Consider the following 242,582-nt stretch of genomic DNA (forward strand, 5'->3'; position numbering starts at 1 on the left):
CTAGCCATGCATACAGTTGACAATTCCACATGTTGAGTCAGTGTCTTCATAGGAGCTGGCACTTTCAATAGAAAATATTTACACTACCATGTATTATTCTTAGTATCGCCACCTTCCTCGTCGTAACTATTTCATTACTATGGATTTGAATATGAATACTCTGAGCACACTGAGAATGGGATTAACACCCCAGATCATATTGAGGAGAGGAAAAGAAAATGTATGAGAAATGTTGGCATCTTCACTTAAAATATCACCCATCCCTGATAGGAGCTAGTCTGTAGAGATATTCAAACACTGAAAAGATGAATTCTTTGCCACATCATGAAGCCGTTCTTTATTCCACTGCCGTCAGAAACTTCCCAGAGAGTAAAACAAAACCTCATGTGACGCTATGTTTGCTATTAAATCTCAAAGTGAGAAAGTAGGAAAGAAATAAGTGCACCAAATGTTTCAAGAAAGATGATTTATCTAACATTTTCTCTCCATTCCCCCCCTTTTTTTTCCCCCAATGGCCGACAAATATAATGGAATAAAATGGAGGTGCATTAAGGTCACCTCTTTGGTTCAGACTTGCGATGGAATAGAAAAACATCCCACCAACCAGTGCACAACCAAAGCTGCAATCTGCAAATCAAATTCTCCTCAATGTTTAAAATAACCAGATCCCAGAAGTGTTATTGGGTTAGTGAACAGTAGCTACAGTGGAACTGAGTCATGGTGAGAAAACAATGCTTGTTGGGGTGTTTTGTGTAAGAAAACATTTTTGACTCATAAATATCAGATTTTTTAACAACCTAAAGTGTAGAAGGATGACAAGAAAAGAAAAACACGAAAAGCAAAGTAACATAAGGCGAGGGCATGATCCTTTTTTGTCATTTGTCACTTTCACTTGCAGTAAATCCCTGGCATTCCTCATTCATATGGTATTCATTACTCACTATTAATAATCATGTCACTGCAGATTTTATGCTCCGTAGAGTTAACATCCATTGCGTTCAACCATGAATTTGTCATCCATTTAATTGGCATGTGCATGTGCGCGTGTGTCCGAGAGTTTATCTCTCTCTCTCTCTCTCTCTGTGCCGCCGGTTGTCGCTGACTTTTTGCCTGGCCTGTTCCTCGAGGCCTTTGGGGCTATTGTATATTACAAGACGAGCAGCAGGGGTCGTCCTTGTCTGGCTGCGCGGCGTAGTCCATCTGCCGAACAATCTCCGCAAACAGTTCGTCTACCATGGTTTTGCTCTTGGCCGACGTCTCCATGAATGGACAGCCCCACTCCTCGGCCAGAGCCTGGCCTTCGCTGGACGATACCTCCCGCTCACTTTCCAGGTCCACCTTGTTCCCCACGAGGATCACAGGAACCTTCTCGTACCTGAGGACAGACACAGACGCGTGAATGAGACGGACTTAGATGAAGCGTATAGAGGTGCCCACACATTTTCCCCAAACTTTCAGGTCAGTGTACCACTGCTCTAATGCTTCAGGGGTTTGAATTGCGCTGCTGAATAAACCTTAACTTTTTACAAGCTTTTGTCATGATTGTCGTGACTGTGTCACAATATAGAATAGGATCGGATCTTTATGGTCGTTATAGCTACAACTGAAATTGCATGAAATTAAGAGGTCAGATGGTTGAGGGTTGAGGAAACCCAAGAGAAGATACAGAGATAACATGTAAACTCCACACAGAAAAGGTCCTAGACTGGGAATCGAACCCAGTGCAAACCACTAAAACACTGTGCCGCCACCATTGCACAAAATGTGAGACTTCATGTTCCTTGAAACTGAAAAATGTATTTTCAAAAACCTTGGACTGCAGAAAACAATAGAACAGAACGTGGTATACCATTTGAGATAAAAGATTATCTTCTACCTTTAGCGATTACTGTTCATCAAACTAGTTGAAATATCATTTCCCAATTGCCTTTGGTCTGAGGTTTGAAACTGTTTGAAACTGCAACGCTAATTCCGCACTATTTAGACCCACTCGTAGGGGGACGGGACCTCATTCCCAGAATGTAAACAGTGTCCACCATCTTTGCTAACAGTTAAGCTAACAGTTAAGCTAACAGGAGCAAAAAAAAGAATGAAGATGTTTCTTAACTCAGGGGAAATTGAGGTTGTAAGTACATTTTTTCAAAAATACTACCCCTATTCTAGTAATACAAAGCTAAATGCAGTATTGAAGTAATGAAGTATTCCTTTAAGTGAAACATTTGTTCTTAGCAAAAGGTTGTTTCTCTTTTCTAGGGGGGGGGGGGGGGGGGGCACATGGTCTTTCACTGTGTGAGGTAGTTTCTCACAACATAAGAAAAAAAAACAGGCCGATGCTGTACGGCACTAAATGCTGAACCTCCATATCCACCTGCCTCAGGTCTAGAACCTGACCTAGTTGAGAAGCTGAAATAGGTATTACAGCTCTCACCCATGGGTCAGACGGTAGGAAGTGACCATTATCTGCCAGTGCTGGGGCACAACATGTCACTGTGTTCAGATGGTCTGTCACATTACGTAGTCTAATGCACGATAATTATTTAGAGGGCCAGCATGACGTTTCATGCAGTTTTACCAACATAATCACTGCATCAAGTTTAATACTGGAGATCAGGGTGGCTGTCTGAGATATAGAGACGGAAAAACGACACACAGACAGCAGGTAATGCTAACTCCCAGCTGTTAGTAAACAGCATGTTCTTTCTTTTATCCTTATCTGTATGAGACGAGGACAGGAGCCATGACGGCAGCACTTTTTTTTTTCCTTTTAAATCTACAGGACTGATCATTTGAACTGAGTTTAAATGTCTCAGAGGTCATTTTCCCTGAACACCCACCAACATCATTAGGGCTTTCAACATGTTGTCCTGGCTCTATTAAATATACATGTTTCTAAATTATTTATAGAGGGGGAAAAAAACACACACACACACACACACACACACATCCTCATCCTTGATTGCTATGGTAACAGGTATACAAGGGAGATGACTAATGCTGTGGAGGACTGCAAAAGACACAAGTGTGATACTTAATAATGACACCTTTAGGAGGCTGAACCTCACTCCCAGTAAATAAGCTTAAATAAGCTTAAACTTGCAGCAAATAGGAAGCTAACTTTCATCGGGAACTGATTTCTGTCCTTCTCTGTTTCCCGAACATTGGCTCACCAGCTGAGAGGAGCAACCAGGATTTCAGAGATAATCTCAGGGGTCAGAAGTAACTTGAATGCAGCATCAGTGACCAGGTCTCATTTACTGCATTCCTGGTGTCATTAAAAACAGCAAGGCTGTGATTTCCGTGACTATTTTGGACCACTTGTACTTGGTGGTAGGCAGTTCTTGCCAGAAACTTTATATTCTCTTTCCACCTTCACTGCAAAAAAACCCCCTCTAAACATAGACGTGGGTGAAAAGATTAAAAGGCCAGACACTTCACTTTTATAGCTGTACTCATTTAGAGGACACCACAGGGGGCTCGGATTTTAGTTGGGTAAATGGTACCATTTGGGTGTCTCGTTTTCTGGCTCAGAAAGTGGTTATAACTCAAATCTCTCACTTTAAATCTCTTGAGGAGGCCTGTGGTCACCTAACTATCTCCTTTATTATCTACCGTTGCCTGCAGTTTTGTAACAGCTTTTACCTTCCGGGCCTGCCCCGAATGTTTCTCGTTACAGAAAATACACAGAACCTGAGCTCTGTATGTTTCAGAAGGCTTCAGAATAGTAAATAAAGGCAGATGTCATTTTAACTTAGATATATACTGTATCTTTTATATAACAAGGAGGCAGTGACTAAATATAATTTCAATAACACATTAATCTTAAAATGTCTACTAGGTGACTAGTTTTGTCTATAAAAATCAATACAATTTATATATTTAACTCATCCTTACATGAGAGTACAGTTGTTAATATTTTGACAGGATCTCAAGTAGATATTTGACTCGAACATACTTTTTGTAAACCATTCTAATTTGTGTTTTATCACTTTCAATTTTTTTCTATTTCCCTTTTAGCCTACTGCTTAATTCTAACTAGTTTTTACTACTTTTGTTATATTTATCTAACTTGATTTTAATTGTTAGACACTTTGGAACTTTGTTAAGAAAAGTTTAATAGTTTAATACTTAAACTAGTACTAGTACTTCCTTAACGTTTTCGCAGAGGATGAGGATTGATCCGCTGTATGCAAGTTAGGCAACTCACTACTAAGGCCGGCGCATAACAGGAGCATAAAGACATGTCGCACTAAAGGAGAGGGTCTATATATAGTCATAATAACAGAGGAGGAAACCGGCAGTCCCACGAGGTGTGACACGGTGGCTGCCACGGATACTGAGGCTCCCAGGGCCTCAGCACAGAGGGTGTCGACCACTCTGTGCCTGGACCCAACAGTTGCCGACACAAGGAAGCGAGACTCATCCATAAGACACCGTACAACTACAGAGCTGGAGCTCCATGTTTCAACACAAGCCTTAAAAATCCAGTGTGTATAGTTAAGGTTAAATTATTTAAATTTGCCATAAACTGGAGACAAAAATATATATACATAAAATGTTTTTTTATACAAGTTTACAGTCACCTGATTGTATGAATAGTTGTTTTTTGGTTAGGCATTAAGGCTCTGCGATACTTGATATACTTGTGTCCCAGGGAGCTGTAGCATCGTTCTCTTCTTCCCGATGGTGAAGGCAGATACTACAGGACCCTGATGCACGAGTATACCAGGGTCCGCGATATGCGATGCAGACTTCAGTGAGCGGCACGTGTGCGGAAGTATATCAGGGCCTTTACTGGAGCGGCTAAGAAGAGGGCTATTCAAACTGCAAGCCGCAGAGAACGCCACTAGGGGGCTTTGGTTGAAGAGGGCTGATCCATGGGTTGCTGCTGGGATGCTAGTCGGGTCTGATCAACCCTGGCTGGGTTGCCTGGGCGAGGGTGTATGATGTTGTGAGACCCGAAACAACCTCCTAGGATGCATCACTGATGAAGCATCCCAGTGCATCCAGGAGATGTTTCTTGAATATTACAATAGCCTAACCCTAACCCAAGCATGGGTAAACTAAGCATTGTTTGAGTTTTGATGCTAACTGAAGGCTACATACTGTAGGTTCTCCAACATGGCAATTGTGAGGTGAAGGACACTCAGCTGCAACATGCAACTTCACTAATACACCATTACACACCCTACCTTTAAAACACACAAACAAACAAATGGACTACAGTCCTTTGCTTGTGTTTGTGCTGTGACACAAACGGCACAAACAACAAGTCGTGTTTTAAGACTGACAGTCACCGCTCTGGAGCCCTCCAAACCTCACCCAGACACTTATCTATAATGCATGATGCATCAACTCTAAATCAAGTGAGTGAGGGACAGTGGAACCTGGAGGCACAGGAGTCTCTGAATTTGACTGTAGTCAATGCTGTCAGGATGAAGAAGCGCTGCTGAGCCTCCTCCCAGCAGCCCTTTTCAAAAATGGTCCTCATTTTAGCCATTAAGAATGAATTCAGCTGAGTCAGCAAGATGCAATAAGCTCCTCAAGGAAAGATCAAGAATATAAATCTGGAGAGTCTTTATGAAAATGCCACAAATACCACATATAGTTTCTTTTTTTTCTTTTTTTTTTTTTAAATAATCACTGATAAGGGAAACACTGCTTCCTTGTTTCCTCCAATGATGATGTTTTTCACAGATGCTGCAGACACTGACCATGAAATACCAGAATTGACAAGATAAATGAACCTGACAGACTGTTCACTCACACACTCGGGTCTTCTGTAGCACAGCAACAATAAAGTAGACCTCTTGCTCCCTCGTGGTAATTATGCTGTCTGAAACAAATTCCTCCTCTTATGGTGCAAATTACAAGGCAAGAAAAAAAGAAAATGGGAAATTCAGTCCAAGTGCTCCTGCATCAAAGACGTGTTCAGACTGCCTTTTCACGAGACAGCAGTCAGAAGGGAAGAGTTCCAAGGACTCGTTCATGAGTTTTATAGAAAAATATGGCACAAGTGACACTCTCTACACTCTCCATTTAGTATAGTTCACACAAAGGTCATTATTCCACTATCCTCATTAAACTTACCACCAGCCTGATGTCATATGTAGCTTTCACAAACAAATTAGACCACCATAGTGTACACAATCGCAGTTTGTTGTCAATGTCTGATTGTCCCTAAGCACTGTTTCAGTGACATGGATTGAATTAGTTGCTGGGAAAAACAATATTACTCTGAGATTCAGCCTCATGCTGATTTGACACTGTGATATAATGTCTGCAGATTTGTCAGCTGCACATTCATTCAACTACATCAATAACATTTCCTCATTGGATTCAGATTTGGTGACTGGGGAAGCCGTTGAAGCACACTCGCCTCATTGTCATGTTCATGGAAACACTTTAAGATGACCTTTGCTTTGTGACTTGGACAATTAAAAGAGATCATTTTTACTGCATTGTTTAAAATCCTCTTCACACCCCGATTGTAACCAATTCATTCATGCATTTTTCAAACTGCCATCTGCCCTCATGCACGTACCCCTCTTTGTCGTACTAATCGTGCATGCTCACAAGTCAACGCCAGAGGTGTTGGTCGCACAAGAGAACCTCGTTTTTTGGGAAAGCTACTGCCAATAAAAAGGCTGATGCAGAGCGATCCAAGACCAGAGTGAACATCGGTGCTGCGTCTGAACGGTGGAGACAACTGAAAGCCCAGAAAGGGCTACAACCTACTGGACAGGTAGGTTAACTTTATGTCTTTATGTGATCCAAAAAAGTTAGTGATGCTGTGCAGTGCTCGTGAATCCGTGTGAAACAAGCATTGCGCGTTCCTGTGGTCTGGAGGCGTAGCTTCAGAGGGAAGTCTTGGACTTTCGAATTCAGAGTGTAGCCTGCTCAAACCGTTTTTCCAGGATCTCCAACCTATTAGAAAAAGGGTCGATTGTAATTGTCAGTTTACTGTATAGAGATGCAGTTCAGGAAAGGAGGACGTCTTGGGGACATAATGGGTACTCCCACATAATGAAGTAATGGTTATTATGAATTTAAAAGAACAAAGCAGCCAGTGGTTATTTACGGCCGGTGATTGTAGTCATCATTTCTGGTGGGTATGAGTCAATGTTTAATTTGATGCTGCCTTTAGCTGACACATTTATACTCCATTTCCATCCTTTTTCCGTCCGTCCGTCCCAAATATTATTTCCAATACTACCCTACATCCCTTGCGTTAGTTTACACAATACTTCCTCTAGAGGGGAGTGGCGAGCACCAAGTTACAGGCATCAACAGAGCGACCATTAAAAGGGGTTATTTTTAATTTGCTTGATCTGAAATACACTGAAACGCCAGCGGATTCTGTGGCGGTGGAATGTAAGACCACTAAAGGTAAGTCGTGCCATTAATGGGGAATACTACTACTCTTGCTGGTGTTCCCGGTGACAGAGATCGATGATGAGCGGCATTTTCAATATCCAATGTCTACAGCGCACCAATGAGTGAAGGCGAGTGCCCGGCAGTCACTCTCTGTTTTCTGGCTGCAGGGATAAACCAGCGAGCTCTGGCTAGATATTTGACTCAAACATAGTTACAGTGTTACAGTTTCTGACTATTTACTCTATACTGCCCCCACGATTTCTGGCGGAATTGCTCCGTTTCGTCTGTCATCGTAAGCTCCCCTGCTTAGTATAAATGAACCTTTAATGTCATTATATTGTCATTATAAGAAGTGGGGAATTGGGAAAACTCCCAGGGTGAATGTTATTGAGAAATTCCCAAATAAAGCACACAATGCTTTATTGGGGAATAACATCATCATCCATTTTAATCTAAATGGGAACGTCATTTACAAAATGTACTGTATATCATGCTGTATGAAGAAGACTTGGAACTCGTACCCTAAATGTCTCAGGACCATGTTTACTGACATTGTAAGTGAAGTGAGAAGTTGGTTCACAAATAAAAACAGACTTATTTCCGTTACCAGTGCAGTTGCCCCCTGATGGGCATTGAAGAGAATGCATGTTTTGGTGCACTTCTACTTTGGCTTCAGATGTACAGAAACATGATTCATGACCCACTGTGACCTGGCACTGTGTCAGGCCTTCTGAAAGCCGAGGCAACAGTCAAGTAACAATCACTGAACTTTAGCTTAGTTCTTTTGCTGTTTTCACAACAAGTCACAGTCGAAAGAGGGCCTTTCTGTGCGAACTGAGGGTGTTGATCTTAACCTTTTCCACCAGTTGGCACATGAACAAGTCCTAGGATGAAATCCTAACAGTTTAAAGAAACACTGCAAGATGGCAGGGTCAGAGTCCATGGTATTTCACCTATTTCTCCCTCTCCTCTAATCTCCGTCCATGGCAATTATATTTAAATGCTGTTTTAAGTCACCGATTCCCGGTGTAGAGTCAACTGCAGCTGAAATTCGGAGTTATAAGGTCATCAGCAGACACGCGCAGGCCTGGGTGTAATCATGGCCTCGGTGCTGAGGCTTGTATGCGCCACTAACAGCAGGCTGTGATAGATGCTGACAGGGGTCAGAGTGAGAGTGACGCGCCACAGAGCCTGGAACCTGGACAAATGCTATAATGGACCTTACGGGTCACCGGCTTGTTTTGCCACGACAAGAGATCGACAGAGAACGACAGGAACAGAAACAGTGTGAATGCAAAGGTTTTCCAGAAATAATCATATAAATCAAATTTAAAAATACAGCACCAGCCACTTGAAATGCCAAAAATGATAAGTTCTCATTATTTGTCTGTGTGGTACAGTGATAAGTAACAAGTGGTTGTTTGTCAATAGCTTTGCCTTTTGTTTAATGTTTTAACTTCCTACCTAATTCCTACTGCATTTATTGATTTCCTACATTTCCCACAATGCCTTTCAATCGGCGTATTATAATAGCGGGCTACACCGTTTTTGCTACTACTTAAAAACAAAATAATCTATGATGGACTCATGGTATCAGGATGGAGGATACATTAAGAAACACAAGTCTACTTTGTTAATCTTGGATCGTAACACAGAATTATACATTCTGTCATTTGTGCAGACATTAATCTTTCATTAAAGTCATGAATTAAGTTGTATTAATTAACAAAGACAGTCAGTCCTTGTCTGCATCATAATGTATCAACATCATGTCTAGGATTTATTCGACACAAAACATTTACACCACCTCGGAAACAAGAAGTCATCTTATTAAACGGCTTTTAATGGCATAAGACTTCATATATATCTGTGAAAAAAATCATCAATGAAATGCATTTGTTGCAAGGCTGTGCAAGTGTCAGAAACACTTTGATTACTCTCTTCTTTGAAGCGAAATAAACATGTTCAGAATGCCACTGGTTTAGAACATAAATGAACACCAGACATTCTTCACGTGAAGCACAGGACTGTGACACGTACTATGATGTAAGAGCTGCATGTGAGTGCGATGCTGTCAAAAATAATAACAATAATAAAAACCATTCTGTTGTGACACTAGAGCGCAGGCTGGATGCATCGACGGTGTGAGCCCATATGAACACATTTACATATACAGCACATTTATTTTGACACACACACTTGTTTCATGATCCCCATACGTGGGGGGTAGAGAGGACTGGATTACACTTTCCAATACTGATTTCAATGTTACAACCTTGAGTATCTAACGAGTACCATATCAGGTAGGTTTTTCTCCCCAATTTTTAAAACAATCCTGTCCACACAAAAGTGTAAAAATCCACTGTTCCATGTCTCACGATACGAAATGCAGTACATGGCCCAGGATACCAATAATATCACAATTCTGTGAATATCAATTATATAGCGATACATCACGACATCTGTCTAACTGAAGAAAACAAGACGTTAAAAGTGCAGGATTTCTCTATTTAATCACAACATAGAGAACAAAGTGCATAAAGTCTATGTACTGAGCGTGGATGGGGCATCTCTTAATGTAGCTTTCTCCGCCATCAACCCTCCGTAAACTCCCTCTTTGTCATCCAGGTAACTACCGCCCCAAATGTCCCTCATTCATTTGAGCAGCGCCACCGCGAGGAGACATGGAGTAGCGGCACCTTGCGAGTGAAATGTATTATTATTATCATTTATTGATTAAAATATCGTCCTTCCTTGCACAAGGCAGGACGATATATCAACATATCGATAGACAACAATGGTGCACCGCGGGTAAGAAGAATCTTTTGTTTGGACAGATAATGAAGTTGACGAAGTTCCGCAACATCACACTGGAATACAAAGTCAACAAAACACACAAAACACAGTCCAGGTACTCAGACACCCTCTGACTTTTCCATATTGTGTTCTACACAGGCGGACGGGGCCGTTATTAGTCAAGGTAACAGCTTGGCCGATAAGAACCAACCGAGTCAAGTCAATTTTATTTTAAAGCTGTGTTCATAACAAAAATGTTACTTCCATAAAGGAATACTCACTCCATTAAAATGCTGCAGGGGAAAAATGACACATTTTTTCCCCTGTCTCATAAAAATTCCACACAGCTGACATGATGCCCTCACTCACATTCTGGCCACATGACATTGAGAGGTCCACGTATCATATCAGACTTTACTTTTCTTTTTCACTTCTAAAAGGTCTAAACTGTCAAAAAAAACAACAGTCCGTACCCACAGGGACATCAATTCTTGTCCCTGCGGGTTTGTGTGAATTCAGGTTGACGTCCCCATCGGGACGTGATGCCCACACGCCGATGCACACAGACGTACCTCTCCGCACTCTCAACTCATATGGGGGAAACATGTTGACCTCATTCTTTCATCCACAGATTTATAGGATTGTTTAGAAGGTGCGAGTGAAAGAGAGGAAACTAAAAAAACTAAAACTAAATGTATTTTTAGAAGAAAGAATATAACAAATAGTCCATATGTTCGGCGAGTATCAGTATTTATAGTATAGTGTTGGTGATCTTGTGTTAGTCAAGTGAAGAGGAACTCCAAAGAATATTCACCATGTTGTGTCCTTTGTTTTTAAATCAATGTAAGCTGCCTTTATGCTTCATTACCCTGCTTTGTCTCTCTAGAATCTATTGGACTCCCTAAGGTGACAGAAACACGTCCACTGACGCCCACAGTGACTGATGAACCCACACGTTCACATCAGTGGTGCACAATGCACAATGTACCACTGATAATCCCAACCAGCAACATCCACCCACAGTGTATATTCATATTTCTGGGGTTTTATAAAAAATCCAGTCATGCCCACACCAGGTGAAAGCACATTACATTTACACAGCACACTGGCCCGGAGCTATGAAACACCAATAACGCGATGGCACGAGCACACAGCCTCAGCTAACCTCTTCCATGTATCAATCAGCCGCTCGTATCTGGATCACAAATGTAACACCACACGGGCAGAAGACAATTTCACACATATTTAGTGATGGTGTTGCTCTCTCTGAAGAGCTTGTGCAGCTTGATTATTATAAAAATAACTTCAACCCTCCCTCTCCTCCCCCTCCTCCCCCTCCTCCACTGAATCCTGGGTTTCCCCGGCTAGGTGTTTCACTGACATTGCAGCATCCAGCACATCAGCCCCCTTGGCAGATCACAGGCAGCATCTACAGCAGCGTACTGACAGGAGGGGAGAGACACGGTCTTCACGGTGCTGCTGATAGACTGATGGACGGGTCATCAGCAATGCTGGGCTGTCTGTCACTCCTGAGATGTAACACTGTGTCTTGTCTGGACTCAAAAATGGAACCGTCTGCCAAATGCAGGAGACATGAAGAGACTGTGGGGAGCACAGATTAGGACATGTGGCCATAAGGGTCAAGCAGTTATATATGTTTTTTTTATTGTTCAATGCCAATTTTTTTAAAAACGTGTTCAGTTTACTGTAGTAGTTCATGTCTTGATGGCGCCTCGTGCGGTTATTAATCGACTTTGTTTTAAATCTATATCCAAGACTTTTAAAAAGTTAGGTTTACAGTCAAATCACATCGTCAACATATACTGTATGTGAGGAAACATGTCAGGTTTTTGGGAGAGATGCCCCCCCACAGGGGAGAGATGCCCCCCCACGCACACACACTTTTGCCTACCAACAAGCTTTGGGCATGAGACCTGGTGGTGAACCAAAATAGAACAAACATGTGGTGTTGTTCTGTTGTCCACAGCATCTCCATCCAAGCACACCTCTCAAACCAGGCCTTGGTCCATCCTTCTATGACAGGGGCCCCTGGAATAATAACTATGAAGAGTCTAATCTCCGCTGTTTGGATATTATTCTCATTATGTATTCATTATATTCCATGTGTTACCAACCTTTTCACTCTTATGATCTGGTCCCTCATCGGCTTTATGTCCTGGAAGCTCTGCTGGTTGACCAGGCTGTAGACCAGTATGAATCCTTGACCGTTCTTGATGTAAAGGTCCCGCATGGAGGCGAACTGCTCCGTGCCGGCGGTGTCCAGGATCTCCAGCACCGAGGGCGACGAGTCCACCTCGATCTCCTTGCGGTAAAAATCCTCTATGGTCGGGTCGTACTTCTCAATGAACGTCCCGGTGACAAACTGCACAGTGAGGGCGGATTTCCCGACCCCTCCGCTGCCCAGCACCACCACCTTGTACTCGCGCATTGTGGATTTAGAATTTTAAAGTCCGTTCAGGGGGGGTCTCAGTCTCCGCGCGTCATTGAAACCAAGTCAAAATGTTCACCTTCAGCAGCCGCGTCCCATTTTTGTGGACATGTAGTTTGTCCGCAAACACAGTCTCCGCTGGCTCCGCTATGGCAGAGCACAAAGACTCCGTGTCCCCGAGATGGATTTCATTGTAGAAATGAGCGCATGCAGCAGGCCAGACACACACTGACAGCTACAGCAGCAGCAGCGGAGCACTGCTGTCCACGGATGTCCACAAATGTGCACGGGGAGAAGGGGGAGACGAGCCGATGATGCGTGGTTTTCATGTGCTTGCCTCACTCCTCAGCGCGCATCAGGGGGAGAGAACAACACAAACTTGCTCCATCGAGGGCAGAGTGGGACAAACGCTGTGTTAAAGCCACTGTATTAAAGTGTAGACATGAGACCGCCGCGGGGGGAAACAGTGTCCACGCTCCATGAAGAAGCAAACTTGAGTCTCTTTGTTTGTTTTTCAGCCTCGCTGGCATGTCTCCGTCTCTCCCCCGCGCTCCAGTGCAAGCTCAGCCGCCATACTCTCGGGTGGAGACCCACGGCCGCAGCGTAATCAGCCGGTCCCCACTCGGCTCCCGTACTGAGGCAACAAAAAAATAAAAAAAAAGTAAAATAAAAAAAAACAATATGTAAAAACCCTCCCTCGGATCCTCGGACGGATGCGCGAACAGTCCAATGGCAGCGTGCGCTCGGCGACCGCGAGTCTAACTCGTGCCTGGAATGGAAGCCGCGCGGTGAAATTCAGAGGACACATTTCCGTTCACGAGTTAAAATTCCCATCATTCTGTTGCCCCAGTGACATACGAGGAGCGCTCGTCCAATCACAGACGCGGCTCGAGGATGCACATCCAAGAGTGTGGGGGGGATAGCGCGCCGGATGCTGTTGCTATGGTAACGCTGCATTTATCCTACAGATATCCTAGCATATCATTGAGTGATAACACGTGTCTGTTGTCTGGAGAAGCTGCCAATTTCTTTATTTACTTAATAAGTAAATAATATGCATTTGTCTAGTTTGGTGTTATTTTTTATAAACACTCAATTCGTTTTTGTGTAAAGGAGAAACACATTTCCACAAAATATATTACAGTCCAGTAAAATAAAAAATTACAGAAAATACAACACAAAAAAGCATAATAATACAGTATCTAAAACAGTATATAAATACAAATGTCTAAGGGAGGGGTTTGTACCACTCGCTCCACAGCTGGGACTGATCACTAAGAGTGTTGAATCTAAAGACGATGTAATCAACTGATTGAAGGTTTTCACGTATAGACACAAACACAGTTACAAGTGCTGTTCACAGACAGTCTTTACCTTGATTGTAATGAGTGCTTATAAGTCTTTGTCGTCTCAAACCAGTCTAGTCATTCTCTCCTCTGACCTCCGGCATCAACAAAGCCATTCCTCCAAGAGAACAGATGCTGACTGGACATTTTCTCTTCACCCTTTTCAGACCGTCTTTCTGTGAACCCTAGAAATGGTTGTGTGTGGAAATTCCAGTAGATCAGCAGTTTGTGAAATATTCAGAACCATGGAATAGTCACTTAAATGTCTTCCACATTCAGGTGCTCGGTTTGAGTAGATATTTGCATTAAGTCAGTTGAAAAGGCGTATTTTTCTTACTGTTACAATTCTCATCATTATTTCTGTTATTATTGAATTGTTGAGTGGAGTGTTCAGTATGATGTGAGCCTGTATGTTATCGCTAAGTGCTAATTGTGCTATTATGGTGTGATAATGAATTGTATTAGCGCTTAAAAAACAATAACATTTGATTGATGATACTTCCTGTTGATGATACTTAATTCTAATTCTAATGATACACTTAATTCTAAGAACTCTAATAAGAAAAACATGATCTTTTTGCCTTTTGTGCAGATGTTTTATTCTACAAGAAATTATTTAAATTAAATCCAGCAGACAAAAAATATTTTCTCAGCTTAAATAAAGATTTTTGGCACAAAACACCACAACACAATTTCAAATCCTATACATTTGGGGTCTGAGAATGACAGCACACAGTGTAAAATAAAGAAAACTCCTCAGGGTATAGAATGAAATTGACATTTATTTATTTTCAATATTAGATTTTACACAATTTTGAATTTACAGGAACAAAAACTACCCACATGAAATGCTTAACTATGCACAAATAAAATTACTTTCTTAACAATAATAATAATAATAACAACAACAGTAATAATAATAATAATAATAATAATGATAATAAACAGTGAGGGGGAAGTCTGTATTTAGGCCAGAAGATAATCAGACAACAAATTTGAAAATAAGCATTAATAGCATGTCAGTCTTTGCAGCGTAGTGTTTGGGCTTGTTTTACAAACTGTCATTTTAGCCTTCAATCCAGATTTCATGTGGCAACAATTTGACAAAAGATGGCTTTCATTACTTGAGAATACTGAATTTATAATCGATGAACAAATGCAAAATTATATGAACAGATATAAGATAAGGCAAGGTTCTCAAAAAGCATGTCTTCTCAGGTGCCTGACTGTTGAGAAAGTGCTTAAGACAAATGTTTCCATCAGTCACACCAAACATTCTTATTGTCCTTTTTTTTTTTTTCTCTTTAAAACAGGGTGATCACAACAACTTCCATATGCAGAAGTGTAGACGACAAGCTTTTCTTTTAGCCGTAACATGTAACAAACATGTGACAAGGATGAAACTTTCAAAGCTTCTCTTAGTTCCAACATTTGCTCCTTTGACACTTACGGCTTTCCGTAGGCTAAAACAACAGGTCAAGGCCCTTTGAGGAGTCAGGTAAATAAATTACATTCGTCGTAAAATAGAAGAGAATACATTTTAAATGTCTTCTTAGCTAGGTTTAAACTAGTAAAATACTATATGCAAGTACATTCCATATATTTTTTTTTTTATCCAACAATGCATACATTTTCACAATGTAAATACACAAAGGACATTGTTGTATTACTCTTGGTGGATTGTCAGAGTCAATCACACAATTTGAAAAGACAAAAAGGTTTATATTTTCCACACATTGCAAAATAGGAAACTAAAAAGGTATGTATAGGATGCTCGAGAGAACATTACATATGAGTGAAAACTACAATATATTTAACTTTTCTTTTCTTTTCTTTTTCACTTCGACAGATGCCCATTTTGTATGATTTGAGTGTCAAACAAAGACGGGTAATTGCATATTGTGGTATCAATCATACACAACGAGACTTTATACCAAACTCACGCAGATTTTTACTTAACTACATAAAGTATTTTAACGTGAATTTAACTAATTAGGAATCACTATCAAAAAAGTACTTAACCATTAAACTGTGAAACTAAATAAAATTAAGCTGAATAGTCATATTCATTCTTCAAAGCGGAGTGAATTCCATGAGAATTAAAATGAGACTAAAACTTAACAGGCATACACAAAAATGCACCAACATGGCATTGCTAATTTCGCTAACGTTTTTTTTTCTTCTTCTCTCAGACATTTTTAATATTCTTAGATGTCATTGCATGCAGAATTCTTGAGGCACTTGTAAATGTCAAATAATTAAGACTGACAGTTCACACACCATTCAACTTAAACTTCATATCTTCATAAGAACTTTAGTTTGAATATGAGCACTAGTACTTTCATTCACCTTCACGGTTCACTATATCGGCTGTGGAGGCTCTTTGCTGTATCTTCAAGCTTAACCAGGGGTCGGTTTCACAAAGAGGCGATCAGAAACTTTAAACCAATTAGTGACACCGGCTATCTTTGTCAGACTATCGACTTATTCATTTACACTACAACCAAAGAGATGAACTAAAAATGTGAAGGAAAACCAGAGAAGGTCATTTAAGGACCTTCCACATTACAGGGGGCCACAACATGTCATCTCGGCTCAACCTCATACAGTTAACAAGTGCAACATACTGATATAGATGACTACAAGAACATTATTTAAGTTCTAAGTTTGAGCGAAGCCACAGTCAATGAGTGTCTTTGTGAAACCTGCCCCAAAAGTGAAATATTTTGATTTTTTTAACAAAGAACAAAAAGAACTGCTTACATTTTTGTTGCGCCTATAACAACAAAAATGACATACAGTATATGCAATGCAAAGGCACACCAGGGGGTGGAGCACTGGTCCTGTTTTCCGGGGAGAACAGGGTGAATAACAAGAGTCGTTTCTCAGAACTTCAATGAGCCTACTGTGAAATTACATTTGTACAAGTCTGAAGTTAAAATAAGTGCTTTTTCCATGAGTAACTTTAAAAGAATTAAATCTGGCACTACATAAACAATCATTAACGTTAATAAGTAGGTTAAATGAGACATTCAAGAAAGAAATTATTTGTTGCTCAATATCATTATACGATGATAAGTATAGGACCACATTACACCTGACATTAACATGTTGTGTCTACACACTGAAGGGTGATCTAAGATTCGATGTGTGACACGCATCTCTTCCACTACGGGTGTAACTTACATGTCAGTGAAATAAATGTTGATCTTTTGTTTTTTTTTTCCTCATCTGGTTTCCGCTTATATTAGTCCAGAAAAAGTAGATTTTTTTTTTAATTATGGAGGTTCCAATGAGAGAATTTTAAACACAGAGAATTCACCTCTGCTCATGTCAGAACTGGTTTGGGAAATAGAAAGCAGGATGTTTTGCAAATTACACAGGATGTATGTTAATTCGGGTGCAAGGGCATGTCCACACATTTGGCTAACAGAGTATAATCCTAGTAATCGTCTTGTGTAATTTATTACCGTAGATAAAAGTAATGTGTGCAGGTTTTTCCATCAGTGATATTATCAGCATGCAGCTTGTTGTATATGGTGTGTGGTGTATTTACAGGTTGGCTGTTTGGAACCTTTAACAGCAGCAACATGGCACTGACTCCTGTTTGTGGTGGTTACTTGAGGATGATCTGTTTCAGAGGCAAAAGAGAGTCACTTAGTAGTTTCAGACAACAAACCTATATCTGAGTCATATGCGACAACAATTACAACGTTTTCATCGATACTTTCCGTCAAAATGGATATAAAAATGATTAGATGAAATGAATACATTAAATCAAAACACTTTTAACTTGTAACATTGGTCTTAACATTCAACTTAAATTTCAATCAAGACTGTTTCATGGCTGTGCTATTCACCACTTCATTATTCTTTTTAAAACGTATTTCTGTAGCTGTAATGCTCACTGGTAACCCATCACTGGGTAGATTTTTTTTTTAAGTTCTTATTGCAAAACACATACAGAACAAACATTTGAATTAAGGATAGAGAGTTTTATATTAAATTAAATAAATAATTTGACACATTTCTCGACAAACTTCTCCATCACATGCTTCAGTCTGAGCAGGGGAGACTACCAAAACATAAAATATAAATAATGCAAATAGCAAAACTCTTAGTCACTTTGTCACAAATGTGAAACATTTCTTATTATGAAGTTTGAATTCCATAAACAAAACTCTGATCCTCAGTTTTAGTTTCATAACCAGGATGACTAGACTCTTGACTATTGTGTTGTAAGAATCTGCTCCTCACCTACAATGCCTATTGAGGAATGGAAGAGACACTGATACCCAACAAAGCGGAAAAAAAACATGCAGTAAAGAAGATATGCATAGTTCTACTGGAGGTCTACAGATACATGAAGCTTTATGAGAGGCAATGCAAGCAGGGCAACACTATGGTGATGAAGCAACTCCCCTGATTTAAAGATGAAGCACTTATTGAAAGCTCAAGGACTTGTGACAGAAGGCTTTAAAAAGGAGCAAACCTGATTGGCTGTTGCTGTTGCTGCGTAGGGGACACTTGTGGCGGGAGTAGTTGCTGCAGAGACAGTAGCAGGCGTAGCACTGTACATCATGGGGACTTTTTCAGGAAGGGAACCATGAAAGCAATGAAAAGGGAGGTGGAGCATTATGGTAACCATAGCAATGTTCTTCACTCTCTCTTGCCAAGCAAATATAAATGAAATTAGCAGCGAGCCATCATTGGGTTAGACCAGCAGATGGCAAACTATCAAACAGAAAAAGCCAGACAGCAGGGGAGAACACAAAAGGAGGGCTGATAAGAGATAAAATTAGGAAATCTGTCCATAATTTCACATCCCAAAGGAGAACATCAACAGCAATGCCACCAAAGACGATCAAAGTGATTTTGCAGGATATTTAAGGAGCTTTGAAAGAATTTAATACTTAAAAAAAAAAAGCAAAAAGAAAAAAAAAAGCATTTAAATGGATCTCAGGGAAGCTGATCAAATTTCCTAATCCTTGATCATGGAAAATCATTTAATTTCTATATCAAGCTTTCATTATTAAGAATAATTTGTACTGACGTTAAAAGGAAATACATGAAATAATTACAGAGAAAAAGCCATATTTTCCTGAACTGTGGATCCTGATTCAGTGTAACAACAAACATATCTTACACAAACACAGTAATTATGATTCACTGGAGTTCCCATTAACTGTGAGTTAAGTACACATATATATATGTATATAAAACAAGGAAGGTCACCTACCAACGCCGTTGGCTGGAGTCATGCAAAAGACAGACCCTGTGTGGATATTAAATAGAAAGAGAGAGAGGGCATATTTAAGTGTGATCAACACATCAGCATGAAAAAGGCTGTGTTAACCTGCATTGACACATCATTTTTAGTGAATTACATTTAACACTTAACCTATCAGCTTAGCATCCTTATAATGTTACTGAAATAACAAAATTGTATTTAGCCCTGGTTTTGTGAACTTCCACAATAAGGACTGATCACTCTAATATTTTAAAACCAGTCCAACTGCATTAAAAAAAAGGAAACAGCAACAATCAGGTCGGTATGTTTTTAGACTGAGGAAGAGCCTGATTTTATGAACTTTTTATGAGCTTACAGTACTAAATATTTTTAAGTTCATGGTAGAGGACTTGGAATGGCACTTAATATGCCAACAACTAGCTGCAAGTTATAATGGAAAACGCCTTATTATAACAAGCTGACAGGGTCGCCTAATGCAGTGGAGGCAGATACACCAGTCAATAAACTGATTCCCCACTAGTGAAAATGACAGTAGTCCAATTAAATGACGTAGTCGAGCTACAACATTAGTGAAGCTCTGATCTATTAAGACTTTTGAATTAGCGCAGCACGGACAAGTTGATAAGACGAGTGGTATAAGTGTGTTTTGAAAAGTGCTTGTTTAATTATGAATGCATCACATGCACAAAGATTACCGGTAGGATAAAATGCTGTGGTGAGATGCTGCTGCTGCGCATTAGCCAAAGCCTGTTGGTAGTGCAAAAAGCTGGGACTGAGGAGGGAGCTGGCCCAGCTGCTCTTCTCAAGTGCTTGTCTCTTTGGTAGGGATTGCATGATGCTGTGGGGAAAGGCCTGAAACGTGACAAAAGGAGACATAAAACACTGAAACTTCCCACATTTAGTTTCTTTCTTAATCCTTTCTGTTCAGCTATGGTTTAAACACCCTTAATTATTAAGCATTCACAACTACATGGTTACACAATAAAGGTGCCTGTTATCACATGATGGAAAAACAATAAAGCACAGTTATACAGATATGAATGGAACAATGTATTCTCCAAGAGTTAACAAATATCTGTCAACCTAAGCACTTAAAAATACTGATGTTGACTATCTACACACAGACTAGATGAGACTTGAAGAGGCCACATTGACAAAAATTAAAAGTTTTACAGAACATTTAACAGCTACATGCAAAGCAAAAGGTGAAAATACCAGGTCTACAGTTGCCTCGAGGGGTCGCTTCATTGCTTTGGCAGTCGACTGAGTCTTTTAATAGCAGGCAGCGAGCACATGATGGCAGTGGGCCAATGGGATTCAAGCGTATTAACATACAGGTAACAGCAAGCAGAGGTGCATCATGGGGGAACAGCATTGTGGATAGGTGAGAGGGGGGGAAAACAAAACAAAAGAATCTGAATGTAGTAAACCACATAAAACACAATATGCATGCACAGTAAACAAAACAATTGATTCCTGAATTAGTAGTTTGGCAGAACCAATGACATGGTACAATTCTATACATGTATACACTTGTACAACTTATTATTATGTTATTACCTGATCAGAATTTTATCCTTATAGTCTACCGTTACAATGATACAATGAGTACACCTACATACCCATATGTTTGTAATACTTTTACATTTTGATTTTACAACATTTTTTAGTTTCATGAGAGTAAGCCAAAAAAGCATTATTGTATCAACTGTTATAAATTGTTATAAAACCAAAATGTAAAAGCTCCATTTACATCATCCATACAAAACGACTAAGTGGAATGAATGATGTCTATTCTATGTACTACACATAAATAAAAAAGGTTTCTGTTATGTTTTATGGTTCATATTAGAGTTACATGTTTAACACATGCAACCCAAACGTAACCTAAGTAAGCACAAGAGAATACATAATGCAGCTGAGCTATGGAAGGCAAAGAAGCTTCAAAAAAGAGCTACATGGATTCAGAATAATAGTTTTTCTTAAAACAGTACACACTGTACATTTATAATTTGTGTCAAGAGAGAGATCCCTAAAATACTATGCATATAAGGAAAGTACTGTAAGTTAGTGCTGCAACTGACACTGAACACAGATATTTCAGGTTTAAAGTAATAAGCCATTATTATTTTTATTATAAGTGGAAAATGTGACAAAAAGTTGAACAACACTCCCTTAACTGCTGTATGGGCATAGTCATGTTGTATAGTTTGTTTAGTTTGACCATTTTCCAGTTGGCCCGTTTAAAGTCCCACTGGAAACCCTTGAAATGTAAATTTCAAGTATTAGTAAAGTGTCCAGGTTTATAGGACTAAAACTTTGGTGAATTATACACTGAAATCTATTGGAATTTAGACTGTACGTGTCTTCAGTATTAAAGTAATTCAGTAAAGTACTTTACATTGCAAACAGCAGCTGCTCATGGAAGATAATTAAAAATGATTTGCCGCAAGAAATCATTACTTTGCATATAATTAAGTGAAATCGTATGATATAATAATAATTCATCCATCCATCTTCTACCACTTAATCCTCAACATATGTGACTAATTGTTCAGGAGTATGCAAGTACATAACTATAATTTGACTCGAGATATAATAATGTGCATTACTATTTTTCTGTTTCTTAGTAAAACAGTACATTTGAAAATACATGGATTACATTAATAATAATAATAATAATTTAGCATTAAAAATATTTAAAGTAAAGAGCTTCTACATACTGGTGTATTAACCATTACAAAAACCTAAAAAAAATCATTTTGATAATTACCAATAATGATAATTTAGGGCAGCTGTGGCTTTGGGTGGTGGTCTAATAAATGTTGTGCACTACATATAATAGTAGTATATGACTATTAAGATATTTGAAGTACAATATACTACAACATTCAAAGCGCAATTATACATGTTGTGATAGGCAGAATGACACCAAACACCTACACTTCATTTTAAGTGTGTTTTGTGGTATATTAGTGGTATGAAATGTCTGCTAAGAAAAAAAGATCAATGTATTTCTTGGAAATTAAGAGCACTTTTAAGGAGACAGAGGGATAAGATTGTATCTTACCATGGCTGAGGCCTGGGCAGCGACAGCTGTCTGACTGGCTTGCTGTTGGCCGGACTTGATTTTGGCCTGTAAGTGTGCAGGTGGGTGAAAATACTTGCACTTCTCCCTGGAGCAGCGGCTCTTGATATAGTCCATACAAACAGTGACAGTGTTATCAGTGGTGTCAATCATTGGACTGTCACTGGGGTGAGCGAAGCGGCAATCTGTCTCCCCTCTTGCACAGTTCCCACGCTGAAACTCACGACAAACCTTGGAGAAGCAATTATAAATACGAAAGAGATAGAGGAAGTCAATGCCAAGCTGGTAATATTGATAACTTTGTTAAATCACTCTTTGTGGTGCTTGACTACCTCGAGTTTGTCTGTGCGCTGCATCTTCTGTGAAGGAGAAGAAGCCGAGGAAGAGGAGGAATTGTGGATTGTGACAGGAGAACTCCCAGGAACAAGAACTGAGGTGTTGGGGAGGATTTCTGAGGGAACAAGACTCATCCCGTGGCTCAGTGGTGTCATGTATGAACCATAACCAAGACCGGTATTTGTGCCAAGGCCCTGCAGTACAAAAAAAGTGTTGTGTATTATAAGATAGACAAGCAACATCACATACAACAAGGAACTAAAGGGTAGACTCATTATGAGAACCTCACCATAGGCTGCAGACTGGGTCCAGGGATTACAAGCTGCATCTGTTGGGCGAGCACAGCGGCTGCAGTCTTCTGCTGGATTAGATTGTTGCGTCCATTTATCTCCAGCTGGGTTTTTAAATGCGAAGGTGGGTGAAGATACTTGCAGTTTTCTCTTGAGCACCGACCCTGGACATAGAGGGAAAAACAAATACATTAAGAAGACACAGGATCGAATGCTTTTAATCCTTGTTGTGAAATGAAGGATATCTGTTAGACAGTGGTTATTCACACAAACAAAAGGCAATAGAAATGTCACACATTCATCAGATTTTAAGTCTATTAGTTTGTCTTTATCAAAGTCTTATTTTATATTGTTCAAATGTTTCAGGATGAGAGTAGAATTTATATTAGTGAAAGGCTGTTCCAGCACCATGATCACCACAAAGAGCTTCGAGGCACATTTTATCCTGCAGTATTATTCATCATGGTCTTTTTTTTCTGCTCTCCACTCCCACTCACACTTCTCACACCCATCTACAGTGTCAGTGGAGTCATCAGCGAGCTGAACTGCATGATTTGATAGCTAGTAATGGCTACCATCCAACCGTTCTGCACAGCACTGACTGACTGCTGCTAGTAGAAAATCTCCTTGAAACAAGCACAAAATGTTGTTTATGTAAGTTCTACCCCAAGCTCTGTGCAATTGGATGGAAAGCATATGTGAGTTGCCATAACCAGGTCTCTCCTATATCTATCTTCTACAGGGTTATATAAAAACAGGGTGCCGCAGAATCATCTTTTACAAATGCAGTACACTGAGCTGTGAAGACGGTGATGATTGAGATGAGGATCAGTTATTGATTCACAGTGCTCTCTTTAGATATTATGAGAGAGGTTAATGACTGGTTTCTTAATCCATCCCTGAGCTCACCAGCTGTGGGACTTCTGTGTTGGATAGCTTCATATTCCAAAGCGATTAATAAGTTTGCACTGTACTTTCTCCCTTTGCCTACAAATATCAACTTTGCCACTCCAGGATATGTATGGGCCTAATGAGCTCCTGCCATCCTACATATTCAAATCAAGAATCTAATTAAATCTCATTTCTTTCTGAGAGTGTATTCATTATTTTTTAATGAAAATGAATGTAGGTTTGTAAAAACATTTTCGGGTGTATATACACTGACAAAGGCATTGTGGACCACAAGTATGACTCCAGAGATAATCTAAAACATTGGGAGCTGTTGCCTACTGAACACTGTGGCAGTATTTAACTTATCCCTGGTTTAGCACTAGTTGAATGGGAGATGATGTATCTCATTTAAACAAATGTCAGTGCCTGATACTGCTTACGTCTTCTGCTGTTTTGAAGAAAACGGTTTGATGAAGTGGTGTGCAGGTTTATTTACTCACAATCTGAAAGGAATCTTCTACCATAAAACACTTGTAAGAGAAAATGGAACAAAAGGATGACCACTCAAGGGTGGAGCTGATGTTAAGGGTCAGCATCCATCATTTCCTGACCTCCACTTTTTGTGAGAAGTCATGAGATACTAGTTACCAAACCAAAGCATGTGCACATTCTTTTGAATAATAGAGTTAACAGTAAAATCGGGAGCAAATAAATGGAGGGACTAGAACAGCCAAGTAAAAGGAAAATACCATGTTGATGTTTAAGATGCATATTTTGGCTTGCAAGACCAATTTGTCTTTTCATAAACAAGGGTGTGGGATGACTTAGTACATGCAGTCAGGATATTCAATAACTCCTTGGACAAAAGCCTATTCAAAAAGAAGAGCATTACTGTGATAAATCTTCTTGCTGAGCTCCTCTTTCCACCACTAGTGTGAAAATTTAGACTAGTTTCAAACCAAATTCTAATTTAAATAGTGTGTTCTCACAATAATTTAAAACAAAAGTAAAATATTCATTCACTTGGTTCCAATGGAAAACAATAAATAAACAATGTAATATGCACCAATATTAAGGTAGCCCTATAACGTATTTATTGTGATTACTTTGGGTTAAATCGTCAAAATTTCACAGTTCTAGTCATTTTGAGAATTAGCTGCTTTCCTTCGTTAGAAGTATTTTTTATATATCTATATATATTGGTCAGATTTATTCAAAGAGAATCAGCTAGTCTAACATCTGATTAAAAAAAAAAAAAATAGTATTAATGTGATGTAAAAACTCATTACTTGTTTTTGATGATCCATTTAACAATGCTCAAGATGAAAAAATAATATTGTGTTCAAGTAAAGGAATAAGTCCACTACTTTGTGTTAATACTTTTAGGCCCTTGAACACCAGAGCACAGACAGGTTTGAGTTTTAATTGCCTACAGTGAGGAAATAAGACAATGACTCATGGCAACAAAGCTATAACTGAGCAAATTGGCTACAGTCTGGCTACTGTCATTATGGGGCAGATGATTTGGGCTAAGATAATCTAACAATTTTCTTAAAAGCATCATCCAAGCATTTTACACTTGACACTGCACTTTCAGAGCAAAACATCTACTATGACATAGCATCCCCTGGAAGTAACATTTCACCTAACAGAGTTGCTCTTCCATACCATAGTCCATACAACAGGCAATCAGATCCAAATATAACCAAGTTTCCCAAGAGCAATTAGAGCAGTTGCAATTTCAATGACTTTTCAAGAAAGATAAAAAAAACATCAACATCAGGCATTAATTGACTTTTGTAATATTCTAAAACCATTCACTACATGTTACATATATGACACATTTACCCATTCATTCACACAAATGTACATCCCATGCACACACAAACTCACATATCAGTGGCAAAGCCATTAGGAGCAATTTGAGGTTCAGTATACTGCCCAACATGGAAAATTGCGCTTTTCGTTTTCCTATCCGTTAATACATGGGCAACATTTTCTTAAATTCAGTAAAGGATCATTAAGCTGTCAAACATAATAGTGTGAGCAATTTTTCTTACCTTCAGTGAGTCAAAGCAGGCAATAACTCTACCATTTTCAACTTGGCAGCTCTTTGGTGGATGAGCAAATTTACATTCCTCATCCCTCCGTGAACAGTTTCCCCGCTGAAACTGTCGACAGACCTCCAGAGTTAGCCATTTAGTGTCTCTCACCGAAGAAAGGTTCAACGCCATATCCAATAGTTTTAGTAGTATATTAAAAATTTAGAGGCAGTCTTATTGTCATGTGCTTCATGCACTCAAAGTTCAGTTTAGGCTGACTGTAGTCCTCAACTAAGACAACCTGGTGAGTCCTCCATCAGCAGGAGCAGAATGATCTAATGGCTTAAAAATCACCCATCAATGAACTATATGTTCAAGTCAGTAAAAGACCGCCTATATATATCAGTCCAGTGATGGAAATTTAATGCAGGCTTCTCCCTTTAGTGATTTCCAGTCATTATTCTTCATCCTAAGTCCTTTTTATAATATAGCACTATTTTAACATTCTTTTCGGTGCTAAAATAGTGCAAAGACGTGTTGAAGTGCTTGCAGCTGAGGTATCCTATGCTGGTGCTCGAGTCTGGCCTTTAAGACAAGACAGACGCAGACCAATGTACAACTTCAGCTCGGTGACATCTTCTCAAAGATATTCAATTCAATTGGTGATCTGAAAGAAAAAGACATGTGTATTAAAAACATTGTATTCAAAAACACTATACAATTGGGAAACATAAGTATGCATTTGACATATGTCCATTTTTGAACACATAGCATATCATGTAATATACATTTTTTTTAATCATTCTCTACAGCCATCAGTCCTTTTATATTTAATGACAGGAAGGAAATAGTTCCATTGCATGCTATAATGTCAGACTCTCAAGAGACAAGGAAACATTTACAGAGATGACCCTACATTAGATATTTCTTTTTTTCTTTACTAAATCGACGAGGCAAAACTTCCAAAGCCAACAATCTGCCTCTCTGTGATTTAAACCACAAATGCTAAACATTATTTGACATTGTTTTTACTGACAACACATTTAAGACTACGGTAGGTCTGTACATTTCTCTCTTCAAGTCAAACACATAAATAAATCTTTAAGACAAAATTCACTTTCCCACAGCTCAAATCCATTGCTTTATAAGATTTGGGCTATGCTACTTTTTAAAGTGTAGATAAGTATTTACTAAGTCATAACATAATTCATTATAAGACCCTTCACTGTATAAATATGTGCATTCCTTTTATCAACCACAATCTATTTTCAGATACACTTCAACTTTCCATTTGATAAACAGGATGATATGAACACTCTGCTAAATAGCTGTAGTCAGCTACAGACCAGTTCAGAAGAAATTTAAAGCTTAACAAAGCTTAGATAAACACACACAGAGCAAGGAGTTAAACACATGACAGGACAGACACTGTCCTGAGCGGTAAAACAAACAGGAAGTTGCTGAGCAGGCAGAAAATATAGTTAAGCCATGAGCAGAATAAACCTATGTGAGGTGGAAAAGTGTCTTCAATGAGAGCATTTAACAAGGCCTACAAATGTACACAAATGTGAAAGGCACAGAGTTAGAATAACCTCTGCTTTTGTTAACCCGGATCTTCCACTCTAACAGAGTACTGCGTGCTATCCCACAGCATACTGCAGCAAATTCCTTTAGGCACAAGGAAAGAGAGCAAGAAAACCTACCTTCCACACAAAGAACATCTGTCCCAAACCAGGAAACTATAATAAGCCTACAACATGTTAGAGGCTAATATGTGGAACGCCTTTTACCCCCTTATTGACCAGAAGACGCAGTAACTAAAGATTTTCTTTTCAGAACAGTGAAAACAGATAGATCCAACTGTGGCTGAAACATTTCCAGCCACCCCCTTCCTGCCTGAGTGCCGGCCTCCTGGAAGACCCGCCCAGTCAGAAATTGGCCAATAGAAAAACAGAAGCTGATGATGTGAAAGATGGCTGCACTGCTTGGAGAAATACACTGCTTGCAGTTGACATTTCATCAATGATTACAAAGTTTTATTGATGTTGCTAAGTAGTTATTAATCACATATATAATATAGGTACTATAGGTGAATACAGGTGAAAAACATTTCCTAGCGTCTACATGACAGAAGGGGATTATGTTTCTCAACTAAATTTTCTAAAAAATGTGTTACTTGGGGTTGTCACTTTTAGTGGGTTTTTTTCTCCAAGCCATTTTGTATTGCTGTTCCTTCCTTCACTACAGTTCATACACAGCTGCAATAACTACTGACAATAACATTTTTCAAAACTTATTTTATCCATCAGTAAACACAAGTGCAGCTGTAAGCAAATGGCAGAAGATTAAACAGCAAATCCCTTCATTTAGTCATGACATGGCACCCTATTCTCAAATATGAGGGTTTGCTTATTTTCATTCATTCAATTATTAGAAACATTTTAAGTACTTAGTAGCTAAGTCAAGTCAACAATGCTGACAGATTTCTTATATTACCATCCTGCCCAGTTAAAACCACCTAGTGGAAGAACATCCAGTAAGCTTAGAAGAGGTATTAGGAACTACTATCTCCTTTATATTCGACGTCTTTACATCCCCACAAAAAGTCACCCCCCGACGACAACATTCTAATTACAATCCCGCTGGCTGCATACAAAAATGAAGCAAGTGTGGCTATGGTCTCAGACTCCCCTCATTTGAGGACTAGGCAAATATTGCTCTTCAAATTTTGCAAATGAAGTTGACAGATTGACTCAGCTTTCACCAAGATAAATTTGACAGTGTATGGCTGAGGTGGACTGTGTTGGTACAGCTCCTAGGACGAGATTAAACATAAAATAGATTATGCTGGAGGTCAACTGATGTGGGTTTTTCACTGGTTGTTCCGGCTCTTTAGAAATCGGGGGAGCTGATGACGATATATTTGGCCATCTTTATTTGGCCAGACTTATGGTCCATCTCTCTCCCATCTGCATTTTGTGTCTGCACTGCAATGCAGATATATACTTATAAATATAATGTATAAACTAAACAAATCAAAAAAGATTTGTCAAGTCAACTTCTTAATGAAATACTAATGCTTTAATGCAAAATCGATTCTAAACGATTAATCAGTCTACCTCTATTTGTTTTTTGTTATGATGTACTGTACTGTAGTACTAATTGTTATAAAGGGCATGATATAAACCATTTATAATTGTCCTCTGACAAACCTCTGGCTGCAAATACAAAATGAAATACACAATACTGAGAAAAATATGTTCTGACTACTTTGACTTTAGATATGGGTCCTTGACTATTTTCACAGCATGGTATTGGTTCCTCGACTTGGGTAAAGATGCGACTACAGTTCCTGCACCACTGCTCATTAACTGATAGCATATATAGCATCATTTTATCTCTATAGTTGGTTACTTAGAAGGGCCGCTTTCTGTTTTCTCCTCACTGGCTACTTCAGCTAGCTGTCACGCGAGGCTGTCATGAGCTAACACGACACACTACATTAGCTTCAACATTTATTAGCTTATGTTAGCTCACTGTTAGCCGGTGAGTGTGCACCTGCTTACCTCATCATCCCAGAGGATAGGGCTATCACGCACCAGCCAGGGCAGACGACACGGCAGCACCACCGAACTAACGAAAACACGGCTTGGCTTCCGGAAGGTCTATCCAGCAAACATATTCGTATCTGTTCTCAGAATTGAAGCTTGTGTGTACCGTCAACGTGGTCGACGTCGTTTTTTCGCTAGTTTACAGCACTGCACAGATTTAAGCAACAAGCTTCTGACAGCTTACTGTACGAGCGTCAATATAATGCAATGAGGGGTGTTTCCTTGTTTGCGCTGTGTCTTTTTAAAATGTCAGCTATTTGACTTACGATAATGGTGATTTGCATTCATGAGAAATTGTTTATGTTATTCGATGCAATTGATTGATTCGAACATTGAAGTTGGTGGTAAATCAAATGTATACCATTTAATTCTTGAACACCCCTACCGTACAGCCACAAAGTGGTACGATCCACACGAATGCCAGTAGGCTAAAAGGGCAAGGGTTTGCTTGTTACCAAGGGAACTGCAATAAAACCAGTACAAGTGATATTATTTTGGCATTACCTTAGTGACAACACGCTATCTAGCACAAATCCGAACATCAGATTAAAAAAAAAAAAATAAAATAAATAAATAACAGATGTGTGAGGTTAAAATTCTGATCAGTTGTTTACATTATTGATAATGAAAAGCCATGGTGGCCCAAATAATTTCATATAATATGTAATAAATGATGACAATGGAAGAGTGATACTTACTTACATAATTTATATAATGGTGGCTGATAGAACAGTGGCCTATAGTCTCCTGGCTGCTCAAGGTCAAACAAGATGATGCTAAAGATCAGAGAGTGGGAGGAGAGGGATAGGGGAAGAAAGGGCGATGAGATTTAGCTATGATGTCAACTAAATAATAAGAAAATAACATACAGCACCTCAGCAATAGCTTTGTGTTAGACATTAAAATATTGTATTTCTATAAGGTGGCCTCTGTTGTACAGTAGGCATGTCTCATTAGTCAAACATAAGGAGAGCATGAATAGACAGCATATCAGAGCAGAAAAAAGATAAGCAGATTATTATTTCATACTGTGGCACTTCAATGCAAACATACCGCAGTTATTTCTGTATGCAGAGGGTGGTGTAAGCTGCACCTCTATCTCACTGTTCACCAGTGAAATGTGAAACCTTTGCATAAAGATGTGAATACTTTGCTTAAATATACAGTAAGTTAATAAGTTAACAAATCACTTTAGTAATTATCAAATAGTGTGATCTTTCGCTTCAGCATAAGGAAAATATGCATATGCAGTACATGCATATTTCTCAATTAATTCATGCATAACAACAACGGTTGGCTTGACAGGTTTCAAACTTGGCAGGTAACTTACTTAGGGCAGTGCGTGCAGTGCAGTTTTTGGCAGAATATATGACAGATATATCGCTAAACGAGCCCTGACTCACATGGAGACAGACACTGGCCTCGCTTCCTTTGATCTGCATGCAGGTTACCACAGCAACCATGGAAATAAATTACAGACATGCACCAGTGACGACTTTGACTTTGTTTGGGTAATGGGATGCATATGAGATCTCTATCTGTTAATCGCATAATCTGTCAAAAGTGTTTGCTTGACAGGCTTCAAACTTGGCAGGTGACTTAATGTGTGCAGCGCTGACTTTGCATGGGAACAGACACAGGTGCTGTTTTAACTAAACAGAAGCAAGCATTCCGTTTGATCCAAACCAGTTTTGACTAAATGATTGATTTCCTTTTTTTTCTTTTTTCACATTTCTTACACAATGTCTGTCTGATCTGCCACACTGAAATACCTTACCTTTTCAACAAAACAGGAGACGTGGCATCAAGTGTCACACTGAAAGGTCACCATTTTAATCCCTTTGAGGGAAATGTCAGTGTCACAGTGAGTCAAGAAGAAAGAGAAGGCAGCGACTTCTTTGATTCCTTTGACCTTAATGCTCTTTGTTGTCCCCATATTCTGTTATTTACAGCCCTTTGGGTATTATGGGACGTCACTCCCTGACTGTGAAGCTTTGGCTCATGTCAAGGCGTGTGTGCTTTTCATTTTAGATGCCAAATGTGAATCATAATTTACAAAGTATAAGTTTCAATATAAGGGCCACAGGGTTGGTGTAGTGGTTACTCTTGCCTTTGCAGCAAGAGCAAGAAGACGCTGGTTCAAGCCCTGGTTGGAACAAGGGTTCACCAGCTTCCTCCCACAGTCCTGTGCATTTCTGTGTCCATGCAATATGGGGATGAGGTAAATTGGTCACTCTAAATTGACCGTAGGTGTGAATGTGAGAGTGAATAGTTGCTTGTTTCTCTATGTGGCCCTGTGATGGATGGACTGCCGATATGTCCAGGGTGCACCCCGCCTATTGCTCTATGCCAGGTGAGATTGGCACAGCACCCCCCACGACCCTCCTGTGGAGGATAAAACGGTAGAAAAGGGATGGATGAAGTTTCAACATTCAACTGCTGGGGTCATTTTTTAAAACAATTTTTTGGTTAAAGCTCAAGTGTGTCCCAAATAATACAATTTCTGCTGCTTCTAGTTGAAATAAAGAGATAAAAATGTAGGTCTGAAAATGGTTTGATTTATAAAACAGCTTATACTTACACACAATAAGCACACCATCTGTCATCTTGTGGTTTCAATGTCTTTGAGACATTTATTTTACAGGAAGTGACAGGCAGTTGAACAGCCAAGTCAAACAAGTTGCAATTCTGTCTGATATCCAGTAGATGTCAGTCTTCTCTAAACTATATCTTTTTTCACAAACCCATACAGACTTGAACACGAGGGAGATGACAGGCTCAGAGATACCAAAGTGGGGTGTTACATTTGTAAATGAAGCCGCATTACACCCTGCACTCGAGGTGTGCAGTGCCGACACATAAGCGACCTGCATGACAATCAATACACTTCATCTCTGGAGCTCTGCTTCACTGTTCTCTTACCTGACCACCTCTTATCTTAGCAAAGGGCCACTTCCTTTAATCCAGCCTGGCCCGCTTCAGTGACTCTCTTATGGAATTTAAATCAAACCAAATACTAATAATAAATTAAAGTAACCTATTTTGCAGGGCAGAACCAGGTAATATAGATCTGACTGATGGTGATTTTTTTTTTCTTTTGATATTTTATTGATTAAAATAGATCAAAAGTCCAATTTGAATGAAATGCAGTATGTGAACACAGTTGATAATAACATCTGTGTTTTAAAGATATCTTCCTTCAGTTTTTTTCTTGGAGCACCAGATCGTGTGCTGACAATAAAAGCTTAGAAATGGTTTATGGTTCACCATTGAAGGAAACGGTCATACAGTACCATCTGGGTGGTAATGATTTTTCTGCAGTCGCTGCTGAAATGCTGAGCTAACCATCCATACAGTACAACCTGAGGGGAACAGAAGGTTCTGCACGTCAGTAGATACTGAGCTAAAATGTTGAGTGGGACTAATAAAATCTAAGTTTGGCTAATGTAAACACTGGGGTACTTAAGCTTAATGGGAGTGGGATGTAAATGTAATTTTCCTCGTCATAATGTGTCACTCATCAGTGATGCAACAGTTTATTTTCGGCATTAAACAGCGATCAGTTTGTTCAGTTTCGCTACCTTCGAGGATCATACTTTTGTGTTTTTGGATCGTGTGTTTTTTTAACAATTCATTTATTTATTAATTATTTTTACATTTCTCTGGTTTTCAGAGTGGTGACAATCCATTCTGGCCTTCATGTTTTAGTTGTATGTACTGTGGGTGGGGGTGTTTTTATGTGAAGTACTTTCTGGTACTTTGTATATACTTGTATTTTGTACTTACTTCTGTTAGATCTATATGGATTGCATAAAACAAGGGAAAAAAATGGATACATATACACTACAGGTGACTATTTCTAATACTAAACACACAGAATGTTGTTTTCAGTCTTTTACAATGAAAAAGTTTGAAACATTATTTCTTCAATTGGTTTTAGATGCTACAGTAAGTTTATCAAATGTATTTTTGTATTTTGGAAGTAATTTTTAGTTGCCTTAGAAAACCTTGGACCTAATTCAAACAAGCTTTTTTAAAAAAATGATTCTGAATAGAAATAAGTGCTTTTGTGTCAGCTTGAAAAAGTACATTTAAATCACACTAATAAACACTTCAAACTTTACATGGCACCAGATCGTTCAGATAAAATACTGTTTTCTTTCTATAACCTTAGTGTACTCTAGCTTCCGTGATGGACTGATGAACCGTTCCCAGTGTACGCTGGGAAATATAACAGCCTACTGCACTCGACAGCATGTCTATAACCATCAACTGTCTGTCAACTTGACAAATAAATAAAAACAAATAAAGCAATACACATCAAAAAGTCATGACCATTCAATGCTTTAATGTCTGATGATATCTGAAGCAGAATCCACTCTTCTTTTTTTTTTTGGTCAAACAAGAAAAATTGCAGATTAAATATTACAGGCCAAAAGGCTTTTTCGACAGTTCATTTCATCACAAGACTTTTAACATGTACAAAGGAACCCAAGAAAGCTCTTTCACTTTTCACTGAGGTGTTGGTAATACTGCTATTGGCCATCAGCAAAGCCATTCTTGAGCAACAGTTCAAATCATATCAATAAACAAACAAAAAAACAACATAATACAGATAAGTCAGCTTCACAGAGAAATGTGCCTTGATGGAGTGGCAGTTCAAGTTTATTAAAAAGCTCCTTTTACAAAGTGGCATGCCTCACTTTTCAGGGAACGGCAGTGCAAGTGAAAATCCATGTCGCCTTTTATTCATCACATTACTTACAAAAAGAAAAGTCTGAGTTTCACTTTGAAACTGTTGGAAAGTCTTTCAGTAAGCGGCTTTGATGAAGCAAACGTTTTCAATCACAGAAATAAAAAGCTTTAATATTCCTATCTTACGGTCATTTCTATTTAGTTTTTATCATTTTTGAGAGGATAAACTTTATTTTGAGTGTTTCGACTTTAGAGCTGACACACATAAATAAAGTAGTGCAGAACGTGGCAGCTGTGACTATAGGAAACAGAGCCTGACCTCTGCCAAAGATTGATTTATGATCTCGCTCTGCACATTGTTGATAAAGTTAATAATTTTAAGCACAATCAATTTGGTTTACAATAATACTGCAGTGAGAAAACATGTAAGATGTTACATGAAATCATTTCACACACATGCGCACGCACACACACGCACACACAGGTTCATTGCACACATCCAACACTAGACAAAGTGTTTCCTGATAGTGTTCATTGACAGCTAAACCGCACTTGCTCTGCTCCTGCCATCTGTCACAGAGGAGCGTCGTAATTCCTTCCATGTGAAGTATATGTGACGATTATTATAAGACATTTCCAAAAATAAAATGGCCTTCAGGCATTTTCCATTTTAAAAAAGAAATCTGTGATGCAGGAGCAATGAAATCACAAACATTTGAAGTGGTAGGAAAAGTACAAATATTGCTAATAACATGATTGAGGGTTCTGTTCTGTTCATGCCAAGCTACTGCACGTCAAATTAAGTGATTTAAAATATGTTTACTCACTCAACTCGCTGTGTTCATTGTACTTAACTTATTGTTGGTTTTTATTTTTGCTTTCTATCGAGAGAAAATCAGCTCTATGAAGCAGATGCTACAGAGACAGTTAGTCGTATAAACGAATAATGTTAATTAAATCAATATTTAGATGCTTTCTTACTGGTTCTTCTGTGTGAGTTAAAGGATGTGAGCACTTCTCTTACCACTGATCAAAGGTGAATGAATCAAATCCACACAGTTTTCGATGATGTGCTTTTTAGGGTTCAAATCTTAAGTATAAAATATTCATGAATGTTTATAATGGACTTTAAAAGAGACTGCTGTTTCGTCAGAAATATTCAATATATCATTTGGGGAACAAAAAATATAACAGTTTTTCTCCCTAGTCATAAAGACTTTCAACAGCTACTGTCAAAAAGGCTTTGTATATTTCCTCCAATTTAAGTACAATCAATCAATCAGTGTTTATTCATATAGCACTTTACAATACCTGCAAGATGATCAAAGTGCTTCACAAAAAAAAAATAATAATATCACACATATAATGGGAAAATAAAAAACAACAACAATATAAATAACACAAGATGTGCTCATAATGCTTTTCTGGTGTAAATGGCAAAGTGTATCCTAGTTTAGCCACGTCAGATCAGATCATGATTTGTAAACATGCCGTTTCACTGCTATGGATTTGGTTTTCTAATTATACACAGTTCAATATCGAGAGCTGGAGCCACAGCTTCACTTGAAACACTTGATCGAGTGCTATCAATGCGACCCGCACCTCACCTTTGTCTCGCATCACATCCACACCCTCACTGAACACAGAGAGACATAAAAGTGCACCGATGCCATTCATACAATCAAACCTGTATTCATTCAAGTCAAAGCAAAACATGGGTGATCCTTGAAAATCGAAGCAAAACTGTGCAACGTGAGGTATTTTTCATTTTATTTTTCATAAACAACCACAATCTGAGAGGACACGAGATAAACTACTGTGAGAACAGCAGCGGCTATATGACTTCAGTGTTGACATTTTCGTGTGAACATTTAATTTGATAAGCAATAGGAGTGAATATGAGATAAGAGGCATAAAACGCATCACTGAAGCCCATTTAACAAGATAAAAGCAAGCCCTCTCTGTTGCTCTCCTGATTGGATTTGAGGGACTGGAAACTATCGGGCAGAAGAAATGACAGTCGTGTTTTTTAATTTTATTTCTCAGCTATCTGCTGGTCTTTGAGGCTGGCACGCTGCTGGCATTAGAGTGCTCTCACTGCCCACGGTGAAGTCAGCTCTACAAACATGTAAAAGCAGACAGTGTGACAGGGAGGGGGGGTTGGAGGGGGTGCATGAGAACTGAATGCTGATCCTCTCATTTGCAGTCGAGCCGTGCACCAGCCACACTGACACATTTCATCACTTGCACTCTTTACCAACTTTTTATGATTAAAAATGATACTTGTATATAATCTATATACTGCATATAAAACAGCAGGACGCCCCCATCGTGACCAGCTTTGTCTTTGAAAGAGGTTTTCAATGTGCAAAGTTTTGCACTTAGAAAATATTACTTTATACTGTATATTGCACTGTAACCAAAATATCAGCATCAGTATTTTAAAATTTGGTTTCAAAGTGGGTACTGCATGCATAAAACACTGACGTTAAATTAAAAGCAACTGCATATTGTGTTTTATTTTTTTTTTTAATTCACTTTGGTTTACAGTACTGTATAACTGGTGGAAATTATTATCCCCAATTGTATTATGTGGATGTGTGACATGCAACTATCAGTAGATCTAAGACTACATCTTTCAAATGGGAAAATGTTTTCCACCCGTTGAAACAAAGATAAATGACTTCAGAGACATTCTTTTATTTTTGCAGAAAATGACAAAATCAAAAACACAGCAGTCTGTGGCAGCTACGTTTGATTTTTTTCTCTCTTTTTTTTTTACCTTTGACCTCAGTTTACCTTTTAAACAAATGGTAAACAACTAAGGCAAAAAAAACAAAGTTTAATGACAAAAATATATTAAAAGCATTTAAAGATTTAAGACACCAAAGGGCAGTCCAAGGCAGAGCTGCTGTGAGATTCACAGACTTGGCAGTTTTCTGAAAGAAACAGCAGAGCACTTGGATCACACTGAAGCTGAGAAACAGATAGATGCCGATAGACGGATTAATGGTGAGACAAAGAGAGTGAGACATGACGAGAGAGACATGGGATGTTTACGAGAGCGTCAAAAGAAAATTCTTCAAATCTAGGTGCTCTCTCTTTTGCTCGTATCTCTTTACGGGGACCGAAGCTTCACCAGCGAGCTACTTGGCTCGCGTAGTCCTCAGTGGTGGTGGGAAAGTCACCATCAGTCCCTTTCTCAAAACTTCCTCCCCCTCTCCCTCCCCTGTTTCCGCTTCCTCTGTGTTTGGGTGGCCACGGCCTGGCCTGCTCCCTTTGCTCCCTCAGCCAGCGCCGCTCCTCGCGCCTCTTCAAGCGCACCTCCTGGTGCTCCCTCTGGCGGGTGAACTGGAAACGCTGGAGGAACAAGTCCTTCGCATACTCGTACAACTGCACGTCCAAGAAGTTCAGCTCCTCAATGCGTCTGCGCACCGGGTCGCTTAGGTCCACGTTGGCCGCTCGCGTGCTGTTGATCTGCGTGAACGCCGAGATGAAGCGCAGGCTGAACGTCCGCTCGAACATGTACTGTGTCTTGCGTTGGAACTCAGTCAGGCCGTAGAAAGCCATGTTTTTCAAGTTGCTCATGGCGCTGCTCAAAAGGATGTGGTTGCGCTGGCTCTCGTTCATCGAGGACAGGTTGTAACAGCCCACCAGGCTCAGGTCGGCAAGCATGCGGACCTGGCGGTTATTGGCCAGGTTGAACGGGCAGTTCATAAACTCTGTGAGGGTGACACCAGACCAATCATCCCCACTGTAGCAGGTGGGCAGCTCGTCCTGAGTGGGCGAGCGTCCGTCACACATATGGAGGGCGGTTTTCCATGTGGCACCGCGCTGAACGTGCTTCCACTCGCTGAGGTAGCGGGAGACTGGGTCGCGCAGCATGGTGATGTAGTAGAAGTTCCTGCAGCCAAAACAAACACAGTGAGAGAGCTGTGAGCATGTCATCATCACAGAGGGCTGCCCTGCTGACAGATGGTGACTTTTGTCTGTGTATGAAACTTCAAGGTCAACTGCTAATTGGCTGAAACTGGAAGTCTCATTAATGAGATTGTCCTAGCGTTTCCCCATGTTGCCCTTGAAAACTGAACCACCGCAGCAGAGCGATGCTTTTGACTAAACTGAGATAGAAGACTTTCCATTCTACAGATGTTCCACCTGCCATCGTCGGGAGTAAACGGAAATTAAGCCATGATGGTAATAACCGCATGGTTAGAACGGGAGGGAAAATGGTCACACTGAATTCCAAAACATAATAATGGGGACATTCTTTTGTACCTAAAGTCTGCAGCACATTTAACTGGGTACTCGGCCAAATGGCAGCAGGGCATTTTAAAGGTGAAAACACATTTTCTGGTAGTGAAAATCTGGTAAATGAGTACTATTCTTTTTTTTATTCGTGCACCATTTTGGCCAGAGTGAATATATCATTGGGGAAAAATGAAACAACTTGGCTTGAGAGTAAAGCTGCTGTACGTCTGCCCTTGATGCCAAGGTTGAAAACTTTGTAGGAGATCGTCTTTGCTGAATGTCAAAGCACATTCTGATGGAAAACAAAGACTGGACAGGTGTTGGCCAGGTAAACCTCTCAGAAGAAGAGAAGAGTCCCGAGAGTGCCATGTGAATATTTAATGATGTAAACCCCTGCCTCGAGAACTGTCTGGACAAATAAAGTCAACCTGTGGTGCCGAGATTTCACACCGAGACCAAGGCTGCTCTCAGTGCGTCTTCAGTTGGTTTCTCACAACAAACATGCGCACGGACTCACGCAGAGGTGGAAATAACACAGTCATCTGTGCCTCTGCTTGCTCGTCCTTCAGAGTTGGATTCAATGCAAATGATAAAAGGCATTCTGAGTCTGTGAACTGTGTACAAACTTTATTCACAGTACTATTTGGTCTGTTTATTTCTTTCAAATACCGCTTGGTAAATCAGCTGTATGTTCTCAATAATCAAAGCAAGATTAAATCCTTATAAGAGTTTAATTATGGCCACACTGAGGAGTTTGAAGTTTGATTAATCACTTATCAGCAAAACCTCAAACATTCTTTCTCGTCCAATATGAGAATTTGCTGCTTTTGTCTGTTTTGGGCCGTCGTACATTCATCGTCCCTCTCTTATTTTGACAATGGAAGATATCAAAGTGTAATCTGAAGTTTTAGTGACAATCTAAAACACACATTTTTGTTGGCTTTATTCATGGTCGGCACATTAACCCTCAGTGCTGACGCGGCACGGAGCTGTGCCGCAGGTGCACCCATGGTAAATTGCCGTGGGATTAATACATTCATGTTTATAGGTCACATATCCAGGTTTTCTTATGTGTTGTTGAGTCAAAGTTAAGATTCATTTTATATCGCATTTTTAGTAGTGATATAAAGTAGCAATAATTGTGCAGAAGTCCCAAAATAGACCGTTTTTTCTTTTCTTTCTGTTAAAAAAACGAGCCAAGTGAACTTTGAACTGTGATGCATTTCCAAATTTCACAATTTTGTTTACGATTTTAAATATGAGTACTTTTTACTGTTAGGCCCTCAGCCCTTCCTGTGTCCTGTCTTTGTGTGTGTGTGTGTGTGTTGCAGGTTGCTGTGGTGATTGCTGATTGGGAGCACCTGTGCCCAGCTTCCCACCTCATAAAAGCCAGCAGGCTTGGATTGTCTGACGTGCCTGTGCCCGTGTTTTGTTGCGGCCCTAGAGCCAGTCTTAACAAAGTTGGGGATCCCGGACGAGCCCCCATATGACGGGGCTTGGGTGCGGTGTTCAATATGTGGTGCATGTTGTCTAATGTAAAACAAAACAAAATCACGAGCGGCAGGTTGACGGTCCCAGGGGACAAGAGGGAGTCAGACAATCCAAGCCAGCAGGCTTTTATCAGGTGGGAAACTGGGCATAGTAATGGAAAAAATCCAAAATGCTCTGTGTTCTAAGGGTCAATGTGATTAATCTATTTATACAGAGTAATCACATTTATCTATTAACCTCAATCAATTCATAATTTCACCCTAGGTTACAGAGTACATTATGCCCCCAGCCATGTGTAGGACTGCTAAATCAAACATTTCTTTGGATATCATGCGAACAATGAGCACGGTAAATACAATGGTTGTCTAACTGTTTGCAAAAATACACCTGGAGTTAATCTGGAGGAGATTTGTCGTAAGAATGCCGCATACAATGCCACCACTGACAGCGTAATCCAATATGAGTCAGACAAGAAGCTGCATGATTAGAGCCCTGGTGACGGCAGCTGTATCCTGGCACTTGCTCCTGGAGTTGGCTGGCTGCAGATACGTCCTCATTAGACTGTCTCTGGGACATAAACACATGCAGCAAGTGTTGTTTGAGTGCACTCGACAGCCCAAAGGTCAGTTGTTTGCACCATCAGTGTCAAAATGCATCAGGATCAACCTGCCTGTGGAGCTGTCTCAAGGAGGCTTTCTCTGAGTGATACAGATGGCTGTTGAAGAGGAAGGGAGTGTGGGGGGGGGGGCACACTATGAGGCTTCTCTTACCTCTGGTCTGTGCATTCAACAAAACAACCCCTACACTCTGTGAGAAGTTCACGCTGTGATGCTGCTTTCTAAAGGGCTAAGTGTGACAGAAAACTTACAGCAAAACCCCCCCCCCCCCAAAATACAGGATGCAGCATTAATGAGACGTTTTAATTTTAATTCATTTCGTGTGGTTCAGCTGTGGCACATTCCCCCCCCATCCCTTCATCAAGGTTTAACAGCCTTTTTTTTTTATTATTGTGTTTAGGTCCAACAGAACCTGGCTAAATTCTTGTTAATCATGGATCAATAATAGATAGAGGAGACATACTGAAACTCATTCTGGCCTTGAACACTCATCTTCATGGCAGCAGCACCAGCAGCCAGTCTTCACTGGAGCACAACCTAAATAGGGGTCATTAAATAGATATGGAGGAGGAATTCAAAAGCATGAGGAAAATAGGACGATGAGTAGATGAAAATGAAGATGAAGTTAGCTGCTGTGGACAGGAATGATATAGCTTGAAGCAATTTAAATATATCTAATCTATGTACGAAAGCCTCTAGTTCTGGTTTGGTTGTCCTGCTTTTCCAATTACAAGCTCAATGCTCTTAACATATCATTAAAGAGCTGCTTACAACATTGTGGGAAAACAAGATATACGCTGACAAATTACAAATCCATACCACTTACTCAATCTAAGCAGGTTTTTGGTGTAATAACACTAGAAAACAGCCAAAACGGATCACTATAAAATACCCAGAAACATTCCTGAGGGTGCTGTTGACTGACACTTTCTTCCTAAAATGCCATGCATAGTGGATGGTAAAATACAGGACTTTAAAAGCGTATAAAACAAAAGGTAACTGTTCTATTTGGTATTAACCAGCAGTTGAAGTCTGAAGTCACAGCTCAACTGGCTTTCTACATCGCACAAATTGGAAATGATCCTGCTGTTAGTATGTAAATACATCAGTCAGGCAATTTCCTGCACATGCTGAAATAAACATATAGTTTTCCATTTAAATGAGGTATGAACCTGGGAAACAGCAAGAGTCTATAACGTGCGTGCTGTGAAGCAAACTAGTGATTGGACCAGAATATGAACATGCTGACACTGACAATGTGCATTATTAGAAGGCTAACATGCAATGTTTTACCAACCCGACTATTGACTTACAACGTCCGATTAAATATAGGCCACCTCCTTAACTAACCCATCAGTTGTTGCTAAGGGGAAACATGGACTATGCAAGCTAACGCTAGCAAATAAACCCTCCGACATCGGAAAACTTTTAGATTGTCTTTTAGTAGATGTTTTAGTAGTTAACCCTGAGGGATTAAAAGTGGACAACAATGAAAAAGCTGTTTAAATTCCAGCATCGTGAGGGGACAACGACAGTGTACTGCTGTATCCGTATAAGAATAATTCTCTTTCATATAGTCAACTACTTAACACAAAGTGCAACAAATGCTAGTAGGACTATTTATGCACTATTTGGTCATACATAAATACATAAAAAAATTTTAACCTGAGGATGACACTCACTGAGAAGTCAAATAATCAGAATCATTAGAGATAATTATCTCGAAAGAGCAGTCAGTGTGCGATACTTTGTACCAGTATAATAGGCAACTTGCGTTTAATTGCCTACTATTAGCCTGACATTCAGCGCACACTGCTTCTACGTGATTACAGGCTGCTAAAATTTGAACACATGGTGTGGATGGACATTAAGACGTTCATGTGTGGGAGTTGGGATGTTGTGAGTAAGCTGGGAATGATGTGGTTCAGAACAAAAGCACGTAAGCGAGTAATTAATAAATAAAGACAATCCATGACTCATGATATAGCGGGTCTGTTGTGAGAGCAGTTTGGTTCATTTGACACGTGGTTTCAGCCTCTCCTTCTGTTTCTCATGACTTACAAGACTAAAAGTGCATCAGAACAAGAATTTCCTCAAAAAAAGTTCATCTGCAGCAGCAACTTTTACATAAATAGATCAATAAAGGTCATAATTGTTATGTTAAATTAATAAACCCTTTCCCAAATTTTAGATTAGTTGAGCGAGGTCTGATTTTGTGGTATAATATGAGTTGTACACACTAATGACTATTTCCACTGGTTGTGCATGAATCAGAACTTATTACTATGTGGACATGGGAATGGGGACACCATCTTAATCAGTAAAGTACCTCATAAAAATATTGCCATACTGACATTAACATACATGCAAAAAAAATGTGTAAGTGAATGCAGAAATAGGGACGCACAGTGGTACAGTGGCTAGCATTGTTGCCTCACGACAAGAAGGTCATCAGTTTAAATACCAGTTTGACCAATGGCTTTTCTGTGTGGAGTTTGCATGTTGTCCCTGTTTGTTATTTCCGGATTCGTGGATGAAGAAGAGAGGACCTAGAGCAGAACCATGGGGAACACCTGTGGTATATGTATGCACATATATATATACATATACTATATATACATATATATATATATACATATATATGTATGTATATATATATATATATATATAGATATGTATATATATTAAACCAACATAACTCTTTTAACTATTTCAAATGTGCTCATATTCATTTTTATGAAACACATTTTGAATGGTAGTGGTTGGCACTCTCGCCTTGCAGCGAGAAGACCCGGGTTCGAGCCCCGGTTGGAACAAGGGCCTTTCTGCATGGAGTTTGCATGTTCTCCCCGTGTGTGCGTGAGTTCTCTCCGGGTTCTCCGGCTTCCTCCCACAGTCCAAAAACATGCAATGTGGGGATTAGGTAAATTGAACACTCTAAATTGACCATAGGAGTGAGTGTGAGAGCGAATGGTTGTTTGTCTCTATCTGTGTGTGGCCCTGCGATGGACTGGCGAACTGTCCAGGGTGTACCCCGCCTATCGCCCGATGTAGCTGAGATTGGCACAGCACCCCCCGCGACCCTCTGGTGGAGGATAAAGCGGTAGATGATGACTGACTGACTGACATTTTGAATGATATTATCAAAGACTTTGTAGGAGTCTCATTTTTAATTGTGAGTTCCCACCAACCCTTTAGGGGGTTGTATTTAATTTCTTATATATTGCCTGAGGCTGACACCGGCTCAGGGTCATGCTGGGTTATTTGAGTCACCTGTCACTTTACTGAGGTGTTCATGACTGAGAGGCAAACAGTTTTCTACTGTGCTCGGGTTTGAGTTTTTCCATTTGTTTATAGGAAATATAGGAAAGATGCATGCATGTATGCATGAGTGCACGTAAAAACAAACAATAAGCAGCCAGTAGCGTCACAGTATAAGACTGAGTTGCTACAGACAGTTTATTTCTTAGCATTTATTAAGAATATGTGACAAAGACCACTGCAGCAACTCTATAAAGTTAATACACAGTATTGTACCTATCGCATGCTTTCAGGGCAAATTGTTTGTTGCTTCTCTGGCAATACATTATGAGTCAGTGCTATTCAAATGAATGAATTGGAATAAGGCAGTGTTGTTGAAGTCAATCATTTCTGACATGCAGAGGTATCACAGCAAATCTATAACATACCGGTTATTGAGAGAACTGTTTCTCGGAGCAGTTTGCCGAAGACACAATACAGAGAACAGAATACAGTACCCCATTGAAAACAGGGTGGTCTTGTAATTTTGTAGCTCACTTGACTTCTGCCCTTTTCTCCACTCAGCTTCTCCTCCATGTCCTACAGACATTAGTGTTCCCTACGGATCTATAACCTTTTCTTAAAGGTTGTCACATTAATCATGCTGCTGATTTCACTCGTCAGTCTCCCTCTGTATCTCTTGTTTTTATCTCCCTGTGCCTCTTCTGTCTTCACTGGCCTCTCCACTTGAAACACTGCATATAAAACAGCCATTACTCTCATTTCACATCCTTTTCCAAGAGACTCTTCATTCTGGTAAATCATGATACTGATACATGCTGATGAGAGAGGAAGGCCACATGGTGATAGGCTGATAGATTCTATCTCAATAAACAATTTCAGCTTGGCCAGGTCTGTATTTTAAGACCTCTTTCAAGCTGCGCCTGAGGAAATTAGTTTTTATCAAAAACCATGACGACCATGAAGCATGGAGCTTGTTACAAAACAGTTTCTCTGCGGGTGCACAGACACTCTACATAATGTTAACCGCCCTGTAAACAGTGGCATATTGCCTCCTTGTCAAAAGGAGGCAATACATATATATGTATATATATGTATATGTACACACATACATATACATATAAATATACATATATACATATATATGTACATATATTGGATGAACTGAGCATGATCAGATATATACTGTAAGCTCCCCTCTCTCTCTACATATATATATATGTGTATACAGTGTATATATATATATATATATATATATATATATATATATATATAAATACAGTGTATATATACACACTCAGTTCATCCAACTCAAAACTTTCAAAACCATCTCCACCTACGACAGGTGTTCTCCAGGGTTCTGTTCTAGGTCCTCTCCTCTTCATCTTCTACCTCCTGGCCATATCTTCCATAAGTTTAATATCAATTTCCATTGCTATACAGATGACACCCAGCTCTTCCTGTCTACCAAACCTAACACCACTCTCCTGCCAACCATCCTCTCCGATTGTCTTCATGAAATCAAATGCTGGTTCTCTCACAACTTTCTCAAATTAAACAGTGATAAAACTGAGGTTCTCCACATTGGTAGTCTGGGTGTCTATCTTTCCAAGCCCATATCAATAATGTCGGTCTGCGTACTTCCACGTACGTAACATCAATCGCCTCCGCTCTTCTCTCTCACCCAACAGTACCGCCATTCTCGTTCACACTCTGGTCACATTGAATACTGTAACTCGCTTCTCTTTGGTCTCCCTCTCAAGTCCATTCCTAAACTTCAACTGGTCTTGTAATGATTTATATTTTTAATTGGGTCAAATATAGTTTGTCATGTAGTGGTTAGCACTCTTTACAGCAATCCCAATCGGAGCAAGAGCCTTTCTGCATGGAGTTTGCATGTTCTCCCTGTGTATGCATGGGTTTTCTGCGGGTTCTCCGGCTTCTTCCCACAGTCCAAAAACATGCAATATGGGGATTAGGTAAATTGGACACCCTAAATTGTGTGATTATTAGAGTGGGTGGTTGTTTGTCTATGTATGTGTCCCTCTGATGGACTATCGCCCAATGTCAGCTGAGATTGGCACAGCTCACCCCGCGACCCTCATGTGGAGGATAAAGCGGTAGAAGATGGATGGATAGTTTGAAAAAGGGTTTTTATCCTACAAATCTGCAATAGAAAAACTAAAGCAAACAAAATGCTGGCCAGACTGCAATAATGACAAAATGAATGTGCCGAAAAAATGAAACTGTGTGTTGTATATGAGTAGAATTCTAAGACCCAGTGTTGAACAACATGGCATAGACATCCCAATGTGCAATACTGTATGTGGAGGTATTGTCCCACAGCTCTCTGTGCAGTACATTAGATCAGAGTCAGTAGTCAGCAGTCAACATCAGGACTGAATGGGAATATGGGTATGCCTGTGGCACTGCCTACAGCTAAACCACCCCAGCTCTCAGTGAGATGGCCCCAGTGCGCTCGCTTAACGAGTAAACAGGCATAGGATTCAAAAGTAAAAAGGGACGTGGATACACTGTCAGTGCCCCTCATTCACTATGTAGTACAGTTGTTTGAATGCAGAGGTTTGAAAGAAAGGTTGATGTAAAGGACAGGCTCTTCTCATTTAAAATGCAGTTGGAATTATGAAAAACACATTTTGTTCAACAGCAGGTGTGACTGCATCGTGTTGCAGTATGACTCATGTGTCGAGCTTTATGTCAGAAGAACACAACACCAAAGTGGACCTTTCAGAAGTAGAGCCTAACAATGCGGCTCAAGGACTACGACTGGGAATTAATAGGAGTAGTCTTGACATAATGAGATAATGAATAAACAGAGCCTAATCAAAGAGTGTGTTTTGAGTTGCTCAGTCTTTAGAAATTGAACTTAAATGCAGTAAAAAGTGCAGCATACATTTTGTCTCAAAAGCCCGTACACAAAAGCAAGGAGCATTTGTGCACACTCACATTTTACAATCTATAAATATCTACATAAAAGTGTTTTGCATTTTCTCTGGGCATAGGAATGTTATTCACTCACAGCGCTTGAAGATGCAAAGTACTGAAAGAAAGAAACGTCATGGAAACGTCAGACCAAAGAGAATGATTTGATCACAGATTTCAGAAACAAACAAACAATGCCATTAACCTTACATGTTACTACCAAGATCTGTAATTCTTTCTTGTACTTAATCTTCCTATTGTAGCACCAAGGACAAACAATGTCAGGCTATCTTTTTAGTGCAGTATTTTAAAAAGAAACTTCACACGCAAAGCACATCTTTTAACTAAAGCACACAAAACATGTGCAGACATTTAGTTTACCTGCACATCTTAATATGTAAAGCCTTGTCAGACAACTTTTACAAAAGACACATTGCAATGAGCCTCAACTCCCTCAGTTAGGTTACCTTAAATGAACAATTCAATGTAAATCAAAACAATTGAATTGAAATGACGACAGCTTTACTTCCTCCTGTCTTCCATTAAACATAGTAGTGCCAAACAGTGCAGCTACAAGTTCAACGCATATCATTTATCAGGTTCATGATGCACTAATCATTAAGATTATTACATGGCAAAATTGGCACGATGTTAATAAAGTCCAAAATAAAACCTTGTGGTAATTACGAAGTGAAGTGAAGTGAAATCATAATTATATGTAGGGGAAGAAAAGAAAACACTTGACGAGACAAATGTTTCTTTTGTATTTGTATGAGCGTGAGGCTTCATGGACAGGGTGGACAGCCTTGAAGGGACATATCACGGATATGAATGACATATCGGTTCATATTTGGACAGTACGTTGACTATGTAGATTTATTTGACTGAACAAAGCCTGCATTCCTGTGTAGCACAGATTTGTCAACATGTACTATTCATATAACAGAAAGACAAACAACCAACCTACAGAAGTCAGTATAATCTCTATTCAACAAGCTTCACAGGAGCAATACTAAAAAGGAAATTAAAGGAATTTGGACAGCGCCAAAACAACGGTGAACATCTGTCAGAGCATCAGCTGGGAAGAGATGATAGGAAATGGTCATGTTTAAAGCCAGAAATATGCTTGTGTTGTATAGAGAACATTGTATAAAACACTGTGTAAATATTTGGTGATGGGATAAAGAAGTGTATGAATTGAGTTGTGTGTAATAGGAATGGGGTAGGTACATATATGTTTATAATTCTGGCTACTACTTTACAAACATGTGACGAGATTAAAATGTAAATGTGCAAATGTTGCACATGTGTTTGAAATAAAAAAAATCTATCTATAGAGACACGGGTTGTGGTCTCTCATAAATGACCCTCAGTTGTCATGTGACCTATTTCCCACCCACATCAAGACTCACACTCACTTGAAGACAGCTGAGCCATCTATGCAGCAACAGAACAAACGCCTACTTCTCTCACATGTGAAACCTGAGTTACATTAGTGGCACCTTAATTCCCCATTTACCACAAACTGAGAACATGTTTTGCTGTAATTTCTTGTTCCAGCAGTGATGAGGCTGTCAGACTACAGAAAGTGGGGTGGAGATGTGATTTGCTGCTTTTAAAAGAAAAATATATTTAAAAAAAAAACTGATACTCTGTGCTGAGACTGTCACAAACCTGGCTGTTTCCAAAGATGTTTTGGATAATACCTGCACCAAACAAATTGTCTCCTGCACAATGCCACAGTCTAGTCACTCTTGATCAAAAGGATACAGCGGTTGTGCTATTAGTCAGGAGTCTGACAGCTTTTGACGTGCACTGTAATAAAGCGGTTTTCTGCCTGGTATGAATCTGCATCTTGCTCATTGCTTGACAAATATATATATTTTTTTCCACAGGAGAGAGCACTGTACTGCACTGCACTGCACGTTTTCGTCACATAGTCGTTCATCAGTGTGAATCCTAATGCCGCTGTGCATGGCCCACAATGTGCCAAGGAACAGTCTGCAATGCTTTCATTCGCACAGAAAAAAACATAGTGTATGAAGGCAATTTGGCTCTCTCATTAAAAAGACATAAATGCCTCCGAACTTAATGGCATCTCACAGTAAAAGAGCAAGCCCTCAGAGTTTTGAGATTACATTCTAAGATTGTCACACAAACAAAAAAAGTTGGAGGACATGTTTGGATATCTTCACCTTTCATTCCAAAATCTACCACATGGGACAAAAATGCACTGGACTATAACTTATCCTGATCTTTTACCACTTTAAAGAGGTTACAGTATGTGATATGCTGAACCGTGAGGGAAAAACAGTGTTGCATGCAGAGTTGTATGTCACTAGACAGTGTGTTGTAATCACATGCCACTGCATATGTGCATCAAGATGTCAGAACCTTCTAAGCACTTGTCCTTATCAATATTTCAGGGAAGTTGATATCATACAGTGTAATTTGGCTACTACAATGGGACATGATGCAATTTCAAGTTTGTGTATCTTCATTTTGATCTTACAATTTCATCTACAAATGAAGTATGATTTAAATCAGCTGCATATTTCCCACTCTTTAGACAGTAACAGCCTTCATGCAATTGCTACATATTGTTTATCTCTGTCTGTGAAAACATGTACAGTGAGTGAGCTCACATGACATACTCTGTCTCTGTGTTGTTCTGCCTGTAGTTGAAATAATCCCTTGAAACTGCGGCTGAACCCCAGTTTGCTGCCGTTCTTCCATTCATGCAAGTTATGGTGTAACTTCAACACCATCTGTTTTTTTTCCCGGTCTCTGTCTTTTCTCGACTTGGTCTAGGTCTTGTCTTGGTCTTGATACACTCTGGTCTTGGTATTGTCTTGGTCTCGGTTTAGGCGGTCTTGACTACAAGTCTACCACACACCACGGGCAAAGTAGCTTGAGGAGAAACTACTTCTCTTGATATTTTTCCTCCTTCCCTGAGGTCCTTAATTTTTATGTCCCACCACAGATTATACCTGTGGTGGTGATGGAGACTGATGGTGACTTTATCAGCCCATTTTTTATAAACTCTAACATTACATATGCCTGTAATTCCCAAAGTGGAACAATAGAAATATTCAAAATATAATGGAGGACACAGATGTGGCGTGCTTTGTCATCATATCATTGTATCATGTTTGTTGCTTTATTTCAGTTGCTCATAACTGTAGTTAAAAGGCTTTGGAGTGGGTTTACGTGACACACTTATTTTGTCAGAGTCTCTCTGGAGAGGAGATGTCCTTGGTCTGTAAGAACATGTGGCTTATTCAACAAGCACGGTCTCTGTGGTGCATCTGTACATCTCTGCACTGTCCTGCATCTCTCAGACAAGATGGGAATGAGACTGGGGACATGCATTATTTGTAACTGATACCATTCCTTAATGGTGTCTGGGCTCCCTCTGGCAGCCTATAATGGACCGTTTTTGAGGTTCTCGGCATCTTGTTTGGCTATTTGACGGTGACAGAATGGGGACAGTGGGTGTCACCTGGGAAGAAACAAGAAGAACGATGGGACCCTTCATTTACTTGTCAGGAAACTGGCACTTGACATGGCGTGCATGCAGAGAGTGCTGGTTCAAGGAGTGGCAGATAACAAGGGTGGGGGAAGAGTGCCCTTCAAGAGAGAAAAGCTTCTTTCTTTCTTTGCAATAAAGAAACAAAGGATACAAATGTAATCAAAAGGAAGAAGTAATTGCTTGTTCACCAAAAAAAAAAAAAAGCAACAGCAGCAGTAATTATAAAAGAGTTTCATTAGATTTGCATATTTGCTACTATTTGAGTCACTCGGCGTATTACATCCTGTTATTACCTCTCTGTAGTGCATTTCTTTGTTTGCAGCTGAGTCTGTAACTTCAAATCAAAGGCATCTGCAAAAAAAAGTTGCACACCTACAGCCTCTCAGTCACTTACTGAGGCCTATTGTTTGAATAATTAAATGATATAAAGGTGATATATGTAAGAAATTGGTAATATTATGACATATATTATGATAAAATGACCACAATGTAGACCAGTGATTCCCAAACTGGGGTGCACAAAGTCATGTAGGGGGTACAGGGGACAAAAACAGCCTGATTACATTTTGAAACTGGCCTATAAATACTGGTAGACATATAGTCAAATTCAGCCAAACATTGCAGTAGATTGAACTGGTATTCATTTTACTGTTAATTGTTCCATTTGGTGAGAAATAATTGACTTTGACATGGGAGGGGGTCTGTTGTGTTTGGGTCTGTTGTCCCACCAAACGGCACCCATTCATTAACACAGCCTGAAGCACTTCAACACACAGGACGCCAGCAGAAAGAGCAGAGATCAGCGATCTACTTAGTGTCAGAAATATTGAATGACACAGAACCTAAAAAGCCTCAAAAACGCACTCAAAAACATCTCAATCAGAGGACAAGAAAAAAACGAGGGTTTGCAGTGGAGGTAATTGAAAATAATAGATGGCTGAAAGTAAAAGGAAAAGGCTGATGACAGCCATGCTGGTGTGGACAAGGAGGCAAAACAGGGAACTTCATCCCAGAGAAGCTAAAGGCCCTGGATGTAAACGCTGGTTCGAGGGTCGCCAGGTCGAGGCTCGGATGACTTTCCTTGGCGACTACTTCTTCTGTTGTCGAAAATGTCTTTTTCTGCTTGGTGAGCGCACAGTGGACCCAATGTCAGGGCCTTAACTGTCTCTCTCAAATTCAATAGATATTTAATGTGTTCCACTTCTGCTCTAAAGCAAACACACATTCACTTCAAATTTCTGCCTACTGCTGACTGACACACTGATGTTGACAAATGGGTTAATCTTGTATTCAAATAACGAGACTGTGGGACAGTTATGTATGTGTAACAACATCTTATTTCTGTATTTTTGGAAAATCTGGAAACTAACGTCCCTGTTTCTATTTGGAATAATAGGCTACTATTCTACATGTTTTATATGTATATATCACCTTGAACAATTGATTCCAAATTTGGATGTTTAGTTGGGATTACGGCAGCTCAGTATATAAGGTTATCAACCTTATATACTGAGCTGCCGACACTCTGAGTAAGAACAAGTCTCTCTGCCTGTAAGGTCTTTGTGATTTTCACACGCCCTGCAGTCTGACACAAAGAGCCTGATTCCCAGACACACAATGTAACCTTGCAGCATGTAAGAGCAGGGAGGAAAAAAATCTCTACTAGGAGCAGAAACTAAATTACAAGCTGTACACTCAGCTTGTAAAACGGATGAATAGACCCATGGAGGGATCAGCTAAGGATGCGGCTCAGAGACTTCACCATCTTCACTCACATCTGAATGGCCGTGTATCTTCACCGAGATCTGCCGTCTCTGTTTCAGATCCCGGGACAGCAGCGGTTTGACCTTCTGCTCGTCAGGCTGCAGAGAACAAAGACTTAAAGGTCCAGTGTGTCTAACAATTAGGAGAGTTTATTGGCAGACTTTGAATACACTACCTTTGAGTGTATAATTGCTTTAAAAAAAATCTAAGGCTAAGTATTTAATATGTACACAAGGACCTTGTTTTATGAAGGCTGTCCTGTTTCAATAGCAGCTTGAATGGACAAACCAGGCAGAGCAAGCAAACAACTTCCTTTCTAATGTTCAAAGGCCACCAGAGTTCCGTGCCGTGCTTGGTAAAGAGAGGAGAGAGCGACAGAGTCCTCTTCTGTCAATCTCTTATAGGTGTCACCCGTTGCACACTTGACATTTAAGTGGTGTAAAACAGTGCTGATACAGCTACAGAGCTCTGGTGCTCATATAACAAAATGTAGAAGCTACTTCCCTAATGACCTGATGTGGTGGGAAATGCACAAATGCAATTCTATTTAATGTAAGGACTTCTAAATGGGGGAAGCTAAGCTAATCTACAAGTAAAATGACTATAAGACACAGTTCATACATAAGAGACAGCACAATAATTGGACAAGATACACTGATGTGAAAGTGGGATCAAAAAACCTAAATGTCCCATTACACTGCTAGTCCTAACTGCTTTTCTGTAATAGGAAACCAATTAAACATTGTTATGTGACGGCTTGGTTTCAATTAGCCCGGTAGTGTAAAGCCTCCTGTCTAATTATGCTCTCCTTTTCATCTTCTGCTTTTAAGGATCTTTGCAAGAGGCGGCAGAAGGGGAGACAAGGCTTGTAGATGCATGGTTTCTGAATTAATAATACCGCCAGAGATGAGGGCCATACACTGTTGGAGGAAACCACAGAATGTGTCACATCCCATAGCACAGAGCTCTGCATGCTGCTCGGAGAGCCTTACGCCCCACACAATACTCACACGACCGCAGCATTTCATCCCCGTAGTCCTTCCCCATATGCGGCAAATATCCCAAAGTGTAATTTAAAGACAGCAGCAGTGACAGTTTTTATCCACGTCATGGAATTTCATTATCTTCACGACCATGAACATCATCATCATCATCATCAACATGACGGTTGGAATAATAGGCTACTGCGAATGGTGAGGTAGCAATTCCCTGTGTGGTGAGTGAACAAAGCCAACGATGGGGGAATTATTGATATCAGCGACTATCTGCAAGCGCTGACATAAAATGCCATCTAGTGATACTCCTCCTTATACTGCTACTGTATTTTCTCTGTGTTTTAATTCACTCTAGAGACAAATGGGTTTAGCAAGGGGAACTGCTGTCCTGTTCTCCACTTGTGAAGTGAAGGTTTTCAAATCCTATCAAACGGCCGCCCTGATTTTTGGCACGGATTGATTGTTTTTCTCTGGAGCCGAGATGAAGTTGACGCTCTTGTTTTTTAAAGTGGACAACCATGGAATTGGTACATACATCCATGCTCTGATTAAGTGACTTTCAATCAAGGTAGCATCATGAATGCACTGACACGCTTAGCTATGACAGTGAAAATGAAATACCCACACAACGGTATGTTAGGATTCTGTCACTGCAGTAAGGTCGCCACGTCATCAAAATCAACATTTTTGTGCTTTAATCACTTATACAGTATATTGCTTGAAATGTCAACTTTATAACAGCTTTAGAAGCCGTTTTTCCAAAACTCCAATTGCATTTTAGTGGATCCTCTGCCCTCGAATCTGCTATGAGATTTTTGATGACTCACTCTTTTTACTCGGGGGAGTAAACTAAGTTGCCCCAACCAGTGGCGTAACGTAATAACGACGGGCCCCAGTGCAAGCAAGTTTCTCATAACAAACACACACATACACACTATGTGGATTTTACTTTGGCTATTGTATTGGAAAAGTAGAGAGAAGGGGTCAAAGGAGAAGCATTCAGAACCATGGACAGTGCTTAGTGCTAAGGGGTGAAAAAAGTGCAATAACTTCACAACAGGACAAGGAAAAACTGATGCGATAAACAATCTGCATAAACCACATCAAATATTTTTGCCATATATAGGTCATACACAGAATCTACTCGCTTTAACAACACTGGACAATGAATTATGCGCTCAGCAGCGACTTGAAAAGGTAACATGTCACACAAGGCATGGCAGCCCACCACCATAATCCATATATGGAATGATGCCCGGTTTATTTCAGCCGTGATATCATGCTTAAATGTGACAAAATTGCAAGAAACGTTCCTTTTCCTTTCTTTGTCCCCGAAAAGATAGGTGGCAAGTAGACAGTGTTGGTGTCACGTTCACTCACAAATGCACTCCAGCATTTGTCTCTAAGAGAGTGCAGCTTTACGCACGTCTTTCTCCGGCTGCACATCAATGGTGCGGTGGAGTTTCCACTGTTCATACACCACACAGGCTACAACATATAACTGAGAGGACTCATGGAGTTCAGTTTTCATTGACAGGTGCCCCCAATCTCTCACTCCCTTCATCCATGCATTATTATGGAGGGGTGTAGCGGTGTGCGATATACTGTGTATCGTAGGACAGACAGCGCCAGGAGACAAAACACAAACTCTACCAGCCTTGGAATCGACGTCGTTAGATTTAATAGCTAAACGTGGCTCATCGTCACTCACTCGCATGGAGGTGGTTTGGCTTCAAGAACACTGATGTCGCTCAAAAGACGCCAATCTGCAAACTATGTCGGAAAGCGGTTGCTGTCAAAGACAGCTCGTCAACAAATTTGTTTCACCACCGCACAGAATATGAAAAGCTTCAGCAGTCAGCGGTCGACCACGACCGGCCAGCTAAGGTACCGACAAGAAAACACACTCAGCAAACCCTGGCAGCATCATTCGGAGGGGCAACAGATGGCAAGCAATAACAAAAGCTGTCACCAATTACATAGCTCAAATAAGTATGTAGCAGTTGTTACGCCACTGGCCCCAACCCAATATACCATTGACTCCATCGCAGGGATTTACTTGCATGTCTCTGATCCCTCCCTTTAAATGGCACCACACTTTAGAAAACAAACACGTTGTATTGTACAAACTTCTAGAACACTAGACACTAGACTGACATTAAGAAAATCTCAACATTGCACACGGTTCAGTTCACAATCTTTAAATCCGCAAAGTTGTCAGGGACAAGATAATCTGTCTCCAGATAATCCTTACAGTGACTTCCACACTGAAGAGCTTTAATGGTTTCTGCCTATTGAGCCCCGACTCATTATGACAAATATAGCTAATCAAGAATAGTGGAGCTGATGCTGATTTTATGTCGTTATGATTTTACTGTAAGTGACTGGGTGGTTTGAAGCACTTGGCTTTATTTGAACTGCACTGAGCGCAGTGACAGTGGCACTGTAACAAGACAAATAAATATCTAAATGTTATTCTCTATAATATGCTAAGGTTAATGTAACTTCATCTTTCTATAATTACTGTTATGTAGTTCTTCCTAATTGTGTTGCAGCTGCAATCATGATACATTCAGTGTTCATTTTCTTCAATATACATTTTAATGTTAATGTTGCTAATTTAGCTGTCAGCCATATTGGTTAAATTGAAGTGTTGTGGAACTACTTTCTACATGACTAATGTCGTGAATCTGATCTTGTTTTTCTGGATTATTCAAGCTGCTACTTTGGACAATGGACTTTTAACCAATAATGCACATTTTCAGCGTGCAATATGCAGTTGTCAAACCAGAGTTTGTGAAACATACCGACGTGGAATTTTGGATTTCAATACCATACCACAAATGTGAATTAATCCTTCCTTTGTATTTTATTGAAAATAACCACAGCAAGTTATTGACACTTCTCTCATAACACATTAGTCATTCTATATCAGACACAAGATGTAACATATTAATAACTTTGGAACAAAAAAAAGAGATGAAAACAAATAACAAATACTTTGCACGTCTGTTGGAAGACACAGACACATGACAGGAATCAAAGCAGCAAACTGAGGATCAAACACTGTCTAACTTGATTGATTTAATGCAACAATTCTGTACTCGACCTTCAGCAGGCACAAATAAAACCCTGTTGAAGTTCGACTAATGACACGTCGCAATAAATGTATCAATGTAAGTGAGACAGGTGTTCTTTGTAAAAAGAAACTATGTAACATTTGAAAACAGGCTCTGTCAAGCAATAACCTTTTGTGTATACAGCAGCAGCGCAGGGGCAGGCAGGGACAAGAAGAATATACCCTGTTAAACCTTTTTTGGAGCAGTAGAATTCACCTAGAATTAACCCAGGGATGTCAGACTCATTTTAGTTCAGCGCAATTTGATCTCAAGTGGGCCGGACCAGCAAAATAATAGCATAATAACCTATAAACAACAAGGACACTCTCTTCGTTTTACATTTAATGAAGTATTTGTTTTTACATAACACATTATGAATAACCTGAACTTTCTTGAGAAAAAATAAGTGCAATTTCAACATTATACCTACATTTACCATTTCCACTTTACCTCTCTAATTGTGCATTACAACAAGGTATCTGGAGCTGAAAAATGCCAGCTCAGAACCTCTGGTGGGTCGATTCTGCCCCACAGGCCGTATGTTTGACATCCCTGCTCTAACCTGTTTGTATCTGTCTGTACTGGTAAAGGGCATTTTCTGAGTCAAAGATTTGTATAGAGCACTCTTTCAACTCATGGTAAAACCGTCATCAGTTAACACTAAAGCAACACCCACACTGCCAAAGTGAGGACACATTAATTGAATTACTGAATGATAACATGTTCAACATGTAATGAATTATGGTTCAACACAACATTTTCTTTGTCAATTGATCAAACACTCTACTTTTTTTTTTTTTTGCTTTTCCATCAGAGATAGTACCTGGTACCTGATGCTTTTTTTAGGACCTGCTCTAGTGAGGTTCCAAGCAAGCTGAGCTGATACTAAAATGTGATCAACAGACTGCCAGCCACTGATTGGTCAGAAAGTGTCGTTACTGGAAGAGTCATGAACCCGACACAGGAATGAAACGTAACAATGCTGAACTGTAGATCCGTTAAGAAGACTGTTAATCTCCAACATTTAGCAAGAAAATCTCACTATTTAGCAGTGGAGTCTGGCGTATTTAGCGACAGCACTGCCAAAAGCCCCATCACAAGGGCAGCCCGTGGCCAAGTGGAAAGGGAACTTGACTTGTAACCGGTTCAAATCCCCACCCAGCCAAAAAGGGCTGGGGTACCCCTGAGCAACTCCCAATGCTCCGCGGGCGCTACTCAGTGTGGCAGCCCACTGCTCCAAATTCTAGGATGGGTCAAAATGCAGAGGAATACTTTCCCTAAGGGGATTATTAAACTTTAAACAAGCTCTTCCGCCGTATTTTAGTTCAGTGACTGTGTCAGACGGAGTCTGCGCTGTGGTCATGCAGGAAGTCCTGAACTAATCTTTTTACAAATTTACTAATCCTAATGATTCGGTACACAGAAAATAACTGCTTTGCTCATCACTAGTTTGTGTGTATAAAACCACGTCACGGCCACGTCGAGGTACTGTGTGTAGTAATGGAAAGCGATGTGCCCAAAACCAAGAAGCGCTAGAACTGTATGGGGGGAAAGTGTCATAAATCCCTGCTAAAAACTCTTCCTCATGAGCACATTTTCTCTGCAGATAAAAACCTGAATATTTTTCAACATTGAACTCCAGCCATGCCGTACACAATATTGCGGTAGTCACACAATAAATCAGAAAGTTTAGTCGAAGAAAACCTACAATTGCTTTGATGTGGCACCGTGCCCAGCTGCCCTCGGAAACCAGTCTGGCTCTGTGTGAGCAGGATTTGCATGATGAGCCTCGTGTGCTGTGCCAAGCAGTGACCAAAGGTTTGTATTTACAGATGCCAGACAGAAAACTAGTCTTTAGTCCATCAGATCAGCAGGTCAGTCAAACAAGATTATTTGGACGCGAGATAGCAAAGATAACTTATTTGCAACAGATACAGACTGGGGATCAAGGTTTTGAGTGCACATTGCTGTTTTTTTGTGGAGGCCGGGGTGAAATGTACCCAATTTGTCCAAAATGCACAAAGATAAAAGTAGTTATTTATTCTTACAGAGCAAAAAATAAAAATTCAATATGACACAGCATTAAATATTATTAAAATGCCCTCAGGACTGCCAGATCATTGCAAAATGCTGAATAGTACTGTGCAAGAGAATCCTACATGGAAATACCTTTCGGTTACAGGTTTATTTCAGAAAAAGTTATATTATACACTATTAGTTTAAGATATAAGACACAACAATTTTGCACCTTTGTATGTTAATCAATTCTGCTGCTGCTAACAGGTCGAATTCTACTCCCCTTATTCAGCTCTGACACTCCACTAATGTAAATTTGTAGGGATGCACCAATACCACTTTTATGAGTATAACAGTGAAAAACTGTATGTATTGAAGGTGAAATGAATCTAAGAATATGACAAAAACAGACATAAAATAAAATAATAACCCTAATGATAACAAAGAACATATCGCAGACGAAGCGTTTGCACAAGCACACTTTGCATTACCGTAACTACGCTTTGTGGTTTGTTGGAAAATGTCTGTATATAATTTCCATTTTTTGGCCTGTTTTTGGACATTGAGACAAAAACTCAAACAAATATATTTGTTAAAATAAAAACAAAACTCTACAGTTTTTTTTTTCTTAAAGAAAACTTTTTTCTTTTTCCTTCATTTTAAATTGTTGAAACACTAATTTTAACATGCAGTAAACTGAATTAAACTGCAAGATACTGGAAGTTTACTCACAGGACATGTTATGGCCCTTTTATAGTTAAAATACCCCCCCCCCTCCAAAAAAAAGGTCCAGAAAGAATTTTGAGGTGTTAAAAGATTATTTATAACAATATTAATAATGATAATAATAATTATCATTATTAATTACACAATGTAATAACCATAAGTCAATGTATTTTTATGCTAAAATTTAGTTTTCTGTTTATGGTTTATGATAATTCAATGTGCTATCTCTTTATCCCCTCTGTACAGGGTGTAGCTTTGACTTACCTGTGATCTCATTCTCATTCTGATTCTGATTTTGATCTGAGTGCTTAAGGATGTATAGAGTCATTGAAGGTTGGCATTTTTATTTAAACTCTCCACAAGTGTAGATGTAGGCAACTGGACCTGCTTTAGTTCGGTTAAAGCTGTTTCACCTCTCACCTCCCAGCATCAGGATCAAAATCAGGCTTGGTTCTGTTTGAAGGACGGGTGGATGGGGATTAAGATCTCTAATTACAAGACATGACTTAGTATTTAATGTTCTTTAGGACTGCACGTTATAACATGCAGTATTTGTATTTGTGAAATACTTGAGTTATGGGATAATTTGGTGGGTTCCTTTTTCCTTCTTGATGATGATAATGTTGGAGATGCAGGTCAAATTTCCACCTTGTTGACTCCAGATGGATGAAATTTACATTAGCCTCATCTGAACTCCGAGGTTCACCGCTACTGCTACGATGGTTAAAACAAGAATAAAATATTTTTAAGTCATTTCACTTTCACTACAGTGGACTTGCGTTTGTCTTTAAACTATCAAGAAAAAGAAGAATAGTTTGGCCTGGGGACATTACTGCAATTTTAATGAGACTTGTCCCCTGCAGTGCTGCTTGTTTCATTTATGGTGCTAAGAGTGTGTATTGTTAGAAATGAAAAGAATAGCTTCAGACAGTAAAAGCTGCTGTTAAATAAATAACGGCTTTGGTTGCCTGTTTCCTTGTCCCACACTCTATTTAAATCCTGTTTTCTTTCTCTTTACTGGCTTTGATATAATTAACATAGCACAATTAAGCATGGGCACAGTGACATGTGATATAATGCAAGTTTCAAACAGCAACGTGGCTGTTTGTTTTTATTTCCTTTTGGTCATAAACTTAAGACGGGTTTTTCATGTTGAAATGAACTGTGCCACTGGTCCCTTGTTCTCCAAATGGAATTTATTGATTGCATGAAGCGTGTTATCAGGGCCTTAAATGGTGTCTCTATCTGTTTCTCACACTTACAGCTTTTGTGAGACACTGCAATTGTGCAGTAAAGCCCCTGAAATCGATATCTGCCAAAGTCAGTGGCATGTCATGTCTGTGCTGAACGACCATCATTAACAACCAACGTTGCTTCATATATCAGTCGCCATGGTAAAATGAAAAGCCGCAAGTAAATCTCTGTCACATTACAGACCCCAACACCAGTGGACATCCCAAAAAAAATGTGTACACATTCACACGTTTATTGTATTTCAAATGTTTTTGTGAGGGAATTGTTTCGCACGCAAACCCATTTTCACATTTTGTAACTTGAAGATGCAAACATTAAAAAGTAATGAATAAATAAATTGTGGGAATAATGATAATAATAATAATAATAATAAAAGAACCCTCTAAAACTCTTTACTGGGTTTCATGGCAGCAAAGCCCAGCTGAGGTTATGACAAGGTCACAAATCACAGACAACTGCAAGACTTTATATATCACACATTAATCCTTTTAAATATGTTTTTTTGAATGAAAATAAGAATAATGATGTAAAAATTACCATTCCCTCTGATATTGCGAATCATATCGCAATCGCATGTATTTATTCAAAATCATTCAGCCCTACTACCTACTATCTGAGTGTTTTTTCAATAATTAAATCAAGTTTTCTGATTTTTTCTGAGCTTTTTAAATGTGAATATTTAAAAATAAATCATCAAAACAGAATAATTTTGGTTTGTGGACAAAAAAAAGAGAATTCATCATTTCAACAACATTTTTCAACATTTTTCAACATTTTCTGATATTCTACGGACCACACAAGGACTCATGCAGGCGTACTTGCTTGTTTACAGGGCATTTAACATATCTGCAAACGCCGAGTTCATTTTGTTCCGATGGAGTCACTCGCAAACAGCATTCTCAAGCTTCACCGGCACAAAGAAAAACGAGCGCTCCTGCTGTATCAGCTCACTGGCTGTGCTAAAATATACGGAGCTACAAACCATTTGACTGTGAACACTGCGAAGTCTCATATGAAGAGACATGCCAGGTGTGCTACCTGTGCTTGTGCCCAAAATGGAAGCACAGCTGTGATACACAGATGTGTGAGCGTAGGCTGAGAACGCCCGTGCCTGCAAATTTACCCAAATTTGTTGTCAAGTGTGGATAGAACAGGGATGCTTCAAGCGCAGAATATCACCTCACATTTCATCAAATCATTTGTTACTTCACTGTTAGACTTTCCCCTCTTCGATAACACGCCTAATGTGACAAATTCATCCATTCCTCTGCCTCAGTGAGTGTGACCTAAACACCAAACCATCACCCTATTGTTTTCATCAATTTCCTCACTTTTAAGAGTGGAAAGATGGATATTTGACAATCTTGGATGAGTTTCCCCTGAATTGACTGCATTACAGTGTAATGAAACTTATATTTTTAACATATTTTTTCCCTTGATATAACACAACAACCAAATATGGAAGCTGTTGCCCTCCATTAATTTTCCAACCTCACACTGCACATCTGCATTCCTCCTCTCTCTGCCTCCATATTTATGATGCACAGTAGAAGTAATACCGGCATTGTGTGTCTGTTTGCAATGTGACTTCATCCTGATTATGTCGTCCCCCTGCATGTTTTTACACAGTGAATGAACCACGGGTAAACTTCTCTTCATTAGGGACAAGGCCAAGGACAGCATGAGCTGAAGAAATCATCAACCGTCTTACAGGGAATGTTTTCCAAATTAAGAGCAGAAAAGCAGAAATCATTAAAAGTTGACTAAAAGCGTGAGAGGTTCCAGTGTTTTGCAGTGTCTCAGCTCATAGGTGCTTATGAAAAAAAAACTTAATTTAACACTTCTAATTAGTGCTCGACAATCCTCCTTCTTGAAAGACTAGCTTTACCACCACCAACTGGCTTTTTTTAACAGCTACAACCATTTGGTTATTTTAGTTTTTTGTAAAAACAGCACACTTGCGTTTATTAATTAGCAAACTGCAAATGCAGTTTTGATGTGCACGGGTTGTTTGTCACGATTAATTTTTTTTCACAAAATAAAGCACAGCATAGCCTTCCTTTATATCACATATTTATATACTATCATACAGTCAGCATTAACTCGACCTTTGAACTTACCGATGTGGGCAGAAGCGAATCACATATTCTTTCTATAGACTTCTGTGCAGTAGGTGACACAAACTCCAGTTTCCTGTCAGAAAAGGTTGTCTAATGGTGAGCTAAAGAAAGGAACATACTCTTAAGACTTAAGATATTATAGTATGTCAGCCTTTTGTTAAGTGGTTAAAATCAGTTTTCCTTGCGTCCACTCTGGCTGCCATTTTTCAGTGATGGCTGACAGATGGCTGTCAGAGGCTAACAGAGCAGTGTCTGTCTGTCCAATGTTACTAAAAATGATGGCGATGTAATGTCTGCCATGTCCACCATTGCCGGTAACGGGGGGGGGGGGGACGACAAGCATGTCAGAAAGCTCTGTTTAAGCCATGCAGGGTTTAGGCTAAACACATACACATGATTTGACACCATATTTGAATTGGCAGACGCTCGTGCTGCCACTTGGAACGTTCAATTCCTCAACACAATCAGAGCAAAGCATTTGACGCCTCCACTGCGTATACGTACAGTATGAGTAGGAAGTAAAGAGCAAGCCTCCATTTCTCCGGCTGGTTCTTGGCGCCTTGGGCGAGCTGTTTATCTGCTTATCTCTCAATAATTACAAGACATCTGAACTACAGTTTCCCTTTAACCCTTAGCACACAGAGCATTAGGCAGCTTTTTTCTATTACTATGTTAAAACATATACAGAGGCTATAATAGAATGTGCACTATGACTTTTGTATTCATTTTCACCAACTACAGTATATAAACACACCTCAGCAAAACATACTCTATGTCGTCTTGTTCTCCGCCTATGTCTCCTCCTTTTCCTGCATTCACCACGGCATGCAATCAGTTCACCTGCGGCGGGAGTAGCACACCTGCTCCCAGTCTAATCATCAAGCCTCTACTCATTTCCTGGTTCTCCAGCCTCTCGTCGTCAGATTGGTACAGACCTCTCTGTGGTAAACGGTGGTCACGGTTCTCTGGATAGATATCTTGGTTCTCTATTGCTAGTTATTTGCTTATATTCTGCTTTTCGTTAAAGGAATACTTCACCGCTTTGCATTTAGCTTTGTGTTACTAGAATAGGGGTAGTATTTTTGAAAAATGGTGCCTCCCAACCTCAGTTTCTCCTTAGTAGAGAAATATCTTCATTCTTTTTTTTGTTACGTGCCCACCAGTGATACTTAACGCTAACAGGACCAAGTGTCACTGGTGGGCACGTAACAAAGAAAATAATGAAGATATCTCTTAACTCAGGGGTAACTGAGGTTTGGAAGCACAATTTTTCAAAAACACTACCGCTATTACAAAGCTAGATGCAAATCTGTGAAGTATTCCTTTAACTCCTGTGCTCTCCTGTGCTCAGAACTTCCTCCCACATGCTTGCTGCCACTGACGCCTGGATCAGATCTCTGCCTTCACTAACGGTTCCTGCATTGTTCATCTCATCTGTTAACCCATTCTGCAAGAAACTGTTAAACTGCCTCCTGCCTTCGCCTGCCTGCGCTAGGCACCACCTCGCCTTAACACTCAAAAATACGACACATTTCAATGTTCGCTTGGCTCGTTTTTATGAACAGAAAATAGAAGAAAGATTGTCTATTTTGTGACTTTTGCACGATTACCACTACTTTAAAAAAACTGCAATTATAAAATAAATCATAGGAAGACGAAACCTATAAACACACACACAGCCAGGATGTCCATATAAAAGTTGTGTATTATTCCCACAACAATTTATAGAACTAGAGGAACATGAAATTGGAATAATAACACTGGCTTATTAGCATGCTGGCTCGTCTATCACCTCAGCCCATCCTGTCAATCTTAAGGCTCTTCAGCCAATTACTAATGACAGTGTTGTGTGTACCACTGCCCTCATTGTACGGTTGTGAGCTCCCTGCTAGCTGTGGCTGGGTGGAATGATGGGAAGATTTCCTTGTGTAGAGCAGAACATCCTACTAATCAATCGCCTCATGCCTTATCTTCTCTCCTCCATGCAGGTTCAAAGAGTCGACTGCTCAGTGCTAATAGGGCAGTTCTCTAAGGACCTGATACAAAATGAGACAAACACAGACGGATCACACTGTGAGACACACTTTGTCGCAACACATCTCTCCTGGAGAAAGTAGTTGTCAATGCATTCATTAAAATGCATGAATTTCTTCACATTAATCTTACACTCTCTCATAGTTTCTCTGTGTTCAGCCTCAAAAGCCATTTCAGAGTGTGCTTTGAATATGTATATAAAGGAGAATGGGATTCGAGGAGGGCTGTAGTGAAGGAGGAAATACTGTTGTGTATCACTTATGTCCTCTGTGCTGCAGTGGAGACAGATCCAGGATGGACTGGATGGGGCATTCAGATAAAAAACAGAGGATGAAGGTTCATTTCAAACAGTGTTCCCCAGGCAATATTCAGAGCAAAGGAGGTGTTTGTAAAGGTGCAGAAGAGAGCTGGTCGCTCTGTGAGTGCAGTGTTCTTGAGCTATACCGGGTTACAGCCCTCCATTGTTTAATTACCACACGGAGACAAGGCCACTGTGTTTGACACCCCTCACTGCAAAATGCTAAGATCGCAACGTGAACGCCGACATGCCACGAGCCTCACAGAATCCTGGAATAGCTAGGAAACAAAGCATCTATTTAAAATGATAGATTTTAAATAGAAAAAAAAACAGATTGAAACCATAAACGTGTCCTGAAACTTTATTAGAATGATTTATTTAGTGATTGCAACCACAGGAGAATCAAGAGGCAAAGCCCAGTGTGTGGTGTCCTTCACAATAGTATACATGCAAAGCATTTATTTGCATAAATTGCAGACTATCACTGATGGAGACGTCAAATAAGTACTAATTTGTTGTTTCAGTTATTTTCTTGACAAATTGACCTGTGAACTCAAAAACGTTGAGGGCCACATCACGTATGTTTCCATGCAGAGTTACCGAGCTCGGTCAGGGACATAACCCTATTTCAGCTTGTTTGTATTTGGCATTTTCAGGTTGACCTACATCATTATGCCACAACGACTTTAGCTGGTAGATAGTTGTTAGCAGGTTGAGTGCCATTCTTCCTACCATCTTTATACTTTAAATATTCATTTCTTTCAGCTGAATTTCGCCATGTTTTTCTCAGTGTTTTCTGCATCTTCTTCTGTGTACCTGATTACTCTTTTATTTTCAGGTCAAAGTCAGGGGGGTGGAAACTGTGAAACAAGCACCCAGGTTAGATTGAATCTGACTGAACATGTACATGGCAGCCCATGGCCAAGAGGAAAGAAACTGAGCTTGTAAGCGGAAGGTCACTGGTTCAAATACCCCTGAGCAAGGCACCTAATCCCCCATTGTTCCCCTGTTCTGTGATAAGATGGGTTAAATGCAGAGGTCCAATTCACTATCACTAATTGGTGTGTGTGCAAAAAATGACTAATTCTAATTCAGTAATTTGACTCCAAACTGCATTATCTGAGTGTGTTAATAGTCAGACTAACATGTTTACATGTATTTTAAAGGTCCACTTTTAGTCGGACTAACACAATAATTTGATTATTTCTTCTCTTCATTCAAAAGACTTTGACTTTTTGTCTTAAGGATACTGTCTCTCACTGCTAATGTTTGCCGAACAATTGGAAAAGGAAACAGTAAAAGTTGAAGTGTAAAACTACTTTTTACTCTGACATACAGTTTTAAACCGCAGACCCCAGTGGGATGAGAGGCACAGCAGGCTTGAAATCTCTGATTCAGTCTCTTTCTAAATCAGCTGAACCCCACAGCTTTCCTAAAGCTCCACTTTGCCCATGTATTAAGCCTTAATGCAAGTCCTCTCTATTGATTTGTTAGCCGTGCATTTCCTGTCCTGCTTTGATGTCATTGTGGTGTCAGTGTATGGAAGATTGCAGATAAAAAATATAGAGGATTTTAGCTTTTAAGCTTGTTATTTCTGGGGATTATTCGGCCACTGTTGAATTAACATTTTTATTCTATGTTCTGGCCACAAAATGGATTATTCTACTCTTTTCTGCTGAAGTGATATCAAATGCCCATCACTGATATGCTGCTGCCATGAACCCCCTCCAGGGCAGAGACCAGTGCTCATTGGGTCTGGAGAGACTTCTGTGTAGAGGATTTTACCAGCTTGGCCTCCAAGCTCTGCAGCACTAAAAACAGGGATCCGAGCAAAAATAAAGACACTGACCAAACATAGCACAAAGAGATCATCCTACATTACAGAGGAATATTCACAAAGGCTGCGATTCTAATGCTCTGTGTGTGTGTGTGTGTGTGTGTTCAGTACGTCAAAGCTCTGGCATTGGTGAGTGTCCTGCTGATTTGGTTCACGTTTGTGAATGAGGGAAAAAAAAAAACGAGCCTTGGTTTCTTTTGACCTACAGGGACCCCATCACAGCTTTACTGGGAAACAGCTGAATTTCTACGGAAAACACCGCCTGTGTTGGGCAGACTGGATGTGGTCCACTGGTCCCTGTGCAGAGCCCAATACACACTGCATGGTATCTGAGCGAGGAGCAGTGCACAGCACAAAAACTACAATACCAACAAAAGGCAGATTAATGGCCAGGATAATCACAACCTGGAGATTTGCCTTTGTTTGTGTTTGTGTTTTCTGACTCAACAATTTCTGCCCAGAGCACAGCTTTGCCACAGACTTGCAGACATGGCTGTGAGCAGCAGCTGGCTTTCTGACTGTAGTTCTTATTTGATGCAGCTGCTGAAATACATTATAACAGGATTTGCATTTTTTTTTTTTGGCAATACAAAAGGGGCTACATCCAAAAATGAATATTATTTCAAAACATAGGGGGAAAAAAAAACAAGAAAATTCCTGATTGACGAGTACATAAAATATGGAATAATTGCAAAGAGACACAAAATAACAATGACCTGTGTTGCACATCAAAGGGTTAAAGTATGGGTGATCTATTGTCTACTATGCTATTAGGGTGTACATTTGGGCACGTCATTAAAGCCGTAATAACTCAATTCCCATTTTTGACCATTTGGGGTGGTGGAATAATGGCACAGAGGATCATGATCTTTAAGGTTGATATAACAAACAACAGGAGGTATACGTAATAAAAATGTTTCTTTCGACTTGTTTCATTTAAACCTGAAATTCAACACACTTTAAGCTCTATTTTTTGGTCTTTAGCAACTTCTGATGGTAATATGCTCCATTAATCACCAGCTACAGTCTCCAAATGCCCCTGTCTGGTATTTATTGCTAAACAGCTGGTGTACAGTGAATTTACAGCCGCCCGCTGCTGAAAACAACGCTATAAGAGCGAATCAGGACAGGTTGTGGGGTTATTTTCGACTTCTATCGTATTTCCATTCAGAAACAAAGAACCCATATATATTTATATCCTTTTTATTCTGCATCACATGATATCAGGAAACAAATATTACCAAGATAAATAGGTAAAAGCGCACTGATGTCTTGAGCCGAGGGGAACCTAACACTCCTCTGTGCGCCTGGTAGCCGTTTGGTAGGTTGTTTGCCGAGTTCACGAGACAAGCCGATTTGAATACGCCCCCGTCGTATTCATGACCTGTTAACTCACATTTTTCTGACAGCGTCAGAGTTCAGGATATGACAACATGCATGTTGCACTTGAACGCAGCATTAGACGGAGAGATGACACCGGGGATAATGTCGGTGTGGCATTTCTACAATGAAAACTCTCACGCTCTCATTAGCGACTGCATTCAGCTCAGCTGCTTTTGAAGAAACAGGCTGAATCCTAGAACAGTAGACTGTTTAACAGAGTGCAGCAAAACACAAGGAAAAGAGGATTTTATTTTGACATTTGTTGATGACTATATTTGTTTTTGTGCATGTGTGTGAAAACAAGAGGGAGAAGAGAGTGAGAAAAGGTTTCTTAAGTTTTATTAGCAATTAAAAAAAAGTAGTTTGGATTAATTAGTTCATAATAATTGTTTATTTAACCTCTTCCCTAACCTGCGTGTGGAAGAAAACAGCAGAATGAGTATAAATTTAAGTCCAATTAAATTAAGTGTTGCTAAATTTGAATGTCACAGGTGGGGTTCACATTTTTATGGGCCATGCTTTTTAAAAAAAAACACACATCACTAGTAGGCATGGGTGTTTACTGGCTTCTGCTGTCACACTTCATTTTGATTTGGTCTGACATGTATGCTCAACTGCAACTTTAAAGTAATGCAAATTGGACCTTTAAATACAGGAGAGGGGGATGAGTTAGAAGCTTGTCATGGGAGATTAATTTTCTAATGACAGATATGAAACATATTAAACTAAACACTGTGCCTGGGTCCAACTGAGCTATTATTCCCGCTCACTAAATTAGAGATGCTGCTGCTGCTGCTGCTGCTGCTGCTCCTCTTCCCTCAGTGAGTGCAGCTTCACGTCTAGTCGTGCTCTTTGAAGGGTTGTGATTTGTGAAAAGTGGAATGTGATGTCAGGATCCACAAACAGCATAAATGGTGGCATGTCTGAACTCTTTTGTTAGCAGGATATCAATAGACTCTTACTTCAATTTAAGGAATCAGCGAGCTGCCTTGGACACAACAGCCTCACAACAGACACAATCCCCTTCATTAAGGAAACAGAAAGCACCATTACTGCTACAAAACATTATATATCTTTTATGCTAAAGGAGTCGGCGATGGGCAACTTTGTGCGCATAACAATGTGATGTACGATTATGTTTTTGTAACTGTTGAGATTGATCATAAAACAGCCATTATAATGATTTACAACAGAAACAGAGACTTAATAAACATGTTTCTTTTATGGTTTGAAACCTGCTAAATAATTGATTTCGAAATCACTCACAGACACTGAACGTCTTTATTGATCCTGGGTCTCAAATATGATCTTGTTATCTTATCACAGTTAGATATCTGATTCCACGTCAGGTGATATTTAATGCCCAGTATAAGGTGTGGAGAATACAGCGTCTCAGAGCTCGTGTTATACACGGTTTATTCAGGTTGAAATGGTTTTGAACTGAATGGTGCATTTGTTTATCTGCTATTCTTTTTACATTCGCATTAGATATCTTTTTCACCATACATTGGATGAATAAAAGTTTAATTAAAAAAAGACACAAAGGGAAGAAAATTACATATAATTGAATACGGAAAATTTAAAAAACAAATTACACCGGATGGGCAGTGAATAGAGTCTCTGTCGTTACCTATCAAACAACCTTACATTTTCACCAAAGTGGTTTGCAGATGGGACTACAAATACGTTTTATCACACCAGTCAAAGGAAACAGCCACATGAGTTTCAATCTGACTGTGTTTCCAGCACAGTTACAAACCTTAGAACAAATGGAGAGTGTTTGTTTTTGTGCAAATGAGCACATATCACAAAAACAAACTTTTTTAATACCCTGAGAAAACTCAGGGTGAACTTTCTAAATCCATAAGCCAAGGGTGTCCAGACTTTCTTAACGAGAGCCAGATTTGAAAATGTGAAGATTCCTGGGGGCCTTTTAAAACAGTAAAAGTTAAATACAAATGCACTGTTCATTGTCACAATAATCATTTTTTAAATGCAATGTAACCAAATCTAAGCCGCGCAGGAGTGAAGAAATAAAAAAATTCTGCCTTTCTTTCCTAATAAATAAACCTAATCCTAATAATTTATTGTAAATTGCTTTGGATTATGCGTCTGCTAAATGACATGTAATGTTATAGGAAACAAACGCATGTATTTGCCTGTCACAGCTGGGATGCAAACCCAGGACTCTGATGTGAAAGTGCAACTCCTGACCAGCTGAGTTAATGAGGAAGACACGTGACTGGGGCCAATTTCATAAGCCTTCAGTTGAACCTAAAAAACTATCTTTACCACACTGTAACTTCTCTGTACACTAATAGAGCCGATACATCAGTGCAAATGACCGGTTGCCAGTTATGCGACATTTGGATAAAGGTTGCAAGTGTTTTATTTTGTGATATAAAAACTCACCACACCTGTTCTCTGGACACTTGCGTGGTGTGATGCGACCTTCACTTCGATTACACTCATTTTCGCGCATGTTCACATGGAGATGTAAATAATATAATCTGCTGTTTAACAGCTCATGCTGTTTTCGGTGCAGGGTCATGTGACACTGACACCCATCAGTGCATGGCCTTGGACTAAAGAAGAATTTCATTATGTTTCAGTTTGCCCTTGCCGGGTGAGGATTTGTTCTCTCCGGCTTGTCCACCACGTGGTGTGAGGGGAATTTAGGAAAAATATGAAACTGTCCAAATGACCTTTTCCCAGGACTCACAGGGAGTGCGCTAATTGGCACATTTTCACGTTATCAACCGAGGCGAAACAAAAATGTTTTATAGTGCGATGCTAAGTTTAAACAGGAGATTTAAAAAAAAACAAAACACAAATGTCTGGTTTAAAATGAAATATAATATCGTAGGCTGCTCTTCATCGATCCATGTAATGTCTCCCAGATAAAAATCCTTATAGCTGTTTATTTCACTACTTTGCTTCAAAACGGTAAAAGATCAATACAAGAGGAGGAAAATAAACAGTGTGCCTCATAGGTATAATGTGTATAGCTATAATCGATCTCATCATGCAACACTATAAGAAAGGTCATGCCTCAAAAACAGTGAGGCTTCTTCGCAATCACTCAATCAATACTGACATTTTATCCACAGAAATAGAGTTGTGAGACGGCGGGTTCTGCACTGTGGCTACGTAAGAGCAGGAAATGTACCCTTTAAATGGACACATACAAAGACACACAAAGGTAGCTGTCAAAAGACTCGCCATGAAATACAAAGCGCACACGATCACAATGATAAACTCTTCCTTCTGCACATTTCAGAGACCGACGCTGCCCTGCAATGACGTCTGTCACATTTCCAAACTAACAATTCCGTCGCGTGTGCCTCTCTGGGTTATGTCATGTCGGATCATGTCGTGTGCGTAATCTTGATTTCGGGTTCCGTGTCCTCAATTAGACAGCAGCTCTGTTTTCCCTCACATCGCACCAGATGGACCCACAGATGGACACAGCGACGCTCTCTTCCATCAGCTCAGTCAGCAGCCAGCGCGTCATGCGCCAGTCTATCATATCTCTTGGTCCAAATCCATGAATTATTTTTCTTTTTTTTATTATTTGCCTGTAAATCACAGACACAAACAATAAAGCTGAAAGAGGCAGAATGTGCTCAGACACGCAGCAGATGTGTGACACCCTCCTGCACAGAACACAGCGGCCAAAAAAAAAAGAAGTATCTTGTTTTGTTTGGAAGGCTATGCTTCAGATGCTTGTTAGTGTAGTGGAGCTGTAGAGGATGTTGAGGGGGGTCTGACAAGGTCAGGTGAAACTCCCTCTTTTATCCTGGTGTCAGATCCACCTCCTGCTTCCAGCTCTACTGTGCACAGTTGACATACTCCGAAAAACGACTGGAGAGATACGAGATTCTGACCATCATTATCCGAAATATATAGCGAGGGCCCGGTCTTGCATTGCAGGATTTGATAGCTGCTCTTGCTTAGCGCTCAACAGAAGTTATAGTTATCAGCTTGGGGCATCTCTGAAGAGCAAAGCTATTCAACTTCCCTGATCACCTACAGAGCACGGGGGCAACGGTGTGGCCCCGGATCTTAACCTGATAACATCCGTGATTTATCTCCTTCATGTCTTGCTGCTATAATACCATCCGGTGAGAGAGAAGCCAGGCCCTGGGCTGACAGCACCGCAGCTCCTTTGGCTTTTGTTGCAACATAATCTGCTCAGATTACAGGATGATGCCTCAAAAAGGATCCCAGACATGTAACTGAAACTCCTCTGCAGGCAAGAAGAAGGACAGAACCGAGGGCCATGAGCTAAATGTAAGACTTAATCTCTATGTAATCAAACCTTTACGCTAAACAAGTATGTACATTTGACTTTTTTAAAAAGAAAATGAGACATTTTATAGGGGAGCTTTTAAACTTTTGAAATGATGATTCTACCAATAGAGTCATGCGGGTCAAAAGCATAGAGGAAACTCATTTAACACCGTGGATGAACAATGTTAATGTGAACTTTACTTCTAAAAGATAGATTTTCCTGAAAATGTTTCACTCACACTGCATTTTTGACCCTGTCACTATATTTCCATGCACAGTTAAGCCGAGCTATCGTTGTAGCTTGACTACGCCATTTAATTGGACTAGTGTCCTTGTCCCAGTGTACAAGCACAGGCGGGGAACTGATTTATGGAATGACGTGTGACCGCACCATTCCTTCTTTGTCTTTCTATTATCCATTAACTTCAAAATATTCTATTCTTAAAGCTGACAGTCCGAATTTCCAATGTCTTCGTCCTCTGTGTGTCTGCTTCTTCTTATTTCCTGATCAAAGCCCGTGGGGGCAGAGACTGTGGACCATGCAATGAGGGCTCAGGCCAGCTTGGGTCCAGTTGAATGTAAATGCAATAGTTCAATTTAGTACAATTTTAGTCCAACTAACTCAGTAATTCAATTTTTCAAATGTCATTTACACATAAAATCAAATCAAAGCATAGCTGATGCGCATCACAGGAGTGAGTAGAATCTCATTTCGTTCAAAATTGAACCATGACCCTATGACCTGACAAGAGCTGGCACAAGCCGCCAATAATAAGCCACAACAATATGCTGCACATTCACACAGTTGCATAAAAACCTGGCGCCTCACAGGCATTTAATGTTTTATTAGGTATCACTCTCATTTAGATCAGTAAAACAATGTTTATCTAAGCATCCACGGGACCACAGTTTAACTTGAAATGTAATACATCCTTTTCCCTTAAAATCTGCAGAGGAGTGCCAATACCACTTACAATAATGATAACCAATAACTCAGCTACAGAGTAAAGAAAACCAATGCAACGAAGCACATATTAACAACATAGCCGGCTCAATCACACATCCAGATATATGCGTCGCACCACCTGCTCAATAGACGTAAAATATTTCACAACGAATTACTCGTGACGAGTGGAAAAGACAGCTGCAGAGGAGGATCTCTCCACATTCTTGGTATTATCAGCATGTAACTGCTGTGTCTGACAGATGAGTGGGACTTTGAGTGCTTAACTTGCGCAGAGACACAAAGTTTCATTGACAATCTCCGTGCAACGGAAAAAAAAAAAAACGCACCGCCGGCGCTGACAGGCTGATCAAGGCGCTGCATGGAGAAGAAAAAGACAGGCAGAGACACAGAGAGAACGAAACAAAGAGAGTGAGAGGGAGACAGAAGGGTTGGAGACTGACATGTTTGTGTAATATCTTTGTTGCGCACTTTGCTTCTGATTCTCTCACTGCTGCTCTTAAGATGATGAAACTTTTGTCAGCAGTCCTCAGCACAAGATTCTGCAGGACTGGAGCTACAGGGGAACAATGACGAGGGTGATTATGTCCTTTCCCCACGAGGGAAACCCTCCACTCGTTCGCACTCCTTCTCTGAACAATACTGCGCGTGTCACGCCTGAAACTTCGATATGTTGATTCTAGTGAAGTAAAACTGCTCACAGTTGGATGTGTGCAGAGTCATAACGGTTCAGGAGTGCTGAACAAACAGCCAGGCTGAAAGCTATAATGCGGTGAAGGGTGCATGAAATAATCTTTGTTGCTGTTCTCGTGACACTGCACACCAAGGAAATGACTTAGAGGTTGAGATACCATAAGTCAGGATGTTTCTCCTCCACATTACTTCTTGTTTATGCCCTCTACGGCGACATCTCCTTACTTCAGTTGATTAACCTCGGCTTCCGACCGTATAGACTGTAAGAAAAAGCGATGGAATACGCTCACACGTCGTCATCTCTACCCCAGCGTCACCTTTAAGAGTCTCGCGGGGCACGAAAAAGTTGCTGTCTTTTTGTTGCTCAGCAGAACTTTTACGGCATTTACTGATCACTATGTGCCTGTAATCCACATGTACGAGAACTCTGTCAACAGAACCCTAATGTGATCAATGTTCAGAAGTGTAAAAGGAGTAACCCTAACCCGCTTTTGCATGGGCCAACAAACAAGACATTAGAGCTAAAAGAATGAACATATGGAAATACATTTACACCAATATTGCCAATAAAATCATTGTTATTTGTAAACCAAAAACTGTGGTTATTTTTTTTTCTTCTGCACTAAATTTTTTTTTACTAAACTAAATATCTGTGGTTTACAGACTGGCAGTCGACGCAAAAAGACACTAAGATTGCGGATTGTCTCTCATTAGACTGTGTATTTTTGATTTGTACACACTGAATATGTATCTTAAAATGAATGAATAGTTTTGTATTTCCCTTATCAATTTGCTACCCATGTGTTAACAGTGAAAACAAAGAATGCAGATATTGAGTTCACTATGGTATAAAACAAATTGGTAATTGATTAATCAACGGGCAAGGAGTTGCAATTTTACAATTAATGCATGAAAAGTTGAGACGAGTGTTTGGTGCAAACAGGACTAATGTGAGATGTGGAATTACACATAGTTTTCTTACTATGTTAGTTACCGTTCTTTACCTGCGGCACCTGCCTGCGAAGCCTCAATACCTGACAAAATCCGTTTGCCTCACTTATGTAGCAATGTAGCTACTGCCCTATTCTAATCAGGAGAGCTTATATACCAAATGTATGTGCCAAAGAAATGTGGGGCTGTAATATGACCACAACTGCTCTGAAACCAGCCTGTGAGCTCTATCAAAATACAGAGGCCATGCTGCAGGCACAAACTGTTTGTCTCAAGTGATTTCAGTGGGAAGACGGAGCTTAACAGTAAAAAGCCTGCTACAGTTTGACCTCTATTAATAATAAAGGATGAAGGTTTTGCCAATTACATGGCCTTGGCATAGGACGATGTGACAGCGACGTCTTTACCCTCTCAAGACCCCCCCACCCCCCCCCGGCATATCACACGGAACACACCTCCAAACACATTGATCGTCCCCCACAGGGGAGACTTTACAGTACCTGCTTCCCAATTACTCTCGTAGGCTTATTCCTCTGACACAGTCTCAGGGAAAATGCACTGGATGGGCTGCTAGTCATGAAAGAAAAGCTTAGTGGTGGTAAATTTGTGGGCAGGGCGGGAGTGCTGCCAGCTTCCACCACCATGACTGCACTGCACTCAGCGAGGCAGATTTAGCATTGACAGGCCTGTGTGTGTTTGCCCTGTCTCCAGTGACTGACTGAGGACCTTGCTCGTCCAACAAAAACACTGTTAGAGATAGCTCAGCCAGGCATGAAATTGATTTTGTATTAACAAACAAGGGGGATCTGTTTCTTCTGTGCTGTTAATCAAATAATTTCGTGGAATGAAGGAAAGATGAGAGTAAAATCATTAACATCCAACAGTAAATCAGGTTCACTGCCAACCTGTTGTCCCATTAACCCTGAAACCTGTTCAATAGCTAATTAAGGCAATTACTTCAGGCATGACACGCCAGTTAATCATGAATGACTAGCCCATTTATAGTGGTGGCTTCATTACCATTGGCAGCACTAACTTATGGCCCACCTGATTCACCACACACAGAGATAATACTCAGGATAAACGTGACTGCTGGTCTCTCTCCCGTTCTCTCCACATCTACAGGGCTATTACTAAAATGGATGGAGGAATGAAAAAAAGTGTGTTTGGCAAGTCGTGTGCTTAGATTGGTAATGCTCCATCTGTTGTCAATACCCATGTTTGATACTAAGCTTCAAAGTTTTTTAATGTTGATCGTTTATTTTAACGTTAGTGGGCATTTTATGTTGGGAAGTAGAGAGGTAATTAGCAGAGAGAGAGAGAAGATAGGAAATGAGTGGAGAGAGAAGGCAACGCATACGACAAAGTTCGCTGCTGGGAAAGTACTCCCAGTGCATTGTGGTTTATGGTATGGATCTTTACCAGAGAATGCAAATAAAAATGGACATAGTCATTGGCAAAGGGAGGTCTAGACAGTAAGATAACCAACTCCGCTGAAGAAAAAACTCAGAAGAGTGTGTGGTCTCAATTACTAGTTTCAGCTCCCATTTAACATGATTCTAGTTTTGTAAATGATGTTTCCCCAGTGTGATTGGCAGCTAGTATTGTCTAACAAGTGCCTGGTTACAGGCGCTGTCTATAAATTTCTGGTTTCAAAAACTGATATGGCGACAGTCGCATTCCGAATCTTGTGGCTTCACAACGGGAGTTTGGGTGCGTCACTTATTTTACACAGTTTATGTTCTTAACTGCAAGGGTGCATCTTTATCAAATATTCATAAACACGACTAAGGTACATTTATGTTTAACAGTGGACTGACAGAGGGTGAGAGTGCAGAAGAGGATCCAAGTGCAGAAGGAGATGGTGCAGGGTAAGTACTAAGAGAGAAGATGCTCTTGGGTCTTCAAGAGCTTCTTGAAGATAGACAAGGATGCCCCTGTTCTGGTCGCGCTCTGGTTGGTCTTTCCACCAGCGTGGAACGACACACGGAAAGAGTCTGGATTGTCTTGTGAGGGGTGTTGGCACCACCAGATGACAATCTGTGAGTCTAAAAGGAGTAGTCGAGGGTTAACGTAAGCTTTTATGAGAGCATTAAAGTGTGTGGAAGCAGACCCATGGAGCACTTTGTAGGCTAGCATCAGGGATTTGAATTTGGGTAGCCAGTGGAGCTCAATGAGCAGAGTGGTGACATGTGCCCTTTGAGGCTGATTGAAGACCAGACGCGCCGCTGCGTTCTGGACCATCTGTAGTGGTTTCACAGCACAGGTCAGGAGGCCTGTTAGCAGAGCATTGCAGTAGTTGAGGCGGGAGATGACCAAAGCCTGTACTAGGAGCTGGGTAGAGTGTTGGCTTAAGTACTGCCTGATTTTTCTTATTGTTACCATCGTCAGACTAGTAGAGGGCAGTATGTACTATACAGTGGATATACTGTGGTTACAATTACAAAGTCATGCTGAACTAATAACATTTATTTTGTAATATTAGTTTCACATTAAGGAACTTAAAATGGCTAATCGCCCCGCAGCATACACACATTTCCTGCTCGCTGCAATTTAATGAGAACATACAGTACAGTGCCTTCAATGTGAGAAGACAAGGGGCAGATAAGTCCTGGGCTGACAGCTCCGTTTCTCTGTCCTCCTGCATCTGTCTGTGAACAAGACTTTACTCGTGTGAGCAGTGTGCTCTGACACCCAGTGTGTCAGCAGTTCCACCTCACCTCTGTTGAGGGACTGACTCTGACAGACAAGGGCGCTGAGGGAGGCCCTTGTAGTGAACTGTCCTGAGTGAGAGTATCGATTTTCCTGTTTGTCTCCCCTGACTACAGGCAGGTTGTGAGCTAGCTGAAATAAGTCTCTCAGCTCTGTGGACCATTCCTCTCACAACCCTCAGCAGCACCATATAAACACCAGAAATATTGTTTCTGCAATACAATAAGCATACATCTGTGATAATACATGAAATGCAACACAATGTAGGATTCCAACCTTCAAATAATGTCTCTGAGGTCATTTTGATGGTACATCGACTTACAACAGCGTGAATGGCACTATGCAACTTCTGGTTTCTGGTCCATGCCACAGACAAAAAGTACAACATTCTACTTCACTGTCAGAAACAATGCACAAACAACACCATTTTACCAACAGTAGGACATAAGAGCAAGGCGGAGTTAACATAAGTCTGCATACTTTTGTCTGCATGTAGATCCTGAGATACTTCCACACGCTGCTTTTCAGATGCTTTGGTGGCACGATTGTCCGCTCAGGAGGACAGTTTTGCTTGCTTGTGTCCTCCATTTTCACGGCAACAACAACACACCATCACAGTCTCATTTTCTAATGAGTCAAGATGGACATTCAGAGTGGATCTAGGGCTAAGTCACTCACAGCACCCTTTGCTGTACCAAGTGGTGATGAATTCTGAATTCGGTCTGATGAACTTCTATGCTTAGTCAATTAAAATGGATACCTGGATTTTGGCTATAAAGTGGCAGCCCTTCACTATGAACGCAGGTAGCTTGCTCATTTGCTCCGGGGGAGTAGTTGCAGATAGTGTTTACTCACTCGCAAAAGTAAACACAAATGATGAAGCAACCACAGTTACCTGAGTTACAAGGCATGAAAAACACTTAGTATTCAGTGTAAATGCACCACAAGGGCCTTTATGCTCGTGTGTCTGTTGTATTCAAGCTCTCTCTCTCTCTCACACACAAACACACACACAGAATGGAGTTTAGTGGCGTGATTGCAAGTGTGGTGCGTTAATTAAAAACAGTTGTTTGTCTTCTTAATGTGACAAAACACAACCGCTCATGAAAGCCGGGGCATCTGTTTGCTCTAAGTCATCAAGCATCACCGCAAATGTAACGAGGGACTGTGGCTCTGTGCCTTCACCACCTTTAAAACAGTTACACTGGGAGTCAGACAAGTACTTTACATTTCAGCGTAAATGTCAGACTGATATATCTCGTGATAAGGCTCCCCATGGGGGACAGAGGTGCTGTCTGCGGAGCAGCATTTATACCACATGCAACAACAGCAACTGACGACATGTAAAGAGAGAAACAGCCATTAACAGACTACAGAGAAAATTAATTATCATACCGATCCGGCCAAGAGGAACCAGAGCAGCCTGAGTGCAAAGTTGCACAACGGTGCAATCAGGGATGAAACTGTGAGTCACATCAACCTGAACAGATTTAGAGGTATTACAAATGAGTGCTATTGCTATGAATTTTCAATGATTTGCATTTGCTTTTTATCTCATTTATGTCTTATCCTTCTCAAAATCACTTATGTTGATTTGAATGCTGGGCTGTTTTTATTAAAATGAGGATGTATATCACTCTAACTTGATTTCTGATTAACATGTTTCATATTTGTCATTATAAAATGCAAAATGACTTATGTTATAGTAGGTATGGCTTTGGGGCATCACAGATAAGTTAGCCTGTGCTGTGTTTCTGTCTTGGTTTCAGAATGGTGACTCTCTGCGCTGTTTTAGTTCTTAACACCTTAGGGCAAAGCACTTCCTGCTGGGACACCAACACCGCAGAGCACTGTGACATTGGCTCAGGCAGGAAAGAAATACATTTGAGGATATTCCAAGGACTTATCCTAAAGTCTCTAAAAACCTCTCTGTTCTTTGCCTCTTACTTTTTCTTTACAACATCCCCCCTTGCACAGCAAATGAATGTGGTAGCACTCAGCGAGGCTGCTTTTCGTGGACCTGGATGGATTGCAAGCAAGCGATGAGATTGGTTTCAGTGTTCCCCATGGACTGAAGCCTTTGGTGTTTGGTGATAAATGCCTCCTGTGTGGTAATACAGTGTGATTAACGGACACAGCCCAAAGCCTGATCCCAACTCTCCCTCCTCGCTGCACCTGAATCAATCATCTACATGGAAAGACCACAGTGTTGTGCTGGAACAGCTGCTTAGAGCTCTTTCCTTTCCCACTTTAGAAGAGAAGAGACAGCTGTAGAACTCACTCTGACACGCAATTAATACAAATACATCAAGCACTCACAGACACACGTGGTGCTGTCTCATGCTTACGTAGTATACATTTCTTAAGGTTTATAATAATCGCCAACATCGTATGTACATTTCTTATATGCTTCAGTCTCAAATCACTTCGCATACTGGGATTGTTGAATTGAAAAAGTTCTGTGAATGAAAATTAGGGGGAAAAAAAAGTAGAAAGAAGGAAATAAAACACTTTCTTTAAAGGTGAAAAGCTGAATCATCATGGCTAGAAAAATAGTTTGTCGCTCACCTTTTTTTTTTTACTTAGTGCTTTTTCCTGAGCAAAAGATAAAAGGCCCACAGTTGAATTACGACAGATTATCTGAGGCAAGCACTGCACCATTGAAAAACTCCGCCCGTGTTTTTTTTTGCTGCATTTATTGTCCTACTCTCACGTTTACGGTTGGTGCCAAAGCTGGAATAGCCACCGTTGCCCCTTTCCTACTGGCTGCCCCAGTTCATACTGTCTCAGGCCAGGAAACTAGATCTTCAAATAAAGTTATTTCTACTCTACTGATGGAATTTTGGTTAAATAATGTAAAAAAAAAAACCCATTGTATTCCTGATGTATCTTGAAAGGCAGGATAGTGGGATAGCCTGAGTAATTACGCCGTCTTTCTTTGTTTTCCCTGACTTAAAATTTTATTATTTCTAAAACCACTTTCCTTTAAATATCATAGGCTAAAATGAGACCATCATAGTTTATTTCATAAGCGTGTTTCGTAAATTCTTTCAGTTTAAAAAAAAGAAACAAAAAACAAAAAAAACCTCAAACCTTTCCTAAACTTGCTCGAAGGACCTACAGATTGGATACATCCATCCTTTTTTGTAATGCAGAGGTGACACGGCGGATTGAATTTAAAAGAGTAACTCGACACATGGCTCCTCGCCGAGCAGCCAGCATGATCAAATTTGAGATTACAACCGACATTAAAAAAAAGGGCTGCAGCAGCAGTTTTACAAATAGCCATGAAACCATATCATTGGAGGGCAGATTACGGCGGTGGCATAAGCAGTCAAATCAATCCCTGAGTATTTCTGTGCAAGTCGATAGAGGATTCAGGTTAGACCCATTAGTCATGTTGGCACCCTGCATTGCATTCCCAGGCCAAACTTCTCTGCACGTTGTTGCTGAAAGCTCTCAGCACACCAGAATTTTTCAATAATACTGATAGGTATGTGCGAACTACAATCAATGCTAATTTATGTCATAATGCATTAATATGTATGGGTTTGTTTCCCATCTTGAAATATTTAACAAAGCCATAATCTGCATCCTGATGGCGTTGGGAGGAAAAAGCCATTTGCTGATAAATCATGAGTATTGTTGAAAATGAGGCACTCAAAGACACTTAATGTTGTTCCTCCTTCAGTGAGTTATTAGAATTCACAGACATGCCCGGCATTACAAGTGGAGCAAAATGCCTCCAGTGTCAGGACGATTTCCATTCACCACCCTGGAAGAGAGAATAAGTAAATTCACAGCCCAGCTTCCAAACACGAGAGAGGGGACTTAACACAGAATGACGAATGGCGCACAGTTCACTCTCCCTTGCAGAATGAGGACTGATGAGAAGTTAACTGATCCCAGGATTTGTGAGAGGGATTTAAAGCTCTTTTTTGTTGTTGCATCCATTCATCTGGCACCTCAAGAGGACTGACTCGCAATGAGGAGCATTGCATTCCTATGATGAGGTTGATGTGCTGTAACGCAACATGTGCTGGGACATAATGCTATTTGTTCCACACCAGCACTCTGTGATGCCGCAAGATGCTACTCTACTCTCCAGTGTCGTGCTGTTGTTAGGCTGCATTTTCAATCCATACTTATTATCCTGTGGCCTGGGATCCAATTTATGCTGCGGTATTGTTGGTGAGTGTGACCAGGAATTGATCTAAAAGTGAGATTTTTTTTCTTTCTTTTGGGAAATTAACTATTTTATTCACCATAGCATACAACAGAATCCACCATATATGACGGTTTCTGGATTCAACTGCATATTGAACACAGAAGAGAAGAAGGATCTGTCCTTGATCATGTGCACTGCTGATCAAATACATAACAAGATTTTGCCAAAATAAACAAGGGACAAGCACCTATTTATTAATGCAGGGATTTAACAGGCAATCTGGACCGCAATCTGTTCAGTGACGTTATTTAAATCTCTCTCACAGCATGTGTGACTGATGCAGCAGCACAGGGAAGATGCAGGAGACACCTGCAATAAACACACTATTGATTAAACATATTTCATGGATAATCATTTTGCTGCATACATAGTGTAAGTATACGCCAGCAGATGTCCGACTGGCACACTCCGCAGCACAACATTAGTCCATGTGAAGGTGACACTACCTGTGCTTACACTTGAAGTGTGCTCGGTGCTCAGTCAACCGCTGAACCTAAATTGGGGAGCAGTATGCTCACCTCCCTACTGTATAACTTACCTGTCACCAACTCGCCCCAGATAAGGACAGATGACTTCTCCCCAGGTTGTTACAATAAATCAACCACAGAGGCGGTTATTCCTGGCATGGTCCCCTCGTCACGTCTTACATGTATCAACTGAGAAATAACACATTGTGGCATTTTTGCTGGTGTTTTCCACATCCATTTTTATTTATTTTTTAAACATCAATCTGCCAAGTAAGGAGGCTTACATGAACAGCATACCTGCCCACTCGCGGGAAAGAAATTCCCTCCATGAATTAACAACAAAGCTGACCAGACCTGCTTTGTTTTGTGATCGCTTGAACAGTTTTCTTTTCTCTTTTAATTATCACTTCCTTAAGCCAGATTTTTTTATCTGTGTAGGTGCACTACCACAGAAATGTACATATGCTTCACAGCCACAGCCGGTTTAATGCACTTGATGGACAACTTAATGTGTTCTCTCCGACGCACATCCTACAGTCGGGCCTGAATCGAGTTCGACATGGGATGGATCAAATCAAGGAGAGACAGACTGAGGGAGTACGGTGATATGTACAGCACATTTGAGTGACTTGTTCCCATTACAAAGACACACAGATGGAGGCAAAATTCAGATGCCAGTGTTTGAAGATAAGCAGAGACAGCAGGTGGAAGCAAAACACAAACACACCAGAAATGTAGTGACACAGAAACTGTGCCACTGCTAACAAGAGGACTGGTAATGAAAATTGTAGAATGAAACGGATAAGAATATGAATTTTCTTCCACAATTACTTTTTAATGGACTGTTTAAAGTACAGTGTTCTTTTCTCAATTAGAGGGAAAACAGAGCCAAAGTTAATTGTCCCTCTGATAACAGGAGCACGAGTGCAGCTCAGCCACCAAACCGTCCTCATGGGGACATTAAACACAGAATCTTTGAATTGCCACACCAGCTGACTTATTCTCATCACTCTGACTAGATTTAACTAGATCAGTATGAGGTGCTTTGCTTCTGTCTGTCTCTCTTCTTTTTTTTTTTTTAACTTCAGTCTAGGGGGTGATCACAGGCTGATCAAGAGCTGGATGGGAAGCAGGAGTTCAGATCCATGACAGTACATGTGGTATCTGGCAGTTTTGTCATTGCACACACATCTCTCTACATCATATCCAAAGATATCAAATAAAGGGAGCATCTGAAATTAAAAGTTCTACATTGCTGCGCCTGATACAACAAGGTCATTTCTCACCAAAGACAGATACGTCGGCTTCCAGAAAACTGTGACTGGAGGGTCCCAGAAGCCACTTGACCAAATGCCATGCTTTAATCACACTATAGAAGCTGAATCAGAGCATCGGAGAATCATATTTGCCAGACCAGCAAGTATTTGACAGCAACGGAACAGCAGCAAGCCTGATCTGGCCAGCTACACAGCTTTCATTAACTTGAGTGGCTTTTAGAGAAGGACGCTAAGTTCCATCTATTCTACACCTCAAACCGTCCCAAGCCAAATGGACAAAGACAAATATTCATTATAACTTTTCCAAATGGTACTATGGCAATGGTTCATTTCAATCACTGTGCTATGGAGACAACTCGTGGCTTCCTGTACAGTGCATCAAGCTACATTTCTGTATAAAAGGGGGGGCACTTATCCTCTTACAGACATTACATGGCAAAAAATGAGATTCAAACTACTGAAAACTGGATACACACTTGCACAGTGTAATAATTATCTTTCATCAGATCAGCAGATACGTGTAAAACAAGGATTCTGTAGGAAAATAAATCCCAGAGATTCTAGTCCATTGAAATGACTAGTATAACTCACAGGTCTTAAATCGTTGTCACATAATCTGAGCACAGTTCCGTCCCGTTTTACATAATGCAACTCTTGTATTACTTCCTGTTTTTTTATTGAATCCTGAACACATCAGCATTCAAGTGGAGTTTGCGTTTTTGGCAACCTGATGAACATTCACTCTCTTTGAGCTGAATTTCTCATCTCTACCCACATCCCTAGGAAATAAGTGGTTCTATAGCTCCTGAATGTTTTACTATCTCTCCGGCTTTATGGTGTTTGCTGTGTTGGGCAGGTATTACACAGTCAAATGGGTTTTTGGACCTTTTCGGCTTAAACTGCAGCTCTGGGAACAAGACTGATAAGCATGGGGTGAAATAAAACAAAAGTTGCACATCACAAAACTAAATGAGGTGAAAGGGGCCATGCTTCATAGAACCTCGGAGTTCTCTGTAGATTCATTACCACAAGCAGCCCCTTTTAAATATTTTACTTAACCGGTTTATCAATTGTGAGTCCAGAAGCTATGTGGTTTCAAATAACAACCACAAAATGGATCTTGTCGGTATACACCAGGGATAATAATCTGACAAATAATAAAACAGTCGGGGATTAGGTATATTGGACACCCTAAATTGACCATAGGTGTGAATGTGAGAATGAATGGTTGTTTGTCTCTATGTGTGTGTGGCCCTGCGATGGACTTGTGAACTGTCCAGGGTGTACCCTGCTTATCGCCCGATGTAGCTGAGATTGGCACAGCACCCCCCGCGACCCTCTGGTGGAGGATAAAGCGGTAGATGATGGATGGATACTAAAACAGTCAATGAGACTGAAGAAAGACAAAAAAGATAGGAGCAAACAGATATTAGAAAGTAATCACTGATGGAATTTAATATAGTTCATTGTACTTAACCTGTTTAATGTAGTATTAATCCTCTTTTCAATTATTTGTGTCTGAGCCTCAATAACTCTCTCTCTTAAAATAGCACTCCACATGTTTTGCCCAATTTGGATCCCACTTCCATGACAATTTCATTTTCTTTTTCATGACGCTGTATAGTTGCTTGACATATGCTGTTACCGTGTCTATAGAGGTAACACTTACAGTAATTATCAAAGCAACTGAGCTACTGCTCAGACCTGCCAGCGGTGATCACTTGAATTAATGACACATGAAAAGCAATATCTGCGCCCTGCAAGTTCAAGGCCTGCAAGGGCACTCTCAGCTCCACACATAATAAACATCCCACCTCTGCAGTGAGCACTTTGCCTCCCACATTTAAAAATATGACCAGAACAGTAAATCTGCTTAACTATCCTCCCTCAGGTTTATCTGTGTCTGTATGGGTACTCCCATTACCCAGCTGCATCACTGTGTTTCATTGAGTTCTCAATAGGCGACTTTAGAATACAAAGAAGAAAAGACTGAGTCCAATTGTGAGTTTACTGACTTATGGTGCATTTCCACCGGCTCTACTCGTCTCGCCTCACCACGCCACGCCACGGCACAGTTTAAGTAGCGTTTCCACTAGCCTAGTACCTGGTACAAGGTACTATTTTTAGTACCTGCTCCGGCGAGTTTCCAAGCGTGCTAGTAGTAGGTACTATGCGATGATTGGTCAGACTGCCGGCCGCTGACTGGCCAGAGTCCCGTCACAGGAAGAGACGTCTCACACACAAATCAAGCCGAACAGTGCCAAACTGTAGATCACTTAAAACTACTTAACAATCCTAAAACGTGGGTTAATCTCCAACAACTACAGAAGTCTGGTGTAAAGTCACTAGTCACTCGTGTGTGTGTGTGTCGCGTATAAAACAAAGTCACCGCAGTTTCACTCAGCCGTGCAGTGATAACTCCGCCCACGTTAAGTAGGTACTTTTTTGTAGTGGAGATGCAACCTAATCGTGCCGTGTCTAAAAAAAAACAAAAAAAAAAAACAGTACTATTATTTCTCATCTTTCATATACATGTATATTTCACATTAGATAGTTGATTAAAAAGTAAAAAAATGAATGAACATAAGCCTATCAGCTCCACACACCTCTCTCTTTGTTTCTCAGTACAGCAGTGCTTGGATCTCTATGGAGGCACTAGAAAAGTGACACAGCGCAAACAGATTTGAGTATGATGGAAAGTTTCATTAGTGAATTCTACTGGTCAGAACTGGTTTGAAAGGATTAATGCTTATTGCCCCCGCCTCCCCCTGCACTGCTAGTGTATACACAAATGCTCCCAAAGTCACGTCTGATGTTCTTCGTATTGCTTGACAGAGCCTGCTTTCAGATGAAGGACACAGCATTCAAATAGTGTTACTTTGTTTCTGTTCATGCAGACTAATAACAGGAGCATAATCATAATGTCAACAACAACAAAAGCCATCAAAAGTTTTACGATTTTACAATTACATTTTGCAAATTGGGCAAACTCCCACTGATAAACATCATGCCATTTCATATTAGAACAAATACTAGTCAGACAAAATGGTCACATTTATTTTCTGAACTGCTATTTCCAAGGACATAAATTAAATTGACAATATGCCTCAGCTGTCAAGAAATAAAAATTTAATTACACCAGTAGTGAACACACACAAGCCGGGCAAAGGAGCAGTGGGCAGCACTTTTTTGTTGGATCCCAGGACTTGAACTGGCGACCCTTCAGTTAAAAGCCTCTTGGCCCTGCGATGCATGAAACCAAACTGAAAAGATCCTGTGTAACTAATTACCGAACACAGAATGTACGTCAGTGTTAGCAAAATGCAAAATACAGCTGCTGTTCTCACCATTCAAGTTCATTTGGGTCAGGTTGATAAGGACATCCTCCCACAGCCTGGTTCAGGGAGAAGCACCAGCAGTGGGAGATGTCGTGCACAGGTAGTAGATAGAGTGAGAGATACATTCTTCGCTGCTCAGAGCTGTACGTATTAATGACCACACAGTAATTGTAGCCCTCTCTGCATCACTTACATGAATAAATCATGATGTGGAGTATTATTCAGCCAAGGATCAGGCCATGTCATCAGTGTGTCATGTAAGTAATAACAATGTATTACTGCTCCTGCAGGACAGTTGTAGAAAAAAGGGTGTGTGTGTGAATATGTTATTTTGATGATGGAGGAAAGAATCCTGTAGGAAAAGACCTAAAAAGAGATGAGACACACAGCTTTACATGCTCGTAAAGTTATAATTACAGCCAAGAAACCTGATGAATAAGGAATGATACCAGCCAAGCAGATGAGTCCCATAAAGTAATGTTATCCATCATTCAAGCTCTAGGCTACAGCAAACATTAATAGTAACACTAGAGCTCTCAGGTATCACACTCATGACTTTCATATTCAAAAGGTCAGGCTAAATGTTTGTGTAGGAATACTTCACTGATTTGCATTTAGCTTTGTATTACTAGAATAGGGGTAGTATTTTTGAAAAAATTGTGCTTCCCAACCTCAGTTTCCCCAGAGTCGAGAAATATCTCCAATCATTTCTTTGTTACGTGCCCACCAGTGACACTTGGTCCTGTTAGCAAAGATGGTGGACACTGTTTACATTCTGGGAATGAGTTCCCGTCCCCCTATGAGTGGGTCTAAAAAGTGCGGAATTAACGTTGCAGTTTCAAGCCTCGGACCCCAGCTTGGACCAAGTGTCACTGGTGGGCATGTAAAAAAAAAGAATGAAGATATTTCTCTACTCAGGGGAAACTGAGGTTGGGAAGCACAATTTTTCAAAAATACTACTTCTATTCTAGTAATGCAAAGCTAAATGCGAATCGGTGAAGTATTCCTTTAAGTATGTTATTAATTAGGGCTTTATCACTTTGCAAATCAACAATAACATGTTACCATACAAAGGGCAACAGTGAGCCCATGTGCCTGGATTGTGTCTTTTACACTTTACAATGAGGCTAATTTTTTGCCATTTATACATAACAAATTAGTAAGATTAATGGGTATACTTGTAACAGAATCTTGCCAAATACTGAAACTGTGTCAACGTGTAAAAACCTTTAATTTTTAACTTTTTTCCATTACTTTCTTTGAATGTATAACCAATAGGCAATCTGATGGGGGTTTTTTTTTTTCACTGACTATATAAACACACCTGAGCAAAAAGTACTCAAATCATTTAAAATCGGACTGAATTTGTTAAGTTTAGAATTACATCAAAGGTCGCTTGGCTCGTTTTTATGAACAAAAATAAAAGGAAAAACTGTCTATTTTGTGACTTCTTCACAGTTATCACTACTCCCATTGAAAAAAAATTAGAAGACAAAAAAAACACATTTTGTAAAGCCTGAAGATGTAGCCTATAAACACACACCCTAGGATGTCCATATAAGGAGTGTATTTTTCCCACTGCAAATTACCATGGGTGCACCTGTGGCACAGATCTTGGTCCAATAAAAGATTAATAAAAGACAAAACCCAAATCACACTAATCCTCACGATCTACAGTTGTCCATTTCTATTTGTGTTCTTTTCATCCGTCTCTATAGACAACTTTAAACACAACTCTCCTACCACTGGAACATAAAAAACTTAAAGGACTCTTGAGGATACTATGATCTAAAGGTCCAGAATCACAGCAGACAACATCCTCTGCCATTTCTCACTTTCTCTTGCACTCCCTTGGTCTCTTTGTACTTCTGAACGGAGCATTCATTATGCATAGGCAACAAGAAAGTTGCTAATGAAGAGTTTATAACTGATAAAAAAACTGCAACATCAGCATTTGCATAAAATTACCATGAGGCCACAGTTAAAAGGGAGGAAATATTAAATGAAAAAAAAAAAAACAAGGACAAAGGCTCGCTGTCTAATACAGGCCAACACTTAAGATGTATCCTATGTACTGTATATTAATGCAGTTGCTGTGAATATCTATTTTTACATGTTTATGGCCTACATAAATCATAAATTGCTGTACCTGCTATATACTGTAAGTACAAAATGGAAGTATGGAATTTAAGTCTTTCTTATTTATATTTTTCAACCAAACAAAAAGGAAAATGTGTGAAGGAATTGTAAAACACAAAAAAAAGAATTTGCTTGTAACTACTAAAAATGTAGATGTGTGCACTCTGCAAAGATGGCGGCACATAACTCATGTGCATTTATTACTAAACCCAAAATAAAACAAACAAACAAGAAAAAATCCTGCCAACATCAATATCTGTCACTGTGATAACACTGGCCCTAAAAGTGACAGTTTCATAACCTGCTGGCTTCACATGATATGTTAATGTGGATCTGAGTGTACATAAAAACACACACGCACTGATCTCTTAGAATACCTATATTCGGTGAATGCATAAGGAAGCGGCATCTGCAACATTAACTGTTAACAGCTGTGTCTACTTTACTGTTTTTTCTCCATTTATTTGTTTTATTTGTATCTATTTTATTGGTTAAATTGTTGTATTTGTATAATTCCTGCTGTTATTTTACTATAGCGTGCTTTGATGGATTGACAGCTATGCACCTAACTGGATTAAGAAGACTAAATATACGTATACATGGTATTTTCTTGAATCTTTTTTTTTCCTTTTAATGTGAAATTACACAAAAGACAGTATACAGACATTATTAACCAAATAATCACATTTTGACCCTGCTTAATTCTATTCAACGGTTTTTCAACGAGTCATGTTAATGCTGGTCATTCCGCTTGAGTGCCCTGCTTTACTCTACCCACCGAATGTCTCCAGAATTTCTTTCCTTTCCCTGCCTACATACACACCTGTTCCTCAATCCCCTTGTTTTCTCCCCATTTTTATAGCAGTGAGTCTTTCCCAGTCAGTGCCCACATTGTTTGTTCAGTGTTTCCTTTTGTTCATGCTGTGTATTCTCTTTCCTCACCTGCTTCTTCTGCCATGTTACCTGCATGTTGCTGACCTGTCTGCTTGAAAACCTGGTCTTCTTCATTTAATTTATTAATATAACTTCACTGGGGTCATCCTTGACCCGCGACCCAACCATCAACTAGGATCATTGTGTGAGTAGAGATTTGCATGCATGAATATTTCTTCATGTTCTGGTCACATGACCTTTAGCTTCATAAAAGAGGTGTCTTTTTATGAAGTTCCATGTGTTCCTCCAACATCAATAACATGACTTCTGCAGAATAATAACTGAAATGGCTTTTTTCTTCATATTCAAGACCGCTCAATTCTATGGCTGTACAATTGTGAGATTATTAAACTATGATGATAAAAAAAAAGATATATAGTGAAAGATTGGATAGCCCTTTCAAAGCTGATTTACTCATGGTGTATACTGTACGCTTCACTGGAGACTCCAGGCTGTAGTTTGATAATGACATTTTCTCACCTCAGACCTGCAGCTGTAACAATAAAACTGTATTGCTATTGTTGTTTTTTTTTTTTACATCTCAAAGACATTTTCTGACACACATGGATGAAAACTGGTGTTAAAATACTGCAATGAGAAACTCAATGAGATTACGCTCAATTCAATAGAAACTGACATCAAATGTATTTCTCTGATAGTAACCTATAATCTTTAATATATTGTTTGAAAACCAGCTCGTAGGGCTGAGCGATTTTGAATAAAAATCGAATTTGCGATTATTTTGACAGGAATTGCGATTGCGATATGATTCGCGATATCAGGGGGAATGTTTAATTTCTACCTCATTATTCTCGAAAAACATATTTAACCCTCTTATGACCATCAAGATAATGAGGCTGCCTGGATTTATATTGATTTTATGGCCGTAGTATTGTCATCAAATGTTAAATGAGTGAGTGAGTGTGTGCTTCTGCCCCTTTTTCCAAGATATTTCACTCACAAAGCTCAATTTCTATTTGATTGCTTTCCGGTATCCATCCGTGCGTCTGTCTTCTACAGCTTTATCCTCCACATGGGGGTCGTGCGGAGTGCTGTGCCAATCTCAGCTGACATAGGGCGAAAGGTGGGGTCACACCCTGGACAGTCCATCGTTTTTGAATTTTCTAGATATAACAAACAGTCTAGGAGTTACAGTAATGAGGAGAAGCATGCCAAATCCTTTCGGCAACGACAGGATGGTCACAGAAGGGTTAAAGTGATTACTGTGTGATATTTGTGCAGATCTGTAAGAAACAAAGATGTTCCCTTCAGTCCGCAGAATAAGATGTGAATAGGTCAAGACAATAATTCATCTAAAATGATATTTTGACACACATTTTGGCTTTAACAAATAATGCGCCTCCTGCGGTTTGAAAATTGCAGTCGACCATTAATTGCTCAACCCTACCAGCTACTTACTTTGTGATCCATGTGTCAGTTTAAACGCAGTAAGCAGACCCCTTCACTTTAATATTTTCCTTTTGTTGCAGCCTTACCCGAAAAAAACCCTCACCAGTCTACATTCATTATCCCTTAATGACACAGCAAGACAAAAGTTTCTCCATCTCCACACAGAATCTCTGGACCATTGGTCAATTCTGTCACCATATCCCTTCTTTCCCATTTGCTTAGTTTGGCTGGGCATGGAGAAGCGTTCATATTGTTCCAAACTTCAACAGTTGAACAATCAGAGAGGCCACTGTGCTCCAGGGATAGTTTAATGCAGCAGATTTTTTTTGTGTGGCCTTTTCCACATCAGTGTCTCGGCACAATCCTGTCTCTGAGTTCTGCAGCAGTTACTTCAACCCCGCTGCTTGTTTTTTTTTGCTCTGTACTATACTATATGAACTATCAGCTGTGAGACCTTACACAAATGATCATTTTATTTGGACTCTATTCAGTGTTTAAAAACATAGTTATGTACACACCGTTAACATAGCTATCGTGATAGTTATATGGCTACATATTGTACAATGATTCCATTTTTCCCTTTCAGAACATTTGCAAAAGTATAAGTTAGTTGGATAATGAACACGCTTCTGAAATTTCCTAGTAGGGAAACCAACCATCTTAACAAGCTGTTACCATGCAGCAGACTATATGGTAATACCACAACTCTCTCCATGGATCAACCAAAGAGCACAGCACTTAGAGGTACTCTATGTTCTCCTACAAAAACCTGCACAGGAAAGTCAGCCTACCTGCTCCACTTCTCCCCTGAATGACAGCACTCTCCAGAGGTAACACACTGCAGGATACACATGCTGATCTGGTCTGACACCTGACCTTTCCGCACGGTTTTGTCGGTTGTGCTGCACGCTCCGTCTGTAGCCGAAAAGGCCACACAGTGCCATGCAGGCAGTGTCATTGCAGCCCACCTCGCCCCCTTACTCATGGGCTGGCAAGGTGAATGCCTACAACTGCAGAAAGACAGCCACTCAATCTGAGAGGCTCTCAACTGTGTAACGAGGGCATGCCATCTGAATTTGGCAGTGATGTATGATTAGTATTTCCTATTGCACCCTCAGGTGGAGTAAAGATTTCTTGTGAAAAAAAAAAAAGTATTATTTACTTTTCATTACAAATGTCTTTTACACTTAAAAAAAAAAGTAGTGTTTTCTTTATATATATCATTAAATAATTTTAATTAAAGTATCCCTCATACACAAAAGCCTTATGCAAATGAAATTTGCATAAGGCTTTTAGTCATCTCAATTAGTAAATGTGCTGTGTGCAGTGGCTGCTGAATGAGGGGGGGTCTAACAAAGTGTGTCTGCCAACAGTCTTGGTCGAGGCAGCATAATCTCAGAATAGATGCTACGGGAGCCCACTACAGAACAAGGGGTGAGAGGATGGTAAGTGCAGAATAGATGCTGCAGCTGTGAAATGAAGAGCTGTCACATTCACTGAGCACTTTCCCGAGTAAAGGAAACACTTGGTACAGAAGAAATAAATCATGTACGCTCATATTTAAGTGTATGATTGTGTATTTTATCAAAGCAGTAATTCTCTGTATTCAAAACTACAGCACGTGTTTAGCAATATTTTTGTTTATCTGTGACAGTATCTCTGATGACAAAGGTCTGACAGATTAAAACCAATTCTTTTTTTTCCTAAACTCAAGCTAATAAGATGTGAAAAGTAACTGAACCTATAAAAGACATTTGAAATCGTAGTGTTGTTTAATGGTTGAGAATAAACTTCAAAACAGGACACAGATATTTACCAATAAGCAGCAACATTAAAACCACCGATCTATGTATAACTGACAAATAAAAATCATTCATTATGCAACCACCATCGTAAACACCCTGAAATAGACACTGTGCCATTTAACACAAATGGAAAATGTGGGACGGACTATATATCATAACTATCTATCTATCTATCTATCTAGCTAGACTTTTGACATGCTAGGAAAAAGAAGGAGAAAGGTAATGGATAATTAAATCCAGAGGAAGGCACTAATGCAACACTACGGATGCCATCAGTCATTAAACGCCACTGCTAACTAACCAACATGCTAGATTAATGGCTGGTCTGTAATGCAACTTTAAAAAGCCAGTGAATCCAGAACCGAGACAAATATGTACTCTGCCGACTTCATGTACTAAGTAAAACTTCCTGGGCTCATTTGAGACCCTGAGATAATACAGCAGCAAATGTGAAACCATCGTGTCGTACAACAGCTGTGAACTCATTGTGGGAGCCAGCATTTTTGCCAATTTTCAGTAAGGGCAATTAGAGCTTATGCAGTTACAATGAAGTCACCACAGGGCTCTGGAACATTTGGACTGTGCTCTCACAAACAATGTAATTTCATCTGTGAGACGGGAGCTCTGCAAATGGTTTTGTGCTACTGGTTAATGACAGTTAACAGCACCAGCTGGGTAACAGGAACAAGTTGAATAAGAAAGAGCGACGGGTACATAAAGGACAAACATGTGTAATTTATATAGGGGGTCAAGCACAGTAAAAGATTAAGTGGATTTTATAGCATCACATTATGCCCAGTCCCACACACGAAACATTTACTCACCACAAACATGAGGCAACTGATTTCTGAGGGAGTTCTTTTTGACACCATTATTTGTCTTTTCATATTATCTGCTTTTGTTTTTGTGGAAGCCAGCTGATCTGAATCCAAAGAAAAGATGTGGCTTTGTTATTTTCAGCTTCCAGACTTAACTGCTGCATAACTTTCCAGGGGAAAAATAATCATTACTGCTCAATTTAGGGTTCAAGGCAGGAGTCTGGACAAAATGAGAGGTTAAGGTGCATGTGGAATGCATCATGGGGCCCTGGTGGTTTCTTTGGTGTGGGGGTCACAAATCATGTATGATTTCAGAACACACATACTTATGCTACACATACACATGCACACATTATATTGATTTCCATTCATTTGGACAGCCTAACCAAAACCTTCTCTTAAACTGTCACTAGTTAATGTCTCATTCTAACTCCTAACCACTATCTTAATTTAAAACAGTTCCTCAGAAATTAGGTTCTGCCTCATTAGGCCCAGGCTTTGGTAAACCTGAGGAGTCCTGGTCCTGGAAAAGGTGACAAAACTTCCTTCCTAAATCCTAATTATAACCGTAAAGCCTTTTGGACACAGAGCATTTAGGCATCTTTTTTCCATAACTTTGTTAAAACATATATAGCCTACAGAGGCTATAAGAATGTGTAATAAAGAGTGTCTTGTATCCTTTTTTTCAGCACAACATATAGGCAATCTGATGACATGCTTTTTATTTCCATTTTCACCAACTGTATAAACACACTGGAGCAAAAAGTACTTTTTATGAATTGGATTGAATTTGTGAAATATGGAAATATGTCACATTATAAAAATAGTTTAGGCTCATTTGGTCTATCTTGTGATTTTAAAATTGTCACTTAAAAAACAACAACACATAGACAAGACCTAGAAATACACACCCCAGGATGTCCATAGGAGAGTTGTGTATTATTCCCACTGAAATTTACCAAGGGTGCACCTGTGAGCACTAAGGGTTAACCCCTCAAAAAACCCTTTGAAATTGTGGGGACCTACAACACCTGAAGCTCATAACTTAATTAGGGCTCACGCGCGCGCGCGCACACACACACACACACACACACACCGGAGTACCTTTTATTTCTCTGGGCCTCCTTCTTATCCATAATGACGGGAACACAGTTCGTCAGTTCGGTCCAGTCTGCGTGCAGCCCGCAGCTCCAGCCCGTGGAGAAGCGGGAGAAGAGCCACGACTCCTCTTTCCCTGGTCGGTGACATGTGCATTTCTTCTGTCCCGGTTTGCAGTCGCACGGCTGCTCCAGGCGAATATTCCTCACCAGGTGTCTCCCGAAAGTGGTTCCCCCGGTCTTCTGGATGTGCAGGAACACGATCACGTCGTCCCCTTTCATGTTGAACTCCACGTGTCTGTCGAGGTCTCGGTCTGTGAAGTTGAATTTTGACGGCAGCCTCGCGGGGCTGTCGTCCTCCAGGTCCTGATCTCTGTAGAAATCATCATTGTCCTGGTCCGGACTGGAAAGTAGACTTACCCCCTTTAATTTCTCCCCATCAGTCTTAAAGTGGCACGAGTTGCTGCCCGCGGGACAAATGTACTGATAACCTATCATAACAAAAAGGACGGCTAGAATAGGAACCAAGATGAGCTTACTGGGTCTATCATCCATTATATCAAGATTAATGACTTTATTCCATTACTGTGAATTATAAGTGGCATCCATGCGTCTCCTCCATGCCTCGGATTCGTTAAAGGTGCATTTTATTGCTGTTGATCAAATAACAACCCTCCACAAACCTGGGAAAAAAATGACAGAAAAATTGCACGCCGTCTGCACTGCACTGGAAATCCTGTCCAAAGTCAATAGTCATGGCATGGAAATGTTTGGCTGTCCAACTTCTGGAGCCGGTGTAAAACTGCATCCGCGCCGACGACTCCCATTCTCCAGCGTCAAGTTGAAAATGAGGCAATCGAGGAGTTTTCCCTCCTCCTGTTTCTTGTCCCTAAATGGCTCAGTGTTTCATGTCTGTGACAGGGTAATTTCAGCACAAATATAGCACGGCTCGGACTGATGCAGGGCTAGATCCTCTACCGCATCCTTGCCAGGCTGAGGCGGTCTGACAGACTGTGCTGCTGCTGCTGCTGAAGCTGTGCAGTTTGGAGAGGATGCTGCTGCTGCTGCTGCTGAATCCGATCCGACAAATAAGCTGTGCGCGTTCTGCTCTCGTCGAGGTTGAGCTGCAAGAGCATCCACAACATCCCGTCTACATACCCCACATTGTAAAGTCAGAAAGCCACACTGACACTGGACTGAGACAGCAACACAGAGATGTAAGCACTTATAAATGCCAGGTATGCTGCAACCCTCTGAAGTGCATTCATCCTAGTGTTATCTCTGATGATTATGGAGAGTTTACAGAGTGCTTACAGTCCCATAATGACTAATACTTATACAGTGCTGTTAGAAGACCAATTAAAATGAAACAGCTGCATAGTCACACATCTACTGCAACTATTAACAATGTTTTTATCAATATATTGGCAAAACAAATCTATTTATCTATCAGTGTAATTTGGTGATTTCTTATAACGTGATTACTTAATTAAACATTGCTGTTGTGTTATGTCTTTATATTTAAAATGACAAGTGGTCAACTTACCTAGGTTTTGTAGAGCTCAACCTGAAAACTTTCCACTTCACACACAGTTTACTAATGGTAGGGGCTTTACAAAGTCAGCAGAAAATTACAGAAATATGCCACAAGCTGTGCAGTGTCAAAGAAGTTATGATTTGTAGGTTGTGTCAGATTTTGGATGACTATAACTTAAATACTGTATATGAAAAACAATCAAAAAATGTAACTTTTCCGAATATAATTAGTTTTATTTGCACACACACCAATTAAGGATAGTGATTTTGACCTCTGCATTTAACCCATCCTTACACATCAGTCGTGAACACACACAAGCCAGCACTATCTGTGCCCGGGGGAGCAATGGTGGGTTGCTCAGGGGAACCCCAGCCTTTGACATGCCCTGGAATTTGAATCAGCAACCATTCAGTTAAAAGCCCAATTCCCTTCCACTTGCCCATAAAAATAAAATATATGTTTGAATAAATGAGATTTGGTGACTTGACAGGTTTCTGAGAACAACAATGTGCAATGTTTGACAATAGGATAACTAAATAAATAACAACAAATAAATGATAAGATTTATAAAAAAAATAGTAATAGTAAAATACATAGTTATACAAATACATTATATTAACCCTCAGGTGTCAGTTTAATTTACTACCCTATTAAGTCACTAGAGGACAAAACTGTCCACTTCCAAAAACTGTTAAAAACATTACAGATTAATATTTCTTGATATACTGAAATGTTATGGAACTGTTATATTCCATTTATTTTTTGTGCATCATGTAATCAAACTTGCATATTTGATAGTTTGGCTAATCTTTGACATCTTCAAGACTGACCCAAAAAAGTCCAAACCACCCAACATTTGTACGATGAAAAATCATTTCAATACTAGACACACAGCGATACGTAATTAATTCTAAACAATGTGCAAAGCCAGACATAGGAATAATAACACATTCCAGTCCACTGTCAAATCGCTGCTTATCTGTGTATAATGGCAATACGATTACAGAAAAATACGTTTTTACAGATTTATTAACGCACATTACGCTAAACTGTTCGTGGAAACTCGCCAAAGACAATACACGACATGTTCGTGAGGGAAACCGTTAGAAGTAAGCGTCTGTCTCTTTAGCTGTCTGCTGCTGTGCCTGATCAAATTCCTCACTTCCCATGGTATTTTATTTTGATGGAAAACAGTTCAACCTCAAGTGTCCATGATAATAACATAATACACGGTGTGTCAAACAGCTAGATAATTTTGGTTTATTTTAATAAGTTTTGACTGAGTTTGTTTACGGCGTGTATAACGGCCAGCGCGAGCCACCCTGATTCGCCGGCAATTTACCAGATTGACTGGGGTATAGTTAGCTTCCCAAAAATACCTACCTGCAGCCTTTGCTTTGTATGGAAGCAGTTAGCATCAGTAAGTGGTGAGCAATATTATTGGAAACTTTTAAACCAGTGCTTATGGACTTATAATTACATTCCCCCTTGTAACAACCGGCGTGCGCTCGTCAAATCACCCCATTGTATTGTTTACATTTTCTGTCACGGCTTAAGTTTAAGTTAATTCATGATAAGTAACGTTAGGTCTGTATCCGTCCGACGTGTTTCTTCTAATGTAGCTTCACACTTTAGGGGTTTGTGTAATCTGTGTTGTGTTTTTTGCCATCGTCGGTCATAAGTGTATCTCATATATTTCTATGTAAATCCCATGAATATGTGCATGTGTGAGATAACAACTTACACTACGTGGCATTGACTGGCATCCATCAAAGGGCAGACGGACTGCGTAGCCCTGAGGTCTCTCCTTGCTCTAGGTTCATGACACGTCGCACCGGAGATGATGAGGTCCATTATTGTGCTGTCGCTGTTGTTGCTGAATATACATCATGTCGTATCAGCATCTAAAGGAGTTACTGCCAGTCTGCAAGCAAAATGGGACATGACGCCTTTCCTCCTGGAGACCAGGTACTCATCATTTCTGGACATGGACATGAAACTCCTGTCCATGCTTGAAAAAAGTTATAGTAGGTGTTTGACACAGGGCAGGTATTTTGACAGTTCTTGTAGGAATATCACAGGTGTAAACAATCAAATTAATGATGACTGAGTTCCATTTAGCTTATCCTGTTTAAGGGTGAATACTGGCTAAAATAGCCTAAACAGAGCCATTGTTGATACCAGTAACACCTGTGCTTTTCTTTCTTAAACATTTCAACATGTCTGCTGTAAAAAAAAAAAAAAGGTTATTGGATTAAATTGTGTTTTCCATGATCAGGGCAGTTATTTCTTGTCGGCAGTTCAGTGTAACATGAGATAGCCAAAAATGAAGGATTTAAAATATTTTAAAAGGTAAAAGGTAAATGTGAGAAAACTTAACATAATGTTTAATAATAATTAAATCCTGAGTGAACATTGAGCTAATTGTGGTTTCTACCTCTTTACTGACAAAAATCCGAACAATCTGCAATCGCACATTTCAAACATTAATAACAATTCCATGTTATATATCCAAGTGTATTTTCACAATATATATTTAACCTTTGTTTTAGTGCTATTGTACATTGAATTTGGGATATTTGATGTTATTGAATTATTGCCCAGCCCTGGGTCATGGATTTTTTCAGAGGGATGTGGTGCCGGAAGTGACATACTGAGAGCCGTAGTACACAGGGACTGGTGTAAGTACACCCTGGGAATGCCGGTCACGTGATCTGTCATGGCTGGCAATGAAAAGCCAGTGCCGGCAACTATTCCCCAACCTAGAAGTCCTGAAGTTTTCACTACAATAGAGGATTTTGAGAGAACTTTCAGAAAAGTGGAAGAAGAGAGTCTTCTAAGTATATCACGTACAAGAAGGGTTAGGCATGGAGAAGAAGTGAGGTTAGGGTTAGGGCCAAGATGACCTGGTAAGGCTATATAACAAGTAAACAAATGTCACGGTAAAGGCTATATTTCGTAGGTGTCGACGGCCATTTTGATCAGCTAAGTCCTTGGGCCTGCGTACTACGGCCCTCAGTACGTCACTTCCGGCACCACAGCCCTCCAAAAAATCCTCAACTGATCATATTCTGTGCTTATGTAATTGCAGTTATGTATGATAATATGATTATGTAGAAACAATATTTGGACTTATACTGAAAATAAAGTATGCTGTTTCAGCAGCTTTGTTTGTTCAGCACTCTTCCTTGGCTCAGCTGCTTTCTTCACTACAATTTCATGTCATAAACCGGTTATCTGTGTAAATAACTTATACCCAACATTTTAGGTGAGCTTCAGATTTGTATGAAAGTGAATATTTAACCAAAACTTAATGAGCTGGCAGCATTTTTAGAAGGTGTTTGGATGTCAAGGATTGGTCTAATTTTAATTGGGCTTGTTCCAGTTAAACTAATAGCACAGCTATTTTCAATGTTTTTGTCTAAAAGTTCTCAGAAATAGGTTACTGCAGGTAATATAAATTAATCATGACTAATTCTTTCTTTTTTCTTAATTGCAGTGAATTTATTGGGGAAGATGGGAACGAACATTTCTGGCAGTTTGTTGACACGGTGAAAGAGCTCAAAGTGTACAAGCAAGGAGGTATGTTTGAAACCATGTCCTTTCTTTAGTCATGCTGAAGTATGTTCACTGATTTTATGTATTGGTGTATGAGGAGAGGTGTGTTTCTCACCATTACAAATGTTATGTGTCTTACAGAGTCTGTGCGCTCGTACTATAACTTGATTATTAAGAAGGCTGGCCAGTTCCTTACAGATCTTCAACTTAATCTTCTAAAATTTGCTCTGGCCCTGCGGTCTTACTCTCCAGCTGTTCATGCATCCCATCAGGTATGTTGTGATCCAAATAGTAAAAAATTGGAAGCTGTAGTGTGTAACTTTGCAACATGAACAAATGTCCATTACTTTCAAACCATTGTCAAATAAGTTTACACAATGTTGACGAAGCCTGTCAGCTCTACGTGATTCTCTCTGTGTTCCTCAATATTGCAGTGTTTTGTTTTTGTGTCTGTGGTGACACAGAGTGATGTGTTTCACGTCATGATCAACAGAGGGAAAGCAGAAGCATAACAGCTATGCTAGTAAAGTGAGACGGCAGCAAATCTAAGGAATTATTCCCCTGTTTCTGATACGAGTGAGGTGAAATAAACGTTGAAAGAGAATGGATGGAATATGGACCTAGAGTCGTCCTGATAGAAAGCTCTGCAGGCTCACCTGAGGTAAAGGCTAAGTCTGTGGTGGGAGCGAGACTATCAGTGTTTTTTGGTGACAGACATCACACACTAGAGCTTTAAATAACTTGAAGCAGCTTGGGAATCAAGTCACAGTGCTCTGCTGCCCTTAATTTATAAATTTCTCAATCCCTTTGCAGAGCCTTTAATGACTATTGTCATTATTATACTTCTGTGTTGAATGCTACATTTTTTTTATTTATTTACTGAACATTAATGTACTGAGAGTGAGACTCATTGTCGGTCCTTACCATATATTTCCCTACTGTTATAGGAGTTTTTTTGCAGCAATTTGGAGTAATACATTAAATGTACATTCTTAGACACCCACCATGATTTTTCATTTAACATAAATGTTAAATTGTTTTAATTTGACTTTAAATTGCCTTGGTTTCAGCAATGATAAGGCAAATTTTAAATGTTGTGTTGGTGATTCACAGTGATACATTTTACTGTGTGTAAACCCTAAGACTTAAACCACAGATCAGCAGTATTAAAATGATGTTTTAGCCTGTATGACAGAAAACATTTCTCTTCCCCTTAATCTTAACAGATAGCCAGTGATGAGCCTCCGCCTGAGGCTTGCCCTGCCTTTGTGTCCGTCCATGGTCAGCATAGCTGCAGCACCAAGGACATCAAGAAGCTCCTGAAGGCAGCTGCAGGCAGGTAACATGGAATGGCACTGTCTTGCTAGATTTGACGTTTTATAATTAGTCTGATTGATTTAAGAATGCTCTTGATACAAATCTCTCAATTGTCTCTCTTATTTCAAAATGTTTGCAGGCCAAAACCATATTTATACAAGACTGATCACACACATCCAGGAGTCAATAAAACAGATGTGCCAGTTGTGATTCTGTATGCTGAGATTGGGACCAAGAAGTTTGTCTCTTTTCATAAGGTGCTCTCTGAGAAAGCTCAGCAGGGTACACTTATTTATGTGCTGCGGCATTTTGTAGCGGTGAGTAGCAATGGCTTTCCTTCCACTTAAAAGTGATTATTCAAAAAAATATGTACAGTTTTCTTTAGACTGCGTTCTGACAGCAACAGGGTTATAATCATAGCCACAGAGTTTAGTTGTTTACCCTTATTTTAAGAACAGCTTGCCAAAATGTTCACTTTAATGTTACTGTTGTTTTTTTTGCTAGTTGCAAGAGTCACTGCATCAAATGTCAATATCTGTGAGTGTGGATAAAGCAGCTGAACCCAGTGATTGTCTGTATATACAGAAAGCAGAAAGCATTTTTTCTAGGATGAGATTTCAGAGTGGATGAGTTGTAGTGATTAATGATTGTTACACAACACATGTAAACAACACTATGTTCATTTAATTAATCACTCTGCTTCTTCACTGCTGCAGGATCCTAAACCTCAAAAGATGCTTTTATCTGGCTATAGTGTTGAGTTGGCTATCAAAAGCACAGAATACAAAGCTGTTGATGACACCAAAGTAAAAGGTCAGTTGTTGACCCATCAAACATGCTGGACCTCACTGTGTAGAAAGGAAATTTAGCACAAATGTTTTGCTTTATAGATCCAAAGACAGGTGTAAATACAGAGGATGGTGATAGTGATGTACAAGGATTCTTTTTTGGAACGTTAAAGTAAGTAGCTTAACCTCAAAAATGCTTCTTTTTCTGACCTCTTATATTTTTCTCTGTTGCTTCTCAGCATCACATTCCTTTGCAACACTTAATTAATAAATCGTTGCCTTATATTTGTAATTCATTCTTTTACTTTTACCTCTTGAGGAAATCTCACCCTGAACTGCGTGAGCAACTTGGAGAGCTTCACAAACATCTTCTGGAGAGCACCAATGATATGGCTCCTCTTAAAGTGTGGGAAATGCAAGGTATCAGTCTTGTATTTCAAATGCTGAGAGATTAAAAAAGTCATTCATCATTAGTCATATATGACGTTTAAATAAAATTGTTCTCTTGAGCTTTTAAATTCCTATAAATGCATGTTATTGGTTTAACTGAGCAAGTGTGGTAAAGCACAGTCAATATATTTTTCTTTGATTGTACTGCATAAATTTATTTTGCTAAAACACAATCTCCATTTGTGTATATACAGCATATGTTGATGAGTTTGTTTATGATCTACAGATCTAAGTTTCCAAGCAGCTGCCAAAATCATGTCCGTGCCAAAGTTTGATGCCTTAAAGGTCATGCGAGACCTTAGTCAGAACTTTCCAAGCAAAGCCAGGTAAGGAAGTGCATCTTGTTCTCTCTCTCTCTCTCTCTCTCTCTCTGTACACATGGTAGCAATTAAAAATCTAAATCCATTTTTTTTCAAGCCCCACACAATGAATGCTGTTATGTAATTGCATCTGAAATATACTTTTTTTGAAAAAAAAACCCTCATCTGTTTTGAGCTGTTACTTTTTTGCCATGATACCCATTACTTCCCCAGAATATGCGGTGCATTTGTTGCAAAGAGATCTAATCAGCTTTTGTGATGCTTGCTTATTTTGGCTCAGGCAGCTTGTAATAACACCAAAAAGTGCTGAGTAAGTGTTGGGTGTTTACAGGGAATTGACTGTGAATGTACCATCTTGAAGCCCACAGGTTTTTGGAGATTAAAACTGGCATTTTACTGCCAGCTGGGGATATGGTAAAAGCTGATGGTGACTGGACATATTTTACTGTTCCCACAGATCACTGACAAGAGTGGCTGTAAAGCAGGAAATGAGAAAAGAAATTGAGGCGAACCAAAAGGTGCGATATCATAAGCAGCATTCCCTCATGATAGTGTGGAAGGTTGTCTTTGATAACATCTTTAGCTGTTGCTCAAGTTTTATTTTTATTAAATAGTATGATTCTAAATTGTGTCTGAATGCCACATTTTTTACTCTTGTTTTGTGCTAGCTCCATATTTGTTATTTTACAGCTTGTAGTCTCTGTAAGTTTTCTCTTGTTGAAAGACATTCAAATAAATCTTTGAACTTTGTTCTTTCAGCATCTTAGTGAGACAGTTGGTGTTCACGTGGGAGATGGAGAGCTCTTCATCAATGGACTGCACATTGATCTGGACGTTCACAACCCTTTTAGGTAAGAACACAGCAGGAGGTGTCAGTGGTCTGCCGTGCTCTCCCCAGAAAGCATCAGACCTTCATCAGCTCAGTAATCCTGTTACATCAAGATCAGAGGAGGCACTTTTCAAAGCCCCTGCTACACATATCTGTTTTTTAAAAAAAAAATTATCTTTCCTTTTACAGCATTTTAGACATCCTCAGAGGAGAGGCCAGGGTCTTGGAGGGTCTTCATAACCTAGGCATAAAAGGAGAACATCAGGGCAAGCTGTTGAGGTTACCTGTGAACACTGTGGATGACAAGTATGCCTTAGATATCAGACATCCATCTATCATGGTGAGTCTCGTTCAGATGAATTATTCATCTGGCCTAGATCAACACTGCAGGTTTTTTTCTTGTGTGTGTGTGTGTGTGTGTGTGTGTGTGTGTATGTATATGTGCACCAGGATCTGAATGAGTGGATCAGGCTTTTGCAACAGTCTCATGCCTGCCAGAAATCTCAGTTATTAACTTGGAAGATAGCCAAAAAAAGCTATCAAATTAAAAAAAATCAAGTTTTTCCTTTGGTCCCTCTGGCCATTTTAATATTCTAGGTACAATAAAAAATGACAGAGAAACGAATATACTAAGCCTTTTTTTTTTCAACTGAAAATGTTGTTTCATGTGTAAAATGTAGACTATACCTATGTGAGAGATGGAGAGAAATTATGACAAATGTTTATGGCATTTATGGAGCCTACTTTTTCACTTTCATTATGAACTACACTCTCAGTGCCTCCCTTTCATTGATTTATTTTTTTCTTTTATATTAATTATTTATTTTACCACTTCTAATGGCTAAATCTTATTTCATTGCAGAGCTCTTGATTAGTAAGATAAGATTATCTTTTTTTTTTCTTTCTTTCTTTTTCACTTTCAAGTGGATAAATGACATAGAGAATGACCCAATGTACCGCAGCTGGCCAACAGGTGTACAGGAGCTCCTCAGAGCAACCTTTCCTGGTGTCATCCGACAGATCCGACGCAATTTCTTCAACTTGGTGAGTTGTCAGGAGAAGATGATTTAAAAAAATAAAACCCAAACAAACAAAAACCCTATTCAAATCTTTGGATGTGTCTGACTCTTGTGTCCGAACCAATTTAATCATTTGTAAACATGAATACATTCTGACGCACATAGTACCTTTGGATTATTTAAGATGGCTTTGATTATTATATTAGTCTCTGACAGGGTGCACTTTTCTCTCTTCTGGCTGATTATACCTCTGTTGCTAGGTGCTTTTCCTAGATCCAATACAAGAAGAAACTGTCGAGCTGGTAAAGCTAGCAGAGCTTTTCTACAAGCACAAGATCCCCCTGAGGTTGGTGCTGTTATTTCTCACTCCTCTACAGCTGTTTATGTGATCCTCTCTTGGTATGTATAATCGTTACCATCTAGTGATTCTCATTTCACCTGCAAATTGAATTCTTGTTTTTGCCCCTTTTGTCACAGAATTGGATTTGTGTTCGTCATCAACACCAAGGATGAGATTGATGGCTTCTCAGATGCAGGGATTGGGTTGTACCGATTAGTGAATTACATTGCAGACGAGTATGATTTATCCCAGGCTCTGATGTCCATGATCTCAGTAAGTATGTCTCATTTATAAATCACTTGTTGAAGAATGACTAAAATCCTTTTATCATATGGCAAGTAAGGATCGAATGTTGTTCTGTGTTGCCCTTTCACTGTCAGTCAAATGATAAAAAACAATCAACATGTTCAATTGCTCTTTGTGAGTTATCTGACTGTGACCTGTGTAATTCACACGAGTTCAGTTGGAAATCACAGTTGGATATGTCAGTTAAAAACTGATCCGACTGATTCCAACTGATTTAAATTTGTTATAGTCTGGCTGGATCATTATGCGTGTGTAAAAAAAACATCAAGAAGCACACTACATTATTACTGTCCCTTGGAAATCAGTTGTTTCACTGTTTTTTTCAGTTATCCTTTAACTAGATGGGTCAGTGGATTGTGCTCGTCAATTCAAACTGGTAAATGTTAACTTTTGATTTGACTTGCCACTATCTTGCAGCTGTACAGCAAAATAGATGTTGGGGAGTTGCTGACTGTTGATGCACTCACAAGTTTCCTGAAGAGAAAATTTCCAAGTGCCAATGCTAAAAGGATTCTAGGTGCAGAGTCGGAGTATGATTACACAAGGAAGGTAAAGGAATTGTTTTCTCCTTTATCTTTGTTTCCATTGGAATTAAGTCATTACTTAATCATTGATTAAATGGGTGCAACAGCCCATGATTAAGTCCATGTTTTATTTGTTTCAGGATGGTGCTCTGTTCTACAAAAAGAGTGGCCTAGGTGCTTTCCCTCTGGCTTTATTTAATGGAGTCCCTCTGAGCCCAGATGAGATGGACCCAGATGAGCTTGAGACCATCATCCTACAGCGCATAATGGACACCACCACCACCTTCCAGAGAGCTGTCTATATGGTATGATTCATCAGTTAAGGAGGAGAGACACTCCTCATACTAATCACCCTACCAGAATTTAAGAACATATTTAGATACATACACATGCATGAGTGGAAGTAAACAAACTATACCAGGTGTAGTTGTCACTCATGCATTGTATGCACATTTTCCACACTGGCTTGGAGTTACTGTTAGGTGGATTAGGAAGTGGCCTGCAATAGTGTTGTTTGACAGATTACAAAACCAAGTAATACATGGTATTAAATGTAGAATTAGATTAAATTTTAATGGTTTATTGCAGCAGCCGAGTATAGAATATAGGCTAAGCCAGCACTGCGAGTGGTAATGTGGTAAATAATTTAAGTATTGATCAATAGCCATCTTGCTTTTTGCTAGATTTGCTAGATAGCAGGACCATTTGCGTCTTAAAATTTCCTCCCCAGCTGTCCACATCATTGTGATTGTACATTTACACTTGCATGTTAATTGTTCAGATGTAAAATGTGGAGAATGGATTGGATAATCCATTCTCATGCATTGATGCCCTCAGTGACACATTTCTCATGTAGTTTGTCCTTTGCCCATAGGGTCAGTTAACTGAGGGCTCAGATGTGGTGGAATATCTAATGGAGCAGGCCAATGTTGTCCCCAGGATGAACCCACTGATTTTAAACACAGACAGAAAGTACCTTGACTTCACTGCCACACCAGGTGACCTTTGCAACTCATCATACACCATCCAGCAACAATTCACTCTCTCAGATTTTTACTTTCCTTGTCTTGCTTTGCAGTTGTAGACGATTGGGAGGACACAGATGTGTTTTCATTCTTGGATTCCAGAGACAAGACAGCTATAGTGGCAAAGAGAATGAAATACTTTACAAATAAGGGTAAGCCTTTACCTGTGATATTATGCCTTCTTAATAAGCACAATATCAGATCAATGCAAACCATATCATTTACATTTACATTTGCTTTGCAACAGCACAAATGATATATTCAAGCATTTGCATCTTGTCATTCAAAGTGGAACAGCTATTGCACATTTGCTTGTTAAAATGAATGAAAAATGAATTCTCCATGCCTTTACTGGATTTCGACCTTTGTTAGAGTGGCCAGGCTGTGTCTCCAACACGATATTTGCTGGGCCTGTTTATTGGCTTTCAGCCAGCAGTCTAAATGGCTATAAGTGCTGCATTTCGCAGCTCTACTGGAGTATGTAGGTGTCTCATTCAGACTGAGATGGCTGATTGCCATTGTGTCACTGTGGGCAAGCAAACAGTCTGACCAAGGGGAATATAACTATGATTAGTGACAGAATTCTCCTCTAATATTCTCATCCCTCTTACAGATGTCGTATTCTCCTTTGGTTCTCCTCCACCAATATTACATTCACTGTCATGACTGTACCTCATTTTCTGTTTTACTTGCATCTAATTGTCGAAGTGTAGCCCAAATTAGAAATCTTTTAAATAATTACCCCCCCCCCCCCCTCCAAAATCCACATAAGCATTAATGTTGACTTTAGAGCTTCAACATTTTGTCCTCTGCTCTTGTTTTTATTATAGAGTTGTAATCCAGCCTCTTAATGCAAATGTCTAGCCAATCATGGGGCAGTAACTTGGTACATAAAAGCATGCAGACAGTCAAGAACTTGGTTTTTGTCCAAACTCACAACATAATACAGAAGGAGTTTGATTTAAGTGACTTTAATGGTGGAATGATTGCTGGGATCAGATGGGTGGTTCAGTGATTAGCATCACTTTCGCAAAATGTTTTTTAAATGGAAGTGTTCAAAGAAGAATGGCCAGTGGTGGTGTTTGAGTAGAACAGGAGCCTTGGACAGCTCTAATAATTTGTAACAACTGAGCTAATGCAGAAGAGCATCTCTGAACATGCCACAAATCAATGCCAAAACTATGAGAGGGTTAGCTTCAAGAGCAGACCATATTGGCTTCCACCCCTGTCAGATGAAACAACAGGAACGTGATGCTACAGAGCACTAACTCATCAAACCCTAGACAGCAGAAGATTGCAGAACCATCCACTGATCTAAAAGGGTCTTGATTTGCGCTGCAACAAACCAGTAGATGACAGAGTCTGAATTTGGTGTAAACAACATGAGCTGTGAATTTACTATAAATGTATGTTGTCTCCACACTTAGTGTAAACACCACAGCTTACCTTTGTATTTTTTGCAGTGCATCCCCCTGTGATCACAGTCTACCCATCTTAATGCCTTCCTCCTGTAAATGTCACAAAACACACATCAGCGCAAGCTGGTTCCACCTCGTTCACTTTACTTCAGTGGCCTCCAGGCGCTAGATCTCAGTTTGATAGAGCATCTTTAGAATGCGGTGGAATTGATCCATTCACAGCGTGGCCATGCAGGACGTCAATATGGAGCACAAAATCAAAGGAATATTTCCAGCACCTCTATCTGCTGCACTGGGGACACAGGGTTTGTACGCAGTATTAGAAAGTTGAAATGAGTAAAGTGGCCACTGGATGCCTTTCTGTTGCAGTTAAAGCCAGGAAAGTTGGAGCTTTTCTTGACCAGAATATTTCAGTCACTGCTTACGATGTGTGACAACAGAAAGGCAAGCTTAATTGAATGTAGCGTGATAAGTGTGATACTTACTGTATTTTAATGTGACGAGTTTGCTCTTCTATCTTAGATGGGGATGGAATGAGTCCTGCGACTATGTGGATAGTTGGGGATTTTGAGAGGGCCTCAGGAAGAAAGCTGTTGCTCAATGCTCTGAAACATATGGTAAGTACCATCATATATTCTCTCCATCCTGTATTCTCAGGATGTGTGTGGTTTTGACAATACATCACAAGCTTCAAATTCTTGTAAGGACCTTTGACACATACATTGCATTCAAGCAGAAAAAAATAACACAATGCATTATAATTACTCAGTAATTAGTCCTTCTGTCCTTCCTTTATTCTGCAGTTATCACAAAATCCATTAATACATACATTTCTAAAGTGAATTGTTTCCTGTTAACATGTTGCGTTGGGTGTAATACAGTTATCAAGCATCTGTTAGTTATGGAAATAATGTTCTGGTAGAATAAAATAGGAAAAACACTCCCTTCCTCAGTGACACCTGCAGTTTCTGAAAATGTGAGAATGTGTCATATTTGTGTGAATTGTCTGTCTGTGTGTGTGTGAGCAGAAAGCCAGCCGAGGAGTGCGTGTTGGAGTGATAGATAACCCCAGTGGAAAGCCTAGCAAAGATAAAATGGTGCTGTACCGGGCTATCTGGGCCTCTTTCGTCACCCAGAAGACCAAGGCTACACTAGAGTTTGTGCAAAAACTCCTGAAAGAAGAAAGTAGCCAGCTCCTCCAGAAGGGAACCAAGATGAAGGAGTTACTGATGCAGGTAAAGGAGAGATTAAGAAATGCATGACTGCTTTGTGCCACTTCAGACTCCAAACATTTTGCATTCGTTTTATATTTTAGTAATACACTGGAACATTTTACATCTGTCCTTTTGCAATCAGCTAAAAGTTCTGTAGCACTGTGTGTTCTGTTTTTTTTGGCGCATCTTAGTCATATGGTGATTTGCCAAAGATATAATAGTAAAACGGTGAGTTATAATTACATACATTCAAGCACGTTTATTTTTATATAGTAAGTGCATTGATTCGTGATTCTTCATCTTGATCAGATTGTTGGTAGATAATTGTTTGTCTTAATCAGTTGAGTTCTTGTAAAGCTGTTAAGGTATTGACTTGATGTCAATCAGAATAATCGAATGTGCAGTCTTGACTTTCATGACTGACAGATTCTGATTGGTCATAGCAATAATATTGTTGGTAGTTAACTGGTTCCTGACAGAAAGCTGCATTTTCTAAGAATAATATTAGACAAATTGTGTGGACATCTTTGTGTACAAGGATTCATGTTTAGCAAAGTAAAGGCATCAGTGAAAGAGTATTACATAAGTAAGTGAGATGTTATGATATATATTTTAAACTTTCATTCTGAAAATCCAGTTGGTGAAAACTGAGGCATCAAAATAAGCTTAAAGCAAACACCTTCAGTTTTCGAGGTTTTACTTTACATAGTATAAGGTCTCTGTGTGGTCTGAAATAGAAGCATTGGAAAATAAATATCCAAGATTGTGTCAAACGAGTCATGGAATCTGAAATCTATTCTAATTTGTTATTTATTCATGAGGCAAACACCCTCACACATCTTTTAATGGAAAGGAAATGTTGTTTGGAGAGTTTGTCCAAGTACATTCCTTCGAATGTGTTGCGCTGTTGTTGCTTTCCCTTTCTGTACAGTTCCTCCCAAAGCAGTTTAATGGGGTTTAGGTCTGGAGACTGTGCTGCTCTTCCATCATTTGAAACCACAGTTTACTTCATTTCTTCTAATGGTTTGGGTCATTATCTTGCTGTAGGATGAACCTCTAACCAAACAGGCTATCTTCCTCTGTTTCTTTTCCTCACAATGCTTGTGCAGTGCTGGTTCCTGCTGTACACTTTTGTCCTATTAATGCATTAGAGGGTGTAGTAATGGATTATTCTAACACTTTCTTTAGTAATTAACAGCATTTAAGGAAGCTAAACAAAACTAATTTGTTTTGTTTTTTTACTTTGAGGAATTTACCTTTGTACCGTTAAAGGTCATCCACTCAACTTAAAGTGATTACATTTCAATAAAAACTGAAAGAATGAGGGCTTTTAAATGGAATGGAAGTGTTTGTTAAATAAAGTCTTTCTTTTCAAGCAGCGATTTTAAAGGGATAACTGTCAGAATATGAGAAGTAAAGCAAAAGCTCTCTGGTCTGATTTTTATTGTCTCATGATATATATTGTCATATTTTCTATACCTGGGAATATCTAGTGAAATGTAGTAAGTGACTGGAACTTTTTATAATTTTATTATCTGACTTAATCTTGGTCCTGTTGATTGTATCAATGTGTGTTTCTTAATAAAATAGAAGGAATGGTAGCATTTGGTATCATAAGAATCCATAAGCATTATGGTAAACACCCGGAAGATGAAGGTTGGATACAACCACTTGCAGAGATTTGTCTGGCCCTGCTTTCTTGATTTAAGCACACAGCTGGAGAGAAAATGGTGATGGATGACTTCAAATTCTTATTCCTCTCTTTGAACAGAATACACTGTGAGCATGCATTATGCTCCACTGTCTGTGGATATCAAGCCAAACAGTCTACACACTAAAAGTTCTGCTTGATCTGTCAGGAGGACTAACAGTAGGCAGGCTCTGCTCCACAATGAATCTTTAAGTAAAAAGCACTGGTGGAAATCTGGTCTCGAGGACCTGATGAGTAGCCGAGTTCCTGCTCACTCTTTCTTTGTGTGAGCGACATGTGCTCAACCAAGCCTGACTGTCAGTCTGCTGCAGAAAGCAGTTCACAACCACCACTGTTCTCTTTGCTGTGGTGGGCAATATCCACCCACGTAGCATTGCACATAAGAAAACACATTCTCAGGCATTAATCAGCTGACAGGAAAGCCCATATCTCTCCCATCAGGATAAGTCATACAGCACAGTCAGGTTACGTTTGGGACCAACCATAACAAACTTCCCTGCAGTTATACCAGCCTTAAACAATAGGGAGACAATTGGCTGGAAATAGCAATAGAAAGCTAGGCAAGAGATGGCTGTGTGAGTTGAGACCCAGAGTCAAGGGATATGAGTTTATTATTGGCTGCCAGACAGACTTGCTGACTGGATTGTGCTGACATTATTGGTATTTCACCTGTTCTCCTGAGGAGTGAAATGTTAGAGAAACTAATAACTTGACTCCACAAACCTCCAAACTCCCACTCCTAATTTGTTTATAGACAAAAATGGCAGAGGCTTAATTAATAGCTGGTTATATTAATTACAAATTGATTAATCTCATTTTCTCGTATGTGCATTTCTGACAGCTCGTTCCTCTGGCTGAATTATTTTATGTTTGAAAATTGCAGTGATTGCACTGATGTAAGGCATCAATGTTATTGTGAATAATTGCTCTGCCTCATGCATCATTCCTTACGCCAATGCATCACTTTGACAATTTTTTATTTTTTTTTCCTCACAATAGGGCATGGATGCCGATGCCTTCGAGAAAAAGTTCAACACCTTGGAAGTAGATTTTATCCGCAGTCAACAGTTGTTCTGTCGAGATGTCATGAGACTGAGTCCTGGAGAGCGGGCAGTGGTCAGCAACGGCAGGGTGAGTGGACTTAATATACAACATATTGTCAGCAAGGATACATTGGTTGGTGTTTGCTACAGGGGAGTCAGATGCTCTTAGCTACTGCACTTGGGAAGTTTTTCCCTCTAGTGAATTCTGAGTGCTTCCTTAACACTGTCCAATCAGCTTGACGTCTGTTTCTCAAAGGTCACAGGCAGCACAAACAGCACCATCCGTGTGTGTGTTTGTGTATGTGTCTCTGTATCTGCTGACTGTATGTGCATGTACTGTCTAAGCAGCAGTGTTGCTGACAATTACAGATAAAGAAGCTAGCCTCTGAGATGGCAGTAACAATTAATATCATTTTACAGTCCTCTGCTGCAGTGGTGCAGCTCTACTCCCAAAATAGAAAGGAAGAAGCCACACCACTGACTGCCATGACTTTAAGTGGAGAAAACATTACAATAACATTACATTTAACTTCCCTTTGGCAAGTAGTAAATAATACATGCTGAGAAATGAATTGGAAAATTCATATTCTGACTGCATTATTTTCTCCATGTTAGATCCTTGGTCCGTTTGAGGAGCTGGAAGAATTCACTGTGGAGGATTTCCAATTGCTGGAGAAAATTACACTGAGTGGTTCTGCAGAGAAAGTCAAAGCCAGAGTGATACAGATGGAGCTGAAGCCGAAGCAGTATGTATTGCATCCGTTTCAATCTTATTTGACACAACATATTTTTCCTTTCCCTCAGGACATTTTTGGTTTCCTTTTAATGCATATTTTTATATATTCTATTTGTTTTTAAGGATCTGTAAACAAAAATGCCTCTAAAGGGATGTGACTAAAAACCAAACAGTCACTCTAATGGAATGGTCACTCCATAACTGTGCTGCAAAGATGCAGTAAGAAAACATGCAAAAAAACACATGCATCTCAGTAGCTCTCCTTTAGTCAGACATATATGGTGGCATAGCTAGATGACCCAGTGAGCCATTCAGAGTGAAACACATATCACAACCCAGTTGGAGTGTGGTGTTTTGAATATTTTAGTGTTTTAAGGCCTCCAAAAGGATGAGCATTAAGAGTGTCATGTTTAATGTCAAACATTTTAAAAGAACTCCCAGTATGCTCGACACAGGCATTGCTCAGCACCTGGATGAAACCATCCCTGTGGTGATGCACATGGTGGCTGGGAGAAAGAAACTGGTCAGACTGGAGAGAAGGATGAATCTCTTTAGCTCAACAATGTCCCCAAGCATGTAGGCAAGGCAATGATGGAGTGGCACAAAGCTTTGACTTCCTTTGAGTGACCCAGCCAAGAGATACCTGAATACAGCAGCTCACAGATGCTTATTTTTCAGTCTGACAGAGCATTTAGATGAACTGCCTGGAAGAATGAGATACAGCAGGTGTGCAAAGCTCATAGAGAGAAAACCTACCCCAAAAGAATCAAAGCTTAATCTGTCCCCAATGGGCTTTCTACAGAATACTAAATGCATGCTTATAAAGCTTTCTCAGTATATTATTGACAGAATACTGATTTGCAAAATGGTATCTATTTCAATTTGAATCAATAGCATGAATAGTCAGAATATATATTCTGAAGATACTGTATGAAAAGTGAGGGCAATGTCATTCTCTCAGTTATAGGTAGGTGTCATTGATTTGTGAGGCGACCTTGTTAACAGCTCGACACATTGTGTGAGCTCTATTTGACATCTCTCCTAACATGTATGATTGATAAGTGATTGAGTAACCCTACTACACCTCTTTTCCTTTAGGGCCAGTGACTTAGTCATGAAAGTTGACGCCCTGTTAACTGCTGCCCCAAAAGGAGAAGTCAGGAGGGATGTCCACTTTATCAAAGACAGCCACAGGTGTGCAGTTTTCTTTCCTTCTTACTATTTACTGTCGTGTAAGCACTGCTGCTTCACACTGCTTTTTGTCATAGTGGATCTGAAATTTTGCTTCACCATCATTTCAAGGGGCCAGAAAGGCAAATCTTTTGAATTGCAGTTCTGCTGAATAAGTGTTGTATAACCTTTGTTGCTGAATTCGCTCTGATGTGCTGGTCTCCTCCTCAGTATCCTGCATCTCTCACCACGTGAACATGAAGTGTGCTATGATGTGGTGGCTATCGTCGATCCCCTCAGTAGGGAGGCACAGAAGATGTCCTCTCTGTTGATTGTAAGCTGCATTATTTTCTCTGTACTTCTTTTTCTTCTCTAAAGTGTTGAATCTAAATTATACTATACAATTTTCTGTAGATAGTATTGTTTTAAAAGCATCCATTATGTGCTAAAAGTATTATGCTTTTATCCTTGTTTGACCTGAAGAAGTTATATAGAAACCTATTCTTTAGCTTTGTTTCACTAAAGCCCACTGGCTGTCTGCAGCTTCTTGCTGGAGGCTTGCTGTGGCGAAGAATTTGACTTGGGAATATATGGAAATATGAGTCACCCTGTCTTTTTCAAGCAGCCAGCAAGACTGTCACCTTCACTAGCTGTTGTTTGCAGTGTAGGCTCTTCAGTAGTCTTCTGCAGCATGCAGTAGGAAGTACAATACCCGCATATCAGCAACATAGCTGGTTGCAAGTGAGGCAGCTCAACTCATTATTTTTGACCACTGTTATGTCATGAAAAATGTTGTGTAAGAATGTCTGTGTTTTGTCATTTGAGAACCTTGAGTATAGTAAGAATACTGGGCAGTGAAACTGAAAGCTGTCTTCAGCCATTTTGTTGACTGAATATGAGTCTACCTGGGACTCTTCTTCTGTGACTCTTGCAGGTGCTCAGTCAAGTGGTCAATGTGAGACTGCAGGTGTTTATGAATTGTAGGGCCAAGTTGTCCGAGATGCCCCTCAAGAGGTAAGCTCCAGCCCCATCAGTAATTAAATTTTCCTGTTTGGCTTGTTTGTGTATCCTTTGTCCACAGAAGACTTGGCATCTCTGCCTCACTCCATCCCTTTGTTAAATTATACTGCACAGATGCAATCTGCTTAATAACACCACCTTATTGCTTTGGGCCTCCCCTCACATCTCTGGTTAAATTGCTTACAGCTTGCACCTTTGCAGCTCAAGTCATGCAGTAAAAACAACAACTAATGAAACATTGAATCCGTCCATTACACCCATAACTTTGTAAATGTTAGTCATAATGTAATTTGAGGTGTTTTATCTTTATTTGACTTAATTTTTCCATAACACAATCAGTTATCTGAATGTATCTCAATATAAAATGGTGTAATGGAAATGTACACTCACTTTAGAAAATCTAGTGCAATTGACCTTATTGAAAAAAACCCACTCCTACAAACAACCTCACAAATCGCATCCCTCATCCATCAACCCTTCATCACACTTCATGTATACCTGAGAGACAGCTGCATGTAATGATGTTGTAATGATATTTTAGAGATAGATAAAGCACTCTAATTAGAAATATGAATACAAAATAAGAAAATAGAAATCGTACATACTCTGTCAACCATATAATACCTCTGCAGAAGGGATTCCCTTATTTAATGGCAAAATATCATTAAGAAACAAACATTCTAGCTAATATTAGGATTTTATCATTAAATAGCTTAATGATCATGTCTAGTTTTAAATAACAGATGCCATACTATAGCCTTGGTAATCCTTCCTATAGTCCAACCTTGGTGATACAGTTCTGCATCAGTGAATTCATTTTGTCAACTGTAATATTTCTCTCAGTAATAGTGAGGCCATCTTCTTGCTCTTTTCTTTTCCTGGAAAATTGTTCATCTGACAAAATAGAATCAATTGAATGAAGACAGTGTACTTGGCCCCCACTGTACCTCCTCCTTAACTACAACCTTTCCTCCACCTCCTCCAAGTGCTGCGGTAGCAGCTCCCACCTCTCCCTGCGGTCAACAACCCCCATTTAGCCAGTCTGCTCTGGGCCACAGAAACATGGCTGTTGTAGTGGGAATTAAGTTTTGACAAATGTCCTTGTGAGTCAATGTAGTGATGCACATTTAAGTAAAAGAGAGCATTTTAAATAAAAAGATAATCCGTTTATTATCTTTCACATTACCTGCACTCATTATGACTCCTGTGGGTCAGAGGGCACACTGAAAAGCAATTAGCATAAACATTAGCCTGGAGCTGGCTTTTTCAACAACTCTAGTTATAGTTATATAATGAGTACAGAGAGCAATTTTGTTGCACAGACTGTTGCACTTATTTCTTTTACTGGCTGATAGGGAACACTGGCAGTATTAAATCCCCCTCTTTGAAGAGATTTTATAACTGTCATTAAAGGGCACATCTCCTGATCCAGAAAGACTTGTCCAACTTGTATTCATTTTGCTGTTTGTTAGGAAGAAGTTCTGCAACATACCCAACATTTCAGGCCTCGTCAATTTGTGGAAACCATTTTGAAATATGTTGCTCAAGTGCAATTCATTGGCAAACATTTATATTTTGATCGTCTCTGCAGCTTTTACCGCTTTGTCTTGGAGTCGGATGTGCTTTTCTTAGCCAATGACACAGTGTCTCCAGGACCGGTTGCTCGCTTTATGGACCTCCCAGAATCTCCACTTCTCACCCTTAATATGATCACACCAGAGAGCTGGATGGTGCAGGCAGTGCGCAGTCCTCATGACTTGGACAACATCCACCTGCAGGAGGTAGTATCCTACTCTTATATTCAGTACTTAGTTCCTATTCGTTTCACCCCTTAGGTAGGTTTGAAGTATTTCCTCTCTATCATTTCCCCACTGATTTGTCATTGTGCAATTTGTGGTTTTGCTCCAGGTGAATGGGGTTGTGATGGCAGAGTATGAACTGGAGCACCTTTTGCTGGAGGGTCACTGCTTTGACCTGTCAACTGGCCAGCCTCCCCGTGGACTCCAGTTTACACTGGGCATGAGTCGAGACCCACTCATGTATGACACTATTGTCATGGCTAACCTGGTCAGCAATCGCTCCCTTTTATACCAGTATTACCAAGACAGTTTTTTGTTTTTTTTTTACATCGTGTGTATAGCAGTTAATTACAGTAGTAAAGAAATGTCTGGTGTCAGGTTTGAGAAAACAAGTGTGAATTGTGTTCTTACTATAAATTTTTCAACAATACAATAACAGGGATATTTCCAGCTGAAAGCCAATCCTGGTGCTTGGATCCTGAAGTTACGAAAAGGGAGATCAGAGGACATCTATCAGGTTCTCGCGTGAGTATTTTCCTAGGAGTCCTGTCCCATTCCATCTCATCCTTTACAGAAAACACTTAGATGGATGATGATACTATTTAACAGACTTCATCAGCAGCTCAGCTTCAAGGTTGCTCTCAGTTACCTCTTTTTTCTATACCAGTAGGTATGTACAGTAACTGATCACTATGGTAACATGGAGAGCTGCTGGCACTAGCAGCTCAAGGTTTTGATGAATGCAGGGAGTTCTGCTCAGCACAGTGGGGAGAGAGACAGATAGGAGGAAAAGGATGCTATTAAAGAAAAGACAGAGTGCAGGAATGATTCAGCTGGTCACCTTCCTTGCCATCCACCTCCGACTGAATTTCAGCTGCGGAATGTGTTTTAGTTAGGGCAGTGTAGATGTCAAAGGCTGCGTATATACTAGTCAGAGTGTGTTGGTGTTATTTAATTTCTCCTGATGAATAAAGCATGTATTGTGCTTTGGTTTGATACATTTTCTAAAAAAAAAGAAGTTTCATTTATTTTTCTAGATATTTTAAAGTTCGTACAGAGATGAACAGGAAACATGAGAAAGTAATGTTGTGCAATTCAGATTCCCCCATCTGGACACAAACTGTGGACTTTGCAGTTATGCAGTATGCACCTGAGCTGTTAGGCTTCTGCGCTTCTCAACGCATTTTTGCTGTGACTCAAAACTTTACTGTGGTACTTTCTACTCTGCTCTAAAACACATCAAATTCCTGTTTAAGAGGAAATGTAATCTTATAGGATAGGGTGAGTGATATGGCCAAAAAATAATGTCTCGATATTGTAGATATCCTTTAAAATAGGATATTATTAAACATTCAGATGCTCTGCTGTAAGGTAAATTGTACAGCATACAAGCAAGAGCAAATACAACTATTTCAAAGAATTTTGGGGGCAGGTGTCTCCATGTTTTCTCCCTATTAGCATAACCACAAGCGGCTAGCATGTGGCAGGGGGAATGGGATCGTGTGATCACGTAGGCCCACGAGTGGTCATGTGACACTGAATCCTGCTCAGCAAGGAGGCCCTCTCTGAGTTTCTGTACATATTTCATCGGTTTTTGCCAATTTAAATACTTCTTAGTTATCTTAGACGATATATCTCGCTCACCTCTAGTATCAGATCATTTCTGTTTAATATAACAACAGATCAATAATCCCTCACATTCAAGCAATAATCATCCCAATTATACAGTATATGTGAGACGAAGACAGACACTATCCTGGATGTCCCGACAATCAGACATTATCCTTTCTCGATATCCATAAGATTTAGGACACATACAGCCCTTGGTTCCCCTGGAATCATATCAGACAACCAAGATTTATTCCCCAATCCTCCAGGTGAAGCTAAGAGGTGATGTCATTTTTCAACTCGACAGTGTCATTATTCTTGTGGTTAGCGGCACTCTGCTCTGGTTAGGTGGCCGATCAGCACCTAGTGGGAGTGTCCGTTCTCTCCAGTCCCAGAGCCTGCATTTTCCTCATGCACCTTGCGCTACCACTGTGCCTCACCCTGACAGCGATGAATGAGACAGCCAGCTCTCCTCTCCTCAGTGCATGGATACAGATTGATCTCTGGTGCTTCTAACACAAGCCCTAAAGGCTGAGTTGCACCAGTGACAGCAGGGTGGGCAAAGCACAAGCAACACTTGAGCAAAGTGGGATGCATTTATGGCCACATGAGAAGGGAGCATTTATCATAGTGATAAGGTTAGCTTTTTGCCTTTAGTAAGCATTGTGGTTGTAATGGCTTGCTGTGCATCATAGTCTATTGCTCATCTCTGCCTAAAGTTTGCTCTCTGGTGTTTCACCAGCAGACCGTGCAGATCCTGCCTGCCAAACACATTCACGACCGGACAGATCAGTCCGAAAACAATTACAGTGTAAGGCCAGTGTTATACAGTCAATACTCTACAGACTCCCTCATTAAATCTACCAGTATATACAGCATGACTGGGAAGTAGTGATGGATAAAATAATGGTAAGGTGATTCTTAATGGTGATGGAGGGTAATGAATATGGTCAGAGTGTGGCCCTGGCAGCTGTCCCAGTATTCGCTTTTAAGTGTGTGCTCTCACTCTGTCAGTGCTGTGTCTATTAGCTGCTGTTGTCTCCCTCAGGGAGCAGTCTGTAGTGTGTATTCTTTCATTCTTTCCTAGGCAAAAAATGTCAGTATGTTGTAAAGTGTTTTTCTCTGTCAATCAGATACGTACACTGAAGGTTTGAAGGCCCTAAAGTAACATTCCGCATATATCTCCAACAATTTCTTTCTGTTATATAAATAGGAGATATTATGTGTGTGCATTTAGCTCTACTCTGTTGTTCACAAAATGTAATTTTCTGTTTAATTAAATGTTGTATGAAGTGGGATAACAGTATTAACTGGACACCGGACATGCCTTTAAAAAAAGTGATGGCACTTATTATTCATAGCCAAGTGCGTGGATGGTAATTGGTGCTTGTTAAGATTAATCTATTATGGATTTATTTGTTGTTGTTTTTAGCAAGGTTATAGATTAATTAGGCTGAATTATTTAAGCAGTAGTGAAATTGGTAGATTGCTAAAAGTGAAATGGTTTGTAATAAAATTGAATTGCTTGCAATTTAATACTTTTTTCCACAGGTGATCATTTAAAAAATTTTTTTTTATTTATACAGGTGGTTCTTCTTCTTTGTTAGACTAACCAGCTGCAATCTCACTCTTTTTTCAGACACGATGGAACTGATTCCCCTGCAGATGCTGGTGACGTTATAGTTGTGCTGAACAGTTTCCACAGTAAGATTATCAAAGTCAGAGTGAGTGTGTTTCATACTTTCCGTACTATTAGACTTAGAGTAACATGCTCATGTCATTTACAGGTCAGAAATAAAGAATGCTGCGATGATTTTACAGTCACGCATAAAATCAGCCATCAATCAATCATGGTTTTGGTGTCTCCTTTCTTGTTGTAGGTGCAGAAAAAGGCTGATAAAATCAACGAAGATCTTTTAAGTGAAACGAGTGAAAGTAAAGGCATATGGGACTCCATAGCCAGGTATGCAATCTGTTTCATGTACAACAAACATCTGTTTTGGTTTTAGTAGATTTAAAATCCTTCCACAGCTGAGTGACTGTAACAACAGTGAGCACATTGATTGGTGGGTTTGTTTATGCGCCTTATGTTTGTCAATCATACGTTACGGTTTCAGGAGATCTTTTTCCTCCCCTGGATCCAGACTGCGATATTATGCTGTAAGATCTAGTCTTGCAAAAAATATGTGCTTCTGTAGGTATGTGTGCATTTGTGTGTGTCCCCCTCCGCCCAGCACTTCCTAACTGTGTGATCCTGTCTCCTCACTTAATGCTTGCTGTATGAAGTGTTTGGAGCACTTTTGAGAAAAGGTAGGCAGTGTTGCTGCAACCATGTAACACCTCTAAATCCTTTTTTTTTTTGTCATACTCATTAGCATGCAGTGTTTATTGGTGTTTGTTTTCAGCCACTGTGCTAATCAGAATTGCGTTTTCTTTTTAAACACAATATGGTGTTATTGTGGTACTATGCTTAAACAAGATATTTTCGTTTTTTTTAATAATTTATTAATGTTTTCACGTTTCCATCTTTTTAAAACTACATCACATACATGTATAGATACTTAAACACAATGTTCATTGACCAGGTACATACATACATGTATACAACTATAGGTTTCAAGTTCAAATATGTGCGTTGTGATACTGCAGGTAAAAAGTATAAATTCTGTGCCCATGTGCGGAACAAGAATTTAAAGTATTTTGCCTTATTTGAGTTTCCGTTTGAGACATCACCTTGGAACTTAAAGTTCTGTTCAAAGTTTTCATGCCAGGCATATACTGTTCATAAGCGTGTGAATAGAGATCATGACAGTGATGAAAGATTGCGGTAAATTGGCAGGTGTTGCCATATGAAGACACCAGTAATGAAGGGATGTGAGAGATTGAATGGTTTCTGAGTTTATTCACCCACAACATGACATGTCTTTTGTGAGCACTGGAGCGGCTATGATCGTGTTACGATATTAGGGTGTTTAGGAATATACTGCTGTTGCTGCGAATCATTCTGTCTCTGTATGGTGTGTCTGTATTCTCACCCTCTCAGACAAAGCGTGGAGCTCATAGTTGAATCGCTTCATGAACAAAGCTAATCAGGTGGTTTGACTGTGTGATCAGGATGCTTCCTCTGCATGTACTGTAGAGGTACTCTCGTCTTAATCAGGTAGAGAGCATACCCTGAGGCAGAGTCGGAACAAGCTGAGAGGATTATAAATCCCTCCAGGGCAACATTTGCGCTCACCTGTGTAGCCTACATCAGCCTTGGCCGGGACAAGATAAGAAGCTTACAGTGTTTTGATAGATAGGTGATAAGATTTATAATTGAATGCAATTTTTAGCATCATTTCCCATGGTGTGCTTGGATTTGAGTAATAAAAATACATTAAACATTAAAAGGCTAAACAAGCGGTTGAATAAGATGGTTTCAAGAGACATAAAAGCTCATTAAGTGCCCATGATGTATGAATCTAATATTAACTTACATTTGACTGCATTGAGAGAGAAGAGAGTACTTTGTTTTGTCATGATTTCAGTATATCTTCCTTACTAAACAAGACTTTGTAAATCTGAACACATGGAAGCCACTCATCCCTTTTTTAAGCAAAAAAAAAAAATGCTACCCTCTGCTTATTTGTGCTAATACAATGATGCTGTGGCAGCTAGTCTCAGCTCAAGTTAGGAATAACCACCAAGACAGACCGAAGGAAAGCACTGATGCAAACTTAATCTCATCTCTCTCACCAATACAACATATTTGCTTGTTTTACTGTAAAGCCCTCAGGAAGAAGAAAATATTTTCCTCATTAAGACAAAAAGAACTCTATCATGCAACACTGAAATAAATGTACAATAGAATAAATGATATGCTGAAAATAAGTGCTGCATGGTTGAGCAAAGACACTGTAAAGACCTTGGACTGTGATCTCCAACAATGTTGCTGGTTTGCAAGTAAAGATAATGTTCTGCTCATCACTTCATTTGCATGCTTTGAGGGATTCTAAATCAAAGGCAGGACTGAAGGCCATGTATTGATCTAACACCTTTAGAGAATTATTGAGGTGAAACCATCTCTTATGAAGCATCGGTAACTATAAGTGACGGAGTAGTTTCACTTTTAATGGCAGTATAATTTCGGTAGTGCATGAATAATCCTGACTGAAAATAGTCTCCTCTTTTCTTACGTCTTTGTTCTTTGTTTGGTTCTCTCTGTTGTGTTTTTTTTTCTCTCCTCTTTTGTCTTTGGTTGTGAGAAGATGAAGGGAAGTTGTCCTTTCTTGCTATGCTCAGCCTGCAGAACTCTCAACTCATAATTTGCTCTGTGCAGTCTGATGCTTATTTATGACCTGATTTGACAAAGTTTCTTTGTACCATTCTACACTTGTGATGCTGTGACCAGATCTGTGAGCAAACTTTTCCTCTAGTCGTGCATCTACTCTAAAGGCGTTTTTGCTTTAAGGTTTTGGACGTTTTTTTGGTGTATGAATTTTGGACCATACTTTGGGTCAAACGGCATATATAGAGTCATGGTTTCCTTCCTATCTCTTTTAGTCTCTTCGTCTTCCCTCTGGGACCCAGCTTGATGTTGATTTTTTTTTATGATCTCCACACAGACAGTGAAAGGTCTTGTTTAAAGTCCAGAGTGAGTCAACCAAATGGGCTCACCCGATCCTCCAACGCTGCTTTATTTGGGGGTCTCCACTATTGTGCTGGAGGCCCTGAAAATGGTTTAGTAATGGCAGACAGTTGGTATACGCAAAGCCCACACACATATGCAGCGACATTCCTGAAGCCAACTGATCGGTGAGGGAGCGCAGTGCAGTGCAGCTGATAGTCCTGGCCCCTCATTGAATTTCTGTTTATGCTTACCAGTCAGACTACTGTACGTGTGTCAGAGCTGGTTTTAGAGGACACGCAGAGAAAAAACATTATGCTCCCTCTCCTCCCTTCACGCCTCCCTCTCACTCACTGGTGTCTTCCTGGAGCCTCGAGGGGGCCATGGCTGTGGCTGATTGAATGTGGGAGAGAGTCTCTTTCCTCATCTGCAGTCTTTTTCAGACAAGGACACACAGTTTGACTGCAGACACATCTGCCCTCCAGCACGAGTCCTGATTTCTGTCCACTAAATGTGCCTTGCATCATGAGCCGCAGCTCTTTAACAATGGTCGGGGCATGTTGTTATGTTCACATGTGTAGAGTGTCCCTTGGATAATGGATAAAATTGTCTTCGGTTAATACAGGACTGACTTGATGGGCACTACTGTGCAGACTAAGGTTGAAAAATTAAAATCTAAATCGCATTGTATGTATATACATACATACATAGACCGTGTAAAGAGTTATGGCTGTTTGTTTTTTCCATGGTTTGTTGTCTGGTACACCCGCAGCTTGGTATTAACCACTTTGGTAAGTGATGCTCCATGGCTGATCTCTTTTGAGGACATCTATTTTAGTCCCGGACAAATAATTCACGTAGTACCTTTGTTTTTACTGTTTTGTAATGTTTTCCTCATCTTTCTCTGCGTTTTTGGATATGGGGCCGCTCCCAGTCCAGGCCACCAGTGTGAGAACCCGCGGTTAAGAGAGGAGTTTCAGTATAGCAGAGATACAATATTTAACCTTATATGACTCCCTTTAAGTGCAACTAAACACTTTTTTCAGGTGGCAACCAGTGTATATGGGTATCTAGTAATGTTACTTGTTGATCCAGGTGGAAATGGTCACAGTTAGTGTTTAGTATTGAAATGATACATGTTGCGATATAAATTGGCATATCTACTGCCTCTCAAATACCAGCTACTGCATTCATATTTCGCCATTGGCTATTTTAGTCCATGCTTGCATCCCTGGTACAGTCACTCTCTCATTGCTCTCTTCATTCTCTAATCAGTGCGAGGCTCATTGTCCCAGACTCCCACTTTTTTCAAACGCAGGAGCTGTTGCACTGTCTCCTTTCTCTTTCCTCATTTATCAAACTTGCATAGAAACTGGTGCAGATTCAGGTGTAAATATCACGGTACGCCAAGTCTCATGTGTGATTCACCCAATCCTGGTGTACACCTGATCAGCCTGAGACAAATGCTGCATCTGAAAATGATTGTAATTTGAATACCATACCCCAATGTAATTCATGGTTTCGAGACCTCGCCCCTTGAGTTTACGACACTGAGATGCAGAATACAACCAAGAAGAGATGAGCATCATAACGTCAGAATTTCAAAAATAAGCACGCTTTAGAATGATTTATGATAATTAATTTCTCTGTTTTTTTATTTTACTTTATTCTCGGTTTCTTTCTCTCTGTAAAACGGCCATTTTGCATGATAAATGACACCATGCTTGTTTTTTGGCTGTGTAAATGAACTGAGTTGGAAATAATAATAATCCATAGGATAAGCTCCGTGTAGAGCACTTCCAGTCCATCCCAGTGACATCACGTTGCCAGGGCAACAGCAATGTCTTGCTATATCTTAAAAAACAGAGAAATGAAAGCGTTAACATTCCTCCAGACTTTTTACATCATCACACCTCATGGTGCCACTGCTTTTTAAATGGAATGAGATACACTGATTATTGTTAGGCATGGTTGTTACTAATAATTAACATACCATTTTTAATTTTCCATATTTCATAACATTTAATTTCTGCTGTCACAAAAATAGAAAAAAAAACACAGTATCTGTGATAAGCTGTTAAATGATCTGATACCAAAATAAAATCCTTATTCTTCAACCTGGATTATACACTGTAATAAGTTTTGAGGTATGTAAACCGAAGGAGTCGTAAATGTAACAGCTGTCTTCACCGTGTCTGTACTAATGTGTTATTGATTATTTCAGCTCCGTAGAGCAGTGATGCATGGTCTGTGTGAAAATGTTTTCTGTTGGGAGGCATCACTGATAAAACCCCCGGCTTTACAAAAGCATGGTGACTTTTGGCTCAGTTTCTGATTTTCTGTCACAATGTGGGTGGAAAGGGCATCAGTCAAAGCGCAACTGCCTCACGTACACAACGGTGTCATTTACAGCATCACAGGTGGTGGCTCCAAGAAGGATGCTGGAGAGAAGAAGAAAGAAGATGTTCTAAACATATTCTCTGTTGCCTCGGGCCATCTGTATGAGCGCTTTCTTAGGTGAGTCTCTGCGAGTTCACAAGCACGCTCGCTTCACACGTCCCACACACACATTACATTTCCTTTCAGCCCTGATCCCAAGACTCACCTCTCAATCTTTCTATCTCTTTTTCAGAATAATGATGCTGTCTGTCCTTCGACATACTAAAACACCTGTCAAGTTCTGGTTCCTGAAGAATTACCTATCGCCATCTTTCAAGGTACTTCACTGACTTGTTCATAGAGATATGATCCCAGAGTTTTTGTAAATGAAGAAAATAGCAGTCGGTCGTTGTTTTTTTTTTTTTCCTCTCCTTTTGTGAAGGTATGTGTTCTCAGGTCCTTGAGTGATAGGGGTGAAAATGAATTCACTGCTTTCTCTGACACGTTGAGTGAAAAAAAATGCTGGAAGGAGATGATGCCAAACAAGTTGCAGTTAAATGTACATTATATAATTTATATAGTGCGCTACATATATACACACACATATATAAATATATATATATATATATATGTATATGTGTATATATATATATACACACACGTGTGTATATATATATATATATATATATATATATATACACACACACGTATATATATGTGTATGTATATATATACATGTGTATATATATGTACATTCACTTCTCTTGGGTTTGACGTCTTTGACCTTTGCTGTTTTGTTTCATGGCGACTTTTCAGGAGACCATCTCTCAGATGGCAGAGTCTTACGGCTTTCAGTATGAATTGGTGCAGTACAAGTGGCCCCGGTGGCTTCACCAGCAGACAGAGAAGCAGCGCATTATCTGGGGATACAAGATCCTATTCTTGGATGTTCTGTTCCCCTTGGCTGTGGAGAAGATTATCTTTGTTGACGCCGACCAGGTGAGAATCAAATCTCTCACCTCTGACGGGTCGGAGAAATGTGTAAGCGTCCAGGCGAAAGTGAGACTCATCTGGATCAGTTTCAGTTTGACAAAAGGAGGACACTTTGAGCACTGCTGCAGTGTCATCAATCCTCTCTGTCCTCACCGGTGTTCTCGCTCGCTTTCAGATTGTCCGGGCTGATCTGAAGGAGCTGAGGGATTTAGATCTGGAGGGCGCTCCTTATGGCTACACGCCATTCTGTGACAGCCGCAGAGAGATGGAAGGCTATCGCTTCTGGAAAACGGGCTACTGGGCCTCACATCTGGCACACAGGAAGTACCACATCAGGTATGCTTTTTTTTTTAGCTATTTTTTAATAGTTCAACCCAACAACACAACAATGTAATTCATTCTGTTGTTCAGTATTATTATTAAAATGAGTGCGGCTGCATACAGTAATTAATATTAGCATTCAATACGTTGTGTTTCCATAGCTACCATCTTACCTGTGGGCATTTCACCCAGTTTCTTTTGGTCTTTAAAATAAAATAAAATAAAAATATCACAATAAAAATATACTTTGGCTTAGATTCAGAAAATCATCATCGTTTTTTTCTTAACACTTCAAAAATAGGACTGAGGGGGGGAGTATAGTAATAACAGGATTTTTTAAATCTTTATCTCTTCAATCTCAGGGACTTTTAAATTTCAGAGAAACGCTAGACCTTTAATAAATTTTTAACACCTCACCTCAGTCGACAATTGTCAGAGGTTGGCTCTGTGACAAACTAAAAACATTTTCCCTAAATCCCTTTGCTCAAGCTGAAATCCAGAAATCAATATTAGACAATGTTTTTAAACCCTTGAAAACGAAAATGATTAAGTAGACTCAACAAAATAAGAATAATAATAAAAATATATATATATATATATCAACACAACACTTTTGAAGAAGACTTGGTGAACACTACTTGTTTTCCTTAAATAATCTACCCGGCAGGAGAGACAGATCAGAGTAAAAGTGCTCTCTAAAATGTGCCGCTCTTTCACACAACACTGTGCCACAGAGACTGCACGCTGTGAGGGAGCCTGTCATTGACATACTAAGTGCAGCGAAGTCCACCTGAGCTGTCACCTGTGAACTGAAGGTGTGACCTGTCCAGGGTGTACCCTGCCCGCCTTTCCTACGTGGGGAGCTGGGATCGGCACCAGCAAAGACATACCTTAAATCTGAGATTCACGGGCAGAATGACAGAGGATGCCCATCTCGTCGTTCATGTTCGGCATTGTCTCAGTTCTCCTCGGATCTGAGCGGACTCTTCAATAAAGCCCTTCAACTGAACTCATCACCGTCCTCGGTCGTCTCACCTGATGATCAAAGTCTCCGCAACAATGTGGATGATAAAGCGGTAGAAGACGGATGGATGCAACAGGCGTCACAGTCGTGGTCGACGGTGTAATCTCAGCTTCGCAGACAGCTGATAAAACACTTGGTTTGCAGGGAGGCAGAAACTGTCCAGGAAGCTCAGCTTAGCGAAGCTGACGCTTCAGAGTACGACAGCAGGTTCCAAGTCCTGCCAATGTTTGCAGTGCCGTTTATAAGGAATTGACCGACCTTGTATTGGCCTCAGTAAATAACCTGATCAACGCTATGCCAATAAGATGTGTCACACGATATGAGGCAAGTGGTTTATAGTTGTACCAGATACTGACAGGATCTCTGCCCTCCCCCCTCCTCAAAAGTGCCTTTAACCTTTTAACACCAAGTGTATCGCAGACGACACATTTGCTTTACTGTAATTACGCAACGTTTGTGCTATGAGGAAAAAAAAACAGTTTCTGAAAGCTGAGACAGTTGCAAGTCAAAGCCAACGTGTGGTTATTATGGTGATTTTACCTGCAGGAAGCCGGATATCAGCGTCTTTGTCGCGAGAGAGGAGAGCGTTGGAAAACTGTGCCTGTCCATAAGTTTCAATTTTTTGGCCTGTTTTCGGACATTAAGACAAAGACTCAAACAAATCTCAATAAAATAATACAGTATTTTAACACAGTGTTTCCCAACCCTGGTCCTCAGGGAACACTGCCCGCTCCAACACACCTGATTCAGATCAACAGCTCGTCAACAAGCAGAAGCCTGGTAACGAGCTGTTCATCTGAATCAGGTGTGTTGGAGCGGGCAGTGTTCCCTGAAGACCAGGTTGGGAAACACTGATTCAACATACAGTAAATTATAAAGAACTGCCAGATATTAAATGTTATTCTGGAAAAAATGGGATAAAGGACATTTTCTGGTCCTTTTATGGTTAAAATAAGCAAAAAAAAAAATGTTGAGGGTCAGGTGTTAAATGGTTAATTAAGCTTTGGTTAAAGTGTTTCTTTAAGATAAACTGCCTTGTACCGTGAGCAAACCCGGAACACCTGTGCAATATGTCTCGCCTGCCAGATGATTGGATTATCGTAGTAACGGTGTAAACAAAATTTGAGAGAAATAAGCCTTTTGTTTGCACATTGGAAATCTTACATCTTTGACCAAAATTCATGGAAAATAGGAGCAAAAAAGTGTTTTTTGTTTTGTTTTGCTTTGTATATTAAGCCAGACTTCTGTCAGTGTGCTGACTCAGCAGGTGGCAGCCAGGAGCTCAACACAGAACTGACAGGATAACTTTCTTTCTTTCTTTCCCTCTGTCTGATCATGATAATATGGGGGGGGGGAAAGGTCTGAAGCATAGAGATTTGGGAGTGATGCCAGTGTGCTGCTGCTGCTGCTGCTCAGCTCTGTGGCATAACATCAGGAAGGGTGAGAGTTGATCCATATCAGTGAGCACAGGGAAAACATAAGGTAGTGAATTTCCCACTGGCAGACTTAAACTTAATAAGTGTTAAGTGAAAATAAACAGTCTACATCATGGGGTATATTAGCATGCTATGTTGGGTACAATCATTTGAGCGTGTCTGGGTTTTTTTATTACATCACTCCTGCAAGCCTTTCCCTTTCACGGAGCGGTTTTGTCTCACCTGCCGTTCATGTCTCCTCTCTCAACCAAGCGCTCTGTATGTGGTGGATTTGAAGAAGTTCCGTAAAATTGCAGCGGGCGACAGATTACGAGGCCAGTACCAAGCCTTGAGCCAAGATCCCAACAGTCTGTCCAACCTGGACCAGGTACACGTGTCAGAAATGACAGAATTGCATTACGTTAACACAGACTTTAACCTTTGGGTCATGTAACATATTTGTGATTCTGTTTTCTTAAGGATCTTCCGAACAACATGATCCACCAGGTGGCCATCAAGTCGCTTCCTCAGGAGTGGCTGTGGTGTGAGACGTGGTGTGACGACACCTCCAAAGTCATGGCGAAGACCATAGACCTGGTGAGTCGCGGAGCAATTAGACCCGTGTAATGTGGGCGAAGCTAACGAGGCCACTTGAGAATCACTTAATTATTAATCATGAAATCAATTTGTTTCTCCTGTTTAGATTGTGATGTTCTTGATCATTCTTTTACCTGTGGAAACATGCTGACAATAGGAATAATACGGGTTATATATAGTTATATATCCGGCCGTTAATGTCCATGAGACACTTTGCATTGAGCAGACAAGTGAGGAGGAATCCTGTAGTCTCCTAAACCAATTTAGAGAATTACTGGGCAGGCTCCAGTCGACTGAAATAGGAGGCGTTGTCTCATTGCGGTATTGGACACCACTTGGTAATTCAGACAGTAGACATGGTCTAACATCCTTTTAACAGAATTGGAAATCAAATTAGGTTCAAATGCCTGCCACAGACAGCGCTGCCAATGACGATCTGACCCGTCAGGAGAAAGTGGCTCCGGTTGGTGTGACTGATGTGTTGTCTTTGCTTTTCTGCTGCAGTGCAATAACCCAAAGACCAAGGAGCCCAAGCTCACAGCGGCGGCGAGGATTGTGCCCGAATGGATCGAGTACGACAACGAGATAAAGCAGCTACTGAGAGGTGTCCAGGAACAGGGGATTGCAGCCAAAGACAAACAGAAAGCCTCCACTTCTAAGCATATACCAGGTAAATGAAGGGAGACATTCGTTTATATAGCGTTCTCACTCTCCGCACTATTTCATCCTAAATTTCTCCCTCCCCTCTGTTCAGATGAACTGTAGTGTCTGCCAGCGCGATCACGGAGAGGAAAGAGTTCCAGCACAGTTTTTGCACACAGGTCACCTGTGAAGCTTCATCTAAAGCAGAGCCCACGGAGTGTTAACGTCCCCAGCTGCACAAGGACGCTGCAGTGGTTTCCGAGATGCCATAACTGCCTCTGCAGTCCATACGTCTTACAAAAAAAAAAATCACAACCTGTGATGTGTGTTCTCTGTCGGCTGTGAACTCCTGGTGCACTATCAGCATTAAAGTCGGGCCTCAGTGAACACAGAGTAAAAAGGTCAGACAAACCATTCCTTTCAGCGCGTGTGTGTGTGTATTAGGAAATAAGAGTTGGCATATGTTGCACTGATATTGTATGCAAATAAACATGGAAAGGGCACATTATCGAGAATCATATCTCAAATAAAATTGGAACTTTCATTTTAATGTGCTGCTCGTTCAGAAAGCCCATATGTTTATTCTTAATTTGACTTTGACGTGAAAACTTAATTTTTCTTGTTGGCTGAAATACCCAAAACAAAGTCATTTTTCACTTACGGCTATATCTGTAGCTGTTGAGTTAACATCTGAATCAACCATGGTTTTCGTTGAATGGATGTTTGATCAAATGTCGGCAATGCAAACAATGTCATTTGACACCATATCAAATATGATTTCTCAGCTGATCAGGCAAAAAAAAAAAAATCATCATTTGTACAGTACATATCATGGTTTATGTGAAGAATACAGGATTTGTATTTATTTTTTTTTTATTATCTGGCGTTACTTTTAGAAAAAAAATAAATTCAGTATTTAAATTCCCTAATGGTCAGGTGTTTTGTCTCAGGAATAAGATGGGTGTTGCTGCTCGATGAAGCCTGTAGCATTCTTTTTCTGACTAATGAATACAAAAAATGGCTGCAGGAATTCTGGTCCAATAGCACCCATCTTCCACTGTGCTGTGACTAATTGTTTATATTCTTATGTGGTGGAAAAAAATAAATTTGTTTCATACAAAACTGAATTATTTTGTCGTGTCCAAAAAAACGTCCTCTCCAATGTGTCCAATCCCTCGTGACCCTCGGTTCATTTTAATGTACATAAATAGCTCTTTATTTACACTTCAGAAAAAACTCCATTCGTATAAAAATAGTGCTGCACCTGTGTACAAACGGAATCTTCTGAATGGATGCAAACTGCATAGTGTACATTAAACGGTCATGTCGAATCAACAGACAGAACTCGCTTCACGTGTAACCCGATATTCGTGAGCGCAAGCAACAGTCCTTCCCCCGGGCAGAATCTTTGGATGCTCTTTATTCAACAACATTCGTGATGCGTCGTTTTAATTAAGGTCACTGAATTTAAGTGGCAGTTTGGCTCCACGTTTGAACGGTTTCGCACTGGCGTTCCTCGCGTCGGGCCGTCTCCCTTTCAAATAGGGAGGAAAATAGAAACGGAGTCTTTCAGTAGTGCTGGGTGACGAGCCTCTTCCTCAGTTGAAGTTAAATTTAAAGTTAAAAGGTCCAGAACCAAATGGATTAAAACCTCCTTGGAAGTGTTGATGATGATGATGATGGTGACCTTGCTGGCTCTCTGGATCCATGGGGTCCTCCCCCTGGTCAAACTTGCTTCTCATCTCTAGAAAACATGTAGAATAACTCGTCAGCGCAACATTGGAGGGTTAAGTGGTAAAAGACGGATAGATGGACACTAGAAGGCAGAGAAATAGAGCTTTGCACCTATATACTTGTCATTACGGTAGCCCTCAAGATTTCCGCGGAATCACAGACAAGATTCACCAGCGCGCCACACGTTTGTGACGTCAGCTTCTCAGTATCTTAATTCCTAAATGGTTGAATAACTCCCAGATAATCCAAAGTGAAAGTTATCTTGGAAAAAAGGGGGCAGGATCACACACTCATTGAGCATTTTTTTTGACAATTCTACAGCCCTAAAATCAAAATAAATGACCATGATGGTCATAAGAGGGTTCAAATATGTTGATAATTCATGTGATCAGTTTATGCTGGGAAAGTTGGGTTTAGTCTAGACGTATTAAACATTTCTCTGTGAAAGCAAAAATTCTCACTCTAGTGACGTTTTGTGATTTAATCGCTGTAATGTGAGAAAATTATAGTAGGTAATATACATATATAGATATATAATATAGAGGAATTAAAGGCCGTGTCAAGCAAATTAGAGAGATTCTCGTCTTCACATGAAAATGAAAACAGTTTCTCTCCAATGCTCTGTTCAGAATTGTTTGGCTCAATGACGTTAGGGAAACCACTATTAATTGAGTATCTATCAACACTAATATCAGTCCATACAGTCATTTAAAGAACTTTTAAACCTCACAGCTGTTAACAACACATGCGCTAATTAGTAGAAAGCATAAATATTCAAATGTAACAACCTGTGCATTTGCTACGATACAGTTCTGCTCGCTGGTGGTTTAAATGAAACCATTTTTAGTGAAGTGAAGCAGTAATGTAATGCCCAGTAAAAATGCATCTTCTGGACATCAGGTAATAAAAATGTCTCAGGCTACTTGAGCAGTGAGCTGTTGACTACAGTTCCCCAGAGGCCTGACATTTACTGAGTGACTGACAGTAGCAACTCTCCTCTGGACTCTGCGGACGACCACACTCCTTACCTGGGTCAGTGAGAACCTCTTTAGCTTGAGCGATGTCTATAAACTTCTTCTCTGCCCTTTTCTTTTCCTCCGGATCCTGGAAGTTGTCCGGGTGCCACCGCTGTGCCAGTTTCCTGTAGGCTTTAATGATCTCCTTCTTCTGTGCGTTTCTGTGACCGCGGGGGGAAGAGAATGATCAGCTTATTTGCTTAAGATAAAAGAGAACAGATTTTTTTTTTTTCACTTTCCCTCAGTACATTCACTGGCCCCTCATGATACTCACGTCAGGGTTAGCACACTGGCTCCAATAAAATAAACCATTACTTTTTATAGCTAGAGCCAATTCCGCTGCCTTGAATTTGATTGCCATCTTGAATTATCAGCCGTGCTTTACAACACTGAATGCTCAAAAGGGATAAACTGCAATGTTCAAGTGCAGTAAGGATTTTCTGTGTGGCACAATGGCTATTCAATGCCAACTAAAAACCACAAATTGGAATGGCAACCATTATACAACTTAAAAAAAAAACTTCCACTCAAAATCCCCTAAATGAAAATCCCATCAAGTTTTTGAACTGTCCAGTGGTCAGTGCTCACCTCTTCACCCCAAGGATCTTGTAATAATCCCTCCTCTGTGACTGTTTGAGGAGTCGCTGCGCTTTCTCCAGGCCTTCTTTTATCTGATGGTCATTCTCACTGTGTTTAGCAGCAGTCTCATAGTCCTTGATGGCTGCGAAATAAAAGTGGAGGGATAGGATCAGTCAATCTTGCCTATTCATACAAAACAGCCAATGGTAAATCATAAAGGTGTGAAGGCAGGGTCTTTGAGCAAGGCAATGAATGCTGCAAGGTTGTGGGATTAAGGCCACATCCGGCACGAAAGTTAATATGGGAATATGACTTCATTGTTTTCCTTTGCCGTGTAGACGGAAATTAGAGGCCGGCGTTTTGAGATTTTGATATCTGGGAGGCGTTTTAGGAGACCTGAAAAACGCCTCCCAGATCTCAAAATCTCAAAAGGCGTTTTTCAGGTCTCCTAAAACGCCTCTCGTTTGAGCCAGACCCCAACTGAATAAAATGTTTCTTGTGAAATGATGTAAAGGAAAAAAGCCCAGGCTGGCTAAAAATAATAGAATAGAAAAAAAAAAAACGATTGTGGCCAGAATCATTAGTAATGTGCATTTCTTCACATCTTCCGCACTCTCACAAACACCATGACCTACATAACATCAGAAAGTGCTTGATCTTGCACTGACGTAACCAAGTAAACTGCTTTATTCATTCAGAAAGTCTCACAAGGTCCAGATCATGTTGCAGCAGCTCCAGGCTGCATGTGCGTGCGTGCGTGTGTATTGGCTGCCATGAGTCTTGTTTACCCTGTAAGGTGTGCTGAGGTGAGTTATGACACTTTAAAAGCCCACATGAGGTCTGGGTTCTACACCTGCTGATGTGTTGCTCACTCAGCCAGCATCTCCTGTGGTTGCAGAGCTGATGGGGTTTTTGGTGAAGGATGTCATTACTCTGGTGGCTGACCTGCCTGCAGGGTTGCTGGTGTAAATTGTTGGTTTTAATTGGATGCGTGTGCGCACACACACACACACACACACATGAGTGTTAGACAATGAATGTTTTGCTTCCCTCTTTTTACATACAACATAAAGAATTAAAAAAAGAAGTGAAAACTAAATTGAGTTTAGAGTTACAGGCATTCATAGACGGGGACATGACATAATCTTTTTTGAATGCCACTCATTTCTTTCTGTGTTCTGAAACTTATCATAAGGCACTTCCGTGACCTCAGCTTGTAATTTATGTTTAAAGCTCGAAACTTACTTTCAAATGAATCTCATGAGACAACTGAGATCATTTGTAGCACTTGTCCTAAGTGCTATCATTCTTTACTCGGAGTGTTTACATGCACATGTTTTTAATCGAGCTAACACCATAGTCCGACTAAGACAGGCAAGCGGAGACCTTGCCGGGTCGGAGCATACATGCGGAGGAGCAAATCCATTCTTTTGGCTGTGTATGTGTGACTCTGCCTCTCCGTAGGTGGCGCTGTGTCTCTCCATAAGCTTGTGCGTATTGAAGATGAGATGGATCGTGCTGTCGTTCTGTATGTTTCATACCTGGCGTACATGCCAACTGTGATATGTCGTCTCCTTCTACTTCCGCGTCAAAGACCGGGGAGGACATTTTGGTGCATTTGCAGTACGCCATACATGCAGGAGTATGAATCGCATTATCCAGGTAGGTTAGTCCGACTAACACCAGCTCAATTTTAGTCCGGAACTGATTCGTTGTCTTAGTCTGATTAAAATTGGACTTCTAGAGTGCCAGTTTGCTATTTTGGTGTCACAATGGGAGCAGAGTCTCAGCAGGGAGGATGTCACATGCAACCCAGCAGTACACTGACTGATCTGCACAGGTCAGCAGCAAACCACTCCCAGCCTGTGCATTAATCCATCCTAAAACTTAATCATAAAAACACTCAAATCAAGGTGTGGTTAATTGTATCATGTGGCCAGCTGGAGTGTGTCTAACTGCGTTATGAGATTAATTGTATTTCAGCTATTTTAATCCCTTGTGCTTTGTCTGACGCTGCAAATGGAGCTGCTACAAACTAATTTTGGCCATTTTTGTGGCACATGAACATAATCATTTCCCAAAATGTGTTTTTACAGGGACGTTACGCTGACCTACATTTCTAAAAGTATGTACCACGTAATTAAATGTCAAATGTCGTAAACCAGCCATGGCCACAATCAAAACAAAACAAATCCTAATAAATACAATTAAATAAATGTATTTTAGTTTGTTTTAGTTCCAATTCGGACAACATTACTATCAAGACAGAACAAATACCTTTGTTTCTTTTTATTTCTTCGTAAGATTTCCCGTCCACAGCAGCAGGCCTGTACTTTATAACTGCCTTTCCTCTCTGGTGATTATGTGCAATGTGGCCACCTCAAAGTATCAGGTATGTGATCTGCAGTCTATTATTTGAATGACGTACAAATTCTCCACTCATGAATGAATCAGCCTGGCAGGTTATGAATTATTACTTAACGTTTTATTTATGTCTCCGCTGTGCAAATCAATCCGAGTGTTGAAGTCGGATGTAGAGGAAAGAAAAGTGATGAAAATGTGATGGTGGTATAATCGAGGCCTGGGTTCTCAGGTTCCAATGACAATAATTACACCGCTCCTTTCCTTACTTCCCTTAAATTGCACATTTTCCCTCACTCATCTGCTCATATACGTGTTAGTTTTCAAGATTTCTGCCAGGAATTAAACTCTCACCAAGAGAGTTTTACATAGTTAAATACTGAGAAGCTGAGAAAATGGGAAAATATTCTATACCAGGATTTGTATTTCGTACACACACACACACACACACACACACACACACACACACACGTTCAGTTTCAGACTTATTTGGCAGATAGATGTAAACTACAAACTGATAAAAACAATCCCTTGGTTTCTTTGAACGATGGTAGCAGACCTTCGGGTGACAGGTAAAATGATGGCTGTGACTATTCCTGAGGGTTTCACCGTCTGCCACCCTGAGACTTTGTGTGATTTAGCAACAGATACAGGAAACTGTCATTTCATACTAATTCTGCCTCTGCCAACACTGGTTTCAGGGGATAATAACTGCTGCAAATTCAGCATAATCTCTACGAGTACAGGGCAGCACTGATGATGATGATGTTTGCCTCCTTCACGCTTTATGCATCATCGTCATGAGACTTAACCAAACTTGTTTTATGCATCTACACTTGCTTACTTTTTAAGTAGCATATTTAAATTCATTGTGAACATCTTGTGACAAATGAGACAGAATTTTAAGCAGCAGATGGTAAGATGCTGGTGTGCTGAGGATACTTCTACTTTAATTTCACAGTGGTAATTCTGTGTAGAGTTACAGGGACCCCTTGTGTTTCACTCGTGCCATGACAGGAATTATTTAAGGCTTTCTAGTGTAGCTGAGCTGAGGTCAATATTACCCCATATTCACTCAGTTTGTCTCAATATAATCCAGACCAACACAAGGGTTTACTGAGCACATATTCGCTAGCTTCATTCAAACACGTAAATTAATTAAAAGAGTAAATGATATTTAAATCACCCCTCATTCAAGTCAATGAAAAGTAAATAACAAAAGTTCCAAACGCTCACTTAGCAGTTGACATATCAACAGTCTGTGAGAGTTCAGGGTTTTAAGGGTTTTGGGATTAGAGTCCAAGTGAGGACATTTTATCCGACTGGCTTTACCAAATTGATAAATAGATACAGCTTCATGTGACGGGCGTACCTTCTTCATACTGTTCCTCTTGGATGTGGGCATCAGCTCTGTCCTTCAGCACGTTGACGTTCTCTGGGTCTGACTCCAGGACTTCGCTACACACCGACACAGCTCTGCTCGACTGCTGGCCCTGCTCATAGCACAAAAGGGAAGGCCGTTGTCCGATACACTGCGTAACAAAGCACAGGGGTGAGCTAATGAACCTTGAGGCGGTACTTACCTTTGATAGCGCATGGCAGATGCGCTCCTTTGAGCGCTGAGAGAAAGGCTGCACGTTGGGCTCGGTCTTCATTACCGTCTCATATTTTCTCACTGCTTCTTCATACCTGAAGAGCAAGAAACAAGTCGATGTTTCAACAAACAGACCGTAACATGGATCGTTATGTCCACAGTTTACTATTTATTACCTTTATTTACCTTTTTGTAGTTGGATCCATGTACTTTCACACATGAAAAAAGCTAAAGATACAATAGAAGTTCAATGAAAATATGAAGGTGAATTGCCTGAAACACCCACTACGGGCTTGAAAATCGGCATATCAGCAAATGAGCATATTATAGGAAATAGTTAATTTTCACAATACTCAACACAGAGTAAAAGATAAACAAACAATGCAATAACACAGGGTTAAACAATTGATATATGTTATATTAAATTAAATTAAATATATTTTATAATATACATAAGGGACCATAAAACCTGTATTAAATGATAAACACTGATTTGACCCAGCTCAAGTAGTAATCTGTGCACTGCTTACTGGAGGTAGACCGAGTAATCAGTTAAGAGAATTAATTGGGACAATATCTGTCTTTATTTTAGTAATTGGCATTGGCCAATTATTACACACCCATATATAATCACACCACTCTGTTATTCTGTTGGTTGGTTTAATAATATGAATGTGACATCTTGAATACTTCAACTGCGACGTGACTTCCATTCACAGAAATACGGATTTACATCTGTTTTTGAGATCAAAAAGCTGGGGTGACTTACAATAAGGAAGCAGTTGTGCTAGAGCCAGTACTGCAACTGCAGCGCAACTGCCTGAATACAGACAGACAGACAGACAGACACAGCCGCACCCACACACACCTCTGCTCTTGGATGAGTGCCTCTGCAGACTGGATCTGTTTGTTGAGCTTCTTGACCTGCTTGTAGTGGCTGTAACACTGCTTGTGATCAGGATCCAGCTTCAGGCACTCGCGCACCTCACTGCAGATCAGAGGAGGAGGAGGAAGGTTACAGAGGTTACAGCGGACACATTTCTGTTGTACTGAACATGTATTATTGCCGATGTGCACAGGGTGGAGGGAAAATAACAAGTACACACAACAGCCCAGCAGCAGAACTAACTCAAACTGTTCAAGTTTGGGGTCATTGTCATTGGCTGCAATGATTGTTCATGTTTTTTCAATTATTAAAACAAGCTTTCTGATTTTTAAGCTTCTTAAATGTGAATATTTTTCGTTTATTTGCTCCATATAACAAATAAATCATTAAAACTGACAAATTTTGGTTTGAGGACAAAACAAGACCTTTGAAAAACATCATCATTTCCAGGTTCAGTAAACACTGACCAACATTTCTGAAAATGTTCTGACATATGACGGACCAAACAAGTACTTGATTCATTGAGAAAATAACTGACAGATTAATCAATTATGAAAATAATTAGGGATGTCCGATAATATCGGCCTGATATTAGCCTATTATTGATATATCGGTTCGTATTGGTATTGGTTTTTCTGCTGATAATGAAAACACAATATTATGCCTAGATTTTGTGGGATAAAATGCTTGGTATTTATTGTGGCGCGCTTGAATTATGGCAATGACGAGTAGGGGTGATTATTTGAACAGAAAGTGCCTTTTATTTAGACGGTATGGATTTACTTTGTAGATGAACATAAATCATTCGTCATTTGTAGATAAAGTGACCTTCACTTAAATAGACAGTTAAGGTATGATCTGGTAGAAGAAACAACTTGACTTGACTTGAAACAACAGCAGTTTCCTCATATATAAATGCAATAAAATCCATGTCCAAATTAAAAAAAGCAACACATTGTAGAGAGGATTCACACTTGAATTAGTTATTACATTGTTCACATCACTTCTTCATGCTGTTAATATACTTTTGCACTATTCCCTGAAATCTATCATTTAAAAGTGACACACTGCTTTACACTGGTAAATGTTGATACTAGTATAGCTAGAGCTAGAGCTTTCTCATTAAAAAAAAAAAAGTTCTCACTTGAGGGACATCTCGTGGTCTCCAAGGTTATAGTAGATGGTGCTGAGTTTGTAGAAAGCCTGCGTGTTGTCGTTCTTTAACTTGGACGCAGCTTTAAGGTCACTGATGGCCTTCCCCATCTCTCCCAACTGGATAAAACATTCAGCTCGCATCTCACGAGCAGTCACATCCCAAACGCATGTCTGTCACAGGTGGACAAGAACTCTTACAAACTGCAGGACTGGTGACTACACATGAGAATGCAGGTACATTTGGCAATCTCGATGAGGTAATTCTCTTACCTCAATGACAGTGTGAAGCTGGGAAGCAGCTGTCACATAATCTTTGCTGCTGAAGCTGCTGTGAGCCTGAGCCACCAGACGCTGAATTTCATCCGACTTTGTCAGCTGGCTCTGGGCTTCTTTCTGTTCTTTGTCACTGGCGCTGGACTTCATCTGGAAGATAGCGGGGCAAGACGTTGCATCAATTACTTTTAATTGTAATTAAAGCAGTCTATCATGAGAAATAACTTCATTGTAACCAAGGCAGAATGTCCTCATCAGTGGGTTCCAATATGAGCTCTTACATTTCTAAAAATAATCAAGTGTAAACTTTGCAGAGTGGATGCACTTCCCTTCACGCTTACACCCATGATATTATAATCATCTCCATCATGGAGGTCATCAGATTAACATCCTGCATCCTATATAAGACCTGGGGGGGGGTAAGGAGACCTCCGAAGACTGCTAGCTCCTTTAGCTCGGATTAGCTACGGCAACAACACATTAAACCACGGGACTTCGTCTGCATTGAAGAACGGCACTTTATTCACAGCACTGCAGGGTGATACATGGCCTCTCTTATTATTGTGCAGCTCTCACAATAAGAGGAATAACTCGAAATATGCAGAGTGACAGAGATATTCACCTGGGGCTCGCTAATGTACATAAACACACATTACTTCGTGCTCCACCTACGCACGCCTCTGACGACACACACGCAACACTCGGCTCTACTCGCCTCGCCAGATGAGTGAGTGAGTGACTTTAATAGAAGGGACAAACTTTTGATAATCTGTTTCCATCTTTCCACATTCTTGGAGACAAAGCTAATCAAAGCTCGATTTGTTCAACAGCACCAGTGATTCATTTAAGCCACAATGGTGGAACAGAACTCCTCCTTAAATCAGCCAGTCTTATTGAAATAAGCAAGACTCTCCCTTAATCCTGCTTCATGGAATAGGTGAACTCTGTTAATCTGACTTCTGAGTTCAAACGGGATATTACAAAGTTTCACTTACCACCTTCTTGAAGTCACTCTCTGCTTCATCAAGTCTTCCCTGCTTCAGAAGGAGATTTCCTCTCTGAAGTCGTGCCTGTTCGGGAAAGAGAGAGAGAGAGAGAGAGAAATTATTCATCACAAGAGTGAAAATGAAAATGTATTCACTCAGCTAACTGGTTTCCCCACATAGTTGTGTCTCAATACATAACATAAAACAAACTGTACAGTAAAAGGGAGTGCAGATGACACCATGTCACACCATGACACTACAGAGAATAACTGAAAGTTTAAAAAGATTTGAATGACAAAACAAATTGTTAAATATTAAACCTTTAAAACAGGACAGACACTTTGCTCTGTGAAAATTAATTAATGAACAGTGGCTGATTGAACTAATTCCCATTATTTGTGATGCATTTCTCAGTAGGGACAGCTCTATGCTTGTGCTTAGTGATGCAGTTACAAGATATTTAATGTTTACAGGTCATATCCATGTATTTGTAATGGGTCAACTAATTCCTATTTCTCACACTACTGTGTCAGCACCTACAGCGGATGTCTTGGTGAGGGTGCAGCATAACAATGTTGGGTGAAAATTTACCGATGTGAAGTCTGGTTTGAGCTCAATGACTCTGCTCAAGTCTGGCAGCGCAGACTTTGACTTCCCCATTGCTAGAAACACTGTGGCTCTCCTGTAGTAGGCCATGTAGTTGGTTGGATCTCCGTCTGACAAAAGAGCATAAGAACGTGAGTGCAAGTGTTTAAATTGCCGCCATACTTCCACGTGAAAAACATGAGAAAACTGCAGGTCTATTATTACACTTACCTACAGCAGCATGGAAATGAGAGAGGGCATCTGCTAGCTGGCCAGCAGCGAGCAGTTTCTTCCCCATCTCTATATGATTGTCTACACTCCCATCACGACCACATTTCACCCCTGGAAGACACACATATGAGCATGTGACCACAACAAACCATAAAACAAACAGGTAATACTTTTGTGCACCGGTGGTGAGCAGTCATCCTGTAAGTAATTTGCAATTAATTGATCTATGTTTGGAATAATAATATATTCTCAAAGATATTGTTATTAGAGAGGTTTGGATTTAACACTGGACAGAGTTGCAAATAAAAAAAAAGCTGTGTAAACCCAGGAGGTCCGCTATTAATTAATAATCTGTTTTGTTTTGTTTTTCAATTCAGCATTGGCTGACTATCTAATACCGTCTAATCAATTATTGATGCAAGTTTACACAAGTGCTCTAAAAACAGCAGGGAAATGACAAAGTCGGCATCATACGGAGGCTGTCAAGCCTGACCGAGTTCATTACTATTCCAAACTGTGGTTTAAGCTTCTGTTTGTGTGTTGATGTTCAAACAACGGGAGTTCCCAGCATTCTTAAAGCTACAGAATCCCAATTTATTAAAATGTACCTTAATAACGGTTATGAAATATGCTGTTGTTCCTAAACAAAAAAACAGGTGAATGTGGGAACATTTGGGAAACCCAATTAACATGCAACTAAACAAACAACAAAAGTTAATGTGGAATGTTAATGTTAAAAAGCATTTTAAGACAAACATGCTATCATTTAACATGCAGCATTTACTATTGTTTGTTTTTAAATTGTACTGTAATTCTATTAATACTTAAAGAACAAGAAAGAGTAGTGATATCTTGCTTTCATTATGAAGCTGTAATTTGAAATATTGCTGATTTCGCATACACAAATATCGATATCATATTGGTATCGTTGATACCAGCCTGGACGGTATACCGCACATCACTAGCATTCACGTCCGCGAACGACAACGTGTACATAACTAAACTAAACGTTAAGTTCACGCAAGAATGACGACTTGTCACAAACAGGATAATGTAAGTTAACATCAGGTTAGCTTAGCCCAAAGGAAACCATCACTACGAGCAAACAGAAAGTTTAAAACACACATGACAGCTCACCTCGAGGGCTAGCTAGCTTGAATAATGCTACTATTGACAACAACAGCGACTCAAACGCTACAAAGCAGAATATCTCAAGTCAAAGTATTGACAGCATCAGTTGGGGTCGTTCAGAGTCAATCTACTTCTTACCTTCATATCTCATGTCAATCAAGACAAGTACATATGGGATGTATGTCAGTACTCTCTGGGCGACATGGTCAATGGAAACCATGGTTAACTGTGGATCTGACGGTCGTCCTCGTATCCTGACGACCCACTAACTTTACGGCTGATGTTACGTTAGCTAAAAAAAAAAAGTTCGCTTTAGTTCTCCACACAGGACTCTTTCACGAGTGACTGTCCGTCTGTCACATTGCTTTTCTTTTCCCAGTTACAGAGGAGCAGACACACGCAACCGACCGATCGTGGGTGACTGTGATTGGCTGGATGGTCCGGACAGCCCCGCCCACCTCCGATGGTTCAACTGAAAGGAGCCACGGCAGCATTAAAAAGAGAGAGAGTGAGTGTGTGAGTGTGAGTGTGTGTGTGTGTGTGTGTGTGCGCGCAAACTTGTTTCTATATCTTAGTGAGGACACCCTATTGACATAATGCATTCCTAATGTCCTTACCCTTAACTGTCACAACTAAGTGCCTAACCCTTTCCCTAACCTTCCCCTAAATGTTGTCCAACTTTGATGACCTTTGATGTTATCTGCGAGGGTACTGTAACTGTTGGCCTTAAGCCTTTGATTATCTTGCAAGGAAAGGAACGAACGTGCTTTGTGGACCTTTGATGTTATTTTGATAAAAGGTACCGTGGACACTTTGATTTCTTAAAACAGCTATCTTCCACCACCTTAAGTCTGCTTTAGAAATGGGCTTTGAGAGGGGTCTCGTCAAACAAACAGTCCAGATCAAGATTCTGACCAGTGGAGAGAACTACAGAACAGTCCAGGAGCTAGTTTCAGACCTTCTGAGTGCTGACGATCAAAAAAAGGGAAGAGGAGCGCGAGATGCTGGCAGAGGCAATGGCATCAGATGGTTTCACCTTTGTGAAGAGACACCAGGCAGTGTTGATCCAGTGTCTGAAGAGCGTGGAGCCAGTGTTGGAGCATTTGAGAGAGCAAAATGTTTTATCTGCTGAGGAGTACAGCGGTGCACCGCAGCAAACTGCCAAGTTGATGATAGAGCTCATCCTGACAAAGGGTTTTTCGCAACTGGATCCAGAAAAACGATGTCCACCTGCTCCAAGATCTCATGGCTCAGTCAAACGAAACAACTTCACCAAGCCAAGTGTTATCAGAACTTCCTATGGAGGAGCAGCTGTGGCGTTTGCAGATGGAGCGTACCTGTAAGGTGTGTTCATCCCATGTGGACATCTGGTGGTGTGCAAAGAGTGTGCACCGTTACTGGGAAAGTGCCCAGTCTGCAGAGGTTTGGTTAAAGGCACAGTCTGAACCTTCCTCTCATAAACAGTCGGCTGTGAGATGTGTTCCTGCCACAGTATTGTCACAAAGATGTGATTGCATGCAAGCAATACAATATATAAACTCAGAACAATGTTCATTTTAGAAAAAAAATATATAGAACACTTGACGCAGTTTTTTTTTTTTTGTTTTTTTACATAAATCCTTTAACAGCTTTTTTATTTCATTTTGTGGTAGACACAAAAACAGTTTCTGTCCTTGTCCAGGTAAAAATGCACCTTACATTTTTCACAGTAGGCATGATATTTCATGTACTTTATTTTTCTCTCTTCTAATCTTTTTGACATCTGAAAACACACACAAATGATTGGTCAATATAGCGTAGCAATTATGATTTTAGAGGAAATGTTATTGTGACAATACCCGAAATGTATTTTAAGATGGCATTTCAGTCAATAAGTATTTTAATTAGATCATCAAAATAGTGTGTGATGGCATGACCTAAATCACATTGCAAAAATGTGACATTCATTTTCAGAGACACACATTTTTAGCACAATGTTATTGTTGTATAATGAATATTTGTATGTTCATTTGTATGAATATGTGATTATGCATTGTTTGAACACAGACAATATTTATTTTAAAAAAGGAGTAACAATATACATGTTACTCTTACCGCAACTTCTTGAAAATTAGCAAATTTACTACCCAACACTGATCACAAGCCTACAGTCCAGCCATTCTGACAAGACCTCATAATAGAAATACAACAAACATTATATAGAATTCAGATGATGGGACAGTAATATGTTTATGGATACCAGCACACATTGGGGTTAAAGGGAACGAAATAGCAGACAAGGCGGCAAAAGCAGCAACAGTACATAATAATATAGATTTCTTTCAATGTCAGAAATACCAAAGGGAGAGAGAAGTAATGATTAAAAAGTTGAGAGACATTGATGAGGAATTGGAGTTGGTAGATGTATTGTGGAAGAACCGGAGTGAGTGTTACAAGATATTACTTCAGTTTCTTAAAACCACCAAGTTGATTGGGAGGATATAGGATGTGTGTGTGTGTATATGAATGGTGTATGTATAGGTATGCATATATAGGTTTGTTTTTTTTGTGTGTTTTGTAGTATGCAGAAAAATTATTGTCTGCTTGATTTAATTTTTTTAATGTTTTTAATGTTTTAAACTGTTTTTATTTCTATAGGCTAGTTGATTTTTTTTAATTTCCAATGTATTTACTTGCTTCTGTAAAGCACTATATAAATTGCCTTGTGTAATAATGGCGCTATACAAATGAACTTGCCTTGCCTATGTATATCTGTATATATATATATATGATTATTATTATTTATTTGATAATTTTTACTTTTTAGTAATAGTTCAGTTTGATCAACGTTTCGACCCACACTCCATACCAGATGGTGGCGGTAATGCACGAAATCGTTGTTTGCCAACCGCCATAAAACCTCAGAAAAGAAGAAGAAGGCGCATAAAGCGGAGACTCGTGACACACAACACACCTGCTCATCTTCACGCAGGTGTTTTTCAATCAGCTGATGACTGCTAATTGCTTCCTCCTCCTCTTCTTATTTAATCTTCGTCCAGCCAACAGTTCCGTGATGTTACTTTGAAGAGAAGCTGCACGAGCCGTGGAACGAAAAAAAAGACGCGAAAAAAGTGTCGCTGCTTAACTAGTGAAACTGTTCCGGGAGGAGGGAATTTGTGACGGTAATGCACCAACCGCCATAAAACCTCAAAAAAGGAGGGAACTTTAAAAAAAAAAGAAGAGAAAAAAAATTAAAATAAAACTACCACGGCGTGACGTCAGACGCCGAAAAGGTGGCCGCGTGCATCAGCTCCTGTATAGAAACGCAGCAAGGCGCTCCAGGATGGCGTGTTCGACCTGGTCCAGATTGGTGTCCCGTCCAGTGTGGTGAGTAACTTTTGTCAAGTTATGTTAATGGTGACTCCGTCAGCCAGTTATCTAAATTGGCAGCCGTTTAGTCTGGTTACAGCAGTTAAATCATTGGTTTAAATGGGGCTGCAACTCATTTCTATTTTCATTAACCTGTCATTTATTTTCATGTTTGGTCCATAAAATGTTAAATGTTAAAGGAAGGGGAGTGGCTTATTCTGTTATCATTTCTTCTCCTTACACTAGTGTAGTCATATTTCCATCATCTGTTTTTGATGTTTCTTTTCTTTTTGAAATAACAATTTGAAGTGCAGTTGCAGTAAATACCATTTCATTGTTGCATATAGTCCATTTTAGTCAGAAAGCTACTTTAAGTTGTAATATTTTTTTAGATTTTACTGTACTGTGCAGAAGTCTTAGGCCACCGTTAGATTTTTTTTTTTTTTAGCAATGCTATAACGACAATAGAGGATAATTATTTCTATTTCACTTTAATGGAACACATCCAGACAATATGTATGCAGGTTTTTTTTTGTTTTGTTTTTAAAAACATTCTCTACAGGTCTCAAGTATTTAGCGTTATCTACCCTTGCACTTGAACAATAACACAGCTCTGTTAATACTGGAGTGGAACCTTAATTAATGTTACTGGTAAATCCTGTGTTTATCATTCATAAAAGATTGTTCCCTTGTAAATTGGGTTGTCATATCTGCAAAAGAGCAACAGTAAAAAATGAATGTAAACAGGGAGGAGTATTTGTCATATATAAGCTTTAGGTTCCTTAAAAAGTTGCTAATTTATCGTGAAAGTGCCGGAAAAGTGCTTAAATTTTAAGTACGCACCCTGTACATATCTTTTATAATTCTAAACTTTTAATGTAACTTTTTTTTTTTTTTTTTTTTTTTAAAGGAACAACCTGCTTCCTGCTCACGGAGACCTGGTCAGACCCGCCATATACAAAAGGCTGAGGCAGTTTAAAAAAAAAAGGTGAGTGACACCTTTAGATATAATTTACTACATCATTGAAAATGTTATGGCTAATTTTCATAAGGTATTTAACTGATGGCAATATATCATATTAATTTAATCACACATGTATAATTTAAGTTTAAGTTTTGTGTTTTTAAAGTGTGGCTACTGACATTTCTATACTTGAACTTAAAAGGCATTTGTTAAATCTTAATCAACTTTATTCTACATCACTTGTGATTATGTTAATTTCTTTGTTTCACTGTTAGAATAGAATTTGTGCTGGCAGCAATGTTTTCACTGAAAGTGAGTCTTTATATCTCAGGCTGGGTGAACCATGTCTGTTCCTCATACAAACACATTGTAGAACACCTTACCTAGTTATTTTACACCTGTAATGGTATGAACTTGAACATTGTCAAGGCTGGAGACTGGACTCAAACATGTTTTTGTTTGTTTGTTTTTTCCCCCCAGATTGATCTTCATGAAGATTGTCAAATAGTAGGTGTCCTGATTTAATTTTGGGTGGCCGCTGTGTCCCCACTCTTTCTTGGCCGCCGTGCCTACATCTATCTGCATTGTCCAACATGGCCACGTTCTTTCTATTCTCCTGCTTTCTTCTGAATCTGTCAAATAGCTGAGGGTTGTACATGGAGCATTTGCCACAGGTTGGTTTTGTATGTTCCTGTCCACTTTATTGGGTGGTCTGAAATCTGGTCCTTGTTGGTTGTATTTTTGTGGAACTGCTGAGAGAGTGATTTGAAAGAATGAGGTGACTGATGGAGTGTTTTTAAAATACTCTCTCTGAATGAATGGGTTGTGTGTGTGACTGAGATTCCTGGATTGAATAGTTAAAATGGTCTGAGAATATGATTATGTTCAGCAGTTCACATTAAAGTAGATATGGTGTCTGGAAGGGCTTAGATGCTTGATAAGTTATAATGCACTAACATTTCCTTTTTAGGTCCGTCTACAAAGGGTGAGTCTATATTTTTTTATTTCTTCTCTGGGGGCTACCATCTTGGCCTCCATGTGTGGTAGGGTTTGCAGAGTAGGGGAATAAACAAAAAAGAACTTGTGTGTTGGGTCTTTTTTGTGAAGGTACTTAGGTGTTGGCCACTGACTTGCTAGTCTGGCTGGCCACAGCTAAATACCGAATCACACTGACAATTTACATGCAAAGATAAGAACACGCCTCTCTATGGAGGCGTTTTCTTGCCTTGCCACTGTGCCCTTAACCACTTTTTCTTTCCAACTGTTTCTTAGGACGGTAAGTTACACGCAGGCCGCGGGCCATCGCTCCTCCGGCCGCCGTGTCGATCTGTCCTGGCCCTCCTCGTGCCTTTCCTCACTTCTAAAAGGAAAAAAAAAATCAACTTGAACTGTTTTCTTTAGCACTAAAATATAGTGGATGTTGGAGGACCAGATCTTAAATGAGGTTTAAATGGATGTTGGTGTACAGTTAAAGCTAGATGGTACGAATAAAATTAATGTTGTGCCTTGTACACTTGTATACTGTCACAAGGCTTAGACTTCTTGGCCGCTGTGCCTTTTTTTATTTTCTCTCTCTCTTTTCCATCGTGGCCATTAATCTACCGCTAGCCCTAGAACGCTTAAATAGATCCTGGTGATCTACAGTACCTGGCTTTAGATGGCAGCTTTGCCATTGCCTTTGTATGGCCATACGTCCCTTAATGCAAGTCGGCCTTGATCGCTAACTGTGCCCGCGCCTTCATAGTCTACTTGTGTTATTGTACGTCTGGCCTTGCGCGTATAGTCATTTTACATAGGCAAACATGGGTGCCTTCCGCGTCCATGCACAGTAAGTGAACTAACCTGTACTTTTCTTTTAGCATCAGTCAAGAGGAGCACCGACATCCCTGCATGTCCATCTTAATTAGATTGCGTTTTAGTTAGGTTTAGGTAAAATTTAGGTATGGTAAGTGCAGTTTTTCTTTCTTGCTTGGCCGCCGTGCCATTACTATACCTGCTCTGACCTGAATCTTGATTCTTCATGGCCACTGTGTCATGACTGTACTTGGTCTTGGTGTTCATGCCAGTCTATCATTTCTGATCTGTTTTTCCTACTGTGTGTGTGTGTTTTGACTGACTTGGAGTGTGTGTGTGTGTGTGTGTGTGTGTGTGTGTGTGTGTGTGTGTGTGTGTGTGTGTGTGCGTGTGCGTGTGTGCGCGCGCGATGACTGACTTGGAGTGTGTGTGCGCGCGCGATGACTGACTTGGAGTGTGTGTGTGTGTGTGCGTGCGATGACTGACTTGGAGTGTGTGTGTGCGTGATGACTGACTTGGAGTGTGTGTGTGCGCGATGACTGACTTGGGGTGTGTGTGTGTGCGCTGACTGACTTGGGGTGTGTGTGTGTGCACGATGACTAACTTGGAGAGTGTGTGTGTGCGTGCGTGATGACTGACTTGGAGTGTGTGTCTGTGTGATGTCTGACTTGGACTGACGTTTATCTGACCTTTGGACCAAGACTAACACTCCAATTGACTTTACTGCACCAGAAAGGTGAACAAAATTTATGCTGCAAGACTGGTAAGATGCGCACCAATTAGACAACAAGCAAATTCAAATTCTTTCAAAAACAGGTACATTTTTTGCCTTAAGGTAAGAATTAAAGGCCTTTGCCACATGATCTTTGTTGGTAAATCGTGTCCACTCAATTTATAAAGTTAATTTGCATCTAAACATTTACAATGCCTGACACAATGGCGTTACATTAATCAAAATGTTTTAGTTTTGCGTTACTGAGTGCAAAGGCCTTTATTTACACACTGACGCATGCCAAGATTGCCGTCATGGCATGTGTCACTGTTTCTCTCTCGCTGTTCTGTCTGTCTGTCTCTCTCTCTCTCTCGTTCTCTCATCTCGCTGGTCTGTCTGTCCTGTGTGTCTTTCTGGCTGTCTCGTGTGTCTGGTCTCTGTCAGTCTGTCCTGTGTGTCTGGTATCCGTCTGTCTGTCCGGTGTGTTTGATTTAGTCACTTTTTTTAGTCTCAATTTAAATGGATGATTTAAAAGTTGATTAGTGTTGAGGCGTCTGATTTCTGCAGGAAATTCTGGTACCTTATTTTGAAATGGCTTTAATTTAAAAATTTAATTTTCGTCTTGAATCTCAGTTATCATAGTTGCAACTTGGACTGTTGACGAACGTGGAAGCTGATGAATCATGTAGTAAACGCATCAAAGTGCTTCTTTCAAAGTGCTGTAAAAATGTAGTAATTGATTATGATGAGCTAGACCAGGTCTTCCTTTATTCTCAACTGGTAATTGCTTTGATAAGATAACTGGTTCCTGATTTTATTGTGAAGCTAAACTTTTGATTTATATGCAAGTGTAGTCACATGAGATTGTAGGTGTTATTCAGCCCATGTATAATGTTATGATATACTTTAAATCTGGCATTTGTTGGCACACTTTTGATATCCAGTCTTAAACTTTACGCACTGTCATCAGCCTTTGTAGTCGCTAACTGAAATCGAATTCAATATTAATGCTGACTTGTCTCACTCCGCCAAGTTTATTTCCCTCTAAAGGAGTTGAACTTGTTTGTGTTCATAGTCTTTTTGCGCGTTATGTTGGGAGGCCTCCCAGCAGGGGATTTTTATCTTCCCCTGCAAAACTATGCGTTACTCGCCTAAGGGATGCAGGGCTATCCTGCATAGTTTCTTTCAAAAATTAGATTGTAGGTTGCAGGATTAGAGCGCGTTTCTTTTCTTTAGGAGGACACAAACCTGGCAGAGAGACAACTCGGATTATTTAAGTGAAAGTTGCGCCAAATGTTCAAACTTTTTATCATTCGATACGATGACTTGAAATAAAACCTTTATTCTGTGGGCTGAATTCAGACAGAATTTGGCTTTATGTTCAAGACTGTTGTGCAAGTACTCTCTTGTAGCAGGAGTGAGCAGCTGCAGCTATTTAATTAATTTTTCGTTATTTGGTTTGTTTCTTGGATTGACTTGGTGTCTGGAGCTTTGTGGTTAACAGTGATCATGTAAACGTGTAAACACAAGTGGTCTTTTGCCTCTTATTTGCGAAGCTGGCAGCTGGTTGAAATGATAGGACTTTATGGCTTGCCCAAAGTTGGATTTAGGGTTAACACCTCACCATACACTAGCTATTTCAGCGAACAAGTGTCTGTAGTCCGTTATTACCCATGACTTTCTTTCAAATTTCACAATTTAGGCAGCTTGTAGAGTCATTAGGAAGATGCTTAATCCCAATGTCTTGGTTGGTTGCATGAGAAACTGCTATCTCTTAGATGTGTTGGCGAAGTTCCTCCTCTGATTTTTGTAGACTTGCCCTAAAGTTTCTCTCCGCTTTAACTCTTGTTGAGCTGTGCATTAAATGATTCCTCCAACTTGTCTCCATATCAATTTTTTTCTCCCTGCAGCCTTCCACCACCCACTGCTGCTGTTGCATCTGCTAAAGGTAGCCGTATCCTGATTCACTGCATCTTCATGTGTTTGGTTAGAAGTTTCATTAGACTACTAACAATGTAAACACCTTTTAAATGCTTGATCTAATTTACCCAAATGGTTCATTAGTTTAGGAGAAAAAAATCATTGAATTTGACATTCTTGGGGTCAGTAACCTGACCTCTAAATGTTTGGGAAACCATGCAAAAGATCGCAAGCTCTCTGCATGACCCAACAGCATCGATGTTTGAGTTATTTAATTACTCACTTTTTAAATCAGTCAAGATTTTATGAGCTTCTTCACACAACAGAGAACAAGGTAAATTGAGTCGACTCGTAACATGGTAAGGCATTTTGTCTTTCCCCTTCTTCTCTGTGTGTGAGGAAATCTGGCCACGGATCCTGACTGAGTGGCATACCATGACTGTGCAGTTTCCAAAATCAGACAAGGATCCATCTGATTTTGTGACCCGGCCTGTCATGATATGCATTTATCTTCCTCCGAAACAAAAGATTGGAATGGACAGGTTTGTAGTGTAAATCACATCACTTGTAGATGGTGAAGCATTTGTTTAAATTGGGGTCAAGTATTTTCAGGTGTCTGCTTTGTCAATACTCTGGTGCCACGTCTTGCTAAACACACGAGAAGCTCTGAATTGTGAAACTGCTGCCTCTTGCAGATGTTTCAACAGCAATGGCTGTTGAAAGGCTGCAGGGAGAGAAAATGAGATCTGAGGACAGGAAAGTGGAATTGATTTCATGCTTAGCAAAATGAGGGTTTCAGCAGAAGACCTTTTTGTGGCGAGGCTACAGAATCAGAAGGAACTTTTGTCTGGGTAACTGGTAGATTTACAGTTTTTCATGCAGCCGACCAAAACATTGGGGTTAGCATCATCCCAAATGGCTGGCAAAGATTGCTTGTAACTCTCAGTGTAGGACAGGAAAGGCAGGTATAGGTTAGGGAGGGCATCCATCGGTGAGCTCTGACTGGATGTGAGGACCTGTCACACTTGACCAGGTGAGCTACCTGAAGATTTGTCACTTCTCTTTTTTTTTCATGTGACTTATCAAATTCTTCCTTGTTTTGAAGAGATGAAGGCTGCAGCGCATTCCTGGATCAGAGGACTCCATGTTGGACACCACGACCCGGAGAAGTCCCGTCCTAGATGGCTGCGGTGATGACCTAGCCCAAGATGAACCGACCCTTCTACGACGAGGACTTCGCCCAAGATGAACCGACCCTTCTACGACGAGGACTTAGCCCAAGATGAATCGACCCTTCTACGACGAGGACTTAGCCCAAGATGAACCGACCCTTCTACGACGAGGACTTCGCCCAAGATGAACCAACCTTTTCCACAGGATGTCTTCAGGTACGTTCTTTCAGATAGTACTCAATATGTTTAATCCATATTTACTTAATACTAAAGTGTGCTGACTCTTATTTTCTTCTTCTTTTTTTTTTGTTAGATGTTGGACCTTGCCAAACTGTACACATGCCTCAATGGCTGCTACGTCACTCTGCCCAACAGGACATGGTCAACGAGATTTAAACTTTTTTTTTTTTTTAATGGACTTTAACCCCCCCCCACCTCCCCCCGTCCCCGTCCCCCCCCGTCCCCACTGACCCACAACCACACATGACAAAACACTGTACATGTGATGCATCACCACACTTAAATACAGACACTGCTACTTTCAGCCTGTTTCAGTCTGTAAAAGATCGCAAGCCCTCTGCATGACCCAACAGCATCGATGTTTGAGTTATTTAATTGCTCTATTTTTAAATTAGTCAAGATTTTATGAGCTGGGTCTTCTTCACACAACAGAGAACAAGGTAAATTGAGTCGACTCGTAACATGGTAAGGCATTTTGTCCTTCCCCTTCTTCTCTGTGTGTGAGGAAATCTGGCCACAGATCCTGACTGATTGGCATACCATGGCTGTGCAGTTTCCAAAATCAGACAAGGATCCATCTGATTTTGTGACTCGGCCTGTCATGATATGCATTTATCTTCCTCCGAAACAAAGGATTGGAATGGAAAGGTTTGTAGTGTAAATCACATCACTTGTAGATGGTGATGGTGTACAGACACTGCTACTTTCAGCCTGTAATGTTAGACATTGAAAACTTGTATTTATTGCCTTCTTTATATAAAGTAAAACTTTTGTTCTTAACTTTATGGTTGACTTGTATTTTTTTTTTAAAGATGTGGAATTCTTTTAAAAGGAATTGCACTGATCTGTTACTGTAGACTTGGCACCTTTTGACACTGCTCCAAGTGTTCGGTTGATCTTAACCAGAAAACTCAAACCCTATATGGATTTGTACAAGGTGCTGCTACTTGCCCCATCTCACAACTTCTAGCCACTAACACTAAATATGGCTAATGCATAAAAATATGCCACTGAACATTAGACTACTTTGCTTTAAAATGCCTTCTTTTAACTACAGATGTAATTTTACTATTTTATTTCATCTGGTTTTTCATTTTATGTTTTAATTCTGTCTTTACCATTTTACGCTTAAAAGTTTTATTTTTCTACTACGGAAAGCACTTTGTAGAGTTGTTTTGAAAGGTTCTTTCAAATAGTTATTTGAACAGCGTTACAGTGTTGTAACTGTGTTACCTAACACCAGCAGCAATATGAGCAGCCACACATGCAATTCTAATATTTCTGATTGTCTCAGCCTCAGGTAGGTGATGTGATGAATCACAGCCAGATAATGCTCCACACATTAGTGCAGGAAAATGTTAACAGTTCAATAAAACGCCAATGTGTGAGGTACAGATATACAAGATGATTCCCAAAGTAAAGATCAGACTTGGAACAACTGAGCGGTAGACAAAGAAGTCGGTGGCTTGTTGCAAGCTGCAAACACTGGTGGCCCAAGATGGAGAGAGGGGCGAGGAGATGATTCTTCCAGTCTCAGCATCCAGTGCATTATAAATTCAACAGGAGAAAGAGATGACCAACAATGGTTTTGTGGAGAAGGGGGCTGATTTTTATTTTATTTTTTTCTAATCAATTCACCAGTCAATTATTTTTTTCGATTCCTTGGACCAGAAAATGTTGAAAAATGTTGATCATTGTCTCTCAAACCTGGAAATGATGTTCTCAAATGTCTTGTTTTGTCCACAAAATGAATTGGTTTTAATGATTTGTGTTCTATGGAACAAAGAAATTTAAAAACTAGTACTGCAAGCGGTTCTGAATGGGTTGGAGCTTGAGGGCTCGCGAGTCTCTGTGTGCCCACCTTAGACTTTACTTCCTGTTTCCGGCTTCTACTTCTTGTGGGGAGGTAATCTTTTACAGACATGTTCAGAACGGGTCTGGGGTCTCACATATCACATTTTAGTTGATTACAACAATCCCTGTTAGAACAGCATCTAAAACTAAGTGTAAATCTGTGTGCCATCACCAGGGGGCAGTTTTCAAAATTGACTTTTCATACAAGCAGCCTCAGGGCCAGACTATCATCAATCCTAGCAAGTTTGGTTCAGATTGGACCAGGATTTGCAAAGTTGTAACAGTTTGTTTTTTAGTATTTTCTACTTCCACAAGGAGGCGCTGTTTTCAGCAACATAGTCGTCTTCAGCAACGACCCATCATCAATCAGCAAGAAGTTATAAGAGTTTCGTTGTCTGTTGTGAAAAATCTGAATTATCGCCAACTTTGGTGCTCCCTATCTCGTACACCATGCGACATTTTAAAAAACTTTCAGCAACTTTAGATCCTCAACTTGTCCACAGTGACCTCACCAAGTTTGAAGATGTGAAGTGTTTTAGAAATTGAATATTTTCATATAGACGTCTTCCAATAATTTTAATTATTACTTGTTTAAAGTAAACATGTACCTTGTATGTGTTAATTGCACCTTTCTGTTCTGTTTAATGTTATTTGAAGCTCATGGTTATAATTATTCATAAATACACATTTCTTCCGACTCTACCTTGACTAAGACGACGCCGGGGAAAACAAACAAAAAAAAAAAACTTCTGCATCGCACTTATGACTAGCACTTCATAGTTTGGCTTACTTGAAGCTCTTTCTTACTTCTAGCTCTTATTTGTACCCCAATGTTTAAATGCACTTATTGTAAGTCGCTTTGGATAAAAGCGTCTGCTAAATGACATGTAATGTAATAATAAATATGCAGTGTCATAACTACATTTCTGACGTTTATAACAAACCAAACCGTTTGAAAATCGGTAGAAAATTGAGCAAGTTATGGTTATTTAAAAAGTCCATGTACCAGTACAACACGTTATGGGTGAGCAAGCTTACTGTGGCAAGATGGCCGCCCTGTGCGGATGTTCGACACTCCGTCATAAGACATCTAGCCTTTATATATATATGGTTCTAAGCACCTTGTGCTCGAACCCTAAAAAAGAAAATTCCATATTGCAGCTTTACTTTAGAGTATGTTAATAATTATCTAGAGTAAGACTTGTGCTTTCCTGTTACAAAGGCTACTTTTAAAGCTCACGAAAAGACTTAATGCCACCCACTGTTGTGAAAAACATAGCAAATGATCAAGTTCCACGAGACAAGTCACACATATGCATTGCTAGCTGTCGTCTTGGTGATACTGGTGACCCCGGATCCGCTGCTATCCGTCGCCTTGGTGATGCTGGTCAGCCCAGAGACGCTGCTGCCTCTGCTGCCACTGGATGTTCTAGATTTTCGACTCTCACTCACCTCGGTGCGAGCCAGATACACGGGTTCCCTTTTTGTTGGGGCACCCGTGTAGGCATCAGCGTACTGGTAGCCGGGGTAGTGCTTTGAGCTGAAATTTTTATAAAATAATTAGTTTTTCTGTATAGGCAGATGTATGGCTATGGTTGTGTAAAAAAAGAAGTATTTTTACCTTGAACGACATCCTTCCCTCCCTGCAAAGATACTGTAAATAAGGCCTCCAACAACAAGTAAGGTGGAGCCTCCCCAGCCAATAAAGACACCAACGCCTATTTCAAACCTGCCAATAAATAAAGGGTTACTCATGATCTTGTCCTATGTTTTAAAGTAAAACAAACAGAATGATCATTTAAGGTGCACTTCTTCACTCATAGAAGGACACGTTAACAAAACTACTTTGTTATATTTATTATTTATTGTACTTACTTCTGGGCTCTGTAGTTAGGATCTTGGAATTCTGCTCTGATCTTGTTTCCATAATAGGAGAAAGCAACCATAGAACACATCCCTGAAACAACACAGAGATGAATCATTTGCTTACTTTTGTAAAATAACTCTTTGTGTAATGTCTCACCTCCAATAAGGTAATTCATCCCCCCAGCGAAGGTTACTCTTGCATTAGCAATCTCGGTTCCCCCAATCTTAGTGCACTTCATTCCCACTAAGACCAGCACTGATCCAAAGAAGGACAAAATGATAGAGATGATGATGAGAGCTCGGCACATGTGAATGTCCCCTGTCCAAGAGCAACAAAGACATGTTCAGTACCTCTACAAACTGCAGGTACACATGTTAAATTCATTTGACCACCATCATGTCTTGTGCTGAAATGTGTTTCACTTACAGTTCAGTGCAAGCATTGATGGAATCCCCTTACAGTCAGACACTCCTGTTGAATCAGAGATACAATCCTTCCACAAGTTGGAGAAGTAGTTTGAAGTGGTCAGGACTATGCTGTCCACTTCAGACCAAGTCCAAATCTCTGTTGGCATTGTGGAACAGACCAGGATCCATCCAGCTACACAGACCGCAAAGCAACCAATCTCCATGTACATCACCACAGTCCTGTAACCCATCTTTGTCGCAAAGTTGAAGCCCTAGTCCGAGAAAGGACAAATCCCTGCCACGACACAAGCTCGGGACATGTGTGACAAGTGCTGTCAGTCTGAAACACTCATGTTTGGGGCTTGGCCACAGACACTTGCACACAAGAGGAGGGTAAAGGATGTTTTGTGTATATCATCACATGTTTTGCCTTCAACTATCTTCACTGTGCTTGTTAAGGGCACCCTGATTATGTGTTTGCGGTTATTCTCGTCTGCCAGCATGGGTTGTGTACAATTTACTTCTTAGTTCAAAGTGGGCAATGGCACACACAAAACAAGACACATCACTCATGAATGTGAACAGGTTGGTTTACAAATAATGATGTCATTTTGAGTAGAATACACTCACACGGTATTTTTGGTAATCTATGGAAAAAAAGCAGATAATACTGTATATTCATTTAAGAAATAGGTGATTAAAGGCCCAGCATTATATGATGATAATAATAATAATGACGTTTTTGATTAATTAAAAAAAGGTTAATAAATGAAGTGTAAACATTTTTAGTGTAAACAGAGGAATACTGAAGAAAAAACATAACACCATCTGCTGACAAACGAGTACAAAGTTTAGTACAGAATTAATGGTTATGTCTGTCTGAGACCATTTGAAACATTGTCAACTGGGTCACAGTATGTGCAGATTACCTACAATTGTTATTTGTTTACCATTAAAAAATACAAACAGCAAATGTCTTGAATGTATGAAGTTATTTCACGACAGCTAAATCAAATAAATAAAAGAGTAGACATTACACGTTTTGGACTTTAGCTCTCTAAATATGAGACAAATCGTTTTTTGTAAATGATGAGGTTTTCAAAGTATAACAATATGCAGAGCTGTTAAATGCAGAAGTTGTATGGAATGTATTCATTTTCTAAAATCAATTTAGAAATGTATAAACTTGGGAGAATAAGTTTCATGTACTGGTCTATGTCTGTCAGAGATTGTAGGTGATACCTTTTAAGATTTACCAGTGACATCAACTGTTTTATATTCACATTCCTCAAACATATGTATTCTGGATCCTGGAAGGGCTGCTGTAGTCTGGAGGCAGCCTCTGGTTTCCAGGTTTGCGTGCCCTCTTGGGTATGAGGTGATATCAATGTGAGGCTGCACCTTTGTTATTATGTCGTGATTGACTGTGGCTGTGAAGCTACAGAACACACATTTGTCTTTACAAATCTGACAACTAACTACATTATATGACTCAACAAAATGGATGTACAGAACAGGTTGTTTAGAACATATATTATTCTATATCATTGGAAACATTCCGTGTCCCCTCTGTGATGGAGAAACAGAACACGCTGCCTCCAACCTCCCCAGCAGCTCCCAGTTCATATCTAGAGACAAAAGCAATGCTGCGGTGTTTCCTAATTGAGTCACATGTCAGTATTTAAAATATTAAGAATCTACAGTTACATCATGCTTACTTCATCTCAAGAAACAGTGGGTCAAAAAACGCTGATGTTATCTGATGTGCATTAAGTTAGCATGCGGACAGTGACCCTGGACAGATTGCCAGTCCATCACAGGGCATAGACATACATAGACAAACAAACCATCCCATTAGAAACACCAAGCATACAAAACAAAAGAGAGCCAACCCTCCAGTGCTAACACTGAGGCTCCCATTAAATCACACCAGTGCCCACCCTGAGATGGTCAGTATGAACGCCGCGATATCTTGATACATTTAGCTGTTAGCAAGTTTTCTCTGGCTGTAGCAAAGCTAGTTCAACATGTGAAGTTATACATACATATTTTGGGCATCGCTGACCAAAAGATGTGATGCAGTTATCATCATCATCATCATCATCAACCTCTTGCGTTTCTCTTCTATCTATAATATTGTAAAGCTTTCTACCTCAGATAATGTATTTATTCCATCCATCATGTGCCTCCTTTATCCTTCACATGAGGATCGTGGGGGGTTCTGCAGCCGACATAGGGCGATAGGCGGGGTCTCACCCTGGACAGTTCGCCAGTCCATCAGGGCCACATACATTGACAAGCAACCACCCACTCTCATACCTACAGTCAATGTGTCCAATGTGTCAAAAGTAACCAATTTACCATATCCACATATTGCATGTTTTTAGACTGTGGGAGGAAGCTGGAGAACATGCACTCCATGCAGAAAGGCCCTTGTTGCACTTGGGTCGCGAATCCAGGTCTTTTTGTGGCAAAGGCAAGAGTGCTAACCACTACACCAACCGTGTGGCCCATAAAGTCTCTATTTATTTTATTACTTAGTCACAGAATATAAAAGAGAAAAAAAAGAGAGACATGATAAAAGTCAAGTGCAGAACTATACAGGCCATACCAACAAGATTCTCAACCAGAAGCCCGGTCCATAAAACACCTATGAAAGTGTTTAAAGAAGAAGCAGAATGTTTTGCTGCTCATTCCATGTCCATGGTGCATAGAAGGAGATTTGGCTGTTGTGATTTGGCGCTGTACAAATACAATTGAATTGAATTGATCTGAATCATCATAGTCATTGTCGTCATCAAGCCTGGAGCTGAGCACCAGTTGGAGAAAAGACAAATGGTGGCCACTTGCCATCAGTCTGTGGGACGGATGCTTGACCAAAGACATGGTTTGTGTATATCATTACATGTTTTGCCTGTGTTTTATGAAGGTCACTTCGAGGATCTGTTTGTTGTTGCTACCCAGGAGTCTGCCAGCATGGGCTCAGTTTTATGCACATTTACTGCAAGTCCGACTTCAGTTGTTGTGTTTCAGTTAAAGCCTGATCCTGTTTCACAAAAATTAAACTAAACTAAGCTAAACTAAACTAAACTAAACTAAACTATTAACTAAACTGGATTGTTGAATCACATTTCAAGCGCTGCACATTATTCTTCTTTCACAGAGGTAGAGGGGATTTATGCATTTCAGTTAAAAGGAAATGTGTCATCATTTTGTCACTGTAAATGCAGACGTCATCAAATGTTTGCTTAAAAAGCAATTTGAGGAGACAAGGTTTCAGTGGCAAACATGATATTCATGAGGATCACAGTCCTATAATGTAAAAATTGAAGTCGTAGGTTCTGTCACGAGGACTTCCTTAAAATGACACAGGACATTCATGAAAGTAAGCAATTCCAATTTTAGGCACACAGTGTTTTTAAAGTGATTCAGTAACTCTACTGTGGTGAAGTCCCCAATAACCAATTTCACAAAATAAAAACACAGTAAATGAATTTAGCGTAAACACAATTTTATTGAGTATGATATACAAAAACATGACAAGTGAATGAGACAAGTAAATGAGAATGACCACAAAAATTGCGCACATAAGAGAATGTTGAGAGTATTTTCGTATTATCAACCTTTACATTTGGTGATTCATTTGGAATTCAAGCTCCAATGTCTTTGTGGGTTTGCCCTGTTGGTGTCAGAATCGGAAGCATATGAATTAAGGTTAGGTTTGGAGATATTAGACAAATGCATCTCTTTCTGACATTTTTGTTGGTATTGTCTGAGAGAGCTTTGAAATCTTAGAGCTGTTGGAAGGTCCTGATCCTTGATATGATCCATTCTGCCATGAAGGTTTGTAGTAGCCAGTGTACGTTCTTCCCCTGGAGCGAGGGACCATATATGTGCCTCCCCCATAGGCATACACCACTTTACTGTAAGAAGAAAACACAAACAATTTGATTATGCACTAGGTAGCTGCAGAAATTAGTTTGAAGACGGATGATTTGAATACCTTTCAGGACAGATTACGCGGAAGACGGTCACAGCATAAAAGATAGCCCCCAAAAGGATTAAAAAACATCCCACTAATCCAAGAAATATGGGAGGTCCCAGGTCATACCTGAAATGAGGTATAATAAATAAATTCCAAGGCAGAATTTACATTCAGGAACCAAACCAGAGTTTGAATAGATAAAAAAAAACAGTACCGTAAGATTCCTGGCTCTAAACTGGCAGAAAAGGTTGTTCTGGCGACCCTGTTGATGTATAAGCAATAGCCAGCAATATTTGACACACCTGTGAGCAGAGGTTTCGTTGATACCAAGAAATAATGAGGGTCAAACGTTTCTGTTGTCGCTATGCGAAGATGAACGAGCATGTAAGACTTGTACTCACCACCAGCGACATGAAATACTGCTCCGCTAAAAAGCATTTTGTCTTTGGTTTTATCGCCTCCTCCGATAAAAGTGCACTCCATCCCAAGAAAGCTAAGTACCACAGCAAAGAATCCCAGAGTCAACCCACACATCAGCAGTCCTCGCACTCCTTGGACAAAAGCTGAGAGAAACACAAAGACATTAGGTAGGTGTAACTTTGAATGTTACAGTCTAATGAGCACAGCATCTGACCTTTTTTAAAGAGAGAACTAACACTCTGTGCACTGCAGGTTCTATCCTTTATTTGATTTTGGGGAGGCAGGACAGCCAAGACTACACAGTGAGTGTCTCTTTTGTTGTGAATTTGGCCAAGGCTTTTAAATGAATGCACACCTTTCTCAAAGAAAGACTTCACTTCCCCAGATACTCGTGTTATTGTGTTGTGACAAATCTTAAGTGGGTGAAAGAGCTTTTTCTGAGCAGTGACCACTTTGGCCAACATGAATATTATGAAAACAACTGTAGATACCAAAATGAATGATAATTGTAACACATATATAGAAGAATTATAATTTATGTGACATAGTACTGTTCATTTTGTAGATCAAGTTGGAATCAATCCATGGCCAAGAGGAAATGGCGTGGGCTTCTAACTGAAAGGTTGCTGGTTCAAACTATGGGAAAGGCCAATGGCTGGGGTGCTGCTGAGCAAGGCACTCAACCCCCCCCATTGCTCCCTGGGTGCAGATAAATTCTGCCCACTGCCCCTTGCACCCGGCTTGTATGTGTTCACTATACTGGTTTGTAATAAGGCTGGGTTAAATGCAAACGTAAGATTAATATCGCTAATCGTTGTGTGTGCAAAAAGCAGTGACATAACTACTGATAGTCTTTCATTTAAACATTAGAAGTACTTGTTTGGAGGTGTAACATATAGAGCACTTACGGGTGACACTCCAGAGCACTGGGAAGTCTCGACAGTTGGTGATAGCTGTAGAATCAGTGAAACAATCCTTCCACAGGTTGGACCAGTACCAGGCCACCTTAATGATGAAGGAGCCTCCTTGTCCTCCTAATTGGGTAATCCTCCAGTAGTCCATGGCCATGGTACACAGCACAAATGTCCATCCCAGTGATGAAGTTAAGAAGCCAAGTATTTGCACCAGTTGTTTCCTCATGTCTGGATTATCACCCACTTACATCCACTGTCCTCACTGATGAGCAAGTGAAACTAGTTTGATTTAGAAGGGAGTATGACAGTGTGTATGGTGTGTCGCCAGTGTTGACAAGAGTTCCGTACCGTTGTGTCATATGTTTACTGTAAACACTGTGGAGTGTGTCTCCTAATTTCACACCACTTCCCTCTCTCTCTCTCTCTTGCCAGTTTCTACAACCCTTTTGCTTCATGGTATCTGGCAAGAATACTTACACTTATGGTAAAGGTCATTTTTATTCTTTATTCTGATGATGCATATAAAGTCCAACAGTCTCCCACTCTTTGACTTAGTATCTGAGCAAAAACCATACAATGCTGCCCTCTGCAGACATGCAGAAGGAACACAACAGCAACTCAGATGTATTTATTTTAATCAATTTTATTTATTTCTTCATTTTATACTAAGATAGTGAAGTGAGAATTGTCTACTTGCAGAAACAATGACAAGATACAGTTCTTTTTCTTTATCATTTTCTTTGCTTATTGTGAAATTATAGCTAATAGATGTACAATTAAAGATAGAAACCACATAGAAAATGTCTTATAAATGTCTTAAATATTACAAACTTTACTGTCATATACAGTTACATCAAAAGGGGTGTTTATATAATAAGGTATTCAATTTAACAGGGGGAACTGTTAAAGACAGATGTTGTTCAGAATACATTCCCGAAATCCGGGAGTAAAATGCATCACACACCTTAACGTTCAAAAACTTGAAAGAAATGTTAATTCTTTAAAAACAACAACAGCAACAACAACGTATCCCTGCACTGATGAATGTCAGTGCTAGGCAATAACTACCACTATACATTTTTAAGATTTACCAGTGACATCAACTGTTTTATATTCACATTCCTCAAACATATGCATTCTTATCAAAGTGCTGGGTCCTGGAGGAGCCGCTGTAGTCTGGAGGCGGCCTCTGGTTTATAGAGTTTGCGTGCCCTCTTGGGTATGAGGAGATATGTGAATGTGAGGCTGCTCCTTTGTAGATATATTTCACTTGACTACGGCTATAAAGAGACAGAACACAGACTCGTCTTCACAAATCTGACAACTAGAGTGTACAGTATGAGTCAACAAAATTTATGGAAGCAACAGGTTGTTTTTTTAAACAACATATATATATATATATATATATATACAATATAAATGCAAACATGGTGTGTTTTACTGTACTTACCTTTTGGTGAAGGAATCTGTGATAGAGAAACAGAATATGCTGCCTCCAAGAATACAGAGGATAGAACCTGCCCATCCAATAAAGAGAGCAGCTCCTAGTTCATATCTGGAGACACAAGACAAATAGAATAGAAATGAACCCACTGAGTCACAATTTTAACGTTTTAAATATTAAGAATATTACTGTGCATTATCCTTACTTCTGTGCAATATACATTGGGTCAAAAAATTCTGATGTTATCCGGTGTGCATAAAGGGAGCACGCTGACAGAGAGCAGAGGCCTGAGATGAAAAAGATAAGATTAATATACATCAACAGAAACACACATTACACAAATGACTCCAAGGACCCGCTACTGTATATACTTACCACTAAGAATAAAATTTACCCCAGCAAAACAGGCGATCCTGGCTTTGGACTTGTCAGTTCCCCCAATTTTTGTGCATTTCATTCCAACCAGGGAAAATATAGATCCAAAAAACCCCAGACAGACTGCAGCAATCATCAGTCCCCTGCAGGCCTGGATGTAACCTGCAAACATAGGTAAAACATAGGTTAACATATAGAGTATGTCGTCAAAAGTGCTCCCTCTAAAACGTGCATGCTACAGGGTCAATGAGTTACTGACCTTGTGACCAATTCACACATTAAGCAAGAAATAAAATTTTCCATGTGTCCATAATTGTTTTTAAGCACTAAGACTTAACAGGTGACTGCCTTGGTATGAAATGTCCCATTCAGATGTGATTATGAGGTAAATATTACCTCGGAAGTTAACCTGCCAAAACTAGTGAGCCGTGGTAGAAACTGCCTGAGGTTCCAAGAAAATAATATTCTTTGCAGCATTCAGGCTCTGATAAGTAAGGCTGAACATTGACACATTTTGAAGTAAATTAGTTGTTCCTGGCAGACTTGCATTTGTCATTAAGATACAGTGTATATCCAGTCCCGGCTTACAATGGCCTTCAATCTGAATTTTCTAGTAAAGGGCAAAGTGCACATGTCAGAAGAAGAAAGAAAGAAACAGTGATGAATGAAACGTAAACGGCACTATAACAAGTGCTCATCGCCTAGGAAAAGCAACAGAAACTCAAATCAACATGGTTTAATTAAACCTTTAAATGAGCAGAGTCAAAGTCAAAGAAACACCGAAGTATCCAATTAAGATGAAAAAGAGCCAACCATCCAGTGCTAGCAATGAGGGAAAGTCTTTGCAGTTGGAGACTCCAGTTGAATCAGTGACACAGGTCTTCCACAGATTAGACCAGTAGGTAGCAGTGGTGATGACTGTTCCATCAAGAGACGAAACCTTCCAATAGTCCGTCGGCAAGGTGGAAGACACCAGCACCCACCCTGAAGTTGACAATATGAAGGCCACGATCTCCTGAAACATGCTGCTCGTACTGCAGAGAGGGGCTCTCACACAACTGGGGCCTGCACTTAAGTTGGACCTAAAATCGATCAGTGGTAAACCTAGCTAGCAAAGTTTGTTGAAAATGTGGCTCTGTTGCGCACAAGCAAGTTCAATGGAAAGGCTGGGATTTATAGTTAATGTGTTGTGGACTGTTCTATTCTGCAGGGAGGAGTTTGGCCCTAATCATCAACGAGAGGCCAGTGGTGCACGTGTGTGTTCAGAGGTGGGCATTATGCCAATTAAAGCAATAATTTGATATGTGACAGAAGCAATGCCATAATAAAATGTTCAATTTATGGATTAAATACTTGTTTGTTAAGCCAGGATGATAATGAAAAACCCAAAAAGGGGATTTTATGATGTGAATGAAAGCTCTTTACTGTAGTAGTATGCCATTGTACCGCTGTCACCATCAGATGGCGCTGATAATCTAAAGCATTTTATGGCGTCCAGTTTGATTTGGTAAATATTCGTGATGAGCCTGGTAAATTTCTGGGTTGTTTACTGTAATGATTGTAACTCACTATTGTATATTATATAGCAACTCTAGTCAGGCATGACCAATAAAATGGTCTGGCTATTATATGGAGAAGGACAAAACCAGTAATAGCATCATAAACGATACATTAAATAAACAGCTGAAAATAGATAAACTAAATAAGTACTGAAATAAATTACATTGGATTTAATGTTTCCAAATTAAATTCAATGTCATTTATTATATATAATATATATATATATATATATATATATGTACTTTTCTTTGTAACTTGCTGTAAACTTTGTTTACTTGACCTCTGTGACTCAGAAACTCTCAATATGACATTTCCAAACCAAGGTTACACCGCCCTTTGACATTTGAGCAATAATTTAGAACCGAACATGAATATTATCAGATGTATGTTTACTACATTTATCACTTTATTTTATGACCACATTTGACCATATTATGTGGTCATATATGTATATACAGTATATAAACTGACAGACATTAAGAAGTTACTCGTGTTTTGCCGCCCAGTAGGCTTCCATCAAGACTTCAAAAATTGCTGCACACGATAAAACCATTTCAGAAGTGGTAAATTGTAATAAAATGCTTAGAAGTGAACACTCAGTATATGAACAAAATATTTCACTCTTAAAATGTTGAGTATTAAAGGAACTGCACAGCATTATAATATATCCTGAGACGTAACTAATAGATCATTTAAGAACCAAGGTGATACATTTGCTTTTAATGGTGAATATTTGCATTCATGTTCATTACGCTGTACACAGGATATCTTACCATAACCTTTTTCAACCTATGTTAACAACTAATAATATTTAACCATGAGAATTTTTAAGACTAATGGTGAGAAGATACTGATGCAGCAGCAGCTGAAATCTTCCGAACTTACCTTCCAGATTAAGGATAGTGTGATGTGGTCTGCAGTGCAGAGCTCCGATAGCATTCCCAGCACAGTTATTCCACAGACCCTGTAGCACCCAGGTCGCTGTGATGACTGAGGATGCCCGGCTGGTGGCCTTCCATTCATTGGACGCTGTGGCACCAATAGTAGCACCCAGCCCAGCAAGGCCGCTGATAAAAGCCACAATCTGTAAACCTGACATTTGTTGGGTTAGGATATTTATTCAGTCTTTGGCAGATTCAAGAATCACCCCAGGCAGGCAAATTACACTGTGGACATGTGTTTTCACTGAGATGATTTACAGACAAGATATCTTGTCTTCATCTCTCATGGTGGGGGAGAGACACAGGGGTCTGGAAGTGAAATAGTGAAGGAAGCATGAGCTGGCAGTTAGTCATTACATTTTGGCAAGCGGTGTGCCGAATAGTTCCCCTGTGTGTTCATGTTTTTAGTCTAAAAACATGAGACCAGGTATTATATTAACATAAACAATAATAAAAGAGTAATCAGTAATCCTAAAAACAAGAGGCAACGTGACAAAGTCCAGTTACTCGTTCATCTATTTCTGCATGCAACATCTGGGAAAAATTACCAATGATTGTCAGATCATATGTGAAAATGTGTGTTATTTTTTCGGGTCATACCCATGAGAGTGTGAAGAGTTTCTGACTAAAATGTGCAGTGGTGCAGTATCAGCTCACATCCTATTTACATTTAAACCTGTCGAAACATTAAAATCTTGCAGGTGAACAATAAAGGGAGACCGAAAAAAATGTTAACTTGAGACTAGAAAAGTTAACATTTAACACTTTTCAAGTTAACAGACTCGAAACTTGAGTGTGACTCAGAGGAAATCCTCCTTTGGTCATAATTAAGGAAGGCATTTCGTAATAGAATTAAACAGAAACTAAACAGATTTGATAAATAACTCAAAATGCAGCCTGCATAGACAAAGAAATAATAATGTGTCCCCTTAACAATTAGGAACACCATAGTATTATATGGTACTTGCCTCCCTTTGCTCTAAAAATAGCTACAGTTCTTTGTAAAACTTTTTCCTTTGAAAGACGCATCAACACGTCATCTATGGTGCAAATCTCTTCTAAGACATTTCAAATTCAGGGGGATTTTTAGGGAGTCAACTAAAGTTCACTGAATTCTTTGTTTTGTTTGTGTAACCTTCATTTGCAGCTTAGTACATGCCAGAAGAAAGTATTACAAATTGTGATCACTCAAGCACAGATATTATTTTTTTCTTGTAATGAAATACTTGTATGGTGTTTTTATTTGAGTACAGGCTGTCACTACTTTCACCACCACATCATAACAAAATAAAACAAAATAGAATCATTATTTTTCCCTAGTTACCTACAAAGAGTACATGTTAAAGCTGGGATGGGCAACTTTTTCCAGACGTAGGTCCAGATGATTCAGTTCCATATCAGATGTAATTTGTCTTCATACTTCTTCTCCCTTTAGGGGTCACCACAGCTGATCACCTGCCTCCATCTTGCCCTATCCCTTGTGTCCTTGTATCTTTACTGTCATGATGTCCTCCTTCACAACATCCATGAACTTTCTCTGTGGTCTATAATCACTGTCCCTTCTCTGACCAAACCATCACAACCTTGCCTCTCTTACTTCATCTCAAAACCATTCAAACTGAGCTCTCCCTCTAATCTGCTCCTTCCTAATCCTGTCCATCCTGGTCACTCCCAACAATATGTCTTGTGTGGAACAACTCTGGTCATTGCAAATATGTAATTATTTATTTTTAAATGTTAGTGCATTTTCCCCCCCAATAACTTCCAGGCAATGTGAGCCATTAACTTCAAAGTCATGTAGAATTGTGTCTATAATTACAAGGTATGAGATGCACCTCTTTATTCAGTATGTCATTGGTCTCCTTATTTTTTATTTATATTAATATTTTTGTAGAAAATACTACTATTTCCTTTCAATAGCTTCCAAGTCATGTGACCGAGTCACTTCAAAGTCGTGTAGAATCATGTCTAAAATTGTAAGTTATGAAACACAACTTTTTATTTTCTTTCAATTTTCTACAGTCGTTTAGAATTATTTTGTACTAATATATTTGTGGAAAAATCACGATTTCTTAATTTTTTTTATAAAATTTAGACTGATTCAGTGTACTTTTTTGTAGTGTAGTGTTTCTGTCATATCGAAACACTTGTAGAAAGCTATTTAAACATCTTGGGCCGTTGTCAGTGGGTAATAAGCGGATATAAGCAGCCGCGGTCTTACAGCAATAGGAAGTGAAAAGTTTGCTTTACATTTACAATCACTTTATACAGTTCTAACTCATCAGGCTGTTGTGCCGAGTGAAGCCTGGGGATGTACGGGAAGTGATTGACACTTGCGTCGGCCAATCGCAAACTTGTGGGCGGGGATTTACGTGGCGCCGCCAAGACCGTTCAGTCTTGTGTTTTTAACACCTTTACTGAGCTTTGGTTAAGTACATAGACTGACGCTGGAGTTCGCAGAAGCGACTGCCTTTGCTTGTTTTCTTGTCCTCCAAGTTTTAATCTGTATTCCTCCGCCAAACAGCCTGCGGAGAAAGTGCTCGGGCTAGTTTTGTGACTGCCGAGGGTATGGAACCTCTGCGGAAGCAGGCGAAGGATAATCCGTCGACTTCGGCTAATCTTCTCTCAAAGATTTTCTTCTGGTAAGAAACGTCCACAGCCGTGTTTGACATGAATTGAGTGGGGAGTTGTCCTGCGTGACAGTCTGTGCCGTGGCCACTCTAGGGAGACACTTCTCTTCCCGGATGTGACTGCAGTCCCAGAGCATCTGTCCATACAAAAACGTGAGCTTCACCGTTCACACATGATGGAGGGACGGAGCTCGGACTGTGTGACATTGATTCATTTTAGCAGGTTTTAACGTGAGCAAGCTGTAGAGTGCAGCCAGTATTGGGTTTCAAGTGTTGCAGAAAGGGCTCAACTCGTTTCAACTTTGACGCATAAGTTGTCAGACTTGCTCCTCGATTCAACTCAATAATTTAGTTGTGGTAAAGGTTTGTAAACCAACCCGTTTGAGTACATTGCCAAGACTAATTATTATATCTCTTTATCCTCCTGGTCACATGGTGTAGAATTGCTTTGACTACAGGCTGTTTGGAGTCATTGTAGGTTGATATTGTCTGGCGCTTAGTTAAGCTGTTATGCAGTATTTATAGTTTTTGTATTGTATTGTATTGTGTTTGTATTGTGTGTGTTTTTTTTTTTACATTTCTCTTTCCAATATCCAGTACAGGTTGTTTGTGGAGTATCTGATAGTGAATATCACATTGGCTCATCACATCATTAGCTCACTCATTTTACACTCAGCTGTCTCACCATTAGATGTCAGCAGTTCTTACACAGTGGAGTGTTGATTAAACACACTCATTTACACCTTGAGGAATAAGGTAATCTCCACTGCTGAATATATTTTCATGTACTTCACTTCTAGTTGGCTGAATCCCCTGTTCAGTATCGGCTACAAGAGGAAATTGGAAGAAGATGACATGTACAAAGTTCTACCTGAGGATGCGTCTAAGGGACTTGGAGAGGAACTACAGAGGTATGGCATAATACGTTCATGATTTTAAATGTTAAAGCTTTTGTCGCCATTTTTGTATTGTCTTTTTTCGACTTAATCATTTTAGATTCTTGTACAGTTAGACGCCATTGTAATGTGTATTTTTACAATAACAAGTAAATAAATAAATACATTAAATAATCCAGTGTTCAAACCTGGTCAGCAAAAGAATCATGATCCCAGAACAGAATCAGGTACACATCAAATGTGGATTCAATCGGCCATTATCTTGTCACTTTAAATTTTTTTTAATGTCAGATTGCAGAGAAGTTCTTCCTCTGTACCTCCTCTCCTTAACCTGTGCTGATGCAGCGATAAAGGCCTGCCAGTACCAGCCAGGCTCTTAATACCTTGTTCCCATGACTTCCACCTCTTGAAAGGTTTTCAGGACTGACAAAACCACCTTCTGTCAGCATCTGCTTTCATGACGGTTTTAAAAAGGGTTAACCTCAGCAGGTTTTTTGGTCATTGGTAAGTGTGACGTTAATCCTACAGTTACAACTCATTTATTATTTTACAATTGCATCTTAAGCATGTGTTCTACATGTATGACAACACATAATCTGGTAATCTTGCCACTCAAACATTGTGTTAAGTATATGTAAACAGCTTTAAAACAGAAGTAATGATAATAATAATAATAATAATGATAATGATAATGATAATAATAATAATGATAATAATGATAATACATTTTATTTATAAAGCACTTTTCAAAACAAAGTTACAAAGTGCTTTACATGGTTGAACCAGGATTTAAAAACATTTCAGAACTTAGGCAAACAAAATAAGGCATTTTAGGTAATACAGAAATGACAGGGATTAAAAACAATAACAATAATAATAAGGAAATAAGACGTGTTGAAATAAGGCAGTGTGGTTAAATTAGTTAAATGCTTAACACTGTAATGATCTGTTCTCCACCAGGAGATAATAATAACATGACCCTCTTCCCGTGACCACCCATGGCTTCACTCAGCCTGCACTTTCTATTAATAGCAGAGACCATCAACTCTTGAGGGACCCTGGCACCTGAGTTTGTACTTCTGTTTGGAGACAAACCTACTCTGTTTATAAATAGATAATACTTCTCAAAATGTCACATGAGACGTGGCTCCTAGTCATGAGTTGTGACATGCTGCATCTGTTTTGTGATGCATTTTGCTACTGCTTTTAGGAAATCTTGTCTTGTTTGCTCAGCATAAAGGTAAGCAAGTTCAAAGTACATCATGATATGTGTATCTATACATATAGAAACAGAAAATGACATGTTGTGGATTTCAGGACATGGTCACAAACAGTGATTAATCCAAAAGAAAAAGAAAATACTGATTGATAAAAATGTGAAAATGTATACCATAAAATGTACAGCAATCATGATTCATAATTTGAAAGCATTCTTTGACCTGGTTTTGTACATTGTTCCGAGCAGATGGAGCAGCAAAGTTTTTTCCCACTGCAATGTGGACGTCTGGGACCTTTTAATAAAATTAAAGTCTGAGTGCTTAGGTCAATTGCACCTACTCATGTGATATTAACACAGATAGTGTACGTTTTGCTTCTTAAAACAGCATTCATTCATTGTCAACTGCTTTATCGTCACATGTGGGTCGTGGTAGCTGACATGAGGCGAAAGCAGGGTACAGGTTGCCAGTCCATCACAGGATTAACTCCTACAGTCAATTAAGAGTGCCTAATTAACCTAATCTGCATGTTTTTTGATTGTGGGAGGAACCCAGAGTACCTGGTGAGAACCCACGTGCACATGTAACACAAACATACAAACTCCACACAGAAAGTCCCTCGGTTAAACCGGCAATCAAACCTTAAATTAATATAAGAGTTTGTAATTCCTTTCAGTAGTTTCACTTGTTTTTTGTGGAAATTAACTGTATATATTTTTTAAGTACTAAATCAGAAATGAGTGACTCAAAGTGACGGTTGCTTTCCTTTTCACTTTGTTTTTTCAAAGGTATTGGAATCACGAAGTTCAACAGGCAGCAAAAGAAATGCGTCCCCCAAAACTTTCCAAAGTTGTTGTTAAGTGCTTTTGGAGATCATATTCACTAATTGGAATATACATCTTCCTAGGGGTACAGTGCTGTCATTCACCAAACACAAACATCCACAGTGAGCAATGCTGCATCTAGAATAAGGAAATTGTTTTCATGCAGCACATCCAAATCTCTGTCTTCTATCAGGAGATTCTCAAAATCATTCAGCCACTGCTACTTGGGAAGCTTATTGGGTATTTTGAGAATCAAGACTCGGTCAATAAATCTGCAATCTATGAGGCCTATGGCTATGCTGCAGGCATCTCGTTGTCCACCATATGCCTGACTGTGCTTCATCATCTTTACTTCTACCATGCGCAACGAGAAGGCATGAAGATCCGTGTGGCCATGTGCCACATTATCTATCGGAAGGTCAGTCATTAAGGACTTATCTGTGTTTATATCTATTTCTACCTTTGTCACATTCCTGTGTTTTTTTGTAATTTGGTGTCACACTTGTCTTCTCCACAGGCTCTGTGTCTAAACAACACTGCATTTTCCAAAACTACCACAGGACAAATTGTCAACCTTGTATCAAATGATGTCAATAAATTTGACGAGGTGAGTATCTAATAGTAGGTTTATGTGTTCATATTGTGTTTTGTATCTTATATATTTGACTTATTAGGTCAACAATTCAGAACTTAACTTGGCTACTATTTTCTAGTCATCCTTTATTTTTTATTTTCGTACAGGTAACCCTACATCTGCATTTTTTGTGGCTTGGACCCCTACAAGCAGTCGTTGTGATAGTATTGTTGATATATGCAATCGGCCCATCATGCCTTGCGGGAATGGCTGTCTTCTTCATCTTGATGCCATTACAAACCATGTTTGGACGTCTGTTCTCCAGACTTAGGTTGGTAGGCGTGATTAAAATCTTTCCGCATTCCTCGGCTTTCTCAAGTTTCTGTCGCACTTGTGCCATGCCTTCTGTTTGTCTCTGCTATTTTAGAGCTGAAACAGCAGTGTTTACAGATGACCGAATACGCACAATGAATGAAGTCATCTCTGGAATCCGTGTAATAAAGATGTATGGGTGGGAGAAGCCCTTCATTGCACTGGTGGACGAGGTCAGAAGGTAGCTATGACGTAGTGCTTTTACAAATAAAAACAACTTATAACACAAAAAAATAGAAAATAATAGAAGAATAAAAACACAAAAACATGAAGATAACAGTAATAACAACAGGACAAAAATCTGAAAAAAATGCAGAATTATATTATCATGTTTTCATTTTTGATTTAAGGTAAGCGGCCTCTTTTAATAAAGCTATAGTCTGTTACAAAAAGTTAAGAGGACGTTTAAAAATGTTATGATCTGCAAATTTTACACACACACTGAACTGTGTATGATGCTAAAAATGAGAACGCTAATGAACACACACACAAATGTAAAAATACTGACAACTATGTCTTGTTTTCAGAATGGAAATTGGCAAAATCATGAAAAGCTCGTACCTGCGTGGCCTGAACATGGCATCTTTCTTTGTGGCCAGCAAGATCATCATCTTTCTCACCGTGTGTGTTTATGTACTGATGGGGAACGTGCTGACTTCTAGCAGAGTGTTTATGACGATTGCCCTCTATGGGGCAGTCAGACTCACCATTACACTCTTCTTTCCCTTTGCCATTGAGAAGGCCTCAGAGTCTCTCATCAGTATCAAAAGGATTCAGGTAAATGCACCACAACAGCAGCTACATACAGTATATACCTACATCTAAGTCCTTAATATGAAAAGTGAAAATTCACATGTGATTCTTCCCCTAAGAATTTTCTTCTCCTGGATGAAGTTGCTCCTCAGCGCCTGGAACTTCCTGTGGCAGAGAAGGACTGTATGGTGGAGATTAAGGATTTAATATGCTACTGGGATAAAGTGAGGAACATTTTGGGAAATGTGTCTCACTACTTTGTCTCCATGCAGAAATCCTTAGACACAATAAAGGTCTAGGCATAGATAATGTCGTGTGCTGTACAGATTGTGATGCACATGTTAAAATGTAGTTTTGAGCTATTTACACTAAACCAGGCGTTAAGTTAGATAGTCAATATTTGACAGTAATTTAGTTTATTTGTTCTTTTGTTACAGATGCTCGAGGCGCCAACTTTATATAATGTGTCTTTCACAGTGAGGCCTGAGCAGCTTGTGGCAGTTATTGGACCTGTTGGGGCAGGAAAGGTAGGTCTGTTTTTAAGTCTCAGCTTTTTAGTCATGTAAACATATGTAATTAAAGGTTTTACTGTGATTTATGTGCAGTTACTAGTTTTCTATAATGTATGTGTTTGTTATGGAAACCTTGTGAGGTGACAGGAAAGGTTTTTAGGGGAACCCATGTATCTGAAACCCACAGTACATCATTTCTGTCTCCCCCTTCTGGCACTGAGAGTAATTACAGAATCATTGTTTCCCTGGATTTACCATTTTAGTCAGTTTTTCTTTTTCACCTGAATATTTTTTTGAGGACACTTTCTGTCATAGTTGCTGTAGCTTACTTATGTCTCCACAATTGCTCCCATCTTCATCTCGAGCAAAATGTGAAAAATGGAGAGAATTACCTGCCGCTGATGGACTTACCCAGCATTATTTGCTTTATTTGGCAAGCGTTTCAATGTAACAGCCCAAGTAAACACTGCACAGTGTGACCAAATTCTGAAGGATTTCTTATTGGTCACTTCAATTTATCAAATATAATGTCATACTTTCTACTTGTCCATCTAAATATGTGAAGCTTCTATTTAATACCAAATCTTGTACATTTAAACACATCTCAGCAAACTCACATCATGCATCTTCAGATCCTTAAACATACTTGTGTAATTTATTGACCCTTAGACTCTGGCTGTTTGTTATGTCCTCCACCGGTCACCCCTCCAATCGCTGAGGTCTTAACTATGACCTTGGTTGCTATGGCAAATACCAGTGGGTACTGGACAGCTATGACTTTACAGCCTTGCTCAATATAAATTGTAGTTGACAGTAGGTGACATCAGTATGACCTGTGAGGAAACACAGCCTGAAAAGAATCAAAGACATTTAAGGATATGTGTTTGTGTGTTTGTGCGTTTGTGCGTTTGTGCGTGTCAGTCTTCGCTCCTCAGTGCCATCCTGGGAGAACTAAGCCGGGAAAGCGGTGTGATCAATGTCAAAGGAGAGCTGACATACACATCTCAGCAGGCCTGGATTTTACCTGGCACTATTCGAAGCAACATCCTTTTTGGCAAGGAGCTCGACCCTGAGAAGTATGATCAAGTTCTGATGGCCTGTGCCCTCAAGAGGGTGAGAGTCACTTCAAGTCATATTCTTGACACATGTCACATTTCCTGTTGAATCTCTCATGCTATATTATAGGCCGGTTAATCACAAAGTTACAGCACCTCTAAATTGTAGTGACATATGTGTATACGTGAATAACTAGTAAAAATGCACTTGGACCCTGCTCAGGACATGGACCTCTTGCCAGGGGGTGACTTGGCGAGTGTTGGGGACAGAGGGGCAAATCTCAGTGGAGGACAGAAGGCAAGGGTCAGCTTAGCCAGGTGTGTTGAATGCCTTTACCGAAATGCATTTTGTTGCTGCTATCTGAGACCAAGATATCCTCCATATATGTTTATATATTTATATGTGTATTTCAGAGCATTGTATCAGGATGCCGATATCTATTTGCTGGATGATCCCCTCAGTGCTGTGGATGCTGAGGTGGGCCGACATCTCTTTGAAGAGTAAGTCCTGTTATTATTGTTTCCCCATTGTTTTTGCCAACAAAATAATGAAATAATAAAAATTGCCTATCTCAGTGAAAAGCACATTCCAAATAATGTTATTATATTGACAACATATTAAAATTGTTTGCTTAAAAAAACATTTGTTTTACCTAGGTGCATTTGTGGAGTTTTGAGGAAGAAGCCTCGCATATTAGTTACTCACCAACTACAGTATCTGAAAGCTGCAGATCATATACTGGTCTTGAAGGAGGTTAGTGTTCGTGTTGTGTGTGCATTGGACGCTTTTTATCTTAAAGAGAAGTGCTTAAATTAACCGATTTGCATTTAGCTTTGTAGTGATTTAAAAAAAATTGTGCTAATACAAAACTAAATGCAAATCGGTTAAGTATTCCTTTAAACATCCGATAGGTGAATGGCAAAACAGAAGAAGAAATTTACAGTTGGCATAACCATGTGGTATTTTACTTAGGTTCTTATTATTTGTACTCTGCTAAGTGCATATGGGAAAATAGACATTACGTATTAAAAGAGTGTACATATACAGTACATATATATGTATATATATGTATATATATATATATATATATATGTGTGTATATATATATAAACATATATACATGATGCGGTTGTTAAGAATGTTGAGGACAGTATTTCACCTGAAACTAGGAAACATTCAGGGAACAGTGATAGTGGTAAATCAAGCACTACTTCCTCAGACAGAAAAGGTAATCCCCCAGCAGGGTCACATTATGGAGGTGTCTGGGAGTGTGTAATACATATGGTGAAGAGGATCCTCAGTTCAGTTCTCCAGCCTTGAACCCCAGTGACCTTAAACTCAGGACTCCTAATCATATCCTGTTTATAAAAGGAAGTTTGGTGAATTTCAACCATTCACTATGAAACAGGAAGTGCCCTGGAACTTTGCCTTACATTGAGTGATTGCCTCGAAAGAGGCCGACCCTGAACATGTCTACATTATTATTATTATTGTTATTATTATGTGGCTTTGTGGCCATTTTTGAGGGGGTTAACGAATGAAAGTGAAGACTTGAGTGAGGGAGACAGGGAGATCAGAGAACTACTGCGTTCCCTGACTTGTGTGGGGGGGACACGAGGAGCCTTTCATGTGTCCTAGTTAATGATATTATTTGAACTGACTGTGAATTCATTCTTTATTTAAATAGTTTGGAGTAAAATTACATATATATAAAGCAGACAAATGATAATACTACTACTAATAATAATATAATAAACACTAAATTTGATAATAGGGTAAAGCAGGTACCCTATTAACCCATGTATAGGCAAAACAATTATTCTCATACATGTTTTTCTCGCCTAAATGTCATGTCAAAATTTTTCTTGACTGCGTGCGTTTGTATGTCTCTCCTCTTCTTTGTTAGGGCCAGATGGTGGCACGAGGGACGTACAGTGAGTTGCAGCGTTCTGGAATAGATTTTACCTCTTTGCTTAAGGAGGAGGAGGAAGGCCAGGACGATGAGAAGCAAGGCACATCTCCCATCCCAGCGGCTGTCTCTAGCCACTCCCGCTCACGTACAATCTCAGTCAACTCTTTGTCCTCCAAGTCCTCCCTATGCTCTTCTCGTTACTCTTTGATAGATGGAGTGGATCCACTTGCAGTGGTGAGTATTGAGCTAAAGCCACACTAAAAGGTGGAAAATGTCCTGTTGTTCATCCTTTAAGCCACTAGAGAGCAGAAGATACTCACTGATACTTCCCTACTGCTTAAAGCTTTATTTGAGGAAGTGGTGCTTAATTCCAGGGGTGTGTATTTGTAGGCAGTGCAACGAACAGAGGAGGAAGGTCGCTCAGAGGGAAACATCGGCGTGCGCATGTATGTGAAATACTTCAGGGCAGGTGCTAACTTGCTGGTCCTCTTGGTCCTCATTTTACTTAATGTCCTTGCACATGTGAGTGGAGTTCTTCAATTCATTGTTTTCTTTTACAATTATATTAGTGTCCAACTGAATTGTTTAATGCATTTGCTTTGTTTTGCAAAATTAAAATTAAAAATAATGATTATTTTGTTTGCTTGTGTTTGTTTAGGTTGCCTTCGTCCTGCAGGACTGGTGGATTGCTCACTGGTGAGATTTGTTTCTTTTACACACACAAAAAAAACAAAGCTTGCAATAATAAACTGTTTTTTTCTGGCATATGTCTACAAAGCGGTTCGAATTTTAATAATGGAAGACGATTGAACCAACAGTTCTTCTTGGCAATATCTGACACTTGTTGAAACCAACCTTGTACCTCAGGACAGAAGAAATGTGTTTTGTGTAGTACCTCCATGTTGTAGCTTTCTTTCTTCTTTTTGTTTACTTGTCCTTGTCGATTTTTTTCTTTTGTGTCTGAATGCAGGGCCTCTGAACAAGAGCGCATCAATGTGACAGAGCACCTCAATGGCAGCTTCCCTCAGCAGCTGGACCTTGACCTGTACCTAGGTGTTTACGCAGGTGAAGCTCACGAAGCACATATAGCTTTTTATGTACTGTGGCAGTCTCAATTTGCAGCCATTCAGTGAACAGACTCGCAGTTATTTGGCTGTGGCCCAAGGCCTTCTAGGCCCACTGTATGTGTACATGGGCCTCAGCTGTACAGAGAGATAGCAGTGCCTTTCTTTTTCATTGCCGTTTGATTGCTCCGATTATCTCCCTGTGACTTACATGCTTTTCAGTCATTCAAGCTTTTTATCCACAGTGACAGATCAGCATTTATGACAAAAACACGCTTATGTTTTTACTTGATGTCATATTAAATATATGCCTATTTTTCAACAGACATACATTTAGCATTGCATATGTGGTGATTAATGTTATAATTTTTTTCTGATTTTCTTAGGTTTAACAGCTTTTTCAATTGTGTTTGGCTTCCTTCGCTGTATTCTCTTCTTTAATGTCCTGGTGAGCTCAGCCCAAACTCTACACAGCAGCATGTTCAATGCCATCCTGCGGACCCCAGTTCACTTTTTCGACGTCAATCCGATTGGTAAGTGGCTCACCATCATATGAAGCACACATTGAAATAACTGAATTCTTTCTTGCATGGTCAAGGTTACACACTATGTATATTTAAGTATCTGCTGGCTATGAGACATTAACACCCAGTTGCACTTGCTGTAGAGGTTACTGTTGTGACATCTCACCACTAGAGTGCAGACTGTTACTTATTTTGTCATGTTGTGATCCACTTAACAAACAGCCGTATGCCTGCCTTGTATGTAACTCCATAGTCTGTCATTTCCATCAAGGTCTGCATGATATAATAATTAACACGTTAAGATGATAAAAACTTCAAATAGAATGAAAGATTTATGCCTAATAATCAATTGTACTGATAAATTTAATAACACGTCATATTAATTAGGTAGTCTTAAATTTACAAGGAACTGTAAATTGAACTTGATTTATGATTATTTACCATGAATGAACTGGCATCATAAAAGTATCTGCTGCGATACAAAATGTGTGCAATCAAGAGGCCACTTCAGTCAAAAACCTTGCAATATAGCTTAATATTTAGCCATAATGTATTTAATACATGCGAAGAGAGTGCTATCTTCTTTAATGACACATCATGTTAAATAAATACAGTTTGTAGTAGATTTTGGACAGTGTTGTGTTTGGACAAGGGTATTGTGCAAATAAAGATGTATTTGTCTTGTGCTCTGTATCAGAAATCTTTGAATATTTCATTAGCGTTGTAGGCTGTAGCTTCATGGTCAATAGAGTGGGCAGATGGACATGATTTTAAAAGTAAGCAAAGACTCTAAATATGTCTGACTTTACACAAGAAAGGCTGCTGGATTTTCCTTGGGTGTGATTAATGCCACCTCCTTAAATAGAAACCAATAAAACTAAAAGAAAAATTACAGGATTGAATCATTTGCTATTGCCTATGATTTTGGTGTATTAATTATAGACCTATTTTAATCAGCTGAATTAATGTGACTACAATCTGTCATTGATATAAGTCAACTGTCAAGTGGCCCACTTTGATAACTTTAATTTTTCTGGAACATTGTTCACCTGTCAGTGGATAATTACTTGGCCTAATCTTCCCATAGTGAAATGCATGTACAACACAATAAGCTTTGGTGGGAATTCTTAGCAAGAAGGGAACCTAAGTCTGTATAATGAGTCATAATAAGCTGGTAACACAAGTCTAAATATGATTTGAGGGTGTTCAGGAGCTTGTGGTTTCAACTTGTATCAAAGGTGGGTGTAGCAACAAAGCGTTCCCTTTGCAAAGCTGTGTTTGGTGCGAACACCAAAGGTCGTAATCTTTAACTCTTGTTTTTAGTGCTGCTGTTATGTTTCATACTGTATTTGACTACCTGATGGCTTATCTGGGTGTGCCGTGCTTGGTAATCTACACAGAGGAGGAGAACAAACACTTTGAATAATGTAATAATCTGTTTAATAGTGCAGCAAAGGAGAGGCTTAACAGACACTGCTATCTGATTGCTGCTGTGCTGCTATCAGTAACCATTGTATGACCAGTCCAGTCATTACAGTTTTCCCTCTTGGCTAGCATACAACATGGTGTGGACTGGATTTATAGACAACTGTTCCAGAGTTGATTTTTCTGACGTCCTTTGACAAGTCAAGAGTAGATTAGTAAAAACTTTTTACTTTTTGGCTCTTAATAATAATTTTTTTTTTAAGTCACTTCTGCAAAAAATAAAAACCATGACAGTTGTTGTCAGTTCCTCTTTAATTCACGACGTTTTGCCTTTGTAGAATTTTCCCTTCCGACACAGCTGCTTTCACATCCACTATAGTGCGTTGCCATAAGTGTGTATATTTTGTAGCTGTGCGCCCGTGTGTTGGTTAAGGATTCGACAAATGTTTACATGTGTAAGTGATGGGTGCGTTGCTGCTGAACAGGGTCGCTGTTTGATAGCTGTCCTCAGAGTGAAAGGTTACCATTTCAAGCGTCACTGCACAAAGGCCTTATTTGTTATTCTGTGAATGTGGTTTTTAACAATAGAGTACACTGGTGGTGAATTATTATTGATGGAAAGGCACTGTAGTTCTTCTGTATCACTGGATGAATGCCTTTGCGCCATTTGAGTCATGTTTCTGTGTTATCTTTTGTGCTGTGTGGAGATAGTTGATGTTGCGAGTTGGGGCTTTTGGTGATTAAAACCTTTATATGTAGTAACAATGCTGTTTGGAATTTTTGAGATAGCAAAATGCTGTTGATAACAGTGCTGACTGAAATCCCCACATTATAAGGACTAATATAACTTAATACATTAGCTTTGCTCAATTTTAGTAATATGTACAGTCGTATTATAGCTGTTCATCCGAATTTGATCCAGTTAGCGCAGCACAGACAGTAGTGGATGTGTTGAGCTGATGGCGATCCCTGTAATTTAGTGTCACTGAGTGGGCTAATCCCCTCAGAGACTGTAGGCCAGGGCTTCAGCTCATCAGCACTGTCAGAGGAGTGGCGTTTCAGTCAACACACACACACACACACACACACACACACACAGATATGCACTCACACACGCCTTACCGTCCCTCTTTCACATTGGCACAGCGGGCCATCTCTGTGCTAGGTGTCACTCAGCTGCTGTTGACACATGGAACTTCAGTTTTTCAGTAGTCAGTGATGTGAGATTTTAATTGTGTTTACAGAAGCAGTGTTTTTAATGTCTATATTCCAGGTCTGGCTGGTTCGAAGAGCAAAGTGGATGCAGTACTGCAGAGAGGATGATGATATCGAAGTGTGTAAATTGAATGTGGAGATGGAGCCGTGTGTGTGTGTGCAGTATGGCTGATAGGGCTCCCCCTCACTCTGCACTTCCACTATTTAATTGCATGAAAGGGAAGGAGAGGAGATTGCAGGAGCCTGGCGGTGTGAGCGAAGAGAATGGATTTAGAATGTATTAGTATTGGCAGCAAGGTGCCGGCGGTGGGAGGCTGCCCCAGGCTTGTGGGCCCTTCATAGAAGTGCAGGTGAGCTGTGCCACCTCCAGCCTTGGCAGCCCCCTTCCCCAGTATTCCTTCATTATCACTCCTGCTTCGTTGAAAGGCCCCTCAAACTGCACTGCGGCCCACACATGGAGTGGCTCTGAGTTGTCCAGTTATCTTGATGTTTACAGGGAACAACAATTTGCCACACGCCCTGCTGTAGCTGGAGCCCACTGTTAGACTTCTTTACGTGTGATTGGGGGCCCTGCTCAACTAATATCTCCACCTAAGGGGGTCGCCTTAGTTGGGAGGGCTTGATATTTCCTGAGCCCAAAAAAGTGGTGCAAATCACCCTGGGAGTCTTAAACCATGAGAAATTATTTGATACTAATGCTGCTGATATCCTGAAATGTCTATACCCCTCTCTACACAATAGGTGATATTGTTGACAACCACCCATAGTGATTGAAGCCATTGTCCCGCACCGATCTTACCTCATAGGCATTTCCATGCAGCCAATGTCTTTGTGTAACTGCATCACTGTAATGTATCCCTTCTATAGTCTGTGTAGGACGGAGAATGGTCTTTACTTCATACCCTATGAAACCCACTGTTAACTGAGCCGCTTGTCAAACAGCTGATAGCTGACTGATGTTTTCTGCTCTAACACCCTCCAACCATGGTATGATGTAACCTGCAGAAACCTATCCTTTTCTCATTGGCATTGTTTGTCAAATATGCATGAATTTGGGTCATCTATGGCTTAGACAGTGAAATTACCTAAGTATTATTGGATCTTCCACAAACACAGTTTGACAAGTACACCCCCTATTCCCAGGCTAAAGAAGAGGCATTCTTCACTAGTATAGCAGCGGCTCTGCCCCCTTGCTTGAACCTTCCCCTCGGGATGTCTGTATGCTAAACGGGCACTCACACTGTGAATAAGATTAGTCTGCCTCCAAGTGTACAACATGCTTATGCCACTTGACTTTGAATCAGTACTGATTTGGAGCATTGCTAGGTTGTTGTGGGGAATAATGCCTTGGCTGGGTTTATGCAATGGCTGTTATGGGGAGCCCATCCTCGTCTGGGTGCATGTTTTTAGGCGGGAGCAGAATTTTGGATAAAGCTGTAAGCTGCTTACAGCTGTGGAGAGCAGTGATTACAGGGCCCACCTCCGTAGGACTGAGAAGGAGGCTAGGAGGCAACTTTTAGGTCAGTGGAGCTATGGCTTCACCATGCCTTGAGGGTCCCACATTACCACACTGCCAACATGTCACATTCCCTTATTTACTTGATCAAGTCCCACCCTGCTTCACATGGCCTTTTCCATGAGCCTAGAGAAACTAAATGTGTCACTGACATTGTGTCATCTAGGGCCCTAAATGTGTGAGTGATGCTTTATTTGCTTTATCTCCAGCCAGCTATTATCATTTACTTAGTGATGTATCGCTGTTAGAGACAATGTGTTGCTCAAGAACAGCATGAAACATTATGAGGCTATTTTTGAGACCCCTTTGCCAAGGGAATATAAACTTAAGCACATGACACATCTGCAGCTATTCTTGACTTTTTAAATTTTTTTTTAATCTCAGTCATAGTTGTGGCAGACAAGCGGCTGTCGAGGCTTTGGTACTTTTTGTCCATCTCTGAGCATTTGAGGGCTTTCTTTACAGAAAAGAAATAGAGGAAGTCTTTCTGTATAACCTGCCTTTGCATTGTATAGTGTGGGATTGGCTGTCACTGACCCTGCTGTAAATAGTGTGTGAAGCCAGGTGGAGTGTAATCTTATGTTCTGCGGAATCCGAAGAGGGTAGCAAAGTTGCTTAAGCAGTGACAATAAAGGGCTGCCTCAGCACCTGTGGAGCACCAGCCAAAACAATGAACACCTGAGCAGATTGGAGGCAACTCAATTAACGTCACTGACACTGCCAGTCAGAAAATAAAGGCAGGTACGCAGCTTCTGTTGCCTTTTGTTTCCAAACAAAAGCTTCCCTCATGTATTCAGCCAAGAGTATGGCAGTCTTTGTGAAAGGCTCGACAAATAATGATTCATTGTATAATCTAGATAGGCTTGTGTTTTTCATCTGTTATTATGCTCCGTTTATAACCTCTGTTCTTTTAAATTGAAAGGTACTTTGGTAATTGTTGCTCAATAGTCTTGTGAGATTTAATTGGAATTGAAGCAAACAAAGTATTTTTTTATTGTGGGTGCTGAGAATAATTGCCTAAAATGTGTTCCACCAAATGTACCAAGGGGATTTTTGTTAGATCTGATTATTACACGTTAAACAGCGTGCATTGACACAGTACAATTAAACGATGCATCACATATTTCCATATGTTTCCACATTTTCTCCAACTGCTGTAAAATAATTATTTTTTATCATACATATTTACTCTAATCTCATGTAATCTGTTCATTTTTGTTGTGTTGTCTCCCAGGGAGAATCCTCAACAGGTTTTCAAAGGACATTGGTTACCTGGACTCACTCCTCCCATGGACTTTTGTGGACTTTATCCAGGTGAGTCTTACCTCGGCAGGTTTGGTCGCTGGCGGTGCAGCATGGGGAGGCCATTTCATGCCTGGCTAAACCTGCTTTGTGGTCTTGGTCCCCTAATCTGGAAACAATTACTGTAGGATTACCCGCCGGCGCGGCCTAGCGCCTGCACAGATTTAATAAAAGTGTGCACATAGGGTGAGGGCGTGGCTCTCTCTGTGTGACACAACAGAAGCAGCATCTTTAGAGAATGTGTATGGAGACTACTAAGCAAGTGACAGGGAGAAAGAAAGGAACCAGAGGAGGAAATAAAGGCCCCGGGATGATCAGGTCAGATGTGGAGGGGAAAACAGTGAGGAGAGGAGGAGAGAGGTGACAAGGTTGATGTGTTGAGTGGCAAAGAGATGTGATCAGTAGTCATGCAGCAATGTAGCTTCATATGTGTTAGAGGGAAGGGAAGGCAACAGGTCAAATGGAATGTACCCATAGCAGGGCTTGCTGCCTTTAGTGCAATTCACCCAGGTTCTGTGGTCTTATAGGCCTGGTAGCCAAGGGCCACCCTAGTGCATAACCAGGTTGGGTTACCAAATGCCACCCTGCCACTGTGACAGCCATCTCCCATGAAAGCCTGCGGAGATGAGCCAGCTCATGCACCTAGCGTCACAAAGAAGGGAATGTTCGCTGCACAATTCTAGGTAGAGGAGCAGGCGTGGCTCCTTGGTTAGGGCCAAAGAATAGAACAAAGGCGTGCTGAAAAAGAATCTTCCCTCCACAATGCCTGAGTGATGTTTGTGGCAGATACCCATCTCACAGTAGACAAAAGCCATCTTAAATGCTGAAAGCACAAAAGATCATTCACACAAAAAGCTTTTTGTGTGGTATGGGTTCCCTCATTTTGATAATAAGGTGAATAATGGCCGGAGTAAAATAATAACTTTGTAGAAGACCCATAAGGTCCAACAAAAACAGGGAAAGTACAATAGGTTGTGACTGAACATATGTACACTCTGTACCTCGTGAATTACATCATTATATTCATTATTTCTTATTTCGGTTATTTGGTGCTCTAGTAAAAGAATAATGTTTATACAATAGGTGAAGAACAAATGGTGTTTATGGTGTTAAAATGTGACTAAGTGTATGTGGTGGATGTTATTTCTGTTGGTCCTTTGCTGCAGTAGAAAGTGGGAGGTCATTGTGATATAGGACAAAGGTGGCATCTTCTGGACAAAACACTTTTGTTTGTGCTGCTTTCTGCTTTCTTGTTTGCAGGTGTCTTTCATGGGACCATCTTGAAAGCGTTCAGGAAGGAAGATTTTCACTCTTTCTTTATCAAAGTATTAGCTGCTGATCCTATTGTTGCTCACTCGCAGAGGGACATTTCCCTATAGTCATTGTCCAAATGGTTGTCAGTGGGGAATAAAGTGAAACTTCATAAACAATGCCCTAACTGGTTTATCTCTCCCTATGGGGAGAGACCGCTTCCGTGCGAGGATTTGCGCCAGAACCTCCTCCTTTATGGTGGAGTAAGCACTTCACTGCCTCTCAGCTCTGCCCCCATACTTGCCTAACAAGGGGATTCCCTCAAGCTGGGTGAACCTGGTTAAACTCCAGAGCCTGATTTTTCCACAGGTCTCATTTAGTAGTAATTTAGTATATTGCGAAAAAAGGGTTCTTTCTCTCCCTTCTTTATGGTCAGGGGACAAAGACAGAAATGTCAATTAAAAACACCTCAGGCTTTTGGGACTGTCGGCTTTTGTGTGGACTTGACCTTTAAATCCTGGGTTACCTCTATTTTCACAGAGGGCGCAGGGGAGGAGGGTAGGACAATGAGGGGTGAGTTCAGGGGTCTATCAGCAGAGGATTTTGTGTGAAGGCTCTTGACCAAGTCACACCACTAACTGTGGGGTCCATAGATATATTCATAGGCCTTTGACAAAATTCAGTTTGTCAGGATGTTTATGCTCAGACGCCAGGTGATAATCACTTTCATTTACATGGGACCTAGCCTGCTCCTGCCAGTGTTAATGGCATATAAACATTTGCTCATGAGTCACAAAGTAAATTGCAGCGGTGAAAAGTGACTGACATCTGGAGAGAGAAAATAGTTTGCGTGTGTGAGGCAAGAGGGGTGTGCATGGCTATGCAGATGCAAAAACCCAGCGCAGAAGGCACACAAACGCAGAAAAATGGCTATTATCTAAGAACACTGGCGGGTGGGTTGTGTGAGTCTCTATATTGTGTCACATTGTGTGTCAGGCCTCTTCAGTGGCTTTGTGGGATATGAGAACTGCTGACGTAACCGTTAGTGCTGTAGGATGGGATTTCACTGGCTTTCTCTGCTTCTTAAACACGCTGGTGACAGAAGGAGTGAAGAATGCACTGGCTCCAGGCATTACACAGGTTAGCCTGAGAAACACAGGAGATGGTCCTGTTTGGAAATGCATAGGCTGTGCCATAAAACCCCTTTGACCATTGTTTTATGACGGTGCCATTGTCGCCTCGCACAAGGTGGAATAACACAAAGTGACATAGGAAAGTGAGAAGCCAGAAGAAGAGCTCATACAGATACTTTGTAGTCACTTATTTGAATAAACCAGAACACACAAAAACAGCCCTGTGTTTGTGTGTGTTTGTCTTTATGGGTGTGGTTAACTAGCCACTCAGCAATACCGCACATGGTCATTTGATGGTGAGCAATGGTCGGTAAAAGCTTCCCGTGTGTGTATGTGTGGTCCTCCATTATGCTGCAGTCCAGCACCTCAGCTGCTCTGATTCTGCCGCACAGGCCAGGCCTGGGGTTGTTTGAGCCTGGGAACTCAAAAAACAAAGTCTTTCTGAGTCTCACCTCATGACCAAATGATGAGGATCATGAGTTCTGTGCTTTCTGTGACTTTTGTATTTGTGAATTGCTGTTTTCTTGAAAAAGGTTTTGTATTATTATCAAGTGGAAGAGAAAGGAGCAATGACTGAATGAATGACTTTACTGGACACTAGTGATTTATAGTATAGTGAGGTGGGGGCTGCATTTCAAAGCCTTTCTCTTATTTCCAAAATGGGGTTGGAAATCAGCAGCTTGACTGAGCCCAAATAAGTGACTTCTTTTACCTTTTCACAGCACACAAAGGCCTAATCCTAGGACTACTTGAGCCACCAATGTAGACAGCGACTGAGACCACCACAGTATGTGTCAGACCCTCCTTACCACACACAAAACACATTGACTGCAGCTTTATGAAGTGAAAATGGCCCAGAAAGGGAAAATGTGAAGGAGGTGTCCACAGTCATTTCTCCCAAAGAAAAGCCACAGCATCGTGGCATTTAATGCTAAAATAAAGCCCAGAGACAGAGTAGAATGGATTGGGTCACCTCTATTGTTCCAGAGCCCAAGTGGAACAGCCCTGTTTTGTTTCAGTACCACTGACCCTTGCAACTTATTGTGCGGCTCTGTCATGGAAAGTGTGGAATAAAGAAAAAACCCAGCAGTGACAGAAGACTTCTTTTGAGGAATTCTCTTTACCACGCATTCCCCCCCGTTTCCTGTTTTGTTTGCATGTCTTTCCCTGTGGCAAATATTGCACTCTGACAGTAAATAAAGGGAGGATGAAAAAGGGTTTGTAAAAAGTGCACTGAATCCCTGTGTCCAGAGGGATGTTTAATTAAAGGGAAGTGTTTATTTTTGTGCTGCGGAACAACAGTTGCTATCATAGCTGAACACAAATATAGCAATTAACTTCAATTTTCTACATTTATTTGGACATCAAAGAGCTGATAGAATCATTGAGAAAATAAAGCAACTGGGGTCAGCAGAGATTTGAATGGTCTTTAGATACAGCAGTGTGCCCAGTTTGCTTGAATGATTGAATCGCATGCGTGCGGTAGCTTTCTTTTCTTGCTAAAGAGCAATTAGCGGTAATTCTTTATTTAAACTGTTAGTATACAAAAGCCTTCATCCTTTTATCCACTTCTGTGTGCAGGGGGATGTGGCTTTTGGAGTTTTCTATTCCTGTGTGGTTCCATAGGAGATATGGATGTGGTCTGGTGAGGGGGGGGGGGTGAAATGAACGCTTGTAGGATCATTTATCGGAGTCATCTGTGTGTGGTGTGGGTGGGGGCCACGGTGTTCCTGATGCTGACATGATAATGCCACAGACCACGCAAATGGATCACATCAAACAGGGTCTTGGCGACAGAGACCTTTGGGAGCAGGAGGAGGCAAGACTCCTATCTTCTGGTTCCTGCTCCTCCTCTGTCCCCTCAGATGACCCCACTGTCAGATAAGCCACCCTAGTTTGGACATTAATGGCTCCAGCTGAAATGGGCCCAATTAGAATTCAAGTTAGCCAACCAGCAAACATGAATGAGCAGTGTAATATGTGCCACCAACCAGCAGCAGGAGAGTGAAAGAAAAACAGTATGATAAGATTTTTGTTCAGTTAATATTTGTGCCCCTGAAGGGAAAGCTGGAAAACGTGCTGTAATGGCCCATGTGCCACCATCTCAATTTGCAGTCTGGTACCCTTCCATCAAGACTAAGATTGAAACTTATGTACTGTGAAATTCTTGGGATCAGTTGGGCTCAGCAGCTTCCACTTAACTGGTTTGATTGTCATAGCTTGACTATGGCAATGGTTAGACTAATACTACCCCCTTATCTGAACTTCGAATGGGATTGTGTAGCTTTTCATCATCTAAATACACTGAAAGTGATCATGCGCTTTAGTGGCAGATCTGTAATTAAGGGGCAAAATTTGATTTTTCGTCTCTCAGGGCCAGTCGGGGCTAGACACCACTGACGGTAACCTTACGATCCTAATCTCCATGTCTTAGGATGTGTCTAATTTCAGGGTGTGAGGCTTACATTTTATCACCTACCAATCATGTCACAAGGTTTAGCTTTCAGTTGAAAAAGATTGGTCTCAAACGTTTTCAGTGACAAGATGTATCCAGATCACTGACTTGCGGTACCGCTTACCTTTCGTACTTAAACAGATATGCATCAGTATAACAAACATTCTGTTAATTAATAAGAAAACGGTTTTTTAAGTATCAAAAGAAAAATACCAGTATTTGATTTTCATTATAAATAAAAGTTACTTGATTTAAAGAAAAGCCCACAAAGTGATTTTCAGGGTTTGGTTATTAAATTTGTTACATTATTGGAGTAGGTTCTTTCATGACATTATTTTAAGGTAGCATATTTTATTTTTACGCCAGATGAATAGTGTGATCAGTCACATTTCAGGGGCAAATTCTATATTTTGCAAGTAGAAACCCTTAGATTAGTGTAGTTGAGAAAAAAGTGAAAAAGTTACGAGTCATCCCCACCACCACATACAGGCTTTTGTAAAATCATTGTATCTTTAATGTTGACAGTGATAAGTGTGATCAGATGCTTCTTTCAATTTTCTAAACATAGTGCAGGTGTGGTTGCTTTGCTGTTGCCAGTCCTCAGGCAGCTCTGGTATCCTGGTCTTGATGTGTCACAGAGCCACTAAGACAGGTGATGAGTCACTGTGTTGTTGAGGGCTGTGTGGTGATGTATCAGACACCCACAGTGTGGTTCCCAGAGCCCTCTGTCAGTCATTGTGGCCATGCCTGTTGGCTGGCTGCTCTGCCAGGGAGGCTTACTGGCCAGAAGTGTTGAAGGGAAAGCCTGAGGGAGCCACGGATATGAGCTACATTGGCCAAGTGGTAAATTCTCACCTGTTACTAAGTGAGAATTAGTGCCGCAATCGTTTTCCTTTCACACTGTGAGTCACATAAGCTCAGTCCCACAACCTGCTGTTTCCTTACTGTATGTCCATTTTGGTCTCACACAAATAGAGCTGAAAAGTTTCTCTTGTTCAGTGGTGGCCCTCACAGCAGCAGTGGAGCTTTTGATTCTTTAATTAATATTTTTCTCAAACCTTTTTCTTTTGTTCACAGATTTTTCTCCAAGTTATTGGAGTCGTTGTAGTTGCTGCAATCATCATCCCTTGGATCCTCATCCCTATTGTTCCTCTTCTTGCCGTTTTTCTGTATCTGAGACGCTACTTCCTGCAAACCTCCAGGGATATCAAGCGTCTAGAGTCTACCAGTAAATTTTTCCTTTTTCTTTTTGGTGTGGGGGCTTGGAAATGTCCATTTAAGCCAAAAGACAAAAGCAGAACACAGGAATGCTAATAAACCATTGAAGAAGGCCACAGTCATTAGCATAAAGGCTAAAGGTGGTGGAAGCCTATGGCTCGACCACACTCAGTTTCCTCAAGAAATGGGAGTTCATGACATCACATACAATGAAACAAAATGCAAAGTGTGCATGACTAGGCCAATGGAGGCTTTAGTTTATCTATTTCATTCCGGGTTGAGAGCCCAAGTGCTTATTGGCCAACATGTTCCATCATAATAAAGAACAACTATTTAGTCAAGTCGAGGGTTTTAGGTTTTGTAAATCTATCAGAGAGAAATTGAAGACCACTTCAAAACTTGCAAATTAATTTGCAACCTTAAACCAAAATTGATTGGCATCAGAGACATTATTTAAAAAAAGATTCCTAATTCAATGACAGCAGTCATGTAGAATACTTAAAAATATGTGGCAGTTCTCAATAGTAAATTGTTAGTGTTTGGTTCGGCTTAAATATCAGTACAAACACACAAAATTGTGTAGTCCACATAATCAAAAACACTCTCTGCTTAGTCTAGATATAAATCAAGCGTGTTGATAAAATGTGGTGATAAATTAATCGATAACTGTTTTCATTGATGCACGTTTGCCAGCAGATGCTTGACATTGTTCTGTATGCATTTCTTTTAGCTCGCAGTCCCGTCTTCTCCCACCTTTCTTCCTCTCTCCAAGGCCTGAGCACAATCCGTGCCTTCAAGGTTCAGCAGAGGTTTCAGCAAATTTTTGATGAACATCAAGATCTTCACTCAGGTGAAAAGAATCTCACTTAATTAACCAATCAATGTATCATGCACATTTGAAACCATATAGTTTGTGTAGTTATGTATCTAGTTACTATGACTGTTTTTTTTTTTTTTTTTTTTATCAGAAGCCTGGTTCTTATTCCTGACTACTTCTCGTTGGTTTGCTGTGCGTCTTGATGGAATTTGTTCACTTTTCGTCACCATTACTGCATTTGGCTGTCTTTTCCTCAGACATGGTACTGTATGAATCCTGGTTAAAACACATGTGACATTATTAATACATCCATAATGGTAACCTCTTAATTGCGTGACTGTTTGCATTTCTATGATATGACAGGGTTGGAGCCTGGTGCAGTGGGTCTGGCTCTTTCTTACGCTGTTACACTGACAGGCATGTTTCAGTGGGGTGTCAGACAGAGTGCAGAGATTGAGAACATGGTGAGAATACAATAGATATTATAATACACACACATTATTTTTACTGGACTTCAACTAGTCCTGAAAATGCCTGGTGCTGGAGTGTCGGGCTCATACCTGGCTGTTACCAGCAGCAGGATCCCCCAGGGCTACGCTGTGATGGATGAGTACCATGGGGATCAAGGGAGCTTACGGCACAGGCCCTGGTGGAACCACCCCGGGTGCACATTTTGGTGATAGTAGTAAATATTCAAATGAGATCTTTAAGAGCAGAAGTGGAGGGAAGGGCTCCATTTGGTCAACAGTTGGTACTAAGACTGGACTATATGTTAATGCAGATACCAAAGTGTTCACTTTCTTTTTATTGTATACACTATAATATAGTGTATACAATAAAAATATTTTTTTAGAGTATTTGGTCACAAATACCCATTTCTTATGTGAATTTTGAAAAAGTATGCTTCATTTTACTATATGTAAATATGATTTGCCTTATTTTGTTGTAGATGACGTCGGTGGAGAGAGTGGTTGAGTATGCAGAGCTGGAGAGTGAAGCGCCTTGGGAGACAGATAAAAAGCCTCCACATGACTGGCCGAAGGAAGGCTCCATCACCTTTGACAGAGTCAACTTCTCTTACAGTGCCAGTGAGCCTTTGGTCCTAAAGAACCTGAGCGTTGTCTTCACAGCCAGAGAAAAGGTTCTTGTCTTTACTCCCACCTGTGCATGCTTACTGGTGTGCACAGTCCATGACTTGGGTTGATATGCACTCAGTGTAGAGGGTGTGGTGTGATTCTGTTTTTATGTGGCATTATTTTCAAATCAATTATTAAAGGGACAGAATATTGTACGGCTGAACTTTGAGGACTATACCATTTGTGATTCATGGAATACATATCATGTAATTAAGACTGTTCAAGTGGATCCATTTGTTCCCAATTTGCATTTTGAGTTACCTGATGGTGACAACAGTTTATTCACTATAGAGAGAGAAGAGGCCAAGGTAGAGGGGTGAAGAAAGAGAGGGAGGTAGGCAGAGGGAGATGGTTGAGGATGATTGAAATTGTGTTTAATGCTGGGGGTGTATTTTGCATGGCTATGGTTGGCCAGGGCGGCTGATTTCACAATGGATGGGTTGATAAGTGTCGAGCCCCTGGCTCTGTCAGCCCATGGGAGGGATCACTGCAGCATACCATGAGGGTGAAAGGCTTTGTGCATCCTGACAGTTCTCCTGACACCCTTGCACAAGGAAACCTGTGCCAATCACCTACAGTATAAGATGCATTCACTCTGTCTCTCTGTGCAGTCACACCACTATAGATAATCATATAAAAGCACACAACTGGCCACGACATCTCATTTGACCTTCTGTTGTTAAGAGAGCAATAGTTCATGAACGACATAATATTAACCTCCAAGATTGTGCATAGTATAAATTATGAAGTGAACTTTGGCATACAGTGTTTATCTAACGTAGAAGAACCTTGTGATAATGATTTATCTGATTACTGAATACCAAGGAAAGAGTAAATCCTCCTTCCCGATCACAGTTCGCAACGTTCCTGGCATTCGTTTTTATTGCAGGTTGGGGTAGATAGCAGTTAATATTGTAATTCCCACCCAGATAGATGTTAAAGGCAACAAAGGACCTGCTTTAATGCTTAGGGATGACAGCCGGCAGTTTTTGAAACATACATGCACTTTAAAAAGGGTGATTAAATGCACGTATGAGAATCATCTTTTGATTAGAAAAATGTTGAGGCTCTTCAACGTGTCTTTATTTGGTCACTTAGTTTTGTATATCTGCATGATAATAATGTGTGTTTATAGGGTTTGCCACGTAGGAAGAGTCTCAGGTTATAAGGTTTTATGCCCTCCTTAAATTTGTGATGACATGCTGCTGTTGCCATTAAGTGCTTCTTCTTTTTTTTTACCCATTACCAACTCCTTTTAATCTCTTTTTTGAGACTTTGACTAAAGTACTGTGTTCTTATTTTCACAATATGAACTGGTGTTAGATTCTGGGGTTATACTCCTGCAGTTACACTCCCATCCGCCCTTTACCCATGGTCCCATTTGAGAGGACCATAATGTTGCGGGGTAGCCACTGTGTTTTTACCACAAGTGGACAATCTCTTCTTGGCCATTCCTCCTTTTGGCTTGAGTAGCCAGAGTTGGAGTTCTGGCTAGGCCAGGATAGATGGTTTAAATCCCTTCCTCCTCTGTCCTTGGGGACCAACAGCTGAGGACATTTCTTTGTCTAGCACTTTTTTAAACAAGCACACAGAATAAATCATAAGACAGAAAGAACAAAAAAGATGGATTACTGTACATTTTTTGAAAACAAGTAAGAATATCTCGGTGACAATTATGCAGGGCTAGGTGACTTCTACTGGAAAGGGATGAGCAATTGTCTGTAATAGCTGTTCAGCAGCTCATTCAACGTGGACTTCTTTTTTCACAGTCAACACAAACTTTCTCAGCTGTGCTACAAACAGAGTAAAATATCTACACTCTAAATTGACCGCGGGTGTGTGTGAGTGGATGGTTGTTTGTCTCTATGTGGCCCTGTGATGGACTGGATATCTGTCCAGGGTGTACCCTGCCTATCGCCCTATGTCAGCTGAGATTGGCACAGCACCTCCCGTGACCCTCATGTGGAGGATAAAGCAGTAGAAAATTGATGGATGTATAGTAACTTCCAAGTACAAAATGTCCAAACTGCGTAAAACTTCACATTTGGACACCAACATGCCAATATTCAATATTCTGAAATAGTTGCCACTCAGTGGGTACAATAACCAACAGCAGCTCCTTTGAGAGACATTCGGAATTCTGGATTATTAGGAGGCACATCTTTTAGAAGTAGGTCAGTGTCTGGGTTGTGGTCGCAGGAATCCTCGAACAGGCCCTTTAGGAACAGCAAACTCAGTCCTGTACATTGTGATCCTTTCTAACCCTGAATTTGACTGTGTTGGCATGTTCTGAGCACAGTGGGTCTTTGTTATGCAAGCAATGTCGTTGGTAATCCCTTGTCTAAACAAAGGCTTGCCCATTGCCTCTGTATTGGTATATAGCAGGCCTATATGTTGGCAGACAGCAGTGTGTCAGCAGCTCAGAACAAGAGATGATTTGCCTCATGGTGCCATTATTGAGACATTTATATTTGTTTGGTTCTATCAGCAAATTTAATCGAAATATTTATTTTAATAATCCATACTCATTTTTGAGCAAAACTGCTGAAAATAAAACACAGGGAGCAGTTTGCTTTTGATTAGTTCTTGTCCTAAATAAACAAAATGTTATTTTTCATCCCTGCATATTAAAGGTCCACTGTGTAAGAATTGTTGCTATGTAACATTTCCCAAGTGCCTCAGGGAACTATGGTGGCCTTTGCATACCAGAAATGATGTAAAGAACTCTCTTCCGCCGTCTCTGCTATTTCCTCTTCCTTTTTCTTTGCATCAGGTTCTTTTTCTATATATAAAACCAATCCTGCCCAGCGACTTAGGCATGAAGTTTATGTGCACAGCGTTGTTTTTTGTCTTCATTTCCGTGGTAGGCCTCTGTTTCAAAATGCGAAACACACCTAGCACAAGATGGTGGCCTCTGTAATGCAAGGGCCTTATTTTAAGAACACATGGAAGGCTTATTTTAAGGCTACAGAAACTGTAGCCTTAAAATAAACAAACAACAAATGATTTAAAAAGAAAAAGAAAAATTGTATACACTTATACAAACATTCTTATTGGTGGCAATTTCTGCTAATAAACCCCGCCTAAATGTTATACACTGGACTTTTAAGATGGGACAATTTCATCCAATTATCATCCCATTGCCATGACTTTCAATGAACCTTAATAAGAAAATGAATAACCTGATGGAGCACAATAGTGATGTTTTTTGTAAAGTGGTGTCTTTATAAAAGATTTATAAAATAATTCTCATCCCTGTACTGTAGGTTGGCATCGTTGGACGCACTGGTGCTGGTAAAAGCTCCTTGATCTCTGCTTTGTTCCGGCTGGCAGAACCTGAGGGAAGAATAATGATTGATGGTTTCCTGACTTCCACAATTGGTCTACACTGTCTGCGCCAGAAAATGTCTATAATACCCCAGGTGACTCTTTTGAATTGCTACAGTCTCAGCTGTTGTGTAGAAAAATGTTTGATAATATCATCTAGAAATGAAGTACAGCATTCATCCTTTTGCACTCTTTGTCCTTTCCTCAAACTTTTACCTTGACTTTTTCTGTATGGTTCTGTTATGCCTCATGGTTGAGAAATGTCAGAAATGTTAGATGAACACTGGTAAGAGAAACCTTCATGCTTTGGCTCTTTTTATATGCCTGGCTTTTAAAAAAAAAGCTAAAACAAGTGAGGAGAATTACAGTCATCACTTAGGGGATTTCTGAAAGTGAGACAAAAGGATGCCTTGAGACAGTTTAACTTTATTTCCGCTTGTTGAAACTGATACGGTATTAAGAAAATGCCAGCCTGCGGATGAGTGTCAGCAAAGTGGAGGGAAGGGAGAAGACTCCCACGGCCTGTAATGTGAAGAGAGCAGTTCCCCCATCCCTGACAGAGGATTAGCCATCTACCCCCCAAACATGGGAAAGCTGCTTAAGTGAAGTCTCCCCCATCCTCACAGTCAGAGTCGCTTTGTACACCATCACTTAGGCCAAGTCTCAAACATTTCCAGGGTGTCGTCAAGATGCCCAAAAACAGGTTCATTAATGCTTTTCTGTGGATTTGATAGGTTCCTGGCATTGCTGAGATAAAGTTTAACTTTCTGGCCCAAACTAGTTCAGTATGGATGTGATGTGGGTTTGATGCGATTTTTGTTTACACTGTGTCTCTCCCACAGGGGGTGAGAGAGCAAGAGAGATAAAGAGAGAGCACGGAGTGGCGGGTTACGAGTCAGAACTTTAACTGCACGCCAATCTGTATCACATACTGGATGGCATTTTCATGTCAAAAGTCTCACCAGTGTGCACGTTTCTCTGTACTGTGCTCTTATTTTTTTTTACAAACTTACACAGAAAGATGTCGTTCGCATTTATATAACATCATCTGAAAGCCTTTTATTCTTATGCAAGACGCCAGAGATAAAGTGTTAGTCAGCCTTTCACAAAAAACCCTGAGATAAATAGTACATTGCCATTTTTATGTGGTATGTTGATTGCGATATGTACATTGTTGATATGTACATAGACAACGTTCATTGTTAGTGAAGAGTCCCATTATTTGCCACTCGCAGATTTGATTATGATAAGCTTTCACTATTATATTGCATTAAAAAATGCTCCATTCCATTTTCTATTGAATTCTCAGGAACGTCTCGCTAAAAATGAATTCTGTGGCAAACAGAGGGCTTAGAATTGGTGGAGCACATAATCGGTCTATGGAAAGCTGTGCTTGAAAGCAGTTTATTTCCTGACCAGACATTGAATCCTCAATTAAAGTGTGTCACAAAACTAGTTTGAATTGGGACTTCAGCTGGCTTAATGACAAGGCGGTATTTTGGTGACAGAGGGAAAAGCTCATTGGAAGTAAGGAGGTGGAACATTTTTATACAGGTAGCAGGATGAAGTCCTGAAAGCTGTAATTTTTTCTTTCTGAATGGAAATTGAGCAGGTAGTCCTGAGTCCTTTAGACCTGCATGAAGGTTTGGTGAGACAAGATTTTTGTAGTTCAAGGTGTTGTACTATGAACACACGTAGCACATTTTCACTGCTCTGCTGTCACAGCAACAGCTTTGAGCTGATCTGTAAGAGAGCAGAGATGAAGGCGTGGATAGTGAGTCACACTCACACTAGTAGTACTGTAATCTTAATGCAGGATGCTGAACCTTTTAGACACATTGTGCACTTTACTTTTACTCCTGCTCTAATCTCACAGTTGCCAGGTGAACATTAACTATCATGATTTGAGGTCTGATTCATATCTTGGGTAAGCTGGAGCTATCACATCCTTGACTGGGATAAGTATTCAGAGAAGCCTATCAGTGTTGCTTGTTGCTCTGCACCACCTCTGTTGCTGCGATATACCATCACATCTCATTAAAGTTTTTTGAAGTGGTCATTATAACCATTTAAGTGTCGTAAATTCTGTGTCATGCTTCCAAGGTAAGCCCTGCTGTATTTGTTCCTCCATAAAACAATGGGAAAACGATGCCATATGAAAAGCTTATCTAATGCAGCGCTACAATAACACATGCGAGAGACATGTCCCTTTGTAACAATCCCCGAATGTCTTAGTAAATGATCAGTCAATCACTTTAACATAGGAGTAGGATTTGTGAATAAATATCCATGACATGAGGAGTAGATGTCGGCTTGCTGCTGTTTATCACAAACAGAGTGGCGTGTTGGAACAGTGCCTGAAGACTCGTGGGCTGTCTCGTTAGCACTGTAATAAAGAGCTCTCTTTATTTACTTTAAGATGCCATGTGTGGCTCAACCTTGATACAGGTGTGTGGCTCACTAAAAATATATCTGTAATCTGAAGCTGGGTTTTCATGAATGTAATCAAATAATGTGGTAACCCCTAATTGCAGATGCATTTCTTCATACATTTGGAGATTTGGAGTTTCTAATACAGCCATTTCTATGAAATTTGTTGTATTGTAACAGTGATTAGATGGCACTTTTGTGTCATATAGTCAGACAATCTTGCACAGCTATTCTCCACCGACACCGGTGCACAGGCTTTGGTTTTTCAAGTAAAAAGATCAACTTATTCAAGAATAGTTGCTCAGCGCACTGAATGGAGCTCCTGAGTGTAGCAAGCCCTTTGTGAACATCTTCTCCTCACACATTGCCTAGCGGTGCTCTATGAAGCCTGTCTTAACCCTTTCATACATCTTCCCCCTTGTCATTATCTTAACTGGCCACGGCCTTCTCTTTCTATATCCATTTATCCACAGGACCCAGTTCTCTTCACGGGCACCATGAGGAAGAATCTGGACCCTTTCAGACAGCACACAGATGAGGACCTGTGGAATGCACTCCAAGAGGTACTCCAGCGTGGCTCTGAATGATTCCCCCTCGCCAGCCCAGGGGGGATCCCTCTGTCCCCCGGCACAATGCTGCCATTCAGCCTCCCTGCTCGCCACAAGTCATGGGGGGAAATCCCATTAGGGCCATGGGGCCCAGCTCAATGTGCGGCTTGTAACTGGGAACCATTGAAAGTTCTGGGGGAGATGTGTTTGGGCAGTCAGGCTGACCAGGATGAAGGCTTCCCCCACAGTGAAGGGCTTCAGCTCCTGGTCCTGCCTCTGAATGGGTTTGGTGGCCTGGATTAAAACTAGAGGCTGGCCACAAGAGAGCACTGGCCAAGGTCATCAGTGGACCTGGCCCTGCATTGTGCCAGGCGGTTAATGGGTGTGTTTGGATGGCTCTTTAAAGACATCCCCACAGGAAGCCTTTATGTTGAAGTAATGAAGGGTTGGGGCTCTGGTCTCCCTCTCCACAGGTGCAGATGAAGGCCGTGGTCGAGGACCTGCCCAATAAGCTGGAGACGCTTCTGAATGAGTCAGGCTCTAACTTCAGCGTGGGTCAGAGGCAGCTTGTGTGTTTGGCCCGCGCCATCCTCCGCAAAAACCGCATCCTCATCATTGATGAGGCCACAGCCAATGTGGACCCTAGGTAAGCGGACACTCGAGTGTACAAGTTAAAACATTTCTTATCAAGATTTTTTGGGATTTTTAAGCTGCACGCTTTCTCAGCATAGCGGTGTTTTGAATCTCTTGTCGCTCAACGGCACTCCTGCGCTGTTACAGGAAGTTTACACCAAGACTGATGGAGGCAAGGCAGCAAGTGTGCTACCAAGCACCATAGTTGTAAATGGTTTGAATATGGCTTAAAATGCCCAATGAAAACCTGCAGAAGTAAAAAGAAAAAGTAAAATAAACGCTAAAAAACCTGGAGGTTCAGCAGGTTGACTGAATAAATGCTTACTTCAGCTGGTTAACAAAGTGTTGGGGGTGGTGCAGGATCACCTAGGCATGAGTCATACAGAGGGACTGGCAGTGTTTTGATAATTACTCCAAATTCCTCAAGGGGGCAACAGAAGTTACTTACTGGAGCTTTACATCATACTTGGCCTGTTTCTGTCTATTTCTCAGAGTGCCCATCTCACCAGTGTCCGTCAATAACTTTCAGTGATCAGAACACACATGTGGCACATTTGCTAATTCTGTACACATACATTAAACAATGACACTATTTAAAAAGTAGTAAGTGAAAAAAATCACAATTCAAAATAATCTTACTCTATCTTTTTAAACTTAGGGACCTGTCATATCCTTTATTTGTATGCCTACTTGTGCGCATATCTCACTGCTGATGAGCCATTGTTCTGTGTTGAGTAAAATCCCTGCCCAAGGCTCTATAGGAAGAGAGATTTTGTGCTGAGGTGTTGTGTTCCCTTCTCCTTTAGAACTGACAGCCTCATCCAGCAGACTATCCGGGACAAGTTTCAAGAGTGTACAGTCCTCACCATTGCTCACAGGCTCAACACTATTATTGACTGTGACAGAATACTGGTGAGTAAGGAAATTTCCACTGCACTCCACTCCACCAGTCAGTGTTATAAAGTGAGACCACTCAGCTTTGATATCAGAGGAAAGTTTGCGTATAAACACAGGTTTAGCAAAAATAACGGCCTCTCTAACAGCCTCCTTATATTTTAAGATGTGCTGTCACAAACTTAAAGGTCCAGTATGTAAGAATAAGTGACACCTAGTGCTGAGACTCAAGATTGCAACAAACTATGGCACTGTTGCCTATTACTAAGATTACCCTGCAGCCATTGCAGCCCGTCCGTTGTGGCTGCCGCCCGAGACGATCCTACTGGACCAATTATGGAACTTTTTGTAAGTACTATTCACGTACACGCCCACATTTATAAACATAGGGCCCAGGTTGAAAAATACCGGAATTCCCCTTAAAGTGAAGGCCACGGAGAAGAGGTGTGTCTTTAAAAGTGATTTTAAATGTTCGACAGTTGATTTAATTTCAATGAGTTTTTGGCCGGGTCTTGGACACATCTAAAACCGCAACCCGTTAGTTGACTTCAGAGTTTGCGATGGGGTATGAGGATGGAGGAAATACAAATCAAAGGCTTCTAAGTTTTTATTTTAAAGCAATTTACACTTTAATACAGACATTCTAATGGGTAGTATATTCAATTTCTGCCAATACACCCTGCTAAATGTTATGCCCTGGACCTTTACAGAAACGCTCTATGGCGTGCTGTGCTGTTCCTTGACTCTGATTGAATTTGTGGTGTAATGTGATGCATTAAACACACCAGAGATTGAGAGCTGATAAACACCTCTTTTTTTTGTATATAATTGTCAGCGGATTACAACACAGCATTTGCAGGGCTTTAATTCACCTGCCCTGCTTTGCAACAGCTGGGCTGATTTCTCCCTCACAGCATTGCCTCTCATTGAGCCCGCGCTGGTGCTGCCTGATCTTTGGCCCTTTCCTGCTGCTGCCTGCAGAGGTGCCAATTAGTGCCATTTGTGGCAACATTTGTCAGGGGTCTATGGAGGAATGGGGCATGACCTGGTTGCTCATTCACTGAGAGTTTTGCCTAGGAAAATCAGGTATCCCACAGAGGGACTGTTTCACACCTACATTTGTGTTAAATGCCCCCAGACTGTCGCACTCTCTGGGAGACCTAAACTGGGACGCACCTGAACTGCCATATCCAAATCTTAAGCTTTGCCTCAGTCAGACAGTATGTTTTCGAAGATGCAAACTTTATCGTCTGCCCTTAAACTGTTGCTCATACCAGCAGCTGTAGCAGTGCCCCTATCATTCTAAATTCACTCCATGAAATTGTGCGTTAATGATAACAAACTGCTCATTACCTCTTTTGAGAATGGAGCTTGTTAAAATTTGTCTGCGATATAATTGCAGTCTTTTGCAAACTGCTTGAATTGGCACTATTCAAGCTTTGTTTGGTTTACATTGCATGGCATGACACAGAAATGATGGTCATTTACGACAGTGTCTTAAAGGTGTGATTGTTGGATTTGGCTGAGGACCACCCCTGAGCCGCTGAAATGCCACGATAAATACACGGCTCAGTCGCTGAGCTTCAGTCTGTTAGTGTCAGCGAATCAGACTTTCACATTGCTAACAGGTCGTGCTCATTGTCCACGCGACCCTGTCGAGCAGAAAGCAGGCACCGGTGTTTGCTGTTGCATGAGTCATGTAAAATGGATGGTTCAGAGCGTGCAGAGGACTACTGTTTTCCCCCATTCATCTTGCACCGTCTGAATGCATCACTCAGCAGTGAAACAGCTGAAATGTCTGTTTTCTCCAAAGTAAAGTATACAGGTGGTGTCTCACACATACACACCCAGCATTGTATGTGTGATTGCAGGTTCTGGACGCTGGCAGGATCCAGGAGTATGATAAGCCGTATGTGCTGCTGAAGAACCAGGAAGGCTTTTTCCACCAGATTGTCCAACAGACAGGCAGAGCTGAGGCCGCCTCACTGCTGCACTCAGCCAAACAGGTATCCAAACCCACTATAAGAGCCATTTTTATTGTTTTGTGTGTTGGAACCTCCCACCACCACTTAGAGGTAGGATGTACTCTCCATCAAGTCAAAGTGTTGCTCAACTGGGGGGAGAGGCACATAGCTTTTTGACCCTGTATAATGATTTTCTTCTATATAATATTGGACTGCATAAGAAAGTTGTTTTTGGAGTTAACGGAATCATTAGAGAACATCACTTGTCGGAACTTGCCAGCAGCAACTGGTGTGGCCCTTTTTGATTGGTAAATAGGTCGCTACACCCACCTTTGTCTGAGAATGGGGCCAAATAGAGTCCAGTTGTGGCATAGTAATCCTATGCTCTCCCTTCAACTCCAGACTCCGTTGCCCACCGAAATAATACAGTCAAGCGACAGACAATGCCAAGGCACTTGATTACCATCTTAATTTAAAGTGCCTTCTTGGAACATTGCAATGACATGACATTCATTTCAAGAGAGATTGTCCCTTTGTAGATTTACATCCACTGATGTTATCACAGAAACCCTCTGTATAATCTCCTTTCCCCATAATGTAATTTCAAGATCATTTTCGAGATGATTCTAGAAAAGCCGCTTTCTTCGCTCAATATCGATTTGGAAATATTGGCTTTAACTTCATCATGATTTGGGATAAACTTTCTATGGGGATTACTGTAATAGAGAATGTCCATATTTTTTCCCTGTGAAATTCATTCCTGATGTATTTCCCCCTCAGACACTGAAAAGATAAGGGCCGGCTATTCATTGTTCAATTCCATTTTATGTGCATCTGTCTGGGACTACAGATACCATATTGCAACTTCAAACAGGTCTTTGTGAAATAAGAAAAAGTAGGCATCATTTCATTTTCTCTCTCTGTCCCTTGCACAAATTTATCAGCGGGACTGTATCTCCTCAGCCACAGGAGTGAAATGAGTAAAATACTGATTTCAAAGACTCAGCACACTGCGGTATTATTTGGTATCATCTTACCCTGCACACTGGTGGATTGGTAGTTACATTGTTCGAGCCCTTACGTTTCCCTTTCTTTATTGTATGGTGCTCTCCTTAGATCAGATTACTGCGGCATCCATAACTGTCTAGCACCACTTATTAAATACTGCGATGGTCCACATGTTGTGTGTCAAGTTTCTATAGTTGTCACTCAAGGTTTAAATACATTCATTAATCTGATATCATCCTATAGCTCCTTTGTCCATGCTGAAAGAGAATCTCGGAGTAGACCGTATATCTGTGACTAACCTGTTTTTACATCCGTTTGCCTCTTCTTCACAGACTGTCTCTTGCTGAAACCTTCAGTTTCCCATAATCTTTTTGTATAAATAAATTAAGTGTTTTGTTGTTACTTAAAGCAAACACTGATATCTTTCAAGCCACGTTTTAAAAAAAATAACCAAAAAAAAAAACCACACGATTACACAGCTTAGCTCAGAAACCACCATTGGGGAAAATTAACTGGAATAAAGCTAATAATTTGAGTGATTATCTTTGATATTTTTCTCCCCTTGCTTCTCACAGTTGTTTATGAGGCTAAATTAGCCACTTTTGCACGCTTCAGCGAGTGACAAATCCCTTCACCCAGCTCTGACGGGATCTGTCATAAAAACGCACCGTAACAGATTGTGGCTTAGATTGGACTGTGTGCTCGTACTGTACTCTGTAACACTGTTTCCCTGATACACTTCCCAGGTTTACATGAACAAAAAGCAGAAAGGGACAGATGTGCGCTCTGCCAAGGACAACTGTGTCATCTTTGAGACGTCTCTTTGACAGCTTGGAGAGTCACTGTGGAGCGTCACTGACCAAAACCTTTACCATATACTGTACACTTTGTCCCTTTATTGTGTATTAAAAGTGCTGCAGCTTTTTTTAGCCGACATAGTATGTGCTGCATTTGATTGTCATAGTCCTTTGGTCTGGAATAGAAAAGAGGCAGGCTTTGCCTTTATTGACAGCAGTTTACTGCATCACTGTTTATTGATTACACTTCTCAATGTTTATTTATGTGTGTTCTGGCCTCTTGGGTAGCTTTAGTCCTGCTCTGGTGCATATATTGGGTGTATTCACCAAAGGCGATAAATTACAGGTGGCTTAAATTATTATTTTAAAACAGACATAGTTTCCTGCAACTAAGGTCTTTTTATTATATGTTAAGTGCTTGACAAGACAAGGACAAACTCAGAGGAGACACAAGAGTGTTCAGTAATTATTGTGCCTTAATCAGACTATTGATTTGTTACAATTGCACTGTTTTTTATCAACATGTCTTTCTGCACTTAAACCATAGCGGTTTTATGTCTACCTCAGCTCTTGTCAGGAAAGGTAAACTTAAAATGGTGCATGTCATTTTAATGACAGGGACACTGGCGAACACCAGGGAACATAGGAGAAATGTTTTAAATTTGTGACGGAACTTACAGAAAATGCAACACTTTTAATCAACCTACAGCTACGTATCTAATTTTAAACATTTGTTTAATGTTTAATTTTTAATTTTAAAAATTTTAAACATTTGACATTTTGTATTTTGTAGAAGGCTATATTTCGGTGAGCTTGTACATGTTGTGACTCGTAATTGACAATGGATGGAATTCAAATGACCAGCAATAAAACAGCATTTTTAATGGTTCAGTACTGTCTTCATTTTACTTTCAAAACATTGTCGTCCCTTTGACGTTGACTCACTAACCATTTCCTCCTGCTGTTGCTCATCCTGTGTTCACTTGTCTGAATGTTGTGTCCCTCAGGTCAGTGATTACAGCTGGTTTTGACCATGATGCTACAAATTGTTAAGTGGTTAAGAACACAACCTAGTCATTATTGTGTTGAGTCAAGTGATTTTTCAAATTAGTTCCATGGTGTTAAAGTGGTTAATCTATTTACTCCCATTATTCAAACAGGTTGGTAGTGCAATGTGATGATTAAATCTTAATTACAATCTTCTTCTTTTTTTTTTTTTTGCATCAGCAGCTCTAATAGAAAAGGGTTGTTGTTAAATTTGCCTTATACACACAAGAAGAGGTGATTACGCCTTCAGAGATGGCTGTCAGTGAACACTTAGCTTTGTATAAAAGGCAGTATTTAACCAGGCCTAGATTTGGGTTGTGAACTGCAGGACACCAGTTCCTTTAAAAGCTGAGTGATTTACACAATTCATTAAAGCCACTGAATCTTCAGCCCGGCGTCATATTAAATGGTTACTTACTCTCAAATAGCCCCATGGGAGTTGAATTGTTGGCTTGCGAATAGATTAAAGTTTACAGTGAAAAGAGAAATTGAATTCAGAGGTAATCAATAGCATAATGGGCCAGTGAGAGGAGCCTGCTGCCTGAAATGAAATTACCATATTTTTAATCTTAATTTTCCACTCTGTTTATCTGACAGTGTGGATGTGCAATCCAAACAGATAATGAGAGACTGGGATATTGACAGTGGGGTCCTCTGGAGTGCTTGTTTCAGTGATTAAACGCTGTGATCTGTGATTACTTTGTGTCGGGTGTCAGGCTGGCGGCCAGGGCCCGGGGAGACACAGGCACAGAGCAGCTGGAGCATCATGGGTCTCCGAGGTGCTAATGCACCTGACAGAACATTGACAGCATGTGAAACCCTATCAGGGAATGCACCACACGGCAGCTGCCACAATAGCAATACTCGTGGCACTATCTACATCAGAGTCAGCATATATCCTCTCTGCTCTCCCCTCGATAACAGCCAGCACAAGAATGGTGACAACAAAGTTTACACAATAACTATTATTAACCGGATACCTCCCTACGTCGTGCAATAATACTGCTGAATAGGTGTGCATATAGGAATGCCATCAACATAGTGCTGATATAGCTTTAATAAATAAATGTCTGAGAAACCTGGCTGTCAGCACAATGAAGTTTAATCCCAAAGAAATAAAAACACAAAATAAGCGTCAGCACAATATGGAGGCAGTGAATGAAATGATGAATTCATCCTGTGGCATCCACACTTTTAAGAGAGAAGTGATGCTGATTTTAGGACGTGATACATGCCCTATTCAGTTAAAGACGTGTTATTGTCAGTTTAGAGAAGAACAATGTGAAAAGTATTTACAACACGTGAAAGTGGTGTGAATTGTTTACGATTGTTTTGTCACGGTCCGGTAAATAAGTGGTCTCTAAATAAATGTTTTCTTCTTCTTTTTTTTTTTCCACAAACTTTCTGTTGTGCCAGCATTTTCTTTTGTGATGGATATACTGCTGTTTGACAAATGGAAACAAATTGCATGGTACAGGCATCTGAATGGCAGGGAGTTGGGGAGTGTCAAACTCGGTGCTGAAAGACGATGAAGCGAGAGCCGCAGGTTTTTTGTGGGCGACTCAGACCTGACTGATCCCAGCATAAAGTACTTGTTGAAGAGAAGGAGAAAAGGAGAACAGGATTTCGACAGGCTGCAATGAAATTAGGAGAATTAACTATGGCGGCTTTGTTCGTGGCTGGTGACATGGGGTGGGGGAGATGGGAAGACTGGAGTGATTCCCCAGAGACTCGGCGCTCAGCCTTTCTAAAGTGACTACAAACCGAATATCTGACAAGTTCCCAAGGCCTGACACGACTCTGTGAAGAGCTAAGGAAAAACAAACACGATACATTCTTTAAGATACATGTGGTGACACTGAATGCTGTGTGTTAGAAAATGGCTTTTTTATCCCGGTAAAAATAGACGCTCAATTTGGAATATGTTGATGCTATATTTTCTAGATAGATGCAACAACCTAGTTAGACCAACTTTTCCCCCCATCTGACAGACTTTATAAAAGTGGGAAAGAACGAGAAAAGTGTCACATGTTGACATTCCAACTTGTAACCAGTAGTTATCTTTAGTGTTGTCTTCATACATAAACATTAACGTCAAGTAGTTCCTCCCAGTGTGCACACAAGAGCAGAGCCACACTGTGTCACGGTGCCTCAGCAGTTTAGTGACCACCCTGACTTGGCCGACTAATACGGCTACAAACAATAATTATGCGGCATGTAACAGATTATGCCTCGTAAACTCACCGGACTGTGTGTGTGTGTGTCTGCATGTGTGTCTGTGTTTTCCTACTCTGTTGAGCGTGAGTATATTCCAGCTATTACGCAGAATAAAAGAACTGCTGAAATGAAAACTCTTTTATTACGGGAAATTAGAGCACAACAAGTGGTCTCAAAGAAGCTTGGATTTTTTTGTAATTATACCTGACCCTGCTACTTTGAACTAAACTGGCTAATGTGGGCCTTTGAAAAGTCACCTAAAAGGAAGCCTCTTTGCATGCTTTAGCCTAAGATCCTGGGCATGCTCTGTCACCCTCCAAAAGTGCCGTTTGATTCTTCAACTGAGGGAGAAAGAAGCAAAGTGGAAGGTTAGACAATAGCAGATGGCTTATCTCATCAGTAAATAAGGCTTATTGCTTAAAGCTATAAAAGGCTATGCTCACTGGTGATGTCATGCCTTTGTGGAAGATTGATGGAGCTTGAGGCAGGGGGCCATAATTTGAGTGTGAATGTGTGTGTGTGTGTGCATGTGTGGAAGTGGAGGCCTGCTGCACCAAAACTCTTCTTCACCCTGTAGAGTTTGATGAAATTTAAAATGTATGACACAAACTCTAACTGCTGCTGCACTACCGTTGTGGTCTTTGGTGGTAAACTAACCCAAATGTACTTCAAAGTTCCTGCTGGCCAGGGGGCTTTTATCCTTGGCCATGAGAGCGGTTGATGTTCTGTGCATGTAAACGTGGGGCTTTGAGTAAAGGTGGGGACAGCTTGTGTCCCCCATTATTGTCTGGTTGCATTTACGTGGGTCCAAGGGCCCACTGTGTCTTTTCGGGTTACTTTCTCATCATTTCTCCTAATGTAGAGACCCACAGGGTTGGTGGCAAGTGCACAATGCGGCTGTTGTATGGTTACTGTCAGCTCTCTCAAATAAGGCTTCCTGTTCATTAGACTTCTTTTCACCTCCGCACAATGCGCCGGCTTTGCAGCAATAGTGAGTCGACGCCCATCTCTTCAATGCCATGTGAATAGTTCTAAATAGTGTTTATGCAAGCCATTGTTGTCCATTGTGTGTTGAGTCTTAATGCACAGTGATTTGCCTGCTTTTGTAGCCTGGGATACATTATCTTGCTTATGTGGCTTCAGATGCATGCCTGGCCTTTGAGCCAGTAAACAGTCTAAAAGTTAACTCCCTAAGGACAATCCTGGAGATGCCTGATAAATTGGGACAGAACTGGCCCATTTCATTTTCTAGTATAATTACTCAAATGGCGTCTTCCTATCTTCTAAACTTTGTACTTGCATCACTTGCTAATGCTTCCTACACACACACACACACACAGCCCTATAGTAAATAGCGCACATTTGTGTGTTGCCTTTGCACAAACTGTTGCAATTAAAAGAAAGTTTGGGAAACAAATCAAAGCGAATGGTTATTTTTTTTTTGTTCAATAAACACACACTAAAGTTGATGCCGTCGCTGTCAAAGATTAGACCGACGTTATCGGCTGCACATCTGGTGAAGAACGTCTGTTCAGTGGGGAAATGCATTTAAACCCTGAGTCTTTATTCTTCAAACCATCAGTGTGAAAATGAAAGGATAGCCCAGATAGACAGCCAGGTGGATAATACGACACACATGGCTGTAACAGAATAAAGAACTTTCACATCACGGAGATAATGTCAACATGATATGTTGTGCTTTTATGTCTCATGACAGCCAGTTATTTTCATGTTGATTCCTGTTGTTACGCATGCATTTGCAACTCAGCCACAACATTAAAACCAAATCTGTGGCCTGTTTTAAGCAAACTTCACTCTTATCCATCAATAATAATTATTTTGTAGATTCATTTATTGTCCTCATCTCAATGGTTTGTGTTCGATAAAAATAAGCCTAACCTGTGTTTCAGTTTTACGTCACACTTTAATGTTTACGTGTAAAGCATACTATGGATAATAGTTCTTGTTCTTGGTTTCAGCTAACAACTGCTGAGGTCACTGTACTTTGGAGGATGTTCTTTCTTAAGCCCAATTCAATTAAAGCCTTTACCTCATTCTCTAGGTAAAAGGGTTGGTGGTAGCACCTAAAGTGTTTTTCCAAAACAAAATAACCCTGAAAAATGAGAGTCGGAATGAGAAGCATATTATAGCCTTCATCTGTTTTGTAGCTTTGTTCCAGAGAGCATACATCACCTCCAGAGAGTAACTGATAGGTCTAACCATTCACTGCTTGGATAGATGCACAAAAGCAGAAGATATCTGCGGCGCGGATTACATTATACTCATTTCAAAAGCATTCACAGTCTCGTATGCAGAACAGAAAAAAAGATGCTTTTAATGCCGGCCAATGATTACAGGTGAGAGATGTAACTGATAGTTGGCCCATTATTGTTCGGAGATTTGGTGTGCTTGACCCCCTAAAGCATTCTGCTGCCAAGAGAATTTCAAACAAGCCCGGGACTCGGAGGAAAGGAATGTTATGATTGCTTTCAGTGACACTGATACAACGCTGTCACGTCGCTGACTCCAGACGACTGGTAAAGCTTCACTGTGAGCAGAGCACAGTCTCACTCCACGAGCACTTAGCAGCAGGCATTTCATTAACCTGCCAGAGACGAGGCGCTGCTTTGTCTTTGATTGCCACATCACCTTGCTCTCATGCTGCTGCTTATACATTTGAGTTCCATTAGCCTACCAGGTGTGCTTCACATTTTATTTAATGAACTCGCGTCATGAGGTAATTCGTTGACTGCAACGACGCACCTTGAAGCACTTTTTCTTTTTTTTTTTTGTTTAATTTTCCACACCCAGGTAGTGATGTTGACTCGTTTGGCTCCCAGGCTGATATTTTCATTAAAGCCATTCTTATCAAATAATGAAATGTAGAATCTGTTACTAGCCCAATGCCATTTTCCTCCCACAGATCAAAAGGTTTCCAGTGTAATGTCTTGCCTCCCATGCCAGGTAATTAGGTAGCTTTGTCCCACATACTAATGCTACTTTCACAAGAATAATATGAGACAATAAACCTGTCTCTTTTGTGTCCTTTCGCAAGCCCTATTAATTAATATCAGCAAATACAAACCAAAGTTAATTGAAATTTGAACATCCTATCTTTATAGTTTACAATAACACAATCACTACTGTTTTGTTGCTGTTGTTGAATTACTATAATAGCCGGTATCATATCTCTATTTACTATTGCATTGATCGCCCTTCGGAGATGCAGCACAAATATAAAAGGCCGAAATGTCTTAACTGTGAGTAAACACAAGAGGCAATATATGCAACCCCAACATTGATTTAGACTGAGACATTAATATTCACACTCTTCCAGATAATCAAAGCAAGGTGTACATGATTTGTTTTCATTGATTAAGTGACATTCTTCCTGCTTCTCTCGTTGTGGTTATTAATATAGTTTGCATTGATATTATTCCTGCATTAACAACAATTCCACCAAGTGTAGGAGATTACAGGGCTGATGCAAAAGAGTCGCATCTCCATGGCAGATGGCTTTAATCAGAAGCCCTTTTGATGCAAAATCTTTACAACTTTAATCAATCTTTATGGACGAGCTTTTCAAACTGCATATTGCAAGTTTGAATAGCATAGTTTTAAAGAGGCTGTGCCCTCCTGTCAGATATCTGATATGTTTTGCAAATTACATATCCTTCTAGGAATATGAATTAGGTTGTTCTACATGAGTTCTCCCTCTATTCACAGCGTGGACCCTTCAGATTTCACTTGGTTTGCATGAACCCTTAGCTCGAGCGAATGTAAGGAGGCCGAGAGTTTCCAGCTAGTGTGGGATTGTTTACAGAACCCTCGACAAAGCATAATCTGACATGCTACTATTTCAGTAGGGTTGTTTTTTGTTATCACATCGGCGTTTGTCATATTGGCCCATGAACAGAAATAGCTATACAAAATAAATAAATTGATAAAACAGTGGGGCTGTCTGTATAGCCTTTATGCGGTAATATTTCTGAGCCAAGAACATTTCTGAAGTTAACAGTATTTATGTTCCGGTAGTCTTGGTCACAGCCTGTCACACATTATTTGTGTCTGCATGTCCGATTAACAAATATGACATATTTTCTAAGATCAGGCTCCTAGCACTCTAACCACCCACCATGGCAATTAACTGTCTACTAAGCTAACAAGCGTAACACACATGCCTGATGCAAGCTGCTCTTCTAAATGTATCCCTGTTTACCCCGTAGACCCACTGAGAACACAGACTACACATGTCATTTCAGATGTTAATTAACCCATGGCTTTGGACTGAGCAACTTTACTCGCACTTGTATCGATATGGGGCTGACTGACGTTTGAAACCCACTAGACATCGAGAGAGCTGTCATCCACACTAGTCAGACCTTGTCAGGAGACGACCACTGTGAGCTTATTCCCAAAGCTTTTGTCTGTGTCTTAAAGCTGTAGTGTGTAACCTTGCGACATAAACAAAGGTTCAAACTACTGTCAAATGAGTTGATTTAAGGCGCTGGTATACTTCCCAATGCACACCGTGCACATGACGCAAATTGCGTCAATGCACAATGTGCAGGCTGGGTGCACGTGGACGTTGGGTGCCGCATGGACAGCACATGCGCAAAATTAATTTACATCCCACCGGTAGATTACTAAACCCCGCTCACCAAGCAGAAAAACATTTGACAACAGAAGAAGCAGTCGACCTGGCGACCCTCGAACCGGCTGACACCCCGACTCTCCTGGCCGACGTAGCATCTTTCTCTTCTTCTTTGGTAAGAATGTGTCCTATTCCCTGCGTCCAGGCTTGTACCGCCACCCAATGGTGAAGTGAGACACTACAGGACCCCTAACGCGCGAGTATACCAAGGTATTCCAAGATATGCGCGAAAGCATACCAGGGCCTTAAGCCTATCAGCTCCGCAAAAGTCTCTCCATGTTTCTCGTTGACACACACATGAAAACAAAACACAGCTATACTGAGAAAACAAAAGAGATGGAGATGGAGGGAAGTCAGAAGCAAAACAGCTACTCTAGTAAAGTGAGACGGCAGCAGAATTTTAGGCTAAGGTGTTATCACTGGTTCTCTGAAACACGAGTGAGGTGAAACGGGTGTTGGAAGAGATATTTAGGTTAAGGGGGTAACCATTGTTCTCTGAAACAAGAGGGAGGGAGGAAATAAATGGTCAAAGATAGTTGGAATATGGACCTAGAACTGTTGTGTCAGAAAGCTCTGCACGCTCACCTGAGGCATGGGTGACGTTACACAATGCTATGTCTCTCTACAATAGACATGTAAATTCATCATACTTTTGTCTCTTTCACCAATTTCAATGCACTTTTCAGTTCGGAGTTTTACAGTTCACCGTTTATTACATATTTATTATTCATTACACATCCCGTTCTCAAGTTATGTACATACAATTTCATTTCCATTCTATTTTTATTCTATGTATATTGTGTGTCTTGCTGCTGCTACAGTTTAATTTCTCAGTTTCATCAATTCTATTCTGTTAGGACCGTGAGTAGTGAGTGTGCTCAAAGTGTCAGCAATGATCGTGATTTGTGTCCCGCTGAAATGCTTCATCACGATGACCTCCACCCTACTTCAGCTCATTACTGATAAATCATGTACGTGGCAAAAGATTGGCACGCGATGATAAATCCACAATGTCTTACAAAGATAAATCCAGCCATATTTCAGTATTAAGCCGACTAAGATACCAGTCTATATGGGTAACTGCCTTGTAACGCCATTTTGTGAATCCCTTAATCTGATAAATAATAACTAATCATAACTTGTAGCAGGGCACATCATGTAGATGAGTCTCTACCATGCAAACATAAATTAATGGAATGCTATTTTAGCAACTCATATAAACTCATTCCAAACAGGTCTACAGTCAGATTATAATAATATAATAATCTATGAAAATGTGATGAGTGGGAATACTATGTTCAGTTATTCTTGCTGTGAGCCATGGTGGAAGTCAACTGGATGTGCAACATTTTAAGTTATTGGATCACAAAGGGACTGAAAACCCTCGTAATTCCTGGTCCATGTTGTTTAATAGCCAAGACCCCCTTGAAATATACTCTTCTATCATTACGGTCATGACGCATTTTGATAATTTATGTACTGATAATCTTACGCAAAATTTGTGGAATTCGCAGTTGACGGTATTACCATCTCCTCTAACACGTAGCCTGCCATAAACTTGTTAATCTCCCTCGGAGTGTCAGCTTTTGCTGGGCAACAGCTGTTGCTGTTCTGGGGCAGAAACACAGCTGTCGCCAGCATCCTCCTCCTCCTCCTCCTCCTCCTTTGCCGAGCCGAACGTTGGAGAGCTGTGCTTAGCTCGCAGGTGCTTCTGCAACTTCCAAGTTAAGTTCCGCCCGGCTCTTGTTACCCAGATACAACTTGGGTAAAGAACTCAATTGCGATATTCTTGTACTTTTCACTAGCAAATTCAAAATACATGAATACTACCACAAAATTGGCTGCGCCCACGGTGCCATATTGCTGCAGTGAGGATACATGGTGGATTTTCTTTTCTTGTACAGACAGAACACAATAAAAACGCTGATAAACAGCACTGATTAAAACAAACTTATCATAATTTAGCTCCAGCTCGGTGCGTTGAACATCATTGACGTCTGTTTAAATTCAGATCACTATGTCGTTTCATGGCTCTGTGATGGACTGGCGACTTGTCCAGGGCGACTTGTCCAGGGCGACCTCACCTTTTTGCCCTATGTCACCTGGTATTGGCTCCTAAAGTGGTAGACAACAAATGAATGAATGAATACATGTAATTTCATCATGGACTATGGATTAAAGACTTTTATCCAAAGTAGCATCTGAATCTGGAGGTAGAGAGGCGTTGTGTTAAATTCAGATGAATTTTGTTTTTTTTTTACAGCATGAATGCTACCAAACTAAACTATCTCCTCGACTTATTTCTAAAAGAGCATTGACCATCGGGGCATAGCCAATATGGAGGTTAATCCATTCTAGTGTCTATACTAAGGGATGCTTATGGAAGCATATTTGCTTAGGGCAGCCATGCAAATTATTACTTACTGCTGATAACACAAATTAGATACCCATTAAAGTTGAACAATGTATATAGAATGAGGAAAGATTGCAAGTGATACCTGAAGGGGCGCTTAAGTCGTATGGCACTAAAATATGCCTCATGTTTGCAAACTTCAAAAGTGGAGAGATGTTTATCCTTGGGATTGGAAGATGCATAATAGTAATCTCATATGCACAGAGGCAGCTGCCAGGTGGAGGATAGCACACTGCATGTTTATGAATAGAAATCATTACAGGGACTGGGGAGCATACCCGCATAAACCAGTGACACAGAACTTTTTTATCTACCCGAGGCATGCTGCGACACCTAAAAGTTCATGTGCTGAAATGTTTAGTGTGTCATTGTGGTCATTTTGGGCTGCGTCTGTAAACTCTAAGCCCTGACTTGAATGCTGGTTTGACCTTTTGGTAACAACGGGGCTTTTAATTAATATGATCCTGCGACTTGAAGTAACCCGCACAATCAGATACTTGCCAGTTTTTACAGCAGCACCTCAACCACACTAGGCCTTTACTTTCCCTATCCTTTGCTCTTATCAGATGAGCCACTCAAATTCATGTGGCAAACACCTCTCTGAGGGAGAATACAAATGTTCAGCAACTTTTAAGAGGTGGAAGTGCAGTTTTTGTTGTGAAGAGAGAGGAAATGCTTCAGGCCTGTTTGGGAACCCCGGCTAATTCTACCTTTGACTCGCCTGTTGTTGTCTTTGAGCCCCTTTCCCTTTCTGCTTCTCTGACTGGCTGATAGTTGGGGATTCATCTTAACCCCCCTCCCTTTGTCTGACGGACCGTGGAGTCAGCAGTTATTCTTCAACTGACAACTTTCAATGCTTGGCGTTGAAAGAGATGAAGCTGAAACACAAAGGCAAATTAAGGGTACAAAAACACTTGCCATTGTCCCATTGTTAAGGGTCACAAATCGTCAAGTAAAAGCAACACAGCGTGGTTGAAATGTATTTGCCTCTATCCCTTTCCCCCCTCCCTCCCTGCTCCTCTCTTTATATTCATTAGATTCATTATAGGCCACAAAGGATTGCCAACAAAACAGCTTGTGATTTTAGTTGAATTCATCCCCCTCTGAGGCCTGCAGGGAAATTAAAGTAGGTGACTATCACTGAAGGGGGAGCAGGCTTGACACATCTGAAGCTTTCAGTGATGCTAATAGCCAAGCGTATCCAAAATACACAGGAGCTGACCTCAAACAGATTGTGGTGGTTTAAAATCATTAGTTTGCAAAAGAGAGAAAAGTACATTGGTTCCGTGGTAGAATCAGCCCACTCGGAACCTTTGATTCCTGTTTGTCAACTCCCCTTTCTCTTCATTGTCCCCCTGCCCAATTTAATCCAGAAATTAATAAAGGAGACATAGCGACACTTTGGAGGGAAAACGCTTGCATCTGCAGCACCTGTTAAACATCATGCACTCAAGGCAGGAACAAAATTGCAGGCAGGTTTAAATTGGTGTAAAATCTTAATTTAGATGATATCCCCAGGGCCTGCTTATTACTTGAGATTTATATAGCATTAGTTCTGCCTGGCAAATGTGGTGCACCATTCCACCTCAGTGAAATATGAAGAGGTTTGATAAAAAAGCTACAACAAATTCTCTCATTTAAAAAAACTAAACCCTTTAAAGATTCATTAATTTAACTTGTGGCATGCAGCCTTGACATGCACACAGATCTGTGCCCTTGAGCGCCGTGTGTTATATGAAAGATGTTGTTGTGGCTCATCGACACTGGTCTCTGAGATTAAGTGGCATTGCCGAGGCACAAAATAAAGCACAAAATTAAAGCCCAGAATAATGCTCGTCTTTGAGTATTGAAGTAAATACATGGAAAGGATTTCATACAGGACTCTTTGCACGTGTTGTTTTTAGATCCAAATTTGACTTAGATTCCATTTGTTATCACATGTCATGTTTCCGAGAGTGGCACACATCATAGTGAAGGCTGGAAAGAAAACGTTCCACAAAGGCATTTCATTTGCAGCAGTTTCCCCATTGAGTATGTCTGTTTCACTCACCAATCTGTTTTGTTCTCCATCCTTTTCAATTTGTTTACATTTGGCCCCTACTGGAGAGGGACAGTCTATTGATTTATTGTCCCTGCTTCCTGAGAGTGGCGTTAAGAGGGCACATGCCCCCCCTCGTCTTCGGGCCGTGCTCTCACATTGTGTCGCCTGGTTGCTGGCTTCTGTTACAGAGATGGGCCAGAGAAAGGCCCTCCCCAAGCATCATAAGGACCTCACAAGAAAAAAAAAAAAAAAAGCCTCAGCTGCATGAAGGCCTGAGAGACAGCACCGCAGCACAATGTGGTTCCGTCTGAATAGCAGACGCTGTGGGACATTTGCCTCCCAGAGAGAGTTTTTTACCCCCTTCTTCTGTTTCTCCGCCAGAACGTTCAGGTTTTGGATGATACAGCTATGCAATCGTGAATATTATAATTATGATATCTTATTATGTCATTGGATATTTTAATAGATAAAATGAATATGACAATTATGTTATTATATGTATATAAATGTGTGATGAACACATGTATATATACATGTATATGTATATATATATATATATATATATATATATACACATATATAAACATATATATATATTCTGTCACGGTGGCTTCTATTCATGTGACAACTCTTTGCAGATTGATATTTTTTCATGAAACGCTTTCTGTCTGAAATTCAACAGAACAATTTATTTGAGTCAAAAGAATCATTTCAGATGAAAGTTGAAATGCTATTGTAGAATGGCCTTTCTCTCCTCCCGCTTGAAGATAAACAATTTTTCCATGAATATATGGCTCGGGCCCCCTATCTATCACAAAAATCAGAATGTGTCTCATACGGAGCCTATTGTAGTCCATTAAAAGAAATCCTTCCCTGTGGCAACCATTTTGCAGGTTTCAAGTAGATAAATGCCTTCCAAGAGGGATAAGAATGCATTTCTACAAAACTGCATTAAAGAGTAATGTTTGTCAACTACTCAGATAAAAACTTCACAGTCACAATTCTGTTTTCGTGGCGGCAAATGCATTGGCAATGTGTAAAGCTGATTGGTCTGGGGAGGCTGCCTACAGGTTAGCAGGCCTCATTTTCAATCTCTGACAGCAATATGTGTCGCCGTGCGCTTCATCCCGATTGCTCATGTTGAACACAAACCATGGTCACTCTATATATGGAAATCTCTGTCTTCGGGGCGAAAAAAAATTAAAAAGGTGAGATTGGCACTTTAACCTCCATGCCCCCCTCAAAATATGTTTTAGTCCGATACATTATACTCCTGCGAATTATTTATCAAGAAGATACAAGCTTGATATTTCAAAAAAATAATGAGATGTTGAGGTGGCAGCTGGAATGTTCTGGTCCAGTGAGCAGCATCTATGAATCGGGGGAAATGAAGTAAATATGGCGGTCTGGGGACACACCATGTGCTGAATGTGAACGAGTGGAGCGCTCTGTTTGGTTGGCGCTGACCAAAAACTTCAAATCTCCCTCTAGTAACACCGAATGTATCACTGCAACGCCACTCCAGTTGAAAGAACAAGCAAATATTTATTAATTCAACTTGTTTCAAAGCATGTTTTTGCCCTAAAGGCTACAGTATGTATGCATACTGCACATACACATAGGACGTGTTTAGCAAATAAAAACGGACTATCAAACCTTTATTTGTCTATGTTATCAAACCGCTCCAAAACTAGACGAGAGTCCAACGTGTAGCCTGGAATCTGTCAGGCAAAAAGAAAACAATTGTGCTAGGTTGAGCTGAAAGAGCCCACCTGTCGACACGCTGCATTCAGGGAACAAGTCATCCAGTTGTTGCAGTTCATACAAAGTGAGTGAAGAGAAGAAAACTATTCACACACTCTGAATACAGTTGAAGTGTGTCTCTGCTCTGACTGATATTTGAGAGAACAACAAAAGAGAAAAAGCTGTATTAATTCATACGTGGTAATCAAGGTAAACCACGGTGTGTTTGTCATTTAAGGCAGTGAATCACACCTTTTCCTGACGTACCATTTTTGTAAAATGATTAGCCTCTACAGGCATTTATGATGATGAATCACTTCCCCGTTTAAATGCAGTTTACATGACTTAAATGTAATGCTCCTGTTTGTAAATGGATATCAAGAGTCTAACATTAGTCATAAAAGCTTAAATTGAGTACTTTTTTTTTTTAAATGAATGAGGTTACTCATATTGCAAGAAAAATAAATTGGTTTATATCAGAGCTCCCCCTTCCCACTCACAACTCTCTCCTTTGTTGTGATTTAATTCATCCTCTCAGAACATCCCGTTGCTTTTCAGGGCACTCTTTGTTCTTGGTGAACGGATCTTTTATTTGGAAGAAATCTCCCATCTCAGACCAGCGCGTTGCCTTGATGCAGATCTTCATTAATCTCCAGGGCTGCTGTGGGCTCTACAGCAGCCTGCTGTTTTGATGGGAATTGAATTTGATACTGTATTGTGGCTTGTACGGAGGCTAACAATGGCCTGTGTTCCTTCCTGTGTCTGTGCACAATCAGAGAGACCCAATTAAATAATTTGGTACAATAAAGGGGAACAAAGGGACGCCCAGGCATAAAGTGAGGGCTTCAACATTTGCATTCTACCTATTTCTGTATCATGTTAATTAATTTGCTTTGAAACCACCGGGGGAGCCACAATGGAAAACAGTGAAGCTCATTTCGAAGTATGACAGATGATGCTTTATATTCAGGTGACGTGCTAAATCAACATTTTACAATAGCAATTTCACATTTTCTCTGGAGCAGCAGACAGTCAAGAAGTACATTTATTCAAATAAAGCTCCTTCTCCCCAGTTTTCACTTAACTTTACCCATGTTTACAGAATACCATCATTCCCAAAGCTCCCCATTATTTTGTTGGTAAATGATAAGCAATCGCACCACTTGTTTCACGATAACCTGCTCTCAGTGAACAATGTGGGAGCCGTGTGCTATAAAACTGCAAATGTGGATGTAATAAATCATATTCAATTAAGGGTAAATGAATTGCACACAAGTGGCCCGTGATAAGTGGTGATGGGACCCATATGGATCTGTCAGTGGACTGCTGGTGGGCTTTCGCCGTCCAGCCGCTGTAATTGAAAGAAATGAGCCATGGAGCTGACACATTAGTAGTCTCCCCAGAGATGGACCATGCAGTCTACACACACACACATGCACACACACACACACACACACTTATTTCATACATCATCTTTACAAACTCTATCTCACTGAGAGTACAAACCAGACAGTGTCTGCCTGGCCTGTGTGGGACTTGCGCCCTACTGTAAGCGAGACTGCGTATGAGATTGGGTTGGACTCCATCTGGGTTAACGGGATAATGAGAAACTGCCCTGCAGTGAGTTAATCAGCTCATCGCTCTCCCAGCACTGCCATTTATTTGCTGTTTATTCCCCAGCACAGGGCCCCCAGGGGGAGGCCTGTCTGTGAGGCAGCACCTGCAGCTTCACCAATGCTTGATTTAGTGCCGTAAATGCTGCTTGTGGGCCAGATTACACTGGACAGTGATCAAACCTTATTTGCACTGTGATTAGACAAACTGCTCCCTGCACTGACCAGGCTGAAGCAATTCTCCTTTAGCAATTTTATACTGCTGCCCTGTGTGAAAATGATTAACACTGCCTGGATGAATGTGGCAGCCATTCACCGCCGCTGTATTGCTGCCGAGCCTGGGTATCAGTTTTTCTTCTATGAACACATTGTTACAGTCATAGACATTCATTCATTTCATGAAATGGCTGCGGAAATAATCGTACAAGTTCCAAAATGTTTCTGCAATTGGCCACAACAGAGTAAACTCACCATTTTGTGTCAGCGGGCATAACTGTGTCTATTGATCCTTTCCCCCCTCGTGTCCTTCAGAGAAATTGATCTCATCTGTTTGAAATCTGCAGATGGAATATTATTAGTGCCTGCTGCTGCAAGGCATACTAGTCAGAACTCCCTAGAGTTCTCACTAGAATGCATTGCTGCGCAAGCATCTCTTGTTATTCTACTGGCGTTTATTCTTCTCGATGATATTATTCCTCTTCCGCCATTTTTCGCTGCGTAACTCCTCCCACAGTTTTGAGAAAACTCCCACACATGTTATATCAAAACGTGCGGCTTGATCGGGAATGGTGTGCTATGACTTTTCTAAGACTTTTGAGTAACCATGGTGATAAAAACTGCGAACAATTTCGACATACACATGAATGGGAAATGGCCCGAAAAAAGGAGAAAAACCAAGCCCACTTTGGAGCAACACAGTGTCGTCATACCTTAACATACAAACGTGATTGTAACTTTAAACGGATCAAAGGTTTGATACATATTATGGTTTTTATACAATCACAGTTTAAGTTTTGCACTTTTTTTGGAGGTATTCTGATTTTACAATGAGTGTGTATTGCGTCCATAGGCATGGCGCTAGAGTGAGACACTGCTGAGATCCAGAAAAATAATCGCAAAAATCTCTAAACAAACTCTTCTCCTGCCCACAATTTCCAACCTACAAAAACGTCCAACCTACTAAAACGTTGCTATGGCTGTCGTCTAACCCTGTGTGTTGTTTTCATTTTAAAAGCGTATGACATAGGATTTTAAACCTGTGATTTCTCTATCAATTCACACCCGTTTCTCACAAATTTAAATGTGGGAGCTGCTGAAAGCCTCCTGACGCTCTATCATCTACCGTTCTTGAAATATGACAACTTTAAAACATGCTGTTTTCTCTGTTTTATCAGAGGTTTGGGAGAAGCACAGTAAACTATGACATTTTTGTCAAATTTTGGATGACATACTAAACTATGACATTTTTGCCAAATTTTGGACGACATACTAAACTATGACATTTTTGCCAAATTTTGGACGACATACTAAACTATGACATTTTTGCCAAATTTTGGACGACATACTAACCTATGACATTTATGTGACATTTTGGATGACATACTAAACTATGACATTTTTGCCAAATTTTGGACGACATACTAAACTATGAAATTTTTGCCAAATTTTGGACGACATACTAAACTATGACATTTTTGTCAAATTTTGGATGACATACTAAACTATGACATTCTTGCCAAATTTTGGAAGACATACTAAACTATGACATTTTTGCCAAATTTTGGACGACATACTAACCTATGACATTTATGTGACATTTTGGATGACATACTAAACTATGACATTTTTGCCAAATTTTGGACGACATACTAAACTATGAAATTTTTGCCAAATTTTGGACGACATACTAAACTATGACATTTTTGTCAAATTTTGGATGACATACTAAACTATGACATTCTTGCCAAATTTTGGACGACATACTAAACTATGACATTTTTGCCAAATTTTGGACGACATACTAACCTATGACATTTATGTGACATTTTGGACGACATACTAAACTATGACATTTTTGCCAAATTTTGGACGACATACTAAACTATGACATTTTTGTCAGATTTTGGACGACATACTAAACTATGACATTGTTGTCAAATTTTGGACGACATACTAGTTGGTTCATCCAGTTGGTTCTTTGAGTCATTTCTGGGAACTGGAGATATAGGATTGAATTCAAATGTAAGTCCCCTCCCGAATATTAAGTTGACAAACTAGTATTCGATCAGACCTCTCTTTGAAGCCTATGTCCAAGGTAGCACAAATTTAGAGAATTAAAGGAAAAAGCAGCAAAAAGCATGCTATAGGAAGAGGATATATGTTACTATTTCAGTGTTAAAATACATATATGAGACTGTATGGGGACGTTATATAATTAAAATGAATGAGCTCCTTTTTGAAGACACAAGAACTTCAAAAGGGAGACTTAACTGATGAATGATAAAATACATGAGCCCCAAATAAACAGGATGTTTTCACCTATATCAGTCAGTCAGTCAGTGATGATGACTGTTTTCACCTATATATTAAAATAAAATCAATGAGCTTTTGAGTTTACTCAAAAGACATTTGTTTGCACAAGCACGGATTAGTGTTAAACAAAGGCTCATAAAAAAAGAAATAATTCTTGAACAATTGTTGTGGGTGGTTTCTCAACCTTGAGTACTATTTACTAGTCAGTGGGGGAGAACGCTGAATTTTTTCCTGCCAAGGTTGATTCTGTGGGGAATTTACAGGTGATAGGATAAGGGGGTAAGGATGAGCAATTTAGGAGATGATTAAAAGGAGACTTGAGAGTTCGTTTAAAGCCATGAAAGACATTTTTGTCAAATTTTGGACGACATATTAAACTATGAAATTTTTGTGACTTTTTGGACGACGTACTAAACTAGGACATTTTTTTCAAATTTTGGACGACATAGTAAACTATGACATTTTTGTGACTTTTTGGACGACATACTAAACTATGACATTTTTGTGACTTTTTGGAAGACATACTAAACTATGACATTTTAGTCAAATTTTGGATGACATACTAAACTATGACATTTTTGTCATATTTTGGACGACATACTAAACTATGACATTTCTATCAAAATTTGGACGACATACTAAACTATGACATTTTTGTCAATTTTTGGACGACATACTAAACTATGACATTTTTGTCACATTTTGTATGACATACTAAACTATGACATTTTTTTGAATTTTTGGATGACATACTAAAATTATGACATTTATGTGACTTTTTGGACGACATACTAACCTAATACATTTTATTCAAATTTTGGATGACATACTAAACTATGACATTTCTATCAAAATTTGGACGACATACTAAACTATGACATTTTTGTCTATTTTTGGACGACATACTAAACTATGACATTTTTGTCAAATTTTGGACAACATACTAAACTATGACATTTTTTTCAAATTTTGGACGACGTACTAAACTATGACATTTTTTTCAAATTTTGGACGACATACTAAACTATGACATTTCTGTCTATTTTTGGAAGACATACTAAACTATGACATTTTTTTGACTTTTTGGACGACATACTTAAATTATGACATTTATGTGACTTTTTGGAGGACATACTAATCTATGACATTTAGTCAAATTTTGGACGACATACTAAACTATGACATGTTTGTCTAATTTTGGACGACGGGAAGCACCAGCTCACGGGCAGTGTTAGCTCACTTGGTAGAGGAGCTGGCCCCCAATGTTGAGATCACAGTCCTTGTTGCAGGTACCCCCAGGTTCGAATCCTGCATCAAACAGTCTTTCCCTGCATGTTATTCCCTCTCTCTACTTCCCAATTTCCTGTCTCTTGACATGTTTTTGGACGACATAGAAAACTATGACATTATTGTCAAATTTTGGATGACATACTAAACTATGACATTTTTGCCAAATTTTGGACGACATAGTAAACTATGACATTTTTGTGACTTTTTGGACGACATACTAAACTAGGACATTTTTGTCCAATTTTGGACTAAATACTAAACTATGACATTTTTGCCAAATTTTGGAAGACATACTACACTATGACATTTTTGCCAAATTTTGGACGACATACTAAACTATGACATTTTTGCCAAATTTTTGACGACATACTAAACTATGACATTTTTGCCGAATTTTGGACGACATAGTAAACTATGACATTTTTGTGACTTTTTGGACGACATACTAACCTATGACATTTTTGTGACTTTTTGGAAGACATACTAAACTAGGACATTTTTGCCAAATTTTGGACGACATACTAAACTATGACAGTTTAGCCAAATTTTGGACGACATACAAAACTATGACATTTTTTTTTAATTTAGGACGACATACTAAACTATGACATTTTTGCCAACTTTTGGACGACATACTAAACTATGACATTTTTGCCAAATTTTTGACGACATACTAAACTATGACATTTTTGTCAAATTATGGACGATATACTAAACTATGACATTTTTGCCAAATTTTGGACGACATAGTAAACTATGACATTTTTGTGACTTTTTGGACGACATACTAACCTATGACATTTTTGTGACTTTTTGGACGACATACTGACCTATGACATTTTTGTGACTTTTTGGACGACATACTAAACGATGACATTTTTGTCAAATTTTGCACGACATACTAAACTATGACATTTTTGCCAAATTTTGGACGACATACTAAACTATGACATTTTTTTCAAATTTTGGACGACATACTAAACTATGACATTTTTGTCAAATTTTGCACGACATACTAAACGATGACATTTCTGCCAAATTTTGGACGACATACTAAACTATGACATTTTTTTCAAATTTTGGACGACATAGAAAACTATGACATTTTGTCAAATTTTGGATGACATACTAAACTATGACATTTTGTCAAATTTTGGATGATATACTAAACTATGACATTTTTGCCAAATTTTGGACGACATAGTAAACTATGACATTTTTGTGACTTTTTGGACGACATACTAACCTATGACATTTTTGTGACTTTTTGGACGACATACTAACCTATGACATTTTTGTGACTTTATGGACGACATACTAAACTATGACATTTTTGCCAAATTTTGGACGACATACTAAACTATGACATTTTTTTCAAATTTTGGACGACATACTAAACGATGACATTTTTGTCAAATTTTGCACGACATACTAAACGATGACATTTCTGCCAAATTTTGGACGACATACTAAACTATGACATTTTTTTCAAATTTTGGACGACATAGAAAACTATGACATTTTGTCAAATTTTGGATGACATACTAAACTATGACATTTTGTCAAATTTTGGATGATATACTAAACTATGACATTTTTGCCAAATTTTGGACGACATAGTAAACTATGACATTTTTGTGACTTTTTGGACGACATACTAACCTATGACATTTTTGTGACTTTTTGGACGACATACTAACCTATGACATTTTTGTGACTTTATGGACGACATACTAAACGATGACATTTTTGTCAAATTTTGCACGACATACTAAACTATGACATTTTTGCCAAATTTTGGACGACATACTAACCTATGACATTTTTGTGACTTTTTGGACGACATACTAAACGATGACATTTTTGTCAAATTTTGCACGACATACTAAACTATGACATTTTTGCCAAATTTTGGACGACATACTAAACTATGACATTTTTTTCAAATTTTGGACGACATAGTAAACTATGACATTTTTGTGACTTTTTGGACGACATACTAACCTATGACATTTTTGTGACTTTTTGGACTACATACTAAACTATGACATTTTTTTAAAATTTAGGACGACATACTAAACTATGACATTTTTGACAAATTTTGGACGACATACTAAACTATGACATTTTTGACAAATTTTGGACGACATACTAAACTATGACATTTTTGCCAAATTTTGGACGACATACTAAACTATGACATTTTTTTTAAATTTTGGACGACATAGTAAACTATGACATTTTTGTGACTTTTTGGACGACATACTAAACTATGACATTTTTGTGACTTTTTGGACGACATACTAAACTATGACAGTTTTGCCTAATTTTTGACGACGGGAAGCACCAGCTCACGGGCAGTGTTAGCTCACTTGGTAGAGCTGCTGCCCTATGTTGAGATCACAGTCCTTGTTGCAGGTACCCCCAGGTTCGAATCCTGCATCAAACAGTCTTTCCCTGCATGTTATTCCCTCTCTACTTCCCCATTTCCTGTTTCTGCACATAAATCTCAATTAAAAGCCCGAAAATTTACTCAAAAAAACTATTTAGACGACTTACTAAACTATGACATGTTTGTCAAATTATGGACGACAAACTATGACATGTTTGTCAAATTATGGACGACTTACTAAACTATGACATTTTTGTCAAATTTTGGATGACATACTAAACTATGACATTTTGCCAAATTTTGGACGACATACTAACCTATGACATTTTTGTGACTTTTTGGACGACATACTAAACTAGGACATTTTTTTTAAATTTAGGACGACATACTAAACTATGACATTTTTGCCAAATTTTGGACGACATACTAAACTAAGACATTTTTGCCAAATTTTGGACGACATACTAAACTATGACATTTTTGCCAAATTTTGGACGACATACTAAACTATGACATTTTTTTAAAATTTAGGACGACATACTAAACTATGACATTTTTGCCAACTTTTGGACGACATACTAAACTATGACATTTTTGCCAAATTTTTCACGACATACTAAACTATGATATTTTTGTCAAATTTTGCACAACATACTAAATTATGACATTTTTGCCAAATTTTGGACGACATACTAAACTATGACATTTTTGTCAAATTTTGGACGACATACTAACCTATGACATTTTTGTGACTTTTTGGACAGCATACTAACCTATGACATTTTTGTGACTTTTTGGACGACATACTAAACTAGGACATTTTAGTCAAATTTTGGACGACATACTAAACTATGACATTTTTGCCAAATTTTGGACGACATACTAAACTATGACATTTTTGTGACTTCTTGGACAACATACTAAACTATGAAATTTTTGTGACTTTTTGGACGACATACTAACCTATGACATTTTTGTCTATTTTTAGACTACATACTAAACTATGACATTTTTGCCAAATTTTTGACGACATACTAAACTATGACATTTTTGCCAAATTTTGGACGACATACTAAACTATGACATTTTTTTAAAATTTAGGACGACATACTAAACTATGACATTTTGCCAAATTTTGGACGACATAGTAAACTATGACATTTTTGTGACTTTTTGGACGACATACTAACCTATGACATTTTTGTGACTTTTTGGACGACATACTAACCTATGACATTTTTGTGACTTTTTGGACGACATACTAAACTAGGACATTTTTTTTAAATTTAGGACGACATACTAAACTATGACATTTTTGCCAAATTTTGGACGACATACTAAACTAAGACATTTTTGCCAAATTTTGGACGACATACTAAACTATGACATTTTTGCCAAATTTTGGACGACATACTAAACTATGACATTTTTTTAAAATTTAGGACGACATACTAAACTATGACATTTTTGTCAAATTTTGCACAACATACTAAATTATGACATTTTTGCCAAATTTTGGACGACATACTAAACTATGACATTTTTGTCAAATTTTGGACGACATACTAAACTATGACATTTTTTTCAAATTTTGGACGACATAGTAAAATATGACATTTTTGTGACTTTTTGGACGACATACTAACCTATGACATTTTTGTGACTTTTTGGACAGCATACTAACCTATGACATTTTTGTGACTTTTTGGACGACATACTAAACTAGGACATTTTAGTCAAATTTTGGACGACATACTAAACTATGACATTTTTGCCAAATTTTAGACGACATACTAAACTATGACATTTTTGTGACTTCTTGGACAACATACTAAACTATGACATTTTTGTGACTTTTTGGACGACATACTAACCTATGACATTTTTGTCTATTTTTAGACTACATACTAAACTATGACATTTTTGCCAAATTTTTGACGACATACTAAACTATGACATTTTTGTCAAATTTTGGACGACATACTTAACTATGACATTTTTGCCAAATTTTGGACGACATACTAAACTATGACATGTTTGTCTAATTTTGGACGACGGGAAGCACCAGCTCACGGGCAGTGTTAGCTCACTTGGTAGAGCTGCCGCCCTATGTTGAGATCACAGTCCTTGTTGCAGGTACCCCCAGGTTCGAATCCTGCATCAAACAGTCTTTCCCTGCATGTTATTCCCTCTCTCTATTTGCCCATTTCCTGTCTCTGCACATAACTATCAATCAAAAGCCCAAAAATGTACTCAAAAAAACAATTCCGATGACATGTTTGTCAAATTATGGACGACTTACTAAACTATGACATTTTTGTAAAGTTTTGCACGACATACTAAACGATGACATTTTTGTGACTTTTTGGACGACATACTAAACTATGACATTTTTGTGACTTTTTGGACGACATACTAACCTATGACATTTTTGTGACTTTTTGGACGACATACTAACCTATGACATTTTTGTGACTTTTTGGACGACATACTAAACTAGGACATTTTAGTCAGATTTTGGACTACATACTAAACTATGACATTTCTGCCAAATTTTGGACGACATACTAAACTGTGACATTTTTTTCAAATTTTGGACGACATAGAAAACTATGACATTTTTGTCAAATTTTGGATGACATACTAAACTATGACATTTTTTTCAAATTTTGGACGACATAGAAAACTATGACATTTTTGTCAAATTTTGGATGACATACAAACCTATGACATTTTTGTGACTTTTTGGACGACATACTAACCTATGACATTTTTGTGACTTTTTGGACGACATACTAACCTATGACATTTTTGTGACTTTTTGGACGACATACTAAACTATGACATTTTTGTCAAATTTTGGACTACATACTAAACTATGACATTTTTGCCAAATTTTTGACGACATACTAAGCTATGACATTTTTGTCAAATTTTGCACGACATACTAAACTATGACATTTTTGCCAAATTTTGGACGACATACTAAACTATGACATTTTTTTAAAATTTAGGACGACATACTAAACTATGACATTTTTTTAAAATTTAGGACGACATACTAAACTATGACATTTTTGCCAACTTTTGGACGACATACTAAACTATGACATTTTTGCCAAATTTTTCACGACATACTAAACTATGATATTTTTGTCAAATTTTGCACAACATACTAAATTATGACATTTTTGCCAAATTTTGGACGACATACTTAACTATGACATTTTTGTCAAATTTTGGACGACATACTAACCTATGACATTTTTGTGACTTTTTGGACAGCATACTAACTTATGACATTTTTGTGACTTTTTGGACGACATACTAAACTAGGACATTTTAGTCAAATTTTGGACGACCTACTAAACTATGACATTTTTGCCAAATTTTGGACGACATACTAAACTATGACATTTTTGTGACTTCTTGGACAACATACTAAACTATGAAATTTTTGTGACTTTTTGGACGACATACTAACCTATGACATTTTTGTCTATTTTTAGACTACATACTAAACTATGACATTTTTGCCAAATTTTTGACGACATACTAAACTATGACATTTTTGCCAAATTTTGGACGACATACTAAACTATGACATTTTTTAAAAATTTAGGACGACATACTAAACTATGACATTTTGCCAAATTTTGGACGACATAGTAAACTATGACATTTTTGTGACTTTTTGGACGACATACTAACCTATGACATTTTTGTGACTTTTTGGACGACATACTAACCTATGACATTTTTGTGACTTTTTGGACGACATACTAAACTAGGACATTTTTTTTAAATTTAGGACGACACACTAAACTATGACATTTTTGCCAAATTTTGGACGACATACTAAACTAAGACAAATTTTTGCCAAATTTTGGACGACATACTAAACTATGACATTTTTGCCAAATTTTGGACGACATACTAAACTATGACATTTTTTTAAAATTTAGGACGACATACTAAACTATGACATTTTTGCCAACTTTTGGACGACATACTAAGCTATGACATTTTTGCCAAATTTTTGACGACATACTAAACTATGATATTTTTGTCAAATTTTGCACAACATACTAAATTATGACATTTTTGCCAAATTTTGGACGACATACTAAACTATGACATTTTTGTCAAATTTTGGACGACATACTAAACTATGACATTTTTTTCAAATTTTGGACGACATAGTAAAATATGACATTTTTTTCAAATTTTGGACGACATAGTAAAATATGACATTTTTGTGACTTTTTGGACGACATACTAACCTATGACATTTTTGTGACTTTTTGGACAGCATACTAACCTATGACATTTTTGTGACTTTTTGGACGACATACTAAACTAGGACATTTTAGTAAAATTTTGGACGACATACTAAACTATGACAATTTTGCCAAATTTTGGACGACATACTAAACTATGACATTTTTGTGACTTCTTGGACAACATACTAAACTATGAAATTTTTGTGACTTTTTGGACGACATACTAACCTATGACATTTTTGTCTATTTTTAGACTACATACTAAACTATGACATTTTTGCCAAATTTTTGACGACATACTAAACTATGACATTTTTGTCAAATTTTGGACGACATACTAAACTATGACATTTTTGCCAAATTTTGGACGACATACTAAACTATGACATGTTTGTCTAATTTTGGACGACGGGAAGCACCAGCTCACGGGCAGTGTTAGCTCACTTGGTAGAGCTGCCGCCCTATGTTGAGATCACAGTCCTTGTTGCAGGTACCCCCAGGTTCGAATCCTGCATCAAACAGTCTTTCCCTGCATGTTATTCCCTCTCTCTATTTGCCCATTTCCTGTCTCTGCACATAACTATCAATCAAAAGCCCAAAAATGTACTCAAAAAAACAGTTCGGATGACATGTTTGTCAAATTATGGACGACTTACTAAACTATGACATTTTTGTAAAGTTTTGCACGACATACTAAACTATGACATTTTTGTGACTTTTTGGACGACATACTAAACTATGACATTTTTTTCAAATTTTGGACGACATAGAAAACTATGACATTTTTGTCAAATTTTGGATGACATACTAAACTATGACATTTTTTTCAAATTTTGGACGACATAGAAAACTATGACATTTTTGTCAAATTTTGGATGACATTCAAACCTATGACATTTTTGTGACTTTTTGGACGACATACTAACCTATGACATTTTTGTGACTTTTTGGACGACATACTAACCTATGACATTTTTGTGACTTTTTGGACGACATACTAAGCTCTGACATTTTTCTCAAATTTTGCACGACATACTAAACTATGACATTTTTTTCAAATTTTGGACGACATAGTAAACTATGACATTTTTGTGACTTTTTGGACGACATACTAACCTATGACATTTTTGTGACTTTTTGGACTACATACTAAACTATGACATTTTTTTAAAATTTAGGACGACATACTAAACTATGACATTTTTTTAAATTTTGGACGACATACTAAACTATGACATTTTTGCCAAATTTTGGACAACATAGTAAACTATGACATTTTTGTGACTTTTTGGACGACATACTAACCTATGACATTTTTGTGACTTTTTGGACGACATACTAACCTATGACATTTTTGTGACTTTTTGGACGACATACTTAAACTATGACAAATTTTGTCAAATTTTGGACTACATACTAAACTATGACATTTTTGCCAAATTTTTGACGACATACTAAGCTATGACATTTTTGTCAAATTTTGCACGACATACTAAACTATGACATTTTTGCCAAATTTTGGACGACATACTAAACTATGACATTTTTTTCAAATTTTGGACGACATAGAAAACTATGACATTTTTGTGACTTTTTGGACGACATACTAACCTATGACATTTTTGTGACTTTTTGGACGACATAGTAAACTATGACATTTTTTTGACTTCTTGGACGACATACTAAACTATGACATTTTTGTCAAATTTTGGACGACATACTAAACTATGAAATTTTTGTCAAATTTTGGACGACATACTAAATTATGACATTTTTGTGACTTCTTGGACGACATACTAAACTATGACATTTTTGTCAAATTTTGGACGACATACTAAAGAATGACATTTTTGTCTATCTTTGGACGACATACTAAACTGTGACATTTTTGTCTATTTTTGGACGACATACTAAACTATGACATTTTTGTCAAATTTTGGACAACACACTTAACTATGACATTTTTGTCACATTTTGGACAACATACTTAACTATGACATTTTGGACAACATACTAAAGTATGACATTTTTGTCTATCTTTGGACGACATACTAAACTGTGACATTTTTGTCTATTTTTGGACGACATACTAAACTATGACATTTTTGTCAAATTTTGGACAACACACTAAACTATGACATTTTTGTCACATTTTGGACAACATACTAAATTATGACATTTTGGAAAACATACTAAACTATGACATTTTTGTCACATTTTGCACGACATCCTAAACTATGACATTTTAGTCAAATTTTGGACGACATCCTAAACTAGGACATTTTTGTCACATTTTGGACGACATACTAAACTATGACATTTTTTGTCAAATTTTGGACGACATACTAAACTACGACATTTTTGTCACATTTTGGACAACACACTAAACTATGACATTTTTGTCAAATTTTGGACGACATACAAAACTATGACTTTTTACTGTAAGTTAGTGTCATGGTGGCGTAGTGGTTAGTAGGTCTTGACTAACTATGTACAAAAATGTCATAGTTTAGTATGTCTTCCAAAATTTCACAAAAATGTCATAGTTTGACAGTTTTGAGAAACCCCCACACATACTATATCAAGACGTGCCACTTGGTCGAGAATAGTGGGCTATTACTTTTCTAAGCGTTTCGAGCAACCATGGTGACAAAAAGTATGCAAATAAATTCCACATACACATGAATTTGAGACGATCAATGAAATGATCACAACCCAGCCCAGTTTGGATCCTCAAAGCTTAATAGTCAGTTTATTTAAAGGGTGGTTTCACCAAAATACCACTTTGTCCAAATACTAAATACTTTTAAAGGTTCAATCCACCCAAATGTTACTCCTTTACCAGCACAAGTCCTGCGCCCGACAACATCGGCAGCAAGAACAGCAGACACGCTCAAAATTTCGCCGTGGAATTTTCTAGTATTTAAAATGTGTCTTTGTGCTATGAGCTCAAGTATAAAGGATGGTAAGAAAATAAAATCCACAAAGCTCTATAATAATAACAACGTTAAATGTCATTCAAATGTTTAGCCAGATGTTGTGCACCTGTAAAGTGGGGAAGTTACTTTAAAGTTTTCCCCATACACACACACACACACTGTTATTACAGTAGGTATATATTTTTTGTACATTGTTAACATTATTGTGTCCACACTATGTTTGTGCACACACATACATCCACATTTACAAACATACACATGCACACACACTCCCAAGATCAGACAATAACAATAACCTTCAAATGTATTGTGTTGAGAGAAGGTCTCCTGCTGCATTCAGAGTGGAAGGCACTCCAGCTTGGTCATTGTACGACAGATTTTAAAGCTTAGGTGCCACACAAAGCCGATGCACCTGAGACTGAATAGGTATGCATATGTAGTGCACTGGCAAGGTCTCTTTTCTTTCATCTACTTCTGTGCAGAGGCTAGCAAAGTACTAATGAAGCAGTTTACTGATCTGCTATTTTTACTGTGATCCCTCCTCAGAATGCCTCTCTCTCATTTTTGTAGTATTTACTATATTACCATAACCCTGATGCAAGGCCCATTTAGAATTGTGTTTGAGGGACTACCGAGCATATTAAGGTAAAAAGGAATTATTGTGAAGAAAATGTACAGTTTAACAAGCTAAAAAGAGGAGAGGGCACTGCTCATAATGGAATCTGAAAGCTTCCATTTTTCCCTTCATTGTCTCTCCTTCCTTCTCTAAACAGCCTTCCTTTTTTCAGTGATCAGAGCAAAGTTCTCAGACAGAAAATGAAGTGCATTCAAGCATTCTGAAAGAGGCTTTTAAGGTTGAGTACAGCACAAACACAAAGGGTGAGCTACGGCTGTCCTGAGCATATACGACTCACTGTTTATAACCTTGCCATGCAGAATTTAAGAATGCTGAGGCAATGAATGAAGTTGGCTATGAAGCACATCCAAACCACAAATCTGCCTCGCACACATTTGTCTGTGTCACATGTTTTGTGAAATATTTCTGTATAATTAAACTTGTATTCACAAAGCATTTTTAAATTTTTTATTTGAGCCGTCCAAGCGATGATCTCAAATTCTCTTTCCAAGAAACCAATACTATAAAAATCAACATTATTGTATTTCTAGTGATCTAGAGAGCGAAGATGATAGGCATTTGATTATGCATTGAAGATAAATGTATGGTTGAGATAAGATTTGAAGAGCATTTTTTTGTAGCTGTCTCATCCCCTCCCATTGCTCCCAGCCCCTTTTCTCTCTTCATTTTGCTAACTGGTGCTCAAAGCCTCTCCTCCGCTGACCAAGCATCAGCTTCCCTGCTCTGATAAATGGGCTTCTTTGAATTGATGGCAGGCTGGAGGAAAAAGAGATACTCCTAGATAATGTGGACACCGTTTTCATTTCTTGTCACCCAATTAAACTGCAATTATCCCAAGTGCAGGAGAGGAGAAAAGTGGAAAGAATGGCCAAAGAATGGGAGAGCGAGGCTCCCTGGGATACTCTTTACCAGACACATTAGGCCAGATTTGCTCCATCCTGATAAAAGAGACTCATTTCTTGCACTTGACAGTGCACAGCGAGAGGCAGACCAGCTGCATCCTGGGGTTTAGAGAAGAATGCCTGTACAATGTTTGTGCCATGCCTCAAAGTGGCTGGGAAGAAAAAAGATCAAAATGTATACAGGTTGTCGCCCTATTAAAGCAGTGTGGTGTTTGTGTGGCACTCCATGTGTCTTTAGCTGAGGACATTAAGGTTTTTATCCCTTAATAGCCCATATAGATTTTTTTTTGTATTCTATTATGATGCTAATGTCCAAGACGCATTGTCACGGGGAACAAAAGTGTGTATTTTGTGAAACCTTTGTCATCGCTGACCAATGTAAGAACCCTGGAGCTGACTACACAGGAACCCTCAAACCATCCCTTAGCACGTCCAAAAAAAAAGCTTTGAGAGGGAGAGCTTGTGTGCACCTACTGTTCCTTAATAGAATCGACCACTACTTTCAAAAAAAGAAAAAAAGAGAGAGGACGCTTCCTCTGTGAATTGTTTGCCTCCAGATGAATTAAGGCTGGATGAAACCCATCCCCTGGCACGGAATCCAAGAAGTAAATTAATGTCTTTTGTAATTACTGTTCCTCTCAGTAATTATCACACAGCACAATTTATGGATTAACATATTGATTTCACTTGACCCTTGGCGAGGCTTAATTTGGACTAGAGGAGATACTTTTGCCGTGTGCTGCCAAATGCAAGCAGCCCTCAGGGCGTCTGCTGGAGCTCTGCTCTTTAGTTGTGTCACAGCATCTTTAGCAAGCGTCCCATGGGGACGATGATCTGACTCTTATAGGGGTCCTGGCCTTTGGGTTAGAGCTATCTATTCAGCGTGTCGCTCTGCATGGCTATTGATTTCAGCCAAACGTAAATTTCTTCTTCTTTTTTTTTTTTAAATACTGCGTGAGTGAAAAACTGAGAGGAGTGTTTGTATAGAGTAATTCATTAATCTTCACGCAGGCGATTAGTGCTTTGAAGTGTTTAATTTTGAAAAGCTATGTTCCTTGCTTTACTATCCCTCCCCTCACAGGCTGCTTAGATAAACACTTGAAGTAAACAGATTAGTTAAAATTATTAGGCAAACATCTTAACACATGAGCACAGGCTGCCTGCTTCGGAATGCTGATAAGTGTAACCCCTCTGCAATGGTATCTAATGATGCTGTCGCGTGTGCTTGTTTGCACAGTATCAGCGTCGTGGCAGTAATGCATTGCTGACTATGGAGAGGGGAGAATACTCTGTCAAAATATGATCAATACTTCCTATAAGTGCCTGCGCCGCGCACACATGAGTAATGGCCTGATTAAGTGAGCAACATGAGAGAGGCTAGTATGAATGCAGCCTCTCCACTGCGGTGTCCATCAAATAATGAGATCACCTGAGACAGCCACCGTCAGTCCCCCCCGAACAGGACGTGCTGACAAGACACTTGGCCTCCCATTGATCATATTGTCATTCAAGCTGGTACTAGGGAGAACATGCACATTCACACCTAAACATACTGCCACAAAATGCAGTTTTAATATCACTAATTCCCCCCCCCCGTGTACTGTGCTTGTACTCTTGTCATTGGATGTTTTTGACAACGCTGCCCCAAACTGCAGCAATAAGTCTCCTCACTTATTTTACTCTTTTCTTTTCCGCACACTTTTTTTTTTATTTTTTTTATCTTGGTCTCTTAATCTCCTCACATAAGATTGATTTCTCTTTTCAGGCTGTTAAAGAGTGCCTCTGTCAAAATGCACACAGGCCATGGGAACCATGGAGTTCCAATACAATCCTTGCAATTTTCCCATTCGATGGAGGTCACCGTCGCGGAGGCTGTTTCTTTGACATACTGATGAGCAGACGCACAAAGGCTCTTTCATCGCTTCCATTGTTACAAGTGATGGAGAAGCGCAATACATGACAGGAAAAGATGTAGGATTGTGATTGTGACACACAAATGTAAACACACAATGGATCGTCACGTAATCATATACTTGGATAATAGTAATAACCAACTGGGAGGAATGTGTGATCACTCTTTAGAGAAACCTTTGCCGTGTAGGCAGGTCAGAGAGACAGTGCCGCAAGATGAAGAACATTTTTAACGGTGAATAATTCTTTTTATAATCAAGTTCACATTCATCTCCTTGTATTAGTGCATTAAAGTCCTCACCACATGTCAAGTACGCTGCACAACACTTAAAGTGATGTTCCATGAAAGTAGAGTCGTTTTTATTTGGGCTTTAACCTTGGCTGCGAGAAACAACAATGTTTTATTTAACAGAAATTAAAGGAACCACAGAGGTCACCTTCAATCGCCGACCTCTGAATAATGTGGGTTCCTTTGCAGTTTGATTTTTTCAACAACAACACAAAAAAATCTTATTTAACTTACACTTGTCATTTTGCAGACACACACACATGTAAAAGACTGAATGTGAATAAATCTTGACCTTTCATCTCAACTCGTCAACGCTTTCATGTTCTTTTCATTCAATCCAGATATTGTCAAATCCATAGATTCTCTTCTTCCTTCCCTTTTCATTACAACATCCCATTGATACGCACACACAGAAACATGCAATGTGGGTTAAAGGTGGTTAATAAGCTGGGAGCACTATACTGGCAACTTTTATGCAAGTGTCGTGTTGTGCACAATATAAAAGAGGAACGAGTCATCCTCTGGATTATTATTTTCTTCCTTTTACGCTGAAGGACTATGACACACTATGAAAGCCCCAATAGCATGTAACTGCCCTGCCATGGGTTCAAGGAGATTGGATCACTTTTTGTTTGCAGAGCAGCCTCAATTCTGCTTTCACATAAAGAGTGAGAGACTCGGAGAGAACTGAGAGAGAGCAGTCTTTGTGGCGTTGAAGGGAAGGGGTGGATAAAAAAATTGCCTTGGTGCATCAGTTTTCTCTGATCCCAACTGCAACTATAAATGTATCTGAGATGAGCTATCTGTTGCAGGCGGTGCCACAAGCAGGCCTTTTCTTCCCCATGTCCCTGTGATGAGTTAGCAGGACCTGGAGTGATAAAGCTGATAGAAGGGGCTGCTATCAGGTGGCAGTCTGGGTAATTACAACTCTCTATTTGGGGGCTTTGCAGCGATGCTGTGGCGATAAGGAACATAATGAGGAAGAAAGGCCAGCGATAATGTAACTGCTAAATGGTTCAAAACAGTCTATCATGGGAAAAGTCATCTCAGTGCCTGGGGGTAAAGCCGTGGATCTGAACCACAGGATGGACACAGAATAGGTTTGAGCTAAACACATGGCCTGTGGTGGTAACGGCAGTCAGAGTTCAAAAATCTGTCCTATTTTTTTTTTTTTTAAATGATCCAAAGAGTTGTTTGTTTGCAGCTGCTTTTTTATTTGCCCCTTGGGGCGTGGAGATGTTCTGCAGTGTGTGATTATACATAATACTTTGACAAGCGGTGGTTTAAAGATGAAGGTCTTATCAACCTCACGGACGCCACATCCTTCTGTGTCGCCATTCTATGCTTTCAAAGTTTGTTGTATCAGTCAGTTCAGGTCCTTCAAGACTGAACTGACAATCACTGCTCTTTCCTGCCTCTTTACATCATTCACACACACACACACACGTACACACACATACACGCTCAGTCCTCAGGGCCATTTGCCTGCTTTAGTCCCCAGTCTTTAAAACACACTCCCATGTGTTCTATCATGTCTGGCTTTTTTATTGTGAATTACTGATTCCCTCACTAGGGATCATGACCACTATCAATAGTATTTTCACTAATGTGATTAAGTTAATACTGTGCTCTATGAGGGGGATTATTTCTCAATTCCTCTTGATATGCATAATATTTAGGTTGTGGTTGAGTAAATATTTTGGTTCTTCACCAAAATAATTCCCACTGACACAAAGACGTGAAAGTCTGCCCTAAGGAGCAATAAAGACTGTATAATTAGAGTGATTAAAGAACTGCACAACTAATTTGGCAATTATTGAATATATTTTGAGAACACAATGTTCAAAATAGGTCACATATTTAAACCACAGAAAATGTGAACTTTATTCCACGTTAATCATGCCTGTATTCAGGCACGCCTGTGTGTTCCATTTTGAAGTGATGCTGGATTCAGCATTGTCTCCGCACCAATCCGATCATTATGTTGCCCTGCACTTAAGCATATTTTCTCTGCATTGTCAGAGCGGTAAAGAAACCTCATTAGACAAAATGACTTCCAATCTACACGCAGTCATCTTTAAATCGCAATCAATTGGATCCTTTGCAACACTAAACTGTTTGTCATTATCACTTTATCAAAGGCTCACTTAAGATTCTGCAGTTAATGGTGTATGATGGTGAGACACTGACTGTCAATACATGTATGTCACATTTGCTTTGCTGGAAAATGTATATTACTTTTAATGTATTTTTTATTTTATGTCCTTTTTAAAGCTGTCTTTGATGCATGAATGATTTCAATAAAGGCAATCTGCAATTGGCATTTATTTTAGCCAATGGTTTATAAAAATAAACATGATGAAAAGGGATAACTGGAAACACAGTAATTATGTTTGGCTCTATATTATATTTATTCCCTCTTTGATATCAGTCGTACAATATCAGTCATGCTCTTAAATACGCTTTGAGTTAAATTAATGAATTTTATTCGGGACGTATTATTTGTGCTGCTTATCTTCACAATAAACCCTTAATCAGAAAAGCATCTGTAGAAAGTGGAGCAATTGACGTGAGCATGAGAGGAAATCACCAGCAGGAGAGATTGAGAGGACTTCCTTTCAGTGTGGACATTTACTGTGTCTGTGCCTCAGAGTCCAGGGCCTGCGTGCGTGAAAGCAGCTGAAAAGGGAAGGGGAAGATCCAGGCCGAGCTGTGATCAGACAAGCTGAAAGAACCACATCAGGTACACAATCAGGACACCTCCCTCCCCCCTTTTTTTACTCTCTCCAAACCTCCTCAATAATGAGCAAACTTTCATGTGGCTGTAAATACTCTGCACTCTGTGGGGTTTGAAGTGGCAAACAGCAGATCTTGTTGTTTACCCTGCTCACAAGGAAAGCCATCAGATAGCAAGAGGTCAACTTGAAATCAATGTATTCTAAGACTTGATTACCCTTCCTCCAATGGGAGAATAACAGTGAACACACAGAGAGAAGGAGGATCTAAGGTACATATATATATATATATATTCTCATGTATACATTAGATGATTAGATGCAAAATGGGACTATCTGGGGATTTTCATCAACTCTCCCTCTAATTTGTTTTTGCTTTATCCCAGAGTTATGTCAAGTGTCAGGCAGAATAAACTGTTTGTCACTATCATGAAGATTCCTGCACCTCCTGGGGCTCCTATATTTCAGAGTGATGGCTTTAGCACTTTAGAGTGAACTGTGTGCGATCTCTCCGGGTTGGAAAATGTCCCCATGGGCTTGTTGTTGCTGCTGTCTGCCTTCTATTTGCATGATATTTTTCTATTCACTCTTATCACCAGTGTGCTGTGAGGTGGGAGTGCTGGCTCCGTCTCAGAGGCTGGACTCAGGCTTTATCGGCAGGTAATTCTCCCACTCTCACTAACTCATCTTGAATTATTTAAAGTGTTATTTCCCAAACCCAGGTGTAAGTAAAAGAGAGAGGAGAGAGAAAAAACACAACAACAACAACAACAACACAGACTGGTGGTGTTATTATATATTTTTCTTTATCTTATATCAATTAAATTATTAAATACAATACGTTAGTGTTTTCTGCACTTTGCAAATTAATATATGTTTTTTTCATAATAGATACAACGAATGTTGCCATTTTGATGAGTAGAAAACAGAATGGATGGCTGCACATGCTGTTAATGCAGACTCGACTAGGCCCGAGCATCATCTAAAAGCCTATAACGCAGGCCGTGCGTGCGTCAGGAGCAGGGGAGAGGTGTTGATTTTCACTGTCAAACATCATGGAACAAAAAAAAAAGAAAAAAAAAAGAAGGGGAGTAATGAACAATTCACAAATATCCACCGAGGCCAGGAGAACGCACGGGTGTGCGCGCACCTCTATACCTCTATACCTTTGACTCCTGATAAGAACTTAACTTATTCATATAAATTCATAGCATATTTTCACCCGTTTGTGTCACGAGAGGCAGATGCTCCTGCGGAGTGAGTGAAGCGCTTCATTGCAGGAATGTTATCGAGGGAGAATGACAAGCCGACAAAAGAGGCGCACGGTGTTGAGAGATGCTGCGTCTGACTTTATAGGCTGCAGGTTTGTCTCTCATCCGAGTCCCTTTTGACGCGGATCATCTTCACCTTGTCAGGTTTCCTCCTCGAGACAAAGGAGCGATTCCCTCGGTAAGATTTTTTTATTTTTTTTTTAAATGAAACAACCCCCAAAGATTGTTACTCACTAACAAAACCCTTAAAACAATTAATCCCATAATTGCAGCAGACATTTAAGGGCGACGTCTCCTGTAAATTGCGCATCACTCTGGGACGTCATCACTCTCAACTTTCACCCCGTCTACGGTTATTTATGTTATTATTTGTATTTCTTTATAACAATAAGAATGAGAATAATAATTGAATACTATTTAAACTGTTTTTTTTATTTGCCTAAACCGTAAAAAAGAACAATATACGAATTGAATTTGACATCCATTTATATCGACCTGCAGCCTAATTCCTCATTTATAATTTTGTTCCACGCAGCCCTTCTCTGTTTCCCTCCTTTTGCACACACTGTATGTAATTATGTACAACGAAGGAGGTGCGAGAACAAACCACTTAAACCTACGATTTACTCAACAAGTCCTGCAGATAACTGTAATTGCGTAGTTGAATATTCGACAACCTCATTTCAGTTGTCGATTCGCTGCCCTTGGGAAAGTCCTTTGAAGTGAAAGTGAAAAGAGGAGGATTTCAGGAAAGTAATTAATTTCACCAATGCGCGATTAGAAACACTTCAGACCTCCTCAGCATTTTAGTATTTACGCCAAAATGATGCCACAATATGTGGAAATTAAGAGAGACATTATTTACTTTTCATGTCCTCTCCCTCGCTCTCTTTCTCTTTCTCTGTCTTACACACACATACACACACTATTTAATAGCAGTGCCACCCACGAGGGAAAAGGAAGGGGCAGAGACATGAAAGGTGAGAGAGTGGATTGACACCAGCCGATTCAAGCTGGTTATATTGTCAATTAAATAAATGAAACAGAGAATAAAGGAGATTAGGCGTGTAATGACAAATGTTTTACAGAGGAATAAGAAGGGGATGATGGAGAAGGAGGGCGAGGACCCTGCTTTTCATTTGTCTTTACTCAGATTCCATGTCATTCTGCACGTG

General features: G+C 39.8%; 9 protein-coding genes and 2 long non-coding RNA genes across 27 annotated transcripts; 4 read left to right on the top strand and 7 right to left on the bottom strand.

The window, feature by feature from the left end:
* Positions 1-537: 537 nt before the first annotated feature.
* LOC131441838 (ras-related protein Rap-2a) lies at positions 538-13,428 on the bottom strand. The gene is made up of 2 exons (XM_058612378.1): positions 12,306-13,428; positions 538-1,375 (listed from the first exon to the last, which is right to left on the bottom strand). The coding sequence occupies exons 1-2, from the start codon at positions 12,617-12,619 to the stop codon at positions 1,138-1,140; spliced, it is 552 nt and encodes a 183-aa protein (XP_058468361.1). The 5' UTR covers positions 12,620-13,428; the 3' UTR covers positions 538-1,137.
* Positions 13,429-14,729: 1,301 nt separating this feature from the next.
* LOC131446963 (muscleblind-like protein 2a) lies at positions 14,730-31,320 on the bottom strand. Of its 8 annotated transcripts, none has more exons than XM_058618398.1 (10): positions 31,252-31,320; positions 30,173-30,250; positions 25,882-26,530; positions 22,930-23,094; positions 22,637-22,834; positions 22,287-22,535; positions 20,432-20,485; positions 19,912-20,068; positions 19,205-19,240; positions 14,730-17,596 (listed from the first exon to the last, which is right to left on the bottom strand). In XM_058618398.1, exons 3-10 carry the CDS (start codon positions 26,053-26,055, stop codon positions 17,481-17,483), a joined length of 1,149 nt encoding a protein of 382 aa, XP_058474381.1. In that variant the 5' UTR covers positions 26,056-26,530; positions 30,173-30,250; positions 31,252-31,320; the 3' UTR covers positions 14,730-17,480. The 8 variants fall into 8 exon arrangements, with proteins under 8 accessions (XP_058474381.1, XP_058474389.1, XP_058474406.1 ...); XM_058618406.1 differs by having other exon boundaries at positions 30,177-30,250; positions 31,252-31,318; XM_058618423.1 differs by lacking the exons at positions 30,173-30,250; positions 31,252-31,320 and adding exons at positions 18,458-18,510; positions 29,430-29,687.
* A 2,482-nt stretch (positions 31,321-33,802) lies between these two features.
* On the bottom strand, positions 33,803-96,167 carry hs6st3b (heparan sulfate 6-O-sulfotransferase 3b). Its single transcript, XM_058654416.1, has 2 exons — positions 94,943-96,167; positions 33,803-38,073 (listed from the first exon to the last, which is right to left on the bottom strand). Exons 1-2 carry the CDS (start codon positions 95,488-95,490, stop codon positions 37,305-37,307), a joined length of 1,317 nt encoding a protein of 438 aa, XP_058510399.1. The 5' UTR covers positions 95,491-96,167; the 3' UTR covers positions 33,803-37,304.
* A 1,610-nt stretch (positions 96,168-97,777) lies between these two features.
* Positions 97,778-131,769, top strand: uggt2 (UDP-glucose glycoprotein glucosyltransferase 2). 8 transcript variants are annotated; one of them, XM_058615341.1, is made up of 41 exons: positions 97,778-97,892; positions 98,290-98,440; positions 99,972-100,054; positions 100,172-100,302; positions 101,257-101,369; positions 101,487-101,664; positions 102,064-102,160; positions 102,238-102,307; positions 102,455-102,555; positions 102,812-102,911; positions 103,363-103,423; positions 103,665-103,756; positions 103,924-104,074; positions 104,659-104,778; positions 105,014-105,099; positions 105,231-105,366; positions 105,817-105,948; positions 106,064-106,228; positions 106,798-106,921; positions 107,002-107,100; positions 108,889-108,983; positions 109,395-109,601; positions 112,291-112,422; positions 112,950-113,080; positions 114,169-114,264; positions 114,472-114,574; positions 115,175-115,254; positions 116,852-117,041; positions 117,169-117,327; positions 117,499-117,584; positions 120,307-120,391; positions 120,548-120,630; positions 120,954-120,977; positions 125,689-125,793; positions 125,909-125,993; positions 126,472-126,654; positions 126,824-126,984; positions 129,682-129,796; positions 129,889-130,005; positions 130,510-130,675; positions 130,760-131,769. In XM_058615341.1, exons 2-41 carry the CDS (start codon positions 98,313-98,315, stop codon positions 130,768-130,770), a joined length of 4,581 nt encoding a protein of 1,526 aa, XP_058471324.1. In that variant the 5' UTR covers positions 97,778-97,892; positions 98,290-98,312; the 3' UTR covers positions 130,771-131,769. The 8 variants fall into 8 exon arrangements, with proteins under 8 accessions (XP_058471324.1, XP_058471278.1, XP_058471333.1 ...); XM_058615295.1 differs by having other exon boundaries at positions 97,792-97,892; positions 98,248-98,440; XM_058615306.1 differs by having other exon boundaries at positions 97,807-97,899; positions 98,253-98,440.
* A 70-nt stretch (positions 131,770-131,839) lies between these two features.
* On the bottom strand, positions 131,840-143,841 carry dnajc3a (DnaJ (Hsp40) homolog, subfamily C, member 3a). Its single transcript, XM_058615370.1, has 12 exons — positions 143,317-143,841; positions 142,048-142,158; positions 141,823-141,947; positions 141,241-141,315; positions 140,243-140,395; positions 139,962-140,143; positions 138,800-138,919; positions 137,921-138,026; positions 137,710-137,830; positions 133,986-134,118; positions 133,410-133,558; positions 131,840-132,391 (listed from the first exon to the last, which is right to left on the bottom strand). Exons 1-12 carry the CDS (start codon positions 143,396-143,398, stop codon positions 132,246-132,248), a joined length of 1,503 nt encoding a protein of 500 aa, XP_058471353.1. The 5' UTR covers positions 143,399-143,841; the 3' UTR covers positions 131,840-132,245.
* Positions 143,842-143,923: 82 nt separating this feature from the next.
* Positions 143,924-149,615, top strand: LOC131444755 (uncharacterized). Its single transcript, XR_009233768.1, has 3 exons — positions 143,924-146,544; positions 147,437-147,514; positions 147,971-149,615. It is a non-coding gene; the product is annotated as an uncharacterized LOC131444755 (long non-coding RNA).
* A 97-nt stretch (positions 149,616-149,712) lies between these two features.
* LOC131455209 (uncharacterized) lies at positions 149,713-153,529 on the top strand. Its single transcript, XR_009239779.1, has 3 exons — positions 149,713-152,949; positions 153,022-153,304; positions 153,402-153,529. It is a non-coding gene; the product is annotated as an uncharacterized LOC131455209 (long non-coding RNA).
* A 2,958-nt stretch (positions 153,530-156,487) lies between these two features.
* LOC131455478 (claudin-10-like) lies at positions 156,488-157,707 on the bottom strand. The gene is made up of 5 exons (XM_058623130.1): positions 157,476-157,707; positions 157,206-157,367; positions 157,058-157,139; positions 156,804-156,911; positions 156,488-156,722 (listed from the first exon to the last, which is right to left on the bottom strand). Exons 1-5 carry the CDS (start codon positions 157,705-157,707, stop codon positions 156,488-156,490), a joined length of 819 nt encoding a protein of 272 aa, XP_058479113.1.
* Positions 157,708-160,956: 3,249 nt separating this feature from the next.
* On the bottom strand, positions 160,957-163,069 carry cldn10l2 (claudin 10-like 2). Its single transcript, XM_058622709.1, has 5 exons — positions 162,770-163,069; positions 161,843-162,004; positions 161,656-161,743; positions 161,460-161,567; positions 160,957-161,379 (listed from the first exon to the last, which is right to left on the bottom strand). The coding sequence occupies exons 1-5, from the start codon at positions 162,999-163,001 to the stop codon at positions 161,187-161,189; spliced, it is 783 nt and encodes a 260-aa protein (XP_058478692.1). The 5' UTR covers positions 163,002-163,069; the 3' UTR covers positions 160,957-161,186.
* Positions 163,070-163,640: 571 nt separating this feature from the next.
* On the bottom strand, positions 163,641-167,327 carry LOC131455212 (claudin-10-like). 2 transcript variants are annotated; one of them, XM_058622711.1, is made up of 5 exons: positions 167,040-167,327; positions 164,595-164,756; positions 164,425-164,506; positions 164,226-164,330; positions 163,641-164,055 (listed from the first exon to the last, which is right to left on the bottom strand). In XM_058622711.1, the coding sequence occupies exons 1-5, from the start codon at positions 167,251-167,253 to the stop codon at positions 163,899-163,901; spliced, it is 720 nt and encodes a 239-aa protein (XP_058478694.1). In that variant the 5' UTR covers positions 167,254-167,327; the 3' UTR covers positions 163,641-163,898. The 2 variants fall into 2 exon arrangements, with proteins under 2 accessions (XP_058478694.1, XP_058478695.1); XM_058622712.1 differs by lacking the exon at positions 167,040-167,327 and adding an exon at positions 165,408-165,858.
* Positions 167,328-169,326: 1,999 nt separating this feature from the next.
* On the top strand, positions 169,327-205,389 carry abcc4 (ATP-binding cassette, sub-family C (CFTR/MRP), member 4). 2 transcript variants are annotated; one of them, XM_058622164.1, is made up of 31 exons: positions 169,327-169,737; positions 170,526-170,636; positions 172,627-172,747; positions 172,856-173,080; positions 173,180-173,269; positions 173,404-173,567; positions 173,664-173,789; positions 174,136-174,385; positions 174,481-174,585; positions 174,799-174,888; positions 175,795-175,986; positions 176,152-176,246; positions 176,343-176,429; positions 176,586-176,682; positions 177,836-178,075; positions 178,232-178,363; positions 178,500-178,537; positions 178,812-178,906; positions 179,292-179,438; positions 184,820-184,899; positions 190,804-190,954; positions 191,675-191,794; positions 191,913-192,023; positions 192,125-192,225; positions 192,711-192,902; positions 196,164-196,319; positions 199,128-199,217; positions 199,676-199,848; positions 200,642-200,747; positions 202,601-202,735; positions 204,448-205,389. In XM_058622164.1, exons 1-31 carry the CDS (start codon positions 169,664-169,666, stop codon positions 204,526-204,528), a joined length of 3,975 nt encoding a protein of 1,324 aa, XP_058478147.1. In that variant the 5' UTR covers positions 169,327-169,663; the 3' UTR covers positions 204,529-205,389. The 2 variants fall into 2 exon arrangements, with proteins under 2 accessions (XP_058478147.1, XP_058478148.1); XM_058622165.1 differs by lacking the exons at positions 169,327-169,737; positions 172,627-172,747 and having other exon boundaries at positions 170,547-170,636.
* The last annotated feature ends 37,193 nt before the right edge of the window (positions 205,390-242,582 follow it).

This window comes from Solea solea, chromosome 2, assembly GCF_958295425.1.
Source record: "Solea solea chromosome 2, fSolSol10.1, whole genome shotgun sequence".
In the NCBI taxonomy this organism is placed as follows: Eukaryota; Metazoa; Chordata; class Actinopteri; order Pleuronectiformes; family Soleidae; genus Solea; species Solea solea.

What these genes read in the sequence shown, in the direction of transcription:
- LOC131441838 (XM_058612378.1), bottom strand. Translation starts at nt 12,619, where the DNA reads ATGCGCGAGTACAAGGTGGTGGTGCTGGGCAGCGGAGGGGTCGGGAAA. An exon ending in CAGATCATAAGAGTGAAAAG is followed by an intron (nt 1,376 to 12,305) that starts GTTGGTAACACA and finishes GTCTGTCCTCAG; the next exon opens with GTACGAGAAGGTTCCTGTGA.
- LOC131446963 (XM_058618398.1), bottom strand. Translation starts at nt 26,055, where the DNA reads ATGGCGTTGAACCTTTCTTCGGTGAGAGACACTAAATGGCTAACTCTG. An exon ending in AGCGCACAGACAAACTCGAG is followed by an intron (nt 22,536 to 22,636) that starts GTAGTCAAGCAC and finishes TGCTTCTCCAAG; the next exon opens with GTTTGTCGTGAGTTTCAGCG. An exon ending in GACTCCAGCCAACGGCGTTG is followed by an intron (nt 17,597 to 19,204) that starts GTAGGTGACCTT and finishes CCTCTGAAACAG; the next exon opens with ATCATCCTCAAGTAACCACC.
- hs6st3b (XM_058654416.1), bottom strand. Translation starts at nt 95,490, where the DNA reads ATGGATGATAGACCCAGTAAGCTCATCTTGGTTCCTATTCTAGCCGTC. An exon ending in GAGGCCCAGAGAAATAAAAG is followed by an intron (nt 38,074 to 94,942) that starts GTACTCCGGTGT and finishes TTTTGGCTGCAG; the next exon opens with GAACTTCTACTACATCACCA.
- uggt2 (XM_058615341.1), top strand. Translation starts at nt 98,313, where the DNA reads ATGATGAGGTCCATTATTGTGCTGTCGCTGTTGTTGCTGAATATACAT. An exon ending in TGCTGCGGCATTTTGTAGCG is followed by an intron (nt 101,665 to 102,063) that starts GTGAGTAGCAAT and finishes TCACTGCTGCAG; the next exon opens with GATCCTAAACCTCAAAAGAT. An exon ending in TCAATGCTCTGAAACATATG is followed by an intron (nt 108,984 to 109,394) that starts GTAAGTACCATC and finishes GTGTGTGAGCAG; the next exon opens with AAAGCCAGCCGAGGAGTGCG.
- dnajc3a (XM_058615370.1), bottom strand. Translation starts at nt 143,398, where the DNA reads ATGGTTTCCATTGACCATGTCGCCCAGAGAGTACTGACATACATCCCA. An exon ending in GACCACGAGATGTCCCTCAA is followed by an intron (nt 138,920 to 139,961) that starts GTGAGAACTTTT and finishes TCTGATCTGCAG; the next exon opens with TGAGGTGCGCGAGTGCCTGA. An exon ending in AAGATCCTTGGGGTGAAGAG is followed by an intron (nt 133,559 to 133,985) that starts GTGAGCACTGAC and finishes CCGCGGTCACAG; the next exon opens with AAACGCACAGAAGAAGGAGA.
- LOC131455478 (XM_058623130.1), bottom strand. Translation starts at nt 157,707, where the DNA reads ATGGGTTACAGGACTGTGGTGATGTACATGGAGATTGGTTGCTTTGCG. An exon ending in ATCAATGCTTGCACTGAACT is followed by an intron (nt 157,368 to 157,475) that starts GTAAGTGAAACA and finishes GCTCTTGGACAG; the next exon opens with GGGACATTCACATGTGCCGA. An exon ending in CCTAACTACAGAGCCCAGAA is followed by an intron (nt 156,912 to 157,057) that starts GTAAGTACAATA and finishes ATTTATTGGCAG; the next exon opens with GTTTGAAATAGGCGTTGGTG.
- cldn10l2 (XM_058622709.1), bottom strand. Translation starts at nt 163,001, where the DNA reads ATGAGGAAACAACTGGTGCAAATACTTGGCTTCTTAACTTCATCACTG. An exon ending in AGTGCTCTGGAGTGTCACCC is followed by an intron (nt 162,005 to 162,769) that starts GTAAGTGCTCTA and finishes TGTTTCTCTCAG; the next exon opens with CTTTTGTCCAAGGAGTGCGA. An exon ending in TTAGAGCCAGGAATCTTACG is followed by an intron (nt 161,568 to 161,655) that starts GTACTGTTTTTT and finishes ACCTCATTTCAG; the next exon opens with GTATGACCTGGGACCTCCCA.
- LOC131455212 (XM_058622711.1), bottom strand. Translation starts at nt 167,253, where the DNA reads ATGTCAGGTTTACAGATTGTGGCTTTTATCAGCGGCCTTGCTGGGCTG. An exon ending in GGTAAATTTTATTCTTAGTG is followed by an intron (nt 164,507 to 164,594) that starts GTAAGTATATAC and finishes TTTTCATCTCAG; the next exon opens with GCCTCTGCTCTCTGTCAGCG. An exon ending in ACAGATTCCTTCACCAAAAG is followed by an intron (nt 164,056 to 164,225) that starts GTAAGTACAGTA and finishes GTCTCTTTATAG; the next exon opens with CCGTAGTCAAGTGAAATATA.
- abcc4 (XM_058622164.1), top strand. Translation starts at nt 169,664, where the DNA reads ATGGAACCTCTGCGGAAGCAGGCGAAGGATAATCCGTCGACTTCGGCT. An exon ending in GACCTGTTGGGGCAGGAAAG is followed by an intron (nt 174,889 to 175,794) that starts GTAGGTCTGTTT and finishes TGTGCGTGTCAG; the next exon opens with TCTTCGCTCCTCAGTGCCAT. An exon ending in TGGCCTGTGCCCTCAAGAGG is followed by an intron (nt 175,987 to 176,151) that starts GTGAGAGTCACT and finishes GACCCTGCTCAG; the next exon opens with GACATGGACCTCTTGCCAGG.